The 288,358-nt window shown below is 34.4% G+C and overlaps 9 protein-coding genes and 1 long non-coding RNA gene across 18 annotated transcripts; 4 read left to right on the top strand and 6 right to left on the bottom strand.

The window, feature by feature from the left end:
- Positions 1-17,547: 17,547 nt before the first annotated feature.
- Positions 17,548-42,786, bottom strand: LOC120329810 (uncharacterized). 2 transcript variants are annotated; one of them, XM_078118523.1, is made up of 29 exons: positions 42,699-42,786; positions 41,983-42,108; positions 40,522-40,731; positions 40,106-40,249; positions 38,709-38,885; positions 38,236-38,424; positions 36,973-37,158; positions 36,431-36,570; positions 35,786-35,930; positions 35,419-35,562; positions 35,040-35,113; positions 34,391-34,544; positions 33,031-33,159; positions 32,657-32,803; positions 26,756-26,992; positions 26,051-26,269; positions 25,809-25,966; positions 25,153-25,297; positions 24,789-24,935; positions 23,530-23,603; positions 22,904-23,057; positions 22,515-22,660; positions 21,911-22,040; positions 20,838-20,971; positions 20,466-20,658; positions 20,082-20,226; positions 19,271-19,418; positions 18,424-18,587; positions 17,548-17,919 (listed from the first exon to the last, which is right to left on the bottom strand). In XM_078118523.1, exons 1-28 carry the CDS (start codon positions 42,748-42,750, stop codon positions 18,444-18,446), a joined length of 4,191 nt encoding a protein of 1,396 aa, XP_077974649.1. In that variant the 5' UTR covers positions 42,751-42,786; the 3' UTR covers positions 17,548-17,919; positions 18,424-18,443. The 2 variants fall into 2 exon arrangements, with proteins under 2 accessions (XP_077974649.1, XP_077974650.1); XM_078118524.1 differs by lacking the exon at positions 17,548-17,919 and having other exon boundaries at positions 18,424-18,544.
- Positions 42,787-51,768: 8,982 nt separating this feature from the next.
- On the bottom strand, positions 51,769-58,340 carry LOC120332223 (uncharacterized). Of its 2 annotated transcripts, none has more exons than XM_078118525.1 (2): positions 57,333-58,340; positions 51,769-56,136 (listed from the first exon to the last, which is right to left on the bottom strand). In XM_078118525.1, the coding sequence occupies exon 1, from the start codon at positions 58,338-58,340 to the stop codon at positions 57,669-57,671; it is 672 nt and encodes a 223-aa protein (XP_077974651.1). In that variant the 3' UTR covers positions 51,769-56,136; positions 57,333-57,668. The 2 variants fall into 2 exon arrangements, with proteins under 2 accessions (XP_077974651.1, XP_077974652.1); XM_078118526.1 differs by having other exon boundaries at positions 51,769-52,460.
- A 137-nt stretch (positions 58,341-58,477) lies between these two features.
- On the bottom strand, positions 58,478-81,233 carry LOC120329807 (complement factor B-like). The gene is made up of 22 exons (XM_039396590.2): positions 81,129-81,233; positions 80,423-80,551; positions 78,737-78,883; positions 76,070-76,306; positions 75,047-75,265; positions 74,631-74,774; positions 73,501-73,677; positions 72,975-73,166; positions 70,863-71,048; positions 70,245-70,462; positions 69,730-69,874; positions 69,366-69,509; positions 68,969-69,042; positions 68,404-68,557; positions 67,888-68,033; positions 67,234-67,372; positions 63,282-63,415; positions 62,803-62,995; positions 62,554-62,698; positions 61,760-61,907; positions 59,699-59,862; positions 58,478-59,105 (listed from the first exon to the last, which is right to left on the bottom strand). The coding sequence occupies exons 1-21, from the start codon at positions 81,178-81,180 to the stop codon at positions 59,719-59,721; spliced, it is 3,267 nt and encodes a 1,088-aa protein (XP_039252524.2). The 5' UTR covers positions 81,181-81,233; the 3' UTR covers positions 58,478-59,105; positions 59,699-59,718.
- A 12,094-nt stretch (positions 81,234-93,327) lies between these two features.
- Positions 93,328-99,372, top strand: LOC120330201 (uncharacterized). The gene is made up of 8 exons (XM_039397062.2): positions 93,328-95,158; positions 95,444-95,527; positions 95,895-95,920; positions 96,355-96,547; positions 97,421-97,558; positions 97,783-97,871; positions 98,064-98,264; positions 98,746-99,372. Exons 1-8 carry the CDS (start codon positions 95,111-95,113, stop codon positions 99,056-99,058), a joined length of 1,092 nt encoding a protein of 363 aa, XP_039252996.1. The 5' UTR covers positions 93,328-95,110; the 3' UTR covers positions 99,059-99,372.
- Positions 99,373-112,217: 12,845 nt separating this feature from the next.
- LOC120329333 (uncharacterized) lies at positions 112,218-141,882 on the bottom strand. Of its 2 annotated transcripts, none has more exons than XR_013479601.1 (3): positions 141,543-141,882; positions 138,374-138,539; positions 112,218-112,320 (listed from the first exon to the last, which is right to left on the bottom strand). It is a non-coding gene; the product is annotated as an uncharacterized LOC120329333 (long non-coding RNA). The 2 variants fall into 2 exon arrangements; XR_005567738.2 differs by lacking the exon at positions 112,218-112,320 and adding an exon at positions 136,510-136,693.
- On the top strand, positions 125,939-132,079 carry LOC120329332 (insulin-like growth factor-binding protein 5). Its single transcript, XM_039395930.2, has 6 exons — positions 125,939-126,975; positions 128,392-128,440; positions 128,523-128,582; positions 128,742-128,805; positions 130,631-130,735; positions 130,926-132,079. Exons 1-6 carry the CDS (start codon positions 126,492-126,494, stop codon positions 131,055-131,057), a joined length of 894 nt encoding a protein of 297 aa, XP_039251864.1. The 5' UTR covers positions 125,939-126,491; the 3' UTR covers positions 131,058-132,079.
- Positions 141,883-141,987: 105 nt separating the features above from the next.
- Positions 141,988-155,897, top strand: LOC120329331 (actin-related protein 10-like). Its single transcript, XM_039395929.2, has 9 exons — positions 141,988-142,222; positions 146,016-146,230; positions 146,735-146,887; positions 147,545-147,673; positions 150,058-150,279; positions 151,550-151,649; positions 152,688-152,773; positions 153,629-153,760; positions 154,909-155,897. Exons 1-9 carry the CDS (start codon positions 142,102-142,104, stop codon positions 155,152-155,154), a joined length of 1,404 nt encoding a protein of 467 aa, XP_039251863.2. The 5' UTR covers positions 141,988-142,101; the 3' UTR covers positions 155,155-155,897.
- A 5,180-nt stretch (positions 155,898-161,077) lies between these two features.
- On the top strand, positions 161,078-251,120 carry LOC120329690 (uncharacterized). 6 transcript variants are annotated; one of them, XM_039396440.2, is made up of 31 exons: positions 161,078-161,187; positions 174,996-175,265; positions 175,671-176,067; positions 206,671-207,161; positions 207,679-207,770; positions 207,998-208,397; positions 208,784-208,890; positions 213,248-213,598; positions 213,960-214,047; positions 216,266-216,390; positions 232,662-232,810; positions 234,006-234,145; positions 234,429-234,537; positions 234,867-234,967; positions 238,966-239,008; positions 239,446-239,605; positions 240,924-241,026; positions 241,399-241,599; positions 242,606-242,684; positions 243,020-243,089; positions 243,459-243,709; positions 244,139-244,257; positions 244,694-244,825; positions 245,481-245,555; positions 245,941-246,050; positions 246,535-246,664; positions 247,167-247,337; positions 247,810-247,976; positions 248,386-248,504; positions 248,889-249,020; positions 249,516-251,120. In XM_039396440.2, the coding sequence occupies exons 1-31, from the start codon at positions 161,139-161,141 to the stop codon at positions 249,664-249,666; spliced, it is 5,082 nt and encodes a 1,693-aa protein (XP_039252374.2). In that variant the 5' UTR covers positions 161,078-161,138; the 3' UTR covers positions 249,667-251,120. The 6 variants fall into 6 exon arrangements, with proteins under 6 accessions (XP_039252374.2, XP_039252372.2, XP_039252368.2 ...); XM_039396438.2 differs by lacking the exon at positions 161,078-161,187 and adding an exon at positions 169,078-169,203 and having other exon boundaries at positions 216,266-216,381; XM_039396434.2 differs by lacking the exon at positions 161,078-161,187 and adding an exon at positions 169,079-169,203.
- Positions 176,074-181,715, bottom strand: LOC120329691 (uncharacterized). Its single transcript, XM_039396441.2, has 3 exons — positions 179,279-181,715; positions 178,125-178,348; positions 176,074-177,829 (listed from the first exon to the last, which is right to left on the bottom strand). The coding sequence occupies exons 1-3, from the start codon at positions 179,487-179,489 to the stop codon at positions 177,635-177,637; spliced, it is 630 nt and encodes a 209-aa protein (XP_039252375.2). The 5' UTR covers positions 179,490-181,715; the 3' UTR covers positions 176,074-177,634.
- Positions 251,121-265,425: 14,305 nt separating the features above from the next.
- LOC120329887 (uncharacterized) lies at positions 265,426-274,943 on the bottom strand. The gene is made up of 9 exons (XM_039396678.2): positions 274,661-274,943; positions 274,037-274,227; positions 271,146-271,301; positions 270,467-270,643; positions 269,775-269,953; positions 269,105-269,199; positions 268,469-268,603; positions 267,269-267,419; positions 265,426-266,878 (listed from the first exon to the last, which is right to left on the bottom strand). The coding sequence occupies exons 1-9, from the start codon at positions 274,777-274,779 to the stop codon at positions 266,357-266,359; spliced, it is 1,725 nt and encodes a 574-aa protein (XP_039252612.2). The 5' UTR covers positions 274,780-274,943; the 3' UTR covers positions 265,426-266,356.
- Positions 274,944-288,358: the final 13,415 nt, after the last annotated feature.

Below are 288,358 nucleotides of genomic sequence, written 5' to 3'. Positions count from 1 at the left end.
TTGGGAAACATATAATAAATTAGCAAAAACCATTTTTGGGGTGAAACATGTGATTTCGGTAGTCATTTACGGCAGGTTTTAAACATACTTTAACGATTATTTTTCTAGGGAAAGACTTTATTAATGTAATGCCAAAAATATCAAAATGTAACAAAATTCCAATTTGGGGAACATAAAATAAATTAGCAAAAACCATTTTTAGGGTGAAATATGAGATTTTCGGTAGTCGTTTACGGCAAGTTTGAAACATACTTTAACGATTATTTTTCTAGAGCAAGACCTTATTGATGTATTGCAGAAAATATCAAAATTTGAAAAAAATTCCAATTTGGGGAACATATAATAAATTAGCAAAAACCATTTTTAAGGTGAAATATGTGATTTTCGGTAATCATTTACGGCAGGTTTTAAACATACTTTAACGAATATTTTTTTGGAAAAAGACTCTATTGATGTAATGCCAAAAATATCAAAATTTAAAAAAATTCCAATTTGGAGAACATAAAATAAATTAGCAAAAACCATTTTTAGGGTGAAATATGCAATTTTTGGTAGTCATTTACGGCAAGTTTGAATGCTTTAACGATTATTTTTCTAGAGCAAGATTTTATTGATGTAATGCAGAAAATATCAAAATTTAAAAAATTCCAATCTGGGGAACATATAATAAAATAGCAAAAACCATTTTTAGGGTGAAATATGTGATTTTTGGTAATCATTTACGGCAGGTTTTAAACATACTTTAACGATTATTTTCCTAGAGAAAGACTTCGAACATATCGAAGAATCGAACATATAATAAAAAAACGAAATCAAATTTAAAACGGCAAACAATACCGTTGAATGCATAGTGTTTTTGTTTTCCGAAGTAAGATTCTGAAATAAAAAAAATTGGGACTCGTGGGAACATATGAACATATTAAATTCCGATCAGGAACATTAGTTTGTATAATAAATAAACCAAAATCCCATCTCGATGATCTCATGACATCCACGCTTCATATGACATCGTGTTATGTTAGTGACAGAATTAGGTTTACGATTTATCTTCTTGCAGAATTGGATGCTGGGAATTGGCGACCCGGGTAACCCAGGTAACCGACATTAGTAAAATTGATTATTTTCTTCTCTTTTACTGCATTACAGAAACAGCCATTAATTTCTTTTTCCAAATATGCTGTGGCCTATATAGTAGTATAAGTCTGCTGAATAGTCAAGAAGAGTAATTAAATTCAACATAAACATTTCATGCAAGCCAGAAAATATCGTTGTTTGTGACATATTATTCTAGGTCTAGCCTTCCTTGGAGTTACCGCACCGTACCTATTTAACAACGTCTTATGAGCTAGTGCTCAACTAAAATTGCTATTTATGGTAAGGATATACAAGTGTTTAATATCTTACCTATACTTTTCAACACCTCCTTAATATAACTGAACTAATAACAACTGAAAAAAACTATGGAAAGGCTACTCAACGCAAAAGCGAGCAGTAGTAGAACATCTGATATTCATCCGACCACTGGGGATCCACCTACAGCTGACTAATTTGATTGTTACGTCAGGCAGAAGTCTGCGTTCATTGGCCCATGATACCGGAAAGCAGAGAAAATAGGACAGATGGTCACATATTTATTGTAGTAAAAGCGCCTTTTCTGTAAAACGTGCAACTTTTGGAAGTGGGAACAAGGCAATATTTATTACTAAATTTCTAAGGAACATTTTCAAATCATATTCAGGTAGTTACCTTATGTGCGCTACAAAACTGAAAGATAAATGGCCTCGGCTCGCGGCCTATAATGGATTGCCTCCAATTATTGCTCCTGATTGTGTATCCTTGACAATCTGTACTGTGACTGATTCAGGGAACTGGGTTACAAACTGTGTATCGTGACAGCAAATATCAATTCAGTTCATAACGAGTTATTTCGTTCCTGCCTGCGTTTAGATTTTGACATAAAATGATGAGGATGGCATCCAAATAACAACTCTTAAATGCCTGTTTTCAGTCACCTCATATTTTCGCGAAATACAATAAACAATCTGTGTCGTCCTAATAACTCGTTCTCTCCTAAAACCCTATGTGTCTCTCCATAACTCGTCCTCTTCGAATAAAACAGCTTATTACATGTTAAAATGTTTTGTTACTATTTACAAACTCTCCCAATAAATGTGCTTTTTCTTCTAATAAATATATATATTGTTCTTATTTACAGCCTTACCCGATCAAATTGCTTTTACATAATACATGTATTATAGCCACTTACAGCCCCCGACAATAAAATTGCTTTGCACATGGTAAATATAATTATTGGTAATATTGCGCATCGATTACGATATGAATACAGTTCGACGCAGTTTGATCCAATAGTAAACTAATATTAGTTGCAGATATAAAAATTTCCGCCCCATATAAAAAAGTGTTCGACTTATACGATGTTTGCTTTTGACGCATATGCATTCATGCAATTCAGATTGTATGCAATTTAAACTTTATCACCTTCCATATTCTAGTCAACAGATAATTGAGTTCGATAGTACATGAAATAACCTACGATGAACTAGAAATTCGAAACGTCGACAAATTACATTGTTTCTTTAACACCGGTTGTTACTTTATTTGTCCTCGACATTTATATACCTGGTGGCAATCATGATTTGTGATGGACTAATCATATAATTTGAATCGGTGTTTTAGATTGATATAAGTGCAAAAATGAATTAACACAAAATAATAAAAAGTCTTAGTTCATGTTTTAAGAATATTATTTCCAATCAAGACTATGTGTATTTACCCGAGAGCAATTGAATCCCATCACTAAACACTGTTACCAGTGGCTAATGAAATGATTTTCAAACTTAATTGATTTACCTTGACCTTTGAACCTAGAAAAGTCCTTCCTATGATAGTCATACTCAAATTTTTCATTCTTATTATGAAGATATTTGTTCGAGTTAACGCATACAGTCTGGTTCACATTACAACGCTATTTTGTCCAAAAGTATTAAAAATTACTGCATCAAAAACATATTTGTGGGTAATTTTAAAGACTTAGTCTGTTCGGTTTTTCGGTCGTGTTTCTGATTACTTCAACTCAACCAGAACACTGTTGAAAAAAAAATGTGGCTGAGTGTTCTGAATTATACTTCAGTTTTATAAAAATACCCAAATACCAACCGACAACAGTCAAAGCTATAAAAATAATCAACGTTCACAATCAGTCTTCAATATCTGTCGGAGTTCAAAAGATGCCTGCTGCTTGAGTTTAGATTAGTCATTGTCCCAAAAATTAAAGAATTTACTGTTCGAAACATCCAGGGCGCTGGAGCACTCTCAATCTTCAGTTTGCTATCTTGTAAGGCTACTAGTGCTGTATTGTTGGATTAAGAACGGTTTACTTTAGAATCTTTTACCTCGATGCAATTGTTGTTTATTGAATTGCTGTTACTCAATATGATGCGGGAATGTTTAGTACTAATATGGTGATAAGTAATTCAAGATAGCAGAAGATATTAGGTTGTTCGCAAATATGCTAATATTACTGTTCGTCCGGTCTTTGTAGGATGCAATTTCAAGTGTCCCAAGGTTTCATTGCCCTTCTGAATTTGGCAATGTTGGTCTTGCCCTCACGAACAGTTTGTGTACAACTGTTTAAGTAAGTCGGTGGCAAATAAATAAGTCGGTGGCGATTAATTAAGTTGATGGCGAATAACTAAGTGGGTGGCAAACAATTAGGTCAAGGACGCATACGCAAGTCATTGGAAATAAAGAAAGTCAGCGGGAATTAAGGAAGACATGACAGACGACGATTAAATGAATCACTGGCAATTACGTAATTGAGTGGTGATAAAGTAACCAGTCACGATTTAATAAACTATTGGCGCATAGGTAAGTTCGTGGTGAATGATTAAGTAAGTCAGTGGCGATTAAAACGTTCGTGGTATTGAGTAAGTAAGTTGGTGGCGATTAATTAGGGTGGCGGCGAATTAGTAAGTCCGTGTAAGTGATAATTAAATAAGTCATGGCGATTAGGTATGTCGGTGGCGAATAAATAAGTCAGTGGCGATTAAATGAGTCGATGGCAAATAAGTAAGTCAGTGGTGATTAAGTATGTTGGTGGGGAAAAGGTAAGTCAAGGGCGATTAAGCAAGTCTTTGGTCATTAAGTAAGTCAGACTTTTTTAGGTTAGTTATTGGCACATACGTAATCATTAGCAGTAAGGAAGTCAGCGGCAATTACGGAAGTCATGACAGGCGACGATTAAAGTGAATCAGCCGCTATTAAGGAAATCAGTGGCAATTGAGTAAGTCATAGACGATTAAGTAAGTCGGTGGTGAAAAGGTGTGTCGGTGGCGAATTAGTAAGTCGGTGGCAATTAGGTAAGTCATTAGAAATGATGAAAGTCAGTGGCAATAACTGAACGCATGACAGCCAAAGATTAAGTAAATCAATGGCGCTTATGGAAGTCAGTGGCGAGTAATCAGCGAGTGCTTTGTTTGGAATAATCTCATTCTTAATTGATATCCAAGAGTTCATTTAATTATTTGGGGAACGTGTGAAAACGTGGATCATTGAATGTAAATTGAAAAAATATATAAAATCGAAAAAAAAGTTACTCGAGTTGTCTTTATTTTTCTCTTACACATTGTCCCATCTGTACTTATAAACCTAAAATATTTGCTTTCTTGAAACTAAAATCAAACACATATAAGCAATTTTTGAAAACTGATTAGAAGAAATGTGTGTTTAGGTTATACGTATAAAACGACGGTAAATGACTAAACTTCATGTTGGCTGGGTTGTCAGAATTATAGACAAAAGAAAATAAGACCGATCTTTAAATTTTGGGTTAATCCTATATTTTTCAACCTATTTCTTCTAAGGGTTGTACTAGGCCACTAGGGTGTTGTCTACCGAACTGCAAATTTCTTCTCCATATTTACTTTCTACTGCGGATTCGTATGTGTCAGTTGCTTGAACGAGTATGGTAAAGATAAATAAAAATAACATAATATCTTTCCCCGAAATAGTAAGAAGATTGAACCTGTCACAAATGACTCCCTCCTGGTAACAATGGACGTTGTTTCACTCTATAGTCTATACCAACATACCCCATACAGAAGGAATATGCGCTTTACAAAAAATGCTTCCAAAAAAACAAAACAAACCCAAAAATGATTTATTTGATTACCAAAGCAGCGGAATGTGTTTTAATCATCAGCAACTTTGAATTTGACGATTGTTATTACCTCCAGATACAGGGAACGGGAACAAAAATAGCACCAAAATACGCATGCTGTTTCGTGGCAATATTCGAAGCCGAAATACTCGAAAAATCTCCACTAAAACCGTTGACATACCTAAGTTTCATCGACGATTACAAATTATTATAGACATCGGAGCTAGAAAACTTGGTAAAATTGGCCAACTCTTTTTATTCATCCATTAAGATTACCCAATTGTCCCAGACGAAATTACCTTTTCTGGATATAATGGTTCATCAAATAAAGTTGTTCCCAAACTGGGTCCGCGGACCTCTTGGGGTCCGCGATGCTCTTTTGGAGGGTCCGTGAAAAAAATCTGTTATATGCAGATATGTCTCATAGTTTAATAATGCAAAAAGTAACTGCCTAAATTTGCAAATACACATTTATCGCTTTTTGCTGCTTCACCATCACCGCTGGGGACATCGATTCTTCACTTTCTTTCGATCACGCTTGGCCTATTGTGACGTCACAAAGCTACGAGTCTAATTTCATAGAGAGAATTCAATTGCTACCAATAAAAGTTAACTAAATGCAGAGGCGTAGAGTTGCAGTTCTTGCCTCTTCATGGGAGCTTTTGCCACGAACAAACCGCGCCGTCTCCTGCCATGGTTTAATGGCGCTATTCCGTAATCAGTATGATTGGTATATTCACAAAGTCATGTACCGGATTTTAGTTTATCATACATAATTATATCTACTCAAACCTAAAACCTCAAATCCATCAAAACTGTATCGTTAAGAAAACTGTTCCAATATTTGTCACTGTCATGCAGCCCTGCCATTACATCCAACATGCCTTGGTTACGGACTACGGTATCAAAATTTTACCCGCAATTGTTCTTGAATTAGCTGCCGTGGTACCGGCATCTCACCATTGGTTGGTGGCGGCTAAAAAGTCAATCGCTGTGGTTTGGAAATCCCACCATAGTTTTGCGCAGCTTCAGACGCCAGAAAATACTTGAAACTGGACTTGAAATTGTGGCTGACGCTGCCTTATTTTGCTTGTTTGTTTTTTAATTAATTTCAAAATGTCTTCTAAAATTAAAATTGATATACCACGAATCGTATGTAATGTTTTAAGCGTGATGAACGCAGGTGAGAATATGTTTTTCACTATACCGTGCGGCGCATTTATTTTTTTCTTATGATATTTTAATGTTTTATTTTAGTACACAGGGCCGCGGCACATTACAAAAATTGCAAAGGGTCCGTCACGGAATTTTTTTGAAAAAGTTTGGGAACCACTGATCTAATAGATCAAAAACTAGAACTGGAACTTTACTCAAAGCCAACGGACACCAATCAATAACTTTTGTGCCCTGTGACCAGTGAGTTATCCGGAATGCTTTTGGAACAACAAAATGAGACTCTACAACCACGACGAATTAGCGTAAAAGACTGAAATTCAAAGAAAAAGATTTTAAAACAAACACAAACAACAACAAAAACAAACAAAAAACTTAAAATGACAAACACTGGAACATATACAAATGCACAAACCTTCAATCCCTGAAAAGTTTTCATTTATTTGTTAGACGGTGCGTATATTAATTAGCTAGCACTCCATCGACAGAGCGATGAATAAAAAATGTAATAATTATCCAACTCTCGTTATAAACGATTGATTTGACACTTGGTAACTCATAGACAGGAATTGATTTGCCTGGCTCGTTCATCTTATCCGGCATTTTTTTAAATCCAAACTCTTCATATTCTTCACCTTCATTATCCTTGAGAATTGCTCGTGACATTGGCTACTTGAATGCAAAGCCTATATACATATAAGCTATAATCGAACAAAACGAAAACAATGTTTCAGTTTTGACACTTTCGGCCCAACTGTGTTCATAATGCAAAATGAACTCTTCATTAACTCATAAAATTTATTGTATTATGTCAAACTACTAAGGTTAACTAACAGCGCTCTTTTTATTACGATGGATGCTTGTTTAAAGCCTTTTTAGCGAAGGTCTCGACTGCGTCAAATAAATCATTTTGAAAAACCGATGAAAACAAAGAAACACAAATTACTTGAGGTATCTTTGGTTTTTTTCTCTTTGGGTTCTATATCTATCATTCGATAAGAATATGACTTCCCATTTAATTTGATATTCAAATATATTTTGATATTTCTGGAGAAGATTAGACATTATAATGAAACTTATTGTAATTCTCTATGGTCATATAGAACAAGTATGATATATTTTACTTAAATAAAGATTTCGTAGGTCGACAAAGAGCACTTCATATTCAACTTGGCTTCTCTTAACCCTTTAAGCCGAAACCAAAACACACACACTGTTCAAGATGTTAGAAATAACGGGTGAATTATAGCAAGAAATACACATCGTGTTTCCAGTATGGTGAAAAATAAACTAATGATTACTGATAACTCAGAACTCAATTAATCATTACTCAAATCTCAGCCAAAATACATCATCCTATCATATATTAAATGGATTCGTACATGATTTGAGGAAATTCGAATGGTATCGATTTATTCTGAAACTGGTGTTATGACAGTTTATTTATTATAACCAAAATTATGGCTTTAAGAAACTAAAAACGCATCTTAACCTAAACACAAGAACATGCAACATAATTACATTGAGTCACTGAGTATAGCCAAACTTAATCGGACTACCGTCTAATACTCGTAACGGCACGTAACTAATGCAGTAAGGCAGATGCAGTCCGATGTCGCTTGACGATAATCAGTGATCACAACACAAAGAACGATAATTAATGCATCCGCTGTGGCCAATCTCGTGTGCAAAACTTGTACCCGAGATTTAGGTCTGGAATTTTGGAGAGGGTCACTTCCCTTATTAGAAAACCTTGGTTACCATTCCTGAAACCCGGCAATTAGCGAGAACTTTGTATTGATAACTTGCGTAACCGCCCATACATTTCGACCAATAAATAAGGGGTAGGAAAAATAGAATGTCAGATATCTTTGAAGTTTCTCATCCTAACATCCTTGAGAACCACGTAAATTAGTGATCTTGACATGGTTTTTCGTCGCAATATTTAATTAGACTTGAATGACTTCAAATGACGTCACGAGAGGTCAAAAGTTCAAGAAAATAAGAGCTCAGGTGAATATACGAGCGACTAACAGTCTCTTCCCTACGGATACAAAAGTGGCAAGTGGCAATCTGTACTGGATTCGAGTAGATATTACCCAATAAATTGTAATCAAATCAAGAATGTCGATGCAATGCATTTTACTGCCACAATACAAACGAATACAAATAAATGAATAATTGGATTTTTACAGTAATGAAACATTAAAACGAACGAAAATATAACGCAATGTAAAAAAAAACTTTTTGCATTGGCAAAACAAACAAGTCGAGTTATTCAATAAGTTTATCACAAAATCAACATGTACCGAATGCGTTCTGGCATTCGTTATTACCACTCGAGGAGCTACTATGACAAGCACAGAATGAAACAGCAGGGCTTTCCTAAGCTGCGACAAGGGCATCGTTTTGTCCCGCACGCCTTGCATGCGCATGAGATCGATAGGTATTCAGGAATCGGATTATTGCCTCTAACTGGGATCAAAAGATCTTCATCGAGTATATAGATCAGTGGTTTCCAAATTGTTTGCCCCGAGGAAAAAATATCTATGCATTCAATTCAAGTTACTTTTTTTCTGCCCGGATTTAGATCTTGCCATATAATAAACAGAAAAACATCTAAATTACAATTCTGAACTGTCTGTCGTTGAGTTACTTCATATTGCCTCCCCTCTAAACACGTTAAATATATTTCCTCGTAAACATGTTAACTCTTGATTAAATTGAAATAATTCACTGCCGCATCCAACAAAAACCTTTTTTACATAATAAATATATATTGTTACAAATTGCCCTACAGATACGATTTGTATACAGTTCTGTCAAGTTTTATCCAGTAAAAATATTTATTTACAGAAATTTGATTTTACACCCATTATAAAAAAAATTTATGACAGTGTGATGGACCTAATTTATCACTGAGCTTTGCTCAACATTTATTGATTATTTATGTGGCAATTCAGTTTTAATATTTCGTCTCATTCAAGTCGGTTCTTCCATGATTGAATCACTTGGTTTTGGTTTTGTTAAAAATTGGCAATCGGACAAAATGTTGACGCGCTGTTTATTTTATTTTATCTTGTAGTTGCCCACGATCTGTAACTTGTTATTAACTACAACCAAGCCTGCTACATATAAATATATATGTATATTTATTTTCATATTACAAAAAAATGCATTGAGATCTTTCCATATTAATTGCAATCAAGCAAGGCTTGGCTCATATATATACAAACAATATAATTAAAAATGTCTGAATATGTTATGAATGACAACTTAGCTGGGAAATTATTGCCTGGTGAACGATGTACTATTGCTTCCGTTTTTAGTTATCTTTAAAAAATAATCCAAATTCCCGTGATATTTATTTAGCATTTCCAACCCGGATATTCAACAAAAATGGTTTGAATATTTTAGCACTTTATTAAACACCCACTAATACGTACATTGTGTCTTTCAATTCGAGTTGAATTTGATAAAAATTTATCTAATCCTTTAACTCAATAACAAAGTAAAGATGGTATTTCTGGAGATTGGACATAATAAAATTTATTATAAGTTTTTTTTATTCTCTTTTGTACCAATAATAGTAGTAATACTATTATAAATATTGTTTTCCTGACACATTCTAAATTACAACTCTGAACTGTCTGTTTTTTATTTACTCCATATTGCCTCGAGATACGTTAAACATTTCTTTGCGTAGGCATGTTAATTCATCATTGAATCGACAAATATTTACTGCCTCATCCAATAAAATTGTTTTTCACATTATATTATAAATATATGTATTTCTACTATGAAAACAATATGAATATGTTATGTCAAGTTTGATCCGTAGATAAAATGAAACTACAGAAATTAAAATTTCCACCCGTTATAAAAATTATTCAACTTTTACGATATTTGCTGTTCGTGAAGACGCTTCATCGTAACACTCAGGTTGCTTACAATTCGGAAATTATTACCGAAGATATTTCAGGGAATATTAAATATTGTTTTTTTGATCTGTTGTTTCTGTTCAATTGCAAGTCAAGCAATTTGCGTTAATGTGGCGCAGCTTCGTTCCAGCCGATGCAGAAGACCAGATGCTCTGTAACGGGAAGTCGAAGAATTCAACGCATGACTATGAGTTTTATTAGCAATTCATCTTAAAATATATCCATTGGATTTGGGAATTGTTTGAGATGAATTTATCTAAATTACTTACTAAACTGCATATAACTATTGGACTGATCACTGCTTTTTATTCAACACATATTTCCTCGGATTTAAATTAATAGTTCTCTGAGTGGTCCTAATACCTTTTCATTTCAATAATAAAATTTTACGGTTTCTTTCATTGAAATTGCTTTTATCGCAATAAATATTGTTGCTATTTTGCCCAACGAAGAGGATATGAATACAGTTCTTGCAAGTTAAGATCCAGGGTGTATATCCACTCGTTATATATAAATTGTTCGGCTTTTACGATATTCGGTGTTTGCGGAGACGTTTCATCAAGGCACTCGTTTGCATAGATTTTTATTTTCAGTGGATTTTTTTAAAACCCCAATTATTACTCCACTTTATAGTGCGGGAGAAAACAAGCATGATTACATGCGCATTATTGGTAGAAAGAATATTAATTTGTTAAAACATTCTAGAACATTTATTGAAGTAGAACTTAAACGCGATAGGTTTTAGATGAAATCAACATTTATATCAAGCGTTAAAGATATTTCTTATGTCATTAATGCATATATCTAGTATAACGTTGGCAATATTGCTTCATGAATTACAGCTCGAATTTACTAAACTTTCCTGATTTGTTAGCTAATTCAATAATAAGCGCCGCAAACGTTCGCACAATATGAAGAAAATTCGCGCTTAGGAAGAATGTGTACCAATATGGTTGTAACTGTTTTGTTCGCCTATTTTACAAGTTGTGTAAAGAGACTGAAATCTATGAGCGGGGGGTATATTCACTTGGCTAACAGAGACAGTCCCCATACAATCTTCAGGGTGTGCGTCATCTTGGTACGAATACTTCAGGAGCGCCTTTTTGTTAAAAACAATTCATAACTACATGGTTTAGTTTTGCATACATAGTAACATTGAATCTCATTACAATGTCAGAAATTTAGTAGATTTTAGTAGAATAAATGGTAGTTTATTTCACTAATACAAGCTAAGATACATCGACAGCAACTAGCCACTTTCTATTGCGCTCTTCAAACTACATATGCGTTGCCGCACGCATTTCGTTTTCCTAGTTTAAGCTTAGGGACTTGGAAATATTTTATTACTTGAAATGGATTGGAATATTTGACCTCGTCTTTCACTCCGAACAAAGCTATGTAAAATCATGCACTGGTATCTAACGATGTGTAACGTGTTTTCTTTTGGAAGAGCCGGAACCTTTCAGTGCTGCATTGACTTTGGCAAAATTAATATATCCTTGTGGAGATAGAAGGATTGCGTATGCGAAACCGAGATGTGCACCTGTTATGCCAACAAAGTTGAGTCAAACATTTTGAATGGTAGTACATCACACACATTTACTTGCGTGCTTCGGTTGTACTTAGTAACGCACACATTTTTGCGCGCATGCATCAAATTCCACTTGATTATTGGGCAATAGGTTTCTGGAGAGGTTTTGTGTGTGATTTCATTCCATAGAATTGTATGCTGTTCTGAAGAATACTAGTTTCAGCTTTTTCATTCATTCAAACCGCGTGTTGAAAGTAAGTTTTGTAATATTGCGTGTTGGTTTTCAACATCCTTAAATCGGTGATGCCAGTAAATCCTTAAATACGAAAGGATCAGTAACATCTGCAATAAAAACAGCAGTACCCACTCAAATGACAGCTCAGCCAAAGACAAAAAGTTTCGGACTGCAGTTGGAGTGACGTAATGTTTTTGAATATATATTCTACAATAAGATAATTTGATTGCATACTACTAAAAGTTCCGCCTTATATGTCTTTTCCCATTGCTCTATTCCTTTACTGATATTCGATGATATGACGCTCATCTGACATAGTCCATATATAGACATAGTGTGTAGATAGGTATAATCTTTTCCACGCTGTTCAGATGGGAATGCGCGAATATATATAAGAATTGCCAATATTGGTTGGCAGTGAGATGGAATCCCATCTTGGCATTTCTGCCTCTCGCAATTGCTGCGACTACTTATCGGAGAAGTTCTGTGTCGTGGTTATCAAATGAAAAAAAACCATGATAGTATTTTGTCTACGTCTCTGCTACTATCAAACCTTGACATTTTGTGAAAACTTTTTTGCCATGCAACCTTTTTTTAAAAACATCCCCAACAACCACAATTAATTCTGTTATTAAACTTCCGAAACAAACACATAAAATCATCAACTGATGCATATCACCAAGTAGATATTGCTGAATTTATTTTTGTTTTACCATTTTTCATGTAATTCTTTTTGGTAAACCTGTTATCTCTCGTAAATACAGTACATTTGACAATGTTGTAGTGTGACTATTTTGGCCTCATATTTTTGATATTTGTAGTTAGAGCTCTTGGGGCTCTGTCAAACAAAGTTACATACATAATATTGGTTGTAAATTGCAAAACATGATCATGATGTTGGAATAACTTGGTATTTTACCACCCGTATATCATTCATTGTTGAGAATATTAATAAAATCTTAAAATTTAAAAATCCGTTTGGGTGAATTTTTTGTTGTAGCTGAATTCCAGGGACAGCACAACAACAGGCAAGAGAAGCGCGATTGCCTTTTTTAGTTTCTGACAGGGTTTCTTAAAAGGGGACCCCGCCCTCCTTGGAGACCGCTGATCTATCTACCGCTGATTATCTGGGAGCACGAACAAACAGATGAAAATGCGAATATATAATAACAATGTATTTTTATAAAAGAGAAGACGCAATAGTGTTGAGAGTCTTTGGTAGTTTGAAAAACATTGGCATGGAATAAGAATGAACTACATTTTTTCCCAGGGAAATACTTTAAAATGTAGCAATTTTCTCATTCTTGCTCTCGTGATATCATAATCTTTCACTGCGTCGTCGTGATCATCCCGCTGCATAACAATTCTCGCTAACAAATAATTGACTGTTCTCCACCGGGTGTATATCCACTTGAACCACTGGCGACTGCATTAGCAGGCTTGTATTGTTAATTGCAACAATAGAGGGTATTTTGAAATAGTACTCTTTATTTTACGCGTACGTTTCAACAGTATTTCTCTCTATATGGGTCGCAACCCAAAGCTGGGTTCAACAAATACATAAAAGTTATTGATTTTATTTCCTAGTAAATTTGGTGCTTCCGTAGTTTGTGCACCAAGATTGCGCACAACCTGAACAAAGTATTGTAACAGGTTATGGTTCAGGTTGTGCGTCATTATGATGCACAGGTTTGACGAAAATCCCTAATACAAATATCTCGACGAATATCTAAAAGTTATGGATTTTATTTCCTAGTAAATTTGGTGCTTGCGTAGTTTGTGCACCAAGGTTGCGCACAACCTGAACATAGTATTGTAACAGGTTATGGCTCAGGTTGTGCGTCATTATGATGCACAGGTTTGACAAAAAACACTAATACAAATATCGAGCCGTAAAAAAAATTGCCGGGCCGTTACTACGATTGAAAAACCCAGTCCAAATCAAGCTCATTGCTTATCTTTAGACCAAAATGACGGATTTTTCAAAACAATCGAGGAACGAATCTTTTTGTTTATCTCAATAATATTTTTCAGTTTTTAATAAGATAATTAGAAAGTTTGATCTTACATGACCCACAAAACGATGTATAAGCCACTGAGAAAAACTGAACTTTTAAGTTGCCAAGCAGTGATTCTACAGCATAGTCCCCTTGCATATATTTGAATTTACTATTCCATTCTGCCTGATGACCCATTGTTATAAATAAAAAATAAACAAAGTTCCATGTTGTAATCATTTTTAATACACTTTTTACATTAACAACTCTATCTAGAAAATGAATGCAGGCAAATTATCAGATGCATGCTATTAGTTCCAGGACACGATAAATAGTTTATCCAAAATTAGTTTATCCAATAATTTTCTAAGATGTTGCAGTGGTGTACAGATTTGATTACTTCCAAATCAAAAAATAAAGTGGAATAGGCAAATCTATTACCGAGGTTGAAGTAAAAATCGAAGAATCTAACTATGTATTATAATAGCAAATTTGAGAAAGATTGTTTGTTGACATTCTTAGTTTTCAAGCTGAAGCGCCCAAAATCGCAATTTTCGAGATTGTGAGAGTCGAACTTCAGCTTAGATGATTGCGAATCACCTTACCCACATTGCTGCAGATTTATTAACTATGATAAAATTATATTCACTCGGTTAATCTAATTATACAGGAATATATTTACTATACGTTTGCACTAATAGTTAATAACTCTTGTAATGTCTGAAAAAAAAAAACGATAAAATACAAAAGCTTTTCTTTAACACGGAATATATATGCTTAGTAAAGCCAACAATTTGGTATTATTGAGCTTCGTAAAAATAGCCATGAAAAGGCGTATACATAGATCAAACTACTTTCACGCGAGTAAACCTTCTGCCTGATGTCTATATAATAAAAAACAGAAATGTTCTTCAGTAAAATTCACAAAAGAATATTCAAATGACGACTGGTGGATACGACGTGAACGCTCGGAGAATTTAAACCTTAAATTAGGTTTTGCGATTTATCGCTCGAGCTTCACGATTGAATTTACATTTGATTATTTGTTTTTTAATTCAAAATATCAATTTCTCGACTGAAGTATTTTAGTAATAAACCTATATCAACATAAAGAAAACAAAATAATCGCATTCACATTATATTTGTGTTCGGTTGACATGGAAACACGTCATTCATCATTTGCGTCTGATTAAGCGCGGCCGGCTACAACACAAATTACAGAATTCGTCAACCTAAAACGCATGAACTGTTAAACTGCTAGTAGCTGCTCATATCATAGAGACAGGAAACTATATACCACAGTGTAGCTCAATCTCGATCGAATCAAAGATTCTATTGCCTACCTTGCTGCAGAATTATCACCTATAATGATAATAATAATTGTTCTTGACATTATATATTTGGTAGCTTTCTATAGTATGTTTTTGTGTAATATATCTATGTGTGAATATAGCCAAGTATTTAGAGTGTGACAATTCACCACCCTGACAACAAATACAAATAATGATATCTTATTACATTAAACGTGCCCGTAGACACTGGATTGGGGAATGCATGAAACTGAGTACGAATACAGTCAAAAACACGGTGTTAAGAATGTTTTGGACGAATGGTGACATATTAATATGGAAAGTTTGAATTGAAAGACACAATGTTCGTAATAGTGGGTGTTTGCATGTTGGATGTAAGATCGGGCCCAAAAATTCAAGCCCGGCCCGTGGGTTTTAAACCCGACCCGGCCCAAGCCCGACTAAATAACTGGATTTGCAGGCCCGAGCCCGAAGCAAACCCGAAATTTCATATTTTATTTAGGAGTTCATTAAATTGTCATTGCAAGAGTTTAGTACATTATGTGTCGTGTTGGTGAGACAACTTTTTTTTGCAGACCACAAACACCACGTGGCCAAAACATGGCCGGAACGCCTCATTTAAAAAAAAAGAAAGCGCTAGAAAAGCCCGACCCAACCCGAATGTAACGATTGACATTCCAGGCCCGACCCGGCCTGAATTTTGTTCTATTGCATTTATATTAAACATATGATATGTTTTGTTGAATATCTGGCATGTGGATTTCGAATAAATTTCTATTAGATAATTAAAGACTGAATCAATAAGCAGGACATAATTGCTCTGTTGAATTTTCATTCATAACATAAGCTATCAGGCATGTATGAATATTTATATATAACTAATCATTTGAATTTGGCCAAAGTGATTCAGCCAAACGAGGTCGGCCTGAATAAAACGTAAATTGCCTCATAAGAAATCAAATATAATTTTTAGTTATAAATTCTGAGCAATAAAGCTCATTGAATCAGTAATCACTATCAGTAATGAAATTTGGTGCATCATAGCCTACTGTCATAAAATGAAGTAACAATCGGGGTCTAAAAAATCCACTTCGAACCAACTCTTATTTAAAAAAATAATTTGCATTTGGGATTGGCCAATTTAAAAGGTAATACTTGTATAAACTATAACCAAATATTTGCTTGATAACATATATGATAACGGTAATAACGTCCGAATTGCAAACATCCTGAGTGTTTTGAAGAAATATCTCCGCGAGCGGCAAATATTGTAAAATTCGAATAATTTTTTATAATGGATAGAAATTTCGATTTCCGTAGTAGGTTTTATTTTACTCATGAATGAAACTTGGCAGAATACATTCATATTATACTTGATGGGCGATCATACTAACAATACACATATTTTCATTGTAAAAAAAAAAATTTATTGGATGAGGTAGTGAATTTTTATCAATTCAATGAGGAATTAACATGCCTTTGCGAAGAAGTGTTTAACGTATTCCGAGGTTATATGAAATAAATCATGACCCTTCACTGGGGTGTCTCAACCAGCAGACCGCGGTTCAAAAAGCGGACTTTTCGAGTATTCGATTCGGAGAGCGTCTAATTCTTCATAATGGGGCATTAGTTCACTAGAATATATTTAGCCAAACTGTGAAATATTTTTATAAAAATACCAGTCCCCAGTAATTATAAAGTTTGTATACAAATCTTCAGAGTAAAAATAGGGGAGTAGCCCTAGCTCGTAGACATATTCATCTTTTTTCCAATCGATGTTTACTTTTGTTGATGAGCGTTTTTTTTTATTTGATATTTAATTGTATATTGATTCAAACTAGTTTTGCTTCACATCATCACTAATTTTTGAATTTAGTACATAATTTTTTTAATATAAAAACGGTTCACTTTCATATAGACAAGCTTAACATTATATAGATTTCTATAATCGGCTATTTTCTATAATCGGTAACAATGAGGGCATATTGAACTGCATTCTCCCTTCTCTAAAATGACAAACTTCATCAAAATGTCATGTTAATCGAAAAAATAGAAACATAATTTCTAATAACCCCTTGTGTAGAAAAGAAGGGCCGTTTTGCTTTAATATATTTAATTTTCAGCAAAAATGGAAATATTCATATATTCTCAAAATTACTACTGAACAATTACTACTGTTATTTTGTTAGACAAGATTCAAACTAAAACTTTATAGAGGTAGTTTAGCAATATTGGGTAATTTGAAACAGTTTTTGATAACAGTTAAAAATGGTTTATTACCATGAAAGCCAAAATCTTGAAGAAATTGTGTACTAAAACGTCAAACCAACAATTTAATATAAAAAATACTTTTTTACCTAAATTAGTAAAAGAAACCCCTAAATGAATTAATTGTTACCATGCCAAACTCTGTTATCAATTGCTCTTATTTATCATTTTGAAATATATAATTGTTCGTTATCAGAAGTATTTATAAAAGATGCTAAGTTGAGTTTTTCCAATGATTTTCCCGGAAGATTCGTCCAAAATTGTTTTTCCTGTTACGTCTTTTTACTGAAATGAAAATATCTTATGTAGATACAATATTTAACTCCATTGGCATCAAATCTACAAAACATATAAGCTAGTTGTAAAACTCACAGGTTTAACTGTTTGTATACGAATCAAAATCACGAGCAGTGGTTGAAAATATTTATTACTTTTACTGATGACTGATGATGTTTTTCATATTAACCTTACGTTGGATGAAAAACGAATTGAATAGAAATGAATTTTGAAATGTAATTAGGATTTCAGTTAATACCGGTTGGAATAGAATATCAGGAATATATATATATATAATCAATAATATTACATCAATGATACCGAAAAAGCGCCTGGTAGGAGCAACGTGTAGTGATATTTTTGGAATCAAAATGATTGATGAATAGCCTTAACCGTACATAGTCTAATAGACAATTTCAAAAACACTTTTGTGATATTGAATATGGATCCGCACAAATTTGAATAGAAAGAACTAAACAAGTTCTCTTTGATAAAATAATATTTAATTCAAACCTTCATATATAATAAAAATATTATCCTTCAGTTTTTGCTCGAATCCAAGGAATGTATCTTGCAACATTTGTGTAATATCCCGGATAGCCTGAACCACATCCATACCCAAAGCTTACTATACCTATTTGAACCCAACAAGAAGTTCCAGTCTCAAAATCTTTTACCTGATAGTATTGACATTTAAAACAGGTAGTTCACAGCAGCATTATAATTTGAATAAGCTATTTTTTGTTTTGACTATATATTGGTATTCTATTGTTGTAAACCCATTTAGCCAAACTCAGCTTTCTACTCAGAAGTGTCTCCACCAGGACTATGCTTTTAATTTTTTTCATGGTATATTTGGCATGTTTGAGTCTATTTGTTTTTACTCCAATCTTGCAAAATTTATAAGATTTATCTACCGCATGAGTTTTCTTTGGACCAATATTTGCGAGCCCAACCAACGAACGCTACTGATCACGTTAGCACACTGTAGAGTAATCTAAATGATTTTGGTACTTATCAATACTTGAAATTTTTGTAATAATGCAAAAAAAGAAAAGCTATGTTGGATGTAATTAGGGTCCACCCCTTCAAGTTTGTGAGCATGTCTAGCCTTATATATCTCGTTTTCAACAGCAAACTTTATAACCCACCCTGTAACGCGAAATAAACTTGTAAAAACTCCGCTGAAATGCTCAAATTAAACATAAAAAATGGCAATGGTCAATCGTGGGAGAAGATGTTGTAGAAAAGAGACTGAGGGGTCTGGAAATGTTGCTTATTCTTTAGTGAAAGATTTTAAAGACCTACTAAGAATAAGATCCAATCCGTAATTAAGATATTTTAAAGACAATTTGCTTACTTCCCTCACTACTGGACCGCCGCTGTCTCCTTTACAAGCATCAATTATTTCATTTGGGTCTCCAGATTTGCAACAAATCATATTATCTGAAAACTTTAAGCTGCTGAGTTTTGCTTTAATTCTTATTTCTTCTATCCGTTGTTCACAGCTAGAGTATAAGGAAGAGTGTGAAAAATTGCGTTTAAATAAAATCAGTTTGTAATGATATACTTCAAATTGGTTTTATTTTCATGAAGAGGAAGAGGAAGACATGAGGAAAGCAATGAGGCAATAATACACCAATAATTTCCACTGCTATAAACTAGCCAGCTCTGGTTGAATTGTGTTGCAATAAAAAACTTACCATTAGGTAATACTTTATTAAATACTTTATTAGGTTCTTTACCACAAGAATAATAAATACAATAATGTTAATCAGTAACATGGACACAAGTTAAAAGTTAATAATGTTTCCTCTGCAACGATATAACGCACCAAAAATAAACTCGAGATCTCTAAATTACTAACGCTCTAAAAATTGTTTTAGTTGATCAAGTTTATTTTTATAACCGAGTTTATCATTGCAATGATTTCGAATCGAAACTTTGGTATAGCTCAATTTGCTGACGTAATGTGTAAATATCAAAGATGCCATAACGAAAGTGACTAATTGACAACTGTACCGATCTCGTGGTTTAATTAAAATTTACCCAAAACGAGAACATTGGACATGGAAAGAAATATAGAAAAGCTCACATCCAAGTGTTTGAAAAATCATTATCAGAATAAGTCTTTCATTGCGTTGACAGCATTTTTTTATTGAACAACCTACGTTTGTTTTCTTTCTATCTGAAGTAAAGCCTGTTGTAGATTTTTTGGTGGGTTAAACCTTTCTCGAAATATAGGCATTTTGCTGGTATTCTGATGTCCAAATCCGGTTACGACAACTTTTGCGTCATTGTCGAGTAGTAGTTCCTCTATTAAAAATAACAGAAATTGAAGTCTTTCCGTTCATCCTTTATTATCATATTAGTCATATGTACGTCACCGCTGGGTAGTTTAAGAGTTATTCGGTTTGTCATATTTTCTGAATAAGCTTAGGTTTAGGTCAATTTCTTTTGGTAACGGCAGCATTCATTTGCTCATTGATGCATCTCAAATTGAATATGGTTACTTGAAAAAAAGTTTCACTCCACGTTAAATTATATTGACAAACCTTCTTTCAAACATTTCTGTGAATCGTCCATTCCATCGTTTATCAATGATATTCCATATTCATCCACCAATTGCTCTTTTTTCAAGCATGTTTTAGTGCAAGGTAGACATATGGGACGAATGTAATATCCAAATGTTAACTTATCAACACCAATGGCCTGCATATTTGAATCAAACTCTGATCCAATTTTTATCTGAAAAGTGAAATGTTATTAATGATATAACGCGCGGTGGGGGTTAAGACAGTTGTAATTGTATTCCAACAAAACTTATGTAATATATTTAAAATTTATATGGAATTTATACACTGATTTGGGATTATTTGCTACAGAATGATTGCACAATTGTTTCTGTCGGGAAATTAAACACTTACCAAAGCAATGTCGTTTTCGAAATTATTACCCTCATCATTTGAATATTGTTCGTGCGGAATGTATTCCCCGATTGAATACATTTTTATGGTAGAACTGATTTTCTCATAGCGAGTGGTAGGTCGATTGAATATCCCTGAATAATTATTATTTTCTGGTTACGTATATTGTCGAATATAAAAGGTAATTTTTGAATGGCAACCTACGAAAATTTGATATTTGAAATGAAAAAAAAATCCATCATCTCTAAACAAAGAAGAATCAACCTTGATTTGTATCTTCAATAACAAAGTAATCAGCAAATACATGAATAAATACTGTAGTCAGAATCGCATTGTATAGACTTCAGCCTTCTATGAGGTACTGAATTTTGTTTTTTATCAGTTTGGCCCAGGAGTTGGGACAAAGGTCCTTTTCCTTATTAACCATATCGACAACAGGGCACCAATAAGAGTAAATCGATCGATTTGCACATTTCGTGCAACATGATTAACAATCCTTTACTGGAATAACTCACCAAACACGTGTGGCTATGCTTTGTATTGCGTAAAAGGCATTTTTGTTATTGGAAACGAATTGGACCTAAGAATTATGTTCCTAAATTATTAAACAGCAACTCACTTGTTTTACCTACTATACTAGACTAAGACTTTTGGAGGCCATTCAAAAAAATGCAAGTATGTTCTACAAGGCTTTTATCTATTGTTTTTCTAATGTTTGCTTGAAGTTTTATCGGAAATATTGATGATTTGAAAAAAAACGTTTCACGTCCTTAATTTTTTGCTGATGAGTTTGTGCTTGCCTTGTGGCTGCGTATGATTATGTATATATAAAATATCGTGTTTCGAGTATTTCTTCGTTCATTCTTTGTTTACTTGGTATTTAATAGTGTAAATATTGCATGTATTAACAATACAACAATCATTGTGTCATTAATGGCGACTTAGATGCATGTTATTTTTTAATAAAATTTGTTTGTCCGAACAAATATTACTTGTTTCTGAAAACAAGTTGGTTTGGTTTTGGACCAGAAAAGCAGTGTAAAAGCACGATAAGTTATTGTAAAATATCCTACCCACAAATACCACATATTTCTTCAACCAGCCAGGGTACTTAAAATTTTTCTCAAGTATGTGAGCTGCCGTTAATATCCATTTTTCATTCAAAATTGAACCCCCACCAATCAGTTTTCTTTTCGCTAAACTCTAAAATAAAAAATCAAAGATTTCAAGCCATTGAAAATCAAATTAAATTTTTATACAACTCGTCGCAATCCTAAAATAAATTACGTTCCAGACAATCCTCCGAAGTCGAACCACAAAATCAATTTATTTTAATATTGAACCACTGCAGTTGGCCAAAGTTGCACTGAAGTATTACTTCAAAGGAGGATTGTAACTAATAAAAAATGAATTTTCCTTTGCAATGTCAAAATGAATCATGTTATGTAGCATTGGGAAAAGTTAAGAAAGATTAGAATATTTGTAACCTGATCTCCAATCGTCTGGCTCAACACTTTGGAACATGTTTTCTATTATTTCCAAAAGCATTTTAAACGTGTAGGAACTTACAACAACTGAAATATTATACGTCGGGAGTCCTGGTTATAATTTTGTTACAACTGACATTGGTGTTTCAATATAATTAGCAATATTTTTTACAAAAAAACTATGTTTTACCCTTTCCGGTGTTCTTGATTTGTGGGTGAGTAAAACTTGCCATGGCCATGCATTTTCAGCGGCGTCTTCTCCGCCAGTTGATCTGGCTAAGCTAGCTTGCTGTTTCATACTTCCAACGTTACCAGCTTGGCCGCATTTTGCAAAATCTGTAAATTCGTGAAATTTTATGTGGTTTTAAATTATACAGTAACAAAGATTTGTAACATTGATCGAAACAACTTCATTTTATTTCAATAAAACCTTGATAACAACAGATACGGCTACAGCTTGTATACGGCTACACACATGCATAGGATGATATAGATTACAGTTTTGATAAATTGCTTATCTTCAGTTCATTTTTCGACTATTCGAAACCTTACTGGCTATAAAAACAATTTAATTTGTACCAAATATTACGTCGGTAGCTTTATCAAGGTAACTCGTAAGTTGATAAATATCTTCTATATAAATATAGTTTTCTCCATTTTCTCCAGATGAAATTTCAAGCAATTCTGTATGATATGCAACGTGGCAATTCTTGCAAGCTGTTACGCTGTAAAACTTAGCAAACGAAATTATATTTTTCTAAGGGTCTGATTCCATATTTATTAGAATATTAAATGGAAATCATGGAGAGAGTTTGAACATGCCGCGAAAAAGAATTGAACCATGGCACAATCATGTTCATTTCATGAATGACTATCATGGTATTACTAAACGATTTTGTCGTAATATATTTGTGATAATAAAAAGCCGTGTGTTGGATGTATGTTAAGAAACTACGATAGTAAGTTTGGGTTGATCTGAATTTTGGCAAACTTTTTAAATTTTATACCGTTTCTAGTCGTTTGTTAGATTGGGGAAACTACATGAAACAAGTACATCGTATTCCATTCATCTGCAAACAAAATTTGAAAATTACTAATCCGCAATTTTTTTTTTAAAGCCTCCCAATAAGATAAATGTATTAATATTAAGTTTTACTGAATATTGTATGAACATTACAGACTCTATTAGAATCAGTATTGCATACTTCAATATTCGGTTTGAATTGTCTTTCTATTGCTTTTCTTTTTTGGGCGGGATCAAATCCTTCTGTGTAATTTCCTGAAAAATAGCATATTTATACATACATTTATTGTAAATTAGTTTCATCGTAAAATCACAAATAATATTATTTTTATTTTAGCAACAAGTCACAAAAGATATTTTATCCTGCAAACTGAGATAATTCCTTTAATATATGCCATTACTTAAGGTTTCTCTTTTCAATGAATGTAGCCTATGTTTAATGATTGCCTTGTCTCTTTAAGCATTCTGAGTTTTGACTTCGAACTTTTAATCTTTCTCCTTAAAACCTAAACCTAGGAAATTATCTTCTTGCCGTATGCCCTATAACAGAGATGGCGAACCACTGACCCGCGGGCCACAAAGTGACCCACCGCGATTTATTTGTGACCCGCCAAGGCACGAATAAAATAAAAATAAAAAGCCAACATTTCAGTGATAAAATTGATAAAACCGGCCCTAAATTAATTTAACAATACCTAAACTATTATAATGTACCGTCAGTTGGGCCGTCGGAGCTGCGATCGCTCATATTCAAATTGTTAATTCCTGTGCTGATATGGTAATTTTCAAAACCCCTAATGTCCGACGCATGTCTGCATCGTTGTGTACCGTTATTCAGCTATTGGCTCTGTGAACCATGCAATTGATCTGTTCATTTTTTGCAACGTCTCGTTTCTTTCGGAAGTACATCTGCAGACTTTTTAAGGGGTTAGACGAGCATCAAATGCTACTTTGCATTTTATTAGTTTCTCGCCTACAAAGCCGTTGAGAAAACAAAATCTTCCAGACTTGAAATAAAAACCCGGTAATCTGAAATAGCAATAGGGCAGTGTAAAAGTGCCTTAATGTGCTTGAAAGACGATTGAAAAATATAAAACTATCAGATTGGAACATCCTTCAAACTCTTTGTAACCGTAAAATAATTCTAATAATTCTAAAATCATTCTAAACGTTTTTGGTGATTCCTATGCGCGTTTCCGTACTCTAGTTTCATAAAATCGAGTGCCATAAAAATCCCTGATCGAAGTACTGCATAAGTAAAGCACAAAACTACACCAACACCAACAGAAGCTTATAAAACTTCATGAGTTTCTTTTAGATGAAAAAAATTGATTAAATGTCCTTGACTCACTCACTTCTGTTCCGCGAAAAAAACATAATTTTTAAACCATTCATTGAAAAAGGTTTCGCCATCCCTGCCCTATAACCTCATTACTTTACCGTCGGTGAAAATGAAAACATGTCTTTTATTTTTATTGTTTTCGTCGTGCATTATGTCCAACCATGCAATCATGTCTTCAATTCGCGACAAGGCATAATGGATTGCTGTTCTGGATCGTTTTTTCTTCTCGTAATTGTTGCGAGCAGCTGAAAGTTGTATATATATATATATCAAATTTTATTATACTGACGAGTTTTGTTAAAATTTTTGGACTAGGTTCTTGCAGCAGGAAGGAACCCGCGCCAAACAGATCGTTTAGACTTGATAACATATTTACACATATTATGAGGTCAAAGCCAACAATTGAGTTGAACAGAACGAATCGATCGATCATCAATAAAAAAGCGATTTTATAATATGTACCTTCTTGGTAAACTCGGTCTAAAGTTTCTAATATCTGCTTTGTACTTTTTGGTCTAGTTGCACTTTCAGTAATATCTAACATCCACTCATTTTCAGATGCAAAAACCATTATTCCAAAATGTATTTTTCCATTGAATCCTTCCATCTTAATTAAAATGATTCAAATTCGAGAAAAATATGTTTTTCAATACAGTGTCTGACAACGCTGGTTAATGTTTCCTTTGGAGTAGAGAGTAAAAAGAGGATATATATAATCCATTTTAATGAAAATTCAGAAAATTTGATTCTTTCTAAAGTTGCATTCTTCCAAGGAGCCGCGTTAGGGGTCACGCCACGGACTTTACACTGTATAACTTGGATGGGAGTTTACAACGTGATATCATATTCTTTGAGCATCAAAAATACCAATTAGTTTTTGATTATATTTTAACTAGCGAGTAACTCATCAAAATGCTTTGCTATGAAACTTGGTTGATATGCATAATGCAAATTGATTCACTCCAGTCACATTTTATTCTACTCGCTCAACATTAGCCACCAGGTTCTAATTAACTTTGAATGGAAATCTTGTCAAAATTCCTGGCATTAAAATCTAACTGTATTTTATAGCGCTGCTAAATTATTTTAGTCTACAATTGATGTTTACTTTAATATACCCGTGTAACAAGTCGCTTGGCAAATTCTATTTCGTCTTTTACATCTTTCGGCCGTTTCAGAACGCTTTCTGAAACATCGAACATGAAGTAAATGTCATGCGCTTCAGTCGCTTCTGCGTTGATGATCACGCCTCCAGCAGTATGAGGATATCTAAGATCTATAATGGTGAAACAAGCTCTTACTATGGAAGCTGTTGCAAATTTCACGACAAATGTGTACGACTGATATATAAGATTCATACCAACACATTGCAAGGTGTGGGCTGACCACATGCCATTTTCAACACATTCTGGAGGTTCACCCGTGAGCAATAATCCATCCTCGCATGTGTATTCAACCACGTCATTCAAGACAGGAAGTGTCTTATTCGACACTGGCAACATTCTTCCGTTGGACGGTCTCGAATACCGATGATATACTGTATGCCTTACGTAGGGGACAGGATTTCGGCATGACATATCTATAAAAATAATGCCAGGCTGTACTGTTGTATTGGTATCATTTGCTCATTTTTTATTTTTAGAGTTATTGTTTAATTTTATTGATTATTCATTATTCAAATCTGATACTCTGGGTTTAACACGATGATTTGCTGATATACCATATCATCAGATACAATAAATATGGCGTCACGCGGTGTAAACTCAGGCCACAAATTTGTACCACAGTATAAATATGTGAATTATGTAAGGATTGAGCAAAATCTTAGTTAGTCTAGTACTCTAGTAGTGTATTAACACTGTAAAAATGATGCAAATGTAAATATGAATTTCACGCTATAAAAAGCTTTTATTATTTTCAATTCTTTAGATTTAATCATCACTCCATCCATTATTACAAATTTAAACTCAAACTGTAAACTCAAACAATTGGAAAAGTTAACAAGATCAACACTTCCGCTTTGTGTTACATTATTACCCCATTAATTTATTTATTTTATGTGTACCTACGCACTCCGGAACATCACTGGTCCAACGTCGATGCCCACCGCATCTCGGTAGAGGGCCAACTAAACGTCGTCCACGTTCACATGTGTAAGTTATCATGTCCCACAAGTAATAAGGAGGCCTTACTTGATCGACAATTGCTAGACGCTTGAAACCGTTTGCGGTTAAAATTGTTCGCCTTATATTCCGGTACACGGCGTGTTCTACAGTTGGTGGTTCGTCTTCACATACTGAATCTGCCGAAATTTAAAACATGCATATAATGAACTTTTGTCTAAAAGGTATGACATCACACTTCACGGCAGTATTTACCAAAAGACTGTCATAAAATACAGAGCATATCTAGCGTGAAATTTCGTACATCAATTTAATTTCATTGAACCCAAATTGCCCCAATTGAAATTTGTTGTGTAAAGCTACTTAAAATTGCCCCAAGCCGCGCCTGACGTTTCGAGTTTGGTTGGAGTTTGAATAAATTTTGAGTGCTCCCGTAGAATGTGTACCAGGTTAGTGTTAGGCCATCATTTTATTCCGATTTTCCTTATTTTAGTTCTGTAACGAGTCCGGGGACTGTCTGTTTTAGCCAAGTGAATATACTCCCTACCCGTAGGCTTCAGTCTCTTTGCAAAAATTGGTGTAAAGTAGGCGAACAAAATTAGTTACCTCCATATTGGTAAACATACTTCTGGAACGCAAAAATTTGTTCGTGAAATTTGTATAAATACATTTTTGACTAATTCCAGTCGAACTACTTGGCGTTATTGTAATATAGTTTAGGACTGGAGTGTCAAACTTGCGGCCCGCGGGCCGCATGCGGTCCAGAGAACTTCCAATGCGGCCCTCGAACGCTAAACAATAATTTTAATATTTCTGAAGTTTTTTTTTATCTGAATGTAATAGATTTTTCAAACCTTTCATAGTGAAATTGAATATTCACACAGAAAAAGAATATTTACTGAAAGTAGTTTTGGAAAATTAAAATTTTTTGTTTTCAGTTTGACCCAATTGTGGATACACCTTAAGCTAGCAAAAGAATACTTGAAAAAAAAAACACTCCCGAGATTAAATGAAATGCAAAGTACATGAAGAACGTGGCATTTTTGAAGAAAAATGGGAGTTGCAATATTTCTGCATTTCTCAAAATTCTAAAGCACCTTGTTTAATTTGTCATCATTTCTTTCCATCAGTACAATGGAAGAATACAAAATAGGTAGACATTATCAGAATAAGCTCATCAGTCAATATGACAAATTTAAAGATCAACTTCGAACAAACCTTTTTTATGTTTTGGTATATTATTATAGTTATACAACTACATAGTTACTAAAAATCAATATCAATCATAACTCAAGCGGTCCTATGCCACGTAATGGTAGGAAATGCGGCAGGAAGTGTCTGATTCGAAAACTCATTCATTTGTTTGTTTATTGATCTATACATGAAATGATAAACGTAATATTTTTACATTACTGAAATTAATCAAACATTCTCAACAATCCAGTTAACCGATGATCAAGTGACCTAGTTAATTAGAGTTGGTACTATAAAATCATTTCAGCCTGATATTAATCAGCTGGTGGCACAAAAGAGATGCCAAACGTCAGGACATATGTAATGAAAAAACATTGAGTTAATTTTGTGGTATTTTATTTAAATTTTAAGTCAGATATAAATTTAGATTAAGTCATTTTTATGTATTATTCCTTCCTTATCAAAACTTTGTTAAAAAATGTTCTGGATAGTTGGACATGTAATATTATGATTTTTTGTAATAAATACAGTAAATTGCAATATAAGTAAAATACAATAATTAATATGTAAATGGCATTTGACATTTAAAAAAATAACAAAACTTCATTCGGCTCGGCTCAATTGCAGCACTGTATATATCACAAACTACACATATCTAACAATATGCTTCAAGTATACATTATATATATCAAAAACTGTTTGCGGCCCTTTGCACAATTCCAAAATGCAATGCGGCCCTCGAAAACTCACAAGTTCGACACCTCTGAACTTTAGGGTACTACACATATTCTCAATTGTTCACGCTGATGCCTTAAATCGAAGCAGATATGAGCTTTTACTTAAATAAACTACAAAATAAACTAATCAATAATTTTTTTACAAGTATTGTGGGGCGGATAATACAGACTAGGTTTGCACAAGTTCATTTCTATTCAATCAATAAATCCAACATTTATTTTGGTTCTCTGACATAAACAATACAAAAAGTAAACGGACAAAACAAAATGCAGAGATACCTGGGAGACGTGCATAACTTAAAATAAAGTTAAAAAGCGTAAAATGTAAGTGCTCGCCCACCAAAAAATAAATAAAACAAACACAGAAAAACGCGATTTAAAATCGGGCAGTACTTTGAAAGCAATTTAACAAAAACAGCAAATTGAAGTAAATAATTGAATGTAATAAACTTCTGACAACTTCTTCAATCTTTGGTTGATGAAAATTTGAACCACATGTTGGTATCCAATTAGGATTTATCGAGAGATCACCAGAATTAATATATAATTGAAGCCGATTTTGAATACTGCAATACTGTGCAGGCATATGGAATTCTTGTATAGCACAAATCCGAATGAGTAGAAAGCTATAGGACACATCGTTTGCTTTTGGAAACACGCAAATTCACAAACAATAACAAATGTACAATACAAATAAAAAATGCTTGATTAAAAGACAGCATGAATCTTTGAATATTGGAAACATAAAAGTGCAACATTGCAGAATCAGTACTAAAATCCTAAATTGGTTCCATAGATGCATTGTTGTGATAAGTTTGTGAACAATACCAAATGCAGAAAATCTGAATAATAGTGCTATGCAAGAAGGATCATACTCCTTATATAAAAATGCTAGACATCATAGCAAGTTGCTGCTCAAATAAGAATATAAATGAAGTGATGGTAGCTTACATGCTTGAAATGGCTGTGAATACAAAAAATCAAGCAAAGCATGGCAATGTTAAAAGTAAGTGGCATGCTTTGTTTAATTTTTCTCTACGTTTTATCGAATCGAACTTTACTCTGGAAATTGTTCTGGATGGATAAAGACGCTAAAAAGGTATTTTTTTTTTTGTGTTTCTATTTTTTTCCATGGGACCGATATTTCAGCCAAAATTTGCTGTTTCATTTCAATTCACAGAAACTCTTTTGCATTACATATGAGAACAAGTTAACCTGTTCTGAGCGATTGGGTGCATTAGCGCAATTTCAGACGCTGTGTGTAAACCATGAGGTCTGGAATGTTTGTTATGGTCTTGTTTGGAAGAATAGCTCATTTCCTACCCAGCAATATAAGAATGAACGTTATATGACATTTGGAAGTAATAAAATATCGCTTACATTTCACGAGTGTACTTCCCGCTGCGATAGAAAAACGTCGCACAGCAAGAAAATAATTCAATAAACCTTGGCGTTGCGCGCTAACCAATAACAAAAGCTAGTATGATAAGGTCTTATTTTGAAGGTCCTTTTATATGCTACATAACATAGGAGAGTGGACATCTCACAACGTCAGGAAGGTATAAAAATATCGAGTCGTTTGATCGCAGCTGCCTCACCGAAAAAAAGTTAGTTCACATAGGCGTTTTATCTCGCAAATTCTCCTTGTCTCACGATTATAAGCTTTTATGATTCATAATAAATGTTTTATTATGACTCACAAAAGCTTTCAACGCGATAAAGCACAAACAAACAACCGATCGATCTATCAAGCCTAGCCTGGCCTGATTCGATGTGGTGACTTCTCAAACGGAAAATTTCCAAAACGCTTCAACGACACGAGCTAACGAAAAGCGTTTAGTATCATATGAAAGAGAAAACCAATGTGCAGTCAACTGTATAGTCACATTTGCGCTTTTCAATAGCTATACACGTCCAACAGATGATAGAATGAGAGAGTGTAAATATTTTTGTTATTTTTTGACGTTACGAGAGACCTCTTGAAAGAGGTGTTTTAGTTTACGGTCCTCCAGTGACATCTAGCGTATAGTACTCTAAAAGACCTTTCCAATGGTATATAATTATTGTATATTGGGTAAATTTTGGGGGTCGTATGACATTAATAAAAATATATTCAAAATTGGGCTCGATTGGGCGTCTGAATCAGTTAATATGACATTTGATTAGACATTCATATAAACGTTGGTCTATTGTTTTCTGAATGGCGATATGCAATATCATAAAATGAGCCAAATTCGTTCCGTCGCATAGGCTAAGATACAAACTAGTATTTATTTTAGCAAGCAAAAATCAATCCTAAAAAATTGAAGTACGGCGAGCAAAATGGTGTACTGATATATATCAAAAATATATTAATGATTTATAAACGCAGACAGTGTCGACATACGCCTTCTGATATAAAAAATTTGGATTTTTACTTTATTTCAAAAAGCAATCGTCTTTTTTGCTAATAATATTCTTACTAGTCATGAATTGCATCTTTGTGATTTTTACAAACAATTTTGCGACGATGAAATGATGCCATTTTGTCGAGTTTGCATGGCCTGTCAAATAAACCAGTCGTTATTGTCATTGATTATGGCCCACTTAGTTAGTACCAAAATTGTTATGTGTAAGTTCGTCAGTTTTTCATTTTACATTGATATGATATCACAGTGACCCTATTCACTAAATATTACTTCTGTAGTAGTATGCGATAGCGAATACCTGAACGTAGTATGTGTATCAGGTTAGGGTCAGGCCATAATTTTATTCAATTTTCCTATTTTAGTTCTATTACGAGTTTGGGGACTAGCCAAGTGACTCCCGTTGTATTGTAACTAAAATTATAGCCTAAACATATCATGGTACACATCTACGATTCGGTGTCCGCCATCTTGGTTCATATGATACGGGAGTAACCATTAAATTGGTATCATAATTTAATAAAAATATCATTATTTAAAAAATCTGGGAGCCAGATTTCACAGTTTGCACCAGGGTATCAATTGCGCACACAACTCAAATTGAGCATTACGCGTATTTCCGTCGTAACCATTATAATCGTCACGTAACAAATAAACAATTATGCAGCGTTTTCGATTCCTTCAATTATGGCAAAATATCTGTCTGTGACATTTCGTGAGGTTTTTGTAAAATAGTCATACGGGGGTCAACATGCCATATTTTTACAATCAATGATTGATTCCCGTTAAATATTTAAATTGCATGATAACGTAGTTCTTGCCGATTACATTTCTATTAATATCAGTGTTTTACTGTTTGTAAACAATATTCCAGATAAAATATTTTTGAGTTATCGCAATGTATGATGACCATTGGGCTTATCTTATTCAATACACAAATGTTCAATCTGACGAGGAGTAGTGATTGAATCTTGCAAAATATGTTACGGAGGAGTTCGTATTTTTTTTTTAAGAAAGGATGGGATTATGTGTGAATACACAACGGCTATTGCTGAGATGACTTTCATTTTACTCATAAATACAAACTTTTGATACTTCAATGCAAAGAATATACTATTACACACAGATTTACACTAATGAGCTTGAAACAGTTTAATGTTCGAGAAATATTTTTAAATTAGCCTCACTTAAAAACCGGATTTTGCGTAGGAACATGTTGCTGTTCCATTCTCGCTTAAGGAATTACAATGGCAGAGTTTTGAATGTTGAAACCTTGCCGCGGTGACGAGAACTGTGATTAAAATCTAAAAAACATATGGGCAGATAAATCAATGTTGTTGTCAAAAGCGAGTGATTAATTGCAATTTCACTTTTTACTTTTGATTGTATTTAGAGGTGATTTAATTTTGAGTAAATAACTAAAAAAATCAAAAACATCAATATTGCTTTCAGGTGCAGCGTTTTCAAAATTATCATTTTTTATTTATTGATAAAAGAAGGTTCTTACTTGGATTGATGCAACTCAGTCCACACTCGTCATCACATATACATTTCTTTAGGTCACCTCTACAGCTCCGTTTTTTAGAACAAGCTCGCTTGCAAGAATATTTGTTTTCTCGTCGCCATTCGTCGTTTCTTTCGCAAACGACTGGAGCTAAAGATGAATGAAGGGGTGAAAATTAAATAAAACGGTAACAGAACTAAAAACTGATTCTGAGTAGCGTAATGATAGTGTTCAAGTTTATTTTATTTTTTAATATTGAATAATATGTTAAATTACGTTCTATTAATTTGATAATAATAAATAAATATGAAACTCAAGAACAAAAAATACTCTGCAAAAATGAGTGGCAAAATATTTAGTTCATATTTGTGACTTACCGCAATCTAATTCGTCTTCACCCCGACGGCAGTCTTTTACTCCGTTGCAAAGTCTGGCTCTAGATATGCAAACTCCGTCTCCACAATTATATCTACCCGGACCCTCACATAAGGATGCTTGAGATGATCCTGTATTTGAAGTGGTATTTTATTGCAATTTACACGAATCATGTATGTTTTGTATTAAGAGAATGAGTATTATAATGTCCATAATCGATTGCGCATTTAGAGTGTTCTCCAAACCGTCATTATGGTAGATCAACAATAATGTTATTAAATATTAGTTTGGGTTGCAGTTTTTGCACTGCAACAAAATATAATAAAAACTGACAGACTAAGCAGGAGTCGAATGCAAACTTATACATTGCACAATCAACTATTTTTTCTTTGACTCCACACTACATGTTATCCATATTTAACAGGGTTTTAATTAAGTTGAGAAATAAGTTTATGATACACATTGAATTAATGAAATAAACTACTACGCATTGTAAACCGGTGTCATTCAATGAACCAAAGTCATTTGAGCAACCTTGCAAGCATTAGCAGTAGGCCAAACGAGTGATATACTTCTCTTATATTTATGCAATGCCAGTGACTACTTGCATTTTTGAGATTTTATTAGATATAAATTTGAAACAAAAATATGCACTGAAGAAAATAAGATTTCGTGTATCTTGTTCAATAAACTGTAATGCACAGAAAACGATTTGAAATATTGCTAACATTTCATCATACCAACATAAATATTAAACAAATATTCTGTAACAAAAATCACGTTTACAAAATGTAAAGATAACAATTATTTCCAAATTTTTTAATCATCTTTCCCAAACTGCGCAACTGAAATGTGCCATAGTTTTTTTGGGAATCCGCATTGTAGTATAATATATTTTGGCTATATTCAAATGCTTTTTTTTGTTTGTTTATAAAATATGAATTAAGAAGGTATTACTACATTTTGAAACAGTTGCTGCTGTACGTTACAAAACTTTCGTGCAACATTGATTTCAATTGCTTCAAATTGTAAGGGAAACTAATACAGGAAACACTTGGTCCACAATCAAGTTGCCAACTATGGTAAACGCTAGTAGACTAAATAACTCAGAATTTTTATTTGTCGCACCTCTTCAAAAACAGATAGTCAGTAATTATTTCTGAACTCGCAATATTTTTTGAATCTTTTTACTGGGCTGTTAATTAATTAAAAATAAAATTTGTCAGTTACAATGTGGAACAATTATTAATATGATCAATTTAGTTAGTATTTCTGGTGATGCGAATTTGATAAATTGCCTATCTTGAGTTCATTTCCCAACTATTCGAAACCTTACTGGCTAAAAAATAATGTAATTCCTACCAAATTTTACGGCGGTAACTTTATCAAGGTAACTCGAAAGTTGATGAGAATCTTCTAAATAAATATAATTTTGTCCCTTTCTTCCAGATGAGAACCCAAGCAATTCTGCATGATTTTCAACGTGGCAGCTCTTGCAAGCTGTTATGCTGTAGAACTTAGCAAACGAAATTATATTTTTCCAACGGTCTGATTTGATATTTATCAGATTATTAAATAGAAATCATGGAGAAAGTTTGAACATGCCGACAAAGAGAATTGGATAAATGAACGATGGCACAATCATGTTTATTTCATGAATGACTATCATGGTATTACTAAAATTTTATGTCGTAATGTAATTCTAATAACATAAACCCGTGTGTTGGATGTATGTCGGGAAACTTCAGTTGTAAGTTTCGGGTTGATCTGAATTGTAGCACGAATTTTTCAACTTTTATACCGTTTCTAGTCGTTTTTAGATTGGGGAAACCACATAAAACAAATTTTTTCAATCATTTGCGAACAAAATTTGAAAACAATTGATCTAAAAAAGTTTTTTTCAAAAAGCTTCCCAATAAAATAAATGTATTATTATTAAGTTTCACTGAATATCGTATAAATATTGCAGATTCTATTAGAATCAGCGAAACAACTACAAAGTATTGCATACTTCAATATTCGGTTTGAATTGCCTTTCTATTCTTTTTCTATTGGAGACGGGATCATATCCTTCTGTGTAATTTCCTGAATAAAATAGCATATTTATACATACATTTATTGTAAATTAGTTTCATTGTAAAATCACAAATAATATTATTCTAATTTAACAACAAGTCACAAAAGATATTGTACCCTGCAAACTGAAATTATTCCTTTAATATATGCGATTACTTAAGGTTTCCTTTTTAATGAATGTAGCCTATGTTTAATGATTGCCTTGCCTCTTTCAGCATTCTGAGTTCGACTTCTAAATTTTTAATCGTTTTCCATAAAAACCTACACAATGAAGTAATCTTCTTGCATTATGCCCTATAACCTCATTACCTTACCGTCGGTGAAAATGAAAACATGTCTTTTATTTTCATTGTTTTCTTGGAGCACGTTCATCCATGAAATCACTGCTTCAAGTTGCGACATGGCATAAGTGATTGCTGTTTTGGATCGTGTTTTTTTCTCGTAATTTCTGCAAGCAGCTGAAAGTTATATATATATATATATATATATATAATAGTTTATTATACTGACGAGTTTCATTACAATTTTTGGACTAGGTTCTTGCAGCAGGAAGGAACTCGCGCCAAACAGATCGTTCAGACTTATTAGATTAGTTTGTAATATAAAGTCAAAGCCAACAATAAAGTTGAACAGACCGAATCGATCGATAATCAACAAAAAAGCGATATTTATGATATGTACCTTCTTGGTAGACTCGGTCTAATGTTTCAAATATCTGCTTTGTACTTTTCGGTCTAGTTGCACTTTCAGTAATATTTAACATCGTCACGTTTTCAGTTACAAAAATCATTATTCCAAAATGTATTATTCCCTTGAATCTTTTCATCTTAATTAAAATGATTCAAATTCGATAAAAAAGATGCTTTCCAATACAGTGTCTGGCAAAGCTCGTTAATCTTTCTTTTGGAGTAGAGAGTAAAAAGAGTATATATATAATCCATTTTAATGGAAATTCAGAAAATTTGGTTCTTTTTAAAGTTGCATTCTGCCAAGGACTCGCGTTAGGGGTCTCGCCACGGACTGTACACTGTATAACTTGGATAGGAGTTTACAAAGTGATGTCATATTCTTTGAGCATCAAAAACACCCATTAGTTTTTGACTTATTTTAACTAGCATCTAACTCTTCAAAACGCTTTGTAATGAATCTTGGTTGATATGCATAATGCAAATTGATTCCTTGCAGTCACATTTTATACACCCGCTCAACATCAAGTTCTAAATAACTTTGAATGAAAATCTTGTCAAAATTCCTGACATTAAATCTAGCTGTAATATATGTGTTGCCAAATTGTTAAGTCTACAATTGAAGTTTACTTTTATTCACCCGTTTAACAAGTCGCTTTGCAAATTCTATTTCGTATTTTAAATCTTTCGATCGTTTCAGAACGCTTTCTGAAACATCGAACATGAAGTAAATTTCTGCGCTGATGATCACGTCTTCAGCAGTATGAGGATATCTAGAATCTATAATAAAAACAAACAAGCTCTTACTATGAAAGCTGATGCAAATTTCACGACAAATCTTTCTCAATGATAATATTGATGAAATTGTTGAGAATGGGGGGGAATTTTCTGGCCCGATATCTTTTTAAGAATTTCATTATTTTTTTTCAATTATTCTCGACCAAGATTTACATAAATGTATCACATATTATATACATGTATGATATCAACTATTTTATCAACCACATTTTTTTGATACACTATTTACTTACATAAGCATCATATTAAACAATTATGAATTCAACACATACTTTGTATCAAAGTCGCGATTGCTTATGATGTGCAATTTAAAAAAATAATAAATGAATTGATAATTTTCTGAGTCATATTATGCAAGATATTTGAAGTCAAAGAAAATTTTACCAACGCAGGTAGGAGCTATGCCAGTTCCAGACCATTCTTTCATCCATAAACATGTTTGTTCTTCATCTCCATATAAAACGTAACCGAAATCACAACGAAATCTGACTGTGGATCCGATTGTAAAATCATCTCCTATTAGTCTTCCATTGATTGGAACTCCGGGATGAGGGCACCGTTCTACTCTGTCTAAGATAATATTACGTTTAATTGTACTTGTAAATGAAAATGCTAAAGATTAGGAATTTATCCGGTGCAATAAAAGATAATCCCGAAGTCTGTGAATTAAGATGGCGGACTCCGGAATGTAGTATGTGTACCGGGTTAGAGTTAGGTCATAATTTTATTCCAATTTTCCTTATTTTAGTTATAGTATGAGTTTTGGGACTAGCCAGGTGACTTCCGTAGTAGTTGTACTTGAAACTATGGTCTAAACATAACCTGGTACTCATACTACGTTCCGGTGTCTGTCATCTTGGTTCACATACTTCGGGAGTACACAATAAAATTCCCTTTGTAAATCTGCACATGTAATTGAAGTACGATACAATATAAGTGTGAACTCACACTCTAGCACAGGGGTTTTCAACCTTTTTTTTGTCAAGTACCCCCCGAGTCACGAAACAATCAACGCGAACCCCCGGTAATCAGACACTGAAAAGAGTTGTGATATATTGACTAACGATTTGTTGAAACAACAATTTATTAACCAAATGTAACTAAATTAAATCTTTGTGTTGATATTATTGTGTTTGTCCTCCGCCTAGCTAATGAATTCCTAAAATCTCTCCCAAGTTTTATTAAGCATAGTCACTTTCTCCAATGCCTGCAGCACGCTGTCTTTTGAGATTACACAGTTTGCATGCAAAACCGCAAATTTTACATTGTTGCGTCACAATCACAACAACGCAACGTCAGGGAAAATCTACATCTCAATTGGCATCTAGTTTCAATCCACACGCATTTTCCTCTGGTAGTAATATAGGATATTAAAAAACAGCAACACACAAAAACTCGACTGCCGTCCAAGTACCCCTGGAAATCTGAACCCCTGGGGGTTTGTGAACCCCAGGTTGAGAGTCTAGCATAATAATTCTCATATATTTTTTGTTGTCTTTTTATTCCATGTTTCATAAAAAACTAAATTTATGAGATAACGTTGATATATTTCTCTGAAGTATTCAACGGTTCAAGAGTAAAGAGTATGGCTTTGTTGTAACAAACCGCAAAGATAGACTATGTAGTTTGACGTAATTTATTCCTTACCTCGCAGATCACATATTGTCAGTGGTCCACTCCATTTACCATTTCCTAAACAAGTTCGGTTTTTACCTCCAAGCATTATATAATCCCCAGGACATCGGAATTTTGTTACTGCTTTCACATGTGTTCCGTAAAATCTGACTGACCCTCCGGTCTCCTGTATGCTCGTACTTGGGTCGCCACATTTTACAGCTAAATTAGAAGAATGATGTCACTTTTAGAGCAATTCTAAACATTTTTTTTCTGAATGATTTCGAAATAGTATAGTACATTCAAAAAACGTTCAAAGTAAAAGTCAATTTAGGTAAATAGGATTTCTAGATGAATGTACAAAAAATCTATTATTGGCACAAAAATCCCACTGGTATTAAATGAAAATTGATGTTTTGAAATAGATTACTACAAATTTATTGCAAACATAACAGGTATTTACAGCATATATATATATAACTGGCGACCATTTCAAATATACATACGCAAGCAAATAGGTTCGTCTCCAATCCACAACCCCGACCCTGAACAGTAAAGAGAGCCAGATCCATAGGCCAAGTAATATCCGTAATCACAGGAATATCTGGCAACTTTACGTATTGCAGATCCGGTGTAATTAACGGTAGCGTGCCGTACATCGGGTGCTCCACGACAGGTAATATCTAAAACGTTACAGAAGTATTGAAATAATTACCCTTTATTAATCAAAAATATTATTTTAAATTTTATTTGGATTATACAATCTAAATAGAATACACGTTTCAATGTCATATGTAAGATAGATATTTTAAAATGTTTAACATGTGAGAACATAAATCAAGCACTACTAACTACTAGCTTTGTATCTTTTTGAATATTTCAAACTTTCCAGGTGAAATACACACCATTATGTATATATTTTTTGGTAATCCCGAGCTATGTAAACCAAGATGGCGGATATCGGAACGTAGTATGTGTACCAAGTTATTGTTAGGCCATAATTTTATTCCAATTTTCCTTATATTTTATTCGGGGACTAGCCAAATGACTCCCGTAGTGTTTGTACTTTAAATTATGGCCTAACCCTAACCCGGTACACATACTCCGTTCGGTGTGCGCCATCTAGGTCCACATACTTCAAGAGTGCCTATTTTTAAACTTAAAAATGTTTCATCGTTTTCAAAATAATAGTAGGTCCGCCCCGCAAATTGAATACTTTTTTTCTCATTATCCTACTTAGACTGACCACCTATTAAACATTTACACTAGGTTCATATTTTTTATCAAGTAGAAAATTTTTTGAAATTTTTATCTGTAGTGTTCCGTGCATCGCAAGATCTACTTGAACATGGTAAACGTGTGGGAAATCGTGACAAGTTATCGAGGTTGGCCATGTGCCCTGCTTTAGCTAGTTTCTATTTTAAAACTTGCACTATTTGCACCTCTGTACCACTTTGTCTCACGGTTATCACTCTCCTTATAATTCATACATTTCAGACATTTATGTCTATACACACTATTTAATTCAGACACTTCTGTCAAGAGCGGCATCTTCACTGCTTGAACATGGCAAAATGGTAATATGAGATGAATATGGTTTAATTAAGTAAATAGTATAAATAGTAATTGGCGTAAACGGCATATATGGTGCGCGGAGTGCAAGTAGACATTGAGACAAACGTATCAACGGTATAAGTGTAAAAACTAATGCTTTGATACATATTAGTGTATAAACTGAAACAAATCCAGTTCTTTACAACAACACAAATTTCCCAGAATGAGTGAAGTGAGAATGATTCATTATCGTAAGTTATACTGTGGTTGTATACCACCGACGTCCGCAGAACTTGAATTGTTTCGGTCGTGATTTATTGCAGATATATACTTTGAAAATATTACTCACTCGGATCAACGCAAACTCGAAAACAAGGTCCATCACAAAAGCATTCCATACCCGTGCCACATTCATTGGTTGTAATGCAACTACTTCCACATGTTAAACGATATTTTGATATCAATTCCGGGTTAAGTTTCCCAAAGCAAGGTACTGTATATTTGAAAAATTGCAATATTTCAGCGATACATGAAATAATATTGATAAAATATAACACAAACAGGAACAAATGACTGTAATGAAGCTCATTTCCATCTGCACCATTTTCTGCCGTCAATCATGGCTTTGCTTCCACAAACAATCGCAATGCAGTGCATTTTCAAAACCAAATTACTACATTACACTAATTGGTTCATATGCATAGAATCACACACGGGCTCACCTATGTGAGTAATGAGATGTAGACTGATATATAAGATTCATACCAACACATTGCAAGGTGTGGGGTGACCACATGCCATTTTCAACACATTTTGGAGGTTCACCCGTGAGAAATAATCCATCTTCGCATGTGTATTCAACAACGTCATTCAAGACAGGCTTTGAAACTGGCAACATTCTTCCGTTGACCGGTCTCAAATAACGATCATATATTGTATGCGTGACCATGGGGACAGGATTTAGGCAATACATATCTATAAAAATATTGTTAGGCTGTATTGTTGTATTGGGATCAATTATTCATTTTTATATTTTGAGGTTATTTTTTAATTTCATTGATTTTTTTTAATATTCGAATCTAATGCTCTGGGTTTAACACGATGTTTTTCTAATATACTTTATCATCAGAATTTTAAAAATAGGGCATTACGCGTGTAGACTGACGCCACAAATTTGTACCACAGTATAAAATATGTGAATTATGCAAGGATAGAGCAAAATCTTCGTTGTTCTAGTGTACTTAACAATGTAAAAATGATATAGATATAAGTATAAATTTCATGCTATTATTGTATCAGCTGTGGTCGATCTCGTGTGCAAAACTTGTACCCGAAATTTAGAGCAAGGATTTTTGAAATGGCTAGTTTTCTCGATTGAATTCTGTATTTTACTAAATGCTCCATTCATCTCTACTTCATATGAGGCCTTCTACTTTAAAGTCGAAAACTGTTAAGAACATTCTCATATTTAGCTGTCCTATCGTCTTGAAGAATGCTTCTCACCCTAGCCCCGAAACACTTCTTTCAACATATGCATCCCTTTCAACGATCGGTCATAAAATAAATTAAAATCTTTTCAAGTTGAGATTTTATCGTGTATGCATTGCAGCATGGGTTACTTAGGTCTTAGATGATTTTAAAATTTACTTTGACAGACAACTTTCAGTCGCTTTCTTTCAACGTCATTCCTAATTAATGGTGCACCACATACACATTTACGTCCGTTTTCGGTTCCTACCAATTTTTCAGTAGAAGCCTCCTGGCATATTATACATCTTGTATCATCTACTCCTACTAGAACGGTCTGGCCAACAACCTCCGTCGACACATGCGCGAGTTCCCCGGGGCAACCAAACCTCAATGAAATATTACTAAATGATGAAAATTGTGTTTATCTTTTAATATAATATAATATTAACAAGAATTTACCAATTGAACACGTATAACTTCTGATTAATATATTTGTTTTACTTCGGAGTCTAGATTGTATTAACATAATTAAATTAGTAAACTAACCAACAACAATTAACGGAGAATATAGCGACAGCAAGATTTTTTGTTACACACTACTTTATTCAAGTTTATTTTATTATATATATTAAACAATATTTACAGCGTAAAATTTTATATTGATTTGATAATAAGAAATAAATAAAAAACTCAAAAACAAAAAATACTTCTTTACAGAAATAGGTGGCAAAATATTTAATTCACACTGTGACTTACCGCAATCTAATTCGTCTTGACCACGACGGCAGTCTCTCACTCCGTTGCAAAGTCTAGATCTATGTATGCATCTATCTCCGTATCCACAATCATATCTACCTGTACACCAATTACTGTGAGATGCTCCTGTATTTGAAGTAGTTCTTTATTGCAATTTACTCGTATCATATATGTTTTGTATTACGATAATGACTATTATAATGTTAATATACGATTGCGCGTTTTGAGTGTTCACCAAACCGTCAATATGGCAGAGCAATAATATTATTATTCAATATTATTATTGTTATTTCTTAATTGTAATGTTGATATCCAGTGATAAAAAACTAAAAAAATAAAAACTATTAAAAAGGATGCACTTTTTTTCACTGCAACCTGAAAAACTAAGCAAGAGTCGAATGCAAACTTATGCCCAAACAACGTTTTTACTTTGACTCCACACTACATGTTATCCATATTCAACGGGGCTTTAAGTTGGTGAAATAAGTTTATGATACCAATTGAAATAATTAAATAAACCACTGCGCATTGTAAACCGGTGTCATTTAGTAAATCGAAGTCATTTGAGCAAATTTGCAAGCATTAGCAGTGTGCCGAATGAGTAATATATACTTTCTAATTTTCTGGAATGCTTGTGGCGACTTGCATTTTTGAGATTTAATTAGATATAAATTTAAAACAAAAATATGAACTGATTGAAATAAGATTTCACGTACCTTGTCCAATATACGGTAGCGCACAAAAAACAATTAAAAATATTGCTAACATTTTATCATACCAACATAAATTTTAAACAAATGTTCTGTAACAAAAATAACTTTCACAAAATAGATAACATATTTTCCACAGTTTGAATATTTAATTAGTTTTCTGCAAAATTTTCTAAATATATGTCCATAACTGCGCAACTGAAAAAACGCCATATATTTTTGTGAATCCGCATCGTAGTATTGTACATTTTGCCTATATTCTAATTTTTTTTTTTTTTATAAACCAAAATAAAGAAAGTATTACTCCATTTTAAAACAGTTGCTGTACGTTACAAGACTTTTGCGCAACATGGATTCTAACTGCTTCAAAATGTAAGGCAAACTAATACAGGAAACACTTGGTCTACAATCAACTCACTAGCTATGGTACACTCTAGTAGACTAAATACTTTGAAATTTTCAATTATCGCAACTCTTCGAAAAGAGATTGGCTGTAGATATTTCCGAATTCGCAGTAATGTTTGAATCATTTTACTGGGCTGTTAAATTTAAAATTTATGTTTTACGATTTGAAACATTTATATGATTATTTTAGTTACTATTTCTAGTAATGCGATTCAAAGTGTGCAACGAAGGTATCCATGCTGTCAAAGGCTTTTGAACACGCTTCAATGCTTGGAAACCAATGGAAACATATATGTCCACATAGCTATGTATCCCACTACATCAAAACTTGGTTTAACGATTAGCCCTAACAATTATATTGCCAAATAGGCGTAACATGCAAAATTCTACTATTATTTCATCTGACGTCATGAACTTTATTATACATTAACATTTAACTTCACACATTAATCACGAATCTATAAAAAATGTTTGGTCAAGATATGTAGATTCAAAGTCATTGCAAAAGGAAATTCCCGTAGTGTGAGACATATTCCATTTAATTAATATTCGGTATAAATAAACAAATATATATTCGATCAATGTATTAATAAAATACAAAAAAGTAGACATTGTACAAAACATTTCACTATATATATCAATTACTTTGCAGAAAATGGGGATGGAGGTAAAAGTGGAGCAATCAGAGCTGCGTGTCAGTTTGTGACTTTGGATTACTCCCGCAGTGCGTGTACCAGGTTAGGGTTAGGCCATAATTTTATTTCGATTTTACTTATTTATTTTCTATTACAGGTTCGTGGACTATCTGTGTTAGACAAGTGAATTTATCCCCTGCCAGTAGGTTTAGGTCCCTTTACACAACTTGATGTAAAATAGGCGAACGAAATTAGTTACCTCCATATTGGTACACAGACTTCTGAAGCGCCGACTTTGGAGTGTTGAGATTGATGGTATTATGTGAAATATTATGAACAATGTAATGTATATTTCGCGATATGTATTAATGCCCATTGATCTTTACTCAAGATTGCAAGGTACATATAAAAATATCATAAACAAGACAGAAAAGCTCAAATATATAGACACGAAGGTATAGTATCTAACAGCAGTGCAGGTAGCCCAAGCGCAACCATTACGGAAACGTGTCGGAGAGCCCAGTTCGAGAAATAAAAACGAATGATAGCATTGGCACCATAACGCTTGCAGAAATAAAGGACGTTCTCATGAAAAAATAAAATGAAACAGCTGAATTTCGGATGAAATATCAGTTTCAGTTATCTTTTGATTCATAGGACATCTTAAAACAAGACAACACAATCTTCACGAACTGAGAATTTTCGAGCAATTGATCTAGTCGGCGATACCAAATTAATTTCGTGTCCAATAAATCCACTCCTACAGGTGTAACTACAAGCAATGTAGTATGTAGTTTCACTTCGTTATACCTGTAGTTTCTAAGGGACATACAGAGCTGTGTTTGAATAAGATTGGCCAAAAACACCAATGTGTTTGGATATTTGTCTAATTTGCTTCAATTCTTTTTCATTCCTAATATGTAATTAATAGGCAGTATTTTCACTACACCTATATAATATGGACTACATATTGTGCAATAAACATTTTTCGTATTGTATATATGTGGCTGATAAATAAAACATAGAGGAGAGAATGGCATTCTATAATTACAAAAATAGTGTTCTTTTATTTTAAAAAATGATTTCATTATAACATGACAAATAGCATTTTCATTCCGTTATTGTATAACGTAGTGGAAGAATTAAAGATTGTGATTAATCAAGTTGTTACCTTTTCGATAATCCAAATATATGAACCAAGATGGCGGACACCGGAACGTAGTAAGTGTATCTATCAGGTTAGGGTTTGGCCATAATTTCAGGTACAAATAGTAAAGGGGTTAATTGGCTAGTCCCTAACTCGTAAGTAATAAAACTAAAAAAAGAAAGATTGGAATAAAATTATGCCTAACCTGGTACACATACCACGTTCCGGTGTCCGCCATCTAGCTTGGTTCACATACCACGGAAGTACCACCATTTCGATATACCATAGATTTATTTTTAAAATGAATCAGCTTGGAGAAAATGACTTTGCTATATATTGAACCATTTCGAATTCCTATTTCACTTATTAAGAGAAGTTTATCTTATTGGATACAAGGTACTGCCCAAAAAGGAAGATAGTTACTTATGTTATATTCATTATTGTCCCATGTAAATAAATAAAATCTTTATTGGACACGTAGTGGACATAACGATCGTTTCAAAATATTGTTGTTATTGGTATTTGTCTCCATTATTTTCTCCACGCTTTTCTTCTCAAATACTGGACCAATTGCTTTGAAATTTTCAGTGGTTGAAGATAAAATTTTTCCACAGAAGGCTATTACTTTTTAATCATTTTAAATATTTCTGTTAGCTCTGTGAGATTTGTTTTTGTTTGCTATGACGTCATTAACGTTCCGCGCCATCGAACGCCATTTTGTGTCCTACTGCAGGGGTTCTCAAACTTTTGGTGTTGCGGAGCCCTTGGAAAGGTTGACTATTATTCACGGAGCCCCAAAATAAATGTTAAAGTTGTTACTTTCAGATTAATATTCCTGAGCAAGTTAAAAGTACTTTACTTAATTTAAATGCTGAACCTTAGGGTTAATACAAGTCATACATAAATCTAAATTTCAAACATAAATTATATATACACTAAAGCTGTAAATTTGACACTTGACAAACATATTAATGAATAAGGGGTCGAATATTTTCCCTTTTGACATTTTTAGAAGACTTAAAAGGCCGCTAATAACGTGCGCAATTGCATTTTGTTACAATCGCCGATTTTTTTTCGTCAGCATGGCGTGTCTTTGAACCTTTCAACATCTTTACGCCGGTGTTTATTCTCCCTAAATCAAAAATTTCCCTCGGCAATGACGACGTTATTCGCTTTTTTGTTCTCGTGGGGAATTATGAGTTCAATGTGAAAAACATGTTACCATATTATAGTCATCGTTACGAAATGCTAAAAATAATAATTAATAAAGAGATAAATCCGCAACTCAAATTTCTTGATTGAAAAGCGGCATTCTAAAATAATAAAACTAAAACTTAAAATGGAAGATCACAGGTTTGGTTTCAGCAGACTCACCTCAGATTGAAAACGTATTTATAGACATTGTAAAACACAAAAATTGGTGTTATGTTAGGTTTTCATCGTAGTAACTGCGAAATCGAAACAGAGTCAATTGTGCGCGCGATGTACCTTTTCCCCCATTATGAAACTACCGACGGAGCCGCACGCAATCAATTGTGCGCGCTCCGCGATGTACCTTTTTTTTTCATTCTGAAACTACCGACGGAGCCGAATGCAATAAAATAAATTTCAATTGTTCGTTAAATGCTCGCATCGGTCATGGATTAAATATTTTACGCAATAAAAATCTTGTTATCCGTTTTTAATCGCGAAGAATGTTGCGCGGAAATTTCCGATTCCAATTTTGAACCACCACCCTCTTAAGAATCCTGGCTGCGCTCCTGCTTATAAATAATGTCATTTTTTAATTCCGCCTCTTTGCCATATTTCGAGGCTATTTCGTTGTCAGATTTTATCAAAGCTGTTATTGCTTCTCATTAGAACAGTTACAAAACTAGTCTGTATTTTGAAAAGTAATCCAATAGCTCGCGGAGCCCCTGGGTTTCTCTCGCGGAGCCCTGGGGCTCCGTACGGAGCACTTTGAGAACCTATGTCCTACTGTACTACTTCGCTTGGTGTGAATATATTTGTAGACTGTGATCTGACGGTACGGTAAGCCGTACTGTACTGCGAACAGACGTGTCCATATATTTGGGCGTAGCCTTCTTGTTTATGATATCATGCATCGATTGATTTACTCAAATCTAGCACAAATACTTCTCATTATCTGTAAAATATTTCTATCTATTTCTTATTCGTAATAATTCAATTTGAGAATATTAAATATGTGGTTGAATAAATCAGAGCTTCCCAAACTTAGGGGCCGCAAAGAGAACACCAATTTTACACAAAGTACCATATCTATTGTACTTTTTTAGACTCCACGATTTTGAGTGAATACATCATCATCATACTGTGTTTCCCCGAAAATAAGACACTGCCTTCAATTTTCTTTCGAAAATAACACTAGGGCTAGAGTATAACGATATTTTTTATTATACAAAATATGAAGACCGATTTTCATTTACTTATAAATAGAAGGTTTTCTAAAATACCTGCTACATATAAATTATTAACCATTTAAAAGTTAGAAAAGATTACTTGCTATCAACTGGGACTCAGTGGTTCTCGAACTTCATTGTATTGTGACGCCCTCGAACAGTCGATGTTTTAATGCGGTCACCGAGCACATTCGGCTCATTGACAAGAAATAGTTATCGTAGAGATAATGTAATATCATCCGAAGGGACGTTGACAATAGTCATTTGACTACCTTGTATATTTTAGCGTTTAAATGCTTGTTATTTGGAATATGACAATGATGTATAGGGCGAAACATATACTTGAGGCCAAAATATGCCTTGGTACTAGGTGTAAGGATTGTCCACGAGTCTATTATTAAACAATTGACCAACCTGCACCCAGTTAACAAACTTCACTTCTAATTTTGTTTCCACTTCTCCCGCCAATGCATCTTCTGGTATTACGACAGCACACTCGCATAGTTTCAGTTTACCACCACAAGAATCAATTTTTCTATCCGAAGAATATCTTCGCTTTACTGGAAGCGGTGGTATTGGGGGTGTACTAAGTGGAAGAAATATTTGTCTGGAAGATAATTCAGGTATGCGTTGGTTTAATGTTGAGATTTATGCCAACTTGGGATTTAATATTTTGTTGATTACATTTCTCATTGTTTGTAGTATGTTAGTTACTGATCACTTGCACAGGGATGTATCCAGTTCAAAAGTAGGGTACGCATTTAAGTATTTTGAAAATTCTCTACTTTCTACGTTTTGCTCTTTAATTGTGCTTCTTCTATATTTACAACTAAAAATATTATGTCTTTTGCTTTAATAGCTTGAATTTGGCAAATCTTTCTGGAGTGGGACAAAAACCGAGTGCTTTCTAAAGAACGCTTATTTGTGACACAAGTAGGGAAATATTTGAAAACTTGTTTATTTTGAATGACGTGGAGGTCATTTTTGCTTTATGTCGCCTCTTCTTGAAGAAGTCTGACATTGGTAAGGCAAAACATTACAGCAATGTATTTGTGTTAGTGTGCAGCAAGACTCTTGAATCACGTAAGGTAAATATATTATACGATCATTTTGAGGTCATTTAAAAAAAATTAAATTGGCGATTACCATTTTCTAATTTTGTAAATAATAATATAAAATTACTAAAACCTTTTGCATATATGAGAAAAAGAAACTTACTTAATTAAAGCAGGGGTTTTCAATCTTTTATGGCTCGGGGCCGCCTTCCAGCGCCTTATTGCACTTGTGGCCCCCCTGTTTATCATCCTAAAAAACTAAACGTGTTGAATTGTAATTAGTTTTTACGACCTTTTATGGAATGCATATCAAATCACAGACAAAAAAGTTTAAGCTTTTCAGTAGGCTATACAATCAATGGGAATCTAGCACTTGGGACTCTCTGACGCGGTTACTTATATTAGTCACAGTCTTTGATATAGCTAGACGAATGTCACTGTTAACATCAATATGGTTGCTAGTTTTTAGTTTGGTGGTGAACGGTTCAGTGTAACCAAATTCACACAGATAGGATAGGATTTACCTATTTATTCCGGGGGAGAGGAAAGCCTATAAGCCGGCTTAACCATATGGCGAACCACGGCCTCTCGTCCGGTTACCATTCCATGTCGGGTATGAGATCAGCTTGTTATTTGTTTTCGGAAGCATGGACTTGACGATGGAGGAAGCCGTAACCGACTAGCGGATGTGAACCGGTCAACGGCGGCGAGGAGGCCAGCAATCCTCCCGCAGATAACTATCCCCGCATGGGATTCGAACCTGCGAACCCACGCAGTGTAATCAGAGATGCGGGGACGAGCGTATTCCTAACGCTTAGCACGATGAGCAACACGGCCGCGGTTGTGGCAACTTGAACTAGCAGTGGAGAAGCTTGCTTGCTAAGTTGCGGGTATGAATCCGATATGCCACTTCGTAGCTGCATTTAAGAGCGGGCTTTTTCTCCGACAGAAAGCCGATCTTGACCAATGCCTAATTCTCGTCAAACCTAACTCACATGGCAGCCAAAAATACGATGTCAACGTCTTTCACCTGGGAACGATTTTTGTCACTGTGGTTTTGGAGTTTAAATGAACGTAATGATTCATTGCTCATTACGTACGAACAATGCAAGCATTAAGCACATTCTCTGTCATCTCGATTTACTTTGGTAAAGCCAAAGCCAACGCAACTGTCGTTTCATTTTTGTATCGTGGGTTTTAGGAATTTACATATAAGCTTCTTCGTCCATAATATACGATAGGGAAGGGTATCTCTCAGTTCAGTGATTAGTCTGGAGGTTAGACGGCCTACCAGCAAACTGTGATCACACAATTCACGCATAGGAAAGTGAATACATCCTGTGATCGCAAATACCCTATTTAGATAATAAAACTGCGGTGAACGCCTGAACGAAGAATTTCATTTCAAAAGGAAAGTATGCAAACGATGTCGCTTTATGATTAATTGTCAGTCTTGTGTAGTGGCCCCCCTTGAACTGCCTCATGGCCCTCTTCGGGGGCCATCAGCACCCAGTTGTGAACCACTGAATTAAAACGTTTTTTTTTTTTTGACAAGGTTACCACTGAACAATACGATTATATTGAAATTGTAAATTTTCAAAAATACTCGCGCTATGTCAGGTGGAGTGCTTCTACTTGCTGAAAATTATTTCAATGTCAATAATTTGCAAGAATTAGAGCATTTATAAATACATCTGCTTTAAATCTGGGAGTGTAGTTTTATTCATTTGAAAAATTAAGATTCTCAATTTGCAATGTGAAAAATAGTAAATGAAAAACTTTTTCAAAGACTGTATCAGCCTCAAGGGTATTATTATGCATAAGTACTTTCACTAATCACTATAGTTCAATCCAATATCCTTCCGAGTTAATTTTGTTTGAATTAATATGTGGGAACATGGCTATGACTGAATAATGAAAACATCTCAACATTAAACACAACAATATTCATACCTTTGATATGTATTCCTGATCCCAACCTCGCAATCAGTGGAATCAGTGCTGCGTGAATGCGATGCCTATAAGTATAAAATATCATCATGCAATATGAACACGATTGTCTAGTGCAGAGTCGGCGTCCCCTGGCACTTTTCATGGCACGGAAAGTGATTTGAGGTAGATTAATATATTTATTTTCGCTGGCGACAAACATCGTACATTTAAAATAAAATAAAAATTGGATAAATCCACTGAAAAAACGTACAATATTTTTACTGTAATGAACGATGGGTCGGAATCTTCACGCGCATAGCCTAGATAATATCTTTATAGTCTGCATTTGAATCAACTTATTTGTGTAAACAAATATTCTTGCAAATGGTGTTTATTCTCAGTCACCACCGCAGCCGGCATACGGAAAATTATTTGGAAGCATGTGTTCGACTGAAAGTGTCCAAATAATTTAAATTGAGCAAAGAAAAACAGGAACAAATAACTCATTAAAAAGCTGTATTAGAAATTATCCATTAAAATTAATGAAATCAATTTGTCTTTTACGCACATACTTTCTTTTTACACATACTTTTCTACTTCATGTAGTGTACTATGAATATCGAACACATAATATTGTTTGGCACGCCAAGTTTTTCAATATTCATAATCTGACACGCTGCGCCCAAAAGGTTGACATCACTGCTCTAGTGGTAAATTTTTGTGTCAACTGTGTTCACGTTGCAGAATGAAATTTTTTAATTTAATTTCCATCGTTACCATGATTACGCGTATGAAATTTACTGTGTTACGTCGACTAGAAAGATAGTCAGGGTGGTAGTCTGTAATACTTCAAATACTTTGTTATATTAACACTAGATAAATTACACAGGTACATTCCGTAGTAACCCACAAGTCAGATAATGTACATAACAATGATTTGTATTTTCTTCGATAATACTACAAGAAAGTAATTCAGGTGACCTTTCCTCATTTGATATAATGTTCAACACCCTTTCAACTCTGACTAGAACAATAAATACGGTTCTGGCCGTACACAAATATATAGGAATAGTACGAATACCAGCAAACAACGTTCACAATTTACAATTACAAACGATTCATATTTTGCACTCTAATAAAGTTAAGTAATAAAGTTCAATTTATTCTTCGTTCTTAGATTTGGATTTCCTTATTTTTTATTGATATTGCAATTTTAATGGAATCGATTGTTGACACAACATTCTGACATCTTAAAACCTGGTTTATCCAATCTTTTAACTTCTCATGGAAGTCTAGAATTTATATCTTAACCGCTAAATCGTCTTCAATAAGAACATGCATGTGTTTATGGCTTGCGTTTATTTTCTAGTGCAGCGGTTCTCAAACTGTTGTCGCGACCTCTTTTTATAATTTTTCAATTCTCGCGCCCCACCTCAAAAATAACTAGCTAGCAAACAGATAGTGAGGCGAAAGTATGTTTTATTGAAAAAAAAAAGGTCGATGGAGCATAAATATCCTAAATAAAGAAATGTGAATATTCAAAATAAGACAGACAAGATTTACCAATCTAGCAAATATTTTTTATTTTAATTAGCTTCACGCCGCTCAAGAATTTGTCTATGCCCCACGACCCACCGTTTGATATATTACAATACCGAATTACACACTTTTTATATGAAAAATGTAAACATGCAATATTTCTTAAGCTTTTGCCCGACCGAAATGTTGAAATATCCCGGAGATGGCACACTTTTTGAGAAGATGATCTAACCAACAGTGAAGGTATGTTTTAAATCCTTGTTTGATGCCATGTTATACTAGTAAAATAAACGTAAAGTGTGGTTATTTAGTTAAAACGCAAATTACGGCAATACCACTGTGTTGATAACGGATTATGAAGCACAGTAGCGCCACCTTACGCACATCGATTTATATTCCCTGTATCTGTTAGGAAGGTCAACCGGTTTGTCTTGCTTGTATAAACTTCCTCTTGACCTGTTTTCATCGTGTCGATCTTGTAGGTAAATCGACTTCGCCAGCGTAAATAGCCAATGATGAATTCGGCCTTGACCACCGTGTCAAAAAACCATAGATCGTTGACTGCAGTTACCTCGAATTGAGGTTGAACTGGTGATTCGGCAATTTCCAGCAAAACTGTGATGTCGTCATTGCTCCTGTTAAAATATATAATGTATTTATTATTAAAATAGTCGCACAAATTATGCTTGAAGTTTCTTCCCTCTATTTTCGTTTGCATCAATATTGGTGCCCATTTCTATGTGCCTTCATAAGGAAAAAAATACAGGAAACAGATGATATACAATTGGGCAAAAATAAGACTTCGTCAGAGAAAGACCAAAATTATAATTTACCAAATATTTAGCTTTTAAATGCAGCTTTCATTATTAGGCCTATTATTGTTATTATGACGTAGCCTACATAAGATCTAATATTGATCAATAAAAGCAACACTACAAACATTAGGGCGATATTGTCTCCCATTGTAAAGAAATTGGAAAATTTGCACAAAACGTCATTTAAGGACAATATCTGTAGCGCCGTGGTGGGCGTCGCGACGCCAAGTGCGTCGTTTCAATTTTGCTATGACGTCTCAAAACTTTTCGTATTTTGTGGAATTGTACCTGTGGTGCGTAGCAAAGTCTAAATTCTCGTTTGAATCACACTTGAGAACAGGAGATGACAATATATTAAATATTGTAACGATTAATGTTATCTATATGTGACCTCACTAACGTCACGGCCATTTAATGCTGTTCCAATTATGACATCACACACACTGGGTCGGGTCAGCTCGAACCATGCATGTCATTCATTTCTAATCCTTTCGTGAACATGGGCATATCGAGCGTTGTTGAGCGACTTTCTGCACTTAGTCTACGCGTTGATTTGAAGGATTCAATATTGACACCACGGCAGTTCTCTTCACGCATAGTTTAAATGAAACTCATTGCAAAAAAGGTCTTTCATTAAAAAGTATCAAGCCGTTTTCACGGGGAGTCGCAACTTGATCATATTTTTTGGAGGGCGTCGCAACACCAAGAAGTTTAAGAACCACTGCTGTAGCGGATGTGGTAAGATCAGCATAAATATAAATATATATGTTGTAAAATAGAAAGACATTTTCACAATTTTCAACTACTAAATTAGCCTTCTTTATGAACGAGGACGGGCACCGAAACGTCCAGAGGCGCCGGTGCTTCTGTCGGCCGATCGCACTCATTGTTCAGTCGCTTCAAATCTAATTAAAATCAAATTAATATTCTCTAGATCAGTGGTTCTTAAACTTTTTGAGCCGCGCCCCCTTTGAAAGATTTTACAAACTTCGCCACCCCCCCCCCCTCTTTTTGCTTTGAAAAAATGCTTTTGTTATATTAAAATGGCGCAATAACTGAGTGTTGGTCTCATAGAGTCATTGCTCAGATTGTTTGGGCATCAAACGCTTCGGCGTACAACTTCGCCATTCACTGTCGTATGTATAAAGCCAAATAGTGGTTGGTCATCATACATTCTCGTTTTTCCGCTCAGTTTGCAATACTTGGCAAAGTCAAACTAATCATTAAGTAAAACTAAACAAGCAATAAACCCATGCTTTAATGTATTTTCTGCTTAAACGTTTACATGAGACACGTAAAATTTCAATCAATTGTTGTCGATAAGGCGTTTGCGATTTCATTTTGTTTAAATCTCCATTGTTTACGTCATCGAGGCGTGTTATTTAAGCCCTAAAAATCTTGATTTCGGTGTTTATTCTTCCTAAATCCGAAATTTTCCTCGACATATACTGGTGCCGCGAAGACGATTATAATTACTTTTTTTGTCCTCGAATGGAACCATGACACAATCATCAGCGACGAGATGCTAAAAATAGAATAAAAAAGTGAATCCGTAACTAAAATTTTCTTTATTGTAAAAGTGGCATTATAAAATACTAAAAATAAAACGGAAAACGCCAGTTTTCCTTTTGTTTTGGGGTGTACCGCGACAGATTAAAAACACTTTCTTAGACATTGAAAATCTCATAAATTCCTTGTGCGTGCGGCACACCAGTAGTGTTTTAAAACTACAGACTTGATATAAATTTTACACCGTGGGATCGCAGACTCAGGAATATCTGTAACGGTGATATCTTGAAATTAATCGAGTGGCGGCATTGCGATAGAGCGGAGTAAGAGTTGCAGGGACAGCTCATATTGGTGAAACGCAATCGCAGATTTAATTTATCACAATCAAATGAATAAAACAACCATTTTAAATTTAAGTATATCAATCATAGATTGAATATTTTATTCAAAGGAAAAACCATTACATATCCGTTGAAAAAGTCGGCTCTTTTAAAGTTAAACGACTGGCGTAATCTCAAGGACTGACTCAGAAGCCGTACCGCGGGGATTTCGTTTCGATGAATATGTATTTTCTTCTACCAATATACTTTACATGTATTTTAATTGTACTAAATTAAATATACTTTCTGGGAAATTATACCAGACTTTCTAATGAGGACAACGAATTCGCATGAGTGCAATATATATAAAAATTAAATATAATCGGGCAATTGATAACACTTTATTATGTCCGCGAATTGGCGTGGTATTTTAAATAGGTAATGAGTTTATGTTGTCGTGAGTCGCCGCGAGTTACCTTGAACACAAATGAATTAAAATAAAGAAACATCATGAATTATTATAGTTATTACGAGACAGGAAAATTTATTATAACACGAAAAAGCCAGTTTTTTTAACGAACGCGGAGACCGTTTCAGGAGCCGTTACATGTAAATTTCCGATTCTATCTTGTGACCTCTCGTGGACCAAATCAAAGTTAACTTATTCCACAGTATCCTGAATAATTTTTCCTAATAGATATAAATACGTCGAGCTAGCACACAAAAAAATAGCAATTTGATAGTATAATTCTGATCTCCTCGGCCCCGGAACTTTCAAATATCCAAGAATATCAGTATTAAAACTGTCACAGGCATCAATAAAACTCATATTGTTTACAGTTTTATTTTCAGTATTTTATATTGTCGCATTTTAATCAAAACATTTTCGTTGTCTTCAGAAACTCGCCGCCGGTGAACGTATATTAATTAAACAATCGCCGAATTCGCAATTCCGTTTGTGTACAAAAATAAAATAATTATCGGTAACGTCGCACAACGTTGTGGAAAATTTTTGATTAAGAGAAAATAAAAACAACATAAAGTTGTTTACGGACTAAATATCCGGCGATTATAGCAAAATGCTATTGCACGCGTTATTGGCGACATTTCAGTTTTAAAAAAAATTCAACGGCAACGCACGGGTATACGTAATATATAAAAACTTTGATGTCCGCCGACCCGCAAGAATTGATACTTTCAAAAAAATGAATCGGGCGGGAATACAGATTACGAACTTTAGGATCGCGGCGACAAAAACAACTGGCGATTTTGATGAATTTAACCAGTAAAAAAACACTTTGTTGCGGACTTTTCAAAGTTTCTTCTTCTTTCGAAGGGAGTATCGACCTCCGATTCGATTTTGCCCACCCCTAGTTGTAACCAAATGATGCTGATTTCGCCAAGCATTCTGCCATCTGGCGTCAGAATATTTAATGATCGCGGTGTATCATGCTTGGAAACGTCTACAGCTGGATGCCACTCTTTTCCTTCTCGAAGATCGTAAAATCTCTTCTGGTCTTGTTTTCGTCTACGTAAAGACTTCTTGGCATCAGCTGAAATTCTTGGTTGCAGAGAATTTTTTCCTGTTGGAATTCTGCTTCTAAGTTTTCTGCTCATTAGAAGTTCTGCTGGTGACTCTTTCATCCCAGTGATAGTATTTCGAAATTCTAAAACGGCGAGAAAAAATCTTGATTAGAAAATTGGCCTTTTTTAATGATTTTTTCATTGTTTGAACATTTCGCTCTGCTAAACCATTAGAACGAGGATATCTTGGAGTGGATGTGACCAAACTAATTTCCCAATTTCGACAAAATTTATGAATGTTCTTGCTATTGAAAGTCACATTGTCTGCAACAAGTTTTTCTGGAATAACATGTCTCGCAAAAATATTCTTCATACTTCTTATTACAGATGAACTAGTTTTATCGACAAGTTTGGCTACTTCGGGATATTTCGAATTATAATCAACGACGTACAAATAGTCTTTGTCGTCAAAGTAAAAAATGTCTGCTCCATCAACAGCCCATAGCCTGTTATGGACATTGTGTGGAATTCATGGTTGCTTGCGATTATTTCTCTGGTATCTCAAACATGTAGTACAATTAGATACAGTTTTCTCGATATCAGAATTTACACCAGGCCAAAATATAATATATTGGCTTTTTTATATGGACTCTAGTGGTTTATGATAGGATTCTACGTGCACGAGCTTTTGGCCATACAAATAATCGTGGAAAAGCTCGCAGCCAAAAGTAATCGCCAAAATTTCTTTCTCAATTTGTGCATACCGTTGCTGAAATTTTGTCAACGCCTTTGACGCATATGCAACAGGTTTTAAAACTGCACCCATACCTTTGGAGCTGGAATCTACAGAAAGTGTTACTGGCTTTGTTACTTAAAATATTTCAGCACAGCTGTTATAGCAGATTTCAAGTCATTGTATGATTTATTATGCACATGTTCCCAATGCAAACAAACATCGTTCTCCAAAGGAGTATTGAAAGTAGAGAATTTACAGCTTTCTTTGCTTAATTTGACTTGCCAAAAACCATGATTTGCCTCTAAAACACTGAAAACATAAGCATTAGGCACGCGACTCAAAACATCTTCGATAGACTGCACAGGAAAATGAGATCTTTTAATTGCCTTATTCAATTTGGTCGGGTCGATGCAAATTCTAAGCTTGTTAAAAACATCGTCGTATTGATCTTCTATCGCAACTCTGGTCAAAGTGTTTACACGTTTTATAAGTTCCCATTCCATACACGAAGATAATCCAAGAACTGGTTGGACATTGTAATTAACAAGCAAAATATCATTATTTTTCGTAAGCCCGTCATAAGAACAAGGTATACACCCTTACCGTAGGCTTTGACCTTATGTCCATCATACATCCTCAGGTTTGTTCTTTAATCTTCTCAGACGAAATCCATCAAAAGTCTCTTTTGACATTACGTTACAGTCGGCACCGGAATCTAGTTTAAATTTAACTAACTGTTTGTTTATATGAAAGTCAACGAACCATTTCTTTTCAGTCTCACTATCGACCGAAAACATAAAAACATCTTAGTCTTCAGAGATCAAACCCACTACTCTTTCTTTGCTTGATTTATAGTCTTCTTGCTTCGTCCTGCATACTTTCTCAAAATGTCCAATCTTCTTGGAAAATCGACACTTTCCTCCAAAAGCTGGACATGCTCTAGGTAACGTGACTACCACCACAACAGTACTTGCAATGTATTAAGTTTTTCCATTGCCGCGTCGCATCAGCCTTGGCGAACGAGCTCTTGTGTTTTGATTGCCTGATGTTGTCAACAGACGACCCAACCGAGTAATTATCCATTTTATGTATTTGTTGGTTTGATGTCTCTGCAGCTCTGGCCATGTTTATAGCTTGAACAAGCGTTAGTTCATCTTCTCTCAGCAGTCTCTCCTTTACTCCATGGCCACGCATATTGAAAATGAAACAATCCCTTATCATATCTTCTGACCCTTCTTTGAACACGCAAGATTTTACTTTACTTCGTCTAGTTACAAAATGATCTATAGTCTCGGTAACATCTCGAGTCGATTGCCAAAATTGATGTCGCTCAAAATTAACATTTTCTCTAGGATTGCAATAGTTTTCAAACTTCTCGATGACTTTATCAAGTTTCTTTCCGTTGTCGGCTTCCGCAAAATCAAAATTATTATAAATTTCTACCGCATCTTCTCTGGCAAAATTGAAGAATATTGCTACTCTTGTGTTAACCGACTTTACATTGTCACCTGATGCTTCTAAATATATTTCAAACTGTTGCTTGAATTTCCCCCAGTTTTCGCTTAGATTTCTTTTGAGGCGAAGGTTTCTGATAAAGTTGAATTTACTCATGATGATCAATCTTTTACTACTGACACCATGTAATAATACGTTTGTATTATTTATTTATTCAAATTAAGATAAATCAGTTTAACACAATCAAACGATAACAGTTTAACACTGAAGCACATTGACTAAGATAGCTATAGATAGTGACAGATAACGACAGCCAAGAATCAAGAAATAATAGCTTTTATATGTCTATCGACTTGTAGCGTGATTGGCCTACAGATAAATACGTCACCAACACGTAGACTTACAAAGCAGCCAATCAAATCGTTGTCTACTTGACACGTTGTAATCACAACACATCACAAAGGTAACGTAGATCAGATCGGTTGTCGACAAGCAAATATTGAAAAATGAAACACTTTATGGTTCATAAGAATGACACAGAGGTTCATTCCTTATTTCGTTAAACAAGATTCCTTGTCAAAATAAAAAGAGTATGAAAGAAATTTCATTCATATTTGATAATTTAAAACGGTCATTGATAACAGTTTAAGAGGTTTATTACAATAGAAGCGAAAATCTTGAAGAAATTGTATACTAAAACATCACACCAATAATTTGATATAAAAAATACCTCTTTACTTAAATTAAAAAAAGCAACTCAAGAAGGGATTTATTGTATTCATGCCAAACTCTGTTACTCATTGCTCTTATGCATCATTTTGAATATCATTGTTCATTATCCAAGTATGTATGAAGTTGAGTTTTTCCAATGATTTTCTCAGTTGATATGTCCAAACTTTTGTTTCTTGTTACGCCTTTGAACTGAAATAAAAATACCATCTGTGGTCACAGTATTTGACTCAATTGGCACCAAATCCACAAAAAATAGGAGCTAGTAGTATAAATCACAGGTTTAATTGTTTGTATACAAACGCGTTCAAAATAAAATTACGAATGTAGGTTAAAAATATCTACTATTTTTATTTATTTATTTATATTTATGTTTTTTATATTAACCTTACGGCCCGGGGGAATAACTAATTGAATAGAAGAGTTGAAAAGCTTACACTAACACACTACTTATGTATATATATTGTCACGTAATAAAGATGTCAGTAAATGCCGGTTAAAGTAGAATATCAGAAATATATATAGAATTCATAATACTGCATCAACGATACCAAACAAGAGCCAGGCAAGAGCAACGCGCAGTGTTATTTTTGAGATTGAAATCATTAATGGATATCCGTACCTGTACAGAGTATTTTAAACAATTACAAAACCACTTTTGATGTAGCTGTTAAATATTTAATACGTGAATGTTTTTTTGACTTTGAATATGGCGCAACACAAATTTTCATAAAAAGAACTAAACAAATTCTTTTTTATAAAATAAAATGTTATTCAAACCCAACCTTTATATATAATAAAATTATTATTCTTCAGTTTTTGCTTGAATCCAAGGAATGTATCTTGCAACATTTGTGTAATATCCCGGATACTGTGATCCACATCTGTATCCAAAGCTTACTATTCCTATTTGAACCCAACAAGAAGTTCCAGTCTCAACATTTTTTACCTGGTAGTATGTACATTTATATCAGTTAGATCGCAACAACAAAATAATTTGAAAAAGTGAATTGTTTTGACTATTTATTGTTATTTTGTTGTAGTTAATTACTTCACGCATGTGGAAAACATCCGTTTTCAGTCAACCTTAGCAACTTTATTAACGTAAAACATCTCATATTGCACGTAAGCCTTCAAATTTTATAGGCTTAAACGATAACGTTTTCACATTTTGCAGAATGAAATGGCTTTCAACAGACTTTATCACACATAACGCTGCATGGCAATTTTGTTTGTTACAAATCAATTGTTTGGATGTTTTATCACTAAATACGCTACAGATAGAGGCACAATTCAACAAATTAATTAAAGTGGTCAAACAAATTAAAACCTAATTAGTATCAGTCTGCTAGCAACCTATACATACTTTATATGGCATGTTTGAGTCTATTTGATTTTACTCTACCACATGAGTTTTCTTTGGACCAATATTGGCTAGATTATTACCAACGAACGCTTTTGTTTGGTGCTCCCGAATTATTCGTACCAAGATGGCGCTAAACCTGAACATAGTATGTGTACCAGTCTAGGTTGTTCAGGTTGTGCGTCATCTTGGTACGAATACTTCCGGAGCGTCTTTATGTTAGCACACTGTACAGTAATCTATATCAGGGCTTCCCAAACTAGGGGCCGTGGCCCTGCAAGGGGCCGCGAAACAAATTTCAAGGGCCGCAAAGAGAACACCAATTTTACACAAAGCACTATATGTGTTGTACTTTTTCAGACTCTTGATTCAAAATACAATTATTAAAAATAGTGTAAGACAAAAATTTCACGATTACGAGTGAATACATACATCATCATACCGTGTTTCCCCGAAAATAAGGCAGTGTCTTCAATTTTCTTTCGAAAATAACACTAGGGCTTATCTGTGGGGGATGTAGAGGATAACGAGATTTTTTAATATACAAAATATGCACATACCGATTGCTATTTATTTTAAATAGCACGTTTTCATTTAAAAAAAACTGCTACATAAAGACTATTACCCATTTAAAAAGAAGAAAAGATTTCTTGCTATCGACTATGACTCAGTGATTCTCGAACTTCATTGTATTGTGACGCCATCCAAAAATATGCTCAAGTTGCGGCTACCCGTGAAAATATGTATATAGAGATTGATACCTTCCCCTGATAATTTAACCCCTGATGAATTTTTTTCCTGATAATTTGGGGTCGCACAAACCGCTGCCTCATGCTAAATATGATGAATAAGAGTGAGTAACAATTTCGTATAACGACCATGCCGTCGGTGGCCAAACATCGTAATTCATCATTTAGGCCTGCATAAACAAACATTGAGCCACGGCTGGACTTGCTATGCAGCAAAAAGCAGTCGCACCCATTACACTGAACAATTGAGTAACGTTAATTTGAGTAAATATGTGCTTGTTTTTGTTATTGAGTAGGCCTACTAAAAGTTGAGTATTAGCTGCGTCGATAAAATATAAAAAAAAATGCATCATATTTTCTTTAGCATTATTAACCTGAACAAGGGCCGCGTGACATTTTCGTGATAATGTAAAAAATAAATTGAAAGGACCAATGTTGCATGTAATAAGAAATTTCCCTTTCAAGTTTGTGAGCATGCCTAGCTTTATATTTCGCGTTTTCCACAGTAAAATGTATAGCCATCCCTGTAACGCAAAATGAACTTGAAAAATAACTTGAATTTCTCAATTTAAACATGTAAAATTGGCAATGGCAAATCATAGGTTGTTTTAAGGGAGAGGGGGCGAGGACTGTTTCTTATTCTTTAGTGAAAGATTTTAAAAACGCAATAAAAATAAGTTCCAATCCTTGTTTACGCCAGGCTGGTCCTTGTATTTTGAATACAACTTTCGTACCTCCCTCACTACTGGGCCACCGCTGTCTCCTTTACAAGCATCAATTATTTTATTTGGGTCTCCAGACTTGCAACAAATCATATTATCTGAAAACTTCAAGTTGTTGAGATCTTCTGCAATTCTTATTCCTTCTACCCCTTGTTCACAGCTAGAGTATAAGGAAGAGTGTAGAAAATTTCGTTCAAATCAAATCAGTTTGAATTGATATCTTTCCAATTGGTTGTACTTTCACGAAGAGAAGACATGAGGAAAGCCAAATAATAAACCAATATTTTCCACTGCTATAAACTAGTCAGCTCTGGTTGAATTATGTTGCAATAAAAAACTTTCCATTAAAACTTTATTGAATACTTGAATGTTATAAAAGCTCTTTCCCACAAGAATAATAAATACAATAATGTTGATCAGTAATGTGGGCTTGTAATGAAGCGCCCGTTAGAGTTACTACTGTTTTCTCTGAAACCATATAACGCACCAGAAATAAACTAACGCTCTAGCTAATGTTTTAGTTGATTAACTTTATTTTTATAACCACATATAACATTGCAACGATTTCGAAACAAAACTTTGGTATAACTCGATATGCTGACGTAATGTGTAAATTTCAAAGATGCCATAACGAAAGTGACTAATTGACAACTGTACCAATCTCGTAGTTTTATGAAAATTTACCTAGAGCAAGAATATTGGACACGGGAATATATATAGAAAAGCACAAATCCAAGTGTTTGAAAAATCATTATCAGAATAAGTCTTTCATTTTGTTGGCATCATTTTTTTATTGTACAACTTACGTTTGTTTTATTTCGATCTGAAGTAAAGCCTGTTGCAGATTTTTTGGTGGATTAAACGTGTTTCGAGTTATAGGCATTTTGCTGATGTTCAGGTGTCCAAATCCGGTTACGACAACTTTTGCGTCATTTTTGAGTAGTAGTTCCTCTATTAAAAATAACAGAAATTGAGGTCTTTCCGTTAATCCTTTGAAATTGAATATGATTTCTTGAAAAACAAGTTTCACTCCACGGTAAATTAAATTGACAAACCTTCTTTCAAACATTTCTGTGTTTCATTCATTCCTTCGTTTATCAATGATATTCCATCTTCGTCAACCAATTGCTCTTCTTTCAAACATGTTCTAGTGCAAGGTAGACATATGGGACGAATGTAGTATCCAAATGTTAACTTATCAACACCAATGGCCTTCATTTTTGAATCAAACTCTGGTCCAATTTTTATCTGTAAAGCAAAATAAACTTGCCGTGTGGGTTGAGTATGTGCTAAACATACTTAGTTTTTAGCAACAACATTTTAACAAAATTATAGAATGAACCCCCACCTACCTAGACGACATTTTATACAAATTCCAGCTTTTAAGATTCATGATCTCTGAATATCAGTTATAATTGTATCCCAACAAAACTCATAATGTATATATTAAATATTCCGAATTTATTCACTGCTTCCGGATGATTTGCTACAGAAGGATTCCACAATTTTTTCTGTCAAAAAATTGAACTCTTACCAAAGCAATGTCGTTTTCGAAAATATTACTCTCATCATTCAAATATTCTTCGTGAGGAATGTATTCCCTGATTGAATACATTTTGATGGTAGATCTGATTTTCTCATTGCGCATGGTAGGCCGATTAAATATCCCTGAATGATTATTGATTTCTGGTTATGTATAATATTGAGTAAAAAGGTAAATTTTGAATGGCTATCTACAAAACCTATATTAATATTTAAAATAAAAAAGTCTATCATTTTTTATTATCGTCATCGAACTGTAATACCCACAACAGAGTTCGCAAATACATGGTACGCGCATTTGTACCAATAGCCTCAGCTGGGAAGTGAGTTTGTTGAAAAAGGATCGGTGGGCAAGAGCGACCGAGAAAAGTGTCCCGATATTTCAAATAAAGTGTACTGATAAACTGTGGCTAAAATATCGCAGTCCGAATCGAATTCCATTCAATTTATCCATCTATACAGTACTGAAAATTTGATTAGTTTGGCCAAGGAGCTGTGGAAAAAGGCGTTTTTCCAAAATAACCGTGTAGACTACAAGGACACCAATAAGAGTAAAACTATCGATTTGTACGTTTCGTGTCCAACATGATCACCATATATTGTATTACTACTACTACTACTAGCCAACAATCCTTAATTGGGACCACTTACCAAACATGCATCCGAAAACTCTGCTATGTATTGCGTGAAATAGTCCGGCAGATAAGGGGACCTTTTTGGCCCAAGTTTGATTTCGGACATAAAGTTTTTTTTATTAGTGATTATTCATCCTGGGGTCATTGCCCATCATTTCTACATGGGTGTGGAGTTTGTAGCCTTGAGCATTTATTTTACGGCTCGATATTTGCATTAGTGTTTTTCGTCAAACCTGTGCATTATAATGACGCACATCCTGAACCATAACCTGTTACAATAATATGTTCAGGTTGTTCGCAATCTTGGTGCACAAACTACGCAAGCACCAAATTTACTAGGAAATAAAATCAATAAATTTTAGGTATTTGTTGAGTCCAGCTTAGGGTCGCGACCCATATACAGTATATGAAAATACTGTCGAAACATACGCGTAAAATAAAGAGTACTATTTCAAAATACCCGTTTTTGTTGTAATTAACAATACAAGCCGGCTAATGCAGTCGCCAGTGGTTCAAGTGGATATACGCCCGGTGGAGAACAGTCAATTATTTGTTAGAGAGAATTGTTATGCAGCGGGATGATCACGACGACGCAGTGAAAGATAATGATATCACGAGAACAAGAATGAGAAAATTGCTACATTTTATAGTATATCCCTGAAAAAGAATGTAGTTCATTCTTATGTTCCATGCCAATGCTTTTCAAACTACCAAAGACTCTCAACACTTTTGCTTCTTCTCTTCTATAAAAATACATTGTTATTATATATTCGCATTTCCATCTGTTTGTTCGTGCTCCCAGATAACCGATCGGCGGCCTCCAAGGATGACGGGGTCCCCTTTTAAGAAACCCTGTCATAAACTAAAAGAGGCGACCGTGCTTCTCTTGCCTGTTGTCATGCTGTCCCTGGAATTCAGCTACAACAAAAATTTCACGAAAACGGATTTTATGATTTTAATAATATTCTCAACAATGAATGATATACGGGTGGTAAAATGCCAAGTTATTCCAACAACATGATCATGTTTTGCAATTTACAACCAATATTTTGTATGTACCTTTGTTTGACAGAGCCCCAAGAGCTCTAATTACAAATATTAAAAATGTGAGGCCAAAATAGTCACACTACAGCGTTGTCAAATGTGCTGTATTTACGATAGATAACAGGTTTACCAAAAAGAATTACATGAAAAATGGTAAAATAAATATCAATTCAGCAATATCTACTTGGTGATATGCATCTGTTGATGATTTTATGTGTTTGTTTCGGAAGTTTAATAACAAAATTAATTGTGGTTGTTGGGGATGTTTTAAAAAAGGTTGCATGGAAAAAAGTTTTCACAAAATGTCAAGGTTTGATGGTAGAAGAGAAGTAGAAAAAATACTCCCATGTTTTTTCATTCGATAACCACGCCACAGAACTTCCCCGATAAGTATACGCAGCAATTGCGAGAGGCAGAAATGCCAAGATTGGATTTCATCGCATTGCAAACCAATATTAGCAATTCATATATATTCGCGCATTCCCATCTGAACAGCGTGGAAAATATTATACCCATCTACACACTTTAAGAACTATGTCAGATGAGCGTCATATTATCGAATATCAGTAAAGGAATAGTGCAATGGGAAAAGACATATAAGGCGGAAATTTCAGTAGTATGCAATCAAATAAAAACTGGTAAGACTGTAAGAGGCACGCGATGGAGCAGATACTAAGAGTATCCATCCCCCAGCTGTCATTTGAGTGGGTACTGCTGTTTTTATTGCAGATGTTACTGATCTTTTTGTATTAAAGATTTACTGGCATCACCGATTTAAGGATGTTGGAAACCAACATGCAATATTACAAAACTCACTTTCAACACGCGGTTTAAGAGAATGAAAAAGCTGAAACTAGTATTCTTTAGAACAGCATACAAATTCTATGGAATAAAATCGTATAATTATATTATATATGTGTATACACAAAAACTCGTCAAAAACCTATAGCTCAATAATCAAGTGGAATTTGATGCATGTGCGCAAAAATGTGCGCGTTACTACGTACAACCGAAGCACGCAGGAAAATGTGTGTGATGTATTAGTATTCAAAACGTTTGACTCAACTATGTTGGCATAACAGGTGCACATCTCGGTTTCGCATACGCATATCTTCTATCTCCACAAGGATACTGTATATTAATTTTGCCAAAGTCAATGCCGCACTGAAAGGTTGCGGTTCTTCCAAAAGAAAACACGTTACACATCTTTAGATACCAGTGGACGGTTTTACATGTCCTTGTTCGGAGTGAAAGACGAGGTCAAACATTCCAATCCAATTCAACTAATAAAATATTTCCCAAGTCCCTAAGCTTGAACTAGGAAAACGAAATGCGCGCGACAACGCAAATGTAGTTTGAAGAGCGCAATAGAAAGTGGCTAGATGCTGTCGATGGATCTTGGCTTGTATTAGTGAAACAAACTACCATTCATTGTACTAAAATTGAATTTCTGACGTTGTAAGGAGATTCAATGTTACTATGTATACAAAACTAAACCATGTAGTTATGAAATATTTGTTTTTAACAAAAAGGCGCTCCTGAAGTAATTGTACCAAGATGGCGCACAACCTGAACATTGTATGTTTACCAGGTTGGGGTTCAGGATGTGCGTCATCTTGGACCGAATACTCTAGATCCACTTAAAAAAAATTGCTCAACATTATATACTCTACACCCACCTGGGTATCATTATATATGTCATATACATTATATCTAAACAATAAAAAAAACTTTATGTCCCAAAACAATGTTAAGGCCCGATTCTGCCGGACTAAAAGGCATTTTCGTTATTGGAAACGAATTGGGCCTAAGAACTATGTTCCTAAATTATTAACAGCAACTTACTTTTTAAATATTATACTAAGAATTTTAGGGACCATTTTGAAAAAATACAAGTATTTTCTACAAGGCTATTACTTTTTTTTCTGATTTTGTGACCCTGATTCGATGTTTTACCGGAAATATTGATGATTTAAAAAAATGTTTCACGTCGACGATTTTCTGCTGATGAGTTTGTGATTGCCTTATGGCTGCGTATAAATAAGTATGTATATATAGAATATCGTGTTTCAAGTATTTCTTCGTTCATACCTCGTTTTATTTGGTATTCAGTAGCATAAATATTGTATGTATTAACAATAGGCATAATTGTGTCATTTTGTTCATCCGAATTATTATCACTTTGTTTTCGGAAACAATTTGGTTTCGTTTGGGGTCAGAAAAGCAGTGTACAAATAACGCGAAGTTACAAATAAAATATCCTACCCACAAATAACACAAATTCCTCCAGCCAGTCAGGGTATCTAAAATTTCTATAGAATTTCCAAAGTACGTGAGCTGCCGTTAATATCCATTTTTCATTCAAAATCGAACCTCCACCAATCAGTTGTTCATCCGTTAAACTCTAAAATTAAAGTGAAGGTTTTCAAGTTATTGAAAATTAAATTGAATTCTCATACAACTCCTCGCAATCGTAAAATAATTTAAGTTCCGGACAATCCTCCGATGTCGAACCACAAAATCAAGTATAATCCAAGCTTGAACCCAATTAAGTAGTACTTTAAAGCAGGATCGTAACTGAAGAAAAATGAAAGCGAGAGCCAATATTACAATTTTATCAACGAATTTCCTTGTGCATATTTAAATTGATTCATGTTAATTAGCACTGGGATAATTTAGAATGGATTAAGAGTATTTTTGATCGGGAATAACAAATTTTTTAGAAAATGACCTGAATTCAGTTAGACTACGTTGCTAGGTCATTAGCAACATGCTGCACGTTCCCATCTATTATAATAATATACGTATTATACGTATAAATATTATACGTCGGTAATTCTGATTATTATCTTGCTACAACTGACATTGATATTCCGATATAATTTGCAATAGCTTTTACATATTTACTCTATGTTTTACCAGTTCTGGTGTTTGTAATTTGCCCGTGATTAAAACTTGCCAGGGCCATGCATTTTCAGCGGCGTCTTCTCCGCCAGTTGATCTAGCTAAGCTAGCTTGTTGTTTTATGCTCCCCACGTTACCAGCTTGGCCGCATTTTGCAAAATCTGTAAATTCATGAAATTTTATGTGGTTTCAAATTATATAATAACAAGGGTTTGAAACATTGACCGTAACAACTTCATTTCATTTTAATACAACCTTGATAACAACAGATATATTGATAACATAAGCGAAAGAAATATTTTAAACCTATCAACTAATTACTTTGACATTCAATCACAGAATTTCTCGCGATAATGATGGGGGTTGATGTGCAGGATTTTATGTCACAAAAATGTTCTGAATTCACTTGATTGTATACGGCTACACACATGCATAGATAGAATCATAAAGTTTTATCTTTATAATTGTATCTTTAGTTCTTTCTCGAATTATTCGGAACGTTACTGGCTATAAATATAAATTAATTCCTACCCAATTTTACGTCGGTAACTTTATCAAGGTAACTCGTAAGTTGATAAAAATCTTCTATGTAAATATAGTTTTCTCCATTTTTTCCAGATGAGAGTCCAAGCAATTCTGTATGACTTTCAACATGGCAATTCTTGCAAGCTGTTATGCTGTAAAACTTAACAAACGAAATGATATTAATCTAATGGTCTGATTTGGTATTTATCGGAATATTAAATGGAAATTATATAGAATGCTTGAACATGCCGAGAAAGAAAATCGAACGGACGTCACGTTCATGTTCATTTCATGAATGACTGCCGTGGTATTACTGAACGATTATGTCGTAATGTAATTCAAATAATTAAAAGTTTTGAGTTCCAGTCGTTTATATATCGGGGAAATCACAAGAGAGTACATCGTATTTCAATCATTTGGAAACAAAATTTGAAAAAATTTGATCTGCAGTAGTTTTTTTCTGAAAAGTCTTTCAAAAAGATAGATGAATTACCATTAATTTTCACTGAATATTGTATGAATATTGCAGACTCTATTAGATTCAACAAAACAACTACAAAATATTGCATACTTCAATATTCGATTTGTATTGACGTTCCATCTGTTTTCGTTTGTCGACGGGATTAGATCCTTCTGTGTGTTTTCCTGAAAAATCAAAAAGTAGCATATGCATACATAGATTTATTGTAAAGTAGTTTCATCGAAAAATCACAAATAACATTTTTTAAATTTACAGCAAGTCACAAAATATATTGCATCCTCTAACTGAGAATATTCCGTTAGTGTATGGGATTAGTTGAGGTTTCTCTTGACAATCAACGTAGCCTATATTTCATGATTGCCCTGCCTCTAAAAGCGTTCTAGGCTTCGAGAAAATCCTTGACTTCAAAATTTCCAATCGTTTTCCTTAAAAACCTAAATAACGAAATAATTTTCTTGCATTCTGCCCTATACCCTCATAACCTTACCGTCGGTGAAAATAAAAACATGTCTTTTAGTTTTATTATTTTCGTCTGTGATGTTCATCCATGCAATCATGTTTTCAAGTTGCGACAAGGCATAAGCGGTTGCTGTTCCGGATCGTGTTTGGTTCTTGTATTTTTTGGAAGCAGCTGAAAGTTATATATATTAAATTTTATAATACTGATGAGTTTTGTTAAACATTTTTACCTAGGTTCTCGCACCAAGAAATAACCCTCACCAAACAGATCATCCAGACTTGCTAACGTAATAGGTTATTTTGATTAGTAATATGAAGTACAAGCCAACAATAAAGTTGAACAGACCGAATCGATTGATCATCAACAAAAAAGTGATATTTATGATACGTACCTTCTTGGTAGACTCGATCTAATGTTCCTAATATCTGCTTTATACTCTTCGGTCTAGTTTTACTTTCAGAAATATCTAAAGCCGTCACGTTTTCAGATGCAAAAACCATTATTCCAAAATGTATTTTTCCCTTGAATCCTTCCATCTTAATTAAAATAATTCAGATTTGACAAAAATATGTTTTTCAACACAGTGTCTGACAACGCTGGGTAATTTTTCTTTGGGAGTAGAGAGTAAAAAGAGTTTAAATAATTTATTTTAATGAATATTCAAAAAAATCATTATAGAACGATAAAAGTATACAAACTGATGTCAGGTTCATTGAGCATCAAAAACACTCATTAGTTTTTCATTAGATTTTAACGAGCAACTAACTATTAAAACGCTTTGTTGGATCATTACAGTCACATTCATTCTACTCGCCTAATTAACTTTGAATAAAAATCTTGTCAAAAAAACAATAAAACAATCTGCTAGATTGTTTTATTCTTTAATTATAGTTTACTTTAATTTACCCGTTTAACAAGTCGTTTTGCAAATTCTATTTCGTCTTTTAAATTTTTTGGCCGTTTCAGAACGCTTTGTGAAACATCGAACATGAAGTAAATTTCCTGCGCTTCAGTCGCTTCTGCGCTGATAAATCTCCCAAGGCTTGTTTGCTGATCAGGCAAATTAGATAGCGATCGTGTCAAAGAGCCGATAACATCTCCAGCAGTATGAGGATACCGAGGATCTATAATGATGAAGTAAGTTTATACTATGAAAGCTGATGCAAATTTCAAGACAAATTTTTCTGAGGGATATTATCAAAGAAATTGTTGAGAATTATGAGGAATTTTCTGAAAATATATATTTTTAAATATTTCATTATTTTTTTTTCAATTATTTTAGACCAAGATTTACATAAATGTATCACATATTTTATACATGTATGATATCAACTATTTCACCAACCACAATTTTTTTACACCATTTGTTTACATAAGCATCATATTGAACAATTATAAATTCAACACATAATTTGTATAAAAGTTGATTGCTTAAGATGTGCAATTTTATAATAAAATGGTAAATGGAATTATAACTTTATTAATTTTATTATGCAAGATATTTGAGTTCAACAAAAATTGTACCAACGCAGGTAGGAGCTATGCCAGTTCCAGACCATTCTTTCATCCATAAACATGTTTGTTTTTCATCTCCATATAAAACGTAACCATAATCACAACGAAATCTGACTGTGGATCCGATTGAAAAATCATCTCCTATTAGTCTTCCGTCGATTGGAACTCCGGGATGAGGGCACCGTTTTTCTTTGTCTAGAATGTTATTACGTTCAATTGTACATATAAATTAGGATGCTGAAGATTAGGAATTCATTAGGTGACGATACGAGTATAAAAATTTCTTTGTAAATCAGCTTCTGTATAATTGAAGTATGATAAAGTTTAAGTATTAATTCACACCCTAGCCCAGAGGTGACGAACCTGCGGCCCGCCAAGGACTTTCGTGCGGCCCGCGAAGCAGTCAGTGTATGTTTGGCGTAAAGTCACAAACCTCCAAGAACTGTACAGAGAGAACGGAAGCGCAAATGTTACCGTAAACATATTACCGACAACAACACTATTTCCGACACATCTATTTTTTTGGATCATCGATACTTCTAACAATGGATCAAAATGACCATTCTCGTAGCATAGTTACGCTCTCTTATCGGCAAACGCATACAGTTTAATAGAGAATTACATAATTTCATAAAGTGAGATTGGAGTAATCTCACTTTATGAAAATGTGATATTTTTGTGCACGATATACGTTATATTTGAAAGTAATAAAAAGTTTATAACTTCCGCTCAATGATTAAAACAATGGTAGATCTCAAATAAATGCCTACGTTTTAAAAATCAGTTAATCGTGATTAGAGAGATTCGTTTACGGTTTTTGCATCCGAAGGCCTGCGAAATACTGATCTATTGTACAAAGCCACCATCACTAATGCAAAAATGTGAAATTAAAAAAAAAAACACTACTGAAATAACAAGTTAGTAACTATCCAGTTGCGGTTCGGGTCAGGAAAGATTTGAGGTTTTGAATTTCCGACGCAACCTGGATTCTTAGCCTCTATCCACCCTAAAAATGTAATTAAATTATTTATAATTTACATTCAATTTTGAGCGGAGGCGGTGGTTTTTTTTTATGGAATCTTTGTACATAGGATCCCGAAATACTTTTCTGAGGCATTATCAACTAGAATTTTGCATGTTAACGCGACACAAAATGTCATGAAGGAAGATTCTATAACGTAGGTTGATATTATCATTGGGGAAAGGGTAAGTGTAACGAATCCTTAAATTTTTATGCAACATTCGACGCAGTTAGGCAGGCCACTCGTGAAAAGAGCCCACTTTTTCAACGGATAATGTTTTTTACTGTTATGTTATGTTGTCGTTTAGCGATTTTGCAGTTGTGCAAAGTATTTCATTGGCGACCAATAGGAGTCTATTTTTAATTTATTGCTTTCTAACTTTAATTCTGTGTTTAATGTAAGATGCGGCTGCGTCTACAAATTTAAAACATTACTATAATGACATATCACATCGATCCACGGCCATGAAAAGTGTTTCCAACTGCCAAATTATATTTAGTTTTGATTAATATTTTTGCGATGTTACGAATTAGTTATACAAATATGATGTTCTTGCATCGCTGACTGTTTCTATCACTAGATATTTATATCAACGTCCGCAAAATCCGTAGATCTGCTATAAAATATCAAAGACTACAATTTATTTCAATCAGTACATTAAAAATTGATTTTGCATTAATACGCAGGTAGTAGACTCAAACTTTCGTGTTAAAAATGCTGTGGTCTTTGAATGGAAATTCGGATCTCGAACATCCGAGCCGAGCGTTTATATTGCATTATATATTTGAATAACATCAGCTGTATGGATGCCGTTGTTCGTTTTGTAGATGAAAATCAACAGGTATCATACGATAGTAAAAAATGTGCGGCCCACTCACTCACGGTGACTGATAAAGTGGCCCGCGACAGCAAATGGGTTCGTCACCCCCGCCCTAGCCAAATAATTTTCATTTATTTTTTGTCCCATGAAAAACTGAATTTATGAGATAACATTTATATATTTTTCTGAAGTATTCAACGGTTGAAGAATAAAGGATATGATGTTGTTATAACAAACCGCAAAAATAGACTCTGTAGTTTCTTGTATTTTTTTCGTTACCTCGCAGATCACAAATTGTCAGTGGTCCACTCCATTTACCATTTCCTAAACAAGTTCGTTTTATTGCTCCCAACATTTTATAATCAACAGGACATCTGAATTTTATTACAGCTCTCACATGTGTTCCATCGTAAGATCGGATTGATCCCCCTGTCTCCTGTATACTCGTACTGGGGTCACCACATTGTACAGCTAAATTAAGAGAATTATGTTACTTTGAGAGCAATTCTAAACATCTTTTTGAATGATTGCGAAATAGTATGGTATTTCAAAAAATTCACCAACATAGAAGGCAATTTAGTTAAATAGGATTTCTAGAAAATGTATGAATATATGAAAAATCTCATAATTACACAAAATAAATTTTGTTTTGTCCCGGTGATAAAATAATATATTTTGAAATCGATTACTTTTTTACAGGTATTTAAAACAGGTATTTACAGCATATATATATATATATATATATATATATATATATATATATATATATATATATATAAATACCAACCACTTTAAGTATACATACGCATGCAAATAGGTTCGTCTCCAATCCAGAACCCCGACCCTGAACAGTAAAGAGAGAGATCTCCATAGGCCAAGTAATATCCGTAATCACAGGAATATCTGGCAACTTCACGTATTGCAGATCCGGTGTAATTAACAGTAGCGTACTGTACTTCGGGCGCCTCACGACATGTGATATCTAAAAAGTTACAGAAGCATTGAATTAATTAATAAGTACCTTTTGATAAATAAAAATAATATTTTAAAGCTTATTTGGATTATATAGTAAAAATAGTGTATAAGTTTCTTGAGCATGTCTAGGATAGGTATTTTAGAATGTTCATAAATCGACCTTTACCAGTTACTAAACATGTATCCCCAGTAGATATTTTAAACATTGCAGTTGAAATACACCAGAACAACATTTTTCATACAATGTATGAATTTTTTTTAACTTGAAATAGTTTCATTATTTTCAAAATAACCCTCAATTCAATATTTTATTCACTTGCATCTTAGACTGCCCCCTTCCCAAACATTTACACAAGATTTACATTTTTTAACATGTCGAAAAGCACATTTTTTATCTGTAGTGCAGCGTGAATCACGCGATCTACTTGAACATGGTAAACGTGTGGAAAATTGTGACAAGTTATGGACGTTGGCCACGTTCCATGTTTCGCTAGTGTCTATTTTACTACTTGCACTATTCACACTTCTGTACCACTTTGTCTCCCACTTATATTACTCTCCTTACCATTCATACCGCGCGTGAAACTTTGGACACCTCTGTCAAGAGTGGCCTTTACATTGCTTGAACATGGTAAAATGAGATGCAAACGATCCACAAAGTAGTACAAATAGTAAATGACATAAGCGGTGTGCATTGTCTTGCGCGGGGTGCAAATAGAAATAGAGCCTGAACATACCAATAGTACGAGTAAAAACGACATATTTGATACCTATTGGTGTATATGTTGAACTAGGACAAATACAGTTCTTTACAACAACACGGCATCCCGAGAATGAGTGAGGTGAGAATTGTACATTATCGTATGTTATACTTTGGTTATATACCACCGATGTCCGCAGAACTTAAATTGTTTTCGGTCATGATTTATTGCAGATTATTACATTTTAAATATTACTCACTTGGATCAACGCAAACTCGAGAACAAGGTCCATCGCAAAAGCATTCCATTCCCGTGCCACAATCTGCGGTAGTAAGGCAACTACTTCCACATGTTAAATCATATTTTGATATCAATTCCTGGTCAAAGTTCTCAAAGCATGGTACTGTATATTTGAAAAAAATCAATATTTCAGTGAAACATGATATAATATTGATAAACTATAACACAAACAGGAACAAATGACCGTAATGGAGCTCATCTTCATCTGCACCATTTTCTGCCGTGAATCATGGCTTTGCTTCCATAAACAATCGCAATACAGTGCATTTTCAAAACCAAATTACTACATTACACTAATTGGTTCATATGCATAGAATCACACACGGGCTCACCTATGTGAGTAATGAGATATAGTCTGATATATAAGATTCATACCAACACATTGCAAGGTGTGGGCTGACCACATGCCATTATCAACACATTTTGGAGGTTCCCCCGTGAGAAATAATCCATCTTCGCATGTGTATTCAACAACGTCATTCAAGACAGGAACTGTTTTATTTGAAACTGGCAACATTCTTCCGTTGCCCTGTCTCAAATAACGATGATATATTGTATGCCATACATTGGGGACAGGATTTCGGCATGAAATATCTATAAAAATAATGTTAGGCTGTATTGTTGTACTGGTATCATTTGCTCATTTTTATATTTTGAAGTTATTTTTTAATTTTATTAATTTTCTTATTGTTTGAATGTAATACCCTGGGTTTAACACGGTATTTTTCTAATATACTTTATCATCAGATACAATAAATATGGCATTACACGTTGTAAAATGACGCCACAAATTTGTACCCCAGTACAAAATATATGGATTATGCAATGATTGAGCGAATTCTTCGTTAGTCTAGTGTACATTACAATGTAAGGATCGTACGAATATAAATATGAATTTCCAGGCTTGTCCAAGGGAAACGTCCAGCACGCATATGTATGGGACACGTGGGACACGAAAACCGTATTATTTTCGGGGAAATTATGGTAAAACATTTCGTAATGCGTGTCCATATATTTGAGAATAGCTCTATTGTTAGTTATAAAGTGCAAAATATATTCAGCTTCAACAGTATACTTTGTGAAGGGGCTGATGCACGCATGTATAATAGTTATGAATATAAAGTTAACAAAGTCCGTAAATTTTGTTGTTTTACATGTTTTTTCGTACATGCAGTCCTATTCAGTAGACGATAAACCTAAATTTACCAATTTTTATTGAATTTTATTCCAATGGGAATCCCATGGGATGGAACAGGCATAATTGCTATGGAATGGGAATGGGACAGAAAAATATGTCCAATGGACAAGCCATGTAAATTTCATGCTATAAAAAGCTTTAATTATTTCCCCAATTAGCGTTACATTATTACTGTATTAATTAGTTTATTTTATGTGTACCTACGCACTCCGGAACATCACTGGTCCAACGTCGATGCCCACCGCATCTCGGTAGAGAGCCAACTAAACGTCGTCCACGTTCACATGTGTAAGTTACCATGTCCCACAAGTAATAAGGAGCTCTTACTGGGTCAACAATTTCCAGACGTTTGGAACCGTTTGCAGTTAAATGGGTTCGCCTGATATTCCGGTACATGGCGTGTTCTACAGTTGGTGGTTCGTCTTCACATACTGAACCTGCCGAAATTTAAAACTTGCATATTCTAAACTTTTGTCTACAAGCTATGTAATCAGAGTTTTTACTTCAAGACTGTAGAATACAGGGCATATCTAGTGTGAAATTTCGTACATCACTTTAACTTCATTGCAATAAAATGAAAAACCAATTAAAATTGTCTAAAACGTTGCAAATACAGGCCCTAAGCCTCGCCTGACGTTTTGAGTTTAACAAAGTTTGATTACTTCCGTAGTATGTGTACCAGGTTGGAGTTAGGCCATAATTTTATTCCGATTCTCCTTATTTTAGTTCGGGGACTGTCTGTTTTAGCCAAGTGAATATACCTCCTGCCCATAGGATTTAGTCCCCCTACACAAATTGGTGTAGGCGAACAAAATTAGTTACCCCATATTGGTAAACATACTTCTGGAGCGCCAAAGTTTGATTGAACAAATACGTTTTTAACTAATTTAAGTTGAAATACTTGGCGTTATTTTAATATAGTTCAGGGAACTACTCATATTCTCATTGTTCACTGTGATGCCTTAAATCGAAGCATATATGAGCTTTTACCTAAATGTGTACTTACGAAATATACTAATCAATAATTATTTCAGAATTCATGTAAGTCACATAATACAGACTTGATTTGCACTGGTGCAGACAAGTTCATTGGTATTCTACTTTCAATCAAATCGAACATCACTCTGCAAAGTGGTTTATATTTTTAAGTTTTTGTTTATGTATATATTTGTTATGAAAAGCAAAAAAAATTGCTCCTGCGCAACTACTTGGCCAAATAATATCAATTTTCAAAAATTTGGGATGGATTGAGCCGCTAAAAATGTATTTTTTTTTTTCTATGGATCCCGAAGTTTGACCAAAAATTTGCGATTTTATTTCAATCCGTAGGAAAACTTCTGCTTTACATATAAGAGCAATTTAATATGACATTTGCCTCTGTGTCATTTGAACGTTGGCTTTATTTTACTTAATGGGGGTACGTAATAGCAAAAAATAAGTCAAATTCGTTCCGTCCCAATGGCAAAGATAAAATTTAATATTTATTTTAGCAAGCAAAAATCGATCTTAAAAAAATTGAAGTACTGTGAGCAAAATGATATACTGATATTTATGAAAAATTTATTAATGGTCTATAAAATTTCGACAATTGTCTTCTGATTTAAAAATCATGAATTTTACCATATTTTAAAATGCAATCGTCTTTTTTGCTAATAATATTCTTACTAGTTATTAATTGCATTTTGTGATTTTCACACAAACAATTTTGCGACGATAAAATGATGAAAATTTGTCCGAGTTTGCATGGCCTGTCAAATAAACGGCACGCCAGTCATAATTGTCATTGATTTTGGCCCCATTTAGTTTCAAAATTGTTTCCTGTATCTTTGTCAGTTTCTCATTTTACATTGATGTAATATCACAGTGGCATCATTCACTAAAGTGGGATCTTGTTTTAATAAAAATATCATCATTTAAAAAACCTGGGGAGCTAGAAATTACAGTTTCACACCAGGGTATCAATTGCGCACACAACTCAAATTAAGTATTATTTCTGCCATGATCGTCACGTGACAACTGAACAAATACGCAGCGTTTTCAATTCCTCCAATAAGGTTTCCTAAGATTTTTATATAAACAGACGAGCACTCGTTCGTACAAGGGTCATACAAGGGTACAATGATCAACATGTCATATTTTCACAATCAATATTTGATTCCCGTTAAATTGCATGACAATGTAGTTTTTGCCGATTGCATTTATTATAATATCAGTTGTTTACTGTTTGTAAACAACATTCCAAATAAAATATTTTCGAGTTATCGCAATGTATGATGGCCATTGGGATATTCTTATTCCGAAAATAAATGTGCAATCTGACGAGCAGTGAATACACCGGTTATTGCTGAGATAACTTTCATTTTACCCATAAATACAACAACAACAAAAACCTATAAGCCGAAAAACCTATAAGCAGAACCAAGTATGTGAACCAAGATGGTGGACAACGAAACGTAGTATGTGTACCAGGTTAGGGTTAGGCCATAATTTTATTCCAATTGTCTTTATTTTAGTTCTATCACGAGTTCGGGAATAGCCAGGTGCCTCCCGTAGTATTCGTACCTGAAATTATGGCCTAAGCCCTGGTACACGAACTACGTTCCGGTGTTAGCCATCTTGGTTTCCATTCTCCGGGAGTACCAATTGATCTGCTGCCATCTTGGTTCACATACTTTGGGAGTATCGATAAATTAATGTTGTTGTCAGAAGCGAGTGACTGTTTGCACTTTCACTCTTTATTTTTGATTGTATTTAGAAGTGATTTTGTTTGAAGTAAATAACTAAAAAATCTAAAATATCAATTTGCTTTCAAATGCAGCTTTTTTGAAATTATCATTTTTTATTTATTATTGAGACAAAGTTCTTACTTGGATTAATGCAACTCAGTCCACACTCGTCATCACATATACATTTCTTTAGATCACCTCTACAGCTCCGTTTTTTTGCACAATCTCGCTTGCAAGTATAATTGTTTTGCCGCCGCCATGCATCGTTTCTTACGCAAACGGCTGGATCTAAAGATGAATGATAAGGTAACAACTTCAATGAAACGGTAACAAAACTAAAAACTGATTCTGTGTAGCATAATGATAGTGTTCAAGTTCATTTTATTCATTTATATCCAGGGGAAGGTCGCTACGCTACCCGCGAGGGAAATGTAAGGAAAAGATTTGAGTAGAAAAAAGCGGATGTTATATAATGAATTTGATGGTTGCACCAGGGTCGTTGCGCCGGACGAATGGCGGAAATTCGTCCGGCGCACTGCCCCCAGTCACTTTAGTCCATTAAGTAGTTTAAATAATACGTCATAAACTGATCACTCTTAATGGAAGTCGATTTCTGTCAATTTTTAGGTCCGTGTTCACTCAACCGTAACGAAATTTTTTTGTCATTACCCTCACTTTAGATACCTTGTATGGCCCAAATATGACATCCCTATCTATTACCATTCTTGAGATATGACCTAAAATCACTGGAGCGTGACTGACATGTGAAAGAAAAAAATTCAACCTAAACCTGATTCAAATAATTTTTCTAGTCATGCCCATGCCTTTAGATTCTTCATAAGACCATTCAGAGGCCCTCAATAAGCCAAAATCACTAGACCATGACTGGGGGGGGGGATTATACCTAAAACTGATTGGAATAATTTTTCCGATCATGCCCATGCCTTCAGATTCTTGATAAGACCTCTCTGAAGCCGGCAAAAGGCCAAAATCACTAGACCGTGACGGAGGCATCGGAGGAAAAAAATTCCTTGAAAAAAGTATTAAACTAATTTTTCTCAACCTACCTATATACTTTTTTTTCTCAATATCACAATTCCTAAGCGCAACATTCCGAAGTCACTGGAGCGTTACGGGGAAGGGAAATCCCCAAAGTTCAGGTGGTGAAATATTCTATTAATTAGTCCTTTCGATATTTAGGCATCACTTTGCCCGCAAACCGATTCCAAGTGATCCTAATCGCCCAAAAACCATATTACCTAATGGGGCGTGGCTTTCCACACGTTTTCTCACCACTGGGGGGGCCGTGGTAGTGCCCCCACCCCCAATATTACTTGGATAAATTCCCAATACTCGGGCAAACGCTTTCTGGCCCCGGAAACGAAGCTAAACAGCCTCTAAACCCCAAAATCACTCTAGCGTGACTTGATTGACAGCTGATTGACCAATAAACAGCCTTGGGCCACTAAAAGCCGTTTTGGCCCTTTCCCTCTGGCCCGATCGTTCCCATTTTCTGCATTTTACCGACACTGTCCCCGACCTACATGCCAAATTTTGTCCCAATCGGCCCGCCAGTATTTCTCGAAATGGTAACCCGTAGGCCCTTAGAAAATATACTTTGTACCAGTCACTTTCGTGCAACGAATTCTGATCTATACTGTGCTATAGCACTAAACTGCTATATACTTGCCTTACCATTGAATTATATTTGAAGTGTAAGAAGTTATACTAATTTGATAATAAGAAATAAATATAAAACTCGATAACAAATAAAATATCTCTTTACAAAATTAGGTGGCAAAATATTTAATTCACAATGTGACTTACCGCAATCTGATTCGTCTTGACCACGACGGCAGTCTCTTACTCCGTTGCAAAGTCTAGCTCTAGATATGCAAACTCCGTCTCCACAATTATATCTACCTGGACCCTCACACAAAGATGCTTGAGATGATCCTGTGTTCGAAGTAGTACTTTATTGCAATTTACTCGAATCATGTATGTTTTGTATTACGAGAATGACCATTATAATGTTAATATACGAGTGCGCGTTTTGAGTGTTCACCAAACCGTCAATATGGCGGAGCAACATTATTATTATTCAATATTATTAATATTTAATGTTATTACCCCAGTGATAAAAAAACTGTATTTATACCAATAAAACAAAACAGAATAAAAATAGTGCACTTTTTTCACTGCAGTCAGTAAACAGCTGACAAACTTATGCCCATTCAACTTTCTTACTTTGCCTCCACACTACATGTTATTCATATATAACGGGGTTTTAAGATGAGAAATAGGTTTATGATACCCAATTGAAATAATTAAATGAACCACTACACATCGTAAACCGGTGTCATTCAATGAACCGAATTCATTTGAGCAAATTGCAAGCATTAGCATTACGCCAAATGAGTAATATATACTTTCTGACTTTTTGGGATTCTCGTGGCGACTTGCATTTTCGAGATTCCATTACATATAAATTTAAAACATAAATACGCACTGATTTAGATAAAATTTTACGTACCTTGTCCAATACACTGTGATGCACAGAAAACGATCAAAAATATTGCTAACATTTTATCATACCAACATAAATGTTAAACAAATGTTCTGTAACAAAAATCACGTTCACAAAATATTCATTAACAACAATTTCACAGAATATTTGATTAATTTTTCTGCAAACTTTTCTAAATATCGTTCCCAAACTACGCAACTGAAATATTCCATGATTTTTTCGTGAATCCGCATCGTAGTATTATCTATTTTGCTTATATTCAATCTCATGTTCTCTGCTGTTTTTTGTAAAATGAAAATAAAGAAAGTATTACTCTATTTGAAAACAGTTGCCATACGTTACAAAACTTTCGCGCAACATTGATTCCAATTGATTCGAATTGTAAGAAAAGGTAATACAGGAAACACTTGGTCTACAATCTAGTTGCTAGCTATGATACACGCTAGTAGACTAAATAAATTGAAATTTTCAACCATTCAAAACAGATTGGCAGCGAATATTTCCGAACTCGCAATATTTTTTGAATCATTTAACTGGGCTGTTAAATTTAAAATTGATGTATTACAATTTAGTAAAGATATGTAGATTCAAAGTAATTTTAAAAGCAAATTCCAGTTGGGTGAAATATATTTCATTTAAATATTATTTGAAATTTCGCTATAAATAAATATATGTTCAATAAATGTAATAAAATACAAAAATGTAAACATTGTACACAACATTTCATTATATATCTCAAATACTTCGTAGAAAATGTGGAAAAATTTTAGCACTCTGAGCTGCGTGTCAATTAGACCTAGAGGTACTCTCGTGGTGTGTGTACCAGGTTAGGGTTAGGCCATACTTTTATTCCGATCTTCCTTGTTTTATTTCTATTACGAATTCGGTGACTGCCTCTGTTAGACAAGTGAATATACCCCATGCCCATAGGTTTTAGTCCCTTTAAACAACTTAGTGTGAAGTAGGCGAACAAAATTAGTTACCTCCATATCTGTACACACACTTCAGGAGAGCCAACCTCGGAGTGTTGAGATTGATGGTATATATATATTATGAATTATGCAATGTATACTCTGCGATATGTATTAATGCTTATTGACATTTACTCCAGATTGCAGGGTACATTCAAAAATATCATAAACAAGAAAGCAAAGTGTAAATATATAGATGTGAATGGGCGCTCCGGAAGTATGTGCACCGAGATAGCGCACAACCTGAACCCCAATCTGGTACACATACTATGTTCAGGTTGTGCGCCATCTTGGTGAACACACTTCGGGATCACCCACAAATGTACTAAACCTAACCGCAGTGCTGGTAGCCCACGCGCGACTCACACGGAAACGTGTCTGAGAACCGAGTTCGAGAAATCAAAACGAATGACAGCCTTGACGCCATAACGATGTTCCCGCGAAAAAATGAATAAAACAGCGGAAATTCGGATTAAATCACAGATTCAGGTCTCATATGATTGATTCATAGGACATTTTATAACAAATAAAAGTAATAGCCTTCTAGACCAGTGATTCCCAAAGTGGGTGATATCGACCCCCGATGGGCGAAAACGATACAGAGGAGGGCGAAAAAGTCGAAGGGGGGTGTTAGGGCGATTTCGTAAAAACTGGTTTTGTTCGGGGCATCGTGCACTTGATTACTGTACTCTGCGTGCTTTCGTAGGTTTGAATCACGTGGGAAATATCATACGCGAAAGGACTCGTCTCCGCCGTAAGGCGGTACTTTGCGTATCCCGGTGGTCGGCAAAATACGGCCGGAGTAAAATAATCTGACCCGGGACGATTCACTGATTGGATCTTTCCCCGACCTTTGACCCCGGAAAATTCTTCCTATACTTTATCATTTTAAAATTTTCGGTGCTTATTTTAAGAGTGGTTTCGCGAGTTGTTGCCTGTAAAATGGGGTATTTCAAACTATCATTCTAATTCATTCCATTCAACAATCTGTTTTTTAAAATTACCGGTATGGAATTTTAGCTTAATTTATCACAGCTATTTCTACTCTAATTTTTGATTACTGCAATTGAACTGAAACTCCTAGGCAAATAGTGATCATTAAATTATTTGATTTTCATTCAAATTTCCGAAACACAACTAAAAACAATCGAATATAATTCAAAACCCGAGAAGTTGAGGTAATGTTTACGACCACGCTTGAAAATCTGTCTGAGCGAGAAAAGCGTCTGAGCGAATGCGAAATGGGACATTCTTACGTTCATATTTGCATCTTGCTGATTGGCCAATGTCACGAAGTAAACAAGGAAGTCTATGCCCGGGGAAACATCCAATATACAGACAAAACGGCGTTTTGACGATGAATTAATTTTATTTATAATCTACGCTCGAGGAGTAAATTACATTTTTTACGTAACAAAATTTATCGTGAGGCTGTAGGGATGAATGAGATGTACGAAAATCATTATTAAAAGTTTGTGAAAATTAACTTTGTTTCCATTATTTTAATGTGAAATGGGGTGAATTTAGGGAGTTAAATGCTATGCAGGGTTGCCATCTACCCAGTGCCAAAAATAAGCACGGGCGTCAAGAAGTAGATCATACACGAGTCTTCCAATTTTGATCATTAGAAGTCGCTTAGAACACGGTTGTACTCTACTCTAAAAGCTATGAGGTCACTGCCACACGCAATCTCTAAAGCAGGGGCAACTTTTTGTTGCTCGCGGGCCAAAATCAAGTGTTACAAATCTCGGCGGGCCGCACATAATTTTTCGAGAAAGATAAAAACTGAACGGCTGGCTGATGAACCACATTATTTATACAGATTAAAAATTTAAGTTCTAGACTTTAATCAGCGAGCAAACACTGCGTGGACTCAAGTCGTCTTACTTTGCAAAATATTTACAAATAACATTTAATGTAACACTATTTGTTGCATTATGCTTGATACCTTTTCGACATCAGGTGAAACACTGAATAAAACCAAAATTAGAACATTTTCTAGATGGGTAGATGGCAACCCTGCATAGCATTTAACTCCCTAAATTCACCCCATTTCACATTAAAATAATGAAAACAAAGATAATTTTTACAAACTTTTAATATTGATTTTCGTACATCTCATTCATCCCTACAGCCTGATGACCTTCACCAAAATACATGATATATATAACGATCTTCGGTAATCTATCACTATAATCCTAGTTCTCCGCAAGGAAAATTTCATTTTGGTTCAGTAATTGAAAACAAAAGCGATTTTTTGATAACGATGGGAAAAAGAATTATTAATGAAGAACAAGAACAACATAATAACGATCCGTAGGTTTCAGTTTAGGTGAAGCATTGCGGACTGGATATGGCCCGCAGGTGGCCGACCCCTGATCTAAAGTCTCCTTACTTTGGTATCCCGCAATGCTTATTATGTTTTGTGGTGGTATTGTGGGCATTGATTACTGATTTCCCCCTTTCTCGATGTCGCAATAGTAGTAGTTATTAGCAAATTCCTTTTCATATTCGAGACAGAACTCATGGTTACGCTTACTCATTGTCTGAGTTGCTTTGTACGCAAACCAAGAACGAGTCATCCACGTTTCTAAGACAAAATAAGCACCAACTCAAAAAAACTTTTCTCAGTAAAAAAACCACATCGTCACTTTATGAGACGCGGTCTAGAAAATAGGCACAAATCTTAGAAATAAGCACGATATGGTAACCCTGGCTATAAGGCAACTACACGGCGGTTTTTGAGGAGGTAGAACCCTGTATTCTTTCATTTCCGACCTCTTATATGGTGAAAAAGGGGTTTACAGCCGTGCTACTATTGCTATCAAAACAACGAAATCGCCTTTTTATCAGTAAACGGGGTGATTTTAGATTGTGTCTGACGAAAATGTCACCAAATAATATACGAGAATATCGGTCAGAGACCGAAGACTTATAGATCGAAAGTTAGGGGGTACTTTAAAACAGCGCTCTTACTCCATAGTGACACCTTCTGGCACATCAACTACATTTTCACAAAGATTGTATGGTCACTGAAAACATGCTGCATTTCTTAAATTTGAGCGACAGAATTATCGCAAAACCCATGGGATGGCGTAATTTTAAAGAAACCGACTCAACCAAAAGTGAAGCAGTACGATATGAAAGCTTTTTCGAATGTTTTTGAAATCACCATTTAGATTTCAGACTATTCTAGTAAAATATAATTGTACATTGTAGTGATTCAATGAAACCGAATATTACGGCAATATCATTGCGTCGATAACGGATTGATGAGGCACAGTAGCGCCACCTGCGCACCATGATCCATATTTTCTGTATCCGGTAGGAAGATGAATATATTTGCCTTGCTTGAATGAACTTCATCTTGACCGGTTTTCATCATGTCGATGTTGTAGGTAATTCGGCTGCGCCCGTGTAGATTTTCAATGGTGAATTCGGCCTTGACCACCGAGTCGTAAAACCATAGCTCGTTGACTGGAATTAGCTTGAATTGAGGTTGAACTGGGGAGTCGGCTGTTTTCAGTGAAACTCTGATGTTGTCATTGCTCCTAATATACCAAATATTCGTTATTCTGATTTTTCAAAGATTTGCACAAACTATGCTTAACGTTTCTTCCTAATATTTTTGCGTTTGCACACTTCTTCGAGCCCCGTTACTTTTGACTCTAAACGTTTTACGTCTGGAATAGGTAGGTGTCTACTGAATCTCTGTGATGTTTTAAGCATATTTGTGTATTATATCTAGTCAATGGTCTTTTACACATTTTCCCTACTAACTATGTGCTTCGTCTAGTAGTCTAAACATAAGTGCTTTCAACATTAAACTGCATTTCTAACAACTGAGTAGAATTCCAGAAAACCCTAGAAAACTCATAAAATGTATCAATATAGATCTGGGGTGGGCAACCCCTGGCAGGCGTGCCAACTTGGCACGCGAGCCCATTTATTCGGCACGCGAGCGAGGCCTCAGAAACGAGATCATTCTCTTTCAGATAAAAAGTTTCGAGGCTCTGATTTATCTGATGAAGCTCGGTGTTTGTTTATTCATTATCGTTTGTTAACAATCTGTTATTCATTTAAAATTTTAAACTCTTTTTGTCTTTCCATGACATAATGCTACAAAGAAATATATTATGACGTAACAACTGAGTTAGCTCTTTATGAATATTGACGAGACACAGCATTCATTGGGGGTTCATTGTTACGTAATATATAGTCTGTGCCACCATTTTTCTTCATTTCTGATTGATTTATGAAGTTGTACAGCTCACGTTGGTTAGAGTTACCTGCTAACTTACTGAAATAAATTGATTTCGAAAGAAATCTAAGCAAATATAGAAGGGAATACAAGAGGGAAATGCAGAAAACGAACTATCGCGTGATTGGGAAGCCATTCCCGAGAATTTTTCGTGTCTCAAAAACTTTGCAACTGCATGTTTTTATCTACATATGCTTGTGACTTTCTGTTCTCAGTTATGAACTTTATGAAGTCTCATAACAGGAGTAGCCTGAAAGATGAAACCAGTAGTTCGTAATTTTTTTTCAATGTAAATCTCCATCAACGGCAATGCAGTAGCAGAAATCTCTATTATATAGAAAAAGAAAAGAAATCTACATGTTTAGAAGGTTTATTATTGTGTATTTTTGCTTTAAAAGTAACAAAGCATTGTTTTTAATTTTGGTCGGCACGCGGAAGAATTTTGTCGTTAAATTTAGCCGATTTGGGCACGCGAGCCGGAAAAGGTTGCCCAACCCTGATATACATTCTCACCGAATGGTAAACGTCTCCGTTGACTTTGTTAAATTGAAACCCTGTATTGCTATTTCCTTCTGAACTTTCATTTTAGCTTCTCTGAGATTGTCACAGAAACAACAAATCATTTTATAATCGTTCTCATCACCGATTCGTCGAGTGAAACTCATGTGAGCAATGCTCTTCTGAACGCCGAGTAAACAAAGGAAAAAACGATATCTAAACCGAAAATTATTGAAGTCCGTCAGGATCATAAAATAAAAAATAAAGAGGACAACATAATAAAAGAAAAATATACTAAAAACAACAACTAAACAAGACTAAATAGTGAAATGTGTTCATGTGATTATAACAAATTCTGCAACGCTGGAATTCAATTCACTGGGCAATGCGAAAAATGAAAATGCTGTAAAATAAAAAAAAAAGAGATTGGTCATGGTTTAGAGATAAACTAGCTAACTCACGGTGAGAAATCCATCACCGAAAATGAAAAATTCCGCATTTTCTCTAAGTGTCGTTACTTCATGTAAATCCCAGAATCGTCCAGCTTTTACCTGCGAAACGATTAAAATCTGAATCACTTAATGGTTTGAGTAATATTAGATGTATTACATGTATTTCTCTATGGATTCGTATTCCAAATGCATTATGTATCATGTATTTTACTGCGGATTCGTATTTCAAATTCGATCTTCACCTGTTTTTAATAATTTTTGGGTTCTACAACTTATGTTTCAAGTGCCATATGAAGAGAGATATTCAGTTAAATTCTTTTTTTCTTATTTTATATAAAATAATATTACTGATACTTACTCATACTTGAGCAGGTCACATTCTTGTATCTTGTGATAGCATGACAGAACAGTAATCACAACTGGGGACTGAGAACAATTTCTGGTCCAAACAACAGCAACCCGTTTTCTGTATTCTATGTGTAAAATGAAAGGAACAAATTAAGAAAACGTAGACATCATTTTGGAAGTAAAGAATTTTTAATGTCGTTTTTGTATTTATATATCCCATTATAACAGAGTAGGCTAATACTTTGAACTTGATCTTTGGTCAGTCCAGCAAATTTTCCAATTATTAACTCTACCTAAAATGTATGACATCTGGTGATTTATGTCCAAGTGGTGGCTTTTCTAGTAATTTGAGAAATTGGTTTATAATCTCAACAAATCTATAGTTCTGGGCTTCACAGTTACCGGAAGTCGAATATATAGAAATTTGCTACTTTATGACTGTGTTTTCCTAATAAACAAGGTTTGTTTAAAGTCACGCGTCAAATGGTATTTACTATTGCATAATTCTAGCTATAATTATTACTTATCGATTTCGATCGGTAAGTATGTTGTTTGTCTGTCTGTTAGATACACGCGATATCTCACGAAAGCTAGGTTGAATCTGTGATTGAAAAACTTTTTCGAAGACTCTATCAGCCTCAAGGGTATTATTATGCATAGGTACTTTCACTATAGTTTAATTCAATATAATTCGATTTATTTTTGTTTGAATTAATATGTGGGAACATGGCTATGATTGAATAATGAAAACGTTTCAACATTATATACAACAATAGTCATACCTTTGATATGTATTCCTGATCCCAACCTCGCACACATATCACAATATCTGAAGGTTGCTTCTCCCAGGGGATTTACGGAATCAGTGCTGCGTGAATGCGATGCCTATAATGATAAGTTATCATCATGCAATATGAGCACGATGGTCTAGTGCAGAGTCGGCGTCCCCTGGCACTTTTCATGGCACGGAAAGTGATTTGAGGTCATATATATTTATTTGAGCTGGCGACAAACATCGTACATTTGAAAATAAAATGAACATTGGATAAATTCATTGAAATATCGTACAATATATTAATGGACTATGGGTCGGAATCTGCACGCGAATAGCCTAGATCAATGGTTCTCAAACTTTTTAGTCTCAGAGCCGCATTTCAAATCTCAAAGTTATGAAGAGCCGCACACTAACAACGCAAGGTAAAATAGCAACAAACCTTAAGCGCGTATTCAAAATACCAAGTCATCGTAACAACAACACACGTAACAACTAGGGCTGGGCGATATATTCGAATAATGAAATATCCGAATGGCATTTTACTATTTGAATATCCGGTACCACGTGAACTGCGCCGCACTGCTTGGACACGGAACTCGCGCGTCTCCAACTCAATCGTGAACTGTACGAGATTTTCCAACGGCGCTCGCTATCAGACAAAAACGACAAATTTGAAAAGTCGTTGTCTTTGCGTTATGGTGTTATATGCTTATCTTTGCACTTAACGTATCGTTTTAATTCCATATTTGCAAAAAACGTACCGACCGCTCCGTAAATTTAGAAACGTCAAACAAGATTAGGTATTTAAAATAAATTTCCCAGATTTTAAACTCCGCATGCTTGGTGACATGTCATTGGCCATTTCTTGCATTACCAAACATAAAGTTGATTAAAAAGACTTTTCTGCGTTTCATTGTGAAAAAGGCGATTTTAGGTCGTTGGAAATATCTAGTTTTATAAATAGCATGGATTTAAAAATGACCAAAAGTTTTTCCAAAAGCTGGTATGAGTTACTTGTATGAAAAACACTCATTAAGTTGTAACCAGATAAGAAATGTTATCTCCTACTCCCTTTAAAGCACTTTGTATTAGCTCTATAGTAATCCCTTCAATCCGTGGCCTTCGTTTCGAATATGTAAACATTTTACTCGACCATGCATGGCCGTTGAGCCAAGAGTAGAACGTAAAATCAATCGTGAATTTCGTTGTAACAATGCACACTGACTCGTTCACGAATTGTTGTGTCTATTATCATCAAAAATGATTACAATTGTTAAATTTTGAAGCATTTGGGCAGTAATAATTAAGCCCTAAGGCTGGACATAATCAAAATCATTTGTTGAATTTGCAAATTCCGTAAAGAAAATTGAGCTATAATAACCATCGGGGTGTGTAATTAGCTTCTGACCCTCTATTAGGCACAAAGACCTAGAAATGCCTTTATTGCCAATTTATTTAATCGCTATTTTAAATCAACATTCAGGATTCACGCAATCGTAAATTCGCTAGGTTTATCTATCCAATGCTAAAATAACACGAACACCATAGAAAAGCATGAGAAACTCAATTATCATTATAATAAATATCTGCATCTCGGTTACCGTTCTCTTTAAACAGGCACGGTTAATTTACAAGCGGTGATAAGAAAGATCAAATCCAAGGCAGAGGATAAAACTCTTAAAATTAAAATTAATTTGGTTTTGAAATCAGCCCTTGTATTCAACAGCTGTCGCTGATGTGAACGCAAGGGTATACTAGAAAGATGAAATTTCGATATCCGGCGACCCCTTATTCTTGCAAAAAAACGACCAAGGGCGGGAATATAGAATACCAACTTTAGGATATCGCCGCCGAAACGATCACGGTGACAAAGATAATCAGCGATTATGATGAAATTAACCATTAACCAGTAAAAAAACGCTTTATTGCCGACTTTTCAATGTTTCTATTAATTTCCAAATGGAGTATCGACCTCCGACGTTCTGGATCCCTGTTATGTATAAAAAATATTTATTGTTCAACGATTCGTTAAAAATATTCAAATTATTCGATTCGAAAAAAAAATTCGATTTTGCCCACCCTGGACTAACAGCCATTTAATTTGGCTTGATTCCTAATAAGTTTGTCAAAGAGGGTCATAATCGTGTGGAGGATGCAAAGTGCAGTAGCTGCTTGAGATGATTGCCAGGTATTCCGGGACTATTTTCGATTACTGGAACAAAATTAAAATGCTCTAGAAATTTAAATAATCATTGAGTTATTTGATTTATTAATAATATTCGGAAATGCGACAAAAACTTTAAATCCACGAAAGCAAGCCAATGATTAATGCCAAAATCTTTCCAAGTGAAAAGTGTACGCGTGGCCGCGAAAACGCATACTGTTGCGTCACTATTGCATCTTGTAGATTAGTCAACACTTCGCAAATAAACACGGGGGAATTCATTCGACTATCTAATAGACTTCCGCTTTTTAATTTCAAGTCAATGATTAGTTTTCAATGAAAAGTTTACTTCGAAAGTAATTAATTTTTAAAGCATTAACAACAGCCGCATGCGGCTCTCAACTCGTAATCAATATATATTGTTGAACAAAGAATTTTTTTCTTTTTTAATATGTGTGCTGACAAAATGGCGTCATAATGACACAAAAATGTAATCAATTTTGTCAATCGGGCTGATTTTTTTAAACGCACAAACTTGACCAGATGGAGAGAAACGGATGTTATTTTCATATTCAGCAGTGCCAAAATACCCCAAATCAGTTGCAAAAATCTAAACATTCGGAAAGTAAAAAATTGTTGGCCAGTGTAATCATTATACATAACCAACAACAGAAAAATGTAATAGTCCTGCATAGGATCTACCAAACTGATAGTAAATTTACCGAGACTGATTTTTATGTAAATGAAAAACGAATATTCATATTTACTTGTTAAACTATAATTACTTACCTACTTTTTATGATAAAATCTTTGGAAAGATATCATGAATACCGGTAATTAAACTTTAATAATAAAGTAATTAAATTCAAAAATGAGATTTCTATACTTTTTCTTTTTAATTTGCCGGCCTGATAACTTTAATGATGTTCTTTATAAACATCTCGAGCCAGAATGTTGCTGCTAAATGTTACTATTCGAACAATGTCGTTGATTCTTGCGTGCCTACTTTCAGATTACACATGAGGACTTTTTCATGCATGTTGAACTTTCAGTTGAACAATCATTTACTTCCAAATTCGACGACTAACTTTATTAACAGCCAAAGTGTTGAATAAACCTGTGACCTATTGAACGAAACGTGTAGACTGCTGGTATCGTGTTGATGACTAAGGTATGACTTAATTATAGAAGGGTGAAAAGGAGGGCGTGGGCATTCATTGATTTATAAATTTATACAAGTGCTGTCCTTTTTTAAACTGTTTTGTGGGACCGAGGATGTTGAAACAATATGTAAGCTCAACATAACGCAAGACTACTCTATGCAACGTAAGTCTTAAGTCGAGCTACGATTATTTTTAATTTCTAACAATAAACCATTTTCATTTTCCTGTTGCGTAAGACCATATTATTGATGACTGCGTTCACTATTTTGCTGTTTTGACTTTTTTATATGTTGCGTTGACTATTCTGGTTTGACATCTGTCTTTCAAGGTTGCTTTTCACGTTCTGTTTTTTTTAGTCAATGTCCAGACTGGGTTGATCATTTAGTTTTTTAGTCATTGTCTTTCAGGTTGTTTTGACCATTCAGTTTTTCTTGTCTTTCCGGTTTCGATGACCATTTTTGGTTTTCTGACCGTTGTTTTGCAGGTTGCCATTCTGAATTTTTTCTAGTCATTTTCGTTGACCATTTGTTTTTTACCCACTGTCTTTGTGGTTGCGTTGTTCATTCTGTTTTCTGAGCTATTTTTGTTTTAGGTAGCGTTGACCATTCTGGATTGTTTGGTAGACCATTTTGTTTTCCTGTCTGTTGTCTTAGGCTGCGTTTATCACTCTCGATTTTTCTGGCCATTGTTTTCAGGTTGTGTTGAACATTCAGTTTATACCAGTGTTGAGCTGTAGCCGGAACGCACCGGAACGGCGTTCCGTTTGTTGGACATTTCATTGCATTTGCTGTCCTGTTGTTAAAATAAAATTATTGTGCAAAAAGTCCAATTTCTCTGGTGAATCTAGATATTAATTTATGTTTTGTTACATCATAATTCGTAATTTTTTTTTACATCACATCACGCAAATACTGTAATACGGTCTGTCTAGTATGTAAAGTAAGTAAGTACAAAGTTTTCACTGGATGGTATAAATCGCTTTTTTATAAACTATATTTTGTTTCGTATAGATACGGACAGAATGCTCCTTGACTGGGGTAGTGATGTCAATCATTATGCGACAGGCAAAAATTTGGGTACTCCCGTAATATGTGAACCAAGATTGCGGACACCGGAACGTAGTATGTGTACCATGTTAGGGTTAGGCCATAATTTTAGGTACAAATACTACGAGTGTCACTTGGCTAGTCCCCAAACTCGCGATAAAACTAAAAAAAAAAAATTGGAATAAAATTCTGGTCTAACCCCAACCTGGTACACATACTATGTTTCGGTGTCCGCCATCTTTGTTCACATACTACAGGAGCGCCAAAATTTTTATCGGAGCGTTTTATTGTCCTATTTTGCAGGGCAGGGAATCAGGGATATATAATTGGTTGTCACTCATTATTACAGACTTATACTCCAATTCAAAGACTAGTCTTTTAAAGTTACACATGTAACAAAGTGACCACCAGCACAGTCACAGGTTGAAAAAATAGAAATATTCTTTCTTCATTATATTTTATTATTCTTCATGTATTGGAATTATAATCTACCGATTAGAATACTGAAATTAGTTCAAACAAAAGCGTAGAAAACTTTGACACATGTAGTTAGTTCTAAGTTGATTTTCAGAGTATAGGAAGAATATTTTGCCAGTACGCAATTTGATCTAACGAAGTGGCGCTGATATTAATGATAAAGCCTATCGAAGAGCTACCGTCGTAGAATCTTGAATCTGAAAATTATACTACGCCACGACGACCAACTGCTGTTCAAATAAAGACTGCTGCATGTAAAAATTATTAATCTATGCATTTTATTAGTTTAGTTTGTAGCGCATGGCTATATTGTATTTTACGGACCATGGGGTGCACTTCAAACTCCTTTTTCCGCAACCGATTTTGGGCATAATATATACGAGCCAGGCAGTGCTTTCATGCTTTATTGGCTACACTCAGAACCAGTACTCTTATTGCTTTAAAAACCGTTGCCTCTTATAGCTCGATCCGCTTTGTGTACGAATTAAAAACCTAAGAAATTTGTTGACAGTAATACAGCGCGCTTTATGTTCCGTAAATATGGTAACTTTTGTAATACTCCACACCGCAAACCTCATATGAGCGAAGTAAGAAGAAACATATCGCCGCATCAAAACCAACCTAGCTCATGTTACCTTTTTAGGAATGGACTTCTCCCTGAGCATCTATCAGTATAGACCAGGAGCCATCTTTTGGTCTACGTTTCAGAGCTATACGGAAAGCTTTAATTACGGAATTCACGAAAAAATATTTTCACGGAATTGAATTTGCATACTCATTTTTCTATGAAATTTGGTGGGCGAGAATGACTAGAATATTTACTGTGGATCACCGTTTAAAAGATATTGGGCTACCCTGCGGTAGAGAGTTTCCTCTCTACAATATGTGCCGCTACTAGTAGTTTAACAGTTCATTCGTTTTTAGGTTGACGTATTTTCTAATTTGTCTTGTAGCCGAAGGCGCTTAATCAGGCGAAAATGCTGGATGACGTGTTTCGACGTTAACCAAAACACAAATATAATGTGAATGCAACTATTTTGTGGCTTCAATAGGTCGATTGATTGTAATTTTTAGTTCGAGGATAGCAAAGCTATTGATTACCATAAAATATTCTGGTGTAAGATAGTCATAAAAGACTCATTAGAACTTTTATAAAATCCAATGTCATTGTAAGACTGGCTCGAGTTCGTAGTCTTATAAGGGATTTGTCTGGATCATTCTATAGCAGTATAGCGCATAGTACTGTATTTGCTTGTTTGTATTTTATTTCCAGAATGTTATCAAAATAAAAGAGACATTTAGATGTATTTCGAAACAGTTCAACAACAACAGGTCAAAAAGACAATACACCATCACAAAATACTACATAGATAAATGTTTGGTATAACTGAACCGCTAGAATCAAATGAATGTAGCATTTGTGGTATGAACTGCTTCTGGACGGGCGGTAAAATAGTCATTGATATCCAATGAACCATTAGAGGACGTAATTAAATGCCATCATCTGACAGTTGTTTTGAGTTTAGTGGCAGCAATGAGTCATTATTACTTAGCCAGAAAAATCTGTTTTAAAAGATAACAAATCTGTTTTAGACAAACAGCTCCAAGTCAGATATTCTCGATACCTACAAAATGTTGCCCTTAGTAGGATGTATTATTCTTTATAAAAAATAATTTGTTTTTACTTCCTTTCTTACCAGAAATGTCGATAGGGAAGTTGTTATCATATATTCAACCTGTGTATATGTCTGCAGAAAAGTAGCTAGGTTAAAGTTCAGCAGGAAACAAATAGACACCTAAAAGAGACCCGCAAATTAGATATATTTATGTCGAATGATTGATATGGATGAACATAAAGTGGAACAGCTGAACATACCTCAAGTAAATTGTGTTTTGATGATTTAATTGCTACCCACTAAAATGTATTCGATGCAGTCGAACCTTTTGGTGAAGATGAGACCTTACACAATCAACATAAAAATAAAATGTCCTCATTTTATTAGGACCTTTTAAACCTATTCCTATTTCGACGTGATAAAGTTTTATATCCCTTTATGAGTTGGTGACGATAGGTATTTAAATTAAAACACGGTTGGGCCAACAGTGATAACACCAGAACATTGTGCTAGCGTTGTATGATTATAATATATATAATATTATCTATAGGCATCGCATTCGGGCAAAACCGATTCTGTGAATCCCGTTAAAAAAGAAATCACCAAGTATGTCTTTGCAAGAAATCGGAAAAAGGTGATCGATTTAAATATACATATCTTCGGGGGTACGAATGTTGTTGAGAATTATAATGAGTTGTTTTTATTATTTAGTCAATGCCATGTCTTCGCTTATTCATTGAAACAAATGTAAATTGAATGTTATTGAAGTAACCTATAGTTAAAGTAGACCTACTTATGCAAAATGATATACTGGAGGCTGGTATAGTCTTTGAAAATGTTTTTAAATAAAATATTTTTCGTTCTCATTACATGGTCAACATTGAAAATTTGTTGGAATCCAATCTCAATTTTTAAAATAAATAACTACGCTCTCAGATTTAATGCAGATATGTTTACAAATGTTATAATTTTTCTAATCATCAACATTGATTTTTTATCAGGCAGCAGCAGGTCACTACTCACATAGGTGAGTATTTTTAATAGATTCTAAATGTCGTTGAACCAGTCAGTAACAACCTTAGCAGAGTAAACAATCGCGCTTTCCTTAAAGAAGATTGTTTTTGTCACATTGAATAAGGGTTTTAGAAGTTTTATATAATATTATGTAAAATTAGAAAATGTTTATCGCGAATCCAACATCTTAAAATGACTTCCAAATGGGCGTATAATATTTTGAGGAACAAAAACAGAAAAAACGCAATTAAAGTGCAAAACGTGGGAACTATAAAACTTCCGAAATAATTTAAGGGGTACCATACTTTCGAACTGAACAAATCATTCAGCATGCGGTCACTAATACCTGATAAAACATTGAAAGCATGTAGTAAACGAAATAATAAGTTTAATGTCAGCATAAAATCCAACCTAATGAAACAAAACCTGATATAATTAACCTTTTAGAAAACGACTTAGGTCACATATTACACCTCCAATACTGCCGCTTCCAGTGAAGCGAAGTTATACTTCTTCAAGAAAAATACATTCTCGTGGTGGGAGACTGAAACTATGCGGATGTTACGTCGTAATACCAGAAGATGCATTGACGCGAGAAGTGGAAATAACATTAGAAGTAAAGTTCATGAACTGGGGGCAGGTCGGTCAATTGTTCAATAATGGAGTCAGGGAAAATTCCTGCACCTAGTGCCGGAGCTCATTTGGACCCTAAAGTATATTTTTCGCCATTTACATCATTCTAACTAATCAATAAATATACCAAGAAATTAACGCTCAAATATACAAGGTGGTCAAATGACTACTGTCAATGTCCCTCGGCACGAAATTACATTATAAACGATAACCATTTCCTGTCAATGCGCCGACATTTTTATTTTTTATTATATAAATAGATTTAAATACGCTTTGTGAAATTATTCTGGTGTGTCTTGGCTTTTTTTCATTCAAGGCCCATATTTGTGTATCATAATATACACAATTGCCTTATTTTAGGTAGCAACTTCCATATTTGATTTCCATGAATCTGTAAAGCTAAGAGAAATATCGGCCAATCGGTGTGTAAGGGGACGTGGTAGCGCAATAAAGACAGAACTAGCGAAATAATATTATTGTGATCCGTGAATATTGAACATGAATTCGACAAATGATATAAATTTCTAGCACTCTAAGCAATATAGGAAGCTTATATACGAGTACTCCAATTGTCATGTTTCCGAATGGTGCAAAACGAAAGCAACAAAATTGAAAAAAAAAATTTCCTCAACATTTGTGAAAGTTGGTATTGTTGTGCACATAGGCTGGACTGTGAGATAAATAAAATTTTAAACATTATCCACCTCATCACCAAATTTTCCATTTAGGGTGTAATATTGAAATTTTCCAGTGTAGCCTACTTATTGAAATTTCTCAAAACCTCCAATTTGTCAAATTCATGAAGAAAAAATTATAAAATCTTTACTTTCTGAAATATATAAACGCTTCTTTGAATTTATTTCTCCCATTATACTCAAAGAATATAAGAAACGAATTGATGTTATTTGGACCAGAAATTGTTCTCGGTCCTCCTGGAACAACATTTCGCAAACCAGTTGTGATTACCATTACTTCATGCTATCACAAGATACAAGAATGTGACCATCCTCCAGTGAAGGTAAGTATTAAAAATATATTATTTATCTGAACAAATTATGAAATAACTACTACATTAAAAGAATCTCGTCTTATGACAATTGATACGTGAGTTATGGACCATGTTAAGGGTTAAGTACAGCCGTAAAATCGAATTCAAAAATACAAATCCGTAGAAAAATGCATGATACCAGTCAATTTTACTGAGAAACCTTCCGTTACTTTGAAAATTTGATTGACTCACAGGTAGAAACTGGACAATTTTGGGATTTACATGAAGAAACGACACTTGGAGAAAATGGGGAGTTCACGTTTTCAGTTATGCATTTTTCACCGTAAGTTGGCTGCATTTATCTCATAAACATAAGCAAACTGTTTCACATTGACAGGTAAATCGAGTACCAGCGTTGTAGTGTAAGTTCCACCATGCATAGATACATAGTTTCAATTTCTTCCTTTTAATCTTTATATTCGCTGATTTCTCATTTATTTATACCTTGTACATACTTTGATAATATCCTGTTTAGATATCGGTTTCTGCTTCGTTTACTTGGCGTTGAGAAAAGCATTGTTCACATGAGTTTTACTCGACAAATCGGTGATGAGAACGAATATGAAATGATTTGGTGCTTCTGTGACAATCTCAGAGAAGCTAAGTTGGAAGTTCAGAAGGAAATGGCGATACAGGATTTCAAACTGACAAAGTCAACCGAGACTTTTGTCATAAGGTAAGTCTTCAAAGGATAAATTTTGACATATTTCTGGATTGTTAAAAATTCTAAACTGATTTATTGTAGGGCAAAATTGCTATTGTTGATCTTTAAATTTTTTCAACCTTCAAAAATTGTTCAGTGCATTTTGCAACATTTGTTACTTATCTGGTTAGTAAAAAATCAATACTTTAGTTATATTGGTTTTAAACTGATTTATCACCCCCGTCTGTACAAGACACAGAATGAGATGATTTGACGCAGATAGAACTACAAACTTCTTGGCGTACGGCATATTTCCTTTACGCTTCAACCTTTTAGGGTCAATACATTTTTATTTTAATTTTGCGACTACTTCAACATTATAAAGAAGTATGACAGATATCCGGAATCTACCTCTAATACAGGACATTAGAAACATTAGAATATCGCGACAAATTTCAATCAAAATCTATGAAACTATTTAAACCATCAGCACAACTACTATTTTTTATAACAGGTGCGATGAAAACATCAGAGTTTCGTTAGAAATAGCTGACTCTCCAGTTCAACCTGGATCCAAGATAATTTCGGTCAACGATCTATGGTTTTCCGACTCGGTGGTCAAAGTCGAATTCACCATTGGAAATCTACGTGCTCGGAGTCGAATCAACTACAAGATCGACATGATGAAAACAGGTCAAGATGAAGTTCATTCAAGCAAGACAAACACATTCACCTTTCTCCCGGATACAGGAAATATGGATCGAGGTGCGCAAGGTGGCGCTACTGTGCTTCATCAACCCGTTATCGACACGATGCTATTCCCGTAATGTTCGGTTTCACTACACTACAATGTTCAATTCTAATTTGACTGGAATAGTCTGAAATCTGATATTTTGAAAACATTCGAAAAAAGTTTCATATCGTACTGCTTCACTTTTGGTTGAGTCAGCTTTTTTAAAATTACGCCATCCCATGGATTTTCCTCGAAATTCTGTCGCGCAAATGCTGTTTTCATTGACCATTCAATCTTTGTAAAATGTATTTGATTACTGTTTCTTTATTATATTAGATTTTGTAGTTGTACATTTTTCATATACATTCAGTATAAAAATAAAATAAACGCTATTAACGGAAATATAGATACTTTGTTGGTTTAAAACAAGAAATAGACAAAATTGAAAACAACTCTATCACCACCTGAAACTTAAAAATTGATCGAAATTTTTTTTAAGATTTCCACATATATATCGCTGCTTTCTACGGTGCCCACAATTACTAAAGTGTTGAACTTTCTGGAAAATTTGTAGAAATCTGATAAATATCAGTATACTCAATGAAAATATATAGACGTTTTGGGACCTTGTTACCAACGCCAGTGGCCTAGAGTTGATTGAGTTTTTCTCAAATCCAGATTGTCGTTCAACACGAGTGTATAGGGATCGTTCTGTAGTGTATATGTCTAAGAATACACAAAATCTCAATGTATGACAAACATGCTCCCACCAATAAGTTAGTTAATTGGAAGTATAGTAATTCAATCGAAAGTTAATGCTGAAGCAGGAATCGCATTTCCAGAAGTTGGCAAAGTATATTTACACAAGATCTAATACTTCCGGATTTTTCAAAAGCGTTATGATGATATTCATTATTATACGTCAAACAAAATTAACTTCGTTATTCATCGACCTTCTCAACATTAAATTATGAAGCGTATGTAATTCTCAGTACCACACTAACCGGCGCTCGCGTAGTGTGTGAACCAAGATGGCGGACACCTGAAGATAGTATGTGTACCAGGTTAAAGTTAGGCCATAATTTTATTTTAATTTTCCTAATTTTAGTTGTATTACGCGTTCTGGTACTAGCAAAGTGACTCCCGTAGTATTTCTACCAAAAATTGCGGCCTAACCCTAATTTGGTACACGTACTACGGTCCGATGTACGCCATCTTAGTTCACATACTTTGGGAGTTCCCACTAGTCTTATAAGTTTAACTTGCAATGACCAAAATTATACATTGAGAAAGGATAAAAATATGAATAAGTGTCTGAAAATTTGCGGTCATATAAAACGAGTTTATTTCCACCATTAGATTCATCCATTACTACATTAACTAGGGCGGAAGAACTAGCGCTAGATAATTGAGATTTTAATTTTAGTCATTACTGAAGTTGGTCGGGTATTTCTAGGTATGATGCTGAATGTCGAGTAGATACAATACGAGATCTGATCGTTTTTAATATATGCTGCTCATCATATACTAATGGTTCAAGCACAGGAGATTACTATAGGCATCGTAAAAAATGAACTTTTAAAAGCGCCATGTGTTTATACCTCACAAACCTGTAGTATGTTCAGCAGTGTGAATTTTTTAAGAAAAGTTTTCTTACCTGGGTTCGAAGAATCACCACATGATGGAGTCATGAGCTACAATGTTTTTGAAAATGGAATCTTGCTTTTGCGAAAACAATTTTTTACACTTTAATGATCTAATTATGATACAGATGAAATAGCAGTAGTGAACCTTCGCAATGACAGTTATTTCCAATCCGTATAAGTCAAATTGAAACCGTGAGCGATTTTATTCCCTGAATAAAATTAAGCTTCATCATGAAATAGGTTCAGGATAAATAAAAATATCAAAATTCACCTATACAAATATACAGTACAATTCTTGAAAATAACTGACTATAATCATTATTTATTCAACTGATTGACGCTATTTTAGACTTCAAGAGATAATATATTATCGCACGATAGACTATTTTATGAGTGATCAAAGGATATCAAATAATTTCATCTTGATTTAGATATAATTGAAAGATATTCGGTTATAATAATATTTTAAAAATGATAATATCCGCATTTGCATCTTTTTTCTAAATCTAAGAAATTCATATTGGGAATAAAACAAATCTAAAATAAACAACGGTAATTGTTAATACATGCGTCGATTTTGTCAAATTGCTATCAAAAGTATGCAGATTAGTGTTTTTCTTAAACAAATAATAAAAAATTAATATTACAAAGTATGAGATTATATATTTCACTGCTAAATAATATACTCATCTCTTTACATATGTTTTCATTACTCAAAGTCACGCTGTTACTTAAGTTATACTGGAGGTCAAATTAGAGAGAGAAGTTAATAGTTGATCGTTTTAATCATAAGGAAATAATCACAACATAAAGAGACATATGGTAGGTACTAATTTTTTTTTTTTTTTTCAGTTTAGTTAGAGTAAATTGTTGGAAAATAAATTATTTCGTAATAATTGGAGGTAATGGATCAAACGTATTTATCAACACTAGATGACACTGAAAACAAACAATAAAGGACCCAAAATAAAAAGAGGACTGTTTTCCATAAAAATTCGTGGGGTCGTCGTTTATTCGTAAATCGAAACTTAATAGGATGAGTTCATCATGTAGTTAATAGATAAATTTGTCACCTAAAATCATTTTTATACTTGTCAGTTTTATGTATCAAATCTATTTCTGAAGAGGAATCAGATTTTGATCATTCTAAATGCTCACCAGATTCTGTAAATTTGTTCGAAACGCTACATTTTCTGTCTGTGCATTTCTCAATGAATCAAAACCGAAATTCAGTCGAGAATTAGCAACAAATATTTCCCAAATGATTAGAAAATCACTAATCGTCAATACTTAAAGGGCACACGTGACTCTTCTTACATAAAATTGAGACCAGCGATTGAAAATGAACACCAGAGAAAAATTCACTATTGCGCAAGATAAACTTCTACATTTCAAATCTGTCAATGATCTATAATTGACTGCGTGATCTTCTCCACGCAGATTATATCTTTTAATTAAACAGAGATAAGAAATGATATGAAACGCCCACTGATATTAGCGAATGGGAATGCAGCTTTTAAATTTGTCGTCAAATGTTGAATCCAAAACTAAAAACTTGTACCAGACAAGAACAGTGGATAAATCGATATAATACGGTGCAAAAAAAATCTAAAAGATCTAACATAAATTGTAAATCACTTATCTGACTAGACTTGATGCGTAATCGATTCGGACTCCCAAGGTATTGAACTTCTGACATTAGAAACGTGATTTTTTTATTAATTTACCGTTGTTCCTACCATACATTCGCCGGGGCTGAAGGATCTACAGTTTTGATTATTGGCGATGGGCTCCGAATGCATTTAAAAATCGACTCTCAATAATATTTTACTCTACGCACACTTTCCAAAATTCAATACATTGGTAATCGCCATTGATCATAACGAAAACAAATTGAAATGGCTAATATCGAGTTAATATAATATAAAGAATTACACTAGCGGTTCTCAAGCGATGGGGCACGCCACACGAGGGGGGCGTAGACAATTTTTGAGGGGGCATGAAGCTAATTGAAAAAAAAATATATTTGTTAGACTTGATCTTGCCTGCCTTGTTTTGGATACTTACATTCCTTATTTCATATATTTACGTTCCAGCCACGTATTTTCAACGTTTTTTTTTTTAATAAAACATACTTTCGCCTCACTATCTGTTATTTGTAGCTTATTGTTATAGTTAGCTTGTTATTTTTAAGTTGGGTCGAAAATTATATAAATGGGCGCGGCTTGGAAAGTTTGAAAATCACTGTATTAAAGGATTCATATTTCGGTTCTCTTTGTGTCTTATGAAGTCGCAAAAAGAATATGCTAACTGGACATCGCTTTGGGGAGATTGGGAGACATAATTTATATAAGTAAGTAAGAAAAACAATAGTTCAAATCATTCATATTTTTATGGTTGGAATTGACTATTACTCAAACGATAGTGTAAAATAGTCGCAAATAGAGTTTGGGTACTTTATTTTTAATATAATTTGACTGTGATTAGTGTAAAATAGCCGCAAATAGAGTTAGGGTACTTGTTTTAAACTTGTTGGCTTTTTTGATGGATTGGGGGTCGAGAGTATAGTTGGTCTTGATTAGGGGTGGGCAACTTCTCTAGTCGGCGGGCCAGATGTGGGAAAATGAAGTACTCGGCGGGCCGGATGATTACAAAAAACTCTTCGATATCTTTATTAGATGCTCATGGTGATGCTCGGGAATATACTACTGTCTATCTTGATACATTCTGATTTAAACAAAGAAATATTCATAACCTTTTATTTGGATGGATTTGGATTAATCAAGAAAAGCATGCAGAGCGGAAAAGCACGCATGCTGATTTCCAGGTTTCTGAATCTTGCGAAATTTGACGGAGCGCTTTCACGATGAATCGGAACCGAAAAAGCCGCACTTAACAAACACAAATATGACGGCGGAGGAGAAATTGCGTAATAAACCAACATAACTTTGACCTATTAATCAAGAAAAGCATGCAGAACGGTAAAAGCACGCATGCTGATTTCCAGGCTCCTGAATCTTGGGAGATTTGACGGAGCGCTTTCGCGATGAACTGAAAAGTAATAAACCAACGAGTAACTTCGTCTTTTCGGTCTCGGTAAAGCGATTGAGACGGTAGAAAAACAACAAAATGAAATTGTCCGCGGACCGACAAAAAAGCCTTGCGGACCGGCACCGGTCCACGGACCGACGGTTGGGAACCACTGATCTAAAGCATATAGAACTTTTATTGTGTAAATGAGTTCTCAATAAAACATGCCCTCCCCCAATAGTTTATTGAGATTACATCAAATTTTCAAAAGTATTATTTGACAGACCAACTTTTCTAATAGTCATCTTCAGTGTGAAACTTAATCACTTCAGAAAATAGGGTGGGAGTTCACCTCGATGACCTCATGGTCGTATCGCTCCCTCCTGTCAATACCGAAGCAATTTTATTTGTGTTATGTATTTTTTTCGTATTGATGACTGTTTGTTTTCGGTTGACAAAATGATAAATCTGTTTATGTGGATATGGATTATGTTTATGGAATGTTTACAACGCTTTCTGCTTTGACCTTATATTGTTTGTTTAACAAGTGTGCTAACGCAATTGTTTGTTCACTAAGGCAATTGTTTATTTTACCAACTTGCACTGACAGTGCGGTGAGAGTAGATCGGCAATTTTCAGGAATGATGCGTCGGACCACATTACAGGGTGTGGTTGGATACAGTCAGCGGGCCGGTCAAAATTTCGTCGTGGGCCGGATCTGGCCCGCGCGCCGTATGTTGCCCACCCCTGGTCTTGATGATCGGTATCTGGACTTTCGAGTGCGTATTATGTTTGCAATCAATTGTCTTGTAGCACATAGATAGAATGGAAAAGACCAAACTAACCATTGAGTTTGCTGACTGCACTCTAATTCGGAAAACGTTTATTTATTTGGGAATGAAATATAACTTATATCTGGGATCCAACCTTGGAAATTAGGGTGGATGGAATGAAACTCATTATCAGTGGGATAAACTTACTAATTAATGAATATGGAAACAAATTAGAGAAGGCAACGCTCATAGTAGGCTTAAATTTGCAAATGTATCTTATAGAATTGTTGTATATGTTGCAAATTTTGAATGTCGTCGATCTAACGAAGCTGAAATAGAAAACCTTCATCATGGCTATATATATGTTGATAAGCTACCAAATCAAGGCAGTGGAAATTAACTTTTGGAAAATATCAAAAGTACAACCATTCGGTAACACTTAACTAACTACTCAATTTTTAGTGGGTATGATATAGGTGCATTTAACATCTCAGCTACCTTTCACTTTCTCCCAATTTCTGATGCAATAGTTATCACCCTAGTTTTGTCATTTTAGGTTTAAAGTACTTGAGATAACTAGAATGCTTTGTTTATATAGCACCATTTGAAGTACAGTATTCCGCTCCGTAATATTTACAAATGGGACTCTCGCCCATTCATCTTCTACTTTAGCTAACACAAGCGTTACCGGTGAGAAAGTATCTTATGTCATGTCACGCTACCACTTCAAAAAATGGCGGAAAACTTGTGTGGGCGTGTTGGGGTACTGGGTCGGAAAATCATAGAACTTCATACTATGTCTACACACTAACCGCATCCTGATGCTCAAGTATGAATTCGAACTGTAGAAAAATTTTAAAAACTTACTGTGGCATTTAGTGGTTTTTAAAGTCATTAAGCCAAACTTGCGTTACAATAATTTTTTTACTTGGATAGTCCACGCATGATCAGTGGCAGGACGTCAAAAAGTCAAACATTACGGTAAAAATACTTCTTCAAAGCAAATCTGACAAAAATAGCTCATGGAAATGAAATATTAATATGATAGAACATTGCATCATATATATGAGTCGCATCAATTATGCGATCAAGATCATATCATATCTTTCAATTTAAATGAAAAATATCAAAGGCAGCGCTATGAAATCTTAATATGAGAAAATTTAGTTTGAAATCAATTCATATTCAATAGAGAAAAAGTCTGTCACGCAAACCAAGTTGAATATCAATATGACATAAAATCAAAATGTGAGACGATATAACCTCACTGAGAATAATTGTACTCCAAGAAAAAGTCTATTGAAGAAAAATATAGTTTTTATGTTACTCTTGATGAGGGTAGTTGTGAATAAATTAGGGCTTTTACCCAAAACAGAGAAACTAAAAACAGATGTTTAAAAAAATGAGTAAACGTATATCTTTTAACTTCTGAAATATTTTATTGAAATGCGTGTTACATATTACTTCAAACAATAATTAACTTTCAGCTTCGAGTAGCACATATTTCTTTGCAATATTTTTCAAAAATTGTTTTTGAAATTGTAACATTTGCCATCTTGCCTTGTAACCCTCGAATCGTGTAATCTTTGTTGAAATTAGCACACTTATTATCTTGTGCAAAGCTGTTCCATTTTTAAATTTATTGTTAAACAAAAAATTGACTTTTAACCAAATAGTTCACAAATACTAAAAGAAAAAACCAAAACCCTGTTTTCGACAAATGCCATTGCGTGCAGACGAAATTTTAAACTATATAGAATAGAAACTTATTTCTCTATGGAACCTAGTAATTATTTGTTTGTTGATGTGTTTCTACTAAATATTTTTTGTTGAAAGTTGCAATTAGTCGGTTATTTATATATTTTTCAACCGCACCAATTAACAATTTCACCATAATCTTTGTCATTAACATACAGAGGCAACAGATTCAAAAAACAACCGAATATTTTTCTGATATTCATAAGTCATTACTAAATTTTTCACAATTTGCTCTTTGAATAAAATGTTTCATCCAGAACTTACGACTACAATTGTATCCAATTTCAATGAACACTGCAAAATGCATTTCTTTTTATTTAATAATTTTACATCATTTAGTATTGAAGGGGGACATGGATACCGCCAGCATTTCGCAGTAATTTTTCTGGCGTAAATTAACTGTAAAACTGAGGTTAATTTTACAAATCAAACAAAACGGCTGTGGAGCAACAAGGTGCTTTATCTAGCTAATTTTAGAAGTTTATTTGTTGCGATAGGACGTTTCCGGCGATTCCTAGAAATGCCAATTCACAACTAGTAATGATGGTAATGAGGAAACTTATATTTATAAAAACCGTGACCGCACACCTGCTCTCTGATGTCATTATATCAGTAACACCACGTCTGCATTTTTGATAACTAATACGAAAAATGTGAAACTGTTTGAATTATGTACTGACTCAGTAACTCAGACATACAACAACGTTTACGTTGACATGGAATATAAAAATCTGACGTCTCCCTCCTTATCAAAGAATGGATGGAATACGGGAATATCCAAAGCAGAATTGTTTAAACTCGTGACACAAATTTGAGTGCTCCTGAAGTATGTGCACCAAGATGTCGCATAACCTGAACACTAACCTGATACGCACACTTTGTTCAGGTGGTGCGCCTCTTGGTGCACATACTTCAGGAGGTCCGATTTGTATATGATGTTTTGTACCTGAAGTTCAAAGTACCACTTTGTAAATTAACAAATAAACATGGAAACGATTTATACAAATTTTACAAACATTTTTCTACTTAAAGCTTACTCTGAATCAAAATACTGAAACAAAGTTTTCAATTATTTATTTTGTCCAGATGGAGATCGACATTTAATTAATAGAAATCCATACAAGAGTCGATTAAATCGAAGAAAACCCACAAGAACGAAAATTATAAGAAAATAATTCAATATACAAGATGACTGCAGTATAACTGCATTCATTACTATATATTTAAGCCCGTCTCTTGCTATTTGAAATAGGCCCGCTTTAATTTTGATATCAAATCACGTGTAACGATAAAATGTAACTTCATTAAATGGTTTCTTTGACACCACGTATCACAATTTACATAATGTACATGTATCTGCCGTTTAATCGCGTCAATGAAGCACTAAAATTTTATGAGTAATGGTGGTGCGGCACTACATTGTTTAGTATTTACATTTCCTGAATTAGCTTCTTATCACTCAAGTGTGGAATTCTATGAATGGGCCGGTACTCTTAAGGGAACGATTAGTAGTAATAATATCGAATAGTCACATTCCAACGGGTTAATACAAACAAAATCAAATTCCGTTATGGCGTTATAGTGGCGTGACCAATATCCCGCCTTTGTTCTCTGATCTCCGCCCCCTTTGTGACCCGGCGGGGTGCCTGAGTGGAAATTCCCCAAATAGTATACATCCCGCAGGAAGCAATTGTGGATAATTAAAGGAAATTTTGACATATTTGTACACAGACCATGACAGATTAAATACGACGAGACAAGATTTCGCAACATTTGACAGTTTATTTTCCTTCCTAATTTAATATGTATTAGTCAGCATATCAAATATACTGGACAGTAAAAGTACTCAAACGTACTTTGATTAGATAGATTTTATTAAAAATAATTTAAAAAAATGAACATACATCTTGAAAGAGCCGAAGTTAAAAACCATATTCGATCCAAGCGTTAATGGATACAGTAAGCCGGTTTCAACAGCATCAAAAATTTTTGATGTTGTACATACGCTAAATATACGCGCCGTTTTTGAAACTGCTAGCTTTACCTTTATTTTAAAATATGTGGAAATACACAAACATTCCATTTTGGATTTTAGCGACTCCATAATTCTCTTATCACAATCGTTATTCCTTGCAATATTGACTACCTATTCAGTTCAAGTTGAAACATAAACTTCACGAAGATGTGGCCAATTTTTCCGTAATCATAGAATGGAAGAAACTAACCTAAATCAGAATATGTGTATAGGGGGGATATAAATGAAATTTTACATTGAATATAAACAGTATTATAGCCTCGGAATTACGCAGAATGGAGCCTTAGTTAATGCTTTTGCGCTGGTGTGTCTGTATCCGTGAAACGCTCTAGGAACAGGGAAGATGTTAATTCTCAGGAAAACGGGAATCTCGCTCCAAACTAACAAACATCGTTACGTAATGTTTCGTCTTGACAGGAAAAAAATCTCCGTTACCCATTTTCTAAGTAAAGCGATAGCATGAAGATACATGATGTGTGTTTGTTCAATAAACAAAAAGAAGGTATGTTGTACTACTGAGCAATGAAATCATGGCATGCGATTAAAAAAAATTAGGGGCTCCCGAAGTATGCGAATCAAGATGGCGGACATCGGAATGCAATATGTGTACTAGGTTAGGGTTAGGCCATAATTTTAGGTATAAATACTACGGGAGGCTCTTGGCTAGTGTTGGAACTGATAATAGGACTAAAATAAGGAAAATTGGTAAAAAATTATCGCCTAACCCTAACCTGTTACCCATGTTACGTTCCGATGTCCGCCATCTTGGTTCGCATACTTCGGGAGCACCAAAAATTAAGCACGACTAACACTTGTAACGAGTACTCATATTTAGCGACACAAACGCGCCATTTTGCCCTCTGCTCCTACGTGTGCACGTGCGGCAGCATTTTTATATTGTATTGTCACATTCCATTCCTCTGGAAAAAAATGCTGATGAAAAAAAAAAGAAATGCTGGTCGTGATGTTACATAACGGTTCCATTACATTTGAACCCATGACAATTACACCTGCATACTATTGCACCTATGAATTTTTTTTTTGTTTCACGGGTATTTGAACCCATACTAACTCTAACATATGGGTTTTAGCACTCACATATAGATTGAACCAGCGGATATACACATGGGTTCAAATGTACGTGGGTTCATATGTACGGTCACTTTACCTAATGTGTTCCATTCATATTTCACATCATAATTTTCCCCAAATACCCATGTTGACGAATATTATATTACTAGCTGAAAAGTGCCGTCGGTATATATATATTCCTGACTCATTTTGGACATTTTTGTTCCGGGATGCGACTCTACTTTCGATATTTCATCTATCTGTAATCCACCATCCTAACGTCCTTGGCCCTTGCTTGATAAATTACTATGAAGTGGTGTGATTTTCATTGAACGAGTTCGAATTACGAAATAAATCTAAATTTTTCTGTCACTTTAGCCTCATTAGATGCCCTAACTTAGCGATAATGTAATAAAATCTTTTTATCATTTTGACATTCCAATTTTTGGCTATCCGGTTTGTATCAAATTATGCTCTTTTATGACGCACAAAGCCTGGCAATGACGTTATTCTTTATCGCATTTGTCCCGAAACAATGAGTTATAATTTTATTTAGTTTTCACGCGGAAATGACTAACCAATCCCAATAGACCACACCGCAGCGTGTGACATATAAATTTTGAAAACTTGGCTTAAATCTGTATAAACACATAGAGATAAGTTTAAAAAATCCATCTTATGTGTTACTGTATATTACGGAATTTCAGTCACAATGATTTAATGAAGGCGAAAATCAATTTTTGAAATTAATGGAAAATTAAGTTATGACAAAGTTCATAAGAGGTAGAAAATTTGTATGCTGTATTTTCAATATCAATACAGCCTAATAATTGAAAGCTAGAAACGTCCTGCAGATAATTTAATGAAATATAACAATTTTTATACTCTTAATATGAGAAACCAATTTTTGGGTACTTTGTAGTCTATTTACCAAGTTAGGGTTAGGCCATAATTTTATTCCGATTTTCCTTATTTTAGTTCTATTACGAGTTGTGGGACTGTCTGTATTAGCCAAGTGAATATACCCATAGGTTTCATTCCCTTCACACAACTTGATGTAAAGTAGGCAAACAAAATTAGTTACCTCCATATTAGTACACACACTTCTGGAGCGCCGAATTTTGTATATAATTCAACATGCAATAGACGGATATTGCACAGCACGCTGGGTGTACTGGGCAATATTTTTCGAAGGTCAATTATTTTAACCCACCATCCTGTAGAAAGATATAAACTTACAATATTTTATTATTGGTATATATTATCAAATTCTAATAAGTTCAAAGTTTTAAATTAGGAGGGATCAAAAATTTTATAAATACTATATGGAATTTTGGTAAAATACGCCGCCTTGTACCTATGTATATAAGACATCGTTAATATTAAAAGTCAGCAATCACACGGTTTTTAATTTTTTTTTCTACGAAATATAGTGAATTATACTGTCGGTAATATTGAACTTGTTCGGAATTTATGAAATTTATTTAGAGGTTTATTAAAATGCCATCAAGGAATATATTTCGGACTACGTCAATGACAACTGGTAATTTTAGCATCATTATTAACATTTTCTGCCATTCGGATTAAATTTATCAGTCTCAAATCTTTGAAGAAAAATTTGACTAGCGGTACAGCTATCAAAAACATATAACCTCTTCACAAGTTACATCATCGTTGTAGAATTCCTATTCTAATTTTGAAGTACGCTCTAAAACAATAAATCAAATAATTCACATTTTAACCTTCTTCAAGAGTTTACAAACTAAATTTGTTGCGATGCGCCTTTTACGTGTGCTTGAATTCGTACATATTAACATGTTAAAAACATCAGTCCAATCATATGAAGCGTATTTTATAATCAAGACAAGAGACTTTGTTTCACATGGATAGAGCATGCTTTAGACTCAAGATTAACCAGTCAATAATGCATTCTTGTATCTGTATGTTTTACAAAGGATAAATTGAATGTGCTATTTGCAGACCATCACATAATCTGTTTCTACTTTGTGTGTGAAAAATCAACTTGGGTGATCATCGAAACAAGCTCTTAATTCAGTTTCTGGTCTTCTACATTCCTTTCAGTCTAAAACGCGTTTAATATTACTTACCCGTATATTATCCTTTTTCTCCTTTGGCTGTTCATCCAAAGCAGTTTCTCAAGTACTTTCAATAGATTTCAATCGTCCGAGATATTTTTTAATAAATACCATATGTGTCGGCAGAATGCAAGACAAAATAAAAAATTTCCAATTTTTCATTTTACCTATATCAAAAAGTTGGTTTGTTAATAACCTTAACTAATGACTCAAGATTTTAAATGGACATAATATGAGGGAAATAGGATCCAAAAAGTGTTTATCAAAATTAGCAGTGTGATCGGCTTAGAATTGATTTGAAGAAAAAATTTACTTCGTTTGCTAAGCGTAGAAATCCTGACGCAACCAAGATGAAAATAAAATTATAAAAATTTCCTTGGGGTTTTTAAATCTGGTTGAAGGTATTACAGGCGATACGCTCCAATCCTTTTCTCCTAAACTTCAAGTACAAACCACTTGAAACTTCGACTAACCAGAAATTTACCGTGATAAAGTATTTCCTGATGCTCTGGCTGTATACATAAATATATCAACCAAGTGACAAGTTGGTCACGATGAATTAAAGTTCAAACTTCTTTTTATCTATTCGCGGTCTGTACTTCAAGTAGATGTTCTGGTTAATACATTAACCCTAACATGACTCATAGAAGTGTCTGGACACGAAATCCATAAAGAGGATGTGTTACTTTCTTTGCTAAAAAAAGCGTTTGTTATACTTTATTTGACATGATCTGTGATATTTAATACAAATACAATATTTAAATAAACGAAAACCATAACTCACAGAGAAGATTTCTATGACTTATTATTCCAATGATATTGAACTAATTAGATATAGCTTCAAACCTTATCTATAGACATCTTTATTAGGACAAACAGATGTAGAGGTATCACTCCAACTTGAAGGTCTGAACGATCTTTTTGTTCGAAAAATCTTGGAGAGAAAGCTGAAATGCATCAATAACAAGACTTACAGATATTATGACCCAATGTTTGTCTACTTAACAAAAAAAAATTATGATAGCAACCGTGCATTGTACGTTTTCACTTCTGAAAAATGGCGTGATTTTGCGGATTTTTTGCGTTTTAATAAAATGTTTGTCTACGCTATACGCATGTAGTTTATTTATAAATTAAAAATTCATATTCGCTATAAACATTTACGTTGAACTAGTCTAAACATTGTCTAAACAATGCACGTAGCGGTTCAGACACTTTCTCCAACCTGATATTTATAGTTTTAAAACCGAATATAGGTAGTTTGCGGCACGAAACACAAAATAACCACTGAATTACAATAATGATACACTGTTTTGTAAACTCATACATATTACGTATATGTATAGTAATTTATTGCACCTATTGATAGAAATGTAATTCATCTATTTATAGGCATATTCAGTAGCATTTTTGAACTACTTTCGCGTCGAATATTAAAATCAATCAAAGGATTATACAGAACATAAAATTATAGACAATCGTCAATAAATTAAAACCGGGCTCTCCCGCGAGGCGTTCCTCCGGAACTGGTATTATGACACGCAGACACTCGAACCTGTGAGGCTGCTACGTTTGAAATCGCCATTAGACTCGAAAGTGGGGTCACTTTTTCAACACTGAAACAAGGCCAAATCTCCAAATTCGATATCCATGAAAGATAATTAAATTACATTGAATACTTAAATGTTTTCAAACGTAGCTGATGAGAACGCCCAAGTAGTTTCGCATAAGGAGTATATACATGCTGAAATACATGGCATACATGTGAATGAGTTAAGCCAATAATGAATTCAGTACAGACGCGTGGCAATTTATGTTTGTACAGAATATTTAATGTCTGGTTAACATCATTTACTCCGACAGTGACGACCCTACAATTTGTATCTATTTCACAGAACAGGAACAGGTAGCTGATTCACAGGTGTGAATCGACGTCAGTGGAAGGCAGTGACAAACATTTGTTTCTAATCATTTAATGTGACAAGTAAAGTAACAACTTTCCCACGTGAAGATATATTATTTAAAAAGTCTAATTTTCTAATTTGTGAAATTTTGAATTGAATATCCAAACTAATTCCTAATTCGTTTATTAATTAGTCTTCAAAATTACGATTTATCTCTTTGGCTTCGTAATTAAAAAGTATAACACTATTATTTTAGAATTGTATAGAATTGTAATTTTAGAAATACTGGGAAAGTATTTATCAAGATTTTGTGTCAGATTTCGGAAGCTGGGATAATAACTTAACTAGTAAATCGCACTATGTACATAAAGGTATCAAATGCCACTGGTTCTACAGTACTATATGCCATCAATGTATATTGCTCGAAATTTAGGGTTTCCAGGTTAATAAGATGCTTTAGCTTATAGATACTTATATATTAAAATTTGAAACTAAAGATTCCAATTCCTAATTATATAAAGCTCAAGATATCTTCTATTGATCTATTCTATCGATTGGAGTTGGTTTTAGGAGTTACTTAAGATATTCATCATACTGAAATTCATCATTTGATCCCGAGTCTTCACTAAGAAAAACTCTAACACAAGAACAGTTTTATAAAATACTAATATTGAGATGTTTTAACAAAAGGGTATACAGTTGTACTCACCGAGTATCATAATAAACTGTTTCAGTTTTGATTTATTATTTCAAATATTTTCTTATTACAGATTTTTATTCAAATGGTAGTTTCTCAATTGATCGAATGAAAATATACGTTTTTAAAGAAGAGCATTTATGTACCCCTTCGCGCCAACCTTTGCTGCTTTATAGGCCTACAAAATATTAGTCATTCAGAGCAATTGTATTTGTTTATCAAATTCGCACGGATTTCAAAAATTTCCCAAACTCAGGGGGCATGCGGGTTCGGATACTTTATACTTTTAACTAGGCTTTGAAACAAACATACCCAGACTTGAGTCATTTAACGATGTTGCAAACTTAAGATCTATTTGCATGAATTATGTATAAATCGTGAACATATGATAGCCGCTTTTGCGAGATTTGACGTAAGTTACTCGTAGAATTGCTAGCCCTCACCTCTAGAACATACTGTAAGTCTTGTTTGGCGCTTCTTCCAAAATGACAAATTTGTTGAAAACAGATATCCAGGTCAATTTTGAAGATGATAGATCTTGACACTTTATAAACAAATTACCTAATTTACCACGTAACAAGCTAAATTCGTCTTCGACGTAAACATTTGTTTGGTTTGGATTTTCAAACTTATGAAACCTGAACGACAAATGCCCCGAAGAGCAACACACCGTAACCTGACGCAAGAAAGGCTACTTATAACCATGGACAAAATAAAGAACGTTTGCCACACACAGAGCAAACTGATATATTTTAAGCTACATTTGTTTATTTGTTTTTATTGCAAAGACAAAATTAATTTGATAGTTACTCGAAATAATTTTAAAACAACTAAAACATGTCCTGGGCCACATTGATAGATATATATATATATTTAATGTTTCATGATAGTTAATCTGTCCTGAAAATAATAAATATGACTTGATTTGAAAAGGTCACTCAAATATTTAATTCACTCGCAATTAAATTGTCAGAATAAAGATTTTCTGAAGCATATCACCGATACTTGATAAAAAAAAATTATGCGAGGGCAGCGTTCAAAAATGTAACGCAAAGTAGAAATGAAACTCAACCTTAAAAACATTCTATCTACACATTATTTATAAATATTCCAAATGTCGAGCGGCATACAATTACATGCATAATTGCGCGACAAAGGCGCATAATTTATAATATTATTTATTCTAACATTGTTTTGTACAAGTTTAGTCGCTACCACCAATTAATTGCCGTCACACCTTCCGTACCCTGAATTTTCTCAGTTTATTAGACAACTGAAATGATGTAAAAATCTCGTCGACTTCAGTGAGTGTGGACGTTTATTCTATCTCAAATATTGTAGACCGTGTGTATATTGTGTATAACATGAACCACTATGAACATCTTTCATATTTACTTATTCCAAGTAAAGATTAGTTTTGTATTAAATATCCATTGCAGAATTGAAGGTTATTAGGGCCTGAAGCCAATGGTTTCAACATGAAATGCTGAAACATGATCATGCTGAATTTCGAAACGTACAAAATCTCACAAGAAACAATCGTAACTTTGGTTTTTGGTATCTTTATTTCCTGAGTTGAATTCTTCAGGCATATAGGTAAATGATTGATATCCTTTTCATGATAGAAAATTGGGAATTTTTCTCATTCTAAAATTACCAAAAGTGAAACTTCATAATATGACTCAGTAGTGGAACGGGAATTCCACTCTAAATTTAAACTCGAACTACCTTGAAGACATTCTATACGCGCTTTATTCGTGAAAATTGGTAATATCTTATGTCAAATACCTATACGTCTATAGTTACATCACCAACTTACAATTCAGCATAAGCTTTTCTCAGGCAATGAAATTTGTCAAATTCCTAAATCACAATCGACGCGGTATTTTTATTTGTAAAGTTACGACTGTGACAAAAATGTACCGGTGACTTTTAAACATTTGTCGTGTCAATAGGCAGAGCATTTCTAATCATTGCAATCCAGGTGAGATATGTTGCAGTTTCAAAAATTACGAAACTAAAACGGATTCGGGGCCCAATATAGCGGCGTGATGATGATGATGATGATAAAATTCGTCGACCACGCGCCAAAAACGTCCTCTTATAACTATGTTCATAATCTTTAAATATTTCACTTAAAACCTTCTTCAATATCTATTAAACACGTGACATGTTTCGACTATCATAGTTTCTTTTCTCAATCGGAACAAAATGGAAAATGTCATCATATTATATAATTGTGTTTTAAAATATATACGTTAAAATAAACTAACCGCAAGACGGAAATAAAATGTAAATGATGTAATCGTGAAATATTTTTTTTATTTGATGGGCTTGAATAAGTTAGCAATAAAGCCCAACTCTATATACAAACAAGAATTATGAGTAAATGCCACGCCCAAAGATTATTAATTGGAAGCTCTGAAATCGAAACATGAAGAAATCAAAGAAAATTGGAGTTTTTATTCTGATAATGTACACACCACTACTCATAAAATACTTGAGTAGTACATATGTTATGCACTTTGGTTTAGCAATGTTTATTGGAACAATAATAACACGGAAAACATGGTTAACTAACTCCACATTTTACATTTAGGTTAAGTGGAATAGACAATTGCCGCAATGTAGGCTAAAAATTTTATATTAGCAGTAGAATATTTTTCAAGGCTTTTAGGGATTACATGAAAACTTAAATTACGTCGTGTTTATAAATAACGAATATTGAAAATAGTACAGCGAAGCCAAAATCAAATCAAGAAAATAAAATTATTAGAGATGACGCGCGTTTTAAATCATATTGTGTTTTGAGAGACAAAGCAAATTGTACATATTACGCACTTAATAATTCTCATCAAAATGGCATCGTCAAGCTTACGAGACTTTCTGAAGAAACTTAGAAAGACTGTTTCCAGAAACCCAAATACCGTTTAGATGTTTACACAATTCACTGTTGTTACAAGTTCGTTTCGAGATATAGATCAGTGTGACAAATTAATTTTCGCAGTAGCATAACAAGATCCTTTGATCATTTGCAAATGGTATATTTTGACTGAGAATCACAAAACACGTATTGTCAGAAGAATCGCCCTTCGTTCTTTATGTCACATTAGGGTAGAAATCGTGAGCTTGAGGCTGGCCACCACATTCAACGGCAGTTACGGGATCCACTTTTTCGGCCAATTTAGCCATTTCAAAAACAAACTAAATGATTAAAAATTATTCAGACAAAACTAATGTGTTCAACGATGAATATTTTTTAAAATTTGTTCGTATATATTTATGCATTTGATAGTGTATTTCACCGCAAAACATGTAGCCGCAAAATTCACCCCAAGCCTAAATTTATACAAATATCCCATGATAAGAATTGTCTTGGTCGTATAATAATTGTCATACGTCATTTGGATGAATAGGCGTTTTAAGGTTGTTATCTCAAAATTACCCAAATGAGATTGCCGTATAAAATTAGAATGTTATCATATGCTACACATCTTATCGTTGTTGGTCGACGTACGAGAAACTCTTATTTTATATTTGGGAAAGAAGTGGATAAAATTTTGCATATGTTTTGAAATGTCTGGAAAACAATTTTGGGGTTTTCAATTAGAATTATGACGTGCAAATTATATTTACCGAATTGGGCGCTGGCAATTGATTACTCGTTGATTACACATCAAATTTACACGTAGGATATTTTTTGGTGTTATTCAGACGTGCTGGTGAACATGTTGCAAATGGCGAAATGCCGGTAAGGATATTTGTTTTTCCTTAAACTTTTCATAAACATGCTACTAAGAATGGGCAATGGAATGACGTTATGGAGTAAACATGCAGTCACATAACCAATGCATTGTGCAAAAGATGACTAGCTTCATTGTTAAAATTCATGAGAAATAAGCGCGAGTTTCTATTGAATATTTGGTTTTACTCCGAATACTCATAGCCTTTTCTCGAACTATTCATATTATTAAGATTTGCGGAAGAGGATAACAATTAATTCAATATACTAGTTCCATCATCCGTTGCACGATAACGGCGTTAGGAGCTAGAATAAACAGAATAGGCTATGACTAATAAAATACAGTGTTTTATGTAAAATGTAGGGTTTTCGACAGAAGTAGTCGCATCTCGAAAAAAACGATACCTCCTCAGACAATTCCTTAGCGAACAGACATTTCGCTATACCCTCACTCAAATCTAGTACAGGAAAGAAATTTTAAAATCATAATAAAATTTAGGGATATATTTGAATGGTTATTTAAACTCGCTGGCGAAGAATTGGATTAAACACAGTCATTTTTGGACAAAACACAGTCATTTTGGACAAATATAAAAAAAATGAAAAGTGTTTTGATGCACGAAACTGCACTCATTTAGCCTCTGTGGCATCATGTTTTACAGCAGTCAGTTTAACGACTGTACTCAACTTATCTACAAGTTGGCTCCCTACCAATCGTCTGAATATTTTATTTTATATTTTTAGGAAATTACGTTTGAGCCTTACAAGTAGAATCCAAACTATTAATGTTTTGTATGCGCACTCCAGTGAGAAATTGTAATCGGCGACGCGTTTATATAAACGATATATAATCTGTGATAACTGCCAACAATACATACCTAAAAAGGATTTTTTTTCCTTCTTACCAGCTTAAGTGTATTGATTACAATATTTATGCATAGCGATGGATATATATTGTAAAAGTGAAGTTATTGAGCTAAATATTACCTATAGTGAACGAATGTTGGATTTTTATATAAGTAAAGTTAAAAGAAATATTCTATTATAGTTATAAAGTAAGACTTAATAAAAAACATTTGGCGCTCCCGAAGTATGTGCATCAAGATGGCGCAACTCCTGAACCCTAACCTGGTACACATAATATGTTCAGGTTGTGCACCAACTTGGTGCGCCATACTTCTGGAGCTTCAAAAATTTAGCCATAAATGAAATCGAAACTGCATTCTAAAATCTAAAAGTGATTTATATCATGTACATCATTTTAGGAATTTTGGATTTTAACGTATGTTCATACTTTGACGAAGAATTTGCTTAGTTGTCAATTTCTCACATGCCGCATGACTCGTGATGTTGTCGCAAATGCTTAAAATACATCAGAAATTCAGAGACCTACCAGACGGCAATTAACTTTTTATATCGAATACATTTAATACATGTTGCTTTTTTATATGGCGAGACAATAAAAATTATATCTAGAATTTGTGACCAACAAACGTTCCAAATATAGAATTTGAATTCAAAATATTTGATTTATGATTTATTCATACAAAAACGACTGTCCAGATTTTAATCTTCCGACAAATTGTTTCGTTGTGATTCAATCCAGGGGGACATTATAAACACCAACGAGCAGACAATAGAAATTCCGAGAAATAGGCCATGAATAATAAATATTTCTATAGCATTCTTGGGAAAATCTGTTAAAAAATATTGCTCATCACATTGAGAATTTACTTTATTAAAAAGAATTCTCCCATAGTTGGTTGTACAAAATATAATACTAAAATATTTTTGTGAATTCTTTTGTTAATTCCGACATAGTTTATAGTCAATTCAAAACACAAAGGCACGTGGGTGCAAACAAGTAGTTAAAGAAAAAATATTGACCTAGTCAGGAACATATGGATATGGAAATCGTTTTTATTGCTCTCAAATCTAATGATTTAGCTTTAGAACTTATTAGTCGATCAATTACACAAGATACACATAAGTAGTACATTAATCTTTTAAGCAGTGATATAAATTATCTATATTTTTACCGTTGTCACTATGAAATAAAATATTCTAGTGTTTTCTCAAATATTATATTATACAACTAATTCAAAATATGGGTTGAAACATATATTGTTTTTCTTAGTCTGGCGATTTCATTCAATTGAATTTTATTAAATATTGCTAGAAGCTTCCAGGTAATATATCGTAGTCATTATTTTGCATATTCATTTAAATAACAGCATTTCTTCAGGTTTAGTGAAATGAAGTATGCAGCAACGTAATGCTACTCTTATTTTCGAAACGCGGATTACAAATTTAATTAGGACATCAAAATTCTGAATGAACTCAACACATTGGTGAACTCTCTAAATTATACAGATTGGCTAAGCATCTTCAAATTTTAATAACATATATGACGAAACCAAAACGCACCAAAACTGTTGAACTCTCAAGTTAATTGACAGTTATCTACAGAATTTGTGTATTCATTACTCGTTTTGTGTTAATAAAAATGAAAATTCACGATAACTTAATGTACCATTCACGCAGCATAATAATAATTTGAGTACAAATTTAGAGAAACGGCTTATTTGTGGCTTGCTATATTACAATATACACAAAAAGTTAATTTAACTACTTGAACTATGAGGTAAGCGAGTTTGTAATGAATTGAGAATGTAATTTTAAAAACAGTTTATTAAAGTTGCCCTTGACTTTCATAAATCAATTTACTCTATACAATGAAGAGAAACAATAAGCCAATAGTCTTTTAGAGGCAAAACTTCAAATCAAATTAGTTTTGCTCAATTTCTCATGACATCATTTAGCATAATTACTTTGCTCGGATTTTAAATGCTAGCTTTGTAGACATCGCACAAAAAACTGTTGTCTGTAATATGCTGTTCACTAAACCACAAATAAAAATAGCTCTAGTGATTTTAATACATTTTGAATACAAACCATTTTAATTAATACATTTCATGTGATATTGGTTTTGGAGAAGATTTTCAGCACGCGCAATGCAATTTTTACTATCCAGACCGACGAGATGAGAGGGCTCTTTGAACGGTACTCCCCTAGTATGTGTACCAGGTTAGGGTTAGGCCATAATTTTATTCCGATTTTCCTTATCTTAGTTCTACTACGAGTTCGGGGACTGTTTTTGTTAGCCAAATGAATATACCCCCTGCCCATAGGCTTCCATGCCTTTACACAACTTGATGTAAAGTAGGCAAACAATATTAGTTACCGCCATATTTGTACACATACTTCTGGAGTGCCCTTTGAACTACTCTTTACTATGTTATAAATTTTTCCACGATGTTCGAATAGCTTTAAACTCCATTATCAAATTTACACGCCTTGGGTTCAATACCTATGCCCCACCTCGCTCAACTTGTAATGGATTAATGACGAACCGGAAAGATTGCGTCTTTCCAAATATATAGTAGATCCTTCCATTTTGTTAGATAACAACGATTGCTAGTACAGAGTCTTGCTCGAAGCAAAAGGCGCCGTATGTAAAAAAGAGTTTACCTAAAATATCATTAGTAGAACATTCCGAATTTTATAGCAATCGTTTAATGTTTAAACACCGGTAGACATGATGATGAATAATTATAGTAGCACATTTTCATCTGGTTTACGTGCAATTACTTTTAGTTTAAAAAATAAAAAGCACGAAGAATATATATATTTCATCGTATTAAACGAATGTGAATTAAATTGATCGCTATTAACCACATTCATTCGAATCTATCGCATTCGTTCCAATTTCGCTGGAACATCGTTATCACCAATTCCACTGAAATCCGCTGCGAAACATATTTAACATTTTAATGACGTCACGAATCGGATAAATGGGATCAATTTTCTAAGATTACACTGTCGACCATTTTCTTTTCGGATGTATTGCGATCTTTCAGACTTTTCGCTGAAAAGAATGTCTTGAAAAAGTTTACATCAAATCATAATTACAAAATGGCGCTCGCTATGAAACAGCGACAGTAATATGGAAATACATAGTTCGTCCAATCCAACTCATTATAATTCATGGACACTTTGTCTCAGACGAATGCTATTCTCTGGGAACAAAAATATATATACACAGATATTAAATGCATGCTATTCAATAGTGAGTAATAAAACTTGGTAAATTTCACAGCGCAGTATACAGTGATTAAGATTGTATGCAAAATGTAAGCAAAAGCAATGCTCTTATCCACCCTGTCCGAAACTCATAATTGAATGTAACTTAGCAAGAAATTCCCCACGTTAACACTCATAATTTTTTGTACGTGCCCATACCCATGATACATACATATAGTTTGGTGGAGATGTCGTTGAACCAGAATGACTAAAATCAGACAAGATGACTGGCAGGATATGACGGGGAAAATCCCCACAGTTACAAATATATAATTCAAATGAAAATATTAACCTGTGATTCTTAAAACGTGATGTCTGACACTTTTTAAATTTTTTTTGTGGGGTTTCTGTCCGATGGCGCAAATTCAGATTTCCCTAAAAGGTTGACAAAATTTCGGATCTAATCGTGTTCAGCATTTTGAGCGAAATAATTGTTTAAAATTTTAAAGCAGTATCAAACAAAGAAATATTATTGAAATATATATTTGTGTGTAAGGCTTTTGAATAAACTAACTTGGCGGGTGATGGTTTATATAACAAAATTATGAACGTTAAGGTGTTATTCTTTGTGTCGCAATTTCGAAACACATATCTCGTTATCCTAAAATTCCCTTGAGTATCATTCGATAAAGGTAAGCCCTGTGACATGAAATAAAATTCATATTTCTGCCAACGTTACAACGACTACGTTGCAGCTTTTTTCAGATAAGTCACTAGTACAACATGCGAATCGTAAGGTACTGAAACGAGCTGATATGTCGAGTAATCCTCTGGGTGTCATGTCCCACTGAGTCATCTATAGACCACAGATGTCTAGCTTTGTTTTACTTGAATTTTCAAGGACTTCTTAAGATAAGAAATAATTCGTTTTAGGAAGCAAGGTCCATTTACTCGCATCGGGAATCAATTAATACGATTTTTCTTTGAACGCGTAAAAACCGCCACTTATGTAAACTGACGAGCGATCACGTAATTGATACATTAGCAAATATAGCGCTTAAAAGTGTTTAAACTATACCTCTGTGTGTACAGATTTGCCAATTAAGTAAAACAGATCCATTAAATTGGGGCAAATTAGGCAACAGTGATCTGATAAAGTTCCGAGTATAAAAATGGTTAATTAATTAATTTGAGGTGAGAAACGTGTAATTTCACCGGTCTATAGCTCACGACTCATTGCCGGTGTTTCAAACGACGAAAATTTTCAAAGTCTTGTTAAACTACATTTGTTCAAAATTTTGGTTGCAGGTGAAAGATATGTGTCAACAAATTAACACGGACCGCGTCATTTATTTACTAATTAGAGGTTTTTACATATTGTTTAGGTGCTAAGTATTTCTTTCAAGTTTTTCAACTCGTATAAACATATTCATGTCGAATTTCTGTCGATGCCAGTCTCACACCTCTAATATTTCATTGGGTGGAGTTCGGAAGTCTGGAACACACCTCTTCGCGAGAAATTAAAAGATAACAGCATAGTTTCACCATTGTTACCGGCATGCAAACATGAATGGCATAAACCCTCACATTCTTTTGTTTTGGCTGGATAGGCTAAGACTACATTAGGTATTTTAATGGTAAGTTGTGGAATTTTTTGCGATATATGAGACAACTTCAGAGAGCCATGACTCACCGATAAGAATGAAAGACCCATCTATAACATACAGTATCAAAGGACCACCAAACTTGCTAAAACGGTAGTATCACAACACAGTTATAGCACCATGCATCAATGCACCATAACAATAGTTATTTTATCATTAGGGTCTAAGAAAGGGTCCTCACATTTGTCTGTGCGGTGGTGTGGTTCTTCGCATAAACTTAAATACATAAGAATGAATTTTGTTAGGAAATTCTACATTTGAATCAATAGGTGATACTAATGATATATTCAAACAACCCATCGAATTATGTAATTGTCTCGAACTATTGGAAATTAAGGACGTCTCATTTGTACAAGAATAAAAGGAGTTGCGCAATTTCAGGTAATGACGTAATTGAGCTGCGTCGTGGGTTACGTCATTTGGAAGTCGACATGATTTTAGCGAACATTAACGACTGTGTTATTTCAGAGTACTATCGTTTCACCGACAATGAACTTTCACATTGTCTTTGCATAACTTACTTCAATAATGTGTCGTGCGCATTGCACGGAACGTAGGTATACACTAGATAGATAGTCAGCACTTTCATTTATTACAAACATAGCTGTCACGCAGTTCATTTCACGCGACTAGTCATTGGTTAGTGCTGGCTGATTGACGCCCTATTTACAAAGGTCAGTGGTCATTTGAGCGGGCATTCCGGGTAAAGGTTACTCTGGGTTGCATTTCAGAGGCGTATGCGAGGGTGGGCTGATTTTTGGATGACTCATTTAGATTCAAAATTATCTCGTGACACTCGGATCAGTTTCATCGACCCGCCATTTTTCAAGAACAGCGTGGCATCTTTATTGTCTTTCCTAAAGTACATCTCTTTTATTCCCGTCGCACCATACCAACACGGTGAATACAACTTTCATTCCTTTTAGTATTTTCACAAAAACTTTCCCTGGTTTAATCAAAACTTGAATCAAATACACAAGATTTACCAAGAGTGGTGCAATACTGCATATATACATACACGGCGTGAGCGTCACCTATCGTAGGTGTAATATACTATTATTATCCATGAACGATAAAAATTGTTATGACACCTACGAAATTCATGAGGAAGTCAAAGAAACTTCTATCAATTCTCCACACCAGTTCGAATATTTTTCATATTCTTTTTTATTCTATAATCGCGAATGAATTTTTTCTTTTGTCACAAATCCTTTTAAAGTTTTCGAAAGATTGTTCTCGACCAGTGAGTAATGTTATAACCCGACTATTTTTTTTTATATAAATTCACTCAATTAATATTGAATGTTAACTAATATCCGAATATTAAATGATACTGCGGAATTTACTAGACATTCTTTATTTCGGTAAATAGATATCTTTATGTATAACAACCTTCAATTGACTCGTTCGAGGGACAGGCAAAAACCAGCAATTCTATTTTGATAATGGATAACCCCTAGTTTGACATAGATCTTCCATGACACGGCCTTTTTTCGCTGGAAACGCATGTGCGACTTGGTGTAGACAAAGTTTGCGCCCGGATCACGTTAGCGGTGCCGTAGCATACAGACAGATTAATACTCATATTGATGCCGCAAGAGGTGTTTTCTAGCGCAGGTTACGTTCGTTGTGGTTTATCTGGTGTACAAATAGATATAAGAAAAAACACACTACGACTGCAAGCGCGATAATTGTGAATTAGAATATCAATTTCACATATAATTAATAGAGATTATTGCAAATACGACTTACGCTAGAGATTGCAAATTATTAGACTTAATTCGTATACATTCCATTCTGCAGCCTAATAAAATTGCCTGACAAGAATGCATTGTTATTGTTCATGCACAATAATCTTAAATTATCTATTTTGAATGTCATGTCATCACTTAACTCGGATATATTATCATATTATCAGCTTGTATCGCAGGGTTATTGTAACTAATAAATTGGAGAGGGGACTACGTAATCGTGGAAAACTTTATAACTCGAAAGTTATTAAACACAAACTCCCTGGGCTTTTCTCTCCGATTCTATCGAAATTTTCTATTTGCTTGTAAATCTCATTTTACGTAGTTTCAGTTTTGACGCCAATATACTTTTTCGCGGTCACACACGCTATTCGACAGTATCATTCAGTCCGCTAATGCGAGAAACAATACAAATCGTCCATTGTCTATTTACATTAATGCAGAATATTACAGCCAAGATCGATGGTGCGTGTGGAAGTGAAAGTGTCGCCTTAACGGATGCGATAAACCACGTAACCAGCTAATCGACTTTCACAAATTGTATTCGTCTAAGAAGAAAGTATGATAAGGTGAGCGTTAAAATTTTAGTGTGAGAAAAAATGGAAGCGCTACGTCATCGTACGACCTATATATATGGGTTGGAAGAGACTCAATCCCACACTTAAATCTAGAAAGTGTCAGTTTGGATCTAGTATAAAAATACAATAAAGGGCTGAGGGTTCCGACTGTCAAGTTGTACGATAAAACGAAACTTTGGTGATCAACGCTACCTATGACAATCTAAGCAATACACTGAACAACCTGGGAATAAACTTAATCATATGATATTTTGGCGACAATTTCTCAAAAGGTTTAATTCAATGGCTCCTGTGCTATTGCCGGTCAATGTCGAAATTCTGATTCGTTCGGAAATAATTCATAATGAGTGTAGTTGTGACACCAGACAACGCCTCCAACTGATAGTTTGGACAATCGTAAACCCGAAGCATTTATCACCTTACGGATTTTGAAGTTACTCTCGGTCGAAATTTATCGAAATAGATTCGCGAACGACTTTTATAAACTGTCAGAAGCAAGTTTCAGTCTTTAGGCGAAGCAGCACAACAAATGGAGTCAGAGAGAATAAGGATATAACTAATACTACGATTCTAATATTAGTCAGTATTGTAAATTTTGCTTTATATATTTACAGCTCTATAATTAATTAAACAAAACTATATTATATTTATCAAACTGAAACTTTAAACTTGTTCACTGAAGCATAATCATCACACGCAATGGCAAGCATTACTATGACATCAAAAGCAAATTTCTTACTTATTTCGAGCGCTGCACTCATATTTCTATTTTTGGATGCCGGTGCATTGACGGCAGCATCGCCAGTTCACAGACCTTCAAAATGTACTAAATGTACCGATGCCGATCGAGCACAATGTCCCACTGTCGTTCCGGGGCCAAACTGCGAAGTAATTGAAGAGCCCAATTGCGGGTGTTGCAAAATGTGCGCAAAGAAATTGGGTGAAAAATGTGGAGTCGCCACTGGACTTTGCGAAACAGGACTTGAATGTATTCCGCCTCCGATGACATCGGAAGAATACAGGGACTATGGCCCCGCAGATTATTTTATGGAAGCTGTCATGGGAGATTTCATCTGTGTCACTCGCCAACAGTTTATCGATATTTTAACCGGAGTTGCATATGAAGACGGTGACGAAAACGAGGAAGGCGTATACATTCCGGAATTATACGATCCCTTAACAGGTAAGAGTATAAATTAACAATAATTCATTTAGGTGATTTATAGGCTTTTTATCACGAACTAATTCCTCCCCAAAAACCAAGTACCATTTTGAATAAATTTTCGCAATGAACCTCGAATTTTACTATAAAATCGATTTCGTCAGCAAATGGAAAATTACAATAGGCGTTTATGGGTGTGTCGGCACGCTCTCCGTGAAACCAGATCATCGATAAATTCGAGGAAATTAAGCGATCATGGTTCCATACAGAGATAAGCTTCTGAACGATTACTACATTCTCATGAATAGAAGTCACATTGAATCGGATTTATAATCTAAGTATCAACAAACAATTTGTCTGGTATATACGATCTTAGGGTGGTTTTGTTTAGGCTTAATTCAAATATTTAGGCTTTATATAGCAGAAACTGACACACCTTTTTGGAGAAAAAGCGCATCTATTAAATCTATAATCTAATTTTATCGCAAACAAAGCGACTTAAAATTGATTACTTTATAAGTTTCGGTGTGAGGTGCGGTTGCGCAAGAATCTATCGCTGACATCTTATTCTCAAAGTCGAAAAATTTTGAAACCCAAACGTACCGCGTGCTTCCAAAGTATATGTCGATCTTTAGTGTAAATGCTATACCAATTAGTATCATTTTAAAAATCCAATTAAGATTAAAACGGACACAATTTAACCATTCCATAGAATTATGGTAATGTTAATGACAGCATTAAAATACAAGACAAAATATTATCTCCCAACTTATAACACACCGCATATATGCGGCTTTGAATGCTTAAAATAAGAACAAATTAACATCCAAAAATTGATATAATTGTTCCTTGCGTAATTTTCCCGATATTAGCTGAAATTATGGTTATTGCAATTATAATATATATACATAATATCCCATCGCGAATTTAAAACCATATTCCTTGCCAAGGGGATTTTGAGCCAAATTTTGAAATTACACAATTTAACTCTCAAATCACACCGGACAAATTAACTGATAATGAGTCACATGACGCGGCGGAAACTTCCTTCGGACATTAGTCACGGTGAGAATTCAATTTTGTAAGAATATTCCGAATCGTTCGGTTAATACGCACGACGCGTTAAAACGTGTGTCTAAATGAGTCGACTTAATATGTTTCATTTCTAAACTATTTATAATCTATTTCGACGTTTGTTCATTTCTGATATAGAAAATTCGTTCTTCTATTTCGAAGCATAACATACCGAAAAATATACGCAATTATATTATACCCGATTTCGCTAATGTGACTAAAATTAGTTTTAACCTAAATTTGGCCACGAACGTGATCTAGTGACACGCTCTGAAAGTTCCAACGATTATGGGTGAAACGTCAAAATCGCAGTGTTGGGAAGTCTCCGATATTCAAATTTTAATTTTTATATATTTTTTGCAGGCATGGGTCTTGAAGACAACACCGTTCACACAGTCGAAGTTCCAGACAAGTAAGTTAAAATAAGTTATAATAGGTTATTTCATCTCATTTGACGCACGAAGGTAACCAAGTTTTATTATTTTCCTTTTCAGTGAACAGCCAGAAAAGCCAACTGAAGATATGAGCCATCTTAATCCGTTCATTCCAAAAATGTAGGTACTTAAATATATATAGAATTATTTTCTTTGGGGTGATTGCAATAGAGCTAATAACGAATAAAATATGAATCAGAGACTTCCATCCTTGTTTATATTAATATATATTTCAAGACAATAGTTGCCTTCATTGAAATTTTATTTTGTATTTAACAGAGAACCAGTGACACAGTCAACCAGACCAGTCGAACCCCCAACAGCTCCATTCCAAAATGCACCGGTAAGTGAATTTAAAACTGAATGCGTAAAACTGACAATAGAAATTAAGTTAAGTGTTTCGAACTAAAACTTTAAGTTTCGTGCAAAGGGTATATAATTATTGAGTTATTTGCGACACAAAATCCACAAGAAAATTCAAAAACATATTTTTATTCGGAATTTTTCAACTTGCAAAACAGATTTTAGACATGGAACTCGTGCCTATCTTGTAATTAATAATATGGTAAGAATTGAAACCCAGTAATTTGGAAAGCAAAAATAAGATTTGTAGTCGAAAAGTAACCGCATCCAACAAGAAGATTTGATTTCATTAACAATTCGCGATTTCAAAAGTTATCTAAATTCCGAGTATGCGCACACGACTGACTGATTAACACGACCTAACATGCCAACCGCATTTCAAAAATCACAATCGATTAATAATTGTCTTTTTATAATGGGTGGATTAAAATTTGATAGTCGAGCATCGGTCGTAAAAGTCGCGGCACCAATTCTTAAATTTGTCGTAAGACAGGCTGACTGTTGTCACATTATACATTTCAGACGTGAGGTAATTATTAAAATGATTTGCCGCAATTAAAAGATAAATCTCCGATAAAGGCCAGGAAACACTTGACCCGACATGGGGTTTGATCTGTAATCTGGCATCAATGACGTTGTAATTGTATGAAAGTGTGAAACTTGAACGCGACTTATTTGACTTCCGATCACACAGGCGGAAAGGTGACGTTAAAATAAATCCCAATTACAAACCCGAATTATTGCGCTGAATATCTCACAAAACTACGGGCGAGAAAAGTCTCGACGCTTCGTGTCCATCACTACGCCATTTTTTGATTTTTTTGTATCGAGAAATTTTCTGGATTTGAATAATGAATGAAGCATTGATAACGAATGAAACGCTTATTGTAGTCTCAAATATCGAAACGTGGCTGCGATACCATCGGTAGATTGTGAATAATATTATTGCCAGGAAATTGGCTTATGTCATTTCTTATCGATGTCCAAACTGACAAATTTATCGCAAATGCGATCTACTTCTTTCAAATTTCTAAAAACCTGGATTCCGTACGTCTGAATCGCCTAAAATCGCTTTTAAACCAAAAAACGCGTCGTCTTACAGATTTCTTAGTATTTCTCGCGGACAATTTGGATTTTTTACTTTGAATTTCTACGCCATCTGTAAAAAATTGAGATGTTTCCCAAACATACACAAAAATTAAAATTCTTCGAATGAGAACAGGCAAAATGACGTCAATATTTCATTGGCAGCGGCCGGTGGCGGATACAATACTTCTGTATTACCCATAATTCAAATTTATGATATTCTAGTAGAGATAATTAATAACGGTTTATGCTATAATTATGCGAGGCAAAAATCAAATTCCTTTATTATCTTCGAAATATTGCGATTACGGCAAAATTTAACAGCAAACCACGTGTTAGCAAACTTTTAATGAAATTTCCAAGAACACACACGCTATGTTACCATATGGTGTACAACTATCGACACGCATATCCTCTAACTCCTATCATTAAAAGAAATATCTAACATTATCGAACAAGATACTCAGAAATGAAACTGAAGTCGTAACATGATTTATTGTTAATGAGGAAGAATTCCTTCAATTTTCAAAGCTGGTAATCAAGAATTTAATTACAAACAGACGGACAAACGTGTAGGAATCTCGAGCATGAATAAGTTGGCCTATAATTGTGAATTTCTAATCCTTGACCTGACAAGGCAAAAAGTGTAAAAACTTTTAGTTTATTTTGTATTTACTGAAAGTGACAAAATTCTAAATCACGTTTATTTTTGTCTACAGGAACCATGCATTTATCACGCAGAAAAAGTTTGGGGAAAACTCCACTTTGATCCCCATGAGTGGATTCCAAGTTGCGAAAAAGACGGACATTATTTCCCAGAACAGGTTTGTTAATTTGTCTGTTTTCATTTGTAGATTTGAATACCAATCCGTTTGTTTAGTTGTCCATTTAGTTATATCGTAAACCATTAGACATTACATGTATACAACAAATGATAAATAAAATTCCAAGCAAGAAGGTACGAAAAAAGACGTGATTTTCATAAAATATTTATACATGTTTCCTTTATTACAGTGCGAATTATCATATGGACTTGAACGCGGTCGTTGTTGGTGCGTCGACCGTGATGGAAATCCCGTCTCAAAATTCACACCAGGCGACGAAGCTAGACCCGAACTATGCCTTCCCAAGTTCAAGAAAATATAAGCAGCGTCATCACAAAGATGGTCATGCGTGACCAGTAGATGTTGTTACGTAAATGACGCAACGTCATTTCGGTGTTGTCTGCTACTATCGTTGTTGAGGAAGCGTTGTCGGAAAAGGTGGACTCGGGACATGGAGTCAATTGATTGATATGATAAAATCAAAACACAGAAAATTGATGGCTTTTTACTAGATTGTGACCCAATATATCATTTTGACCGCCTTACGATTGGTTCTAATTTAGGAAACAGTGTTTATTTTTATGCACATGCTAATAATATCACAGAGCCCGAGAATTGGCCTCTTTCGGCTTTTCATAACTCCCAATTAAATGTCAACAACTCCTTCCTGTGCGTATTGCGGGAAAGTATACAAACATGTAATCAGAGAATTGCGTCGGAAGTCTGGCTTATCATTCCTTACAGTTCAACGAAAATGTCACCTCCTTTTTTTACTGGAACAAACCTGCTCCTGCATAGTATGAGTCACATCACAATAACATATCTTGCACGCATTATTTAAGTTTTTTCACTAGATCACAATATTTTATAGTCCGCATAATCGAAACACATAACTTATGTAACGCCAAAGATAAACAAACGTTAGCTCAATCAATTAATTAACCGAATTGTTTTAAATTATGAAAATATATTCCGAACATTTGCTACAATATCTGAGACAAAATGCGCTATTTTTCAAAAATACTCTATTTTTTTTATTTTTTAAACTTTCGTACTTTTCATTCTTTCTCATATTTATTGTGACGCACCACTGTTTCGTCACAATTGTGATCATTGTTTCGTCACTTATTTATTTATTTATACACATTATGTTGCCTATTGTGCTGCTGCAGCTTTATTGTAATAACTAAAGTCAGAAGCTTTAGTTTAATATATTTTGTAGTTCTGTAAAGTTCTTCACGAGTTGTTAGTATTTATTATTATATTAAATTGTGACGTGCTACGTTCAAATTGTTATTATTATTGTTATTTATTACAGAATAATAAAAGCTTCGTTTAATCAAATACTGTTTTGCATTCGTGAATTACCGCAGAGTAAGTTCAAAAGTTAATCTGAAGGGTAAAAACAGGGTAGAATAGGGCTATTATACTAATCATTGAAATGTGAAATCGGGGCCGTATAAGCTACATATAACAGGGTATATGCAGTTTGTGGCGAATTAATCGCGTCCAAGTGAAAGTTCTGAAACAATGACTTTCTTTATTTTAAACAAAACAAAATGTACATTATTTCGGATCATTTTAGTTATCGATTTACCATAACATATTCGAGGCATTTCATCCTCAATTTCCGGTACTACCGTAGTATGTGCACCAATATGACGGACACCGGAACGTAGTATGTGTACCAAGTTAGGGTTAGGCCATAATTTTAGGTACAAATACTACGGGAGTCACTTGGCTAGGGAATAAGGGAAATCGAAATAAAATTGTGGCCTAACCCTAACCTGGTACACATACTACGTTCCGGTGTCCGCCATCTTGGTTCACATACTACGAGAGCTTCGAATTTCCTATACGTGCAACTGGTCATTTCATCAACTAATTTGCATTAATTTATTCTAGCATTCGACAATAACATAAACATTTCTTTTACTGAATTAATTCTATTAATGGTGTCTCGCTGTTAGAAAAATTTTCATATTGTCAACTGTTTCAAAATAATGATTATCTAAATTGCACGAATCTAACAACGCCTCAAATATGAAATTTCATTCATTTAATTATATTTCAACTGATTACAAAGATTATAAACAAGTCGGTTGGGATATGGTCGTCAGCATTCCTCGCGACGCACACATTTCTTTCAGAACAAGATGAGTGTTCTAGATTCTAGAAAAAATGTGTTTGAAGATTGGACAAAAGTTCAATTCCATGTAATAAACGCGCTTTTTGCGCCGCTGTAGATTGTCGTATTGAACAAGGTATACGTAACGACACATAAGGCAAATTGACATCAGCCACAATCGTTTAAAAGACGAAGTACTCACTTATAAGCTCAAGGTAATTAAAATCGATCGTAAGGCAGAATATTCCAATAAACTTGGCAGTTTATTACGAACAAGATTGACGCCGTCGATTGCTGGACGTCAGTTATGAACATATTTGACGCAGCGTACTTGCGTCACACAATGACTCGGTGATCGAATTACCTTTGATTTACAAACCATGTTGAATAAAATAAACTAAAATGGCGAGTTGTATCAATAGTCAATACATTACATTTATGCAACAGAATAAAACCAGGAACAAAACAGGCTCATCCTTAGATTTCTAGTTGGCATGTATTTAAAAAATAATGTATAGTTGCCCACGCGCTCGCTACTTTGATCTAATAAACTCAATAGTTGGATGCCACAAAGTATTCTTATTAAACACCCAACAAGATTCTTATAGCATAATGAGAAAAGTGACATTTTCAAAAACGAATTGGGGTTTACGAAATTCTCAACACGCAAGCGATAGTCAGATCAAACGCATCAAATACTTTTCGATTGGTTCCGACAAGAAGACGATGACTACATATCCGACTCGAAATTTTGATGCGTCACCCCATTTGAATACAAAACAATCACATATGTATTACAAAATTTAACCAACAGACTGCGTGGTGAGGCATAGGTTTGGTCAAATCAAAAGGAATCATATAAGCAATTCATGAATTATTAAAGACGAAAGGTAAATTTCTCCCAGAATAACATGCAATGAGGCATGTAATCTTATATTGGTTTGGCACCCTTAAATTTCATTTTACCAATACTGGACACACGAAGATCATGTTGCGTTCTTACGACTTTTAACCTCAGTAGTACAATAGAAAACTACTTACATTTCGAGTGACCTGAAAGGTATACACGAAATACATTCCTAATGGCTATAAATAAATGCATACATAATATATTTATTGTATAAGCTTTCATGTCCGGGTTAGGCATTACAACGGCATATTTTAAGATTACCGCGCCCTTGTATATATTATTGTTTATTTATATTTTCAGGTCACGTTTGATAACAAAATAAATGTGAATCGACCTTTGTTAGACTGTTAAAAAGTTTGGGGCATAGCGCTCGGTAAAAATCTCTGAACTGGCGCCTTTTTGGAGTCTTCATTTAGTGTGTTTTGGACAATAAGAACAAATAGTTTATAAGTTATAATTCCTACATTTCAACAAAAAAAAAATAACACACGTAATACGAGATACTCTGAAGGTTCACGAAGGGGTTAAAAAGAATAAGATATAAGTACCCTCTGGCGCCCACACAAGGCATTAAAAATACAGAATTACGTAACAACTTGAGATCACGACCTTAACGATTATTAATTTTTTATCTAACAGAATTCATTAGTTAATCCGCTTGGGTCATAGAGATTAAAACTAACTATTTTACACCACAAGTTACGAAAAATCAAATTCCTAGAATAGAACAAGTGTATTTGAGAGAATTGTCTTTGTGAGCAATCGAAAAATTGATCTTGTTAATATGACTGTGGTATTGCGGTCGCTTGACATTGTACGTATAAAATCACTGAAGCTATCATTAAAAGGAAGCCAGACATTTTAATAAAGGTTAACATAGTCACGTACAGCAATGACTAAGCATAATGAAGAAGAGTTAAGAGTATTCATATCGTTTCTTGAGGTTTTGATTAAAAACGTAACAGGGAATCAAATTGGAAAATTAGCATAACGATGATGTCATTCGCACTGACAGAATGAGGAAGAACTTTCTTGTGATCGGCCGAGTATAATGCGTGTAGAAGATGACAGAAAATATTGTTTGACAAATTACAAAATTGAAATCAGCATCTACGCATTTACCATCTCTATACTATGTCAGATTCCTTCTTGGATGTGGTTATGTGTAAAAGTTCATGCGCTCAGTTCAATCCTATTTGAACTTGAGAAACGAAACTTCATCAAAACTTATAAGGATCATGAAAAATACCACGTTTGTCGGTAAGTCATGCATAAAGAATTTCAATAAAAAGTAGGATTACTATTTAATTTTGATAATATCACAATTATAATTTAATAAAAAATAAACCACTTCAAGTTTACAGTGTAACTGATTCCAAGAGATGCCCTGGGCGTAACCAAAACAAACAAAATAGCTCAATGAAGTTAATATTGAAATTAATACGTTTAATCTCCTGGGTTATCATGAACACATCAATTCATCAAGTATAAAAGGCTTAAATCGAGGAATTATGCTTTTCTCCGAATCTCATTATATAGCGTTGGTTGCTATATATAAATGGGATTTGTGTGACAATTTGTGGTTTTGTAATATTAGGCTAATTTGATGGTCCACCAAGTATAGATTATATCAACGTGGATTCAATATGAAAACAAAGCTACAAAATAATTCGAATAAATATCGCCACTACGACCGTTAATCTGAACTTACCATCAATATTTATTCATTTTACAAGCTTTACGGAATCGGATTACGTTGTATTGGCAAGCCTAAAACGGTAAGATAAAACCAAGTTCTTTTCTATCACAATTGATGCGTTTACGTCTAAGTATCCTTAATCTTCCGCAATTTTCAAAGTTATTTTCGGAACTCATATTAATTCGATATTAGTGATAGCACACAATTGGAAATGCACTTGAAAAGAATTGGCCTTTTTATACCATGACTAACTATATCAAATAAAACTCCGGCATTCACAAAACAAAGTATTCCAAAGTGGAGTTCAAGCAAGCTTTTACAAATAGTTGACTCTGGTTCACTCGGGTTATTATAAACAACAATCCAATTTTACAATAAAAGTTATTCAACAATTTAATCCCAAGAAGTTGCAAAACTGTTTCAAATCGATAGCAAATGATGAGATCAAGATAAGTACGCATGCGTGGAATAACCTCTCGCTTTTAATATCTATTGATATGTTGTTTTGTCGTGGTCTTAGTGTGCTTTATAGCTTGTATAGCGAATCCCATAAATGGAAAATACCTCAGTTGAACCATAAATGAACTATAAACTGAATTATTTTATAGGATCGAAATATCAAAATATAACAATGCCTAACATAACTTATTCTATCCTAGCATAAACAGAATCGAAGAAAACAAATCTAAAAATGAGTGGTGCGGAAATAACAGGAATAAGAGTTTTTCTCCAAGGTATGCGCCGCGGCGTGCTAATGGATGTTTTTCGCTTTGATCGGCAATAACAGTTCACAAAACATATTAAATAATAATTTCCCGATCTTCTAAATCTTGATTAATATTAGAATCTTGGGTGCCGCTGCATGATACCAGCTGCTTAGGTTTACCTGCCCCAGTAAATTTATGCGTTCAACATTTACACGTAATTTTGTGTTTGTATCGTTTTTTTATTTTGCTGACTGAAAAAATAAATAAAACGTTACTATGTCTATATTCAATAATCGCAATCGCAAAAATATGTGGCGATGCAAAGGTATATTAAATCAATGAGTGCACGTATATCCTGAATGTAGATTACCGATGGATAACGTTAAGTACGGCACCAAATAATAATGTAAATCGACGCTTCCTTCAACCAAGTTCATCCGTCAACATTTTACTTTATATGTGCTGAATCTAGGTCGGCCGAGGAGAGAAGCGGTGCAGGTAGACCGAGTGGAAACTGTGGTAAAGGTTGTTCATAATGTCACTCAATATGTTTCGAACAATATGAACAGGATTATGTCTAGCGTCCATTGTGCAGATGTATCAACTAATTTGCTGTTTGATTAATCACTTATCGATTTTAATCGGTAAGTATGTTGATAGGTATTTGTCTGTCTGTATGTCTGTTAGATGCACGCGATATCTCACGAAATCAAGATTGAATCTGCTCCAGATTTTGCATGTGCATTTATCTTATCTCGGACCAGAAGCCTATTGATTTTGGGCGAATTATGTCGTATAATTAGCGAGTTATCAATTAATTGGTGATGGGACACAAGGTGTCACTATGGAGTAAGAGCGCTGTTTTGGGGATCCCCTAACTTTCGATCGATAAGTCTTCGGTCGCTGACCAATATTCTCGTTTTCTTTTTGTTTAGGATTAGCGCAAAATGTGTACACCAAAAATGTAAAGTTTTGGTTTAGTTAATTCTGCTGTTTAGGTTCAGAATGAACTGTATACTCGTACTTCATTCAAATATTAGTTTAGTCCCGCTCTTCCTGCTGTTTGTTTATTAGGTTTAGCGTTATACGTATATTGTATACACGGCTTATGTGATATTTATTTTGGCTCTTTTCGCTGTTATTTTTTTAGGCGTGGCTTAATATGTATACACGGCTTACGCGATATTTTTTTTTGTGGGGACGATATAAGACCTAGAATGCCCATACTCATATGTGACTGCATTTATTACGTTATTGTTTGTATTTCCACAGCTACAGTGTGTATGTCATTGGCATGTATTAGCACAATGCTCGCAGGCCTGAGGCCCGATTAGAGAGTATCTCGTGGTGCTTTGTGCAATTGTATTTTATGTCACAGGGTGAGATTGCCCGTGTAGTACCGTGTTTTCCCGAAAATAAGACTGGGTCTTACTTATATGTCTTATTTTTCCCTTAATCAAAACAACATTACAAAGTAGAAAATTACGAGACTTTCAAATATACAAAATATGAAAACCAATATCCATTCACTTATAAATAACACGTTTATAATCAAAATACCTGTAAAACACAGATTATCAATCATTTAAAACATGGAGGGAGGATTTCATGCTACTGAGCGGGTGAAAAAAATTCTCCCCATTGACTAGGTCTTATTTTAAGGGGAGGGCTTATATTAAAATGATTTAAAAATTCAGGTTAGGTCTTTTTTTTTCCCGGAAACACGGTAGTTTTATAGCTCGTGTTTGAAATCTCATTTGAAGATGTGGTAACGTTTATAATTTTTTTTTTATGCTCTCATTTTGATACCATGGCGAGGTAAGATATCTGGACCGACTAATATTTGCAAGAAAAAATAATATGTATTCCTCTTCTATCGATGTACTCCCAAACGCATATTTCGTTTGAAAGTGTGGTACTATACTATTCTTGTGTGCCCAGCATAAATAAAATGCAGTATAAGTCCAATGAAATAGGCTCAGCATGAAAATATTAAAATGAATGAATACGTGACGTAATGCGAACTGGTAAATATGTGGCAGCTACAGAAAATTTGTTTCAATTAGTTTTCGATTTTTTCGCATAAATTTTAAACTTCTTCTTGTGTGGTGCCAAACACATATTGGCACAATGAATCGTATACAGAAGAAGAATAACACTTTGGATAGTAAATAAAAATATATTCATCGCTGACCGTAATGATTACTATTGACTCGATCCCTGAAACATAATTTCATCCGCGAAGAGCACCGGTACTTCAAGGTTGTAGGTTTCAAGCTAAGTTCCAGTTCAACTTTTTCCAAAACAACAGTATAACATATTAGGCTTTTACAATATTCAGTATATTTCTTCCTCCCGGCCTAGGAAAAAGAATGAAAATAACGAACTACATAAGTAGTGTAAACTAGTAATTATGTTATACAGGCAAGAATAGAAATATGTTTCTAATACGTTTTCCTTGAAAGAAATTGGTGTACTGAAACACTTGCTGTCATGTTTACAATTTTTTTTAATGAATTATCAATTAGGTCAGTGGTTCCCAAACTGTAGGTCGCCTGACTAGGATTTGAAAGTACAATTTGTGCTGATCGGGCGGGTAGGCATATTAGTATATATATGCAATTGAGTACAGTGTTACGAACGCCAACAGTATTTTCGTTTCTACAGCTACCTTGATCATGTAACATCCGAATGAGTAGTTGACCGTGGTCCTTATCTTTTCATTCACGAGTAACTGCAGGCTAAACCAGTGATCCCACCAGCTGGTCCGCGAACCGATTTTTTCGCCAGGCTGCGAGAAATTATGTTGGTTTGTTATTTCGTACAAGTGTAGCCGCTTGGTTATACAAAGCAAAGCTGCTTTATTTGTCCATTGGCACTTAATTAGGTGTTTGACAAGTATGGTACTGATTTCCAGGCCGTGTGGTGTCTTGGCCGAGTAATCACTTAGGTTTTAATCCGTCGCAAAAGAGCTTGTTAATTCGCGCACGCGTGTAAAATAGGCTAGGCAAATAGGAGTGTTTTTGTCCACATCGCATCCGCATAAAAGTGTCCCGTACACAATTTCGAAGCGTTCCAAACAGTCAAACACAAAACAACAAGAAATTCTAGCATATTAAAAGGCACTTAATAGGATAGGATTTACATATTTATCCCGGGCGGGGGAGGAAAGCCGATAAGACGGCTTAACTATATGGCGAACCACGGCCTCTCGTCCGGTTACCATTCCATGTCGGGTATGGGATTAGTTAGTTATTTGTTTGTTTTCGGAAGCATGGACTTGATGGTAGAAGAAGCCGTAACCGACCAGCGGTTACGTGAACCAACCTACGGCGGCGAGGAGTCCAGCAATCCTCTCGCACATGATCATCGCCGCATGAGATTCGAACCTGCGAGCCCACGAAGGGTAATCAGATTTGCGGTGACGAGCGTATTCCTAACGCTTAGCACGATGCGCCACACCGCCGAGCCTAGATGTGATTCTGTACTCGTTTTCTCTTATTTTACTTCCATTCTCTGTTTTACTTTCGAATTAATAATGGAGCAATCTGTAACATGTTAACATTGAACTATAAAAAAGACACAATTGGAATATATCAAAGAAAATTTTAAATTAATGTATATTCAGAAGCAATTTTACCATTTTCGAAGTACTATCGCATGCTCCCTTACAATCTACCACGTTTAATCAAGTCTGTCTATGTCTCACAAAACAACCGTTGTTATTCTAATCTGAGAGATTTTTACAGAGTGGTGTTCATACGATTTCAAGTGTTTTTAAATCTTCTGAAGATTTCACGTTTGTCCTCGCATTGTAGGACTCCTTCATATATTCCCACCGTCCACGCCACCCTTGCAGTAGATATACAGGCACATTGTTCCCATTGAGCGAATTAAATTGAATATACTGATTTTTAAAGTTGCTGAACGTTTCTGGTTGTGAGGTCGCGAATATCTGTAGTCTTTGATTTTATGAAAAATGAGGTCATGAAAAAAAAGTTTGGGAACCACTGAATTAGGCAGGCTTATTTTAAGGGGAGGGCTTATATTAAAATTATTTTAAAAATTCAGGTTAGGTCTTATTTTGCGGAAACACGGTAGTTTTATAGCTCGTGTTTGAAATCTCCATTGAAGATGTGGTAACGTTCATAATTTTTTTTTTTTTATGCTCTCATTTTGATACCATGGCGAGGTAAGATATCTGGACTGACTAATATTTGCAAGAAAAATTATGTATTCCTTTTCTATCGATGTACTCCCAAACGCATATTTCGTTTGAAAGTGTGGTACTATACTATTCTTGTGTGCCCAGCATAAATAAAATGCAGTATAAGTCCAATGAAATAGGCTCAGCATGAAAATATTGAAATGAATGAATACGTGACGTAATGCGAACTGGTAAATATGTGGCAGCTACAGAAAATTTGTTTCAATTAGTTTTCGATTTTTTCGCATAAATTTTAAACTTCTTCTTGTGTGGTGCCAAACACATATTGGCACAATGAATCGTATACAGAAGAAGAATAACACTTTGGATAGTAAATAAAAATATATTCATTGCTGACCGTAATGATTACTATTGACTCGATCCCTGAAACATAATTTCATCCGCGAATAGCACCGGTACTTCAAGGTTACCAATTTTACCATTTTCGAAGTACTATCGCATGCTCCCTTACAATCTACCACGTTTAATCAAGTCTGTCTATGTCTCACAAAACAACCGTTGTTATTCTAATCTGAGAGATTTTTACAGAGTGGTGTTCATACGATTTCAAGTGTTTTTAAATCTTCTGAAGATTTCACGTTTGTCCTCGCATTGTCGGACTCCTTCATATATTCCCACCGTCCACGTCACCCTTGCAGTAGATATACTGCCACATTGTTCCCATTGAGCGAATTAAATTGAATATACTGATTTTTAAAGTTGCTGAACGTTTCTGGTTGTGAGGTCGCGAATATCTGTAGTCTTTGATTTTATGAAAAATGGGGTCATGAAAAAAAAGTTTGGGAACCACTGAATTAGGTAGGCTACTTATATGGTGCGAGATAAACACATTGCCTAATGAACAGCTAAAACCATCGATAACAAATCGAATAAAAATATATCGCTTAATAAAAAGAAAAACTGCTGGTACAATCTTGAAAAGTTTTGAAAAGGTTGACTGTGAACTAAAGAATCATAGTGTCAAATGATTTTGGCATTTTAGTGGTCGCCCGTTGAGGGAGTTTTCGTGAACTTTCTCTGAGAAAATATTCTTCAAAAACACGCAGGCGAGTAGCACAGATACTTCAAGCTTGCGATTACATGCTTAATTTCAGTTTTTCAAAAGCGCCGTATACAATGAAACTATATTGCTTACCATGAGTATACCTAGCTTCACAATCCTGGAAAACGCATTTCAATGGCGGACAGCACCGGTACTTTGAGCTTGCGGTTTCAGGCTGGGTTCCGGCACTTCTTCCGACTTATGCGACACTAGACTTTCATATGGTTGAGTACATTTTCCTTTTCAAAGTTTTGGAGCTATATATCGTAACTACACGAGTTTCAAACGGCAAACTTACAGCGGCGACCTAACCACACGCATGGTCGAGGTCGCAAAGCGGGAAGGGACGAAAAGATAATTCAGGCAATGGTAAATACATTATTGCATCATAATCTGTTATTGGAATAATGGTGTAAAAATTGCGTCAATAAATTTTGGTTTGGGTAATATTGTCATTTGGAATAAATTCTAAAATGACTTATTAGCATTTGGGTGTAGTTTGAATGATATTCAGCAGCCTGATTAGATGTTGTTCGTTCATTGAATTTAGCCAAAATAGGCTCGTTAGCGCCCTCATAAACCATTCCACGTTCCAGTACCGTCGCTCGGGTTTTGCAGGTTTGTTTCGTTTGTATTTTCCAGTTTGTGCAAAATGCCACTTTACCAGACGCTTTTCGCCGTTGTTTTGGATATTGGACAAGCTTATACTAAAGTTGGATTTGCTGGCGAGTCATCTCCAAGAGCTATAATTCCCACGTCGCTAAAGACCGAAGGTACGTTAACAGTAGGGTGGCCATATTTCCAAATCCTAAAAGGAGGACACATCGTTTGGTACACCTGTGCCTGAGATATACGGTATACGTCATATATCTACCTAAATTCTCTAGTATTAAAAATAAAAGCGACAATAGACGATGTGACGACAATGCAATAATGCATTCTTGTCTTGTCAACGAGCAACTACGGGTACCAGGTACCGGTATAGCCGCAAGTACCGTAATGTACCGGTACCGTACTCCGCTTCGCTATCAGTTTTATCTTTTCTAAATCTAGCATGGATACTTGAGTCAAACATTTTGGTGTAAATCATTTATGATATGACGTAAAAGATAGGCTAATTGCAGTAACGATTTTTACATGATAAAGTATGCATTTAACCGAGCGCAGTGGTTCTTAAAGTCTTAACTTTTGCAGGTCTGCCAAACCCTGAGCGCTATTGTGCACGACCGAGGGCGCGAGCGAATTCAATTTTGCACGCCCAAAATTTGCAATTGCTCACCAATGAAAATCAGTATAAATGGTTTTTAAATCAATATTACAGTAATATAATGATGTCAACAAATTGTAGCTCCACAATTGTTGACTAGGGTGGTGTAGCCAGTCTGCGGACAATTTCATTCAAACCGCTATAAAACAAAAACCAATATTTCTAACCTGTTAATTTTTTCACAGTAGGTGCATGGGCATTTCTTCTACACGCTAAACCTCGAATTAACTTTCTACGACCAGGGGTTAAAGCTATACAAACCACCAAAGTACGACACTCTGAAGACCTATTTGCGACCGAACGACCAGTGTGCGACCACGGATTTCAAGCCTTGAACATCATTTCTGCTGCGTCAAGACTAGGGCATACGCAGCCATGCGTGAAAAAAATTAGCTTCTAATTGCATTTCTGACTGTCATATATTTTAAGAACAAGGTTATTTCGAACAAAACTCGTCAAATTATAAACAAAACACCGCATTACAGCAATCAAACGAACAAAAACACGGTGGTCGCAAATTGGTCGACAATGCTATTATCGACGTATTGGAAATGCGCACCCCCCTATTCCCCCTCCTTTGAATGTAGAAACGCGAAACTTCAAAGATGGTTAAAAGAAACAGAACTCTACCCACCTGCCAAGTTTCATCTTTTTATCTCTTAAATTTGTATGGATTTTCGAGCTTTTTCAAAGGGATAATGGGTAGTTGGCGACATGGAAAAATGGTCCGTTTTTTTTCTTCGGTCGGGTTTTCGGTCGTAACTTTTTTGTTTGTGGCCGCATTTTAATGTAATTTCGCAGAGCTACGAGGGATAAGTGGCTGATAACGCGTGAGAAATATCGTCTCGGTTCGTTATTTTTTTCGGCATTAATTTAATCGATGAAGTTGATGGTCGCAAATAGGTCTTGGCCGCAAAGTGGGTAAGCCACCCTACATACTAGCTTGCAAGATTTGGCCTGATCGAAAAATGCGAAGCAAGAAATCCACATTTCATAATTGCTTGGCGGTAAGGCCCATCGTGTTGAAGGAATCCCGTGAGACTAGTTATGGGCAAAAAGATCGCCAGACTCCTTGACGACGCTGGTCAATTACGGCTCTGATTCAGCGTATTGTTTATCCAATAATTTTACGCAAAAACACTCCCAACATTAATGTCAAAGTATAGAAATAATGTTTACGGGTCAAGGGTCAAATGCCCATTTTTGCTTTGATTCAACGTATTTTTTACATACATACATACATTCAACAAATTTTTATTCAATAATTTTACAAGGATGTACTGAACAGTACCAGTATCCAAAGTCGCACAAACACTCAAAATTAATGACAAAGTATAGAAACAAATTTTGGGGGTCAAAGGTCAAACGTCCCTTTTTGCTCTGATTCAACGTATTTTTTGTCCAATAATTTTACACAGATATATTGAGCAATCTGAAGTCAAATTCTGTTGCACGCGAGCGCAGTCTTTTTGCACGCAGGAATTTCTGATTGCTCGCCTGATTTCTCGTTCAAAAAGGCCATGAAATCCAGACTGGCCTATATAGTATCCCAACGCAATGTATTGCTTGTCATATGTGAATTGATAATTACAAGTTGCTATTTACGTTGAAATTTTCTTAACCCATCAAAAAATGTAGATTATGTCACAAGAGAATTTCAAATATTAAATTCCCTTGAAAAAGGAGGACATTTTGACCTTTTAGAGCAGGGATTCCCAAACCAGGGGTCGCGATCCCAAATTGGGTCGGGATGATAAATAGGTAGGGTCGCAAACAGGTCATGGGGTCGCTGAGCTATGGTAGAGGATGGATGTACAAAACATCTAAGATTTGAAAAACCATGTTAAATTTAGCAGTGTTTACCATGGCTTACTGTAAAACAGGCCAGGCCCATAGGCATCCCTCTATGCTTATGCTATAGAAAATGTACCGGTAGATGTTCATTGTGACATCACTGTTTGGTTTTAGCTTATTTTACTTAATACCACCACATGACCAAACTCAAAAGTCCAGTGAAAGGAGCTCGACTAAAGTTTCATAAAAAATATATATATTGACCTGAGGTCGCACTGGACACTTGAAAGTTGTCTTTGGGGTCGTCCTGAAAAAAGCTTGGGAACCCCTGTTTTAGAGCGTCCTCGGGGGACATAAAATTTTGAACAAAAAAGGAGGACGTATGGTCACCCTAGTTAACAGTAGTCTAATAGTAGAGCAACTGAGCAAGTATATTAACCGGTACCGTATCATAAGAAAGGGTAGGATTTACATATTTATCCCGTATTCAGGTATTAAACCTTCACAAAGGTTTTACCAGTTTCCCCAATCTTCTGTAGTCACTGTTCATTGTTTGCTTTGCATTAAACCTTTGTAAAGGTTTTGCCAGTTTCCCCGATATTCCCAATCTGCCAATCTTCTGTGTGTTCATTGTTTGTGTTTTGTGTATGATTTTTTTGCGGGAAAATCAAAATATACCTATACAAGTTCTGACGCTGCCGTACCGGTACTGTCAGATTGTGTGCTGCAGTGCCGACATACTGACATAAATCTGTAAATGCAGCATTTGTGTCAGCCTATAATCTCTAACTTTAGTCATCTTTTTTCTTTGCGAATTGTTTAAAAATAATATTATGCGAATACACAAATTGATATATTTAAACAGCTATTTGGGTGAATGTAGAACAAATTCACAACCATCTTTTGGTCATAAAGTCCATAGAAGGAAATGTCTAGAGCAAAACATAAGCAAACGTTCATGGGACAAAAATCTATTATACTCCAGTGGTTATAAATTTCAATACTGCAATAAGTTGCAGGCTCTAATTACTCTGCGTGGGTTCGCAGTTTCGAATCCCATGTGATGATAGTTATGTGCGAGAGGATTGGACTTCTCGCCGACCAGCCGCGGTAGGATGGTTTCTGGGTTCACGTAACCGCTGGTCGGTCACGGCTTTCTTCACCATGAAGTCCATGCTTCCGAAAATAAAATGGTACGGTAACCGGACGAGAGTCTGTGGTTCCCCATATTGTTAAGCCGTTCTTTCGGCTTTCCTTGCCCCCTCCTCCCCCGGGATAAATGTGTAGATCCTATCCTATCCTAAAGTGCCTTGTTAAATATGGCATGTAGGTACCTTTTCTAATGCCAGCCATTGAAATGACTGTGCTTATCTTGACTGGTTTACTGACCCCTTCAGTTTCATTATTTTCTTTTATTAGAGTACTGTGATATTATTATCTTGATAATTTTGTCTTGAGCAGTGTATATGCATACTAATATATTATCTCTATTTTATATCTTTTAGGCAATGAAGAAGAGCCACTAATTGCAGGAATAGCAGAAAATTCAGAAATAAATAAGTTACACCTCGGGACAAAATTGAAAGCTTTCTTACATCATATATACTTCAAATATTTACAAATCAGCCCCAAAGATAGACGTGTTATCGTCTGTGAATCGTTACTAAATCCTACAATATTTCGAGAAATCATTGCTGATGTTCTGTTTACAAATTTTGAGGTATAGTATGCTTTATTTAAGCAGATTTTCTCTTCAATTACACATTTAAAAGTATTTGCCAAAAGTGTTAATATTTGGGTAAAATTGATTTTTTATTACTTACAAAATGCATCATTTACTATGTAAGCTAAATTCGTTCATGGTTAGGGTGCTCTTTTGGTCAATCAGTTTGTTTTTCTAGGACTTCTTCTGTGATAAATATTTCTGTCTATGTTTTCCAACCCTTGTTAACTTGAATGATCCAAGTCCTGTGTCCAACACATATACATTGTATGTAATGCTATCGTCGCAATCATCAATTTTCATTATTTCACCCCTCAACGTTATATCTCTCACCAATTTTAGCTTTTGCTAAGATATTTAATTTTATTGATGACTTTATTTTTTGGTTGACGAAAGAATGAATCTTTCTCTCTGTTTTATACATCAGTGGTCATTTGCTCCCTTGACTTTTGTTCATTTTTATATGTTACTCTCAACACTTCTCTCTTGAATTTTTAACAGGTTCCATCAGTATTATTTGCACCACACCATCTACTCTCATGTTTCACTGTTGCAGCAGACACAGCACTTGTGCTAGACTGTTCAGAATATGAATCTTCTGCTTTACCTGTCATTGAAGGAACACCTGTCATATGGGCCTGGCACGCTGCCCCTGTAAGTGCAAAATGTTATTACAAAAGGCCTAATAACTGACACTATATTACAATGCTCCCCAACCTTTTTTTTTACTTCAGCCCTTTGACCATTTCGAACTGTTTATTATTGTATATTTTGCTATTCAAAAAGGTTTTTCTTTCATATAATTGAAATAATATAAATTTATTTTCTATGTAATTATGATTTATGTTTACTTATTTATTTTATTTCACTTTGTGAACCATAACCAAAACTTTTTCCAATCTGTGCGTTTTTACAGAGGAATCTTCATCTATGTCAAGTTGTTTTTAGAAAGCTTGACCTTTGAAAGTAACGAAGCAAATTTGTGCCGTTGTGAAACTTTTTAACCATTGTATTGTTGCCATATTATTTCTTCACCCGATATATTTTTAATAATTGAACCAGTGGTTCGCAAACTTTCAAAGTCCAAGGTCCCCTTTCAAAGACTCTTGACAATCTGTGGCCCTGTTCTTTCTAACAGTTTTCCATCAGCCTTGGCCAAAAAGCCACAAACGATAGTAAAATACCAAAGAAAATCACTCTGTGGCCTCATAGGGGTTTAGGTCCCAATATGGGAAACGCTGATATGATATTTTTCCTCCTATGAGGTTATAGATATATGCAAATAACATTCTGTGATTTTATCTTTTTCAGCTTGCAAGTAATGCGATTCATAGACAAATTCATACAATGATTCAAGCTGGAGGTTTGATTCAGAAAGAAAACGGCAAACCTGTGAAATTAACTGAAGATATTCCACATAATGTTATAGAAGATATAAAGGTAATTTGAGATTGAATTTTGTATATGAGGATCAGATAAACTTATAACATGGCTTTTTCAATGGAGCTGCTGGTTGAGCATTGTCATAGGCATTGAGAATACACTTGCTGTGATGCCTATGATTACCCTGCGCTGATTGGAGGTTTCTATCCCGCAGGGGATAATTATGTGTAAGAGGATTGCTGGACTCCTCGACGACCTAGGGTGGTGGAAAGTTTCTATTACCTAAAATGTACTATGCAGGCAAACTCGATGTACTATGCAGGCAAATTCACTTTTAGTAGATACTTAAGTGAATTATAAGTGAAAAAAAGCGCTTAATCGAGCTTTATTGAGCTTCCAAAGTATCGCAATTAGGAAGATTAACTCACTCACCCTGGAGGTTACATATTGAGTAGGCCATGCTATAAAATAGCAGCTTCTTATGTGACCATTCATAAGCGCTAATTGTAATGAGCCTTGGTTGAAGTGAATACTGTTCATTCGAACCAGTATTCCCCAAACTTTTTTCTGCCAGCGCCCCCTTGGACGACATTTAAACTAGCAAACATATAATAGTATGGTATAATGTGAAGCCTAGTAAAATGCCACCATCTTAATAATATCTGGCTTCATTTTAGTTAAAAACAGTCTTGATTCTCCTCGTCTGACACTGTCGAGGGAATCTCTCTTGATATGTTAAAGTGCGGTCACTGCACTCAATCTACCGCTCTACCGAGAATAAACTGGCAAGACCATTAAAAAAACTTTCAACCCGATCTCACTCGTGAGGATATTTCAATTTGATTCTGTTCCCAAAAAGATGGAATACTGAGCATGAGTTTGAAAGTATGGGCCCAATGGTAGTGGTGCATTTTCGCTCCTAGAAATTCAGGGTTATCTAGAAAACTAAAACCAAAAATTTCTTTACTATCTCCAAAAAAATTATTCAATTTTATTTGCGCTTGAACTTCTGTTTCCGTATGATTATACTCAAAAGTTTCGCAAAATTTTCAACCACTCACTTAGTTTTCTGCTGAAACCCACTTTCTGCTATCAGGACATGGAAATGAAAGAGTTTAAACGGTGAATACAGAATATTATGTGTTTGTGCCAAGAAAAATCTGGACATTACTTGAAGGATTGTTAAGGCGACCAGCAGTGATTCAAACGTGACGAGGTGACCTCCCATACATCAAATCAGACGATTGGTTTCTTGAAAGAGAAGTCAGCAGTGACATCCAGTGGGCACTTTAGTTATCGGACTGAAACCTTGCAGACTTTGATATGTAGGGAGTTCGAAGGACAATTTGTATTGGAGCAATCCTCAAACGATTGGTGAACTCAAGGCTGCAATTGCAGAAATAAAATAGAGAAATATCCAAAGAAGATGATTGACAACGTTGCAAAAAGAATGCAGTTGTCGAGGAGGGCATTTGGAACATATTCTAGGAACAACATAATTTTTGTGCAAAATGACGTACATTTTCCGACACTTTTGGGAATACATGCGCAAATAGAAGTTCAAGTGTAGACAAAATTAAATAATTAATTCCATTTCCGTATAAGTAAGTAATCGAGCAATTGATGGTCTCGTTTTTTGGGGATCACACTGTATAATACTGTTTCTAATATAAATCGGTTAAATATGCTGCTTAAGTCACTGTATTCGATATTTTTAACTTACGCAACACAAATGATAAACCGACATTAAACAATGTCAGGCACAACATGATATACCAACAGGCTAAATCTTTTCCTTCTGCCAATTTATGTATTACTTATGTAGCCTTATTATTCAATGACCCAAAAAATAAAAATGAACCAGTTAATTAAGTCGCAACATGGAGATGGTCCCATCTGGAGTTCGTCAGTTCAATCAGATGCTCGGCTCTCACATTTTGCTCTTAACAAAACTAAAATTATAACATAAGGGCGTTGTTCTTAACAATACCGCTTCAAAGTACCATAAAACCCGATAGTGAAATGAGGGTGATATTCAAAACAGTACAAGAAAGGTGCAGTGCATGGTGATGAAGGAAGCGTATCCCATATGCGCCATGTGTTATTGTGAAACAATACAGATTGGAAAAGTCATTACCTATTCTACATTGAGCGAGATATTTCGAACGCCGAAATCACAAGTAAACTAGTTTGAACCAAAACAGGAGTAAATGGCATAAAATATCGTACCTCTTGTGAGTTCCCGTTTTGATTTCAGCGCCCCCCAATTACCCAGTTTAACAGCCAGCGCCCCTCAATTGCCCAAATCGCCATCAGGGCATCCCAAGTTATGTCAAACGCCCACAAGAGGGCGTTTTTGCCCACTTTGGGAACCGCTGATTTAAACATTGGGCTTGGTATTAGTTTTCTTTTTTACTTATATGCTTTATTTTCTGTGACAGGTCAAATCGTGTTTTGTGGCTGGATACGAACGAGCAAAGCAGATTCAAGCGCACAGACTTGCCCAATGGACGGCTGCAGCTAGTCAAGAAGGGGAGGGGGCTGCGACAACCGAGAAAAGACCAAGTCCACCACCTGACATGGTTTATCCTATGGGGGGTAGAAAATTGCTGATGATTCCAGGAATAGTGAGGGAGGAGGCAGCAGAGGTCTTGTTTGAACAGGTTTGTCTAACTTATATACAACGTAATTACAGCTGCAGAAAATTATCCATACAGAATTGATGTAGCTTTCTGCGATTTTCTTTACATGGTATTATATACAACACTCTTTCACTCTGAACAAAGCCTTGAACAAGCGGATATTTTACCATTTTCGAGTGACTAAAATCATTTTGGTTCGGCATTGTGTGTCCATTGAATATCCGTCTCTGCCAACACAGTTAATCCTAACATTTTAACGTTGGCACTTCGAATTAGGCTCTAATCAGATACAAAAATCATATGTTGTTGCTTGTTGGATTATATTAAGTTATTACATTATTATTACAATATTACATTAAGTTCATCATAACGTTATACCATTTCAAATATGTGATATCCACTCCATTTGTAATTCTATGACTTGGGTCGTTAATTTTCACAATATTAGACCGTATAATTTTTCAAAGTCGAAGAAAACTTTATGATCTAGCTCAGAGTTTCCCCAAACTTTTTGGACAGCGGACCCCTGTTTGTTAATCTTATTTCTGACGGACCGGATTACGGATTAGTAAGAGTTGAAAATTCTGCCTCACACTTGTATGTTGTTGCAAAAGACAATAAAATTTTTAATTGCCTTTTTTGACAGCAATGGATACCGATATTCGTCCGCACCGCTCAATCAAAATAACGCAGTGGCTTTTTGATTGAAATCAATCATTGAATAGCCTAACTATCAGATTCCTTTCATGCAGTTGCGGACCCCTAGTGGCTAGTATAGTCATCACGAACCCCCAGGGGTCTGTGTACCTCAGTTTGGGAAACCCTGATCTAGCTGATTCACTCACTGTCATGGTGTTGTAGATTTGGTAGGGAAATTTCTCATTTAAAACATAATAGCTTTTGTGGGATGAGATATTAGGCACTCCATTTTTTCACAAGCAATGACACCAAAAGTAGAAACAGGCTCATGAAATGTAAATATGATTTTTTAATTTTTATTGGAAAGTGAAAGAAGACGAAGAATAAATTTAGTGATAAGATAGAAGATAGTCTTGAAATTTGAAACAATAAAAAGGTTTATAAAATGGTTGAATAAAAATTTATATCTATATTGTGGGTATGTCCATTGAGAGTTATTTGCACTCGAAAGGCCATCGTCAAAAGGTTAGTGCGTGCTGGGTCTGAAATGTGCCCTACCGCAGCTGTCAACACACCTGTAGCTATTTATCCAGAGACTTGTTCCAAGTGTGAATGCCCAATAAAATATGTGAATTTTACGTGATATTTTCAGGATAATGATCGTCTATCTGTAGCAACAATTGTTCTTGATTCTATATTGAAATGCCCGCTCGATTCAAGAAAGGAATTGGCAAAAAATCTCATTGTATTAGGTATTTATTTCTTCATATTCCATATTTTTGTATTATTATTGGGTCTTCACTCTTCACCTCTGATTATCCTGCGTGGGCTCGCAGGTTTGAATTCTGTGGGAGATAATTATGTGCGAGAAGATTGCTGTACACTGCCGTAGGGTGGTTCACGTTACCACTGGTCGGTGACCGCTTCTCCCACTGTCAAGTCCATGCATCTGAGAGAAAAAACTGGCTAACTAATCCCATACCTGACATTGACTGGTAACCTGGTGAGAGGCCGTGGTTCGCCATTGATTAAGCCGTCTTAGCGTTTTTTTTTTCCTCGGGTTAAATATATAAATCCTATCCTACTTGTCTGTTAGTGATATGGCGACTATAAGATTAGTAGCTGCATTTGTAACTGAACTAGGGACTATAGCAGAGTTTCTCAAATTCCACCTAGGGGATTAGGGAGCCACATCCCACAAGCAAATGTTCGCGCTTTACCATTTGCGATGACTACACATATGTAACTGAAATAGAGACTATAGCTGAATTCCTCAAGCTTGACTAGGAGGTTACGGACCGCTTCTCTAGGAGCGCCAGCCTGCAAGCAAATGTTCGCTCTATACCATTTGTCATGACAACACATATTTAAACGGCACATAAAGGAACTGATGGGAATGTCTAGGTATCAAAACTAGGTATTTTTATAAAACAGCGGAGGGGCACAAGTGTTGAGAGTCTTTGAAAAGGGCTTGGATCATGAAAGTTTTAAAAGATTGTTTTAATGAATTCTACATATCTCCATACCATACTCAAACGGGTTGTTATATAGGGTGCCCATATATTGTTTTGGCCCTCACAGATGTATCAAATGAAATAAATATTTAGTTAAAGAATTACTGATCAAAAAACAACAAACCTGGTTGAGGTATATAGAGAACTGACTTCATAACAAAATTGAAATTGTAAAGGGACTTTATGGACACCACTTTTGTGTTTGGGCATTCCCCCATTTTCTGAATTATGATTACATATTATCAAGTACCGGTCAGTACACTTTTTCTGTTTAAGGTGGAACCTCCATGCTTCCTGGTTTTCTCCACAGACTTTTATCAGAACTTCGTGATTTAGTTGCAGAAGAAGATAGATATCAGCAGGTAATAACTTGTATATATTGTGCCAATAGAAATCGGATACAATGCTCTTCTTTTCAACCAGAGCTGTGGCGTCAAGACTTTGGCATGTTTTTATTGGTGCTCTCGTAGTGTATGTACCAGGTTAAGTTTAGGCCATAATTTTATTTCGATTTTCTCTATTTTAGTTCTATTACGAGTTCGGGGAATGTCTGTTTAAGCCAAGTCAATATACCCCCTGCCCATAGGATTCAGTCCCTTCACGCAACTTGATGTAAAGTAGGCGAACAAAATTAGTTACCTCCATATTGGTACGAACACTTCTGTAGTGCCTTTTCATTGATGTCAGAAATTCCTCATAACTGAGTCAAAATTATTAGGTCAGAATATGACTTTCCGATTTTCATTGGTGATAATCAAAATTTCAGACAAAGTATTTAAATAACTGAATGTTTCCAACAGACATTTAAGAAGTCTTCCATGGTTCTTTGAAAATTTCAATCAGTAGGCAGATAGAGTCGATTTCAAAATTTTTTGCCAGCCCAAATTCGAAGCCAGGGTCTTCATTTACATGGCTCAGAAGATTGGATTTGGAGTTTGATGTGAAATTTCCAGTACTTCCGTAGTGTGTGTACGAGGTTAAGGTTGGCATAATTTTATTCCGATTTTCCTTTATTTTAGTTCTATTACGAGTTCGGGGACTGACTGTGTTAGGCAGGTTTAATATACCTGTCCATAGGTTGTAGTCCCTTCACACAACTTGATGTAAAAGAGGCGGACAAAATTAGTTACCTCCATATTGGTGCACACACTTCTGGAGCGCCAAATTTTCTCTGATACTGCACCCCGTCCCCATGATTTCGATACTTTGTTTTACAGCTCTCAGAGTGTGAGTTTCGTGTACACAAGACTCCTGTTCATCCAAACTTAGTATCCTGGCTTGGTGCTTCAATCTATGCTTGTCTAGATACCTTTCCTATCAAATCTGTTACAAAAGATTACTTCACACAGGTCAGTGGAAATATAATAAGTAGATTCGTGTTATTTTGGTTCCTCTGCATTATTACTGTATTACACTATAAACACTAACAATATCATACCACACAAATGCACTATGACTACAGTGTTGGGTAAGGAGTGGCCCTATACCCCAAGTCACTAGGCATGCAAGTTATGTCTCACTTGCGATAGTTGAGTCATGTCATTTAGATACTCAAATCGCTTTGAGTCTTCGACAAATGTTGGTTCGAGTCAAACTCTATTAGTTTTGATACCTCGAGCTTGCACTCTATACCAGTGGTTCTCTAACTTTTTGGGCCGTGCTCCCTTTCCAGAATTTATTAAGTCTCGCGCCCCACCTCAAAAAGAATTAGCTAACAATAAGCTGCAAATAACAGATAGTAAGGCGAAAGTATATTTTATTCAAAAATATTTTTAATTAGCTTCACACTCCACATCCCTCAAAAAATTATCTACGCGCCCCATCGTTTAAGAGCCACTGCTCTATACGATAGCTCACTATAAAACAAGCCAGTCTCGATGTGTCCCAACGTAAGCTATAAGATACGTTAACAAGCTTTACATAAATTTAATACATAACTTTCGAAACGTCAAGTAGGCCTACAACGCTAGTCGCCAGCCGTGTTGCACGCTGCCCATTTACTGCAGTCTTCTAACGTCTGAAACAGGGGTCTCCAACTCAAAATAGGTCACGGGCCACTTTTTGGACTTTATTGCTGACGTGGGCCGCAAACTAACAAATTAGGTACAAAATTGATACAAACAAAATAACGAAAGAAATGTTTTTGTTAAAATTACACTTGAATTAACTTTAACCTAACAGACATGAAATATTGCTTTGGTTTGCTAGTCTTAAGATAGCATGCTAATGCTTGTCAATCCAGTTCGTCAAGCCATAAAACAAGCCAGTCTCCAACTCATTTCTTGGAGTTGTGATCGAAGCAGAAAATTGTTTCATCCAAACTATTGCAAGGGTGTTCTTTACCCAAGGTGTGAAAAATTGAGTAGAAATGAACCAGGAATGTTTCGACAAATAATAGTAGCTTCTCACATATCATTGGATATCAGTGTCTGCTTGTACAGGGCCTAGTTCGTAGCGTGACTAAGTGTACTTAAAAAAATTCTGCATTTTCTTCCAGCATAAGAAGAGATTACCAGATTGGTGTGTTCTTGATCTTCAACCGCCAGAGCAATTACCTGAACGACCTTCTAGTCTTTTATCGGGTATAAAAGGACTTTCACGTACTTCGAAGATTGGGGCAACCTCAATGACATCACTCAAAACCAGTACTCGCACTTCAACTTCATCAGCGTCGGCTGCACTCGCTTCGCTAAGACTCTCAAAATCTGATACAAAATTATCATCAGCTGAGACTAAGAAATAACATAATAACCAGTCTGATTGTTCCAAACGCTATCAATGTTGGAAATTTTTCCTCACCGGTCACCGAGGCAATGGTTTTTGCAACTTCTCAGCTAATTCAAGCTGATGTGCTCAGAAGGCCTTCTTAAATTCCTCATGTCATCTGTTATTCGAGTCATTAAGTAACCTAAACTTACACCATACTTTCATAAATATTTTTAGGGTTTCCAATATGTGATATTTCGATTTAAACATTCGGCACATCGTTCTCATTAGTAATGGTACCGAGTTCTCAGTTGTTCACAAATTAGATTCCTTTTCCGTAAATTTCTTGACCGGAAATATTTCCTAGAACATTACCAAGTTTCTAACCATGTGACGGTATATATATATATATATACGATAATGACTTTAATACTTCTCCTTGAAAGTCAGTGTTTGAAATTCCCCCGTTTCCTGTGAGATCCCATTACCTACTTCTATACAAAGATTTTTGGCGGTAAATAAAGTTCGTTGGAGGGTAACAGATCCACACTTTGACCCCATTGTTTGACCCCCCCACTTGTTATGTTTCTACTGCATGTAATTGTTACATATCATGTTGCATGTCTGGTTCTTTAATAATATTGACAATTAGTAGAGTATATATATTAATGTTCTCATATGCGTTATTATGTTAACTCATTTGTATTCAAATGCTTTCAATTCGTATGCTTTTACGAGATTATTTTGATAGGGTTATAACGATTTCTGTGAACTCCATGAGTTCCCGAGCACATTTCTGCTAGGGTACTCCCGTAGTGTGTACGAGGTTAGGGTTAAGGCATAATTTCATTCCGATTTTCCTTATTTTAGTTCGATTAAGAGTCTGGAGACTGTCTGTGTTAGCCAAGTAAATATATCCCCTGCCCATAGATTTCAGTCCCTTTACACAACTTGATGTAAAGTATGCAAACAAAATTAGTTACCTCCATATTGGTATACTCACTTCTGGAACGCCCTCTTCTACATCTCTGTATAGCTGAAATAGACCTATAATAGGTCGGTGTTCAGTACTATTTTCAAAATGCTTTGCCACTGCTGAAATGCAATGGTAAATTCAAATCTTTAAAAACTGGTTCTCTCTTTTTTCAATGTGTCGCAACGTAAGCTATAAGATAAGTTAACAAGCTTTACATAAATCTAATACATAACTTTCGAAACGTCAAGTAGGCCTACAACGCTGGTCGCCAGCCGTGGTGCACGCTGCCCATTTACTGCAGTCTTCTAACGTCTAAAACAGGGGTCTCCAACTCAAAATAGGTCACGGGCCACTATTTGGACTTTATTGGCGTCGCGGGCCGCAAACTAACAAATTAGGTACAAAATGATACAAACAAAATAACGAAAGAAATGTTTTTGTTAAAATTACACTTGAATTGACTTCAACCTAACGAGACATGAAGCATTGCGTTGGTTTGTTAGTCTTAAGATAGCATGCAAATGCTCTCCGGTTAGTAGTGTGCGAAAGGCTGATTTGTTAACTTTAATTGTTGAAAAAAATAGCTGATGTTACTCCACAAGCCATTAAAATACACTCTTTAAGAAAAGTCCTATTGCTATATGCTTTAACGGCACTTATGCAGAATTATTGATTGATAGCTGCAGACTTCAATGATCTGACCGAAACATGTTTATTTCGTCATAATAAAGATGAAAAATAGAATTATTGAATCACAATTTTATTTTTACAATAGACGTTTCACCGGTCTTTGAACCCTGAAAGATTGTCCCTATTCAACGCTGAATTTGAGTGTTTTGGAGAGGTATCGCTTGCAAACTGACTCACATGTTCAACCCACCATTTTTATGCAAAACAATAAACCACGTGGCATTTTAGGCTAGTCTATCGCAGCGTTTGCGGTATCAATTTTGGATTATTGTAACTAAACTAAAGGTACTCAGAAGTCACAATGATAATTTAGTCATTTTATTTTCAACTATTTTTGAAAACAGCTAAAAACTGAAAAGTAACACGCAAAAGAGGGACCCAAAACAATGTTTACAATCGCGCTTGATATATGTCTGAGCCGGGCATAAATTCCAATTCTTACGTTATTGTTAACTTATTGCTGATTTGTGATTGTTACGAATATAAACAAGGAAATCAGTGCACGGGGAAACATCCACAGAATAAAATATGAACGTGGTAAAGTGGCGTAACAGAAGGAAATTAACCTTTTAAAGTTTGTCGGACAGGACTCTTGATGTTAAAAAATAACACGATAAAACTTACTCATAGTTGACATCGTGCTATTTTTTTTTGTGGAAAAATCTCAACCATGACGCGGGCCGCAAAAAATTGCTTCGCGGGCCGCGTGTTGGAGACCCCTGGTCTAAAACAAAAACGGTTTTCCGGGAATACCCTGAAGTCCGTCATTGCTGAAAGGACACACCAATTTTATGGCATGTTTGCCGGACTATAGTATCGTTTTATAACAATAAGTTTATTTTCACTCCATAATCGGCATAGCAGACCGTAAAATAATGTCTAAAAACTAATTATAATAATGTGTAAAAACTGATTATAGAATCGGAGAGCCAGAAAAACATTAAGTAAAATTTTTTCCAAAAAGGACTGGTACTGTTCACTCACTCAAACGTGCCAAAATCCATGCCTACCTATGGCGGGGATGTCAATTCGAAAATCAGTCATGGAAAAACTTGCCCCGAAGAAAAAAAATATATACCAGATTTAAAAACATTTCGACTCCTGCCCCTTGTAGTTTTTGTCACGGCGAGGCAACCGTGCCAAACATCCAGGGTGTTTCCAAAAATTGAACATCGTCTTGTCCAGCGAAATCGTCGGGTTATCAGTGGATCGTTCACGAACCGAACAAAATAGTGTTGAAAAAAAACGTACGAGTTCGTGTCCCACTTCAAATGTCGCGAAATCGAGCTTTTCAAGAAAGCAACCGCAAAATCTTTTTGGGGGGTGGGGGTAAAAACATATGGTTCGAAGTCAAAGAATATGATTTATTTTGAAGAAAGAAACCACGGAAATTATATTTAAGAATCATGCAAAATAACATCTACAAAATTGCCATTGAAATATGCTTGCTCCAGTAAGCAAGTCGATATTAATACCGATTGATAGGTTAATGAGCAATTATTATTGCCTCTCATTATTTTCTGAATTTGTCATCATTAGAAGTGAATTAGTGTGTACACGCTATATCAGTTTAGAAGTATACACAGATTGGAATGAACAACAAATGACGGCGCTTTTCAAAAAATGAAGTCGGCAACAAAACTTTTCCATGTTTAGAGTTGAGCAGGGATGGCATATCCCATGCAGTGGAACATGGAAAAATTTGGATTCGGAAAGGAAATATCACCCACAGTTTCTCCGACACAAAAAAATATTGTAAATTGCTTGCCCAAACTAATGTCTGTATCGGTTTCAGCTGTATGTTCCCCGGCTTTTCGTTTTGAGGACGGTGTTTCCAAATGTAAGTAGATATTCTGTTATTAGTAATAAGACTATAACTTATAAAAAGGTGATATGAATTTGATTGATCATCTGCAACGTCATATGAGCCACTTTCTGGGTATATAAATACAATTTTTGTTACGTTAAGAATTAAAAGTGTGGTATCACCGTCCATCAAGTGAAAATCATACAAGTAAAGGTATTTTTATTACGTGGATCAAAGCGTCGTTTCCTAAGATAATTCAATTCAGAAAGGATTTAACATTAATGAGATTTTGTTAATTTCATTTACTATTGATCTCAGTCAGAGTGTTCCTTACAGATTACCATTCGTTAAAGCGATGTAGGCCCTTCTTTTCAAGCTGTCAGTGATGCAAAATTACGCTACCGGAAGAAAATTGCGGTTAAATTACCCATGGGATCGCTCTGTAACACTATTATCGGAATTTGCAGAGTCCGAACAATGTGTTTAATTAGCCTAATATACAGCGTTAAAATGAACGAGTTCTTCTGCTTAATGAAAGACAACTTAGATTCCATATGCCAGCCATGGGTTGATTTGACGATTGCTGAACTGCATTAACTTAGCTGAGACAAACTGCCATTGTGTGGAGACAATGATTCTGGATATAATTAAACGTAATATTAGTCGTTTTGTTACATTGCTTGTTGTGTGTAGCCTTGTACATAGAAACCTCAAGGGATACGGGTCAGTTTCTTACATCTGCGATAATAGTTTAGTTTCGATTAGGCTTGGAAAAGACTTGCAGGAAAAGATTGATATGTCAAGAACACTTTTATACGGCATTTAATTTGAATTGTTTATGTACGTGACTTTGGAAAAAGTCGAGAATTTTGAAACTGTATGTTGTGGGGTATATCCGCGTATTAATTTTAGACTATTTCATAGGTGTCAAAGATTGTAAACACATTTTTTCAAATATGAAGTTCTCGATTTGAGGTTAATATCATATTTGTTTTGTGTTGGGTTAAATTCCTTAATTCAATTCTGGGTCATGGCGACCTAATTGGAATTTATTGTTTTCAAATTGGATTTACAAATTACTATATATTGAGAGAATACAAATTGAATGAAAGGATAGCGAAAGATTTTGAAACTCAAATGCTGAGAGTTACCGTAAAAATTATTGGCCAGGCTGTTGGAATATCATGAAGTTCAAGTAGACAAATAAATCAAAGTCACATTTGTCCGCGCCAATGTTCAAATAGTATATATATATCAGGAAACGATTTCTACAATTGGGAAATAAAGTTACGAGTACAGCAAGTGAATGACAGCTTGTTGCCAGTTGCCAGCATATCGGCTGAACTGAAGGCTTTCCTGGTGGGAAAGGGCAGAAAGTTCGTTTAGAGAAAGTTCGTTATAATGCCTACATTATTACTTGAATTAGAAAAAAGAATATAAAGAAATTACAAGGAATATTAAATGAACTCTTCTGCACTTTCACGGGACCGTTGTGGGTATCGATTTTTTCGGGCGATATTAAAGTCGGATCGATGTATGCTGCCGTAAATCTGAAAAGTGTCGCTAAGGTGGAGATTATACTTGCAAGAACTTGGAGCCGTAATTTAGTTGTTGCGTCAGTTTTCCCGAATATGCCTTCATCTGCTTTGATTAACAAGAACTTTTTTACGTATGACGAGAAAAAAACAATGTTATTTTCCCAAAGAGCTGATAAAAAATAGAATTTGTTCATAGCAATCGCATTGTGATATTTTTCAACTTGCAAATTCTAAAGAAACATCTGAACATGGATTCGAAAGTTATTCCATTCTAGCGAATATCGGAGTATGTTTTAGAATTAGACAACACTTGGCCTGACCCAATGGCTCTCATTAAATCGGTTCGAAATGGAGATCAAAAGGTCATTTGTTGGCGTCTGAAGAACTTTTCGCATTTTGACATAAGGCCATTTTGGCATTATAATCCAATTAATTTAGATCAGTCAGTCAAGACGGAAAAATCAATACAACTGTCAAATTCGTCTTCCTATTCAAAGACCGTTTCGAGCTAAATGTGTCGCCAAAATAGATTTATTCAATGAGATTGTGTCGTCATATTCTTATTCTAAATTAGATGATGAACCGTGTTAATGCCGAGATTGCCATTTCACTGTCGGTCGGTTGTGCTTGAATCTCGCCTAGAATATTTTAATTCATGCCCGCTGTAATCTATTCTAGACATCACCAGTAGTACCAAAGGATGTTTGTTACCAGAAAAGTCGTAGAGAAGTTTATCCTTAGGAAAAAAAGTTTAGTATATATCGAGTTGACACGAGACTTGAAGCTATCCAAGTCATTATTATCCGAGAGACAGCTTGGTTAAAAGGAATTTCATAACGCAAAACTACCATGAAAAAACTCTCAGCACAGATGTTTTGATGGTAAACTTGCTGGATGTTACAGAACAGAACTGTATATATATTATTTCTCTAGTTTGTAATTAATAATAGCATTAATTAGTGAACCAAAATTTGTAACGCATCAACTATCACTCGACAAAAGGAATAAAGATGGGAGCACTACATTCTAAAAAACGGAAAAAGAAAAAAGGGCATTCAGGTAGCTATATTAAATTTGCTTGTTAACATTCGGTGTATTTTGCTTTTAGTGAATTGTTTACTTCTTCGGTTCTATTTTCAGAAAAAACTCACGATTCAAATACCAGAATATTGAATACTATAGCTATTCTAATTGAAATACTCAATTAGACTTTTGAAAAGAAAATTTTTAAAAGTTGGGTAGTCTTTTCCAATCCTTCTCAACGTATGCGTCTAGTCGAAATTTATCGTCAAAATCTTAGGGCACTATTTAAAGTAGATACATACTGATACATCATCTTACTATTGATTTACGATTTTTTATGTGCAAGATGTCTTATAATATTTAGAGGAAAAAATATAAACTAAACGTTACAGCAAATTTTATGCCATTTTTGAGTGCGATAATTTAGATCAGTGTAACTCATTCTTGACTAAGTACGCCGCCACAAGTACTATAGAGTAGAGTCAAATTGAGGTGTCGTAAACCAGGGTGTGCAACAACCCGGTCCGCCAAGCCATTTGGTGTGACCCTCGTCATTATTCAGATTTTTCTCGTCAAGTATAAACAAACCATGCATGAACTCAAAAGATTTTAAGTGCCCCACTAAAATGTTAAATAAATAAAATTTTGCACTATGAATTTTTTTTAATTCGCTGTATTCAATGAAAAATTAATTTTTTAATGTGACCCTGCTAGATGTCTGAAATTGGTTATATGGCTCACTGGCAAAAATGTTCCACACCCCTGTCTTGGAGAATATTAAAAATACAAAGCAATGCCATTGATGTTCAATAACTAGCAGGCCTAAGGACAGAAGGGCAAATGTTGTAATTTTTGCAAGCAAATTGAATTGGAAAAATTACAAAACTGATTTCCGAGCAGATTTTTGAACCGAATTCTGACGTCATAAACATCATTGTATTTTAATAAAAAGTTGGAGATGTTTTCTTCATTTTCTTGGAACTTTCGTGTTTCGGTCCAACTGTTATTGTTATTTTGAGGTACACAGTAAATTAAATACCACATGCGAGTAACTTGTACTCTTCTTTACACTTCTTTATATTTTGTATTTTCTTTGGTATGGAAATAAACCTCTGAATACGGATAATACATCTTTTTATAACTTCTATTTTCTCAAGAAATCTTTTTTAATGGTTCTTTTGTTCAAAAATATTTGTCAGTGAAATTTGATTGTTTTTCGGAAAAATTGTAGAAATTGTTTTTCGATAAAATGGTGACTTTCTCAGGGATGATAAAATCTCATTTCCATTCATAAACTTAAACTGTGGACGCTAATAAATTTTCAATATAGTATATGGACGTAAGCAGATGTAATGGCTGAAAATATCAAACAAATAGTTTGCCAGTTATATGACAGAGGACACAGGTGTACTATGCTAGTCAGTCATTATGTTTATTCATTAAATTCGTGACAATATAGTTTAACCCTTTGCTTCAATCAGAAGCCGAAATATCGAATCCATATCCGCGGTTAACACATACTTGTCATGTATAGTCAACTCATTCATTACATAAGACAACCAGTGTTGTGTAGTTCACATGCTTATAATATCTCATTATTGCGGTTTTGAAATGTGAATGTTAGTGTTGGACCATTATTGTGGGATAAATTATAATTTAGAAAACCGTACTGTTTGTGGCTAATTTATATCACAAGTAGAGTTAATACAGACGGAGAGTGAAGAGTGAAATTTGTAGTTTATCCACTTTTCGAGCTTATCATACTGTATTTAATTATTTTGTATTAAGTTATGAATGGCAAATTGAGTATACCTTAAAATTATACTTAGGTAAGCCTAAATACGATATTCTTCTAATTCATCATGAATTCAAATATTCAGTTGAAATGTATAAACTCCCTGATATAATTTATTAATTCCCCCATGTTTCAGTATATTCGTTTTAATGCTACCGGAAGTGTGGGGACCCAAACGGGTTAATACAAATATGGTAACTGGAAACCCTCTATGTGTATTAAGTCAACATAAGAGAGCGGTCGGTGTTTGATAAGTGGTTCTTTTAGTGGAGGTCGGTTCGTTGTTGCGGTCGTTTGAGATAACTTAATTCAGTAAACGTGGTCTGGTATGCGTAATACGGGACTTAGGGCACGAAATGTGTAGGTTACGGGGTGGTAAATGTGGGCGGAGTTGTTGATTCGACGGTGAATACATATTAAGTTGTCATAAATTTTATTTGATTTGAGGTGATTTTGTCAAAGTGAACTTTCGGTACATTAGTATTTAGTACACTTCGTATGTATTCGGTACATTTCTGGTGTTGGATAGTATTTGAGATAGAGGCACAGTTTGGGGTATATTATTATCAATGATGCTTATAACTGGCGTAGTTTTGTGCACCAGAACTATGATATTACGCGTTGGGTGTTCAAATGATTCTACCCGTTATGAGGAGGTATTCTATGACAAAAGATATAATTCTGGGATTTGTTAGAAAATTGATAATATTACGGGGGATATGTTGCGTTCTTTGCAATGATAAATTAAAAATGATCTTAGGACTTCATAGCGAGGACAATATATCATGTGTTGGCATGTTGAACCAATAACGTGGCCAAACCGAAACGATAATAAGAAGTTTCCAACACGCAATAACATTGTTTTCTAACAAGAAAATTTCATGACTTTTGGATAAGCGCAATCGAATACCCAACAGAGTTAACAACGATTAGGTTAATCATTCCGACTATAGTTTATATGTTTTTGAATTAGTTGTCGCTTTATGAAACATAGTTTCGTCTTTTATTGTTTGTAACCCTTTATCAATTACAAAAGGCTTTTCGGATCACAAACAAATAATCTGTTGAAGTAATTATCCGCAAATAATCTGGTCGATTGTTGACGAATAATAACCGATGTAATTGAAGACGACAACAGCTTGTTAACGCGGGATAAACATTCGAAAGTGAAACCTAATACATGGGTGGTCAGTGTCCTGTTCTGCTGATTTTCAAATAAAATATACCCCAATCTAACGCGTCCCATCTTAAGACTAATATTATTGAGCTGTCTCTTGTGCGATCTGAATTGGCCAATCAATGAAAGAATACGGATGGGTATTTTGAAGTGAATAAAGTTTGACAATGTTTGGAATTACGGGACAATTGTATGACAGCCTGTTGGCACGCGATGCTACACGGACTTTAAAAAATTCCAAATATTCTGGTATCACAAAATAAATCAGATTAACTGTTTGAAAACCCCCATTGAATGTGTGTGTATCAAACCCAATATCCAAATTAATGTAGGATATTACTGAGACCGCTGTTGTATTGCTCTGATAATAAAATCAAGCATGCGAATATTTTTGCTCTTTTCATTATTGAAATATGCGCATGTACCTCAAGAGCCATGTCGGGGCTGATAGCCTTATCCTGCGATTCGAATATTGTTGAGCCTGTTTCGCTTTCCAGCGTAAAAGCAAATATATCATATCAAATAAATCACTTTTTATAGGACTTTGAGCATTCGGGCTTTATTTAATTATACATACGGGGAATTTAGTAAATCAGTTTTATGCTTTTTAGGATGGCTTAATCGAATTATTGAATATCATGATTTATGTAGGATTCATATTTTATTTATGAATGATCTAATCAAAGCAAGCTCACGATCATTTAGTCAAAAAATTTGATTCGATAGATTGCAGCATTAACTAAAAGAGCATTCATTCTGCGACTTTTTTTTGTTCAATCATATTGTTGTTCAGTTATTTTTAAAATTCACTAATTTGTGTTGCTCAGTATACTTATGTAGACCAAAAATATGTAAACGATGTTAATTTTTATGTTTTGTTTGGGCAGACAAGTTTTCTGTGTACTGTAAATATGCCAATGTCTGACAGAGTTTTTGGAATTGGTTAGGTTTATCTTAATTAGCAATCTATGACAGATAGAGACGTTGAGTTCACGGCTTACAGAATGATCCATAGAATCTTCTTAAACAAAAATAAGCAAAATATACCGTACTTTTACAGAACTTCAATATTTAACATAACCTGCCCATATTCTTTGTATACAACTTAATATGGCGACTCAACCAATGTGTCATATTTGATAGGTTACGCATATTGAAACAAATGTACGGGGTCGGTTCGCTTATTGAACGGTAATGGCAAAACGAACATCAAGTAGCAATATCGAACACTCGGTGGATGTATAGTCTTCCTATTATAGTCGACGATTGGCAAAAATAAATTCAAATTTACTTATTCAAATCTCCATAATCATCTATTTCCTATGTCTGGCAGATATCGAATTTCTCCCATTTTGACTTGATTGGGTGATTGATCTCATTGGAAAAAATTATTCCAAACATAATCGACATATTTTCGTGTATTGTCGATTTTCAAACTTTCGGATTGCTGTATATAGATTTGAATACACAATGTCAGGCATTCCGAGAAAGTGTAAGATTAATTCGAAGAAAAAAGAAAAAAAATGGTATAAATATAAAAAAAAAAGTATAAGTTTGGATACGTCTGTATTTTCGAAAATATGCTAAAACTTTTCTCATTTGTTGTTGGCGATTGTGAAGGTATCTCAGGAAACCAGAAATAGTTTTTATTCAGTTGAGTGATATATCGTTTTTATTTGGTGCTCAGAATAAAAATATAAAGACAATGAAATATTAAATTGTGAACAACGAGCATAGTTATATGATAGCTTAGAATAACGACAAGGTTTAATTATCATTTTTAACTCTATTTGTGTACTACCGGAACAAAACACATTCATTTAATTGCTCACTTAATAGGAAACGCTCCCTGGCAAGCAGAACAAACAAACGGATTTCGACCTAACGTATCATACAACTAATATGGACACAATTACGAAAGTATATCTCAGTTAGGAGTTCTGGGTCTTATATCACCTTTGTTTATTATGCCATTCGGATTCAGCATAACAATAAACTGCAAAATATTTATCACAAACATAATTGATTGTTAGTTACACTTGGGTTTGAAGGTGAGCTGATTGTTCACTCCTGGCCTTTTGAAAATGCAAGCCAGTAATGTAATCACCCATGCGGAGAATTAGACTCAATATATCAGAACAAAATTTGATTCCAAACAAAATTGTTGTTTATTTCCCCGACTACGCTTTGTTGGTTTTTAATGCCTGCACATGCGAAAAATTTTACAGCCATCCCCTTTTTAATTTATACCACAAGGTGCCGTATGAATTTTCCAAAATATTTTGTTATTCAGAGATATATGCCGCATTCTTTATTGATTGTGCAGTAAAATGACGTTGTTTTTTCTTTCATGTCTTTCCTGCGACAAAAACACAAACCAGAATATTTAATAAGCTTCGATCGTCTGGGGAATTGAGCTTAACTTGGACGTCGAACAGAAAAACAAAAATAGTAATAACAGCGACGATAGGGGTGTGTACAGAATTTGGACAAAAACATGGAAAATGGAATGTTTCCTCGAAAGGATAATACTCGAAATAGAATTGTCATAAAAAAATAACTTTTTACAATACAATATTCTATATGGCATGATCAATTGTAAGAGAGGACTCAGGATTAAAATGAAAATTTCTTTAGGAATATATAACTTTCAAAAATTGAGAATAGAACTTTTTGAACTTGAATAAGCGTACGCCACGCATTATTGAAATATGTACCATTGCGTTACTTCTTGATTGGGACTTGTACTCTTCCAAATAATTTGTATCCACCAGTCACCAGTTTTTTGTCAGTTAGGTACATGCTAGCAGGGTCAATAATTAACTTAATTTTTAAACTTTGAATTTTCTTTCAAAAGTGAAACATGTGTTTGGGGTTTAGAAGTTTTTATTCACACTCGTGGTTGCAGAACATTGATATAGTTATGAGGGCAGAGCTATTTAATTTGTAATTGGTTGGTCCAGGCGTTTCGTATTAATTAAAAATGTAAGGACTTCGTCGTTGAAAATACAAACGAAAAGTCTGTTGCTCACACTAGAGTACTTACTACGTTTTGAAATATCATAATGAAGCCATCAACTATTCAATTAGAAGTAGACGCCCCTTGAATAGTAATATGCAGAACAACCGTTGTGTTTATTAATATGAAATATGACACGCCGCGTATTAACAATGATATACCATACAATTTATGAGCATGTACTCTTATTCACCATTGTATTTATTGTCATTGGTTCGCTGGATACTATTTATGAATTTATGAGTAATTTGTGTAATCGACTGCAATGGAGTTTACGGACTGAGCGTTCCAATCATTTTTTCGCATAATCGGATCTCTATATTATATATCGATGTCTCACGGGCTCGGTTTGGGGTCTTATTCGAGGGTTACCCGTCGCCCGAGGAGATCTCTACCCAGAACGTCTTTCATCTGGCGTTAAATTACAATCATCAGCAAGAATAGTATCGGATTTCAACTGTAGCTCTTTGTGCAGAAGCTAGCTTTAGTAGCACGCTGTTATCAACTCCGTTATCATTCACCAGAATTTTATAATCAATAATTCCAATAAAGCGTTAAATACGATAATAAAACATTCCTAGTACAATATTAAAATTAATAACGAAGCGCCCATTGAGGTGTGATGATACGCCCCTTAATTTTTGAAAAATAATAGTTCATAGACTGATAATTGTGGAGTTTTGTATCCGCCAATATTCCATTGTGGTTACTGATTTACTCATTATTTACAACGAGGAGTAGGCACAGTTTATCGTTATTGTAGTATCTTATATTTTCAGGTCGTAGGTGGGTCGTGTCATATATAACATACATTGTCATTGAGAACTAATAAGTATGGCAGGGAAATTAGTTTTGGCGTTGGATTTTAAGAAGGTTAAGATATTACTGGTAACTAGCACGACTGTCATATAGATCAAATGCAGCACAATTCATAGTTTGAAAGTGTGTAAAGTCTGAAACAATATTTATTTCAGGGTTTGTTTTAGTATAAAGTAAAGAGTTGGTTTATGTCTGAGGATACATTCGAGTTTATTATAGTGAACAACGCCCCAAGGACTTGACGCAGGATTTTAATTCCATCCGCTTTTTAATCTATGACATGTCTTTACCGATAACTCGAAAAATTTCAATGGATCGCAGGCCCGACTTATGGCCACAATTTTCACTGCAGTATTTTACATTATCACCAAGAATCCTGCACTAATCGTGGGCAATGGTTGCTCTTTGGGAGTGGCTACCAATTCTCCTAATCAGTTTTATGGTCACTACTTTATTACACAAGATTTAGTAGTAGAAGTAGATTGAGAAGTAGTCAGAAGTCGAGGGAATTTTTGATGGATCTCGAATTTCATTTTAGTCTAAGCATAAACTGATACAGCTGCGTGTCCTACTTTATAGTCCCAAGTGTGTTATATTTGTCTGTTGGGAGAATTTAATGTAATTAGTTTATACAGATGTAACATTTTGATCACAACAATGATTCTATTCAGCATAAATCACAACATTACGTCATTTATGGATCATATACGTTCTACAAAAATATTTGATAAACTAATTTTGAAATGCTACCCACCTTGTGATTGAATCATTAAATGTCTAACTTTTATTGCCTCAATTTTCGCGTTAGGAAAAGATGTGGAACTATGTATGTATATCATATTTAGTCGATCGGGAGTTATTATATTCAACGAATAGAGAAGTCTATTTGGTATATAGCAATCTTGTTTATGGCTTCATGTTTAATGTACATTCTACTCCAATCCTCGATGATAGAGTTCTGAAATACTCCAGTATTCACCTATGATTATAAGAGTATAAATTGTGTTTACCAAATATTACTGTATGACCGATTTTTAAAATAAAAATCTGTATTTTTTAAAGCCTTCTGAATTATACATAGCCTATATATATATATATATGTATGCTATAAACCTATCTACGCGCAAGCCGAATATTTTGCGGAATAAACTGTGACGTAAGAAATGGCTGACCAAATTCCAGCAGTGACGTCACAATTTGAAGCTGATAATGAGACACCATTTGTCATCAGCCAGGACCAAGGTATGTCTTCAGGACTATTTTCATGGCGATGAAAGCTATATTTCAATTATTGTGAAATGCATCTTATTATTGAATAACAAGAACTTTATGGTTCGCGAGATGTCGTGAGTGAGCACGTTAAATTACGTCGTAAATTGTTCAAATTTCGAAAGTTTGATTACAAAAAGGAACAAGATAATATAGAAGACGAAATGGTGTCATGTTTATTCCATTTACAGTATATGTTTAATGTAGCTGAAAATTTGAGCTTTCTCATGTATATTATATGTGCATAATTTCAACTTTTGCCATTTTAAGTATGAGAACCTTAATGTCATGGAATATACTCCGTATTGCACTGGGTTTTCTCTTGTTTCTCTTTCATTTATTGTCACACTTTTTGACTGTTTATGGCGAATAATGAAACGCACTCCAATGCATGCTTTCATCGAATATTATGAGAGAAAAATAGAATAGTTGAATTAATTTTAATATGCAAAAAAATTGTATCTGTACTTATAGCAAGGGGACATATCCTGGTAAACCCAATTACATTCCCCCTTTAGCCGACATCCGCGTAGTGGTGCCGTTTTGGACACTATGTGCCTCAAAGAATTGTTTTATGAAATGTTGTTGCGCTGTTGTCGCTAGATAGTAATTTCTTTTAATTTTTGTTTAAAAATTCACTTCCTTCCTGAATTTTATTTCATATGAATAATTTTATCTGATACCTGGGAATCTTTGGACTTGATATTCCTATATTTTTTAACTCGCAAAAATACGGAGTGAAACGTTAGGCCTAAGTACTGTGGAGGTTATGAATTGTTAGGTCAAATGAGTGCTGGCTTCTGAAAGATACATTTTCTTCTACTCCGACCATTAAAGTTGAATTCTCATTAAGAATACAAATACAAATTACTTTTATTGATAAAGAGAACCTTCATGACCTGCATCCCACTGGGACAATATAATTTAATTGCAACTGCTAATGCTTGTTTTTAAATTGTCAACGCGTTTATGGCTACATTATTATATGTCATGATATAAATTCATGCGGTAAGATATACTGTATATATATGTATTCGGTGAGATAGTGTGTTGCTCTTCATGTCGATATTTCGGAATAGTGGATTATTTTTTATTTTCAAGATATTAGTAATATCATTCAGAATGCAGTGCAAGTGTTTTTTATTTTTATATGTATATTTTCAGTTTAGTCTTTATATGGAAAAGAAAAAAACTGGCAAATACAAAAACGTTGCAAATATACTTCATTTTTCAAAGTGAGGTTTGGTAGCTGATTTACTTTCTCTTGGAAATACTTTTAATTAGATTGTTTTTTTGGGTCAGGTAAATTTTCGTATGGTTACTGCTTTTTGTTTGAAACAACATGTTAAATTTGGTATTAATGTAAAACGTCAGCCTAACATTTCCGTCGACATATGTTGTATTTCCGCTGGTTTCTCGGGTCTTTGTACTCTCGTTCTTTGGAATAACCTGAATGTGCCTGAGCATAATTGCTGTAGGTTTATACGGTCAAAGTATTCAAATATTGCAGTTTATGAAATAGAAAGAGAGCCAAATGGCCATTTCACAACAATATAAAAGTATAGAATATCTATCACCAAGCATTAGCCACAGTTTCGATAAGTGATATTTCAAATTGGTTTTTAGGGTATTTACCGAAAACAGAATATTAAAGCAGCATGGAATATCTAACGTCAGACATGGGCACTATTGATATGTTTCATGTCACAAATTACGAACTATGATTTAAAATAGAATATGCTATGCTAATATATTCTCATTTCTTTTGGGTTTGGAATTCATGATTTATTGTGCATACCAAAATTTGTGTTTACCCATACTCTATTAGAAGTCAGCCACGCATTATTTAGCCAAATGCTCATACACGTGCCTATACCCTCGAGGGCTTCGGCCTCTCGCTTGTTTACGATGCTTCGTGTTGTGTTCTTATCTTTTATCAATAAGTTTGCTTAAACTTTGCTACAAAATTGACTGACGTCACACTCTTAGTAGGTGATAGCATCTCGGGCACATTCCATTGGGTATGACGTAACAATATAAATGCAATGAAGCATGCAAAATCTCTCCTTGCGCTTGATTTATTTTACTCTCTCGTCCTGTAATCTGCCCAAGAATCGCATGAATGATCACATAATGCAAGAAAGGTATGCCTACAAAAGATAAGGCATTTTATGCCTCAACTAACCGTCTAAGTACGCTGGATTAGTTTTAGGCGTCGACTAGTGAAAGCTCTAATTGTGTGGTATTTTTCGCGCTTTCTATGGACAATACTTTTGCTATGTAATTAGTGTTTCAAGTATTAGTTCCGTGAATATAAGTATACGGTGTTAACAGGATTTATTGAATGAATGCATATTATTATACCTTTGTTTGAGATAAATTTCCTATTCAGAATCTAATACTATCAAATGATGCATTCGTTTCAAGTTTGGCTACGGTCTCAGCGATCGAATTCAATTTATATATTTTATTCTTGGCTTGTATTTGATGCATCTTTACTTTCTTGCAGTTTCTTTCTGTTATTGCAGCAAAATCGTAATGGAGTTCTCCGTTTTTGTTTTATCTGAACTCTCTCTATGTAGAATCTGTTAGTTATAATGCTAGTATAAATATATATGATTTAACAATGATTCAATATTTGGTTGCTGACGAATGTATTTTGTGAGTTTCCATAAATATTTGTCCTGCTGAACGAAAAGTACAAAATAGAATTAATTGTGATGGTACTGAATAAAGATTAACACAGAAAAGTATTAATTTGTTAGTTGTATGAGTGCACACAAGGCATCGGAGCAAGAAAACCTTTCAATCATATTTTCTGACAGGTCGTGGTGGCTTTGTCGAGCAACTTGAACTGATTCGCGGATTAGTAGTCAGCCACAATGTGGTATAGAGATATTCACTTACCAGCTCAATTACTCCGTAAATATTCATTTAGATTCCTACAATGATTGTATGAAAACATACGCCTTTGATTGGTCTTTATAACGCTTATATTATATCTAAGTATAGTTGGTACTGTAAATTGACTAATATTGAGCCTGTAGTGTATTTAGAAGAACAAGAACTTAATATTTTACAGAGTTTCAACACTCAACGTTAACCAATTCACGCAATTTGTTACGATTGTTTGTAAGACGGTGGAGGTTATTATTGGCTCGCTATGTCGAATCTTAGTTTTTTTATATCTCTAACACGTGATGCTGACAGAGTTGACCATCTGTGCGTAAAACCTTATGATATTAATGATGACTTGATATTATCATTTGTATCTATTTCTCGGTATTCCATGAATATTTAGTTGTAAAGCATTGTGCAATATACCTTCGTTGTTTATCATATTATTTTGGACAGAAACTATTGTAAAAAATGAATATTCAAAAATTGTACATATCGAACCACGTTACTTGATTAATAAATGCAGGCACCCCTCTTTTTGTTTGTTTTCTTTATGTTCCAACAAACTGCTCTTGAAGTGAACATATCCAAAAGCTTTTGAAGACACTTCAACTTAAGCACCCATACCGATATTAACCCCTTGTTGGCACCTAATTCGTGGTTTATGGTTTGAGTTATAGTTATTTTTATAATATGTACAAACGTGTAAATACTAAGATCGCTTCTAGATTACTTACGTATAGACCCCATATCATTTCCTATCAGTTAAACTGTTTCACGTAGAAAACTTACTGTTTAAGATACATCTGTTTATTTGATTGCTAACTTAAATACCATTGGTAAGCATCTCAGTGGTAGAACGAGCTTGATACTTTCGAGGGTTTCTCATAGAAATATATTTTTGAAGATTTCCGATTTATTCCATATCATTTATTACATATCCGTTATAGATGAAGATGCTATTCCAGATGCATCACGAGTCTTGAATCATAATACTGGCTGAATATAGAACAAAGTAAATATAATCAAACCCCCGAGTATAAAACTTAGCTCAGACCATGGCGATTCCCAGCCATTCAGAACATAGCGTTTCATATGTCGGTAACTTCTTATCTACAGCCTTTTTTCGGAGAAGATAACCCCTAAAAACTCACATTAAATTTTCGGGCCAAACCCAAAAATGCGTAAAAGACGATTGACACGGTTTAGTCACAGTAGTGATTGGCTGTCAATGCGTTAATGTATCAATGATCTCTTGAGTGTGTTTTCGTTATGACGCAACAATGTGTTAGCTATTGTGTTTGTGATGGATGATTTTGACGCAAAAATAGAAACAATCAAGTCGATCGTTTTCACAACATTTTTGTTCTATTGATGGTCATTGAGCTTATGTAAACCCATCGTCTACTCATAGAATTGTTCAGTGTTGTTTTTGATTTGAGCGGTTACGAATTATAGATTTGAGGCATAAGCTAAAGAGTATAGATCAGGTTGCTCAACTAGTGTTAATGGGCTTAGAAGGGGAGAAGTTGTGACAAAGTTAGATCATGTAACATTCGTATGGTCTCGACGTGTCGTTACAAATTTCAGTATTGATTTTACTGGGTTTCCCAAAGTGCAATATTTTCGCGCCTTTTCCTTCTTTCGCCATTATATAAAGTAAAATTAATGTCTTCTATAGATCCAAAATTATTTTTCTTTGTTGGCATTCGCGTCATGTAATTGTATCAATTTATGCAACAAATTGTTTTAGGAGAAAGGAACAAACGAAAATTCGAATAGGCTGCCAAAATTCATCCTCACAGACTTAAATTTTTTGCCTACTCAATTTCCGTTCGCTATTAACATATCGAGATTTGTTTAATTTTAATTGAATCGGGTTCAGTTACCGCCAGAAACTTCATTTGTATCGTACGTATAGATATGAGGAATTACAGTAAATAGCATACTTAATATCACGACTGAAGCGATTCAGCCACGGACCCACCTCCCCAAAAATTTTCTTGCGTTTTTTTGTTTGTTTCGCATACCTAATAGTCCACCTTCAATATTTCATTCTGTCATTCTGTTTATGACAGTTCCTGTCGTTCCTAATCATGTTCATTATTGTATACGTATATTGTATGGTGTTGATGTTAAACTATCTTCTAGAAGTAGACAAATGCAACAAAAGAACATTAGGCGTTCATAGCGTCGACGTAAGCGCTATTCACAATGCTCGGTATTTTTATTGGGCAGTAATATTTCAGCGCATTGCTTGTTAGATTTTATCGCTGTTTATTATTCTGGTTGATAAGTGCTGAAGTGAAAGTTGCCTCACGGCTAGAATGAAATATTTCAGCATTCAGTCAGAACGTTGCTCATTTGGGCGAAGGAATTTAGAAATGTTAGGGTGATTTTAAAGACACTATAAATAGTATTTGCGACGTGATGACTAGTTGTTCATAGAAAACTTATCTCTATAGGTTATTAATCTCAGCATCAATATCCATGCCTAAGTTTAAAAAATTGAAGGGACTATACCAAACTGTAATGTTTAGTCATTAGACTTTTACGCATTTGTTGTTGTGGTCTCTTCAGTAGTTGTAATTAATGTGTGATACGCCTCATCAAATTCCTGTTTTTTATCTATTACGATGGCATGGAAATTGGGTTCTAGAAACAACTGTGCGGTTAGTTGCAATACTAATCTGATTTGAGATTGAAAGATTGTGTTTTGTTGTTAATGACAATCTGGGTATTCAGGTGAAAATTTAATTTATGGTATCTACTTAGTTTTGATATATATTTTAAAGTTGTATGTTTTTTTAAGAATTTTATTTTTATAGTTTTGTGTTTGTATAACTATTATTTATTATATACTTCAGATTTTACTCATTGCCGAGGACCGCTAGATGGCAGTCCATATGCAAAAGTGAAAAAATATAAAAAATCAGATCATGTTGAAGTTGATCACGTGACAGATAACTACAAAGTTACAACCGAACACGAACTTCCCACCTACGCATCTTGTCAAGGAAATCAATCTACCAATCACACGCCATTAAAAGACAATTCCACCAATCAGAAAGCACCAAATCCACACGTTGTAGTGGTGGGAGGGAATAAAATAATTTACAAACCCGATAATGATATAGGTATGTGATTTATATTTATTAAAAATGACATAGTTTGAATAACTTTTATTTCGTAAACATTGAACAACCGTCTTGGCCAATAACAACATTTTCCAATACCACATTCTTTATTTACGTATGCGTAATTTATTCAAGCTTATATTTTTGATCTGTGTTCTTTGTGAAGTGAGGTTTATAGGACCTCAAGACCACCGCAGACTGCTTTTTCAAAAATAAATGTTGCTTCTCCGCACCCGCAAACACAATGATTGTATGTCAAGATAAAACTGAATTCGTATGGTGATCGGGATTATATATTCAAGCCCATAAAAAAGTTAATACTTCTTGGTATATAAACATTATGAAATTCGCTACTTTTTTCTTGTTGAATTATATGCACTTACAGTATAAATTTCTTTTTGACAGATATTACAATAAAAACATTCATATCTGCACCATTGGCGACACTTCCTGAGTTCAGCAGTTCGTATTTTTCAATCGCGTCATCACGCGAATCTGTGCCGTCACAAGTTGACGCAACCTCTCATACTGTGACGACATCAAATTTAATAAACATTGAAATTGACGAATCCAGCAAAACGGTCTCGTCACCCCAATATACGGATAAAGGGTCAGATTCGGACAATATGGCGGACAGGAGTATTCAGCAAACTGCTGCACAGATTGTTGATGACGTCATGAATAAATCAATCATGGCGAAACGATCTGATGACGTCACTCGCCTTCGATATTCAGAAATAAGTTCCTGCAGCGCAACCACCCTCAGTTCAACGACAACGGAGGAGGGAGGAGGCCCGCACCTGTGAGTTTTAGTTTGTTGTTTTTAATATATTATACTTACTATTTATTTTGCTATCATGTGTACCTGATTGTGTTAATCCAAAATATTAAACCCAAGGATCCCTATAAGCATCTCTATCCAGCAGTTCTGTGGAACCCCATTTGAATACGTTACGGAAGGCTATTGGAATTAACCGTATACAGTCAGTTAGCAACTTTTCATCTTGTTGTTCTGACGGAGACAAATAACTTCCTCATATTCTTTGCTTGTGCTGTCAAGCGCTCGTGCTTCGTTGTGTATCTTAAATTGGTGTTTTAGTTAATGGAGCAGGATCAAATGGAATCAATAAGTTTGGGGATAAGTTATGAAAATAGTTTTATTAGTTTTTCAGCTAGAGTGATCTAAGCCAAGTTAAGGACTCGTTTTCAAATTGTCATCACATTTGTCGTGCTCTTACTTTCCTCATCAGTCATCGCTAAAAATAGTAGTCTCAGATTGACGATGCTCAATTTGAAAGACGATTTATTACCTTCAAAATCGATATAGATCAAAATGTTTAATGATAATATGGGTCGAAGTTTTCATTATTTATTTACTAGTTTGTTATTCGACTTAAAGCAATGTCGCCTTATTTATACTACGTTTATGGTGCTCCAAGTTATCTTGTCAGTTGAGAATTATAGCCGCAGAAAATTAACAATTAAAAAGTGATAATTTTCTGCATTTAGTATTATAGTCAGGAGACAAACAAGTGTACTTATGTTTGAGATTGAAGATTATTTTTGCATAGATTTCATTTTTTTGGTTGAATTTTTCTACGAAAATATACGAAACCAAAAAATGTAGCAATGTTCGCTGAAGATTCGTATCACTTGAATTTTTACATATTCTTAGTAACCGTCACACAAAATCACAGGATACAAATATTTTTACTACTTGATTCATGTCAGATTCGAATTTGAACTTAACAGACGTATTATATCAATAGTAGAGATTTCAGGTGAAAATACTCAGAATGTTGCGTAGTCAACAGCTTTAAAAGAAATTCGACTGTTATGTAGGGGGATTATGGGTAGCTTGTGGCCGTATTTACTTGTGTTGACATGCAGTTTTCACTCAGCCGACCAAGCAACCGTGAAAAGTGCCGGATGTTTAGAATATCTGAGTCTTGAATCACTGACATATCGCAGACGATTGCCTAACGATCTAACTGATTTGTGGAAAATTGTCTACCCCGCCTGATAACTTTACTAAATTTATTTTTGACACCCATTTGCATCGCCCCCGACCGAATTCTGAATTGTTTTTACTCTCGTGCCAACCGCTGTCAACTGATAACTCATTCACAAGTTTTTATTTTATTTAAAGTTTGATATTACCATGAATATGAGCAAACTCTCTATTCAGAAAGCAAACGAAAAAATGTATTTGTACGACAAAATGTAATATTTGTGTGACCATACATAATGCATTGGAAACATTCATGGGTTTAGGATATCGGACCATTTGTATAGGTATAATGATTTTTCCATTTAAATTCAAACAAATTGCAAATTTATTTTACTGGCAACTCATTTCGATATGATCTTCAATATTCACAAACAACTCCATTACGGTCACGATCAAGACCATTTTGTGTTCGCATTCCAATGAAACGAACGTCATGTGCTTTGTGATTCTGTACCAAAGTAATGCGGGTATGTCTCCAATCCGAGGATGGGTATCCTGTTATCCACTTTAAAAATGGCGCCACCGTACCATTACGAAGGACGGTTATCTCTGACTGTTAATAGAATGTAAATTTTAAACTAATGGTTTTCAAAGAAACTTAAAACAGTCTTTTTAAATTCAGATATATCTCATAAATTTTTCCTCGCATTAAGTTACAGAAAAGTAAATAAAGTAAACAATTAAAGATTTTCTATATGTACACATTTAAAATAATGCATTCTGCATCCCTATTACGCAAACTGAAAAGATTCCGGTGGTTTAAAATAGTAGTAGCTGCTTAGATATCGGCAGCTATCTTAGATACCTAACCCTAAATAAGGTTTTATTTAAATATGTAAATACCGTACCGTTGAATTGAATCTCATTCCAGTCCAAGGGAAAGTATCATTTCGTGTTAAAATAATCTTGGTTTGCATGTACTCCATTAGCAACGAATACTGCTGCTCTGAATATATATTAGCTGGAACTCCGCCCCTGGCAGCGCAAATTTGTCTCCCAGTATCATAGCTTATCCCGTAAGCTAGAGACACAATTGAGTAGCATTTATCTTCTGATTTGACATCACAAACTCCTAGAATACGAAGACAAAAAAGTTGTTGTATAGTTTTAAATGCTCATGAAATTTAAATAGTGAATGCAACTTATGACACCAAAACATTTTGGTAACAGAATCGTGTATATCAAGGTGACAAAAAAAACATAAACTTCCCACTTAAGTGAAAGAATTGCGTTTAAGACTTGCATACTAACAATTCTGGGAACTCCCAAAGTATGTGAATCAAGATTGCGAACACCGACACAACGTAGTATGTGTACCAGGGCATTAGGCCATATTTCTATTCCGATTTTTTTCAGTATTCTAGTTCTATTACGAGTTCGGGGACTAGCCAAGAGACTCCCGTAGTATTTGTACCTGAAATTAGGGCCTAACCTTACCCTGGTACACATACTACGATCCGGTGTCCGCCATCTTGGTTCGCATACTTCGAGAATACCCAATTATGTGTGTAGCTTTATACAAAAGTATGTAGTATGAAGTACTCCTATGAAAATTATGTTCAAAATGACCTGGGTTCTGTTTTCATTTGATTACTGCGAAAATGCAATTTATAGGACAAATTGTATATGTTTATATTCAGTTTCTCACGCCTTGGTGGACATATATGGGTGGATTATTGACTGAATTTAGGCTACTTGAGATTAATATAATAAAGCCATATTGATCACTCAAATATTTAGCTTGCAAATATTGTTTGCTTGAAGTATTTTTTTTTTTTTTTTGTTCAAGGGAATTTAATCTTAAAGTCATAGCACGTGCATTCACGTGGAACATAGCTCATTGTTCTTCTTATATTTTTTGTAGGAGGGTACTAAGTTGACAGTAGATATTAAGACTACATCAATAGTATAGTACAGAATTGCACGTTAGTTAATGCCTTTTGAATGGTATATTTTGTGAAATGTTAAAAAACTTTGACCTAAACTAAATAAAAAGACTTACCCTCTCTTGCTTCCATTTTTGCAATTATTAGCTTGGCCTCGTCAAGATCCTCCTGAATTTGAGCCATTTTGTCGACCACGGTTGAATTTATTCCACATGTTTTACAAGAGTTGCAGGCTTCTGTGCAAAACGGCACAAACCCTGACGCAGAGGCTAAGGGTGCGAAAAGCGCAACAGCAATAAAAACAATCGAAATCTTTATTGGATTCATGTTATAACGTTACGCTTTGAAATAATCTCCAAGCATCTATCAACTATGCAACGGGAAAATCGAATATATCCTTGGTGTTTGTCAAACACAACTCCAGACAACCCTGCGATCGTGAAAACTAAAATATCTCAATTGTACTTCAAGAAACTACTTGGTAATGCTGCCAAATAATGAGCCTCGCAAAACTTTTGTGCACAAGTAAAGAAAAACAGCTCAAATGCGGTCACGAAAATGAAAGACTATGGAATAACTTCCTTCAAGTAACATTAAAGCTCAACAACCACCAATCCTTTAATTACTAACATGATGTCCAACGCATGAAACCTGTTTACTCTGAGCATGTTTTTTATAATTGTTGAAAACACTCAAAGCGCCATAATTGCTGCGATAAAAGTCATGTCTAACGTTTGGAGGAATATCAAATCCTTGTCGCCACTAGGTACGAAAAAGTTGAAATAAAACATAGTTAAAAAATGAATTTTGAAAATTGGAAGAATTGTTAATAAGGTAATAAAAGTTGTTGATGTAGACCCGTTTGAGATACATAGTATAATGTATCCATAAAGTCTTAAAATTTTATAAAATTGCAAAGGGAATTTATCGATACCATATATTGTTTTGGCCCTAACAGATGTATTGAATGAAGTGAAAATTCTTGAACAATTTCGCATTGAAAACAACAAACCTGGTTAAGATATATTAAGAACTGACTCCATAACAAAATTAAAATTGTAAAGGAACTTTATGGACACCCTGTCTTTTATGTGTTGAACAAATACATTTACACTATTTTAAATTGATATAATTCTGTGAACTATTTTGATATGATATAGACATCCCTATACATGTACTGCCTCAATGTCAAAACACTTTCTATATAACATTTTGAAACGAATTAGGAAGTTCTTCAATTTGATAAGATGGTTTATAACTGTATGTTCCATTCTTTTCTATACTTATTGATTTGCACTCTGCGCAGAAAACGATTTTTAAAAATTTAAGCTCTGAACTGTTTTGAGAATGTGAATATATTCATCAGTACGATAAATTCTATAAAGACCATAATACCAGGGTGTCCATAAATTCTTTTAACAATTTCAATTTTGTTTTGAAGTCAATTCTCAATATATTCTAACCAGGTTTGTTGTTTTTAATCAGTAATTGCTCAAGTATTTTACTTCATTTAAAATACACAAGTGAGGGCCAAAACAATATATGTTATCGATAAATTCCCTTTTTGAGACTCTATGGACATCCATTCTATTTGCCAAAAAAGTGACATATTTACTAAAGTCAAAGTAGTCTGCATTTTCAATATATATATTTCCAATTAAATTTAAAAAGTCTTTCTATTTTCAACACAGGGTTGTGTTTTGTCATGTTTCTCAGATCAGTGGATTTGTTTCAAAGTCTTCAATTATGGTTTTACATTAAAAACGTGATTAGTTGATGTTTTTAGAATTCACTATAGCTGTCATTAATTCGAAAGCTCTTTGGTGGCTTATTTTTGCAAAAAATTTTGTTTCGGATTTTTGTAATAAAAAATGGGATTTTATGGATAAAAATACAGGTTGGCAAATTGATTAAGACTGCAAACAATTATCAGTCCGTCGAAGAGAATGCATATCAGTCGTTTTATTCATGTCGGAATTGAATTTCAAAAATCGCGCCGCATGCTTTGGAGATATGATAGCTCACGTTTTTGACATGTGAAACGCAACGTTGGCTACTGAATGTAGATATTATTTTTAATTAGAAATATCTGAAACACTTCAAAACAACTAAGAGGTGGTGCAAAGCTTTTGTGCACAAATAGAAAAACAGCTCAAATGCGGTTACGAAAATAAAAGACTAAAAAAATTTCCTTGAAGTTGCTTTATCAACAACCACCAACTTTTTAATTACTATCTTGCTGACCAAAGCTAAAACTTCTTTACTGGGAACATGTTTTGTAGTTGTTGGAAAACACTCAAAGCGCCATAATTGCTGCAATAAAAGTCACGTCTAACGTTTGGAGGAATACCAAATCATTGTCGCCACTAGGTACGAAAAATAAAAGTAATAATATATAGTGGAATAAAATGCAGTTCAAAAATTGGAAGAACTGTTAATAAGGTAACAAAAGTTGTTGATGTAGATCCGTTTGAGATACTCAGAATAATAGTATGTCGATAAAGTCTCAAGTTTTTTTAAATTCCAAAGGGAACTTATCGATACCATATATTGTATTGGCACTCACAGATGTATTAGAGGACGTAAAAATACTTGAACAACTACTAATTAAAACCAACAAACCTGGTTATGTAAATATATTCTTCAGTTTGATTATATAATGCTATGAAAATCGCAATATATACACCAGGTTCTTCATAGAGTTCCTTAACAATTTCAATCAGTCAGATATACAGGGTGTTCATGGAGTTCCTTTGCAATTCTAATTTTGTTATGAAGTCAATTCTCAATATATCCTAACCAGATTTGTTGTTTTTAATCAGTAGTCGTTCAAGTATTTTTACTTCATTTAAAATACACAAGTGAGGGCCAAAACAATATATGTTATCGATAAATTCCCTTTGCAATTTTAAAACTTTTTGAGACTTTATGGACACCCATTATATTTGCCAAAAAAAGTGACATATTTACTAAAGTCAATATAGTCTGCATTTTCAATATATATATTTTTAATTAAATTTAAAGAGTCTTCCGATTTTCAACACAGGGTTGTTTACGTGGTTTTTGTCATGTTTTTCAAATCAGGGGATTTGTTTCAAAGTCTTCAATTATGGTTTTACATTAAAAACGTGATTAGTTGATGTTTTTCGAATTCACTGTAGCTGTCATTAATTCGAGAGCCATTACGTGGCTTATTTTTGCAAAAATTTTTGTTTCGGATTTTTGTAAAAAAAAAGAGATTTTATGGATAAAAATGCAGGTTAGCAAATTTATTAAGACTGCAAACAATTATCAGTCGGTCGAAGAGAATGCATATCAGTCGTTTTACTCATGTCGGAATTGAATTTCAAAAGTTGCGCCGCATGCTTTGAAGATATGATAGCTCACGTTTTTGACATGTGAAACGCAATGTTGACTATTAAATGTAGATATTGTTTTTAATTAGAAATCTTCTAGCTAGGATATTCTGTAAAATATATCCTGTCCGCTGATATTAAATTTATGTTAAAAAAAGCTTGACCTCAATGCAATTATAAACTGGTCTAAGCTTATACATATCTTTATACAGACACTAAGAAACTAGGTAAATATCGACATGGTTTATAATAGACTTGTACTTTGCGCCATTATCGCGCTTTTCGCTAATGGCGTTGTAGGGGTAGAGCCGTTCTGCAAAGAAGCATGCGATGTTTGTCAGTCCTGCACTCAGGATTCTTCTGTTATGGACAAGCTGAATGAAATGTCCAGCGATCTGGAAGAGGCGAAAGCGACGATCGCGAAAATGGAAGCCAGAGAAGGTTAGTTTTGTTCAATGAAATCTCGAGTCTGCTAAATCGTATGTATTTCTTTCAACAAGACAGCATTTCCACCACCCAACATGTGTTAGCGGCTACAATTATGTTATATAGCAGGACGCTTTTTCAAGCCCTTTCTCCCCCTAACAAGGCTTAGTACAAGCCGCTACTTTTTTAGAATGTGTTTTCACGTCTCCCAACTAAAATCCGACTAACCGCTATGCCCTCGCTCCTATCTATTTTACAATAATCATTCAAAATAAACCGCAAATGCACGGGTTTCTTCAAAATAACTTTACTTTCTTCGTTGAACTTTTCTGCCGATTTTTGGGTAGTATAAGGCGTTTCATTTGCTTTCTTTTATTTTTACAGGCCTATGCGATGTCAAACATGACGATAAATGTTTTTCCATCATATCGTTGACGTACGGGATATCATATGACCAAGCGAAACGGCTGTGTGCAGCACGAGGGGGTTCCGCAGCCAACATTTATTCTGCTGATCAATACAAAAAGTTGATGGATTATCTCTTCACAAAAATTACTCCAGGCAAAGACAAAACATTCGTTTGGATTGGGATGTTCTTTGACCCTACGGTAATTTAAAAATGGGTTCTGATTTAGGTTCCAGGTTGGGTTGAATAAAAATCCTAACTTTTGTTTATAAGTTATTTCAAATCATAAATTTAGTATAACCGACGATATAAAACTAGCGAGTGCTTGGTCTTACTTTACATAAGTATGCGAGTTTCACTCAATACTGGCCTGGAAACGTTTATAAGAATTTTAATTAAAACTTATTCTTTTATATAACTTTCACTGTAATTATTTTTTAGAGAATGGGGCTATATCTCTCTGATGGATTGCCCGCGCCATTTGCACATTGGGTTGACGGGCACCCACTCACTGATAAAACTCATACTCGGCTAGCATTGATCCAGAACGTAAAGCAAGATGGAACCGAGCCTATTGGCATGCGAACCATGGACGTGACGGACATGACCAGACTTGGAGTTATCTGCGAATATTAATATTTTTAATACATTTGAATCCTCGCACATATTGAAACTCATTATAAAATTGATTTTTGAGAATTTCACTGAATTCATTGTGGAATTGAATTTTGGGATTTGAAATGACTTTACTTGATAAACATTCAAAATAAAAATTCTTGTTTATCTAGGGAGCAATGAAGTTTTAGGTTTTTATGACCTGAATAGTTTTTTCTTGGAGCAATAAAATCAGATAGAAAGGATATTGTTTTAATCTTCTGCATGAACACGCTAGTTGGCGCTCGCAAATAGTGTTTTTGCAGATTTTTGCGTTTTTGTACGGATGAGGTTTCTGACTCCTGTTTCAATTATAGGTTTTCTTACTACTACTCTATTTAACTTACAAGAAACTTTTAGGAATTCCGAAATACTGAAAATTAGGTCTTTGCCAAAGTGCCCAAGCCAAATGCTACTTTTCTTTCTGTATCAATAATGAGAAATCGGTAGAAAAGTAGCTGTATAGATCCCGTTTCAGTGATCCCTAACCTAACAAACGTGTACTTTGCAAATTCCTAGGTGTTTTGTCACCGCTTCATGGTGTTAGTCGTAGATTAACCCGGCTAATGTGTCAGGAACTTGGTATTTCTGTAGATTAGGGGTAACAGTGAAGATACACTTCATCGTCAATGTTTCAACCAGTTTTGTAGAGTGCGGTATTATTGACGTATTTTTTTTTTTTATAATTAGACTCGATTCACCATTTATCAAATACTCTATGTCAGTGGTTCCCACTCTTTTTGGACCGTGGACTCCTGTTTGTGAATCTTATTTTTGACGGACCGTCATCCTACGTCAATGTCTGTTCGTAACCAACGAGGAAGTATAATGTTTCCTTTGACGAAATAGAACTCATGGAAGTCTGAATCAATACATACCAACGTTAAATACTGATAGGCTAACGGCAATTCGATAAGATTATGATATATTTGTATAGGTCTCAGACTCTTTCCATATCGTTACGGACCCCCTGTGCAGTCATCACGAACCTCCAGGGGTTCGCGGACCACAGTTTGGAAAACCCTACTAAGTGACTCGAGTTCGCTGAACGAAATGACCTGGAATATGACTCAACTAATTACAAGTAAAACTTAGCTAAGTGATTGACTCTACCTAGGATTCGCGTTTAGTGATTTCTGCCCAACACTGGCCTATGCAATTTAATAATTTAAAAGGGTAATTTGGAAGATTCACGAAAGAAACAACGGACAGTGATAAACGCGAGTCGTCAATCCTATGACGCACTATAGTTTACCATTTCCTATTGGACTTCCTTTACTCCTACTATAATACTGAATCATATCTTTATTACATAAACCCCCATTTCTACATTTTATCAAAGGAAAAATATGAATTTTTCCACACAAACTTGTCAAACATCTGGTCATCACATATTATTTCAATTTACTGTGGATATGCAAGTGGACAAACTGCGTTGATTCAACAGTGTGTTGTAATTACACATTGCAAATATTTTTGGCATGTTAAATGTTATCGTAGCATGGTGTTATGTTTGTTATTTCAAGTGCTCTTCTCACCTAATCGTGTTGGCATTTTTGTAATGTTGGCATTTCGCAAGTAACAGACTATCAATTACCTCCTAGGTGATGTTAAATATTTGTTTTAATTGCAACAATGACTCAACTGTGTCTAACTTTGATTACAAATAATAATATAGATGCTGCTATGTACAATATGGTAACAAATTGTTTTATATTCCGTTTATAGTTTGTTATCATATTTTGCAACTTATGAAAAAAAACGAACAATTAGCCTACCCCTAAGTATCTAATAAATTCTACAATTGTATCTTCCTACGTATCACTTTGGAATAAAGATGTCAAAACGCCCTATAGGATAAATATTCCAAGCTATTAACTAGTAGCCTTGGTAGTTTCATGCGCCTACCTTGACCTTGGCCAATAACGGGAGAAAATCATTCTTACATCAGATCTAAAAATTATTAGTTCAAGTGAAATACGTATAGGAACTTGAATTAAACAAAATATTGAAAACGGGCTGGTTTAACAGCCAAGTCTGATTTGCAAAAAAACGAACGCATCGCGTCTCATGTCATTGACGATGGTCATCATCATTAAGATATCGGCTGATGGACAATGTTTGTTCAACTGTGCAAACTTTCAGTTGACAAATTATCAATCATCATTTTTGTTGTTATTTTTTCAACATTCATATAATCATCTCTGATGTTTCATTACTCAAATAGCGTGCATTGTTAAACGATGTTAATATGCTGGCAGGTAACAGTTGTTTTCCCAAACCGCGGCAAATAAATTTTTCTGTCAGGTTGTTAAAAGTTGTAGGCAGTTGTTACATTTTCCCAAAACGCGGCAAATTTTCTGTCAGAAATGGTGGTTGAAAGTTGTACATGCGAGGTTTGCTATTTTGTGATTGAAGAATTGATTAAACAACAATTCAGTATCAACTTTCTCTGCAAGTTTAATTTCTCAGTTAAATATCAGTAGATGAACGTAAAGTTAGAAATGAGCTTTAAGGAGATCGTGTTTGTAAATGGAATCTTTGTAAATACTAAAATAAAAACACTCGCGATAATTGTCTCGCTTTGAGTTTATCTTCTTGCAACTGTGCGTCATTCATGCGCATGCTAATTGGTCCACTCGCAGCCCCTACCTGGCAATGACTTATCTTCAGAGAACATTAACCTCCGAACTAGTTATCTTGCATTATTGCACGTTATCATGAATTATCCGAGTAATTCCCTCCAAAGTATTTTTATGAATAACAGGGCGTTTTTCGCATGCGTTTTGCGTTATTCATCAATCTAAATGATGCGGTTAGTTCATGTGTCACAGGATTTTACTTGTCTTTTGATAAGCTCAAAATACAGATTAAATTGGTAAGTTGCGGGTCATTTGTCTCATTTATAATACATTTGCAACAATGCATTTATTTGTTCTATGCAGAGTCGTAAATTTTGTGAGGTGTTCTTACCTCTTAGCTTGAAACACGGAACCTAATAAGCACCACCAGATAGACCATTTTGCATAGATACCACTGTTGTATGATATAAAGCAGTGGTTCTCAAACTTTTTAAGCACCCTTTGTAGAATTTGTCAAGTCTCGCGCTCACCAAAAAAAATGAACAGCTAACAATAAGCTACAAATAACAGATAGTTCGGCGAAAGTATGTTTTATTCAAAAAAAAACGTTGAAAATTCGTGGATGAAACGTAAATAATGAAATAAGTAAAAAGTTTTGAAATGTAAATATTCAAAATAAGCCGGGAAAGGGCAAATCTAGCGAATATTTTTATTTTCGAATAGCTTCACGCCTCCTCAAATTGTCTGCGTCCCACCGTTTGAGAACCACTGAGATAGACTATTGTATATCCGATTTGACGGGCACAATCTACCCTATTTAAACCATGGAAATAACCGAACCCGATACCCACAGCTTCGTTGTTGTTCATCCGAATGATAGTTCCGCCTGGTTTTAAGAAAAAATGAAATATTCACATTGCGTGCTTGAATTTCCTTTCAGAGTACGACAGTAACCATAAAATGAAAATGGCGGTGAATATGAAAATCAAAAGTCATATTCAATAATACCGTGCTAATGTGTTGTACGGGAGCATATTCGTGCAGACTATACCATGCATTAATAAGCTGTTTCCCTTTTATTTCTGGGATCGAACTTGTTTTCGACTTATCCATCCCATTAGCTTAGAAATGTTGTTTTTCACGGTTAATGCACTCGCGTGTCATTCAATGGCTTCACCCTAATGGTATTTAGTCCAAAAACAAGAAAAATTCCTCTCAAATGGATTAAAAAATCAATGAAGTCTGGCAACGCTCATTCGTGACCGTCAGTCGTGGGCTCGTTTGAACAGGAAATATGTCAGGTCAAGGTTGCAGTCTCGGTTCATGAATCGGGAAAACGTGTCATCGTCTCTAGTTGACCACACTATTAAAAATTCTGGAAAACTTTAGTCGTTTTGTAGTTTTCATGATTACGGAAACTATTACACTACATGATATAGTGCGATGCCGAAAAGCGGATACACGAAATATCACAATATATAAACACATGAAAAGACATTGACGCATGAAACTCTTATATTAACAGTAGAAAAAACAATGCACAATATGGAAAATCATATTTTTGACATCTCTGCTGCAAAATGATCAAATTTAGAAGCTGCACAACAACTTAAAATGTAATTTTAAAGCACATTTTCAATTCGAATTTAATTCAAACGTCTAACGAGTTCGACCGCATATTACGAATCCATTCAGCAAATTGAATGAATATAGATTGAATCAAGTTTTTGTTATAAATACACAAATTCTTGGCAAGAAATTGTTCGAAATTGCAAAATTACTTTGCGGCATTGTGTTTCCACCTTTATGGTACAGCCCGAATAACCCGAAGGGCTGATGTTAAGATGGGTAATGCCATATTGATTAGTATCGGATAGAATTTAAAATTAGGTACTCGCCGAATCAGATAAATTAAACGAATCTTTTCCTCAGTATAAAACTTACACATTTTTCACATAAATATAAAATTGCCTAATGAAATATACAAAGCCTATTTCACCGATTCAAAAATACGATATGTTTTAAATGAATTTCAAATAAATTCGGGTAATTATGTCATTTGTTATATTAATCTATTCAGAAATTGATGTCTCGTGGTCAATCAACGCCGTCCTTGATAAGCGTAATTTGGTAATTCAAAAATGCGTAATATATGAGTCGCATAATATTCGGTTCATTTTCGATTGGAAATAGCATTTGGATAGCCTTACTATTGACCGTAATCCAAAAGTGATGCCACCTTTGCCATCGAGCGCCGTTGTGTAAACGCTACAAAACTTTCCAATGTGATTGAACGCATCGTAACGTCGTCGCCTAATTCCATGAGTTGGACATTTATTGCGTTAATTAAAATCTGTCGGAGATCCCAAGACAATTGTGAAATTGTCATCAAGTAGTCGGGGTCATCCACGTTCATTGTAAGCAGCAGATGGTCGAGTTGACATTTTATGGGCATATTTAAATCGTTGGAAAAATGCATGTCAAGTTAGTTCCATGTATGCCCGCAATTTCGATTAGCGAGAAATAAAATTGATCGGCTACACAGTCATATGAAACCGAAGGTAATATTACGAAATCCGTAATACGATGCCAGATAAGATTCGACTTTACACAATGTTAGAATTAAGTTTATGCCTGCCAAGTTAGGTCCATGCTTTCCCATCATTTAGCAAGAAATAAATTCAGGGATGCTAGCGAGTCGTAGGAGGACAAGGGTACTCTTACGGAATCTGAATATTATACTGAATCATGTCACTTTAAATACAAAATGGGTTTGTGCTGTTTAAACAAGCGCCGGGACCGTAAAAATATATTTTGTATTTAATTCAAAAGTCTTGTTGCGCACTAACACAAATGTATTTCTGTAACGTTCCGTCTAAAAGAGGCTATGACTTCTTCAGACATGCATATTTCAACATTTACAACAAAAAAAAGATAGCATGTGCATAAATAATGGTTTCCAATTATTGAGCTTGTTTTCAATCGAGGGAAATACAATTGTGGATACCCCGTAACCACAACTGCTTAATATATTTCGTGTTTCTTTATTTAAACTTGGGTTGAAGTCACGTAAAGCCTATGTAGTCCTAAAGTCTAATTTATTCACAAATCCTTTTTTACTTTTTTAAAAGTAATGGGGTAAACTGATTTACATTATCCTATTTTTGTTTGACATTTCATTGCAGTAAATGCGCCCAGCATATGGAACAAATATTTTTGTCAAGGTTTTCTTTTATTTGTAATGATCCCATAAAAGGCAACAAAAAATATAAATGTCAGGCATAATCGCATTATTCGATATTTGTTTCAAGACCTGACAATTTGAATTCAATTTTAGAGAGCTTTCAAAAACAATCTCGTAATTTCCATCACAATTTAATTGAATTCGTCCAATTTAAAATAAAAGTAAGAACCTCATAATTTTTTTTTTACATCAACATAAGACCATTATCTAATTGAATATAAAATGAATTTACCGTAGTATATGAACGGTACTCCCGTAGTATATGTACCAGATTAGGGTTTGACCATACTTTTATTCCGATTGTCCTTATTTTAGTTCTATTACGATCTCGGGGACTCTCTGTGTTTGCCAAGTGAATATACCCCATGCCCATAGGTTTCAGTCCTTTCATACAACTTGATGTAGAGTAGTCGAACAAAATTAGTTACCTCCTTATTGGTACATACACTTCTGGAGTGCCTATTGAACATAATCCGACCCTCAAATATCACGAGATTGTAATATATTTTTAATGATTTTTTTGGATTGAAATATAAATTGAAATGATAAAATATTAACAATCATAAATGTATATTTATTAATATATATACGAGTAAAGTTGTTCGATACGAAATAGAAAGAACGACGATTACATATTAAGACTGCTAATTACTGTTAAATCAAGAATTGATCAAGTCTTCTCGTAGTAGACTGACTGTTGGGCTGCCGTTTAGATATAGCAAGTTGAGAATAGCGATAAGTATCGCCATTCGAATCACTGCGCAGAGGGCTACTGTCATATAGAAATAACGATTCGTAAGTATTTCCAAAATGATTGTCGTTCGTGAAATATGTACTCATGTTTCCACTTTTGATTAGTTTTCCATAACTAAATGAATTCTCTCGTCATTGCTGTGTGCAAATCTGCGTAAAATATCGTGGAATTGTTTACTGGCCACGGTTCATTGCACATACTTGGAATCAACAAATTACCAATGATTTAAAAGTCTACAGCCCTTATTGTTTTTATATTATTTGAAATTGTTCGGTAGGTCTCATCGGTAGGATTATTTTTTTTCATTCTCGTTTCTTTTTTTAGAAAAACCAACGCTATATAAAACTTACATTCAGGACGGCCTCAATTAGCTATGGGCTCTATGCCAAACAGATTGTGTGGGGGACTGTTTGGGTAGAGCTGAAAACACGTCTCCACGTGTTATTTATTACCTTGCAGTAACACCGAAATCACGATCAAAATAACGTCACTTTACGAGCCTCGCCTGTAGCGAAGTATTGCAATAGATTATTAAAATTATGTAAATTATATAGGTCACACTCAAGAGCAAGGATTGCCAGGCGCGGGAGTATAGAAGTGAGTGCGCGGCCCAGTGGCTCATAACAGCAAATAGGTTACAGGAGTATGAGGCCAGCCTTGTTCTCACATAATGCAAAATGCATTTGTGTGACCAAGACAGACAAACCTATTTAGTATGCAATCAAATATCTTTCTGGTTTATGCACCTGGCCCACCAATTTGATCTCATGGTACAAAGGGCGCATTCAGACCCCATCTAGACCCCGGGGAGGGGGGGGGCATTTTACAACGCTTACTTGCGCTCTTCGTTACGAACAAGGCTAGATACAAGCTGAGACTTACCTACTGATATCTAACGATATATTAAAGACGGTCACCACAAACTTATTTCGAGGGGTAATTTATCCAAACCATACCAGTGCTCAGTTTCAGCCATCTCGGTTGTTTGGTTCGAAAGAAGGATGGATGTTAAGTCAAAAACGCCGTATTATCACTGAACACGAGCAAAATAGTGTTGAAAAAGTCGTACGAGCTTGCCTCAACCGCTGAATACACCTATGCGTGGTACAAAGATATTAATTTTTATCTCGTTAAACCACAACGCACTTTTTTTTCCATTTTCATGTATTCCGGATCATATCGATTGATATTTTTCATGCGAAAACTCTCGATAGAACGCAATGACGAAATAATATAACGAATAAATGATTAGAAATACATTGTTCGTTGACAATTATTGATTTGTTTTTCAGTCATGGTTCACTTGTCAAGTTCTTGAATTGATTTGTTTACTTAAGAATGCTCTTCTATTTGTTTTCAATCGATTGTATCTTCTCCAAAAAACAAAATGTCAGATTATTTTCTGATTGAATGAAGCATCGTCTAGGGACAAAACTTGCTGATGCCATATTTGTGCAAACGATGGTCTAATGAAGTGGTTCTCAAACGGTTGGGCCCGCCCCTCATAGGTGGCATAGACAAATTTTTCAGGGGGCGTGATGCTGGTTGAAAATAAAAATATTTGTTAGATTTGATCTTACCCGCCTTATTTTTGATATTTACATCACTTTATTTTGGATATTTACGTTCCATCCACGTATTTTCAACGTTTTTTTTTAAATAAATCGCGTTATTATTTGGTATTTTAGCTTATTGTTAGCTAGTTATTGTTTAGGTGGGGAACGTGACTCGACAAAATCCAAAAGGGGGCACGGCATAAAAAGTTGAGAACCACTGGTCTAAAATATAGAGTTGCATTGAACTTATAACTGAAGGAATCTCAGGTGTGATCAGGTAAACGCATAAAACAATCTCCGAGGTAACGTTTTTCTAGGTACATGAAGAGTTGAAAATCGTAAGGTCCGTGTATGACGTTGACGTATTGAGATAGCCAATGGAGCTAATGGAATTCTTGATGTTGAGACAGACTTCGCTACTCATTCTTTAAAAAACACATACTTTGTTGCTATTCGTTGATTTGATATGAAAATGAACTTCTTTCTCATTTTCGTGATATCAAAAACGTATTGCTTGTAGTTTCTTTTGTGAAGAATTTTTTTTCGTGCACTTTATCAGAAGTGAAGGAGACTCATTTCTGATCAAAATTACGAGTGATCGCTAAAATGCAAAATGCCATTGAAATAGTCAGAAATATAAAGATATATGGCTTCATTCACTTACAAACACTTGTAATATTTCTACTTTTCTAGCGATGCGTTATTGAGAATTTTGCGTCTAAGTGGTTGATGCAATACGTCTTGATTAGCATTTCCGTGAGTGCTCTTGCGTTACTAATGGATCGCTCTGTCATTAGTCAATAACAAACAAATAGAGAAACGACGGCGAAAACAGATATTTACTGAAAATATTGAAGGTTGTAACTATCATTTGCATCTGAGGTGTTTATTACAGGTTAAGTCATGCTGGAAGCAGTCTTGTGGAGGATTCTAACTTTCAGATTCTATCCTATAGCCGCTATTAGCCAAGTGCGCAGTTTACACACTTGAATAGGAGTATGACTTTTAATTATCCGAAAGTCACGGTGTGCAACAGGCGGCCCGCGGGCCACAACTCAAGCCATTCGGTGTGGCCCTAGTCAACACAGAGATTTTGCCCCATCAAGCAAAAAATCCAAATTCGACAGTTTTTATTTAAAATGCGCTCACATTGGTAAATATATATATTTTTATTTTACCCCCCTCGCTGCGTTATATTATTCGCCATTTTGCCTTTTAAGCACTGTGGTTGTCGCTTATGTATTTATATATATTTTTTGTCACATTTGCAGTTGGAGTGTTTATTACAGCTTCATAATGCTTTGAAGCCATCGTCTCGCGGATCAAATCCCCTTTAACTATCTCGATGGATATTAACAGTGTAGGTCAATAATCTCTAAACTCTGAGTCGCAAGTCCGAACTCGTTTCAATCTCTACGATAACTTTTACCGGCGGTTAGTTGAGTACGAGTCACATCACCCACTCGAGTCCAACTCAATCCGAGTCAGCGAGCCTCCCCAACACTGAGTATTAGCTGGGGCATTTGCGGTTTGCACGATTGAATATGTATGAATGCCTTCTTATTAAAGTATTTTTTATACCAGTAAACGCGAGCAAAAAGTATTTATATATTTTTTGTCAGAAGCTATGGAACTCGAACGATGTAATTGATTTCTGTAATAATTATTTGGGAACGAATTTGAATTAAACGATCAATGTCTGATGAATTTTTAATAGTGATTGTTCAATAAATAGTCCAAATAAAGAAAAAATTTCATCTCCATTGTATACAACTTGGCATGAAGTGGTCATAAGTACGTGAGTCGCTATGATGTCACCAAAGTACAGGCAATGGCAGACGAAGGACATTAACTTATGATAAGAAGTTTGTTGAGGCCGAAGAAATGCGATTATTGGTGGATGAAGTAGTTCACAACTGAACAGTAGCTTGTACAAACATAATTAGCAATAAGAGCAAGTGCGCCGTGGCATGCTTGGTCATTTAAAACGACAGATTTCGAATACTAAAGGGTAATCTCCTGACGTGCTTAATTTTCTGACTGCCAATCCAATATTAGAAATATTTGAAAATTAATAGAAAAACAGGCTGGCAAAAGACGTAAATTCGCGCTGAACCAATTATATTTCAATAAGCAACTCTTAGGGTTTGAAGATTGAATAAAACAAAATAAAAATCCTATTACTACATTTTTTTTATACAAAGGATTTGCCAGTGGTAGTACATAAAATACTTTAATTGGTATTTAATGATGATTTTGCCTGTAGCGTTGCCAGGAAGTTGTAAATTGTTTGAGTAGCAGATTCCATGCCATCGCTTTAATGAGACAAATTACCAGGTGTGCGTTGTGTACAGGTGTGCAGAACTTACCTATGGTGTTGCATTGATTGTACGCCGTTAGTCAGATGGATGATGCGAGGAGTTGGACTGTTTGGGACAAGTAGGAATATTATCAAACAGATTATTTTATACTCGTCTTGTGGGAGAATAAAGTCAATAGGACGTCCTTACCATAGTTGGATAGAATATATTATATTTAACTGTGGAGAGGATAAGACGGATCAATCATATGTTTAACAACTGCAAATTTAGTTATAAACAGTGATTAGTAAACGTATTTTTGGAAGGATATTCGGTTATATAGGACGGTTGTATTGAATGGTGAACCATCAATTTAGCGTAATGCAAATCCAACCTAACCAGTTAAATAAATATACAAAACAAAGGCAGCTTAAGCATTTGCCCGTTATCCCGGTGATGCATCAGTAAGAATAGTGATATTCCCGTCTATAATTCCTTTTTTTTTGGTATTTCGGGTGCCAAAAGTTTCCGAGACCTTCGCGAAAGTGACTTTTGTACTTGCCTATAACTTTTGGAATTATTTTTTAATGAAATATCCTCTAAGAATGCGCAAGGTGGAAGTTTGTTTACTTGCTAGTCGCACACTATACGAAATGTGCGTTATAAATATAAATTTTCTCAAATTTGCAGTTTTATTTTTTAAATATTTCAATTTTTAACATTATTGCAAAAAAACACTTTTTGAATATCTTGGTCACGTATTTACGTATGTTGTAGTACGATCAATCAATATTATTGCGTTGCATTTTTACTGTTATAACAAATAGTATATTTACTATAACTTAACAGAAATAACATTCTCTTAAATACCCAAATCGTGTATCATACCGACTAAGAAGGAAATATTGTTTATAACAATTCACTGATTGTTAATTAACGAGTTTTGAATGTGGGTATAGTATATACCACAAAATGTTTGTAATATAATTAATTTGCTGTTACTTTTTCACAGTAATGTTGATTTGAAGCCAATTAAAATTCTTGATTCACGTAATTCCGGTTGTTTTGCAATCTGATGTCAGGATTATGAAAACGAATGTAAATGAGAGTATAGATAGTGTATGTTTGCTTGATTTAGTATACGATACGATTTTCCTATTTATACCGAGGAGAGGTAAGTCAATAGCAGGTTGTAATCTGATAATTCGCGGCAGGTCGTCCGGTTACTAGTCCATATCTGGTTAAGGAATAGGTAACCAGTTATTTGTTCCAATCGGCATGGCTTTCATTTGCAACATTCACGATATTCATTAAATCCTTTTACAAATTCAATTTGTTATGAAGTCAGTTCTCAATATATCCCAACCAGGTTTGCTGTTTTTTATTCAGTAATTGTTCAAGTAGTTTTACTTCATTTAATTGATCTGTGAGGACCAAAACGATATATGGTATCGATAAATTCCCTTTGCAACTTTTAAAATATTTTGAGACTTCATGGACACCCTATATATCACCAGTGTTCACAGTAAAGTTTAACCAAATGTATGGAAGGATTCACTTTAAAGCGTGAAAGCGACCCGACACCGTTACTTTATTATGACTGTCTTTCGGCTTGCGTACCGTTGCAAATAATTTGAACCTATTTCATATGGTAATTTACGTTTATACATAGAATAAATTTTCATAATTTTAACATTTGAATATTGTATTTCCGCACGACTTTAACCACCTAGACCTTGTACTTAAGTCACTATACAGCTTATTTATGTGGGATGCTCACCAGAAGTGTTGGGCGGTTTGGGCAACCAACGCATTTGCACATAATCGTACTAGCAGGCAGATTTGCATATTTGCGTCATTTAATCTCAGACTGAGCCTGCTGGGTTTTGTCAGATTAGAATGGAATGTAAATAAATATCAAAGCTAAATCGATTAAAAACTAAAATCACAGTGTTAAAAAAAGATAGCAAATATGACTAGAATTCACAAACGGATTACCATTATTACTTCGGTAATTTAATTCATGGCTTATCCACGTTCTTGTTTTTGTTCCGTCCAGCAGAAACCAACGACAAAAAGCGGACTGTGGTATGAATTCAATTATCAAATTATTGTTTTTGTTGCACTCTCACTGAGGCTTAAAATTTGCTTATATACATCAGTACAGATACCAATTCATATTCACGTACAATGTTTATCACTGTCAAAACTAATCTTGTAGTGAATTTGTTTGTTGTATAACTGTTAAAATGTATCAATAAGTTCGATGTATTTTTAGATTTAAAATTTTAAATGTTAAACAACGAGGCGTTCTGTGTTGACATTTCATCGCAACAATTTGGCATTCATGTGAACTTGTTAAGGTCATGGCAAGATTTCCAACGCCTTCGCGGAGGACGATTTGACATAGTCGTTTATTCATAAATGGGGGTGATATTGAATCTCCTTCCAATTGTCACCATGTACTATCAGAACAACATGTTGCTTTGTGCTATCGCTTGGGTTTCGGCGAAGCTAATTACTTATCCTTCCTCTATGCTTTGCTACGGTGAATATGAATGAATATAATGCAAAGAGTGAAGATGACTATTCCAAGTGAAGTAATAAGACTCTTGAATCACTTAAATTACTTTGTTTGTTTGTTTATTAATCGCATGCTTCGCCCTGGATGATCAGCCATGGACCTGAATTTATGCATGTCAATTTGTTAGTCCTTGGTAATATCGTGTACATGGGTTTTGACATCATTTTAACACGCAATGTTTTTTGCTATAGTTTTTTATAGAAGAGTCGAGCCGACGCGTTCAATACAAATTCGAATAGGTTTGACCTCTCCCTAACTTTCTCACTTGATAACGTGAGAAAACAGCTATGAATGAAGGTATTGATGATCTGACATAAGCGCCAGTCTGTTTATAATGAGCAACCTGACGCGGCTTGTTGATGCTTTATAGCCCGCCATCGGCAACCGTCTCATATCTTACTATTAATTCAGGATGTGAAGGGCTTCCTATATTGCTGGAATCGTATTTTACAATACATATCTGGCTCTCACGTCATGTTTTTTGGGTCAAATGATGATGGAAAATAACCATTTTCGGAGTCTGACTCGCCCATGATGTTGTGCTATGATAAATTTTTATTTTATTTTGGAAAACAGTGGCTGGAAAAAGTAACGTCCTTTTGTGGAGAGTCTAGTGACGAGTATGTTTTCAGTCAGGCAGTAAGAAATGTAGTTCAGAAGATGAAGTGTTAGAATTGCAAGGTTGTTAATTAACTCTGATCTACTGTGCTTGGTGGAAATCGGGTTATTTAGTTCCGCCGTGTGTAAAAGTGCTTTAATTAAGATATGTTACCTCTATTTAATAATGATTTGTCTGCGTATACGTATTCTCAGCTTGTTTTTGAAATTCACAGTTATTACGTTGGCTGGAATTTAAGTACACCAATTCATCTTATGACTAATTATGTTATTCTTTTTTTCTAAATTTCTTTGTTTCGTGCTAGACGCAATGCCCTAAATTGGAAGTGAATCGTTAAATCGGAGATCTGAGAGGCAAATTAGTAATTTGATAAATAAAAGGAAGCTGTTAGTGCGATTCAATCAAATCCGTTACGCGACAAAGGATGATATACATAAACAATTTCAAACTGTGTAATATGACAATTTCAATCCTCTATCCGTTTATCGGTAAATTCGATTAACCAGTTAACCGCTAAATAATAGCGTTGGCGAAATGTGTCATTGTTTTTCGAACGTTAGCAAGGTGTGACAGCTTGTTATATTTGGTCTAGCTTAAGCCGGAATGTAATGTGAAATATGATAACCAACCAACCATTATCGTTGACCGGAAAATCCGATTACCGGGTCAACCATTTCAACTAATAGAAGGAGGGAGAGACATTATTATTGAAATAGGCGCATTGATTTGGATCTCTATAGAAATGTTTTTAATGTCATAGCTGGGCTATATGAGTAATGTGCGATATGACAACTTCCCTCCTAAAAATGTTAAACAGGCGATCAACCGGACATTTCTTTCGAGCCCAATAATAGCGTTAGTGAATGCGTAGTCCCAACAAATTTAGCTAAACAGAGAGCTACCGCTTCTTAAAATATCGAAGCTGCATTATCACCTGTGTACATTTCTTAAAACAAATCGATCAGGCAAAAAAGGTCGCCATGAAAAAAACGAATCCATCATTCCGTTGAATGACGCAAATGTTAGGCCTTCGATTTAACTTTAACCTTTTATCTTAGACGTATAACCTATGTATTACACGTATTTTCAGTTACAGATAGTAAAATTAACTAGAATCTTATAGTTATTACAACTAGGGACATGTTTATTTCGAATCAGTTATTAAGATAAACCGTGATCTTATTGAATCGCATATATAACGCCAAATATGATTGAATAAAATTTTGATTCATCTCAAAAAAATATTATCTCTCTCAATAAAAATTATCTCTGGATTACATGTAAAATGTAGTTACATTTACAATTTTGTTAGCAGACGATATTGATGGTGCTCCCGAAAAAGACCATTCATTTGACTTTGGAGTGAATCGGAAATATATTTTGCATCATTGTATAAAATTTATTTTCACGGTTTGCAGGTTTAAAATGAACCAAATTTAGCGATTCGCCTTTAACAGTGGAGAAGTAACTCGGGAGTAAAATTCTTTGAATGGGTTTGGTTCAAGGGGAGCTTATAAAGCAACATCCGTGGAATATTCATTGATTTGAGCTCATTATTCGTGCTACTTTCAAATCCTAAGTGAAATTATTCAGTATTTTCCATGACTGTTCAAGTCTGAATACCTTATTTTATGCTTGTACGGCGACATATTAGTTAGCATCCTAGCAATCGAATATGTCGCCAGTTTTTATTTGAAATCATAAAAATGAAATGGAATTTTTGAATATCCGATCTCATAATTGCTCCAGATTCATGCTTTGCTTCTTATATTTACGTAAATCTGAGATTGTCTCTTTGTAAAAGCACTCCGTGCTACCTCACAAGGAAGCAGTACTTTTGCCCCTCAAGCTGACTTGGTAAATAATGATTTTCAGTAATTACCGTACAATGATAATGATTATGCCAGTGTCAAAGATAAGCATAAAATCATTGGCGAACACTTAGAGTTGTTATGGAAATACTAAACGTGGCGAAATTGTTAGTCCGTGGAAAATGTTCATCGCAAAAAGCATCGACCTGTGTTATGTGACTTATTAAAAGGTCTGTATAGAGAAGACCAAAGTTGAGTATCAGGTTAATATCAACGATGAGATATCAAAAAACCTTCTAGCATTAAACCGATCAATTTCTAAAAACTATTGAGCCAAGAACTAAGCATAAAATTATACTTCAAAAAAATTTGTGAATTTGAATGTTAAATATAATTGTAATGACTTCTATGTTGTTAACTCGATGGTTTTCCTTTTACGCTGACCATTATTCTAAGTATACGAGTTATTCAACGTAAGACTATAAAATCGAAGTAATAATTTTTTTTCATTACATTTCTTTTAAGGAATCATGCGATTGAAACCTTTCAATTCGGTGAATCTAGACATTAAGTGCTTTACTCCACCTTAAAGCTCACTTATACATGAACGCGTAAAGTTAACTTGTTATTTATAGTCTTACAACAAACGCACTAACTGACCTTTTTTAAACAAGTGTGAGCTGTGTATAGAAAAATCTATAGAAACGCGATCTCAAGTCTGGTCATCGTTATTTTAACGAAACGTTTATGCAGAAATAAATAATTTGACGCTTTTTTTTCGTGTTTTGGTGATGATATAACCTTAAACTTAAATGGCCTTGGAAGTCAAGTTTCTGGAATACGTCATTCTATATTTATAAAGCATGCTATGGAAAGCCTCCCAAGGCAAATAATGATCGTCTCTGTCTATGAGAAACCGTAGTTGCTTTTAGAATTTGCGGTTGGCGTAGGTTTTATATGGGTTTGGTGGTGTGAAAATATGACTTTACTATCAAACGAGGAGAAAATATCTGATGTACACTTATAACAGCGCATTTGCTCGACGATTTGCCTTTTGCCGTAGCGTATCGGAGTATTAGCAAGACAAATTTGAATTTTTTTTATATGGGAGAGCAACGGTAATAAGTTGGCTTACTTACTTGTGAACCTATACAGTGCGGATATGCGAATATAGTTATCAGTCAATCAAGTATAGTTTAGCTGATCGATTATTCGTTTTAGATGTATGGACCCCGGAAGGCGACGAAAGCGTTCACCGGTCAGGGGTTATGTGAACTAATCTGTGACAGGAGTCAGTCCGGCAATCTTGCACATAATCATCCTCCGCAGGATTCAACTGAAAACCGAGCCAACTGTCTATAATCAAAACCCACTTGTTACATTTTACAGTAAAGTTATGCAGCGTTGACTATGCTCAAAGAAATGCGACGAACTGGCCATATCTATGATTCATTAGACTGGCCGTTAACATGTCCTTTCATGATGACTAGATTTATGAGACCGTTTTAATATATATATATATATATATGTATGTATATTACAGCCATGCGCGGTGCACGTTAGTGTAATAATATTAGGGCCAATTATGATACTAATTTTATAACTGCGATTTCGAGAAGGCTCAAAATACTTGAAGTTTTGTAGATTTAAGATCGCTTGATAGTTTCCATAATTGAATAAGAGCTTTAGAAAGTTATTCAAGTTTGAATGGAGTATGTTGTTTAGTCTATTATTGGAGTGTATTCATAACAGTCTGGTGTATTTCTGTCGACAATGAGTTTATAGCTCATATGGATCATCGAGATAGAATCACGTCGTCCTCCGATTTCTTCTTCAACGAGCTTGAGCGATATTAGGACCGCGCCAAGATGACGAAATTAATCGAAGGCCCACTCTAGACTTGGAAAAGCTATTAAAATGTATTTTTAATTGGGTCGTAATTCAATCAAAGCTGTTCACAATGAAACGTGAATAAGTTCAGTTTTAACTCGTACTTTCAGCATACGTCATTTCATTATGGGCTTATGTACCGTATTCTTTTTCCACAGCCTAACATATTTCCTTCTAATCATGATTTTTTTCGCCTTAGTTTGGCTTTAGGGCCGATTCCCAGTCTCTTGGGTCGTTGTGTACGTAATAGGTTTTTTTTTCGATATGGAAGGTTTTTCATTTATTCATGTGTCTGTTTGAAATAACATGTAATTAACTACTTCTCTCAAGTTTCGATCAGCCCAATGTAAACTCAGCGCACGAATAGTAGGTTAAGAAATTTACGACAATTGAAGCAAAGTTTTTTGTTATTTTGATGTTTAAATAGTACTGAGGTAATGAATTGCATATGCTTTTAATGCGTTTTAGTTTAATCCATTAACCACGTGTATCAGAGAGGGGGCATGAGCGTGGGTGATGTTGTTGTGCAATAAAGTTACGGTAATCTTATCAGATTTCATCGCTCAAATACTTGAACAGTTATGAATCACCGATGGTTTACGAAACAAATATCTTTGCGCAACAAAAATACTCAAGTACATGTGTCATCATGCATTATTTTCAGCACGAATAAATTTTAAAGCTTTGATCCTTTGATTACTTTCAACGAAGATTTGAAGATCAGTCGCATTCCACCTACACGCTAATATAGTTACGTCATAGTACCTTAGGCGATGGAGAGAATAATTACTTGTGGGCGAACAGTCGTAAAATCAAGAAGCGATTATTTTACAACAATGTTGTAGCTTCAATTTATCTTTGTCGCATTTGTCATTTTATGAGCGAATAATCTGCATTTACAAACATTAAGTAATTAGCATTCGGAACGAGTTGTTTGGATGACAGCAATTTGTAGTTTACAACCTTTGTACAAGATTGATGAGATGTGGTCGCTGAACGTGATGAAAGGACACAGTATTTGTAGGGCACCCTATTTAATAATCAAGAATCATTATTGTTATTTATTCCACCTGAAATAAATGCATCTTTGTTGGCCAGAATAATATCACCTTGACCAGGGAGTGCCTAATTCAACGAGTATTGCTCCGCTCTTTGTCCGGTTAAGGTGAGGCAAAATATATGTATATGTAATCGAGTTGTAGTTTACAAATAGTATTTGTTTTCTGGGAATCGGTTCCACTGCTCAATTAAGCTGTTTGTTTAAAAAAAGGATAAATGACATTTAATATGTTAATGCCTACCACATTTAATCTTATTTGCTGACCAACCTTGTTAAGACGTGATAATTCGAATCTTAATTACAACCTATCATTCGTATTACTTTTCACATTAAAATAATTGATTGGCAACCTAATGCAGAAAATTCGTGCCTAATAGCATGGACATTTGTCTTCCATTAATTCTAATAGCTTTCTCGTTGGCGCCTTCTCTTGTTAAACCCTTCTCTGTGCTGCAGTGGATCAGTTGATTGTAATTAATTAAGAGATAAGACAACAATAAGATTATTGAATATATACGGACATGTTGAGAAATACGCGTACTTATAATATATACTTGATATAATTTGACAGATATAGGTCACATGAGATTTATCGGCTATTCATTTTCGTTATTCCGTAACTCACATAAAGCCAAAAAATCTGTGAAGGTGACCCATCGTTCGTGTTTTCTTGTCACCGCCAAAACTTATTACTTTTCAACCGATACCAAAATTTTCCAAAGATTGCGGTTCGCTCTGAATTGTATTACAATACCATTCATCATATTGCAAATCGCAGGCGGCTGTATCAAAGGTGATCCATCTATTTCAGTGCCAAAAGTAATTCGTTCTATAATACTGTATATAGCTTTGCACAAATATCGTTTTGGCAAAACACTTCAATGAATATTCATCTATTTCCGGGTGTGATAGATGTGCTTGTCCAAAAATGCGGCATTTGTAATGTAGCTTTCTCTGCAATAGAATGAGATATTGAATTCATAAAATTATTTTTCTGGAAGTCGGGCCGGACCGGAACTGGTTTACCTTTCTAAAATTGAATATCTTTGGAAAAGTATGCAGATTTCTACCCAATTAGTTGATTCGGAATGGCAACAATTTTCCGCTGGAAATTGACTGAAAACATTAGTTAAATTTACATATTTATTTATCGTCCTTTCGTGCTTGCTTTTGTGTCAATAATACACTACTATCGTAAAATCTGGTTCGAATTATGGATCTTAAATGCTATTAATTTAAAATTTTACGTCGAGACACTGAACAAACTATGGCGTCCTTCATTATTTGCTTATTTGTCTGCCGGTGAATGGAGAAGGGTGAACAGAAAGTAATAAAAATTCTGAGTTTTGTCATATAGCCTATATCAGGGCTACTCAACTGGCGGACCGCGGTCCGAATCCGGAGCTCTCGGTTATTCGATTCGGACCGCATCTAATTCTTTATTTTGTATCATTAGCCCCACTTTTGAAGTTTTTTTCTATAAAATCACTTGTATAGATTTAAAAATAAATGAAAATAACTATAACCCAAAATAAACAATCTTGATTAGCTGATAATCATTATTCGGTCGAGGAAGTGCGTGTTTAAGGATGCCGAGATATAATTTTTGGAAAGACAGGATCCAAATATTTTTGAAATTTTGTATGCGAATCTCCGGTAAAAATAGTTGAGTAGCCCTGGCCTATATTACTGTTTTAATGGGAACTGGTGAGAAAGTGGCGTTATTGGTTATTTCGAAGTTACAAAAGCTATAAAAGTTGATACCTATTTTTCAATAGTATTGTATAAATCTACAGTATAAATCATATTATCCGAATTGCAAATAATTCGACGAAACTTCTCTATCGTCGTCTTATTTGAAGCTCAGCATTGGCATCCGCAAGTAGTTAGGTTACACTCACGGTGTAATTGAATTGGTGAGAATATAATGATGATCTCAGTAAAATGGACCTCGGCTTATTGATCAGCAAGGTACCCACGGTTTCGCTTTTACGGCCAGTCTAGCCTGTGTATGAGATGGAAGTCATTGTCACGGCATCAGCATGTAAGTATGGCCAAGTCATTGACCTTTCAGTGACTTTACGCACGTTTTTTTACGTTATAAAAATACGTTTCATTTCGTGGAATTTTGTTCTTTCTAGTCGTATTAGATAATATAGGAAGAGTAGCGGAAAATTAGAAAGAGAAATGCGGCTTTATGTTGTTGTGACAGTGTTCTGATGAGAAGTGTATTTTGACAGCAACGTAGTTCTGCGATCATACGATTACAGATGACAGTGACAAATATTAGTTAACTTGATATATGGCTCGTTCAAACAATCGAGTGTGTGAAACCACAGCAACGTCCAAGCGTCGTAAAATTTCGAATCGCGTCTTAAAAGTTTTGTTAATTAACGGTGTACATGAACAGAAAGGAACCTCTGAAACGCGGGATCTGTCTGCGGCAACTGATTGGTAACGAACAAGTTCTGTATGTGCTGTCGAAGCTTACATTGTCACCTTGGAATTTTGTTGTAAAAATAAAAGCAAACACGTCGTTGTTATGAGGTTGTACTTGGCGTACGGCCGGTATTGTTGCTGAACGAACCGCGCAATATATAATATCGTCTGGGATTAGTTAACCCCACCCTAACGGCATTCCTATTCTGACCATGTCACGCGAGTTTTACCCGAACAATACCATATATTATTTGTAAGAAATTGAATTGTGAGCATCGTTGTAAGAGTTGCCAACTGTAACGAAAAAATCCAGAATTCAAATGACGTTCGGCAGTAGCAACGATTTGTTTTTGATTTTATTGCATACAGTGCATTCAGGAGGTTCGCACGGGTTGCGAGAACCCATTTGAGGAATATCGAACCGCTTCTTTAGTTCATCATGGTTTCAAATCATAGAACCCGTTGTTAGGTAGTTTCATACAAAAGATTTTTGAAATTCTGATTCTCATTACTGATTGTATTATCTCTCATTTGTTCGCTGTTATAATAACGCCCGATAACAGTACTGGTACCAAGCTATGCTAGAAACTGAATACAAAATTTTCTACATGTAATCGGCCTTTTCAATGATAAATGGCATCCGTGAAAGGAGTATGGGCGTTTTAAAGGCGTTGGCACAGCGGTTTCACACGCGCAACTCAGCCCATACTATACCTCTGAGTGCACTTGAATGGTTAGCATAATTGTTGTCGGGTGTTGTGATGAGTAACGTTAGTTTAATGAGCATACGAAGTCAGAAAATGTCTGCCGCGTTGTTTACAGGCCTTATTAGATTCATATTTTTGGGATCACCGAAGTTCACAGCGCGTACATACCAGCATACGGTTCTGCATATATCGCGATGCGAATTCGATGCAGAAAAACAGCTGTTTACCTAATAGAATAATTTTGATACCGGTATGTGTGCCAGAATAGGCTGTGTCAATATTTTATATGAGGTTATATGAAAGAAATATAGCTATCCATTCCGGAAGTTTAAACGGCATGTGGTGTTTTTGGTTAATGGTTAACTAGCTGCATTTGATACTAGCATATATCTGTATATCGTATACAGTGTATTACTGTATTAGGCAGTATGAGTTGAAGGTGGCATTGTACCAGCAGTGATTGTGATGTATTGAAATATGTACTGATGTAGGAGAAAGGGGTTTATGCATTATCATACCTGCATTCTTTGTATTTTGACATGACAATACAGCTAGGATATGTGTATAATTAAAACGTTTCAAAATGGTGTCTATGATAACTATTCCATGATAACTAATGATGATCAATCTCTTGGTATCTTTGTCAAAGGGTTTGTTTTATTTTAGAATGGGTTTATCCTGATTCTTATTAGTGATCATAATCCCAAGCACAGAAGTTGAATGTACTGAAACCGATTAGACTGTCATGTTGATTATGGTCTTGAAACTTATTATCATAGTATTATAGGTATATTGTACCATGAAATTGTTGTCTGGTTTGCTATAATACAAAATATTAGACTACATGGCTTCCTCAATCGAACGTGTGTTGTGCAATAGTGGTAATTCTACTCACAAACACAGATTATACAGAGATTATATTTTACCGAATACTGTGTAAGACATTGGTAATCTATGAATTGTTGAATATCATGATATGATTTCATAATAGGAAATGTGTGTAGATCATTGTGTATATTTTCATATTAAAATTATTTTCACTTTACCACTTTTTTTTACTATTTTCATGTAAAATTCGCTCATGATTATGCAAATATAATTTGTTTTTATTCATTTACAGTGAACTATCAGATCATGATACTACTGATTCTGAGAGTCTAGAAGATAAACTACAAGCATTAGAGGGCAATATATCACCCGGAACAGTACGAGGGAATATATCTCCTGAATTATTTGTCGACGAAGCATTAAGTGACGCTGCTGAAAATCATTTATCTCCACTAGATGTCAATCTAACTAAAATTGAGGTTATTGAACTGGAACTACCCCCAAGAACCGACCCCATAGTGGATATATCTATACATCAAGTAACTAAAGAACCTTCTGTGTTAACGAGACCGCAGGAGGGCATCAAAACAACTAATATTCTCCCCCCGATTCGGGATGATAATATGTTCAACGGTGGACTAAGATACTACGATAAAGGTCCAGAATACGCTGTACCAATGCGTGATATGAAAATCACAACTATACCTTCGAAACGTGCGATTCTTGTCAGCACAGGAAGCGAAGGATATACTGATCATGACAACATGGCAGCCCAGAGTTCAGGTTTGGCAATTTTTATATGATGTATTTAATGTTGTGTTGCTTTGCTTTCTTGAGATGTCTGCCTATTTTGGAGTATCACAGTAATATCCTGAAATTTCAATCAATTTTTCTCCATTTCTTGAATAAATTCTTTTTCTAAATTTTTTGATATTCCCTAATTTAATGCACAATCAAGCAAAAATATTATGATTATTGCATTGAGATATCAGACCAGCTTTTAAAATTTTGAGCAGAAAGGGATCATGCAAATAGTGCATATTATTGCTAGGAGACTTTATTTCTGACACGACCCACCAGGTCATACTGTACTTGTACTGCCTATTATGCTCATTATTTAGCAAAAATCTACCCCTTGCTGCAATGTACGGTAGGTAGTCTGAATAGGTAGTCATGCAACAATAACATTTACTGAGCCATTTTCATTTTTGTTCAATTTAACTTGCACAACTTTTATGATCAGTATGTAGGATAAAATCAGATTACCAATTTCTTCTCATCAATATATATTTTTTCATAGCAGGCGAGCGACGGGATTCTGTTTATGATGAAGGTAACTCATACAATGGTGCAGGCTATGCTACAATAGAAGAATATGATCCACAAACTAATGTAAGAAATTATTTATTTGCTACAAGTACAACCTAGGCTGAAGTAGTTGGCTAGGGTTTTTAGGATGAAAAATATTATCATTGTTATCTCTTACCCTCTACTTATTGCACACAATAGGCGATATTGATTTATGTTTTCAGAATACAGAATTCTACGTCTTTCCTATGTGAATACACTCAATTAACTCATCAGTCTGAATAGTTAAATTTATTCCAATTGGTTTTTAGAATGCAGATAATCTCCCTGAAGATGTGCAAGAACTTTTAAATGGATTACAAGAAGGCCCAGCCAGTACCAGTGACATTGACAGTGGTTTTCATGGAAGTTCTATGGCTTTACAACAGAACCGAGGAACGAATGGACATAACCATGTCACTTCCCAGAGCTCAAATGATTTCAGTGAAACTTTCAGTCCAGACTCTTCACAGTTTCATAGCACAGAAGCCTCCCCTACATATGATGATGGGAAGATATTTCTAGCAGACAAACCTGGCATTCATCCTGAAATTCACAAAACAGAGCCGGTCGTTGTAACATATTGCAGCCAAGGTTCTGGTCCTGGAAATTCAGGTCAACCTGTAACCAGAGAGGTTGCACTTTCACCCATGCATAAAGCACGACAGCCAGGTATTAAAATTTATGGATTCAATGGTTGAGGAACCGTTTGAGAGGATTTTTTCATCGATATCAAGTTTATTGCAAATTGTAATAACTTAGAGTTATAAATATTCTCTCTGTCCCAATGTTAGCACGCAGGGATACTATGGCCAAAAATCCAAACAGTATAGAATTTCTTTATTAACTTTTGCATCCGAGTTTAAGACTATAATCTAGACCGGGGGGGGGGGGGGGGAATTACTTTTCTGAGCAGGCCAGATACATATATAAGACGTAGTTCCTGGGCCGGAGGCTTAAAACTTAATATGAGAAACTATAAAAAAAAAAAAAAAGTGAGGACCTTTGGGACTGAAGAATTGAAGATGTTCTCATATCTGTTTATTTTTTCGTTTTAGGTGTGACAATGTCAACCCAGACACTGCCTGAGCCACAAGAAGCTAAAATCCAGATCATAACAATGAGGAATGTTTACAGACAAGAACAGGTGGGACATTTACAAATGGTGATCTATTTTTTCAATATCCAAGAAGAAAGTGAAATTTAATAAAATTGATATGTCACTGGTTTGTGATCTAGAGATGCTATACACAAATCATATTGTGGTCGCCTGTAACTCTGCTCATAGATCAATCTCTTTGATTTTTGATTTAGTGCAAGTGACATTGGTTTGAACAAATTTCGTTATAAAAAACATTAATAAATTCAAATTGAGGGTGGCTGTTATAAATCCATGTACAAATGCTGAGAAGATTAGTTTTTTTTTTCATTGTTTGCCTCTTACCTGTTGTGCATGTACTCAACTATGGAATTTTATTAGAGATACATTCTTGATAGCTCATTATAAGACATGAATTACCGTACTTTTATACAATACCTATTCACTCTTTCGTTCTGAACAACATCCTATATAAGCTGCCAGTGCCATTGCAATAAAAGGATAAGTAAAAAGAAGTCCATTGTGCTGCCCCATGGTACAGGTCTAGAAAAAGCAAAGTCCGTCATTTGAATGAGTATTTATTATTTAGGATTCAATTTTCAAAATCAGAAAACTGTATTTGATGTATTTTGAGTCTGCTTTAAAAAATGATATTTTGTAGGATGTAGTGAGGCTCATAATTTAACAAACTTGTTTGTGACATGTCTCTGTCAGCACTTTGTCATTTTGTGTCTTTCAGATTGAAATCTTCCTCCACTATACCTAGAATAATATTGGTATAGTCCTATGTTTATGTACATAAGAGAGATAGGGCATCAATTATCAAGACAGATGAACAATAGCAAGCTATCATTGTGTGATATAGCAACAGATGGCTCAATTTTAGTTTAGGCAAGTGTGACTGATGTGTTTGTGGTCAGGAATGTGGAACATCAATGCAGTTTGCTACAATAAATTTAAATAAAATTTTTGAAATTTAGATGTTGATTTTATTAAAGGAATATCGGAAAATTTTAAAATTACTACAGAATCTTATGTAAATAAGTTTGTAGTATACATTTTAGTTCGATAATTAGAGGTGATTTCTTATAAACTGAATGAAAAAAACACTTTCAAATTATTTAAAATGATAGGTTTAAAACTTCTCTTTTTGTATGTAAATTGTACATGATTTGAGGATATTTAGAATTGATGGGCAAACTTTTTTATATAACATTGAATCACATCTTTTGCTCCGAACAAGACCTTGTACAAGCACCTACTGAAATCGAGTTATATGTGATGAATGATGATCTGCTTTTTTGGGAAGAACAGAATCTGTCTACCTTGGCATTGCCTAGGTCAGGGCTACACTCAACTGGCAAACCGCGGTTCGAATCCGGACCTTTCAAGTATTTGGTTTGGACCGGGTCTGATTTTTTTTATTCTGGAGGATTGTCTCCACTCAACTTTGGATATGTAAAAGGATGTGAAATATTATGCGGTTACTCAGTTTTCCACAACTCACGTTTTCTTAACTTTTCAACAGAAAAGATAGAGTCACTAAAATATAGTTAGGCGCAGTATGAAATACATTTTTTGGCCAGAGTGGACCCCAGGAATTTTCAAGTTTCGTATACGAACCTTTAGCAAAACATTTATATACAAACCACTTATCAAATATATGCGTCAGGAATCATAGCCAGTGTCTCAAATGAGTTGAATGTCAATGCATACACACTCGTCTAAATCTACATATTTTATTTGTTATTATATTTGGTTTAATACATAAATATACATACAAAATGCCAGTATGCTATAGATACCTCAATTCTTTCATGCAGTCAGGACCAAAATAGACAACATGAATTTTAATATCCATTTAGCGTGACTCAGCTCTGTTTCCACAACCGTGGAAGAGTTGAAAATCCTTGTTTGACGATGATATTTCACGCGTGATAAAATTTTGTCATCCTCGACTGTCGTGAATTTCTCACATGCCTATATATGGAATGGAATGGGGTTACGTTACCCCCTGGGTGATTAAGTTTCTTTTGTGTGACTTGATGGGTTGTAAGGTGACCTGAATTATGTGGTGTTCCCAATTTAAGAATATTTTTGGTGATGTGATTTTATGTAAATGTGTTTAAAGTAAGCAGGATATCAGGATATCTCAATTTATTGACCTTTTTAGCCTGTTTATAGATAAGGTTTGCTAAAGGTAAGATATCAAATTTACTTATTTTTTGGCATGTTATCAGCCTTTCAGATTGTGATAAAGTTATATCACAACTAGTAAATTTCATGGCATTTTGCAGTGGGCCTATATTTTTATCTAACATTGTATTTATTTTAACATATTCTGGATTATGATATGAGAGGTAATTTTGTTTTGTATGCTAGGTTCTGTTTTACTGTTAGGGTGAAATGGGGTGAAATTTTCCACAAATATGGCTTATTATGTGTTCAGTTGGTCTGTTAGTAAGAGACTTGCCTATGAACAATGAGTTTTTATTATATACAGGGTCCAGAGTTGCTCAAAATGTCTATTTTACAGTTATTTTTTATTATCTGAGAGCTGAAATGTTGGCATGTAGTCTTTCAAACTGTGAAACTTTTAGAAAAACTGCAATGCACTAAATTGCTTTGTTAAATACAGTATAAAATGTTCAGTGAATTCACTGTGTTTTTAAAACACACCATGTTACAGTCTCTTAAGTCTATACATATTCTAGCTTTTAGGTTTATATCTGCATAAGCGTGCCTTTTTAATAATAATAATTTTTATTAATGTAATTAGGCCAGTTTGGACTGCAGCAGTCCTGAAATACCTTAATACCCGGCGATCAGAGACATGATGCTGACTAGGGCCATATAGTTACTGGGCAGGAAGAATTTGGTAACGATGTTTCATATGATTTCTGGTGGAAGCGTATGTAGTTAAAAGGGGAACACTGCATGGCAAATGCTTATAATCACACCAGCAGGCTTTTATATATCACTGATGCATCTAAAACTTTGTGATTTTTAATTTATCTTCTTCTGTCGTCTATGCCCCATTGATGGAGCATATCATCAATAGACCACAGTAACTCGACTAGGAACCTCTTTTCGCTCTATTTTTGTCTCCTTTGTTTGATGCAATTTAATTTAGTAAATTTACACAGAATTACTCTTTTAGAAAGGAAGTTGTTCTTAAAAGCATTCTGTTTAGTATTCATTAATGAAATTTCTTAGTTCAGTGAAGGGCCATCAGAATGACTGAGATTTAATAATTATTTGCATTGGTTTATTCGAGTTTAAATTCCATAAATCGTGCTATTATGTGACAGATTACTGAAAATGCAGCAAAATATGTTAGAAATCATCATGAGAATATTTGAATTTTCATTAGATTAATTTCGATTTGAAACATTTACAAACAAAATTATGATTAAAATACAAGTACCATAAATTGCATATTGCGATTCTGTTGCAATATGCTTGAGGAACTCCATAAGATTTTTTGTTATTTCAATATGTGGTATCCAGTATATTCAACTTTAAATTTTCTTGTACCTGATTCCCTTAATTCTCTTTAGCCATATGTTATTGTTGAGATATCTGATTTTAGATAGTTTAATACAAAATTTGTTGATCACATTATCATCATTGAAATGTGAGGCTTGGTCTTACTGGTAAAGTTTACACTTCAAGTTGTAATTCATATTGATGAACATTGAGTAGAAATCTCCAAAGACCAATCTCCAAATTTAGTTTACCGTATATGATATTCTGTATAATTTATCTCAGCAAACTTGTATTTGTTATCGGTAAGTATGTTGATAGGTGCTTGTCTGTCTGTCTGTTAGATGCATGCGATATCTCGCGAAAGCTAGGTTGAATCTGCTCCAAATTTTGCATGTGCATTCATCATATCTCGGACCAGAAGTCTATTGATTTTGGATGAATTATGTCGTATAATTAGCGTGTTATTATTAATTAGTGATGGGACACACGGTGTCACTATAGGGTCATGAATCGAAACAGTAGTTTCGATCGATAAGTCTTCGGTCTCCGACTGATATTCTCGTTTTGGAGTTGTACTATTGTAAGATACAAAACAAAATTTCTATTTATTATAATAATACATCATCAAATAATCATTTAGGAAATTTTATATCAGGTATATGTTTTTGTAAGGCGAATTTCTGGAATATCAAACTAACTTTATCTGAAAACCTGAATGATTGAAATTAGCAGTTATGATCATATCCTCAAATCATTTTCTGTGTAGCCTTCCTAACAAAGATTTCTGTATCCGAGAATGGGATTTTGTTTAAATGACATCCAAGTATACTCGGGTACAATGCGAAATTCCACTATCAGTGAATCAAATCACAATGGTCTCCTGCTCACTTTTTCCATGAGTTTTAAAACCCTTTTTTACTGTTTTTATGTTCAGGGTCCCACAAACAATAACAATAATATCGACCACAGGCCACCATTACCGACAAAAGAAGCACGATCACCCACTACTAATCCTCCGCAAAGTTTCGGGAATAACCGGCCAGTTGAAAGAAAACAGATTGCTATAGGAACAGTTCCTTTGGCAAAGGGAAATATCACTATGGGAACAGTTGCCATGTCACCTGAGGCTGTTACCATGAGAACTCCTGCCACCATGCAAACAGATGATGTCTCAATAGACTCTTATTATGATGACATAGATGAACAAGATAATGAAAGTATGAAAAATGTAGAAGAACAGATCAAACATGCTCAGAAGCATCTAGTATTTTTGCAAGAACAGCAGGTGAGTCTTGTACATAATTTAGATATTAAATGGGTTTCCATCACATTGTTTTTCACCAAGACTTTGATGAATCTCTCACATCAAAAACCTTGGCATGTAGCTCCCTACAGTTTGTATTAAAATGAAGTTTTTCATACTTTTTGTGTGAGATAGAGAATTGATTTCACTTAAAAACAACTCAACTTAATAAATATAATTAATAAATAAATGGAGAATCACTTCTCTTTCGGTTTCTGACTTAGATCAAGTATGGCAAGTGGATTCCCACACTAGTTAAGATATCATCTTACAGGCAGCCCAACTTCACCCATGTAAGAAATAAAGCCATTGCCCTTAAGACTTTTGTATTATTTTTATGCAGGAAAAGCTCAAGCAACGTAAAGAAGACAGATCGAAGTTCAAAGAAACATTGAAAAGAAACTCGAGTGCTTTTGAAAAACATTCACAAGGTAATTTCTGTTGATTGGTAGTACTACAGTATGACTGTCCATAGAAAAAGGGCTCCTAATTTCAAGGCTATACCACAGATAAATCGTTGCATCTAATTTATAACATGAAATCCTGATTATGCAGCAATAAGAAAATTATAATTTAATTAAAAAAACAATCATTGGTTTAGAATTTTGTTTAAAAAAAAAACAGTTTTATCCTTAGCAACTTATTAGATTAGCAAATAATTTTTTTTTATAAAAAGAAAAATTTTAAGAAAATAATCGTTTTTGGGAAATTTTGCAACTGAAGACCTTTTTGATGTGACCACAAATATATAAATTGCTGTACATTGCCTTAATTTTCGTCATACATTATTGGAATTGATATATGAATGAACATATGAATATCGTATTTTGAATGGTATCCTCCCACAATTTACACTTTAAAAGTTGTACTAGGTATTTGATTTCAAGCTCAGTAGCAGAGACATTAAAATTGGATATATTTATTTGTTTTGAGAAAATTCAAGTACATTCAAGACAACATTGGTTTTACCTGATTTTGAAAAAACAAACACATAATTGCAGATATTTTAATAATGTTTATTTATCCTTTGTTACTATGGTTTTCTGTCTGTTTATTGTTTATGCATCTTATTACAGACACTTGTCGAGTGTTGAAGTGGGTTTTGACGAAAGCACTTCAGTCTTTTAATAAATTGTTATTTCATTGGAAAGTAACTCAAAAACTACCTGGCTAATTATAGTATTGAAAGTCTAATTGTTGACTCTGTCTGAATTAAATGCGCATAATGTCATGTACACCTCTGCAGGTTTAGATAGTTTGTAAGCTACATTATTTGAATACAGACCACTTCAAGCATGGCCTAATCTGTTTGTTCTTGATTCAATAACTTTACTTTGATTAACAGAATTAACATTCTCATCCTTTTTGTCTAAGGATTATTTCTTGTTATGAAATCCTCTGCCAATTATTTATGATCCATGTCTGAATGCATTTTAACACTTATTTCTCCAATTAATTCAAGTCAATCTCATCTTTAATCAGCCTTCTTGCTCACTAAAATGCTGGCAACTATACACATTACATTTGTACATATAATATATTTCGTTAATTCAATTTTCTTACATGTAACTCTACATTCCAATCCAATTACAGGCTGTGATATTTTTTTAAACTGTTTTCATTTTAAATAATTACACAAAGACACACCTGCATGACACGTGACTAATTTCATGCTTCAGATTTTTTCAAATTTTAGTTAACTAAATTTTCTAATTGTATATAATTAGTATTGGCCGTTGACATCTTGAGTCAAAACAATGTGGGCCATCTATGATCATTTCTGGATTTGAAACATTGAAGGTTAAAGCTTTAGCTTCTGAAAAGTTTGTTGTGGCATCACCCATAATGTGTTGAGCTCAGTTTGATCTTACCCATTCCCGCAATAATGGGTTTCAAACTGAAATTGGATATATGCTTTTTACGGTATATGAAGTTAAAATTTATGCTTCATATGCAGTTAAAAAATAGCTCCAGAGTCCAGACATCCCTAAATAAATTGGTTTCATTGAGATAATGTATGGTACAGACCGTACAGTACAACTTTATCTGATTACAAATCAGCTGGAATTTTTTTTTTTGGTTAGAATTTTTAATGCGGTCGCAATTTCAGAGAGTATAGCAATTTTTGCTGATTGATTATTTCAAATTATTTCAGGATTGAGTTCATTTCTCAAAAATTATATCTGACATAAAAAATTCATAGCTTTAAACTTAATTATCAAAAACATGATACATTGCTGTATATTTGCTATGTTTATGTATTCTGTTTTCTGGAATAGTATCTCACTTTAACAACATTATGTCGGTTCATATCACCACAACAGTTCAGTTCTATTCTCTTTGGCCATTAAATCTGTTTGCTTTTGATGTGTTATTGTGCAAATACTAAACGTCACCTTTTGAAGTACCTGGATCTATTCATAGATTTATAGTATAAGTTCAGTAATCCATGTCAATTAATGTACACCAGTTGAAGATATCATATTTCTTTAATGCATCCAATATAGTGTTTAAATTTGGATATTTGGTGTACAATTTCACCGAAACTCGCTGCCTAAAATGCCAATATTATTAAAACGGAAGCCTATTAATGCATCAAATTTCACTTGTTTTCGTCCATTATTCATTATTAATCTTGTTGTTTTGCAGGATTCAAATATTCACCTGGTGTATCAAGTACACTACCCAGGCAACCATACAGTGGTTCAACAGAAAATAGAAGAGTTGAAAGTTACCATGATGCAATGAATAAACAACAACCTGAAGTGAGAAACGTGAGTGGTTGTATTTTTTCATTGTATATTTCAATATAACACTATTTATTGTCGATATGGGTTGAAATTACCGATAGAGGCTTGAATGGGATAATTCACTGGTCTCATTCTGAAATTTAAGCAATTACTTTTAAATGTGGAATTCTAAATACTGTATTTTTTAGTTTGTGAATGTTCGGAAGTAGATAGAGGGATTGACAGATCACGGATTTGAGAACCATAATATTAAGCCAGTGTGAATGATTTTCACATGAAAACCTATCTTAGATTTGTCAGATCCTAATATTTATTTCTATTATCACTTAATTTCCAATATGGTTTACTGAGGGGTGTTTTTATTCCCAGTAGAGCAGGTTTTCGAAATTTTCAGGTTTTATAGGTTCAGACTTAGGTTTAAAGGTAATATGACTTCAGTGCAGAGAGTTTTGATGGTTTATGCTAAGTGACTCTCTTCTTGAAATAAATAAAATATTATATTATGCTAAAATTTAAAAATAAAATTGATATTATAAATAGAATTCATACTACATTTTCAAACCAAGCACATTTCAGGCATTAAGCTTAAGCTCTTGTCTCGATGTGTTTGTTAGCTGGGACAGTCTTTTGCAAATATATATCACTAGATGATGCTATTGCACACTTCCTAATATGTATGATTTTTGACTAGTTTCCAGTGAAGCCGAAATGTTGAAGTTGTTTTTCGGGCGTTTGAGAGTAATACTAATTTAGTTAACTTTTTTTGTCTAGCTAGAATGATTTTTGTCATATTTCAAGTATTCTGCAACTGCAAATTGTAATACTGTTTCTTTCCATTTATCAAATCGATCGATTTTTTTCATTTTAAACTTATTTATTTTCACTTACCCTTATCTCAGACATTAGATTAAAGCATGATAATTCACATTTTATTATTTTTTAATGAGAGCCGACATGTAATGGAACACCAAATTTAACATGCAATATGACCTGTCTCGTTTAAATGAAATTAATGCGACATCGTTCCGGTTTTCATATTGATGGGATGGGCAAAACATGTCTCATAATATCGTGTATCATGTACGCGTTTTTATTATCTTTCTAGACACAAATTGTGTATGGCCTGGGCTTTATCGGTGCCGTCCTTCATTGGCTTGTACCCAACTGTGTGTAATTTTTAAAAAATTTCTGAAATCAACTTGCGATATCAGATTTCTATAAAACGTGACTAGGTGTAACCTCTCAACATTTCTTATCTTCTCGGCTACATTTTGATTGATTTATATTTATTTCTGATGTTTATCTTATCTCATTGCTTGTTTGACATGAAGCAGAGTGCTAGTCTGATGTAGCTCAGGAAAATGGGCAGTATTTGCCTTGTCAGTGTGATTTAATATTGCAATATTTGGTGATTGGCGAATGAAACGATGTTACGATCTTATTTTATTCTCTCAATTTAATTTAAAGCTATATATTGCCGTTGTTTAGATTTAATTGCTAAAATATAAATTCCATTTGCTGATCTTTAAAACTCAACTCAAGTCTTATAGATTTGGTTTCAAATAGACAGATGACAGTATATGTACACTTCGTTTGTATAGCAATGTTTATATAGCTGTGGTGTAGATAGTTTAGCAGTTTGTTCGTGTACTGTTATATGAGGATTTACATGATCAAACTTATTTTACTCGGATTAGGGGCATTTGAAATCCGTTTCCCTTTGAACAAACTACATTATCAATTCATGTATCTTGTCATGTTCTATTAAAAATTAGAACTCTCAAATCTTGTTTTCATAAATCTGCTCTTAAGAATACGATTTCACACCGCAAGCACGCGTTTTCATCTGGTTGTTGTATTTTGCGAGTAACAATCTTCACAAGCCGCAATTTTGTCATGTACCGTTTACTGTATTCAACAAATCCAAGTGTTATCAATCATTCAATTCTACCCATTACACGTCATCAGTTCAGATTTGCCTGCCTCAATCGAATGTTCGTGCAAAAGCAAGCCTTAATCCTAAGATAACTTTCAAAATTTGTTGCTTCAAAATTTGGACCGCACTATGACGACCTGAATCACTGTAACATGTAACATCGATTGTCGATGTCATCTTCCGATAATTTTTGTGGTTATATATTAAATTTATTTCAAGTCAGCTTACCATAACAAGCAGTGCAAAACCTACTTTTCCGGACAACGGAGCGTTTTAAAAGATAGTGAATTATTAAGTCGGGTAACCAGAGGTCATATCTCGCGTATCATCCGGCGCGTATTTATTGTTTAATTCTACGCTGAAGTTTGTTAATTTTGATGATCTTGATCTTGAAGTGATATACGACCTTCCTGCTATTTTACTGGCATGAAACGGTTACATATTGCTGCATTAATCCCTGGGGCTAGAATACGCAATAAAAATATCTTATGATATCAATTATATGAATGTAAAGAGTTTTTCTTTTTTGTGCACTTACACATAAAATGAAGTACAAGTTGCAGTATGTCGTGTGTATCGTTATGCTTTGTCTAATTTGCGATGCCAAGAATTTATGGTAGCGGTAATTGGGGTTTACAATATACTATATAAAGAACTTATTGTATACGAATTTGTTCAATTAGTTTTACCGTATATCAAAATGTTTTAAAATTTTGCTTGGAATACAAGATATCATGAATGGTTGTATAAAATAGCAAATACTCGCTGACGAAGTTGTTATCAAAATTGCGTCATTATTAGTATTTTGGAATAAAACCTAAGGCTGTGTGAATTGCCAAAACCACGCGAGAGTTAAAACTATTCTTCGATCCGACTTACGTATGCAGTATTGTGATTCATTGAATATATAAGTCAAAAGCTATGCTGTTAACTATAGACGGATATGCTTTTAACTGGTATCTCAGTGTCATTTTGAACTGTCCTGTATACTGTTTTAGGGGGATTCGCTTGTGACACTGACATCTGAGCACCCTAGGTAAAAATTTTGACTAGTTATGATGAGACTCCAATATCATTTATAAAGGTTTAACTGATAGTTTTACTGTATATCAATATTTCTGCTCTTATCTTAACGGGAGTTTGCCACGTACATATTGTGGAATTATGTCGTAACTCGTAATCATAACGCATTTGTTAAGATTTGCCCAGAGGTATTGTTGTTGTTTGCTGCAGTTGTTTTCGCGCGTTGTGGCTGATTAAAATGAAATTTATGCAAATCCTAAGAACATTGTTGTTTTTCGAGGTGGAGGACATCTGCAGTACACGATAAGGCGATAGGTTAGTAAATCAATCATTAGCGTTAGTTTATTTTAAACTTTCAAAGTTTTTTTATTCTCTTACAATTTTCTAAGTTATTCCATCTGTACAATAAAGTATTACATAGGGTAGGAGTATAGAAATTGTGATACGATGATACGCAATGAACGTAATAATTTGAAGGAAAATGGCGAAGTTTCAAGTACTTTAAGATCATAATATTAGACGACTTCTAGATCAGAAATTTCTTTTTAGGTGGGGCTGTTGTTACGGCGATATGACTGAAATTTTTGGCGTAGTATTTCGATGTAAATGCCTGAATTAGAATTATTCGTCTAAGTATATACAAATAGCAACAGTTTTAATTTTTAAAATAGAATGCATTGCTTATTGTATACAAAATTATAAATATCCAAAAAGCAATACCGATTACATCTCCTTTGCATTTTTTGTTGATTTTATGTCAGCAATATTGCACAAACGTAGAAAACGTTAATTTGATGAATCACTTAGTTTCGCGTGAACGTACTTATGTGTTATATTGCCCATACTACCTTGATCAAATCCAGAAAACTCCTCGCATTTTTACGTACATTCGTATGAATAACATCGCGTGGAATTTTAAGGACTCGATTGACCGCGAATAACCTTTAACGCGTAGTCGTCGCGTATATTTTTCGCAGAGGGGGTCGAAAATAATTGAGATGGATTTGATTTTTTCTGTTTTGAACATGGAAATTGTTTTGGATCTGTAAATACAAACGTGCATATTTGATGATAATGATGATTTGGGGTTATTACTCAGAATACTTAGTGAAGGGGCTTCAAATGTAGCATGTTCAGATACTGGTCTTGGAAGATAGCGCTCGGTAGTTTGCACAATCCTTAATTAGTAACCTACGGCATGTTGGATAACATGACTTTTTCTGTAATCAAATAATGTAGGTTGTTATCGTTTTTCAATTTGGCCTTATTTACCTAGTGAAAATCAGTTATTCGATGAATTTTTGTCGAGGTCGTGGAGTACAGTTAACCACACAATACTGTACTGCGACCATTACTATGGTATGAAAGTAAAGATTGTATGTTCGTGGTACCGAACACAATAGCGTTTCCGTTATTTACATATCTACATAGGTAATATATTTTTATATTTATTTATATATATTTTACAGACTATTTTCGTTTATTTTTCCTTGATTTGGGAATAGCGATAAATTCCAATATTGATAAATCATATATTGTTTGGCAGTAAAAAATATGTTTGGTTGCTCCACCTAAAATGAGCGAACGCTGAATGTCGATGGCTTATCGGGATTATAAAGTACAGATAAAGATGACACCATACTTTAACAATGACTGTTGTGAATGTTTTTGGATTAAGCGATGAATGTTCTTATCTCCTCTATTGAGCAGAGGATGAAACGGCCGCCGCCAAGTCTGCATGTGTTTTACGTTATGGAATTTTAGTAGAGTGGGATTCGATAGTAGTTGAGAATTAACATTTTGCAGTCCTAGTTTGTTTTTGAGGAGTCTTTTTTTTACTTGTGAAATTGATGCCATATGCAATAATGCCATGTTTTCGACCTTCATCGCTTTTTTAATCAAATTAAAATATTATGAAAACTTAGAAATATGGACGGATGTTTATCAAAATGAACGAACTTCATAGTTGGCGACACAGTGGTACCACTATGTAAATTAAGAAATACAATTGAAAGCGTATCGTACGCGTTTAGTGGATGTAATATAATCACAATCGGAGATGAAACTGTTCCCCTTCCAAAAATGCTTGTTAGAACCTTATTGAGAAGGCAGTTGGTAATTTAATTATGCACGCAGCTTTTTAATTAGTATTCCGTTGATATAATTTTCAGTTGTCCAGAAAGCTGTAAAGTAGTGGTACTATAATACAGTCTAGTCCAGGGTCGTCCAACCTTTTTGGCCGAATTAATTTACTAATAAGTGCGCGGGCCACTTAACATTGTAGTTATGTTTTAGTTTTGATACACTGACTACAGGTTAATGAAAAAACAAACAATACCCTCACGCCAAACTTTCACAGGTATTAGAACAATAAAACTGTTGTTTTCCAACCATTGATAGGGCGCCATCAGTGGTTATTCCCAAAAGTTTCACAAAAAACAAGCCATGACGCTTGATCATTTTCATCACAGCTCGCAACAATTCAATGCCCATAGTCGTGCCTCTAATTGGGACAATGGCTGTGAGCTCTTCGGTAATTTCGAAATCATTATTAACTCCACGCATGAAGAGCAGTAGACTTAATGCCAGTATTTTCGTCAAGCGCCAAGGAATACGATGAAAACTTTCCCGGTCAAAATAAAACCACTTATAACCAGAGAATAATTTTGCTTATATATATCTGTATATCCTGTCATGTATTCGTACTGGCGATTTATTGTCCGTCTCTGTATGGGAACACTCTTGCTTAAATGATACACCTTTATATGGAAGTGACTTCTTCATACCAAAAATAGCGAGTGCTCAATGGAAACATACCGAAAGCTAATTTGACGAAGAACATTCCTCAGATCTGAAACTTGTCATAAATGTTTACCTCGTGACGTGATTTCAAAATATATATTTACAAAACCAGTTCACCAATATCCACTTGAATAGTCGTCTGGGAATGGTGTTTGAGTTCTGTTCCACTAATTTTGTATGCTTCCATTAAAACGGGCGTGTTGAAGGTGTGAACTTATAAGCATATGCAGAATAATTGACGGCCGTATCCCACAAAGGAACAATTTTTGGATTAAAATTATCAATCCATTTTGTGCAATCATACGTGAGCAAATGATAATAGCCCGCTAACGCACCAAAGCCCTAGCTCTCCTTAGAGCGGTTCTTTACATTTATAACAATTCGGATCAGTAAATATTAGCAGAATTGCTGGTGTCTGTTAAGGTTGCTAAAACTAATATGAATTATCTTTCGTATTTCACATCTGATATATGCACATTCTCAGCTATCAAAATTACATAAAAATCCTAGTGAAAGCACGAGTTATTGTACATAGTATCGAAGGTGCGCCTGCCTTCCTTTAAGCTCATCGCTTGCCATATGTCGCTTTTAGTTGAAAGGTTTCGTGGGTTTAGGCCGTATCGCATGTCTTAGTTATACCGTAAAAAATACCACCACGTCATCTTTATCATCATACCGAAATAGATTATGGTTTTGTTTGGCGTTCATGTTGTTTTTCGTGGATAATTTAACTTCGTTATTTATAATTCGTGAGGTTGCGTTATTTACTTCGGGCGCAGGAGCTGTTTTCGTTATATTGAGTACGACGGTAATCGCTAATGAATGCGAGAGTAATGATGTATCCACGCGGACGAGTTGAGGCGGAGATCTGAAAAAATCTATTAGTATTACTGTTTTTTATTGTGGTTACAATATCAGCAAAACCTATTTTAATTGGGCGGTGACGATATCGAAAATTATCAGTGATATCTAATGAAAAGATTCCTATTCGTATATTATTTGCTAAACGAACCGATTGTGTGACGAGTGCTTTGGCACAGTCATTTATTTAACTTTGATTGGCGTAAGCGTTAACAGAATGTTGCGTCAAATATTTTCAAAGTGAAATTTAGCGGAAATTGCAGTTTTCGCGTGCTAGTCTGCCTGGGTATAAGCTTGTTTTTCAAATGCATCAGTGTTGATAATAAGCCGATTTTCTGATTTTTCAATAATTTCTGTATTTATGTCTGAGTGACATCTAATTTATAATATGGCGTATGTACAGCCCTTTCTCTCCGAACAAGGCTCTGCAAAAGCATTCACTGATATGTATGGCCGTACGACTTATTTGTAGATAGCGGGGTTGTATGAATTGGGTGTTGTACTAAAATAAATCCTTCTAACATCTATAGCCAGCGTTGTAAATTAATCCATACATGGAAATTTCATCGTTTTCAACTTCAGAGTTGTCATATGCGCCGCGATTAACCTAATTTTAACCACAAACCCCATATACGGCAAGCGGTTGTTTCAGACATAGTTGTTTATTTGCTCCCACGCCGCGGTCTGAAGTCTCGCCTGATATGAAATGATCGCGTGCATTCCACACAAGCGTAAAAGTGTTGGTTCGTTCTATTTTTACCGGGTATACCTTTTAAGCTAAATCTATTAGTTGAGTTATAATATGATAAGTTGGTTAAAATTAAACCTAAAAATATAAGCTGTATGATCAATTTTAGAAAATCGGTATAGTTATGGTCACTTAAATAAATAATGTTACCAAGTGTTGTTTTTTTTTAATGTCAATACTTTGCCCGTTCAGTAATTAAAATATTTTGCTTTTGTTACAAAATGATACGAATTTCTGTGTGTATGCATATTGTATGTTGATTTCATGAACTGTTAATAAATGCGTTAAAGCAGCAGATCAAGACTAAATCTCTTACGAATGGTGAGTGACTTTGAAACCAGGGCGCAGCATAAAACACTTTCACGCAACGTAATGATCATGTTTGCGCCTTCTAGAAAGATCCAGCGCCATTTCTATTCGAATGAAGTCGCTAAAGGGTCAGGTTACGTTATCATGTTATTCTTCGCGTGCGAGAAGTAAGCGATGTTAGGCACGATAATGACATGGGTATGGTGTTTCATAGAGGCAGCATGTAATCTAATTGCATACGCTGTGATATAGATGAAGACAGAGTGCTTTTCATTTCCATGCAGAAAAATCGAAGTAAAATAATCTATTTCGTCCTTTATTTTAATATCATTCCGTTTCGTATATTCTCAACAAGTTGCACAATGTTAATTAGGATATGATTTATGATATCTATCCCTCCCTGAGACGAGGAAAGGCGACAAGATAACCTAATCGTATCATATGGCCGAACTTACAACCTGTTACCTGTCTAGTTTATTTATGAAAATAGCTAACCAGTTTCTAGTTTACGTGAAAAAATCCCATTGACCGCAAATAAAGGTAGTTGAGCGCGGAAAAGAGTATCCGTATTTTCTACACATCAGTTCTAGTATCCATTCTTGCGTGATTAAAAAGGAACCTGAAGATAAGAAATTTTTCAGATTCGTGCACTGTGGGAGAAAAGGAAGTTTCATTTTACGTAATGTATTTACGAACGGAAACCCGATCTGTCTAAAAGCTGACTCTCATATGTAAAAGTTTGGCATTATCGTCAAGGAACTTTCAGACGAAATAGGTTGTTACTGAGCTGTTAAACATCCTAAAAATTAAGATGTTGTAGTTTAAAGTTCCCGAATTCAAATATCGTTCTTCGGTCGTTGCGGTTTCGTCACGGGTAAAATAAATTGGCAAACACTGCGTAGAACAATTTCCTGATCAAAGAATTTAATGTTACTTACTACTTTAATGTTGCTTATCTATCTCTGGGTCACTGATTCAATTTCGCCCACGCTTGCATGTTTTACGAACACCACATGAAAAAGCTATTTTGTTTTTCTCTGAATCATAAAGCTAGTAAAAAATTCTTGAGACAAATACTTCATCTTAGTGAATCAGTTTTAGAAATAGACGGGAAAATAATAGGAGAATTTCGTACAAATTATGAGATAGCTTAGTCGTCAATTTAAAGTTTTTATTTCAAGTTTACTAGGTTATTGTTGAAGTGGTCTGTCTCGCTGCTAACAAGAATATCGTGAGAAAAGTTTTGGAGATGTCTGGTACCGTGTAATATGCGTAGTGCAGAATAAGTACAGGGTTTTGGCTTAAAGTTTAAAATTGAGGAACAAAATTTTTAGTTCAAAACATGAATAATAGTCACCAGTTTTGTAGATAGATTGAAAAGTATGCCAAAGACGATAGATACTGTGATGCATTGTGTTATTCCAACTTCTATCCTTTTTGTAGTCGTTCACAATTTTAGTATAGTCTGGTTATTTACAATTTATTCTGCCTAGCACGTCACAAACATATAGATCTGTCGTATTTTGGAATCGTGCTGTCGTATGGCTTCGACAAATACAAAATGGAAATATTAACGACAAGCCGTTTTGCAATACTTGTATTAGAATTCATCTAAGTTTGAATGAAGTAAAAAAAATAATGAGGACTGTTAGAAATGAACAAAATATTATGGTTTATGCGTATAACTTTCAGAACGCTCTACATATTTGGTATTAACGGTAGAATTATTATTCTAGCGTATTCAGTTTGTTTACGGATGTCCTGACGTCAGAATATAATAATATTAGTCGTTTTAACTTTTATCAAGTTTCGATTCGATTCTAAGAATAAGCGAAGTGTATGAGAAATTGAGAGTGTGAAATAAAAACAAAGCACTCAGATATTAGTAGTCCGTCCTTTTGAAAATTATTAGTGGTTTTAGTCTTTAAGGTAGCACTTAGAAACCGGAAAATTATCTGATCACTGTGAAGTGGGGTTGCTAGTGTTTTCTCAAGCTAATCCTTACATTAATAAATACGTTTTACTGATGAGAGTGATGGATGCTATGGGGTATTTAGCAATCTTTCTACCTTTAGTTTGTACAATGTAGCATTCAAACCGCTCCCGAAGTAATGTGATCCTTGGTATAGCCGCATTAAGCCGTTGAATCAATTACTTTAATCAACCCTTCATGCTTCTTGAAAATACATATACGTGTTACCATAAAGACTATCGTTCGAAGAATATATTGGTATGAAATGATATTTCAAAGAAGACTCGGTCCACCTCGGGCCCAGCTATATATAAAACCCTGGTGCAAATGAACGTTAGGCATATAGAAAGTCGACTATTGAATCGAATGTTTTTCTCGTCTATGCATTACACGATTAGCCTGGCGCATAACTAGATGCGGCATGGGCATATAGTGGAATATGCTTCAGTGTTTAGAATTTTAGAACGATCTAGTTGCCAGATATTTTTAATTTTCAAGGTCTGGGTCACTACGATTCAATAGCGACGATGTTGGTTTAACAGAGATTAGCAAGTCTGAGTAACTCTTCTGAAAAAGTCCTATATGGAGCGGTTGTTTGTGTCAAAGTTTAGAATTTTTTGTCATTCGATCTTTAATCCTCTTGCGCGACAAAACACAAATATTGTGTCATTGTTTGAACCGGCTGTTTGATTTATTAACACCTGTGCCGACCATTTCTTGAGTAATTTTATGGTCCAATTCGCATCAAATAAATATATGCCACTTAAGTAGGCAATTTTCATTATTATTCCGTCGTATTATTTTTACAGAGCATTAACCAGAGCAAGTGTGCAACATTGAAGTGGTTGGTGCGTTTTTAAATTCTTAGGTTAGCGAAATTTTGTTGGCCGGCCCAACCCGGAATTATGCGCCAATGTCCATCGTCTCACACACGGCGGAATGAATTGGTAAACTGAACTAAATCGGTGATAATCATATTATCAAGGAGCTCAGAGTGAAGGCACAGAGACCCATAAAGTTTCATTAAATAATATTTAGGACGTTATATACAGCTGGTAGTTATATACATAAGTTACTTATTGAGAATCGTAATAAAATGTTCATTAGAACTTACGGTAGATGGCAATACGTGGGACCGCAGTGCCTATCACATATGAGTCTATAAGCTACTTAGAAATTCGTCTGATATTTCTGCGTTATTATAACAGCCAAATTAATCAAGGTGCGTGTCAATAGTACCTGAGCGCGATACATCTACTAGGTATGCCGCCATATAAAGTAATTTATTGCTAATTAAGAAATCGTTCGAAACCATTAAAGGAAATTATTAATATCCATCCAGATGGGCGGTATCAACCTTACATAATGATACAGAAGACAAATACTTAGAGCAAACATGAAACTTTATTTCCGAAAATGGAGCCAACTTAACTCGAGATGAGATAAAGGCTTCAAGTGTAGTAAATAAAGACTTGTTATTTCACAATTTTGACGTCAGTGGTACTGTTCCAAATTTAAATGTGTTTCCTATTCCATGATATCGCAAAATTTGGACTTTCTGTTGTTGTTTTTTTCGGAAAACGGCATTCGGAAGACTATGCGTTTTTTATATTTTTAAAATTTGTCGTGAAGTTTTTTAACTTTAACGAGAATAACAATTCAAATTGGTTGCGTAGACGTATGATTGATAGGTTAATTTTCATTTGTTTTCAATTTGGAACAATATGAATGATGAATTGACGGAAATGCACAGATACCACTTTCTCGTTACGCGTGTTAAGTGAAAGGAGTTCGCATGAATTGAACAATAACGGGGAATAATCATGTCTAAATAGGCCGCATGATGAATCGCTTATCGAAGACCCGAATTATGTCTGACCCCATGCTCGTCAGTGTGTGATTAAGTGTATTTCCGAGCATATAATCGAATTGCACGCTTTTCATTCAGTTAATTTCCTGAATGTAATGATCCGAATCGGCGATTTGGCGCCGTTCGTGCGTTCCAAGTTAGCTCCCGTAAAAGTCGGCGACACACGAAGGGAGAATGTTGTAATCTCAAAAGAAAGTATTATACAATGTTCCACTAGTACCTGAAACTTAGATAACATTGATTGACAACTCGAGAATCGGCATCACAAAACCTTATATTATCCAGAAATACTCGAAATAAACATTCGTTCGTCGTTTAGCAACGTGAATCATTGTCAGGTCCATGTCAGATCGGTCACAAGTAGAAATCACACGGAAACTTAGTGACAACGATGAAACCGATACGTCACTGTTAAGTTAGGCATGGGAAAATTTAAACACCTCCGTTCACACTGTGTCATTGGTACACATAACATCTCACGCTGTCGCGCTAATTGGCGAAAGCAAACTTAGATCTTGGTAACTCTAGGTTTAGTCAAACAGTGGTAGGTTTGGAAATTTTGTAGCAATATTACGTTAAAAATGTGCATTCCGTTGTCTCATATTTTCCATATCCCGCAATTACCGTGCTCGTTGTTATTAGTTTGGAGCTTTCTACGTTTAACTTTAGATCTTTGTTCATTCAACATCTTGGGTTGAACAGAGTCTATGTTTACACTACAATCCTCAACATGAATAATTTATCGTTCGCTCCACTTGAATAAGAATAATTTATAGAGGTATCATTATCTATGGTGTCAATTTCTCATCTTATTAAACCCTCCTACTCCGAAAGATTATTTTGACGTTTTGCTCAAAACATGGTGGTCTGTCACTGTCAGTATTTGGTAATTTGTTTACTGAATATTAATCATGTCTATCCAGGGGCGCAGCCAGGATTTTTTCAAGGGGGGGGTTACGGTGAAATAAAAACGCGTTTATAGGTCTTTAAAAAGATGTTCCGACGATGGCAAAACAACATGTGCGTCGCTGTGTCTCATTAGCCTTTCTTTGCATGTCCTACTTTCAGCAATCGCCGACCATTCTCTTTGGTCAAAAAAAATCAATCAACTTTTCATTTCAATGTGCTGTTAACTATATTACTGAAAGTGAATTCGTCGCAAATTCAAATTCCTGTGATATTTGCACATAACGCTTCTCTACTTTTAGCGGCGATTTATCAACATATTATTACCAGTTTGTTAATAATGCATGCTATTACTTTTGGCAACAGGGTTAAATTGGTTTATCGTTGTTTCAAGCAAGAAAATAAGCAATTGTTTTTTTCGCTTATTCAGCAATCGTAATTCAAATATTTCCCTATGCGAAATAAAGTCTTCACTCCGCGGGGTGTCCTTGCGTTTTAGAGTTTCAAAGTGATGCCGAAAATGCCGATGATAGAGAAACACCGACACATGTGGCTATTTGTCGCCAGACCCTGCCCCCGTTGACAGGCGTCAATTCGTTTATTTTGTTTTGGCATGTCCCATTTCAACCTTTTAGTAATCGCCGATTATTACCCCATTGTCAACAGTTAAATAAAATGCCATCGTCATGATTTTAATTGAAATACCGCAAAAAATGTAAAATAAGAATAGAATGAAATATTAGCAATCATGAAACATTAAGAAATAGCATAAATTAATGATATTTGCCAAATGCCAATGGTTCATAAACTATTTTTGAGTGCGTCACGAAATATCAATCCATTTCCAAAATAAATATATTTGATGTTCCCGTATTTATAACTTCATAAAACGATTACAATCATTTAAAAACAAGCTCATGTATCGTACTGATTGGGAACGTCTTTCAATGTAAAACTCTTGCTTGTTGCAATTAACTGTTAATAAATTCTAATTTTTATTGCAATGCATCGAGACCTATATTACTGAAAGTGAAATCGCCGCGAATTTGAAATCCCGCGCCCGTGATAGCTGCATTCTGCGCATACCGCTTCTTCACTTTCAGCGATAATTTAACTATAATAATTTAATTATAATTTAATAACATATTGTTACCAGTTTATTGAAAAGATCTGGAAGACAACGCATGTAACTGCTTTTCGCAGACAGACGATTCCAAACGAGTCTTGGACAAGTTTGCTACCCAAAAATCTCGAAGATTGAACATTATTCTTTAAAAAAAAATTTCCCGAAGATTGAACATTATATTACGATACTTTTTACTCGAAGATTGAACATTATTTTGCAATGCTTTGTTTTCGAAGATTGAATATTATTTTATGACACCTTTTTTCGATGCTGCCACATTTGGCAATCCTTTGTTAATGAACCATACATTTCCAATAATTCATTTTGTCTGTTATTTGCTCATGATCCTGGTGCCATCGCTTGTTAAAGATGCACTACATAACTAAAATTCGTAATTAGCGATAAGCCGATAACCAACGATAACGTATGTGATAAAAAGTATGGAAGCGTTGAATGTGGCGAGGCGAGAGCGCGCTTGTGGAATAGTTTTGACGGCAGTAGTGTGATACGTCCGTTGCTATTTGTGTCAAGTGAAAGGTAGTACAATTGTATTTAAAAATGTTTAGTGTAGATTGTCACTTCCGTGACCCCCCGCTGGCAACTAGATCCACTGCCGCGTAACAGCGATAACGAATCGTAAACATAAATAATAAATTAGGACGCTGGGCGAAAGTGATAACGCAAAGAATAAAATTATTGCAAGTAAACGTAACACTATTAAAAAAAAAAAAAGATTCCAAAGGGGGGGGGGTTACGACCCATGTAACCTCCCCCCTGGCTGCGCCCCTGCGCCCCAACCTTTTAGTAATCGCCGATTATTACCCCATTGTCAACAGTTAAATAAAATGCCATCGTCATGATTTTAATTGAAATACCGCAAAAAATGTAAAATAAGAATAGAATGAAATATTAGCAATCATGAAACATTAAGAAATAGCATAAATTAATGATATTTGCCAAATGCCAATGGTTCATAAACTATTTTTGAGTGCGTCACGAAATATCAATCCATTTCCAAAATAAATATATTTGATGTTCCCGTATTTATAACTTCATAAAACGATTACAATCATTTAAAAACAAGCTCATGTATCGTACTGATTGGGAACGTCTTTCAATGTAAAACTCTTGCTTGTTGCAATTAACTGTTAATAAATTCTAATTTTTATTGCAATGCATCGAGACCTATATTACTGAAAGTGAAATCGCCGCGAATTTGAAATCCCGCGCCCGTGATAGCTGCATTCTGCGCATACCGCTTCTTCACTTTCAGCGATAATTTAACTATAATAATTTAATTATAATTTAATAACATATTGTTACCAGTTTATTGAAAAGATCTGGAAGACAACGCATGTAACTGCTTTTCGCAGACAGACGATTCCAAACGAGTCTTGGACAAGTTTGCTACCCAAAAATCTCGAAGATTGAACATTATTCTTTAAAAAAAAATTTCCCGAAGATTGAACATTATATTACGATACTATTTACTCGAAGATTGAACATTATTTTGCAATGCTTTGTTTTCGAAGATTGAATATTATTTTATGACACCTTTTTTCGATGCTGCCACATTTGGCAATCCTTTGTTAATGAACCATACATTTCCAATAATTCATTTTGTCTGTTATTTGCTCATGATCCTGGTGCCATCGCTTGTTAAAGATGCACTACATAACTAAAATTCGTAATTAGCGATAAGCCGATAACCAACGATAACGTATGTGATAAAAAGTATGGAAGCGTTGAATGTGGCGAGGCGAGAGCGCGCTTGTGGAATAGTTTTGACGGCAGTAGTGTGATACGTCCGTTGCTATTTGTGTCAAGTGAAAGGTAGTACAATTGTATTTAAAAATGTTTAGTGTAGATTGTCACTTCCGTGACCCCCCGCTGGCAACTAGATCCACTGCCGCGTAACAGCGATAACGAATCGTAAACATAAATAATAAATTAGGACGCTGGGCGAAAGTGATAACGCAAAGAATAAAATTATTGCAAGTAAACGTAACACTATTAAAAAAAAAAAAAGATTCCAAAGGGGGGGGGGTTACGACCCATGTAACCTCCCCCCTGGCTGCGCCCCTGTGTCTATCTCAATTACTTGAAAAATTCTAGAGTAGACTCAACTCAAACTTTTTAAAAGGTTTCATGATATATGTTTTTATTCATCAATTTGAACAAGCGGTCAACTATCATTATTATGACTTTTATTTACATATTAATTAAATGGGCACCGATGGGAATCTAGCAATGTTGAGATTCCTTCAACTTTAGACCAATATAAAAATGTCTTATAAAGATAACTTCGTATCAATTCCCATGGCTGATAATATCAGACTATTCTTATATGAACAAATGTAGATATCAGCTGAAGGAATTTTGCAATGGACTGCAAATATCATATCTAAGGAATTTTTTTATTGGTTGCGAATGCGTAGTAATGCTATGGGTCCTGAATTTACAATCTTTTTTAACCTTTTACAGGATATAGATAAAGTAACCTTTATATCATAATCAGATTTTATTACTGCTTTTAATTGCATTACACTTGTATATCTTCATGTTAGCCTACCAGGTAATGAATGATATTATGTTATTTTGTATTGTTTTTATTAGCATTCAATCCTATATTTTGTATATTTCCTATATATTCAATGTTCACAATGTGGTATTTGAATTTTATATATTGTGCTATACTTTGCCAATTTAATTTGACTTTATTTTATTTGTTTATTTATTCAGATGCCACCGATAACAAATGCAAATAAGAATAGTATGGGAGGAACAACAGTTCAGCACAACCAACCACAGAATGTCTGGCAACCTCATGAGTCACGGCCACTTACAAAACAAGCATCTGATTCTAGCCATATAAGAAATGCACCTGTACAGTAAGTCTCTTATTTCGTTATCAGTTAACTTTTTACTATTATAATTAGAACAGAAAGAAACAAAATATCTTTGTTTGCACTATTCCGTATTCTTATTAGTCATCAAAAATATAGCAAATTGCATACAAGGACATTAACCTTCCATTTTTTAAATGTGTTCCTTATTTTCGTATTTACCTATGCATTATTATAACATATCTTTGGGTGGGTCATATTTTACCTATTTTCGTTCATTTTGAAAGCTTTGTTTGATTTTATAATTGAATTATATCTCATTCATATTTTCAGATCATGACCCGAAATGTCTGTCATAAACCACCTGCCCTATCCGATAATAAATCTTAATTGATTTTAAATATAGATCAAATTTGGGCTAATACTAAATATATGTTTTGTTTTGGTCGTAGATTTTCTATGGTCCATTCTTTCCCCATTATAAAATTGTGCTGCCCATCTTCCTATTGTTGAATTGTTGTAATATTTCCCTATATTATTTACTTTAGATATAATTGAATAGAAAAGATACCAGACTAGATGTTTCCCATGTTTACAGTTTATTAATTCAATATTGGCTTTGTGACAAGTGTTTTGACATGAAATAGCCATGTTATTAGCAATGCCAAAGTCTCTTCCGGACAAATATACTTGGGATTCGTTGGGAACATTAAACAAAAATTTTAGTAGAAAATTTTAGGTTTCCTATTTGTTCTGTGACTTTATTATGTATCATATTCAGAAATTCAATTGCTGAAATTTAGAACACAAATAAACAAATAGTCTTTTTAAGGTGAAGGGAAAAAAAACACTATTTTAGTCATTTAATATTTATCGTTAGAAATCCAAAATTTAAGCAATTAAATAATATATCTCAAAGATTTATTAACATTTAAATCACTATCTCTTAATATTGTAATTTGGAAAATTCAAGTTAGTATTTATTTGATAAGAGTTCTAATTGAATTATTTCTATGATATTATCATTATTTACAACTACATTGAAATAGGCAGACTCTAACTACATTTTTTGTCAAATCCAATTAACTGACTTAGATAATTGTGCTCCCAACTCTAAACAGAGAGGTATTTCGCAATTACTTAACAGTACTTCTTTCACTTTTTAAATATATTCAATTACTATACTTTTTAAATATATTCAATTACTATATGTCCAAATCTTTCCATCTCTCTTTATCAGGTCTCCAATTGTAGCCAAGAAGGTTGAACAACCAGCACCCACGAATGACAATGATGACATATTGTCATCTGATTTACAGGAACAGTTAGCTGAACTTGATAGATGTATTGCGCAATTGACATGTTCCATGGATGATCCAGGTATATAGGGGTATATGACTTGAGTTTTTGAGTAAGAAATTTGGACTGAATCTGCAGTACAAAATTTTTTTTGTATTTTCTTGTGCATATACTTGTTTGTATGTGCTTCAATGGTTGGCTAATGAAGCTGAATTTGAAAAACTATGGAGGTTGTGCTGGTAACTTAATCTGTGCTGGTAATCTTACGAAAAAGAAGTAGTTTTTAATATGAGAGTGTCAACTTGTCACTAAATTTTCCCTAGGATAAATATAAAGTCCTGAATTATCTTTCCTCTTATTCTAGATGATAATTCTGGGCAGACCCAGGAATCGCATGTAGTTCGAAGACGAAAATCTTTCACTCTCGAGATTGAACGTAAAATGGATCCAAATACACCTCAAGAAGGATCCAAGTAAGATAAATCTTTAGCAGTAAGCAGTTGGTGTTGAGACATGATGACGTGACCGGGGGACTATTTTTCCTAAATTTTCTCCTTATTGTTAATTATAGAATGATCTGGTAAGATATGATTATACCAACATCACCAAAATTCTCTGAGTTCTGATTTTCCTTTTATTTACTCCTATAAAACAAGAACATTAATGAAAGACCATGCCATATGCAGGTTGATGCTTGGAAAAAAGGTTGTCAAAACGAGGTGTTTTGAAGCTTAGTTCAACTTGTTAATTTAAAACTCAACTCAATAGCACTTTCGCTTATTGTATTCTTGCATTTTTTCAGCTCTCTCTTTGTTCCTCCACCACCTGCAAGATCAAGAATCAGTTTTGACTCCTATAAACGCTTATCTCAAGAAATTGATGTTGTTATCAAAGGAAATCAAGGTATGTCACAATTATGTGTCTTATGCAGTATCTTATTCATCTAGTTAAATTCCTACAATTTCAAGTACAATTCCTTTTTATTCCATCCCCAGTGGTCAATAATATAATTGCAAAGCAGGCAGCATAATATAGCCTATAGGTATGTCATATTTTATTTGAATCAATAATTATTATAAAATCAGTGCTAGCAGGTTCTAAACAGAGATATAAGGGAAGTTGTGCTAGAAATTTAGATGTTTTTAGAACCTCAAGTTTGTCAAAAATATTCAGAATTTGAAATAAAACCGAGCATTAGAAGGAATCGCTCATTCTTTCATCAGAGGATTTTTTCACATTTCAATGTTAAAGTCAGGTAAGGAAGTTCATCAGTCATCAGGGCGCCTAGCATTTCCTTTGATGATGATACAAGACAAAAAAAATGTTTATGTTGTTTCTATGAAATGTCCCTTTATAAAGATAGAACTAGTCTTGACGGCGGGCGCACTAAATCAATGACTTGCCTTGTATTAATAAATTCTTTTAATAGCAATTGATATCAATGAGGGAGCAGAACGTCAATGTTATTGTAAGCCATGGTGCTTTTGTGTTATATCAAGCTGGTTTTCTGAGGTAATGTTGTTTTATATTTTAAATCATAATACAGTATATCAAAGTGATGATATACGTGAATCTTCCCAGGAAACCAGTACAGTTCTTGTAAACGTACACCATTTCCTAACATACGGCGAGATGTCCATAGTTCTATTTTTCTACCTTGGTAGGATTTTAGCTCTTATTTTTGTATCAACTACTGATAGCTGTAGTTTAGGATCACCTAGTCTGTTAAATCTTTATTGGATCATGTTTTGATAATGAATGAAGATGGCTTCATATCGCCAATAAATTTTATGTAGCTACTTTGTAGAAATTTAATTTGTATTGCCAGATATTAGTTTTGCAGACGAAAGGAGTGTGGTGCTATTTTTGGTATTGTTATCTTTATTGAATATAGTTTATAGTAGGGGTATCTTAAATTTGAAGTAAATGATATATTTTCAGATTACATTCAAAGTTGAAGTATTAATTAAGAGATGAGGCAGTCTGATTGAAGTTAAATTCTCACCTATCAGCAGGAAATTTGTTGAAAAATCAGTGAAGTATTGTGCCGTATGCGAAAGCAAAATCTTCTGTAGAAAATGTGTTATTCCAATAATGTTATTCTTTGTCTTTGCCATGCTCTTAGAAACAGGTCAAGTATAGTATTGGAAAAATAATGCAACAGCTGTTGACCCACATCAGCTATGTAGCCATATTTCATACAATGGCATCTATTGCTCGCATAGATTTTTTCTCTGTGCCATATTTTGTATGGTTGAAGACACGAGTGAAGCTAATGAGAAAAAGTTGTTTGTATTATTCAAAAGTTGATGTGCAAAATTCTGTAGTCAAGATGAGAAAAATTTCATAAACAAAAGCAATATGCCGATCACTTCAAGGAAAGGTCTATTTGGACTGAAGATTTATGTCTTATATCTGTTGCTGGGTATATTTATTTGATTAAAACCGAAGCCAAACCAAAGCAAAGGAAATATTTTTAATATTTTTGAAGAGTTGAGTTGATTTGAAGAATTGTGCAGTGAAGATTTGTAAGAAAGAGAATTATGCCACTGTTTTCAAAGAAAGTTCTTTTTTGGTTGAAGATTTATGTCATATGCCTGTTGCTGGGCATATTTATTTGATTACAATCCAAATTGATTTTGATGCATCGCCAAGATATATACTTATCTCCAATGAATATGATTGAGCAGTGTTGATCAATGTCTGTAGGAGTTTAAACTTCACATTTAAATGAAGGATCAGGCTTTTAGTGGATCAGTTCACTGGACAAGTTGAAGTGAGTTATGAGTTGAGATTTATTTTGCTTCTTATTTTTGATTTTTATGGTTTTAAAATTTTGCAGTTGGAAGTAAGCAGATACTTTTATCAAGTATAAGGTAAAGCGCTATTGTTTGACTATTTCCAGGTTTTCAAGGTTTCTCATTTTTATTCCTAATGACTTTATTTCATTCAGTTTATTTATTTAATTATTTTGATATACTTTTGCTGATGGTATTTAGCCAGGTTTCGGATAAGAGTTTCACAGTTCAAGCTGCTGTCTTAATTTAAAGGTTCGTAGCTTTCTAAGTTGGTTTTGTTTTGCCACATATTTGCAAATAGTAGTCAGTCAGGTTTGGAGTAAAGGATGAGTGAAAGCGAAAGATCTGGTGAGATTTATATTTCTTATGTATTACTGGGGAAATGTATAAGTGTGATAAATTTTATGTCATTTTGCAGTTCAGATGCCTCAATTTGATAGATAAAAGAAAAAGGTTCTTCACCGCAACAGACAAACTGCTTCATATTAGGGAAGTTCTAAACGTTTGTAAATCAATATAATAACTGTTAAAATCTTACCAAATTTGGTACTCATCACTTGGTTTTTCAAGAATTCGGCTGCTAAAACCTCTTTCATACTCTTGGTTTTGTTTTCCGCAATCACATCATCATTTGCGATCTTATCAACATGGGGTGGCGCCTAAATCGATGAGGTGGAAAGTTTCTGTGTTTTGGAAACAAGGATTAATGTGCTGCCCCCATGAGATTGTGCCCTGGGTCTTGTTTATGCTTCACAATGATGTGTAAGAGACCGTGGTGATAGGCGTGTGACCACACGAGTAAAAAAATTTGAAAGCTCTACCATAAAATTGAGTCAATTAAATCAATGAAAACAGAAACTATTTTACCACATTTTTCACTCTTTTACAAAATGCTGTGTTTTTTGTCTTATTCCCTCACTTAATATAGTACAAATTCATTATGCAGTGCTGACATTATCCTGTAAAAGTCCATGTATACTTTTTGTATTTTTTTATAGTTTTCTCATGGGCTTTTATCGGTCTCAAGTCCATGCTATATTCACTGGGCCATAACAAGGAAAAACTCAGCTGCATTGTGTTTTCTGAAAAATCAGTTATATGTCAAACTGTAGAAGCCAACAGTATGTGGTGTCGCAGGTTATAAAGATTAATGGCGAAGGAAGAAATAGGGTTATGAAAAAAGAACTTGAACATTCATGTTTTATATAGCTCAATTCTCTGTTTGCCTTAGTTTTTTGTTTTGTTTGTTAATATGTGTATTTTTGTTTAATCTCAGCATATTTAGAAAATGATGATATTAATTTCTGAGGCAGCAATATCTTAGGAATGCCTGTACAGCTGTATGATATTACTGGAAGAGTGTATTAGGTATAATCTCATCTGAACAATTTCGGAATATATATATATACCAAAACAATGGAGACCTGTACCATATCCAAAGAATATGATAACTTGCCCTATTTAACAATATGTCCTAAAGAAAGTACCGACTTTGATGTTGGATTAGTTCATGCAACTTATAGAAGTCCACTTATATTTGTGGATAGATATGGAATTACTCATGAAGTTAAGATTGCTGCCACCATAGCTACAAAGAAAACAGGTCAATAGTCTGAAGAATATAATTAGCTATTCGTATATTAGTTAGGTCAGTGCGTATTATGTTGGCATTGCCAGTTAAATCTCAAATATAAAATGACATTTCAACCAAGTGTGATAAATTGTGGGTAACAGGAATTGTTTCATTTCGTCACGGACTAGTAAATAAACAATTAATAGCTGCTTGTGAGGGACTAAAAGCTCAAAGTGCTTTAATTGCATTCTAAATTGGAATTGGCAATCTTTGCTTCTTTTATATAGCGAAATGGAATTTGATTGAGTTTTACAGTGCCATAAGCTAAATGCTTATAGTGATATATTTTTGAATGACATATTTTAAATTCTCACTGATATCATATATTTACTCCATCAAATATAACAACAAATAACACTGTTGTTATAGTAACAAATAGCACATAACACATAGTAACAAATATCACTGTTTGGTAAACTCTTTTATTAGCTACCTTTGCATTTAATTCCATCCATCAATTTATCTTTCAGATATAAATGATGATGTTTTCAGTCCTGGACCCCAATCTTCTCGGTAGGTTTAATTACTATTTGCATGAAAAGTTTGTATTAATTTATTTAATATACATGGAACCTGAAAATGTACACCTCAAATGTACTTGAGCATAACATCCATGATGGTTTTGAATATTTAGTTTGTTCTATCTCGTTCAATGGCATTGGTGTAATAATTTTATCACTTGAGTTGAATAATTGTGTTCATCATCGGTCAAAATTACTTCATTTAAGAAGTTTAGCATCAGCCTTGTAATATTGCAGGACATACCAACTGTTTCTAATTCTTTTATTAGCGGTGGATATCAAGTCGCATAAATGATTGGTTGCCATCATTCGTGGTTCTTTCCTAAATATGATTCTATCTTAACTAGTTTTATTTTTAAGCATTATTGTTTTGTCCTATCCCTGTTTCAATAATGTAACAAAATGTTATGATTATCATCATTTTACCAGGAAAAAGAAGCAGCAAATATTTCCACCTCAAACATCTGTGACCAGACGACAGCATGTTGCGCCAGCACCACCTCCAAAACGTAGAATTTCGCTTGAAGAGCGATTATCACCTCAGCTATTGCAAGCCTTGTCCATGAATCCTGGTTCAAAACCAAAGGAGGTATGTTATTAATAGTCCTCCTTTGAAATCCTACCTAAAGTTTTTTCATAGTTGTGTGTATCTGGGAGTTTGTAGATTCTATTGAGTACTAGTGATATGCATAACTTGTGCCATAAATACTTTTTCATGTCTTGGTGGGCGTTTGGGAATATTTGTAATGATTACTTAGCACATAGTTATCACTCGCCTCAATAAGGAACGCGTAAATATTATGTGAGACTTTCAAAAGTGTCTAGCCACATATGGTTTTTATGACTTTTTTTTCTGGGAAAATTTGCCTGAGCTTTCTAAGTGTGTCACCGAAAAGACAGTAAATCATGTTTGTTTGCACAAGGGCGTGAGGTGATTTTCTGTTTTAGGTTTCACATTTAAAACAGATCTAACCTTGATGTCGCCAAGAGCAACGTTCCACAAATAGTCGCTCAATGCTAAAAATATAAATATTCAATGACAAATAGAATGATATCTGATTCGATGTCAGTTTTTCTCATCAGAACATAATTGAAAACTATAAACGTAGGGTGTTTTCTAGTATCTCGTTATTTTAGGTTATTTATGTCATACCCACATAAGTAGCCTATCCCTAAAATGTCGAACGCTGTCGTTGTTGTCAATACATCATATCCCACTTATGGGGATTACGCTATGTTCAAGAGGATGTTCTCCTAGGGTTTGTTTCTATACTTGGTAACCAATAGTGTTGTCTGGGAAAACAAGCTACATGCTTTCTTATCCGCTTTGATAATGTCAGCATCTGTTTTCCCTATTAGCACGTAGATATGGCTTTCCACACAGTTGAAATAGACGTAACCCAACCAGTTATTGATAAGTTTACTGTTAAGTTTAATTGCTGACAATTTTGTGACATTTTTTAGTTATGAGGACTTGTTGTCTAATTATATATTCCCAAATTCGCAAAGTTAAAAATTTAATTACCTATATCATTGACAACTCTAATTGGTAAGCTTGCCTCTTGGTGCGTCAAACATAGGTATTTAGTTGATTAATTAACCATATTTGTTTTATTAAAAGAGAAAGTTTCGTCTACATTTTAACTGGTGATTATATGCACTAAGATTGGTCTCCTTACTCGCGGCCTCTAGTTAATTAAGTTTATTTTTGGTCACGGATTACGTCCATAGTTTGTCATTCAGACGCTGCATTCTGACTGGTATTCGGAATTTAGTTCTGGTTTCTTATCTGATTATTCGTCAGTGTTAAGATTCATTTTCTCAAAGATTAATGACAGACTCCATGAACAGGTCAGTCAACCATATTACACCAATTCATTTACTAACAATATTATGGTTATATTTAGAACATTCACAGTTACAAAGAAGACCTGGCACCAGATTATCTGCCAGACACACCTACATTCCCTCTATCTCCTCCCACTCCTTATGTAAATAACGAATCTCCAGGTAACGAGTCATGTTTTTTAATCAAAATATAATGTTAATTGTGTTGCCAAGTTTATTTTTTATGTTACTTGCTAATATAATATTGAAAACTGACAAGTATCTCTAAATCTGTTAGAAAAAAATTGCAAGTTGATGTTAATTTATGCTCAAATTGTTTCATTTGAAAAGCATTGGAATATGTCGAATTGTGTGAAGATTCAGGTTCCAGTCAACATGTTATAGTATTGTGTCAATGATGTTAGTACTTCTTTCAAGCTGAAGTTTATACTTCAGCTCAACTCAATATAAGCGATCAAGATGTATTTATCAAACAAGTCAAGTTTGTTTGTCGTTAATAAATAAAAATTAATTTTGCATTATTATTTCATTTAGGTCGTGCAAAATCGCCTCCTGGACTACAGAAGACTGCTCTTTCTATATTGCATTTACAACCAACAGATAAACCTACACAATCATTGCATCATGCGGAACTTCCAGTAAAAGTACAATCACCCACAGACAATACAACGAAACCTACAGTGGAAGAAACCCCTAAAGAAATCGCGCAGAATAGACCACAGAAAGAGGGCCCAGGTAAGCTTTGCAGTAGATACCATGATGATTCTGTTGTTATTGCTGTTCTTGCTATATCTGTAGTACATCGACTAACTGTGATATTTATTTTTATATATTCAATACTTTCGCTCCAAACAAGTCGTTTAATACTCCAAATAGCAGATTCAATGACATCTTTTTAACACTTCAGTTCTGCCAACACTGTATACTCCCCGGAAAAACCTTAACAATATTGATTGGGAAAATTTTCATCACTATTTTATATTAGCTAACATCAAGGTTTATCAGTGATAATGAGGTGATAAATGAAGCGGTGGATACGTTATATGCAGAATCAAATAACTATTCAAAAGTACATTCACAAATTGAACCGAATTTTTTCGACGCAGAAATTCCTTGTATATGTTATAAAATATTTGTTCGCAATTACATTTGCAAATCAGTGCAAAAACTTGACCATATTTACCTGCCTGCAGGCAAGATGTTATATCAAATATCAGTTATTCAATCGTACAAACAGTATAGAATGGAAAGAATGCACTAAATATTGTTTCTTCGTGATATTACCTGAACATGACAATAGGCAATGTAAAGTTACTAGTGGTGACGTTCTGTACTGATTTCATATACACTACCCACCAAGCATGGCCGATAAATTTATAGATGACTTTTTGTATGTAGATGGGAGTGAAATACCAATTGGAATTAACTGGTGTTGAAATATTGATATCTTGTTACCATAGATTCTTTCGGCAAATGTTTATGTAACATCTCAACTGGTTTAATATACTGAGTTACTAGTCTTAGATTGAATGGGCTAATAGATAGGTAGATGGACGAATTGCATTGTACTATTGTTTACTTTTAATAAAAGATTTTATATTCACGATTTCAAGTTTTTTTTTAATTTGTTTCTAGTTCATGGTTTGATAAGTCGAAGACAGTTTTACAGATTTTAGCTTAGGCCAAGATTACAGGCCTTTAAAATGAGTGTCAATAAAGGAAACTTTTAAATTTATTTCAGTTGTACCTGTCAATACAGTTGCACTGCAAAATGGACACATAAAAGAGACTGATTTACTGAATGATAAGCCTGACAACAGGTAAATCAAATTTTCTCACATTCAGTGTATGAATTGGGTCAATTTTTGTTGCACAAACATGCATTATCTTCATCGAATCACCTCGACCTTGGTAACCGAATGAAAGAATGTGGAATACTTTGTGGTTAATCTATCTTATCAAATTGATTCTTCAAAGAATAAATATCTTAATCCATCTAATGATACTATTATACATTAAAGTGATATTTAATTCAATATTATAGCTAATATGTTGCTTTCAATCATAACTTATCAAAAACCATATCTAGCTATTTTTAGGAAAGCCAACTTGCAGTCCTAACCTATTTGTTCTATTTTGTTATTATATCTTGCAGACCTGTAGAGAACAATCAGCATCCACCTAGAGTACCAGAAAAAATGCAGCAACATTCCCCAGTAGAGCAGGTTTGCTTGTATTCCATTCTATTACATCAATTCAATTCCAAAATAAATATTTGCAACATAATTTCACATTTTTGTTCCTTAGGATGACCTGTTTTTACACCATCTTGCGGCGTGTATGTCATTCTATTATTATATTAAATCAAGTAATCCCATATAATAATTCACTGTTGCTTATAAAGAGTTAAATTTGAAAGAAAATAATCTCTCAATTGCTCATATACGATTTTTACTTTTACGAATATTTTGCTATGAAATATATCTCATCTTGATTATAGTCAACGTTACCAAAAGAATACATATTTACTCGACTTTACTATCATTTTTTATATTGAAATAGTTATGTAAATTGTTACATTCCCTGTCCTTCCGCAGGGACAAGTTGCTCGACCAATTGAGAGAAGTGATTCTACAGTTCGCACGAAAGTCATTTCAGTAAAGAAAGACATTCAGTCGCCCACAAGCTTGACCCCACCAACAAATCTACCACTTCCCCAACCGACCAATACTCCGAAAGAAGCACATCTGCATGCCATCCCTCCAAAACAATCACCACAAGAAGAAGAGAGCATTGAAGAGATCCTAAGACAACATCATTCACGTTCTCATCAGCAGCTTAACAGGTATTCAAATGGTTCTAAATGCCAAAGCTTTTAGGGTTTCGCAAAATGTCACATCACGAATGTCAGGTTTTGAATAGCAATGTTTTCTGCCCCTGTATATTAAAGTTAATGTCAATCTTGCTTAGCGAAACACACACAGAATTTGAAACGGTGCAATAAATGTGAGCTACTCAAATATTTTCAAATGCCTCATGTTTGTTTTATTTTTACATTCGAAGATTAGCTAAATTACCGTATCGTTATTATAACAAATGGCTCAAATGTTGAGCGATTTAGTGATTCAATGATTGGCGGTGTATAACCATTATAACCCATAAATAATTATCAATTTAGTAATCGAAACTACTGGTAGTGGTCTTCTTACACACTCTGATAGATCATATATTTCAAAATGCATTTCGCTCTATTTCATTTTTTTATTATCTACAGTGGTGGATCTCACAGCTCGCATTCGCCAGCTGCAACCTCGTCAAATTCAAGACACGACAGTTCCGATTCACTTGATGGACCAAGCACAAGACATTCTAATAGCAGTTTGCTTTCATCGTGTAAGTCCAGATTTTTTTGCTGAAATAACTATAGCATCTTGAATCACTGACATACGTCAGTAGTTTATCCCTATTTATTTCGAGATACAATGTTTTAAATCTGTTGCCAGTTCAAAAGGATTTGTGAGTGACATGTAGAGTGTGCGGAAGCTCGTAATTTTAAACATCAAGTCTACTCACCAGGAGAAATGAATAATGTTTGATTTATGTGAATAACATTAATTTTCAGCTAATATTTTGCAGAGAAGTTCTAATCATTAATCAATTTTGATCTCGTTTACAATATCTCTTGATATCCAATGCTTTTCCTTGGGCTATATGAATAAGAAATTGTTTAAATGAAATATCGAATATCTTGATTCTATTACCGTTTGAGCATCAATACATCCACAGAATCAATAGATTGTTATATAATCTTTTCGACTTTTAATTTCAGCGAGTTCCAGCTCAGCAGCGGCACATCATGGGATGCCTGTTCCATCACCTGGTGCGTTTATGACTCCCAACAATATCATGAGACCTGGGAGTCAATTGTCGAGTTATGAAAGACATATGCTTACACCAGGAGGTATGTAGAAAATTTAGCCAACTTTATCCATTAGAATTTCGTGAAGGATAATTATGTGTGGAGGATTACCGGACACCTCGCCGTTGTATGGTGGTTGTTCATGTATGTTCCACTAGTATATTACGGCATTAAGTTCTTGCATCTAAAACAAATTACTGGTTGACTGTTCCCATACACCACCAGACTCCTCGCCGTCGTAGGGTGGTTCACGTAGCCATTGGTATATTACGGTATCAGATTCTTGCATCTGGAAATAATTACTGTTAGACTATTCCCATAAACCACATAGACTGGTAATCGGACGAGAGGCTGTGGCTCGCTATGTGACTCCTCTCCATCTGGATAAATATAAAAATCCTATTTTTTTAGAAAAATATAAGAATAAAAAGAATATATGCTTAGCATTGCTCTTTAATAAAATTTCATTTGCTCGTCTAGTCGTCATTGGTAAATCGGGATCTGGGAAAAACGGATTTTTTTTTGGTTCAAGAAATTTGATTTGGTATCACTGGTTTGATATACTATCATGTGGTTATAAGCTGGGTTAACCTGGTCTATTGATCATGCAAATCGGAGTCACAGAAATGTCTCTTTTCAATTTCTATGTAATAATAACGTGAATTAACAGCCATTAACATAATTATTTCTATTGCAGCCTCTGGTGCAAGATCTGGAGATGAAAGTTTCGGAAGCCCAAATTCTGGACATACAAGTTCGTCTTCAATTTCAGGTATTTAATTATTCTGATTATCAGAAATTCAGTTACTTCCAACGTAATATAGTTTCAATTTCACTGATTACTAATTTTCAAGTTAAGAACTTCCATTGTTGTTCATAAAAGAAACCCCAGATATTGAGGATCTTCTCACAATTTAATTATTATTTCTTGTTTATATACTTTTTACTGTGTCAAACAGTACAATTTGTACTATATAAAGATTCGAACTCCTCAGCTAAAACAATACTTCTTTGAATCATAAGAAATTTTCAGAACATCGTTATTTTTTCATCCTTTTAGACTTACTTAGATAATATCTTTGTTACAAAATGAAAAAAAAACATGAGTAACACCAGTATCTACTGTTCATAAATGGGTGAAATGTTTTTTTTTTTAGATGTTGAACGTGCGGGCAATGACACCCCATTTGTATCAGTATCTGCTGCTCCTAAATTTATCCGAGATACGAGTACTTACTGGTATAAACCGGATATTACAAGAGATCAGGTTAATATGATTGAATATTTCATTCATATATATACAATGTATAAAAAATTTTTTTTTAAATTAAACTGACTTTAAATCTGTTGTTTTCAAACGGTGGGGTGCGCCCCACTATGAGGCGTATACAATTTTTTTGTGGGGCGTGAAGCTAGTTAAAATAAAAATAGTTGTTAGATTTAATCTTGCTCGCCGTATTTTAGATATTTATATTTCTTTATTGTTTAGAGATTGCGATCCCATCCAGGTGTTTCTAATAAAAGATACTTTCGCCTTTCGGGGCGCGGCTTGAAAAATTTGAGAACCACTGCTTTCCCATAAAATAACATTTGCGTGATTCAATTGCACAAAATATTCTTAAAACCATTCAGGAAAGGGTAATTCAAAACTTTTTGGTTTAATTTCATTCTTTCCATGGTAAATGTTTCAATATTAATCTATTAATGTCATTTTACCAAGCATTAAAACCTATATTGTAATATGTTCACAGGCACTTGCTATTCTTCGAAACAAGCAACCTGGTAGTTTCGTTGTTCGAGATAGTCGTTGTTTTCCCGGTGCTTTTGGACTTGCACTCAAGGTTGATAAACTGCCACCAAATGTACAGGCCAAACCTGGATGTAAGTTTATCAGACACTTCAAATCGCATTACCATATTCTCTAACATGAATTCCCGTGCCAAAATACATAATATGCAGTAAAACTTTAACCCATCTTATCACTATATGACCATTTCATCTAATATTGGTATACTCATTTTCTAATAACGAATGAAAATCATTGCTAATTGTAGCAAATAAGCTGAATTCTATTTTATTATGGCTTATCAAGCCATTTTATTTTGATATATCATATTATTTTAACAGAACCTATATTTTCCTTGCGTAGCCAAGAATATTCAATATCAAACTAAAATGGGAGTATTTTATAGGACACAAAGTACTATTGGTTGATATATATTTACCAATATTGGCTTTATGGTATCTCTTGGCGGAAATGAAAACAAGGGAAAATAATAAATTGTATATTATACTTAGTCAGTTCCATTTGATATATACTTACCTGGTGAATCAAGTAAACTAAATCTTCAAAATATTGACATTGCAATTTTTTTTTTCTCAGCTGACTTGGCAAATGAATATGTTCGCCACTTTCTTATCGAACCCTGTTCTAAGGGAGTGAAATTGAAAGGTTGTCCAAATGAACCAGTATTCGGGAGTCTGTCTGCACTCGTATATCAACATACTATCACCCCTCTTGCACTGCCATGTAAATTACTTATCCCTACAGCAGGTATGGTTAAATTTACTTTACAAGATATGTGTCTTAGCATTTTGACTCATTGTCGTATTATCACGAGATTTATGGTCAATTTAATCTTCACTCGAGAGATAACAGTGCTTAGATTTTTACCTGCTAAGGATTGCTGTATTTATAGCATTCAACTGTGAATTTGGTAGTTCTACTGTATTGCGGTTATCAAGTCTTTATATTTATATAATCTCCTTTTTTGATGAGAAATACAGTATTGGAAAAGTAGATGATTCATAAATATGCCACGTAAAAGAAAGAATATAAGATGGTCAAATTTTAGACTCTAAAAATACAAAACTATGCTCTGGTTGTGTGTGTGAAGACCTTGCTGAGTGTCACCTTTGGTGACAAATAAAACCTCATATCTTAGGAGTACTCGAAACTGTCCGGCCAACTTCTATATAATCTTCATATTGTTCTTCAATTTATCATCCTGAATTTTTACATCTAGATCAAGAAATACCACAACGAGGAAACACCCCTCGGAACAGCCAGGCTGAAACTCCCCCAACAACGCCTACACCGGCTACAACTCCATCAGAGCTTTTGAAACAAGGGGCCGCATGCAATGTTATTTATATTGGGTCTGTCAACACAGAGTCTTTAACTGGACCTTCGGTAAGACGATGCATATGAAAGTTATATAGGCATAGTCAAAAAATTGATAACCTACAACTTGATATTTTGTGCATCCGGCTAAACAATTCCTGAGTAATAAAAGAAGGATGCTTCGATTCAAATATGCTAATAGTTGTATGCAAAATATGCGAGATATTTAACCCTCAAATTTCTGACTAACCTTTCTCAGATACAACATAACATCTGTACGCTTCTTTCGTATGACGAAATTCACATTTTATCCCTCGTCCACATACTTTTAACCAGTTTGATATAAAATGAAGATAACTCAGAAGTTGAAATATCATTTCAAAACATTTTGAATATGTCACTTGAATTCGTGAAGTAATGACCGAAACTATTTAAATTCATAATTCCATAAATCTTATATCCTTTTTTGTTATTTCAGGCAATTGAAAGAGCTATACTAGAAACATATCAAAGTGCGCGGACAAATCTCAGCCAAACATCCATTGTTCATTTCAAAGTCTCACCACAAGGAATAACATTGACAGATAATGCACGAAAGTAAGAAACTTATACAATCTTCATATTGGTTTATGTTTAAATTAAGGCTCAGTATTTGTGGTTTGTATCACTCATACGTAAATGTCAGCTTGTTTTCTAATGAAAACATTGGAAGACTACAAATGTCAGCGGATTGCAGACTATATATCTCTGTGTCTAGATTTCTCTAGATCTGATACCGACTAGTTGCCATCTTACGATGTGAGCCGATGTGAGTGTATATTTGTTGATTAGCTTATTCCATTTCGTGTACTTCACATCATGGGATTTCCCTGCTCGGTGCCTTGTATTGTTTCCTATAACTTCCTGGTGAATACTAGCTCTATTTCTACTTCTACCGAACTGTAAAAATTTCCCTAATTTAATTTTCTCATAATATCTTAGATTATTCTTCCGACGACATTACCCGACGCAAACAGTAACGTTCTGTGGATTAGATCCACAGGGATCAGCAAATAAAGGACAAAACATGAGAAGATGGGATGCGTCTACATTACGAGGAAGTCCTGACGCATGGTGAGTTTTTTGGATATTTCATTATTCGCACTTTTATTAATCAAGATTAAAATTGCTTCTATTTTTATCGCTTTTACTCCCTTTACTCAAAGAGAAATCGTGATTGGTCTACTTTTTTGAAGTTTCTTTTTATAATAATTTATCGCAAAAAATCACAAACATTCTAACTAAAGGTTGGAAAAATTAAATAATTATCACTGAAATAAAAAAAACAAACATAAATCATAATGTTTGGCCTGATGTGCCAGCCACCAAGTCATGCATGTCGCTTCAAGCGAAAATAAAAGTTCTCTGATTAGCCTTTGGCCAGGCAAGTAAGAGCTTCTTACAGACAATATACAAACTTTGAAATTATTGCAAAATGTCGTGTGTTCAATTTGGTTCCACGAACAACTTGTTTATTGATTCTATTTATTAGGTTAGTCAAAAAACCTTAATCAAATTCAAAAATTTATATTTGCCACAATCATTCCTAATGGATTCATTTGTATTTAGGTTGTTCGGCTTCGTTGCGCGCGCACAGGCAGGATCAAGAGACAACACGTGTCATGTATTTGCTGAGCTAGACTCAGCGCAACCGGCTCGTGCTATTGTAAATTTTGTTATGAAAGTGTTAATCGGTTCCAATCGTCAGAACAGTAACTGATTTCTTGTTATTGATCATTGTTATTACATATGAATATGACGTCCTACAATGATTATGTCATCCTTCAAAAAGATCGCAAAGCACAGGCTAAGGCACAATCATCATTTTCGACACACAGTTGTTGTCATCATGTCACAGTATGCTGCACTTCCGACAGGCATTACGCGACATGCCTAGAGGGGAGAGGGTACAATGTTGATTAGATTCTGCGCCTAAAAACAGTACAAATCGGCTGTTCAGACAACTTGCATAGTCAGTATGCTAACCGGTAAATAGACAAGAGAGAGATGCGATCTTGCCCTAATATGTTAGGTTTTCAATGAACATCACTATATTCAATACAGACTGGTAACAGTACTGTTAAATAACCAATGAAATAATCATGTATTGTGGTAATTTTGAAAGTAATAAAATATTTATACCCAACATACACCGATCTAATTTTTTAATACACGGAAGTTTTAAAAACGAATATTGTTTCCAAGCGCCAGTACATTTCACCATTTATGAACTGTGTGATGATCTATACTAAACTGGTGGATACAATTACAAATACCTGCCATGTTCCAACTTTTCATCCGATGGTACGTTTTATGTACATTTTCCGTAAGTTTTTGTCCTAATACTTCCTGTTGTGGGTGATTGTTGTTGTTCTAACTATAAACTAACCAACTATATATATAACAAAAAATGAAATATATATTATTCTTTTAACCTTGGAATCAGTGACTACAAGACTTATTTTCATTTTTGTCCTATATAAATGAAAAGAAAATAGATTGTTCTGTCAATGATTATCTCATCTTCGGTTTGACCCATAGCCGAGAAGCAGCGCCTACCTATTGGCGTTGGCGTATTACTAGCCCATGTCTTGAATTCCATGGGGGTCATCCCGGTTTTAATTTATTTTTTCTGATTTAGTTTATCACATTGTCAGTCAGGGAAGAACTGTTTAGTACCAATTTATCTCGGTGTGATTGCTGTCTTAGAATCAAATTTTAAATATGATTTTTGTTTGTACTACGGAACTTAACTATCCATGGTATATCTATAACTTCAAGTAACCTTCACACCCGAAGGTACTTCATACACGAAATACTGTAATCACACAGTTAGTAACTTATGACTGATTTAAATGAGTATATACTTCCACGTAAATACTCACTCTGTTGGATAAATATACTCACTATTTCGGTAAATATTTACGTCTTCGACTGAAAATTTCTCAATCTATTACAGTGTCGTATTTTAGAATCCCCAAGTTTGTTCTTAGCTCTTGGTATACTCATATCTGGTCTCAGTGCACTAGTATTTGATTTTTAATCGTGGAGAAATTGTCTATTGGTTTTTATTTTTACCTACGAATAAACGTTATTTTTGTGCTTGAAATATTTGTAAAAAATTACAATTTTATTCTTAATGTTCCAATGTAAATAAAATGTGCTGACTGGAAATACTCTTGTTTTTTATGGTTACTAATATATTAAAAACCGTAAGCCGAAGTGAAGAAAGCTTCTTTGATGATAATATTCACTAACAATGTTGGTTAGATATATCTAATGCGAAACACGCGTCAACTGATTTTCGAGTCGGCCTCTGGGTTTACGTCTCGCTTAGTTCAGTATTTCTCAATCTGTGGATCGCGCATGAAAATCATATTGGATCGCTTGTATTTTTAAGAAATTTGTTATATTTTATTAACGTTGCGCAAACGTTACCACCACGATAGATAGCTGACGACATCTATTTTACTCAAGCTACGCCACTACTTCAAAACTCGCTTATGGCTGACAAACTCGATTTTCTAATTTTTGGGCGATTTTCAGGACAATGAATTATATGTAAAAATGATCGTTTTATATTAGATATCAAGTTTGCCACCATGTAGGTGCTACATGCTGTTTATTGCTGTGCTACATGATCTTTAATATTTGAGCATAACAAGACTTTATTTTCTAAAAATTCTGGTTGTTTGAACAAGGTTGGGAAACACTGACTTAGTTGATGACGAGCCCGAGTTGCCTTTATATTGCTCGAGACAATGATAAATGATGAGTCAATGCCTCCAGCTTCCCAAACATTGCTAACAAATCTGATCTTTCTTAATGTTGAAGAGCGCATTTTTAATCATTTCACTTCAATAAAACACGGGCCTGGAAAAAATCTTTGATTGCTTCGTCTTATCGGTCAAAATATCCATGTAAGGCCAACCTTGCTTGCGGGGAATATATCATCTTGGTTCATAAATATCCCTTGATCCAACGTGTGTTCGCAAACACAAAGAAATGTAAAACGGGTCCCTGAACGAAGTTATGAAAACTGAGATCGATATCCTGGGATAATATTCAAATTTGAATACCACGGATACACTTGCTACTTTCATTCTCTTAGTTAGAGGCTTTATTTAGGTTCCAACAATACTTCTTACAAAAGGATGTGTAATTCAAAGTTTCTGCGGGACAAACTACTTTTCCTGATTCTATGATTTTACGTCAGTGGATACATATAGTACAAGGATGCTGTAGCAGGAGTGGGCTGTTATAATGATTCCCCCTTCCCCCGGGTGTCAAACTTCTTTGCCTGATGTAAATCTCTATGTACCTGTATTCTACGATTTAGACTTGTAAGACCGAGTCCGTCTGCAGCATAGTTGCTTTCCGGGTCATGGATTTATAATTAACCTGCTTGTTAGTCTAACTCTGTCTGACAGCCTCCAATAGTGTATACAGCTATCAAGTAACCTACAACTGCAAAGATACTGTTAAAACAACCCTGTAAAGTTGACGAAATTTGAAATTACAGAGCATTATTATGGAAGCATTATTAATCTATTAGCCTTAATAATTCAATTGTGGAAAAGGGGTGGGATTGTCAATACTGGATTCATTCATTCATAACACCTCTTCATATTCATTCATATTATAACATCTCTGCAAACTGAGACATTTAATTGCACTGTTATGTGCAACACAGCAAGTCTCAAGGGTTATTTGCTTTGACGCAGTCGATCAGTTGACGAAGTTTGATAAATTAAATTGTATTTCAGAGTGTGATGAATAGCCCGTGCATAGAGCGGGTTCGATACAATGTGTTTACATTCACCACAACACGAAATAATAGTGTTAACTTTTATTGAATAATAATAATGTTTACCTGTTTATATTTGAACAGCTATTATTTCGCAAATAAACAGAATTGAAGATTTTGGTTTTAGGTTTATTAATTCCCGCATTAAATAATGTTTTATGGTTCGCAAGAAACAAATAATTAGTTTATTAATGATTCGAATATTAAAACTAAGTGAACACGTTTTTAAACTGCGTGAAATCTAATGCATAAAAAAGCTTCACACAAGCAAATTTACTCGATGAGTCCTACGTACCTTGCGTTAATTACGCGAAGAAAAGTTTAGCTACTGCTTAGTATGCGTAATTTATGATTTGAAGGACTTTCAGTTAGCTGTTAGGTAATGTGCAATCTCTACAAGAATAATGAAAATAGAGCAGAGGTGACAAAGTAGAGTGCGAGAGAGATGACGGTCAACTGTCACCACGCGTGAAGCTTCTGTTCAGTTCAGATTAATTCGGTATCAAACTTGGAAGGCATTGCGTTTAATTTAATCAAGCGACCCAATCAAAGACCCGAAAAACTAAATTTGCATGTCTGAAAAGAAATCATTTGACTTGACATTGGCATCTCTCATTTAATAAATTATAATCAAATATATAAATGAGTTTTTTTTCATATATATTCACCATATTGAGAGCTCTAGTCGGTGTCTGGCGATATTTATCAGTATTATGCCAACAATCGTACTTTCAAGTCATATTTACCCCGCTCTTAAAATAAAATGCAGTTTCACTCAGAGATAGATACAACAACACATCCCTCCTAGGCCACAACCCTCAATTTTTCGCATACTACACTATTATATAGCTTATAGAATATAGAGTATAATAGGGGCCCATGTACATTAGGGCAAAGTAAAGCTATGTTCAATAGTCTAAATTCACTTTGCAATAAAAAATATCTTACCTTCACAGAATGAGTCACATAGATCAAAAATGAATTTATCCGATGTTGCTAAAACAAGAATTAAACTGAGCGTCTTGTTGACTTTAGTAATTCTGGATACTGTCTCCGACGCCATTGCACTGGCAATCTATTGGAGAAATCAAATAGGAACTATTGCAATTTTGGCAACGGTTTCGCTTTCTATAGGAACTGTCATTTTGATTGGAAATGTAATATGTATTGTTGGTTTGCTTCGAGAAGGCAAGATCGAGCCTGCTGATCGTTTTTCGTTAACAACCTTTAAAAATTTGGAAACTGTTTTTGAGTCAATTCCACAACTTTGGATCATCTTGTACGTGCTTTCAACTTGTGATCAAAAATTTAGGGCTGTTTTATGCATCTCGGCTTTTCTTTCGTTTATTTCATTGTTTCACGGAATAATAGTTCTTGATAGAACATTGTTAACGGACAATGATGACGTAAATGAAGATCCTGATGACAACAATCAAACAAGATTCTCATGGGTTGATTATTTATTTATCTACACTTCTAAAGGTCTTGCTCTAATTGCAAGAATTTTTATTCTTGTATATTTTGTGTATTATTTAGCATGGTGGAGTGTATTGTTTCTAGGAATTCATTGGATTATTGTAAGTATGTTGATATGTCTGTATTTCTTTAGGCAAGATGAAATGTCGTTTAAGTTTTCTGTGAATTTGCTTCAGCCATTGTTTTTAGGTTTCGTGTATGGTATATTCTTCATATTCACATGAATAGTCGGGAACAAATTGAAATTCGACTTCTTCTTTTTAATTTTACTAATGATTGAAAACGGAATTGCATTTGCAATTTCATATACCGTCAAAGATGACAATCTTGAATATTGTCTGTACCAAAATGTTATTGCTGTTCAAGTTGGACTAAATCTGGCAAGCTTGATCGTTTTAGTTGTTTATGCTTTTGTGAGAAAATATTATCTTAAAAAGAGAAGGCAAGAGCCTTTAGAATTGATCGAAATCAAAGAAAATTAATTCTTGTTGAAATTCTTTGGTGCAATAAAGCCTAACGCAGTAATAAATTTGCCATTTCTCCAGGTAAAATATGCACGGGTTTTGTGATTAGAGGTGTGCAATGTACACTTTAACTTTCCAAATATATGAAATTTCAATTTGTTTTGTTATCGTATTTGTGGCAGCACAAATTGCATTGTACGGAGGAGGCCCATCAAATGGCATTTGATATCATAGCTTCAAATATTCTTCTAGATTGTGTTTCTAATAACATTTAATTTAACGCAAATGCTATTTTAAAAGAATAAAATATCTTAACGAAGCCCTTGACAGCTAATTAAATTATAAACGAACTGTGCCAAGCTTGTTCTAGGCGAGAATAACGTTTAACGTTCGGTGAATATATATGTATTTTTAATCATACACGCGTATAAAATAATACCCTTTTTCTAATAATAAAGTAATACCTATGTATACAGAAACGTACAATAAGCGGCCAATGTACAAATAAAAAGCAAAAACAACTCGAAATGGGTGAAAAGGGTCGCGATAACACCACCAACAGTTATTAACACCGGAACCTAAAACAATGGATTTCAAACAGGGTTCTGCATCAAAGTATCGCATTTTCGCATTTGATTATCAAATATACTTATAGTCAAATTACTCGACTCGAACTCAACTAAACGCTTTCATGAGACTCGAAGATAAAGTTGAGTGGGTATCTGTGATAGCACATAAAATTATAAAAAAGATCGTCCAAGTGACGCATATTTATCCAGTTCCATATTGTTGTGCGTAAATTACCAGGATAGAGACTCGATGTATATTACTCAGAACAACAGTTACTCAAAGATTGCCTTTTAAGGAAGAAATTTAACGGTTGACCATTATCCAACCAGAACATGTGCTAGGACTTTCCGTGTGTTGTATCCCTAATTTGGATATTATTTTATTCTTTTCTGGACAGCTCCTAGCTATTGCTGTATATGAATGTAAATTGAGCTTCTGAGTAAATTTTTCGATGATAAATTTTGGCGACGTCGTACTCAACAAACATTTCGCGTTTTTTATTTTGTTTGTTGTTTAGGTTGGGTGTCATAATTGCTTTAATCGATTACACGGGATGCAACAAAGCATGGTAGTTGTTTTGTGACACGTTTTGCTTGCTATTAGAAGAGTCGGGTTTTGTTTTGTGCGAACCACGAATGTTTTCGATGTTGTTTAAATATGTGTGTTGATTCACGCGGTTTTTATTATAGCGCAGTCGAGCATTAAGATTTTTTGAATTTATCGTAACAGTTCGCTTTCAAACGTCAATGAGAGTAAACAGTTTTGCAGTTTATTGGAAACGACGACGATCTTCGAATTTTATATATATTTATACAAATATAAAACAATTTTTATATACTATCAAGCGTTTTATTGATTCCAAAGATTATTCACGCACAAGGCATTTGTTAAAACGTTGAAAATAAAGAATTGGGAAGCAGCGAAATAAAAAAAACGTAGCTGTCCTGATTCAACCATGTTGTCGTGATGGAGACGGATTAGGTTACATAGTTTATGGTAGTGTCAAACAGAACTGGTATTCATTTGCACCCGTTAGATGTCGCTATGAGATATGTAAAGTACAGAATAATTACACGTGATATTTTGTGAAACCAAATAGTTAGACAAAATAGCACCAGATTTTATTCAAACTTATATTCTTCTGCAATTTGATCTATGGAACTGAATCAAAATATTTATAAAGAACTTAGCTCTGTTTGAAAGACTTCATGTTAGTGTCGAATAAGTTTTTGATTCGTGATTTTATTGATGTTTCAAAGCCATGTGGGACGAAATGTGTTTTTCTCGAATGAATATAGTGATTCCTAATGAACGGATCATAATCCATACGTTATTAGTCTCATGTTTTTGTCTAATAAGAATGTATTGGCCATATGAATGTCCAGGTGGACAAAAATGTGTTCACAAAAGATATATTAATAAAATAACTGTAAAATGCCAGCATTTTTTAAATTTGAAAAATTGAGAAAAATTTATAAATCATTCCATCAAATCGGACCCGTAAGACGAAATCTAGTCTACTGATATGTAAATTATTATAAGACTTGAAGAAACAGCTACTCGAGTTGTTACTCGCGAGTGAATTTACTTGATTTAAAATTGATTTTATTGAAATGAATGATTTCGAGATCAGGTGAGAATCTACCTACCATCATTTACGACCATAAAATAGTGGATAACTCAGTGTGCAGTTTATCAATCACGTTAATACATATATATATATATATATATATATATATATATATATATATATATATATATATATATATATGCATATATGCAGTTTAGATGTATTTGTACATATGAAATCTATTCACTTCTTCTTATCATAAATGGCAACAATTGATCGTGTAAGCTACGCAGTGCAGTCTATGGGAACAATATTAAAAGAAAATGCACAGGTATGCATGTATGTCAATTATTGACTGCATACAAATAAATGAAAACCAACTATGAATCAAGCTGGCGCAATACGCAATAAATTGCTTCAATTTTTCTTTATCCATTTGTTGTGTACATTGTGTTTTTGATGTAATTTTAAAAGTCAACACTTGCATGCATTTGTTACGCAGGTGTGTTTGCAAATTGTGACAATGTACTCTGAAGCAAATATATTCATTTCATTATGCTTAATACTGTTAACGCATACTACAAATTGAAAGAATTAAAAAGCATGGAATTTTGTTGTCAAAATGTCAGACGAGTCACACACTAGGATAATGGTATTTTTTTTATGAATTTTTTTATCATTTTAACATAAATATGAATGAATTCAATGAATGAATTAAAAATGTTCACGACCACCTACAGTTGTGTACAAAACTTGAAAAGTATGCAATTATTTGAAAGAGCAAAATGTTTATTACGATTTGTTTCTGTAGCATTGTTCCTCTATTTTTTGCAAATGATTTGTAACTTATTCGGTCATACCATAATCTTAAAAATCTCAAAAAAATCCCCGCTCAGGTATTTCACTAACACACAACAAATAACATGTTTCTGATTTTTGTTTTGAAGTATCCTTGTGAAGCTTCCATGCCAAGCACGAAACCAACCAGAATTATGCAAAACCTGAAAAAAAGTTTGCTGAGTCAGTTTGTCAGCTAGAGGCTGTGGTTTTGTCTATTTAACCAGTATTAGTGTCTTGAGTCCTTCAATACCCAAATACCCCCATTATCTGGTATTCATGTTCCTACGCCTGGTGTCACTTTTGGACAAAAAAGTTCGCATGTATTACACCTGAAGTATGTCGATTGAGTATTTGATGTGACGAAAATGTCAAACGAGTCACACATTAGTTTTTTTTTTATATTACCTTTTTATTTTTCAGCTAGAATATTCATGAAATGAATCAATAATATCCACGACCACTACCACTTGCATAAAAAATTGAATATCTTTCAAAGTAACGAAAAGCTTGTTGCTTAGGTGTTTATTACCTGAGACATTGTTCCTTTTTTTTTTTGCAAAATATCGTCTATTCATATTCGTAAGCAAATCTTATCCCCCTCCCCAAGTATTTTCCACTCACGCATTGTTTCTTACCTACGGCACACGCGAAGATTCCGCAACCAGTAAATAAGTTTCCTGTATTCTAAGTAACCTGACGGATACAGAAAACAAAGCTGTTGTTATTTATGTTCATTTAGAAGCCTGAGCTGGGTTTCAATACAATCACTAGAATACTGTTTAAGTTTTACGCGCATGATAATTTGTTTCTTCTAATTATACTGGCATGCTCGGAAGCGAGACTAATAAACGTCTGACCCAGTTCACGGAGGCATAACCAGGGGGGTTGTTTTGCGGGTCGGATCCCCCTTTTGAAATGAAAAAAAGCATTTTTCTGTATATTATATATCAATTTTCGTAGCTTGAAATGCTTTTAGATCACCAAGAGTCCGGAAAGCACGTTTTCCGGCCTCCAGCCGCTTGCTTTCACGGTCCAACTTTCCTCCAAATTTCTGGCTGTGTCCTTGCCGGCTCATATCCCTGACTTAAGATTGTATCCCGCAGGGGTATTTACAAATATTTAATTGCTGCATAATTGGAGCCTAAATGGGCTCGCGAACCTTAGCAATAATTGATACTAATGTATCCATCTAACAGCTAATTGACGATTTGTGAATATTTTTTCATTCAATATTGAATTATAACAAAAAAAAAATTGAGGCTTAATACAAGCAATCGAACAGGTAAGGCTTAATTACAATCAATCAAGTTGGACTAAATCTGGCAAGCTTGATTGTTTAGTTGTTTATGCTTTTGTGAGAAAATATTATCTCAAAAAGAAGGGGCAGCTTTCTTTAGGAATGACTGAAATTGTAGAAAATTAATTTTTGTTGGTAATTGTTGGTGCAGAGAAACTGTAGGAAGTAATGAACTTGCCGTTTTTACAGGTAAAACATACATGGGTTTTTATTATCGGAAGTGCGCAATGTAGGCTTCATCTTTCCATATATATAAAAAGGTAATTTGTTATATTTATTGTATTTATGGCAGCAAACTGTGCCAAATTGCACAAGCTTGTTTTAGGCGAAAATAACGTTGAAGGATCCATGAATATATTTATTACTAATAAAACACGCGTATCAAATAAGGTACTCTGAAGTATGTGAACCAAGATGGTACCAGGTTTGAGTTAGGCCATAATTCTAGCTACAAATACTACGGGAGTAAATTGGCTAGTTCCCGAACTCGTAATAGAACAAAAAAAAATCGGAATAAAATTAAGGCCTAACCCTAACCTGGTACACATACTTCGTTCCGGTGTCCGCCATCCTGGTTCACATACTTCGGAGATACTTAAAATAATACCCTTTTTATGTATTTTATTGAAAGTATTCAAAAGAATACTTGATGCATCAGGATATAAAATCCAAAATTTTATTCTGATTTCATAACATTTTTACAACAATTGTCAATTCACCATTTTCAATTAACGTTATGACCTATTATTTGACCGTTTATTTAACTCGTGGACAATTACACTTCTTATTGATTAAAATATTTTATTTTGGTATTTATAAATATACCACATATTTGGATTTCATAATATACATTAGAAGTAGTACCTATACAAAAATGTATGGTAAACGCCCAATGTACAAACAAAATGATAAAATAACTCGAAATGGGTGAAAAGGGTCGCGATATTATCGTTACCAGTTATTAAGCACCGAACACCTGAAATATTAGTTTATAACCAGGGTAATGCGTCAAATTATTGTTTTATAATTTTTTGATTCGGATATATTATCAAATATATATATATAGTCAAATTACTCGACTCGAACTCAACTAAACGGTTTCTTGAAACTTGAAGATACTTGAGTGGATGGGTCTATGTGATAGCACATAACAATATAAAAAAATATCGTCCAAGTGACGCACATTTATTCATTTCCTTATTTTTGTGCGTAAACTGCCATGATAGAGACTAGGTGTATGCCTCAAAACACAGATACTCAAGGATTGCTTTTTAGCGGGAGAAATATTTCTCACAGATGTAACGGTCGACCACTAACAAACCACCAAATGTGATAGGACTTTCCGTATGTTGTATCCCTACTTTGGATCTTAATTTATTCTTTTCTTGACAGTTCATAGCTATTGCTGTGTATGAATGTAAATTTTTCGATGCTAAATTTTGACGAAGTCGTACTCAATAAACGTTGTCCGGTTTTTATTTTGTTTGATGTTATGATTGGGTGTTATAATTGTTTAATTAGTTACACGGGACGCAATAAAGCACGATAGTTGTTTTGTGCCACGTTTTGCTTGCGATTAATAGAGTCTGGTTTTGTTTTGTGCAAAGCACGACTGTATTCGTTGCTTTTTATTTATGTTAAGTTGATTCGCACTGTTCTTCCGTTGCCGAGCATTGAGTTTTTCTGATTTTATCGTAACAGATTAGTTTGAAAGTTGAAGAAAGAAAACCTGCGACACGAAGTAGGCGTTATACCATTTTTTCAGTGTATTAATATAAAATATCAAAATATATGTTTGAAGTTTTCACATATTTATACGTATTAAATACGCATTATATTTATTTTAAGGAATATACGCGCACATTGCATTTTTTTTTTAATTTAATAGTAGGCCTCGACCCACAGATACTTACCTTTTTTCATACTTACGTATTTTCAAGGGAGGCTGTTAGTTCTCCTTATCTTTTTAAACCTAGAAGAGGCAAAATAAAACACCAGTGAGAACAGATGTTTAGATTCGACGAACACTTCCGTGACAGAAGAGAGTTTGGAGTAATGCACCTTGATGCACACTCATGTCAACTCTTCCTGCCACGTGATGTTCGTCTCCTCTAGAGAAAAAATGAGAAAAAGCCAGTAAGAAAGGAGTGAGAGAGAGAAAGAGAAAAGAGTTAAGATTTTAAGAAGGAAGAAATGTATATTAAGAATGGAAAAAAATAATAATTATAAGGAAAAATAAACATGAAAACTTTACCAAAAAAAGCCTTAAATCTTAGCGTATTTTGCGTTTGTATTAGAAATGTATTTGTCTTGCTATCAATATGTTGTTACTAGATTTTATTTACTATAACTGCTAAGAGACCTTATTGTTTATTTAATAAATGAATATATTAGGTCAGCGTAATAATGTAAGAAAGAACACAATTAAATTTTATAAGTTATGAATATACCTGAAAGCAGGCAATAATTATATTGTTACAGGAGTTATTATTTCAGCATCTTAGAGCTCGAGATTTTCTTTCATTAGATATTATATCCAGACAGTTTTTCCTTCCAGTTAGAAATTACTTCAGACTCAGTTATATCCCATACCTTATCTCGCGCTGCAAAAGATGCTGGTAGAAAGCACCTATAATGGATTTAACTAAATTATTAACCTCGTTTGTTTTGGCATCTCGATCTTCCTTGTCGAGAACCTTTTTTATCTTGATTACCTGAACCTGGAATAACAGATAATTTGCAATTAGAGCTATAAGTGATCGAATTAAAAAAATGTAGAGGTCTCCATTACATGCCAAGACAAACGTTACATTCAAGGAATATATGATGGTTGGTGTTTTTCTCAGATTTGATAAAACCCTAAAATGGAGAGTTGAGAGCCAGCGAGATAGTAAAAATCGAGGCAGTCCTGAATAAACCACCCTGTTGTGATGGGGATGGATTAGGTTGCGCAGTTTATGGTAGCGTCAGGGGGTACCGGCATCAATTTTACATTCGTTAGATATAGCTATGAGATATGTAAAGTAAAGAATTATTGCACGTTATATTATGTGGAACCCAGTAGTCAGACAAAATAGCACGAGATTCTTCTATTCTAGCATTTGACATATGGAGCAAAACCAAAATCTTTCTAAATTCAGAATACATTTTAGACTTTCTTATACTTAAAAAATAAGGAAGATTGGAAGAAGTTTCGTCTACCAGAAAACTTAAATACATTGAAATATATTTGAAATAAAAAAGTTCTCTGTACAGACTGGGTGGCAGCAATACTATCGCGCTGTCAGTCAGCTTCCGTCCAATATTAATAAACTTGACAAAAGCGCTTCAGATATGATTTTAACATAAATCAGGTGCGTATAAAAACGATAAATTTCCATATGGAGAAAATAATCCAATTACATAACAATCATTTGGGATAAAATTTCAGGCAAATTACACGTTCAATCAAATGTGGTATTACTGAACACGACTTTTTAGTTATTGTAGCTTGGAGCATGAAAGTAAGGTATGCATATACGTCATTTATTGTCCGTCATACAAATAGGTGAGTGAAATACGCAAAAATTGTTTTGAACATTTGCACTGCTTTCTTCATTTTATCGTACTTATTTTATTGCTGTGCATTCAAGTTCAAATTTTGCGTGCATTTGATCTGTGTTTACAAACTTTACAATCTTTTAGTGGTAAACATCGAATACATTTCAGTTTATTATAATTTCAATTAGTTGGCACGGTTATCAAAACAAATTTTTAGAGGATTTTTTCTATTATTACTATTTTAAAGTCCATTAACACAATACATTATCATGTTACCTCAAAGTTGCATTTGGCTCCTTCATACTACAGTAAAAACTCAAAAATTCATGTAGGTTTGATTGGGCACAGACACACCATAAATGTTACCACAACAATGTGAATTCAATTTTATTTTGTATGCTTATAACAATTACAATATTTACATTGTCTGATTTTCATTGCTCAGTGATTTCTCAAATTTAAATACCTGGTGTTAGCCTGATCAAAGTTAGGTTCCTATATAATTTGTTTTTTTGAAAATTGGGTAATTGGTTTGGTGCAACGGGTATCAAAAATAATTTAGAGTTTATAGTCGTTGATACGATTTTTCATTTTATTAACTTTTGCTTTCTATGCTTATTTGGCATACATTGCAGACGTTCCCCACGAACTGACGCCACACAGGTAAATTATTAAAAACATCTAACGTGAATTTAATTTGAAAGCACGCCCTGTTTATGGCACAAACGAGGTGAATTTAATTTTACGATGTGTGTTTGTGGCGACGACATAATTTTGTACGCAGACGTCACCCAGTCAAATCATTAACCCTGTTTAATTTTAAAGCAAGGCCCAACCATGGCGCAAACGAGGTGAATTTAATTCAACGTTGTGTGTTTTTTTTTATTAGCGTACTTAATGACATAATGATTGCTCGGTGTATAGCTTGTTCTCGTGTGATGTCCCACTAACACACTGAATAGGAACGCTACAATGGAATATTAATGTATTTTCTTAGATATATCCTCTTCTTTCTTTATATTTTTTTCTGATATATTAGTTGTTTTATCTAATATTTTGTTGGAGAAAGTTGAGTTATTGCTCCAACTTTTTCTATTTATTTTAGACAAATGTGGGGCAATAACCTAACCCTACCAAATGTAGTGGGGAAAGTATAGAACCATGTTTTACATTTTTGCAAAAGTTTTGATCTCGTTATATTTTGAGTATAAATATTTTCAGCCGTATCGCATTCCGCTTCAGTGGCGTTTGTCGAGTGTTTCGTAGCTGAGGGAGTTTGCGCAGATTATCGAAATAGACTGAAAAACAGAAACGAGATTGCTCAAATTTCGGTTCCTAACTTTAAAGAAATGGAAGTATCCGCGCCAATGTTGGTGCAATTTTGTGGCTATAAAAAGTTAAATGTACTCCAAAATGTTTTCAAAGCGGTATAATACTTTAATAAATTGTTAATTGCAGCAGAATTTGGTAATATTCAGGCACTTAAATGTTTATATCAGTTTAATTTCTCTCAAGGGCAATGTACTCTGGTCCATACTGTAAGCGTATATTAAAAATTCCGAGAATCAAACCAGCATAAAATCAATTTGAATATCAAAATTGATGCCCAAACTAATTTTAATATTGTGCAAATAGTAATATTTTTATATTAAGCATTTTTTATTTACATATTTCATAAAACGATATTGAAATTAAAAACGACCATTTGAGCTATAAAATCTTTACAGGGTTTGGCAAGTGCAGCCTATTTTGGTAGTACCCAGACTTTTTAAACTGTTTAGGCAGTTTGATATCTGTACGGAGAGCATTCCTCGAAATTAACTAAAATATTCAATGAATGACCTAATAATATTCTACTAGCCTTCGAATGCAATTTTTTTGAGTACATGATTGTCACCTGCAATATTGTTCCCTATTCTTTGCAAATGATTTTTTAAGGTATACGATCATACCGCACTCTTCAAAATCACAAACAAATATATCAATCAATCAATCAATCAATCAAACACAACAAAGATTGCAATTTTGTATTTTGAGGTATACGTGTCAAGCACCATCCGTGTCATCCTAATTGCGTCAATAAAAGCACAAATCAAGTTGATTTATGCTTTTATTGGTGCAATTAAGATGACGTGACAGGCAATTCAATTACTAAATGAGGCACAGATATCAAATGAGCCACAGATTAGACCTGAAATATTGGTGATTGTTTACGACTCTTTCTTTATTTACCTGGAATATTCAATAAATGTATCCATACGATCTAGTGACACTTGGATACAAACATTCCCCTTAATGATACGAAAAGCGTATTGTGTTTGTTTCCTGATACATTGTTCCTCTAACTCTCACCTATAATTTTTTTTATCTCGTTACATTGGTAAACAAATCTTATCGGCTCCCACGTATCTACTCGTGTTTTGCTTTTCCGCCTACGCGAAAGTTCCGCAATGACATCAATTTTGATTTCATATGTTTAGTAACCCAGTAATTTTGAAAGCCCGCACCAAGTATCGAGACCAATACACGTCTGGCCAGACTCGCATCCCTGGCTCATGATTGCGACGTAAGAGGTTATGAACATTTGTTAAACACATCTAAACTCGGCTTAAAAGCCCTAGCAAGAAGGGTTCTATCCTTCCACCTAGCCTTAGTTAATTGACAATTTTTTTTTAATATTATTATTATTATTTTTTTTTTTATACTAATTTTTTTATTAAATGTCACACATCCTGTCTCAGCGTATGTCGCGTTGGACATCTGGAGTCACTCATACGTCGAGACGTCGACAATAATCTCAGGTTTGCGTTAAATGCAATGTATAAAATATATAACCATTTTTGCTCGAGACTAGACCAAACCTATCTCTATCCATAATCTCTTCAGACTACTTAAAACAAGAAAAAGTATTCCAACTTGGGTGAGTTTATTTGTTTGCATCTTGGAAACGTTTTTGCTTTTCACTTTTTTATTTTTTTTTTGTTTTTTTATCTGATGTTATTGTTTTTTATTATTTACATTCCCTGGATATTTAAAAAAAAATTCCTTTTTATAGGCGATATAATAAAATAGATTATGCCCACCAAAAGCGGTATCCTTCCCCAGCGAAAATATTTAACTATGTTGAAATGTATAAAATGAATGAGAATCTAAAAACACAGCAAAGAAAAAAAATGCATAAAATAAAATTTTCCAAGTAAAACTAAACTGAAAGAATTATATTGAAAAAATTAAAACTCGGCTCTCGCGGAGAGCAAGGTTTAGACCGTTCATTGTTCCTTTAAAAGTTAAACAAACGAAACGATACCTTGAATTATATTGGGTGAGTGATTAGATCTCGATTATGACTGATAGGTACAAAAAATTGAATATCAGATAAAAATCATTCAATTCCACGATAAGCTTAGATTTCTGGTAAACTAAAGAGAAATGCTACGTGGGCACGAAAGTCGCATATTTGTACCGGTACCATGGGGCCGAGTTTGCTTAAAATTTACAGTTTATGCTGTTAGTTTTTCAGATGTATCTGCCAAATGCGCAATATATCAGAGATATCTTAAAGTACAATAACTGCCAAAAGTATAAAATATGTTATATAACCTTTAATGATTGTTACATTGTAAAATGGAACTCTCTTTGAGTTTTCAACTCGGTGCCAGCATCGCGAAGTGCAACGTGATGAACACGACGGTAGCGTGAGGCCTAGATCGCTTGGCAAACTACTCGTCCTTCTGTTTCAAATCTTCGACGGATATCCACACGTATCTTGTTGGCAGAGATATTACAGTAAAAATTCGAAACTCTTAGGAACAAATAAGCAAAATTTGACATTTACAAAATATTCAATTACACATGTGTTGGATGTTCATATTTGTCGCCTTTCCCTTCATCTGATAAAAGACCCGATGTTTGGCTACGAGTGCTAACATTACGTTTCCTGAAGTGACGTGAATCTGCTTTCCTGAATTTGTAACGATGCAGAACGCCCAAAGCTACAATAATAGCTACCACCGCGCACAACAATCCAACTACAATACCTACAATTACGCCTGTGTTTAAATTATCGGTAACTTCTGCAGTAATCATGGAAATGGTGTTTACAATTTCTGTAGACGATTGCATATGTTTTGGGATGTTAGATTCCTCATCGTCTGGGTTATTCGATTTTTCAACGATGGCTGGGGTAGTTGATGGGAGGATCTCAAAGATGGAATGTGGACAATTTTGTCGCGATATTATTTCGTTTCCTACTTCCGGGGTCAAAAGTTTATTCTGATATTGAGCTGGGCTGTGACAGACTATTTGAAGTTTTCTTGCTAACGATCGAACTGTCGGATTTTCGTGTTTATGCAAATCTTCGACGTATTGCTAAAAACAAAATGCGAATTTTTTTTACCCTTTTTTAAACAATTATTCAAATCAAGTCAATGATAAAATTCCCCTAACCTAATTATTTGCAGAGCAATAATATTTGTTCTGGCATTAAAAAACACTTTTTTATAACAAAAAGTTCTAGTCTGCACAAAATTTTAGCAACATCCCCCCAATATTTGTGTAAAAGTAAACAATACAAAACGGTGATTATTTTTTTCAATGACAAATGTCGAATTAATAATTCCGTAACAAATGTCATGCCGGGCTATGATTTTCAACATTTTTATTTTATTTCTATATGCAATACAAAATGAAAAAATAGACGAATTGTGATAGCAATTCACTGTAATAGTAGAAATTAAATATTTTAAATTTTCAACTCACTAAATAGCTTAAGATCCCACAATCACAAATCCAATCGTTCATTTCCAACCCCACATTACTTTCTTTGTTTGCATTCTTGATAACGTTTTTAAACCACTCGGATTTTGGTGTCTTCAGTCGGTTGTCTTTTAAGATAAGCGAATGCAATTCACTAGAAATAAAACAAATTAAAATTTGCAAACCCCAAAATATTAAACTTCCACTAAATATAAATAATCTAGAAATAGTAAATAAATAAGAATGAATATAAAATCTGTTTCAGTCAAATATCATGTTTTTTTTTTATTTATCACCTCAACATTATCTAGTTAAAAAACTCTCTTAGCAACGGCAACAGGGTCTCACGAAGGGTTATAATTAAATTCGCTGCAGGAAATTCGCCGCATGGGAAAAATCGCCAAAAGAGCATTTTGCTGTGAAACAAGTATTTGTGATAGTATGAAAAATCTCCGTAAGACCATTTTGCTGTAAAATAAGTATTTGCGATAAAAATAGTTAGGTTTTTGAAGTATCTTTAAAAAGAATTCGTTATTTTAAGAGTATACCCTAACCTTATAACCTAACTGTTTACCACAAATACTTGATTTACAGCAAAATGCTCCAGCATGATTTCCTACGGCGAAATATCCTGTGGCGAATTTTCCAGACACGCTCACGAAGTACGCGCCCACAATACCTTCTAGTGGGTATCTTACTGATTTTAGCAAATATTATTCCTAACCCCCACCTGATTATGTCATTCAAAATTACGTCACAACACGTCATAGAGCTTGCCAAAGTATAGTTACGATTGTTCGATATGTGCCCATATGTGACGACTATAATGTGCTAAGTAACGACAGCGATCTCTCTCGTATCGGGATTGCTACGACGAGAAAACGAGAGAAATAGCTTGCTCGATTTCGGATGATCGTCTGTATACTTTGGAGGGTCTTATTAAGTCACTGTGACACTTTTCCTGTCCAATTTACTATATCTGGGTAAAGTGGAGACTTCGAGTTTGCGCCCGACGGGAACATATTTGGGGCCCATCGCTTTAATGGCACGGTTTACAAGTTTTTAGTGGTTTTGACGGTTTTTCACTGTTTTCTCACGTTTTGACAAGGTTTGTACTGATTTTTGAAGGCTCGCACAGCTCCTGCACGTTTTGACAAGGTTTCTAGCGGTTTTAATCGATATTGCATAGCAGCTCTGTCTTACCTCAGTGTTTCAAATGCATCGGCCGGAATGTCTTCGAAACTGTTACTACTCAAGTTTAAATGCTGAAGTTCTGGGGTTGCATGAAATAGCTCTGGATGAAGTTTTGAAATCAAGTTGTTGTCTAATGACAGATATCTGAAACAACAAATTTTGGGTAAAATAAAGGTACAAATTGTTACATTATTAAGACGAAGGTTGAAGTATTTTTCATCTAAATTTTGATATTTGATTTTTACTGGTTGTGTTGGGATCAAATTTTTGCCGAGAAATAATTGAAACAAGCTTGAGCAGTTGCAAGGCATGTTACTTCTGAGATCGGTATATATTCAAGAAGCTCCAAGTACTGAAACCTAGGGGAAGGGAGCATTTTCCCTTAGCTGACACAAACAGTCCCCGAACTCGTAATAGAATTAAAATAAAAAAATCGGAATAAAATTATGGCCCGACCCTAACCTGGTAGACACACTTCAGCAGTGCTAATCTTATTGCATAAAAAAATGTTAACCAACCCTCTGAAGTATACCATACAATTGGAAGCGACGGCACGGTACGTATTCTATCAAACAGGACATATTTAATAGATAATTTAAATTTTTTTATTGTATTTAAATATATCTGTACTGTATGATTACCTACCTAAGCTTCGCCACATTTTCTACGTGTTCCGGTAGAAATATTTCTGATATGGCATTACTGCCAAGATGTAGTGTTTGCAGATTGACGAAAACAACCTGAAAATATGAATAAAATATACAAATAGGAAGTTGTGCCAAGTAGGAAAAGCGATATTGCACAAAGCTAAACCACCAGTATAAAGTATAACTCAAGAGTCTTGCTGTAAACTAACACAATGCATCTCTGCAATGTTTTGTCTGGTCGAGATCAGCCATCTTCACGCATTTATATTTAAACTGTATATTTGTGTTAGAATGCAGCAAGACTATTGAATTGAATAGAATAGTCTATTTTTTTCGTGCTGCAGCATCTTTGCATTCATACGCAAAAGAATCCACTTGCGCGTCTGGTAGTTGAAGCATGAATTGAAAATAAAATCCTACTCCTTATACTCCTGCACGTTTTTGTAAGGTGTTTCGCTGTTTTTGCAAGTTTTTTTGTTTTTTTTTTGACGCATTTTTACTGTTTTTGGACGTCGTTGCAAGGCTTTTAGTGGTGCTTGATGGCTTTTCACTGTTTTTGAAAGATTTTTGGTGTTTTTCACGCATTTCCACTGTTTTTTGCACGCCTTTGCAAGGTTTTTAAGCGCAACTGGTAGTTAAGGCGGGGATTGCAGAAAATAATATCTTACCCCGTATGTTCTTGGCCACGATCTGATTCCGTTATGAGTTAAAGTTAAAGTTTCGAGCCCTTCCAACCCGCTGAAGGTTCTGGGCGTGATAACAGATATTTTATTATTGTCTAAGTGAAGATTTTTAAGTCCTGTCAATGTACTGAACGTTCGGTCTTCAATACGCTGTATGAAATTGCCTGAGTAAAAATAACAAAAATTAACTTCATTGTTACCACCAGTTTGTCACGACGATTGGCGATAAGCGTTAGCAATACGTTTGCTAAAGCACCCCGGATTACCCTGCAAGGGTCTGATTCCAATGGGGGATGACTATGTGCGAGAGGAATGCTGGACTGCTCTAATAAAAAACGTATGGGTATTAAAGACAATGTATATAATTGAGGAAATCATTTTTAACATTTGATGCTGTCAGCTCTATTTCAACTCATTCAAAATAAAAATCACGCATCCTTTTTAAATCTTAATAAAACATTCTAAAACATGCTTAATGCGCGACTTAATAAGCTTGAGAACCACTGCTATAATTCCAGTATAAATGTCTGGTGTTTTATATCTGTTATGTGTGGAAATGCAGCCTGCTTTTAAGTGGAAACTTTTCAGTATTGATGCTATTTACTATGAGTTGTTTTTTACTAATTGTTACTTCTCAGTTTATTCTATTTTAATTTCAAACAACCATATAAATTTACCTTGAAGTTGTAAAGTTTTTAAGTTATTCAAGTTTTGAAAGTGGCTTCGACCGATTTCTTTCAGTTTATTGTTCTTCAAAGATATAACTAGAAGAGAACTTAAGCCGACGAACGTCCCTGGATGCAATTCTGTGATTTCGTTGTTATCAAGATGTACATGTTTCAATTGTTTGAGACCTGTTGATAAATATAATATTGAGTGTTTCGAATTGAAAAGAGTATAGAAAATTGGGTATTGTTAAATTATTTTAAAAGTTTTTCTGAATAACGAGTACAGTGAAATGTTTAGATAACTTCTAGTGGGGTATAAACAATGTTATTTTTGGATTTGCCTCTGATCGCTTACGACTCTTCTAACAATGACTTCAGTTTTAGCTGGGGACTCTATTCCTTGCTTGAGCGAACTTGTATGAAAATTTTTATTTTATGAGGATTTCGAATATTTTGTACAAAAAAAAACGCCACGCTTTAAAAAACCAATATAATACGGTTATGGTTAGATTTGAATTTCCAGTGCAATCTGCATTTCTAACTCTAACCCAACTCTAACCCTTTGCACAACAGACCCAGGATTTCCACAACACAATTTCAACGAGGTGATAAGCCAACACCTTGCGTGGAAATATGAATCGCTCACCGCTTTTTAGCAGGTAATTGAAAATATTATTATTGGATTAACCTTTGAAGGCATGTAGATCGATGGCTCGAATTTTATTCGAGCAGAAGTGAATTTTTTCTAGTTCCTTATTCTTTTCGAACGTTTTTGAAGCCAGGTGAACAATGCTGTTCATGTCTCCGTACAATGCCAATATTCCTTGATACGGTCTGAGATCATCTAAACAGTAAAAGTAATAATAACAATTGTTTATAGAATACCATTGTTCAGAAAGAAACATTGTTCATAAAGTACACTTTATGTTCTCTTATAAGTACAATAATTTGATCCCAATCGACGAAATCTAAATATTCCCTTCTAATCGAGAAAACCGGTTTCTTTTATAAAGTGGGTTATAGACAGTGATGAGATTGAAATGTTTGAGGGCTCGATTTTGTATCGATTGACTAACAACGGCTTCTCTCGTCTCCGAAAGCTTTGTCGAACTTATAGCTCTAAAAGCCAGAAAGAGTTAACTGAATATCGTGACATTTTAAGAACAGTTACCTCAGAATCACATGAACCACCTATTTTTTGATAGTGGACGCATTTCTTTTTATTGCACAACAAACTCCGACAAATATTTTGTTTGAACTATAATAAACCATATTGCGTGATATTTGTATGCACTATAATAAATCATTCTATGAATTCCGCTCCGTTAATTATTTTACTTTAATCAAGCTTTTGAGCAAACCTAATTATCAGCATTGTGAAGTGTTTTGCAAACTTTCGCGTAATCAAAAAGAAATAAGTCAGCAATAAATCACAGCAGCCTAATGATAAGGTCCTTGAATCTACGTTAAACATTCACCCCTTATCGCATTAGTATCCACTCACTGCTTACCTTAGCAAATGTACTGAGAGCTTTTAGCATACCTATCGTCGGGACTGTAATACAATGGTTTGCTCGGTCGGGTCGTTTTGGAGTTTCGATATTAGATGGCATTTTCATGTAAACCACACTAAATTATTTTTACATGAAGACTTTCAGAAAATTTCAGCGTTAACGCAATATTTTCGTTTCAAGCCAGAATTTCAACAGCGCCCATCAAAACTTCAGAAAAATCCTCGACTCTAACATCCAATGGAGACATTTTAGAAGGGCATAAAAAAAATCTGTGGTTGTAACATGAAACTACCAAACCTAATGAGAAGGTTCCGCCACAAAAACCAAATGACTAAAAGTGAACAATAGAGAGCATAAATAGTGAAAAAGGCAGAACAGACACAGTACTTATTTGAGTAAAATGAAAATAAATCACTGAAAATACGTCAAAAGCGACCTATATGCGACAACTTAAGTATTTTTGCCTTTACGCTTATAAATTGATTTCACTTTTAATGCGCATTTACAATCGTAAATTTAAAAAAGACATAAACTTGAAACGATTACAACCTTAACTTTTGTTTAAACTGTATTGCAATATATTAATTGAATTAGACTTCAACCGAACAAGTCACGCAAAAATCATCATAAAAATCGTGAATCAAAAATGTCTCTGACATATTTATGGCGCAAGTGTGCCACAACTGTTCACATTTGTTTATTCTCATCTATGAGTTGCAAATTTGTCTTGTTGCATAGCAAAGGTAAATTTATCTTATCAAGTATAATATATAACGATTCACTTTTGCCACAATTTTAAATGTACAAATGTTCTGTATATTGCAATACATGACAAATGTTGGTGAATATTTGGTACTGCCGAAGTATTTGAACCAAGATGGCAGACACCGGAACGTTTTCCTTATTTCAGATCTATTACGAGTTCGGGGACTAGCCCGGTGACTCCCGTAGTATTTCTACTTAAAATTATGGCCTAACCTTAACCTAGTACGCACACTACGTGCCGGTGTCCGCCATCTTGGTCCACATACTTCGGGAGCACCGACTATTTTATCAAATATATGGCACTTTACTCACTAGAGCATATTTAGAATTGCGCTTGTCGTAATTACAGGGACCGTACATTTGAACCCACGTACATTTGGTCCATACATTTGCACCCGTATATCAGCTGTTTCAATCTATATACGGGTGCTAAAATCCATGGGTTAGGGTTAGCATGGGTTCAAATATCCTTAAATTTTTTTTCTCTATAGGTGCAATAGTATGCAGGTGCAATTGTCGTGGGTTCAAATTACGTGATCAAATGTAATGGAACCGTAATTACAATTGGAAATTTAGCCGCCCTGTGCAGAAAAATTGAAAAAAAATTTCCAGTTTATCCTTAAATTTAAGTTGACTTAAATTTTATCAAAGGCGGGTAATTGCATAGTTGCAATGTTTTATCGATATAATAGCAAACAATGCAATCTGTTTAATGTACTCAAAAATGATCTTTGCTCTCATGTTGTAAAATATTTACAATCATTAGATTACACCTTGCAAATAGTATGAGCCATAAAGTCAGTTTTCGGCCTTATATTTTATTCCTGGTTGCCAAGAACACATTGAGTCATTGGGTCAGTTGATATCATGACGTCTTATTCTGTAATGATCACATCACATATATGTGTTCTGACGTCATATTTTGTATGAATTTACTTCTAACGAAATAACTCGGACATTCTACATACAATGACTCATCAAGGACAGCGTGCTTATGTATAAATTTCTCGCGTTGAATTCATTCCTATCAAACGTGTAGGTATAGAAATCATATATGGGCGCTCCAGAAGTCTGTGTACCAATATGGAGGTTACAAATTTTGTTCGCCCATTTTACATCAAATTGTGTATAGGGACTGAAACCTATGGTCAGGGGGTTTATTTACTTGGCTAACACAGACAGTACCCGAACTCGTAATAGAACTGAAATAAGGAAAATCGGAATAAAATTATGGCTTAACTCTAACCGGGTACACACACTGCGGGAGTCCCCAAATAGAACTGTACGTCCAACTACTAACCTTCACTTATCTCTTGTAAGCAACTGTCGTTGACGTAAAGCTTTTTCGCTAATGTACAGTTACGATTTGGGGCCAAATGTCTATTAATTTCATCGACACTCGGTAATCTCTTATACTTGGACTGGTCACACCATAGCGAATCATCGGCAGTAGAATACATGCAGTATGGATAAACCTGACGGGGGTCCTTTCTAAAAGAAGATGGTGAAAAGATTGGTTATATTTAATTAAAACAAGATTTTTATTTAATTTGCAACTACGAAGTTACCATTTTATAAGACATATACAGCATATAAATCAACTTTGGATATTGTTTCAGCCAAGTATATATCTGAAAACGATAGAAAATAATGGATGTTCCACAGTGCTACATATACAAAGTAGCAGAAAGCAATCAATTTTGCTTCATTGCTGTTGCTATAGTGAATCAGTGTCGTCGTTACGTATCTCAGAGATCTCTCATCAATTGCATTTAAGGTATTGTACTTAGTTTTATGTGTTTATTGTTTACCATTGGTTCATCGTTAAATCTTTTTTGCTTTATAAATACGAATATCTGAACTTGTTTAAATTTTGTTTATTTTCTTCTTCACACGTCACTAGTAAATAAATAGAATGTCTTACTCTGTGCATTTTGCTTCTGGAGGCGAAGCCGACGCCTTCAAAAACGTCAATATGAAAACAACAGCCGAGATCTTCATAAAATACATCTCTACTGTTTTCTGTTGATACTCATTCGTCATTGCAGAATACTCTGACAAATTAAACTATCACTTTTTAAAATAAAATAAATTGCATTGCGATACAGTAAAATTTTGCAAAATCTCTAAACCCAGCTGAATGTTAAGGTTCATTTCTTATTGCACAGGCAATGCCTCAGACACTCTTCTGCAACGCGCTCTGCAAAGCCGTCAAAACAAGGTTATTTTTAGCTCAGCTCGAACAATTGTATGGTCACATAAAACTTCTTTTTCTCTCTGTTTCCCTCTTAGTACAATGAGGTTATCTACGCTTGAATAGCACACAATTTTTTTTTTTAAGTTTGCGTGCGAGGTCTTCTAAAAACAAACAAAAACCAGCAATGAAATTGTTGGCGCTCCGAATTTAAAAATACCAACGCCCCAAAGACCCCGTCGACGAAAACGTTTTTGTTATTCAAATCCGTGCAAAATTTATAACATATCAATGCACGACAATGGTATTGAACTTGATTTGTACGCGTAGGCAAGCCAGCCAAAATAATATCTTTTGGAAATCACCACAGAATATAAAAAGTAAAAGATCTGGTTGTTATCGCTATAAGTGTGTTAATAGGCCCAAATTGCTAATTTTTTTTATTTGAAAAAATAAACAATTAGGCAATACTTATTCTTGTATAACAAGTCCGTTTTATACTTATATCTTTGATATGTTTTTGTTTTGCATTGTGTCCTTTTTTTAAACTTTTACTTACAATTATAATCTTTTACTTCAATTTGCAACAATACCTTTTCGAAGTTATACACATTGTACACGAACATTTTAAATTCTCGCTTACATTTGACCTCCCTGCAATTACCTCACTGCAATTTACCGATGAATTATATTATCAGTATTGAGGATAAAATAAAATTGCAGTACGATATAGTGATATCTTTGCAAAATCTCATAGTCCAACAAATTGTAAGGGTTGAACTGTTAATGCAGAACCAATCCTCAGTAACTTATCTGCAATGCGCTCTGCCCATTCGTTAAAACAAAGTTTAGCGAGAGCACGTAAATGATTAATGTTTGAATACCACACGAAGGGAAAGTTCGTTACGCCTTTTTAGGTTTGCACGATTATGATCTGCTAATACTACCTACGACCCAAGCGAAATCAACTAAAACATACAAAAACCAGCAAACAAACTCTCGACAAATAACCTCGCTCAGAAGCCTCAGTAAGTGTGTATTTAACCCATGCGAAACTAACGACCTACGAACGCACAACAAGAGTTATCTAAGGATATTAAACTTAATTAAAACGCATAGTTAAAGCCAAATTAATACAACAAAAATAAATTTTCATTAGAAAAAAATAAATATTATAGATCCAAAAATGTCCCGATGAAGCCTTAGCGAAATCTTCGGAGATCAGCGCGAATACCAGTAATAAGCAGATCTTTTTAATTGTTATCGCTGTAAATGTTTTTTTCATTTCTATTGCCGCATAGGACATTGCTAAATTCGTCTTTGCAGCAGAATTATACACTCAGCGTCAAACTTAAAATAAAAGAATACTGAATCACTTGACGTGAGGTCAATATGCGAATGCGATTTAAACCCAGCATGTTATGATTCAAAATCGACAAGAGAGAGAGAGTACACAAAGAACGGTTTTATTTTATGCTCCGTTCGAAGACAAACGCGATTGGAACCGCCTATTTTACAGCCATGTGAGGATAAGTGAAAAAGGGTGTTTGAGCAAACATAGATTTGCGTTTAGGTTTAACATGGAACAGGCTAAAATTGGTAATTTAGTACACTTTATTTCAGTTCAACAAGGATTTGTTGTAAAGTTATATTGCACGTCACTACCCAGAAAGAACAATAGATAAAGCAACTAGAGTTCGCTTCTGTGAGCTCCGTTATTCTGGTGAGAGCTCTCATCCGTAACTCTCGTTTTTTGCGACCTTATTTGAAAAAATACACTTCCAAAACTTTAAAAAATCGTTGTAATATCCTCGAATTTCTAGCGAATCAATGGAATTAGTTAGCTAATAATTAGTTGCTCACAATGAGCACGATACGCTTTTACTCTTAACTATTATTGCCATGCTTGGTTAGATGACAATTAAAGCCATTTCAACAGCGTCTTTTTTCATATGATGGCAAATATATTTCTCCATCTTTTTAAACCTGTTGGATACCCTTTATCGCCTTGCATTATTTAAGCGCTTTTATCAATTACTTTTTAATGCCCAGCCTATAGAATTGAGATATGAGAGCGAGCTGATATATAAAATTATCTACCCTAAACACAGTGACTTTTGCCGATGGATTGCAAACCATATCTAGATATAAATAAACTGACTACATTGGGCCCTTAAATAATACCTATCTACTATTTGAAGTGATTTATCGATGAAATCAAAAACAAACAATAAAATGAAAGTAAGTTGTTTGCAAATATGAATTTGCTTAATAAATATCCTTTAGTGCTTGCACATATCCTCACATTCCTTTAAATACAATTAGTTAGACGGGACTCTTCAGGCATACGAGACTCCGTCCATTTGCGGCAATAACGATTATCCCATTGTGCCTTCTATACTTTTAGTCTTTTGCAGCGACGATTGCCCTTGTCCAAAAATTAATAACCTTAAGTATTAGATCACAACATCTTCTGTATTATTATTTTCTATGCTTGGAATACGCCATTGGATATCTTAAATTACCTTTTTGACGTCAATGGGGATTTCGGGATAGCGAAATCGAGCCGAACATGTCTAGGCGATACAAGATATAAAAGGTTTTGTTTGTCGCTTCGATAGACAAGCCAGCAACCCTCAATGGGGAAATCTACTGTATCAACAGCCCCGATGCCATGGTGTATAGGATTACTAAAATGTTGTTCGGGCCAAACCGGGTTGAGTTAGGTTTGAGGCATGAAATAAATCTGGCTTGTATTGGTATTTCTTTTGGTAATAATAATCTTTACAATTGGTTCGGTTGTGAAGTGATATTCATTGCACACGTGAGAGACTACAATTCGTTTCCTTAGTTACCTCCACTCAGCTTAATCTCATTGGATGTTCTCGTTTGCGACTTAAAACATTCCAATATTGACAAAAGAACGTTGTGTATCTGGGCGACAGATCAAATCGTCAGCGTCTGTGTTTGTACAATATACTTGTCTGGATACGCCCATTGCGGAGTTCCTACATATATCAATAGTTCAGACATTTAAAGAAATCCAGAAAATTTACATAGTAAGCATCGTTAATTAATTTCGAAATTCTGAATATTCTTCTTCGCACATTTGGGCAGATGCTGGAAAAATATTTATAAACAAGTTTGTGGTATTCCAAAGCATCTATCATATGCCAAAAGATTCAATCACTCTTCCAATCAATTAAGGGAGAAAATATCAAAATTTGACTGGCTCTATTAATGTTGCAAATATAAACATCATACTGGTAATATGGGGTGTACTAGGGTATTGTATACTGAACTGCAAGTCATTTCTCCTTGTTGACTTTCTATTACGGATCCGTATTTGTCAGTTGCCACATAGGAAGTTATATAGGAAAAACAAAGAACACTTTTGGATCAACACACTGAGAACCCGGCAGCCACGAGGAATCAACGTAAAAGACTGAAACTAAAATAAAAAGATTCTAGAACAAACACAAACAACAACAAAACAAACGAAAATGTTTAAAAACAAACACTGGAACGTCTACAAATGGTCAAACCTGGGACTACTCAATATCATTCTTCTAGACCAGGGGTCACCAAACTGCGGCCCGCGGGCCGGATCCGGCCCGCGACGTCTTTTTATCCGGCCCGCGGCGTCATTTTATCCGGTCCGCAATAACACGCAAAAATGGCTAAATTTTTTTCCAAGGAAGATTTTCACGAGCATCGTCGTCCTTGTTTATTTCGTAACATTGGCCAATCGGCAAGATGCAGAAGAGTGACGTAATAATAGGCCTTTCCGCATCCGCTCAGACACTTGTGTCACCCTGACAGATTTTCAGTCGTGGTTGTAAACAAAACTTCGTTTTTGCGACTTTGAATGCTACCAGTACGTAACGTTTTCTGCGATACACTTGTACACTCGTGGCGCTTGCTTTCGACAAAACTGTTTGTTTTTCGTGCTAAAATAAACGTCGAATGTGCATTTTGTGTTAACAGTACTGTAATCCCTCGCGTACTGCTCCAATTTCAAAAGCCACACTAACTTTTGTACTGCTTTAATGCGAATATTCATGTAGGTATGTTACGAAAAAATTGAAGTTCATCCGATTTAAATAAAAACTGCTCCAGTGGAAAGATCTGAGTAAAAATAGAAAACAATTCCAAGTTTGGAATAAACGGTCAAGAAATAACGGAGATATCGAAATTTTAGTACCGCCCGACAGCCAATTTTTTCCATAATGATTGTATTACTTTTTTGATAAGAACTGTACTAAATATGGAAAAATAACACATATCAATCACTAATCTTTCGATGTGCGTCACATCTATGGTATATTGAGATAATTTCAGGATTTTATTCTGGCAACGGTCATTGACACCGCCGAAAGATCGTCGCAAATAAACGCTGGAGTTGTGCATGATAATTTGACAGTTGTTTATTGTGGGTAATAATTAACGATGTTCTGATTGTACGAATTTCATAAAAATTGGTAAGTATCAAGTTAGACAAGAAATACACACGTCCATATAAATTTTATTGGTGTCCATAGACAATATCAATAATTTGCACTACGTATAACTGGAGCGTAATTTTTAAAAGCGTCGAATGTTAGGAAATTTATGCGCTAATGAAAAAATTTAAATACCAGATAATAGTTGTTTATTTTATCTAAATTATGTCAAAATTTCATAGAATTCCAAGCTACAGCAGGCAGTCGTTTTTATGAGCGGTATTTCAACACGGCGTAACGGTACTTAGCAGACTTGATGCGTACATTTTTTGCCGCGGATTTTGTAACATTTCTAATTCATGACAGCAACGTTTTGATAACAGCTAAACTCAGGATAGTTGTCTAGATATAGAAATCTTGTTAATTTTTTTTCCTAGGATGTTCTCGATCTATACTCTGCGATATTCCCAACATTTGTGAATTTATTGTATTGCATTGACAAAAATATTCATCCGGCCCGTTTCAACACAATTTGAGTCATACCCGGCCCGCGGTCAAAAAAGTTTGGTGACCCCTGTTCTAGACAGCACAGTAGAGATAGACTCCACCCATCTTCTAAAATATTCTAGATATTTTAGTATATTATTTTTAACTGACTATTAATCTTTATCACTTGCGGCCATATCTTGTTTTATCTGAAGTAGTTAGACTATGATCTAACGAAATCTCATAAATAAAAATACTATTTCGTGGAAAGAGATTATATTATTCATATTTATCCTACTTGTACTTCAGAAAATTTGGTTTGCCGTCGAGTTGCAAAATAGATTTCACATCACAAACATATGCCTGTACATGCCTGTACAACTTTGAATTCGTGGGTAACATTAAAACTTTGTAGCTATAACTACCCAAATGATTTCTGCAAATTCCAGCTAATTTTCTTTTTTATTTTAATTGTTCTTTGCGCCATCATCACACTCGAATTTATCTATAGACTGTGGTAAACAATCTAAATATTAAAATATTGGAGTATCAACGAACCAATATTTATTTTACCAACGCAAAAAATTTATCGTACTTCTTTCTTTTTTTGTAACTTATATTATAAATGTACGCTCTTCAAATCGACAGTTTTTTCTTGTTCTCGCATGGCGAATATGTCTGTATGATTTATTTTGAACCAGGTTTCAGAATCTCCCGCCTTACATTTGTATATTAGTATTGGTTTTCAGAATCGTTCCCAACTTGCGGAAATAAATCATTTTGCTTAAATCTTGTAACATAGAATATCGTCACGAATTCATGTACTTACATGGTACGACATGTCGGGCTTGGAATGACAAGACATCGAATTAGAACAAGACACTAAGTAAAGTACACAATTCTTCCAATCCCATTTAACAAGTGACCTTGATTCCATACGTTGCTCTGCAACCATGCTCTGTTCACGAAATTAAATTTTTTATTTAACTTGTAGCCAGGTAACTTAGCTATAACGGAAGACGTAAAATTGTATACTATTATATACTATTATGATCTTCATAACATCCCGCTTTATATATTTTAATGTTGAACATAATTTTGATTCAGCTTTATTACTAATAATGTCTAACATCTATGTTGATTATTACAGTTAGCACTTTCATTACATTTTTTATAGCCTTCGCAATTTCAATATTCAGCTACAGTTACTGAAGTGTAATAAATGACCCCAACTTCTAAATTCGGATAGGATAGCGCGCTTATAAAAGTTATTAGCTTTTCGTCAACACCCGCAAATAAACAATCAAAAATTGTGATTCCGATTCCTGTTTGCGGGGAATGGTACAAACAAACTCAATTCCGAAAGCATCGTATCCCAGACTCCAACTTTAACAGCTCCGATATCTTCTAGTCCCCCTTCTTAGTTATCCAGTGTCGCTTATGGGAAATAAACCAAGATAAACACTGTAGTATCCATAACTTCTTTTCATAATCTATGTTTACAAAAAGTCTGACGTTTTGACTACGCTTTTTTAAATAGCAAATGGATCACGAATCACAAATTTCACCCCGCGCATATTATCTTTGCTATTTAGAATAAATGTTCTTCTTCGACAAATCTTGGTAAGATAATTCGCTTTTACAATTTTATTGCGCCAGGTGGATCAAAGAATCAAGGAATCGAAAAAACAAAAACTAGGTTTGTTTTCAAACAAAACATTTAATATTTGAGTTAAATATTTTCAATGTATTCAGCTTTCAAATCACAGAACAATGATATTTAAAATGCGTTGGCGGAATTCCCGTGATGTCATTGGACTATAATATTGCGTAACCGTCTCGTAACCTCATCAATAGTATCTAGTAACATTGGTTTATAAAGGGGCGCTCCATAAGTGTGTGCTGTGTATCAATATGAGGTAACTAATGTTGTTCGCCTACTTTACATCAAGTTGTGTAAAGGTCTGAAACCTATGGGTAGGGAGTATATTCACTTGCCTAACACAGACAGTCCCCGAACTCGTAATAAAAGAAAATAAGGGAAATCGGAATAAAATTATGGCCTAACCCTAAGTAGCAGGAAATTTCACTGATTTTTTATGGTTATAGGATTATGATAATTGGTAGATATCAGTCATTTCTTCTGATTAATCTTAATACGCAACATATTATAAAATTGCTCCAAATTTCGAAAAAGACAATTTGCCATGGGTCTCTGCCGACCCTTTGATCAACTTCGTACCTAGAGTTTAATTAGAGCCAGATTAGGAACTGCTGATATTAAATTCACCGGGAAGTAATTCAGGTTTTCTCCCTATATATGGCACGAAACCCAACATTCTTGAGATTCCGATTTGAGATACGCGAGCAATGTTTTTACAATACAAGATGACGCTCAAATTAAAAACAAGTATAATTTATTTAATTCTATTGTGAACGAAGTTTGGTGAATGTGGTGAAATTGTTGAACCTAATTGTGTTGTCTTCAAGATTCATACATTTCGAATTTTATTATTTTTACTATGCCCACCATCTCATCCAGCAGGGCGTAATATATTGGGTAGGTCATATCGAGAAAAATATTAGCTCATTGTAATCAATATAATAAATTGAGTAGATCGTCGTATTATATTGAGTAGACACGTTCGAACCAAAAAGATTATGGTCGTCTCAAAAATATCAATGTCATTTCGTACAAGTCCCAGATGGTAGTAAAATACGTCGTGAAGGAGTAAAAAAGAAATAAAGTAGCTTGTAAAATTACATGTTCTTATTGTCTTTCACGCTATTCTATCCTAGTGGAATAAAACTTCATTCTTTGAAATATTTCCTATAATATAAATTATTTTGCTCTGTTATCACATTCGCATATACATTAATTCTGTGTACAACACCCAGGACCCAGGAATTTTAACTTCGTCAATCGCTTATTTGTGCGATTCATTTCATTGGCACACATTTCAAATTTATGTATTGCAATACCAATTGACGCTGTGCTTATCAGTTTCTGATTCGAAGATTTCAAGATTAATGTGTACGTCTCAATACGCACAATACAATACAGGTAGAGAAAATAGTTCAAACTGTAATTTCTGAATCGCACTCTCACCTCAAATTCAACCGGAACGGTGATATAAAATTTTTTAACAATATCAATTTTATTATTATCTTCCATTTTTATTATATTCTTAAGTCCTCGAGTAGCAATTACCTCAGACCGAAACTTAAATCTTTGAACGCCCCATCCTTATGCTTTTCTAATACCGTAGCAACGTAGTATTCATTTAAAAAGTGTAGTCGCGTCACGCGTCTGCGAGTTTCATATTGTTTATAGCAAATGAACCATGAATCCTGAAAGGTTTGCTGAGAACATTACGGATTACTAGAAAAAAGTGCACTTGCTAAAGATGCTCGCAAACAAAAAAGGTAAGGGACTCCTCTTGCAAAGTCAAACCCCGTGCCTCGTTAAAATAAGGTGTGGGAACCACTTAACTCTCAGCCAATTAAATTCAATTTATCTTCATTCCCTACATACGAAACAGAACTATGTAATGTTGTCTTCCAAATCAATGGCGTTTGACAATCAATATACCTGAGGTTATAATATGTCCCCATTGAACAACTCGTTTTACGAGCTAGCTGATTAAAATTATTTGGTCAAGACTTCATGGTTGACGTGGTTTGATATTGGCCTGGTTGTAGACAAAAATGGTTTCTGGGAAATCCTACCGAAGATACACATAAATCTAATCTATTGAAATACCATATTTCGACCTATGTAATCACAACATTCACCTATTCATTCCGAAACCGAAATGAAATTCCCGATTTTATGAATACAAAAGCAAATATGAGTTCCTAAGTAATTACAGCATCGAATAATGGGGATGGAATCGAATTTTGCGTACAAATTATTAAAGAAATAACTGTCTGATAAGCGTATCCACCTTCGGAACAAGAATTGATTCCAAAACTCTCTTTCAATTGTAATTGAAATATATTGAGTTCTTTTTTCGATGTTTCATATTTGTATCAGATTCGATAACAAATTTGAGGTGAACTAGTGAACTTTGTATTGTTATTATTCCATTTGTAACTCAATCATTTTGGAGAGAAGATCTGGTGCCTTCAAATCTGTTTTATGCCTCATTGCTTTAAGTGCCCCATTCACCCTTTTATTTTATATTAAGTCGTGGAAACGACGAACTGTTGCATGGTTTAGAATTTCTGACGTCATGTATGAGACATATTTTTCTAGGTTTTTTACTTTTCATTAATAATAATAAACACGCGTGATCACACGTCAACACAGATGATCAAAAACTGTTTCTATTCAAAAATATATAATATTCCCACTTATCAGTATAAAACCTTTTTTTTAATTTCTGAGGTTAATAAAAATTACTAATAATAAAGCAAAGTTATCTGACATCGGTGATGATTTAATAATAGAAGGGTTTATACGAGCCAATTGAAGCTTTCACTTTTCTATCTAGACATTACAGTTATATTACGTAAAATTGCATATGATGAAAGCATTCTTAGAAATGATCTAATACATATACGTAACCATGCAAATAAACATATATTGTCACGCAACACATTTGCTATTTTAATTATTGTAAAAAGATCAACTGCCTGAATAATCAAACGTTTGGCCAGTGTATAATTACATAATTAATCTTAGATCAATGAAGACAATCAGAATTTTTTCAAACAATGCTATTTGCATTCTGGAGATTATCCGCAATATCGTAATAATTATAGACAATGACATAACGCACAATATTTAGGACTTACCCAGGATGCCCCCACAATATCGTTTTTCTAATTCCTTTTTATAAAGCCTGCTATAAGATATTAAACGCCACAGAATAGAAAATAACAAAACATTTGCATTGCATACGACAACAATACTTCACAGGTGTTTCCAAAAGCAAACCTATTTAATAGAATTATTAATATAATCCAACAATGTTTTTGCGAAATGATATAGCGCCTCTTTTGGCCTAACACGTCATATCCACGAAAGGAATCATACAATAATAAGTGTCAGTAAACACGAAGGGAAAAACATATGCCGTCGAAAAACTTCGTACATCCCTGGAAAACAATAATTTTTTTATAATTCTTCATAAACTTTCCTGTAAAATCTATCAATTCTGCAAAAAATAAATAAATATTTGACAACCTATATGCCAATAATACGAAACGGGGATTTCTAAAGGAACATTCTCTCAATAAAAATATTAATATAACCCCACAATGTTTTTGTGGAATAATATAGACCCCTTTTTTCCTATCACGTCCTATTCATAAAAGTAGTTCTACAATAATACAGAAGTGGCAATAAGCACAAAGGGAAAAAACATGCCGTCACCGGTCACCGCACGTCCAATACAGCAATTCTAATAATCAGAAATAAACTGTTTAAAAAAACGCGAAATCGTAATCATTATGCCAATAGACATAATGTACAATAATTGAACATACCCCCAACCCTCCTGCAACACCCTATTTCTAATTCGTTATTAATTTAATTGTAAACTATATAACTTCTGCAAAAAAATCTAGAAAGTTTGCATTGTATATTTCAATGATACGCCATACGGTGGTCTCTTAAATCAAATTTATTTATTATTACAACCCCAAGATGTTTTTGCGGAATGATATAGCTACCTTTTGTCCTAACACGCCCTATCCATGAAAGGGATCATACAATAAATACGGGAGTGTCAGTAAACACGGCGATAAAAAACATACGTCCTGGCCAAATCGTTAATAAGGAGACATATCATACCATTTTCGAGATTTGGAAAGACGGTTTTTTTCAAATGGTATTTCAATACAAACGCATTTAAAATTAGATATAACAGCAATAATTGTACGACGATGTAAACAATCGGACGAAGTATTCCAAACCAATCATTTGTATAATGGCAAATATACAACAACGTGCAACGCAATTGACATGATATACCCAACAATACACCTGCGCAATATCCTGCCCTATCCTATTCTAGTTTATCCTAAGATATTTCGCCGTGTCGACACAATACCTTCATTACATTTGACAACAACACTACACAGATGTCTTGCAGATATATCTATATATTGATATATATCACATTTCTATTTATTTGTCATTGAAACGGATTGAATTACGCTTTTGTATTGTTTTACGCAATACGGATCGAAATCAATAACTAGAGCAAAAATTTCGACGTATTATTGAATAAGAATTTGTAGGGATTCTTTTCCAGTATAATGGAACATGGGTATTAGTTTTAGTGTTCTTTTCAAATATATGTGTAAAATTAGACAAAAACGCCAAAAGATAATTAGTATGCAAATATTCTTAAAAATACAAACCGTCGTCGTCAGAAATACATGAAAAAACATAACCCGTCGATCCATCAAACAATCAAAGCATCCAATTTCGACGTATTAGAGAATAGGAAATTGCATGTTTTTTCCAATATAATGAAACAAGGGTATTGTGCAAAATACTCAAAAAGGTATCAATATACAAATAAATGATTGTCGTAATAGCAAAGATCATTTTCTTCATGCGTCATTTTTAGCTAACGCATCATCGCCAGATGTTCAAATATAAAATTTTCACACGAGACTGTTTCTTAGGTCGATTAAAAAACATTTCAATTTTGTGCTTTTATTTCTTCGGCTTCAAAGGAACCAACAACTTTACATAGTAGTCTGTTGCACGTGTATATATTTAGGGATGAGCATTTGCGAATACTTGTTGATTTCAGAATTAAATGAAATATTTTAATGAAATATGAAATATGGAATCGATCTCGAATACTTATCATGAATGTAATTATAAGTTATCTCTTATTGTATTGGGTCCTTTTAACACATAACATCACCACTCATACAGTTCGCTGATTGTTCACACACAATAAAAAATATTTTATCAATAACTCGGCTTTCCTTTGTTAACGTTTAAAGGTAGTATATCACAACTCTAATTGTAGAAAAGATTAAGTTAAAACCCTGACTGAAGCTTTAAACTTTATTCCGAATCTCGAGAGATCTTCAACATTTAGTGTTTCTATTTTATGGCCAATACAAAACAAACAAAACTCTTGATATTTTCCCCTTTAATTGTCCAATCAACTTTTAAACAGTGACTAAAAGTAGTAAAATATTGAAGGGGATATTTTACGATCGGAAGCATTTAAGTTTACTGATCACCTGGGTTTAAGAGGAGAAATATTATTAACGTTATGAACTAATGGGATTAAAACCAAATAATACACTGACGAATACAAAGTTTTCCATTCACCAGGTTCGGGCTCTGGCTAAAAAAAATGGTTGTGATGAACGTCTTATGTTGTCAACTCTGTGTTGACAATGCGAAATTGTTCTTTAGGTAAAGTAACTATTTAGCGACTACAGGCGGAGAGCAAGGTTTCTCCAGGTTATACTACTTATATAAACATTTAAAGATAGTGTGTAACAAACAACTCGACTACGGCAGGAATTAAGGCAAGCAGAACACCACTGCCTCAAAGCTTGAAATTATAGTCTTTACTTATCCATTCACGAGAGATCACTAACAGTGTGTTTTCTATTTAATGGCCGGCACATGACAAACAAAACTCTTATCGTTCCCACTAAATTGTTTTAATCAAGTTTTAAACAGGGAATAAAAAAAAATTATGAGATCGAAAGGAATATTTTACGATCGGAAGCATTTTAAGTTTACTGATCATCTAGGTTTAAAGAGAATCATTAACTTCGTGAACTCAGGGATAAAACTTATGACTGCACAGGTGCGAATAGAGTGGTTGGAAGTTGTAAAAGGGTTTCCGGTTCAGGTTTAGGCTTGAAAAATAATAGGAATCATTATTTTGTGACCCTTCGTTGAAAGTGTGACAGTTTTATTTTTACGTAAAGTGACTAACTAGCGACTACTAGCGGTTCATGTTACAAAATAATGCATCCTGCGATATATTTGTATAAACTATATACTTTATGAGGCACGGTACGAATGATAAAATTATTACTCACATTGTGAAGTTAGCTAAAATATTAAAATACCCATATATTTTATGCCTACGAACATTACTTCTATTGCATTATTTCAACCGAAGAATAAGTAAAAATGTCATTGTTTTATTATCACGAATATATTCCGCTAAGATAATGGATTTAGTTTGTTACGTAATTAGTTATTCTATTGCAAAACGCGTTTATATCCATCAATCGTCACGCAATGAGTTAAATGTGCGAGGGGTGTGTTTCAGGTATAGCACTTGAGTCGTCTTTTGCGTAACTAAACCGCGTAAATAATTATGTGTATTTTCAACTGTAATAAATTATCGGACACATCTTTTTGCTTGGTCGTTGTTATTCTTATTTGATGCGAAGTTTAATTATGAATGGCTTTTCCAAGTTGTTTTTGTTGCTGTTAGGATAACTGTTGTGGTAAAACAAAATCTTGCAAAATTCTTCTTTCTCTGCAACAAAGGGT

The sequence above is a fragment of the Styela clava genome, chromosome 12 (assembly GCF_964204865.1).
Source record: "Styela clava chromosome 12, kaStyClav1.hap1.2, whole genome shotgun sequence".
Classification (NCBI taxonomy): domain Eukaryota; kingdom Metazoa; phylum Chordata; class Ascidiacea; order Stolidobranchia; family Styelidae; genus Styela; species Styela clava.
Note: the sequence above shows the minus strand (reverse complement) of the source record. Positions and strands in the feature narration are given on the sequence as shown.

Coding starts and splice junctions, on each gene's coding strand:
- LOC120330201 (XM_039397062.2), top strand. CDS start 95,111: ATGATTGATATGGATGAACATAAAGTGGAACAGCTGAACATACCTCAA. Junction 95,159..95,443: donor AACAGCTGAACATACCTCAA/GTAAATTGTGTT, acceptor TATTATCTATAG/GCATCGCATTCGGGCAAAAC. Junction 95,921..96,354: donor GCAGGTCACTACTCACATAG/GTGAGTATTTTT, acceptor TTAACCTTTTAG/AAAACGACTTAGGTCACATA.
- LOC120329332 (XM_039395930.2), top strand. CDS start 126,492: ATGGCAAGCATTACTATGACATCAAAAGCAAATTTCTTACTTATTTCG. Junction 128,441..128,522: donor ACAGTCGAAGTTCCAGACAA/GTAAGTTAAAAT, acceptor TTTCCTTTTCAG/TGAACAGCCAGAAAAGCCAA. Junction 130,736..130,925: donor GACATTATTTCCCAGAACAG/GTTTGTTAATTT, acceptor CCTTTATTACAG/TGCGAATTATCATATGGACT.
- LOC120329810 (XM_078118523.1), bottom strand. CDS start 42,750: ATGTTAGCAATATTTTTAATTGTTTTTTGTGCGCTACCGTATATTGGA. Junction 26,270..26,755: donor TGATGTTCCGGAGTGCGTAG/GTACACATAAAA, acceptor TTATTTTTATAG/ATATGTCATGCCGAAATCCT. Junction 24,936..25,152: donor AGACCGAGTTTACCAAGAAG/GTACATATTATA, acceptor TACAACTTTCAG/CTGCTCGCAACAATTACGAG.
- LOC120329690 (XM_039396434.2), top strand. CDS start 169,125: ATGGCTGACCAAATTCCAGCAGTGACGTCACAATTTGAAGCTGATAAT. Junction 175,266..175,670: donor CAAACCCGATAATGATATAG/GTATGTGATTTA, acceptor TCTTTTTGACAG/ATATTACAATAAAAACATTC. Junction 208,891..213,247: donor AGGTGGGACATTTACAAATG/GTGATCTATTTT, acceptor TTTTATGTTCAG/GGTCCCACAAACAATAACAA.
- LOC120329331 (XM_039395929.2), top strand. CDS start 142,102: ATGCCACTTTACCAGACGCTTTTCGCCGTTGTTTTGGATATTGGACAA. Junction 146,231..146,734: donor TTCTGTTTACAAATTTTGAG/GTATAGTATGCT, acceptor AATTTTTAACAG/GTTCCATCAGTATTATTTGC. Junction 153,761..154,908: donor CAAAAGATTACTTCACACAG/GTCAGTGGAAAT, acceptor ATTTTCTTCCAG/CATAAGAAGAGATTACCAGA.
- LOC120332223 (XM_078118525.1), bottom strand. CDS start 58,340: ATGAGTAAATTCAACTTTATCAGAAACCTTCGCCTCAAAAGAAATCTA.
- LOC120329807 (XM_039396590.2), bottom strand. CDS start 81,180: ATGTTAGCAATATTTTTGATCGTTTTCTGTGCATCACAGTGTATTGGA. Junction 69,510..69,729: donor AGATCGAGTCTACCAAGAAG/GTACGTATCATA, acceptor TATAACTTTCAG/CTGCTTCCAAAAAATACAAG. Junction 61,908..62,553: donor CAGATCGAAATAAAACAAAC/GTAAGTTGTACA, acceptor CTTATACTCTAG/CTGTGAACAAGGGGTAGAAG.
- LOC120329691 (XM_039396441.2), bottom strand. CDS start 179,489: ATGAATCCAATAAAGATTTCGATTGTTTTTATTGCTGTTGCGCTTTTC. Junction 178,349..179,278: donor AAAAATGGAAGCAAGAGAGG/GTAAGTCTTTTT, acceptor TTCGTATTCTAG/GAGTTTGTGATGTCAAATCA. Junction 177,830..178,124: donor GAATGAGATTCAATTCAACG/GTACGGTATTTA, acceptor TTCTATTAACAG/TCAGAGATAACCGTCCTTCG.
- LOC120329887 (XM_039396678.2), bottom strand. CDS start 274,779: ATGACGAATGAGTATCAACAGAAAACAGTAGAGATGTATTTTATGAAG. Junction 268,604..269,104: donor GAAAATGTGGCGAAGCTTAG/GTAGGTAATCAT, acceptor TTGTTGTTTCAG/ATATCTGTCATTAGACAACA. Junction 266,879..267,268: donor GTGGGATCTTAAGCTATTTA/GTGAGTTGAAAA, acceptor TTTTGTTTTTAG/CAATACGTCGAAGATTTGCA.